Source organism: Lepidochelys olivacea, assembly GCF_965140295.1.
Source record: "Lepidochelys olivacea isolate rLepOli2 genome assembly, chromosome: 8".
Lineage (NCBI taxonomy): Eukaryota > Metazoa > Chordata > Testudines > Cheloniidae > Lepidochelys > Lepidochelys olivacea.
The window spans coordinates 55,197,040-55,485,397 of record NC_140418.1 but is presented as its reverse complement, the minus strand read 5'-3'; the positions used below and the strand labels follow the sequence as shown (position 1 = coordinate 55,485,397).

At 43.0% G+C, this 288,358-nt stretch overlaps 3 protein-coding genes across 8 annotated transcripts; 1 reads left to right on the top strand and 2 right to left on the bottom strand.

The window, feature by feature from the left end:
* Window positions 1-31,862: 31,862 nt before the first annotated feature.
* Window positions 31,863-60,787, bottom strand: TSEN15 (tRNA splicing endonuclease subunit 15). The gene is made up of 4 exons (XM_084637769.1): window positions 60,653-60,787; window positions 57,871-57,952; window positions 56,647-56,782; window positions 31,863-37,087 (listed from the first exon to the last, which is right to left on the bottom strand). The coding sequence occupies exons 1-4, from the start codon at window positions 60,752-60,754 to the stop codon at window positions 36,883-36,885; spliced, it is 525 nt and encodes a 174-aa protein (XP_084493895.1). The 5' UTR covers window positions 60,755-60,787; the 3' UTR covers window positions 31,863-36,882.
* Window positions 60,788-69,280: 8,493 nt separating this feature from the next.
* On the top strand, window positions 69,281-155,867 carry COLGALT2 (collagen beta(1-O)galactosyltransferase 2). Of its 2 annotated transcripts, XM_084637559.1 has the most exons (13): window positions 69,572-69,651; window positions 71,447-71,547; window positions 121,052-121,162; window positions 126,469-126,586; window positions 127,558-127,692; window positions 132,520-132,724; window positions 142,579-142,698; window positions 144,323-144,399; window positions 148,865-148,971; window positions 150,023-150,155; window positions 150,730-150,857; window positions 152,027-152,233; window positions 154,039-155,867. In XM_084637559.1, the coding sequence occupies exons 3-13, from the start codon at window positions 121,089-121,091 to the stop codon at window positions 154,313-154,315; spliced, it is 1,581 nt and encodes a 526-aa protein (XP_084493685.1). In that variant the 5' UTR covers window positions 69,572-69,651; window positions 71,447-71,547; window positions 121,052-121,088; the 3' UTR covers window positions 154,316-155,867. The 2 variants fall into 2 exon arrangements, with proteins under 2 accessions (XP_084493684.1, XP_084493685.1); XM_084637558.1 differs by lacking the exon at window positions 71,447-71,547 and having other exon boundaries at window positions 69,281-69,651.
* A 10,258-nt stretch (window positions 155,868-166,125) lies between these two features.
* Window positions 166,126-284,085, bottom strand: RGL1 (ral guanine nucleotide dissociation stimulator like 1). Of its 5 annotated transcripts, XM_084636283.1 has the most exons (18): window positions 268,786-269,001; window positions 267,643-267,753; window positions 236,317-236,525; window positions 217,762-217,839; window positions 207,748-207,932; window positions 202,685-202,809; window positions 201,529-201,744; window positions 196,405-196,508; window positions 194,967-195,051; window positions 189,797-189,886; window positions 187,392-187,478; window positions 185,829-185,861; window positions 183,846-183,967; window positions 183,055-183,144; window positions 180,016-180,202; window positions 177,653-177,907; window positions 174,837-174,951; window positions 166,126-167,785 (listed from the first exon to the last, which is right to left on the bottom strand). In XM_084636283.1, the coding sequence occupies exons 1-18, from the start codon at window positions 268,810-268,812 to the stop codon at window positions 167,598-167,600; spliced, it is 2,307 nt and encodes a 768-aa protein (XP_084492409.1). In that variant the 5' UTR covers window positions 268,813-269,001; the 3' UTR covers window positions 166,126-167,597. The 5 variants fall into 5 exon arrangements, with proteins under 5 accessions (XP_084492409.1, XP_084492410.1, XP_084492411.1 ...); XM_084636284.1 differs by lacking the exons at window positions 267,643-267,753; window positions 268,786-269,001 and adding an exon at window positions 283,998-284,085; XM_084636285.1 differs by lacking the exon at window positions 267,643-267,753 and having other exon boundaries at window positions 268,786-269,002.
* Window positions 284,086-288,358: the final 4,273 nt, after the last annotated feature.

Genomic DNA, 288,358 nt, shown 5'->3' with positions numbered 1-288,358 from the left:
AAAGCAGGGCCAATCCCCAATTTTTGCCCTAGATGGCCCCTTCAAGGATTGAACTTGCAACCCTGGGTTTAGCAGGCCAATGCTCAAACCACTGAACTATCTCTCACCCAGTTAAAGCATGCCCTTGACTTCTATACTGGTACAAAGGTGGGATTAAAAGCCAATAACAATAGGTGGAGTAGAGAAAAAATTAAAAGAAGGGCAAGTCTTAAGTCATTAAAGATGCAAGCAAGGATTTCTTGCATACCAATTACAATGGCGGTTGAATAGAAGGAAGCTGTATCAAGCAGCATTTGGAGCCAATCATGGCCTATTGTTAACAGGAAATATTAAGCAGAGATGGGGCTTATATAAAACAAAAGCCTTAGTTATTTCAGCTGTAATAATTGGATTTTTAAAAGTTACGTTAATTTAGGATGTTTTTCACTTATTTATTTTTTCCCGCCTTGACTTGGACACTAATAATACACAAGCCAACATTATATTTGTGTTCACCATAGCCTATTTCTAGTCAATCCTTCAGTCCCTACTCAGTCAATGGGACTTTTCTCTGACTGCACTGTATTATTATTATTTAATTTATTATCAACCCCATTTTTTTTCAGATTTTCATGCTTTAGCCCAGCAGTATCTCACTATCGGTTGCTTTTTATGGACCTTCTCAGCAAAATGCAATGATTTTGTTACACGAGAATGGTTACTTAAAAAAAGACACTAGACTTTCAAAAGTATTTTTTACAAAACTAAATTTTGACTCAAATTTGACATTTTAGTAGCACAACTACAATCCGAGGCTTCAGTATCTTAAAAGCACAAACCTCCTTCAGTTATCTGAGAACTGCAAAACGTCTATAAAGACTGCAGCAATACGGACCTAAAGACTCAAGGGTTTGGATGGAAAAAGGCCATTTGCCCTCAGTGCTGAACCCCGGCTCTGATTTGTTGCTTCAAGTTGCTTTGTGTGTCTCTCAGAATGTCTAGTTGTCTTTTAAATTCCATCACTTGTGCTATCTGCTTCAATGGCTTTTTACTTGGTAAATTATTCCATAGGTTTACTGTTCTTCCAGGGAAATATTTTAGCCCAAATTAAACAGTAACATTCAGAGGTGGGAACCAGTCTCAGAGGTGGGAGGTGGGAGCAGCATCTAATCCCTGGTGTATGCACCCCGAAATGGACTATGCTCTTATTTGCATAGTCCTGGCTGCAGCTTTTCTCATTCATAGAATCATAGAATATCAGGGTTGGAAGGGACCCCAGAAGGTTATCTAGTCCAACCCCCTACTCGAAGCAGGACCAATTCCCAGTTAAATCATCCCAGCCAGGGCTTTGTCAAGCCTGACCTTAAAAACCTCTAAGGAAGGAGATTCAACCACCTCCCTAGGTAATGCATTCCAGTGTTTCACCACCCTCTTAGTGAAAAAGTTTTTCCTAATATCCAATCTAAATCTCCCCCACTACAACTTGAGACCATTACTCCTCGTTCTGTCATCTGCTACCATTGAGAACAGTCTAGAGCCATCCTCTTTGGAACCCCCTTTCAGGTAGTTGAAAGCAGCTATCAAATCCCCCCTCATTCTTCTCTTCTGCAGGCTAAACAATCCCAGCTCCCTCAGCCTTTCCTCATAAGTCATGTGTTCCAGTCCCCTAATCATTTTTGTTGCCCTTCGCTGGACTCTCTCCAATTTATCCACATCCTTCTTGAAGTGTGGGGCCCAAAACTGGACACAGTACTCCAGATGAGGCCTCACCAATGTCGAATAGAGGGGAACGATCACGTCCCTCGATCTGCTCGCTATGCCCCTACTTATACATCCCAAAATGCCATTGGCCTTCTTGGCAACAAGGGCACACTGCTGACTCATATCCAGCTTCTCGTCCACTGTCACCCCTAGGTCCTTTTCCGCAGAACTGCTGCCTAGCCATTCAGTCCCTAGTCTGTAGCTGTGCATTGGGTTCTTCCGTCCTAAGTGCAGGACCCTGCACTTATCCTTATTGAACCTCATCAGATTTCTTTTGGCCCAATCCTCCAATTTGTCTAGGTCCTTCTGTATCCTATCCCTCCCCTCCAGCGTATCTACCACTCCTCCCAGTTTAGTATCATCCGCAAATTTGCTGAGAGTGCAATCCACACCATCCTCCAGATCATTTATGAAGATATTGAACAAAACAAAAATTCACGCAGACCTATCCAGTCTCATACTTGTCTCATGCACGAGAGGCTGACTCATGATGAGACTGCATTATCTGACTATGGCTGTGGGCACTGGTTGTCCTAATTTATTATTTCTATATCATGCTGTAAGTTTGCATGGCACTTTACTGAGAGAATAAAGACCTAGTCTCTACCCCAAGGATCTTACAATTTAGAGCCCTGAATTTTTTGCAAAGATTTGTCACCTGTACACTTAACTTGAAACATATGTATAATCCAATCTAACTCAATGGGTCTATTCATGTATAACTGTGACTGTTTGGGGGAACAGTCTATTTACAACTTATGACTTTAGGAACTCCGTGTAAGCTTCAGTGTGTACTGAGTCAGCCATTTGGTGATAAGGACCCTGTCACGTATCTCACACCCTGTCTGGAAGCAGCAACAGGGCAATCAAAGAAGTTGTTATATGCAGTGTTGTTGTAGCTATGTCGGTCCCAGGATATTAGAATGATCAGGTGGGTGAGGTAATATCTCTCATTGGACCAACTCCTGTTTGGTGAGAAAGACAAGCTTTCGAGCTTACACAGAGCTCTTCTTCTGTGAAAGCTCGAAAGCTTGTCTCTCTCACCGACAGAAGTAGGTCCAAATCAAAGAAGTTGTTAACCTGGAATGACTTTGTTTATTATTTGCAATTCATTGGCAAGGCAGATTGGCCAAGCTGAAGGAAAATGGCTCTTCTTCACAGGTTTTTTTTGCAGGTAGAGAGATGAAAGCAGTGGAAATTCCCCAGAAGAAAAGACGGAACAAAGAATCAAGGTGTTAGAACTGGCTTTTAGAAACAGACTCTGGGAGGTTTAGGGAACACAAAGGGACTGTTCTCTGAGCCAGGGGAACCTGCTGACTGCCTGGGCTGAACAAACTAAGGGAAGCTTGTTGCAGCGGCAGGGCAGGAGAAGAGGAGGTTCTTGGAATCTTGAAAAGTACTGAGTGAAACCCAGTGGGCTCTTGCAGTAGTGAGGACAGTAATGGGAGGGTTTTGCATATAGGTTCTGTTATTTTTGTGTGGATCTGTAAGTCTCTCCCTGTTCTTTCTCTTGGAATAAAGTTGTGTGTATTTTAATAAGTTACTCTGCAAAGCCTCTGAGTTCCTTGATGTAATTGCCATGTGTTCTCCTCCCCCCCCCCCCCCGAACAGTTAAATTGTAACCTGGAGTACCGATGAAGGTGGAGCTCTGGGAAAGGCTGCGTTTAAGCTACTGGGGACTCAGACTTGGGAAAGGGGGTTCAGCTTTGGTCTTGGGGCCCAGGACAGCTGTACCACTTCTGAGAAGGGGTGCTAGACAGGAAATCTGGCCCCTGAGAGGCCAGAGCCAGTGCCTGGGTACTGCTCAGACTCAGTGGGCTTAGAGGCATGCATGATGCAGGATCTAATGGGTTGGGTTCCAATACAGCATCCAGCTTGGGGAGCTCCACCAGGTCTGTCACAGTCAATCACATGTATAACTTTTTGCAGGATCAGGGCATAGCAGTATACAATCTGATTGGTTGGTACATCGCTGTGACCTCCTTAAGCTAAAGAGATGGATGAGGGTTTGGGTAGTGGGGGTACAAAAACAAAGACACTGTCTGGGTCAGGGCAGGGAGGGAAAGAGGGAGAGGCTGGAGAATAAGGTGATGACTTTTACAATCATGTTTAAAAGGGGCTAAAAGGACAGGTTGGGAGTTAAAAACAAACAATAAACTCCCAAAGGGCCCAATTGTACAGACACAGTAGAGGGCTGGAAGTTTGGCTGTTGACTTGAATGGGAGCAGAATTGGGCCTTAAAGTGAGAACTGATCAATATCACAGATGTAGTACAAAATGGGTGCTGGGGCATAATCCCCTGCAGAAAGGGCAGCTAAGCTTCTGGGGACTAGGAAGGGATAATTAGAAGATGGGTGGGGGGAGGAGAGAGGAAGGAATAAGTGAACATCTCTTCCATCCTATTCTGAATATATTTCAGGGTTGTGGCCTTGGTTCTAGAATCTTCTCTTTCCATTAGGGGCTATTTTTCATAGCTGAAAACTCTATATGAGCCACACTCTTTATAGTAGTAAGACACACAAGGGCTTGAGTTAGGAAGCCAGTAATGTGCTACTTGGGGGCCTGAACTCACTAAGCTGAATGCACCCGAGTAACATGCTAATATTAAGCTTGTTGAGGCTCATTGCTATATTAGGATTTTGAATGACATTATTCCAGTTCCTTTTTCTGCTTCATTTACCGTTGCAGTCTGCACAAGACTCCTGAATTCAGCCCTCTAAGGTGTTCTCATTTTACCCCTCACTGTAAAACATTTGAAACGCTTTGCATGAAAGATACTATGTTTTAAAAAAATTTAATATTGAGGTACCTGATAACTTTAAAGGATAGCCAAGTGTGTTGTGCTGATCTGTAATTCAGGGCTAACAATCTGCAGGCTTATAAAAGGGCTCTTTCCTTCACACTACATAAAATTCTGTTGTCATAGTTACTGTCCTGGGAGAAAGATGTCGTGCCAAAGGCAAAATTGGCTTTGGTAAGTAGTGGGAACATGCCCAGAGGGTAGACAGATGCCTCACTGTTGTACTTGATTAAGTTTTCTGAGTTGTGCCTTGATCTAGTTATGTCAGTGCTAGAAAAGTTATGTTAATGTGTAGTAATCTCGAGGTGAAATCAATACTGATGGATGTTTTTGATGAATATGGGATATAACCACTCCCCCTCTCTGAGAGTCTCTGTCCATGGCCATTGTAATAGCAACTGCTCTCCCCTAAACTGATTCGTCTGATTTTCAGGAATCTGTTCCCTCTCTTTTTTCATGCTTATTATGGGGTATGCAAAGCCCTGCTTTTCATTTGCTCGCTGCTGTGATATCTGAGGCTACAGCCACCAAACAGATGAAAAACTGCTCCTCTCCTCCAGTTACTGAGCAGGCCGGGCCCAGGCTGCTCTTCCCAGGAAGCACTGTTGACTCATTTTAAGTGGGTGACAAATCACCACACATAAGGCAAAATCCTTATGATTCAAGCCGTTGATTAGGCTTCACAAAATAGGTTGGGGGGCCAAGGAGAAATCTGGCCAATGAAGACCCCCAAAGGAAGCTTTTGCTGGATGTGTGGTAGCAATGTCAGGACACTCAGTGAAGAGTCTAGGATAGGCACTTCTGGCAATTGTCCAATATGGTGTCTCAAAATCAGTGGAAGAAGCCCCATTTCTTGACATATTTAAGATAAGTCTGGAAAAACCATTAGCAAATGTCCAATGGGGAAAAACCCTTCAATGACAGATGTTTAGATTTAGCGAAATACTAAAGCCAGGGCATCTATTGATAACTTTTAAAAAAATACATCCTAAATTATGCTGTTGTGCTTGACATAACTCGCTACCAGAAAGCCAGGTAAGTCAAAATCTCAAAGCTCCAGCTACTCCCCACTTTTACAATCCCTCAACTCTTCCCCTTTTCAAATGCATGGTGGCCTAACACGTCTCTTTCATATTTAGATTCTATTATCCCCATTGCTCTATCTAAAGTACTTACATGGCCCCATTATTATCTCCCTGAATGCCCCACAATCTCCAATGCATTTTTCCTCACAACATCGCTATGAGCAGAGCAGTGCTATTATCCCCATTTTAGAGATGGAAAACTGAGGCATAGAGACACTGTGACTTGCCCGAAGACACACAGGAAGCCTGGGATGCAGCTGTGAATTGAATCCAGTTTTTCTGAGTCTCAGGCTAGTGCCCTAATCACTGAACTAACCTTCTTTTCCTCCTCACTATTGGAATTATAAAAGCATGGAATGATGTGCCTTATGCATTTTAATAATGAACTTGAGGGAAAAGTTGACTGAAGTCCTGTCTTTCAAGCAGCTACCATACTGATTGTCATCTGCTAGGAAAAGGCCACTACTGTAAGCAGAACACTGTATCCCTGGTAACTTAGAGTTCAGCTCTTAACACACAAAAAAGGCCATGCTCACAATCTACTTTCTGCAGGGCTAATTTTGTTTTGCACAATGTATGTTTCATTTTCTTATACACGCTTATGGTTTTTAATGACTAATGCCGATGGTGTTTCCAGGCAGTTAATAACCAAACTGATGGGGCACTGGTGTAAGTGAGGGTCCTTAACCCAGCTGCTTATCACCTGACAGCATGCCATCTCCTTTGGTCATGATTGCTTAAATATGCCTCTCTGCCTGAGGCATAGCCTCAGCACAGTCTAGAAGGGATTGATCAACTCCCTGGGGAATCCAATGGAAATAATCCCAGGGACTTCAATGGGAGTTGGATCAAGTTCATCCAGGGCACCTTGCTTATGCATAGGCTATCTGAGTTCAAAGAGGCATGGTCCAATGAACTGAGCATGGGACCATGTGCTGGAACCTTCTGAGTTCTTATCCTAGCTCTGAAACCAATTCATTATCTCTGTTTCCATAGACAAGTCTCTGGCCCTCTGTGTCTGTTTTCCCATCTGTAAAATGGGACTGTTGTGAGAATTAATTAGATAATGTGTGTAATGTGCTTTGAACATAAAAGAGCTATACACATGCTAAGTATTCTCATAACTAGGGTAATGCCACCATGCAAGAATGTAACTAGGCACTGTAGCTGAAAATGAGGGATTGCCTGAGAACATCATGGTGAATACTAATGATAGACTAAGGACTGGTTTAAATAAAAATAAAGCAGAGCTCCTGCATCCAGGGAGGGTGTGTGTATGTGCACGCTCATGTGGGAATGTGTGAATCAAAATGTCATGGTTAGGATAAACCCCTTTGATGGTGTTTGTCTGGCAACACTGAGCAAGATGATAGAGAAGTGCCAGAGGGCCTTGAGAAATTTAATAGGGAGGAGGGTTGCAGTTATTTTATGTGCATCTGAAGGGTGTAAACACAAAGGAGCTGCATGGGGTACACTGAGGAATCATGAAATGAAGTTAAGCAAAGGGAAATGGGAACCCTATTGTTAGTCACACTTAAAACTGAATTGGATGAAGCACTATATGGAACAATCTTGCATTGGCAAGGAGATAGCCTACATAACCAGATCAAAAGGCCTGAAGGATCACCCACTCCATCTAGGCTTATCTACACTACTTCACTGTTTGGACTACAAGCGTGGGAATAGCAGTGCTTCCCAAAGTGCTGCGCTGTAACTCCCCCATCCAGATGCTGTGGGCTAGAACTAAAAGGTTCCTAGTTTGTGTTAACATAGTTCTCTTCAGACAGGACTACATTTAGTGCAAACTAGGAACCTTTTAGTTCATGCTTGCAGTGTCTGCATGGGGGAGTTGCAGTGCAGCACTTTTTGGTATTTGCACCCGTGTAGTCCGAACTGTGGGCCAGTGTGCTGTCTTTGGCTACGTCTACAAAGTGTGTAATAGAATGATTGGATAAATTCTGCTGAATATCTGCAATATCCAAACCACACAGAAATCATACGCTACTGACAGCAATTGACTATCCTGAGAAAATCTTTCAGTAACATTTTGTGGCTTTTGAGTACATCTTACGTTTAAGCACAATGTTGGGCCTAATCCGGTTTCCTTTAAAATTGAGAAGTTTTGCAGTGGAGTTGGGGTCCTTCTGATATCTCCTTGTTGACTTATTTTTTAGGTTGGACTGAAGTTAGGAAGAGTTGCCATCACTTCCAGATTAAGGCAGCATAGGGCTGTTTATCCATGTATTAGTACAATAATGCTGTTGAAAACTGGAGGTAGATCAGCTTCATTAGCATGAAGTGCCATTTACAAAAATAGAAGTCTTTAAATATGTCTGCAGAGGGAGCTAAATTCAGTAGTTACAACAGATTGGCCCCCCAAAGCATAGCAGTTTGTGTTCTGAGAAGAGAAAGTAAATGCAACAAAAGCGGAGGATCAGTTCCTCAGTCAGGTCAATGCATTGCTACATGGGCGTGAAAGTGAACAACACTGGGAACACTGCCCCCATAGGGCATGGAGAGGAAACTAGATTTAGGGACTGCCAGTGCCATTATGTGGAGAATGCTAGCTGCTAGAATGAATTATAGAAGTAGCATCCGATGAAGTGAGCTGTAGCTCACGAAAGCTTATGCTCAAATAAATTTGTTAGTCACAAGTACTCCTTTTCTTTTTGAGAAGTAGAAGAGCTGGTCAAAAAATGAAACCCCATTTCTGTCTCCCAATCCTCAAAATATCTAAATTTCAGCTTTTCATTTAACTCCTTTTTCCAAATCATTTCCCTAATTCCAACTACCCCAAATCTAATCAAATACAATTGAAAACATTATGGATTTATTTTTCATGAAAACCCAGTTTTTGTTAAACAAACTGAACTTCGATGCTTTTTTAAAAAAAAATTAAAATTTTTTATGAAACTTCACTTTTAAAAAGGTCAATTTTTATTCATTTAAAAAAAACCCGAACTTGGAAAATTGTGACCAGCTTTAACAAACTGCTAAGGGCCAATCCTACTCCCATTGACATCAGTGGATGTGAGTTTAGGTGGCAAAGGGAGAGATGGCGTTATAAAGGGGAAAATGGTAGCCCAGCATGAAGAGAGGGAGGGGAATGGCTTGCAACATTGCCCTGAGTAGCCTATTGTTATGCCCTTCACCAAAATGGGAGGGGCAAAGCAATTCAAATAACCAGGTTCCTCTCATAACGATAAGTCTCACTTGACCAAGGATTTAATGCTAGGAGAAGAACCAAACTCTTCATCTATCTTTACCCAAACAGGAAATCTAATTTCAGTTACCAGACGGGGAGACTTTTACATGGTTGCATCAGGCACTTGATTATTTTAGTCTGCGGCACAGTACATTATGAAAGGTGACTAGATAATCATTTGTTTCAGCAACAATTTAGATGCTGGCAAACTCTTCCATAATGTTGGAAGACTTTTGCTAATCACCCCTGTATTGAAATTGAAGACAACACTATGTGGAGGAATAAAGGATTTCCTATCTTAACATTCTAAAGAATGTTATAAGAGCTGGAATTCTGTTACATCAGATTCTGGTTAAAAGAGACAAAAGAACAGTTATAAGGTTAAACAGTTTTATTATAGGCAAAGTTGGTATTGTTGCCTGTGGTTATGATTCCCCAACACTTCCCATTATATGACCCTGTTCAGTTGCATATAGCTTTGCCAGACATTAACTGATTGGACTGGAATGTTCCATGCCAGGTGTCTGCCTCAGGCTGGACTTTTTTGGCAAGCTTTTCAGCTAAAAAGGCTCAGACATATCTGAGAACAAGAGCAGGGGAAAAATAAGGATTTTTTTGGTCCATGTTAAATTCTTAAAACATTTGCATTTGGAAACTCTGAAGTGCCTCTAAGTTTTGGAGCAGGGACTTGAATTTTGGCAGGGGAGGGTCACGTTGGTATCAGCATTTGCCTTTTGCCATATTTGAAAAATTCACCCAAATATGACCAGATTATAAATCCCTCAAAAATCTCAATTCGTACATGCTAAGTGAAGAATTTGGCAGCTACATTATCGGAAGATTTCACTTGTATTGAGCATGCCCCAACCCACTCCTGCCAGACCAGGTAGTACTTTTCCTGAAATGGCTCCTCCTGCCTGCCAGGTGCCACTGTGGCAATGCGCACAGGAACCGAGAGTAGGGAGACACTCCCCTGTGTTCTCATTGCTCTCTCAGTTGATGGCCAGGCAATGAGGAGGAGAAAGCAGCCACAAAGAATGCAAGGGGTGCGAAATGGAGGGCGAGGGCTTGAGGAGCCAGGAGCTGATGGGGGTGGGGGTGGAGGAGAGGGGGCTGGATTACAGCAGAGGGGAACAGTCATGGTAGGAGCAGAAGGGTCTAAACACTGGGTTTCACAGCTGTTTGTTAAGTGTGTGTCTCATCCACACCATCTCTAGTCCACACAGAGGATAACAGCCTACTACTGCTGCCAGCGACATCTTTAGTTTTTAGTGCTAGAGGTAAGTGTTGCGGCTTGAAAGGCTCTATACCTGCTGATGATCCAAGCTTGTACTCAACTTGGTTCCATGTGATGGAGTTTGTTTTTTAATTAGGAAATTACATCAAAAATAAACTACATTAAAAGAAGGCTAAGGTTGCAAAGTCAAGCACTTTGCCCATGTAACCTTAATCCAGACCCCTTGTAATTAAAGGCTGTATGATAATGCATATGTCTATGATCACATACTATTTTTCCCCAGGACTCAGGTCTCTTTCAGTGAATGGATAAGTGTTAAATATTTCTTGTTATTCTCCTCCTTCTATATGTAGCCCAATGCATTATTTACTGCACACCATCCAAACCCTGCAGTGAATACAAAATTATTAATTTCTTCCTGGGTGTTTCTGTGGTGCCCTCACCAGACTATTCAACTGTTTCATAAACATTTAACTCTTATCTGCACAGTGGCACTGGGAGGTTAGATGGTGATATTATACACGTTTTACTGCTGGGGAAGTGAGGCACAGATATTAAGGCCAAAAGCTTTCACTAATTTTGGCCACCCAATTTGAGACTTTTCAGACTTGGCAATTAAGCATCACTTTACTAGTTCAAGGTGCTGTAGAAAAGCTACGTAAACTAAGCATATTAGCATCCCTATTAGTTAAGGAGTATTATTCCCAATTAAGAAGACAAAGCAGAGGAGGCTCAGAGAGGTCAAGTGACTTGTCCAAGGCTAATATACATTCCTACTCCATCTTCAGATTAAATGCACCATATCATTAAAACCTTTTGCTTATATGTTTATTCACCAAGCTATCTTCAGAGCAAACAAAGACCTCAGTCTGCTCAGAATGGCATTTTGTTTCCTTCTGTTGCTCTCATTTGGGTAGAGTCCCCACATAACATACTTGAAAGTATGTGTATTTTTTGTGTGTGTCCATTTAAAAAACTTGAATAGACGGGCACTTTTATGAAGGGGAGACTGTTGTATCACAGCTGGCTTGGAGAAATAGCAACTTTTGGAATACTCTTCTATCATACAGTACCTTGTCAGTGGATCATCAGCAGGGATGGAACCCCCAATCTGCAGCTTCAAGGCACCTGTCTCTCCCATTTGAACTAAAGGAGTAAAACCGGTAGATTCTTATCCTGTGTGGACTCAAAATCCCTCCCTATTTTTATTTGAAAAGAAATCTCTGTACCCCAATTCACTTAGCTGGGGTGTTAAATTTCTGCTATAAATCACAACTCCCAGAAATAAGAAAAGGAGGACTTGTGGCACCTTAGAGACTAACCAATTTATTAGAGCATAAGCTTTCGTGAGCTACAGCTCACTTCCTCAGATGCATATCGTGGAAACTGCAGCAGGCTTTATATATACACAGAGAATATGAAACAATACCTATTCCCACCCCACTGTCCTGCTGGTAATAGCTTATCTAAAGTGATTTCCAGCACAAATCCAGGTTTTCTCACCCTCCACCCCCCCCACACAAATTCACTCTCCTGCTGGTGATAGCCCATCCAAAGTGACAACTCTTTACACAATGTGCATGACAATCAAGCTGGGCTATTTCCTGCATAAATCCAGGTTCTCACATCCCCCCCACCCCCATACACACACAAACTCACTCTCCTGCTGGTAATAGCTCATCCAAACTGACCACTCTTCAAGTTAAAATCCAAGTTAAACCAGAACATCTGGGGGGGGGGTGTAGGAAAAAACAAGAGGAAACAGGCTACCTTGCATAATGACTTAGCCACTCCAAGTCTCTATTTAAGCCTAAATTAATAGTATCCAATTTGCAAATGAATTCCAATTCAGCAGTTTCTCGCTGGAGTCTGGATTTGTAGTTTTTTTGTTTTAAGATAGCGACCTTCATGTCTGTGATTGCGTGACCAGAGAGATTGAAGTGTTCTCCGACTGGTTTATGAATGTTATAATTCTTGACATCTGATTTGTGTCCATTTATTCTTTTACGTAGAGACTGTCCAGTTTGACCAATGTACATGGCAGAGGGGCATTGCTGGCACATGATGGCATATATCACATTGGTGGATGTGCAGGTGAACGAGCCTCTGATAGTGTGGCTGATGTTATTAGGCCCTGTGATGGTGTCCCCTGAATAGATATGTGGGCACAGTTGGCAACGGGCTTTGTTGCAAGGATAAGTTCCTGGGTTAGTGGTTCTGTTGTGTGGTATGTGGTTGTTGGTGAGTATTTGCTTCAGGTTGCGGGGCTGTCTGTAGGCAAGGACTGGCCTGTCTCCCAAGATTTGTGAGAGTGTTGGGTCATCCTTTAGGATAGGTTGTAGATCCTTAATAATGCGTTGGAGGGGTTTTAGTTGGGGGCTGAAGGTGACGGCTAGTGGCGTTCTGTTATTTTCTTTGTTAGGCCTGTCCTGTAGTAGGTAACTTCTGGGAACTCTTCTGGCTCTATCAATCTGTTTCTTTACTTCTGCAGGTGGGTATTGTAGTTGTAAGAAAGCTTGACAGAGATCTTGTAGGTGTTTGTCTCTGTCTGAGGGGTTGGAGCAAATGCGGTTGTATCGCAGAGCTTGGCTGTAGACGATGGATCGTGTGGTGTGGTCAGGGTGAAAGCTGGAGGCATGCAGGTAGGAATAGCGGTCAGTAGGTTTCCGGTATAGGGTGGTGTTTATGTGACCATTGTTTATTAGCACTGTAGTGTCCAGGAAGTGGATCTCTTGTGTGGACTGGACCAGGCTGAGGTTGGTGGTGGGATGGAAATTGTTGAAATCATGGTGGAATTCCTCAAGGGCTTCTTTTCCATGGGTCCAGATGATGAAGATGTCATCAATATAGCGCAAGTAGAGTAGGGGCTATATATATATATAGTTGATAACTAAATTGGTTAGTCTCTAAGGTGCCACAAGTCCTCCTTTTCTTTTTGCGAATACAGACTAACACGGCTTTTACTCTGAAACCTGTCATTATGCAAGGCACTGCATTTAGCCGTATGGAGTGGAAATCTATCAACTGCATGAAAAAACTTGTACAGATACAGACAGACATCATCTTCCTTTCCAAATGCAAACAGATGGACATCGTACCAAAAGGACTGAAGGTAAAAAATCCATTACAATCTACATACCACACAGACTATGCTGACAGCTTATGCCACACGCTCTCAAAGAAACTGCGGAATCACCTGATCAACATCCTCTACAGCAAACAGGGAAAGATTAAGAATGAGCTCTCAAAAATGGATACTCTCATAAAAAACCAACCTTCCACACAAACTTCCTCGTGGCTGGATTTTACTAAAACTAGACAAGCCATTTACAACGCACACTTTGCTTCTCTACAAAAGAAAAAGGACACTAAACTTTCTAAACTACTACATGCTACAAGGGGCCACAGCAATGGTTCCCTCAACCCACCTAGCAATATTGTTAACCTATCCAACTATACTCTCAGCCCAGCAGAAGCAGCTGTTCTATCTCGGGGCCTCTCCTTCTGCCCCTCCACCCCCACGAACATGATACAGTTCTGTGGTGACCTAGAATCCTATTTTCGACGTCTCCGACTCAAGGAATATTTCCAAAATACCTCTGAACAGCATACTAATCCACAGAGGTCTCCCAACCAACACTACAGAAAGAGGGATTCTAGGTGGACTCCTCCTGAAGGTCGAAACAGCAGACTGGACTTCTACATAGAGTGCTTCCGCCGACGTGCACGGGCTGAAATTGTGGAAAAGCAGCATCACTTGCCCCATAACCTCAGCCATGCGGAACGCAATGCCATCCACAGCCTCAGAAACAACTCTGACATCATAATCAAAAAGGCTGACAAAGGAGGTGCTGTTGTCGTCATGAATAGGTCGGAATATGAACAAGAGGCTGCTCGGCAGCTCTCCAACACGAGTTTCTACAAGCCATTACCCTCTGATCCCACTGAGAGTTACCAAAAGCAACTACAGCATTTGCTCAAGAAACTTCCTGAAAAAGCACAAGATCAAATCTGCACAGACACACCCCTGGAACCCCGACCTGGGATATTCTATCTACTACCCAAGATCCATAAACCTGGAAATCCTGGGTGCCCCATCATCTCAGGCATTGGCACCCTGACAGCAGGATTGTCTGGCTATGTAGACTCCCTCCTCAGGCCCTACGCTACCAGCACTCCCAGCTACCTTCGAGACACCACTGACTTCCTGAGGAAACTACAATCCATCGGTGATCTTCCTGATAACACCATCCTGGCCACTATGGATGTAGAAGCCCTCTACACCAACATTCCACACAAAGATGGACTACAAGCCGTCAAGAACACTATCCCCGATAATGTCACGGCTAACCTGGTGGCTGAACTTTGTGACTTTGTCCTTACCCATAACTACTTCACATTTGGGGACAATGTATACCTTCAGATCAGCGGCACTGCTATGGGTACCCGCATGGCCCCACAGTATGCCAACATTTTTATGGCTGATTTAGAACAACGCTTCCTCAGCTCTCGTCCCCTAAAGCCCCTACTCTACTTGCGCTATATTGATGACATCTTCATCATCTGGACCCATGGAAAAGAAGCCCTTGAGGAATTCCACCATGATTTCAACAATTTCCATCCCACCACCAACCTCAGCCTGGTCCAGTCCACACAAGAGATCCACTTCCTGGACACTACAGTGCTAATAAACAATGGTCACATAAACACCACCCTATACCGGAAACCTACTGACCGCTATTCCTACCTGCATGCCTCCAGCTTTCACCCTGACCACACCACACGATCCATCGTCTACAGCCAAGCTCTGCGATACAACCGCATTTGCTCCAACCCCTCAGACAGAGACAAACACCTACAAGATCTCTGTCAAGCTTTCTTACAACTACAATACCCACCTGCAGAAGTAAAGAAACAGATTGATAGAGCCAGAAGAGTTCCCAGAAGTTACCTACTACAGGACAGGCCTAACAAAGAAAATAACAGAACGCCACTAGCCGTCACCTTCAGCCCCCAACTAAAACCCCTCCAACGCATTATTAAGGATCTACAACCTATCCTAAAGGATGACCCAACACTCTCACAAATCTTGGGAGACAGGCCAGTCCTTGCCTACAGACAGCCCCGCAACCTGAAGCAAATACTCACCAACAACCACATACCACACAACAGAACCACTAACCCAGGAACTTATCCTTGCAACAAAGCCCGTTGCCAACTGTGCCCACATATCTATTCAGGGGACACCATCACAGGGCCTAATAACATCAGCCACACTATCAGAGGCTCGTTCACCTGCACATCCACCAATGTGATATATGCCATCATGTGCCAGCAATGCCCCTCTGCCATGTACATTGGTCAAACTGGACAGTCTCTACGTAAAAGAATAAATGGACACAAATCAGATGTCAAGAATTATAACATTCATAAACCAGTCGGAGAACACTTCAATCTCTCTGGTCACGCAATCACAGACATGAAGGTCGCTATCTTAAAACAAAAAAACTACAAATCCAGACTCCAGCGAGAAACTGCTGAATTGGAATTCATTTGCAAATTGGATACTATTAATTTAGGCTTAAATAGAGACTTGGAGTGGCTAAGTCATTATGCAAGGTAGCCTGTTTCCTCTTGTTTTTTCCTACACCCCCCCCCCAGATGTTCTGGTTTAACTTGGATTTTAACTTGAAGAGTGGTCAGTTTGGATGAGCTATTACCAGCAGGAGAGTGAGTTTGTGTGTGTATGGGGGTGGGGGGGATGTGAGAACCTGGATTTATGCAGGAAATAGCCCAGCTTGATTGTCATGCACATTGTGTAAAGAGTTGTCACTTTGGATGGGCTATCACCAGCAGGAGAGTGAATTTGTGTGGGGGGGGTGGAGGGTGAGAAAACCTGGATTTGTGCTGGAAATCACTTTAGATAAGCTATTACCAGCAGGACAGTGGGGTGGGAATAGGTATTGTTTCATATTCTCTGTGTATATATAAAGCCTGCTGCAGTTTCCACGATATGCATCTGAGGAAGTGAGCTGTAGCTCACGAAAGCTTATGCTCTAATAAATTGGTTAGTCTCTAAGGTGCCACAAGTCCTCCTTTTCTTTTTGCGAATACAGACTAACACGGCTTTTACTCTGAAACTCCCAGAAATGTCTTTATAAATATATATACTATCTTAATTTTGTTTTTTTAATTCTCTGAAAAGTGAGGGAAGTGGAGAGTGTGTTGGCTGTTTCTTTCCTGGCTGATAAAAGTTTTATATTCCAAAAGCCATCCTAATTTACATCTTGTTCTCTGTGTATTGCTGGATGCCATTTTAAAGACCTTTCTAGTTACATTATTTTCAGTCTGACACAGAGAGAGTTAACATCATGCCTCTTTTCTTTGCAGGCTTAAAGATTTTGCTAGGATCTGTTATCCCTCCCACTCTAAGAAATCTTCAGCGAGGTTACATCACTATAGCCTTTTATGTCCCCACTGAGGCAAGCCCTAGTTCCTTTCATCTTTCCTTCTGTCAAAACTGTCCAGTGTAATATTCTATTTCCCTGCCCTGTGCTCCTCCAAGGTATGTAAGATGCTCTAAAGGGAGGGGAAAGTACCACCTACTTTGAGATGGGCCCAAACCAAAACCCATATCTGAACAGTGAACACTCCCAAATCTAGGATTTATGGAAACAGAACTGGAACCAAATCTGAATTTTGCAAAGGATACGTGTGTTATTTTTATGTATATATTCTAAAATAAACTGACCAAAAATATGAATCCAAACCCCCCTGAACCATGGAGAGCTTAATCTGATCTGATTTTTTGAGACTTGGATTCATCTCTAAAAACAATGTAACTTGCTTTAATACCTCCTACAGTAGCAAGCTGTTTCTCTTTTTCCAGTGTATCCAGATGGCACTGAAACCTTCAGGGATTGTTTTTTATTTGTTTGTTTATTTTTGAATAATTTCCCACACTTCTTCCCTAATCAGTATGTTTCTGTGTCTTTCCACTTAAAAATATATTCTCTCTAGTTCTCATTTTTAGGCCAACGTTCTGAATGTGCCTGCACTGGATTATGTGTGTCACTTATTATTAATGTCACTGCTGAAGTTATCTGAGGTTTTCTGGATCTGTCGTTATTCCTCGTATTCCCAGTATAATTTTCAAATATGCAAAGTCTCTGAGTCAGTATCATGATCTCAGTTGCATGCATGCAGAACCAACCCCAAGATGGCTTATTTTAGTGCTAACCTCTTTCCCATTGGAAAATATTTTAGTGATTTAATTATCAATCTAATGCATTTCATGTCTATATTTTTAGAATTTTTTATTCATTTTAGGCTCCTTATTCTTAAAAGATATGTAATCCCATATCTTTAACAGATGGGTCCAATAGGGTTTGTCTCAACCAGGGATGAATGTGAATCAAAACCCAGAGTCTAGCATTCTTGAAATTTAGGAAAAATAGGAGTCAGCGCTGAACTCTGGGAGTTAAGACAGTCTCTGATCTCTGCATCTGGTCTAGGTGCATTATTCATTACCAGTGGTAACCATTCCATAGTTAAGGTTGAAGCTACCTTCCCATTTAAAAATCCATTTTTAACCCTCTTCTAAACAGAAATGTTCCTCAAATCTCTCATGCTACATTTCATTCAGGCTGGAAGTGTTCTCAGAAGTTTGGTAAAAAAAATTAGAAAAGCCTTTTTTTTCAAAGTGAAGTTCAGGTAAATTTTCAAACCATCATAATTTTAAAATGTCTCCTTTCTGATTTATCTTCTACTTAGGAACACAAAATCATATGCACAACTACAAAATGTAGAATAACTGGCTAGGAGGCTGTATTGCGGAATAGGATATGGGGTTTTAGTGGATCACAAATTGAATGAGTCAAGAATGTGATGCAGTTGCAAAAAAGCCTAATATTCTGGGGTATATTAACAGGAGCATTTTATGTAAGACATGGGAGGCAATTGTCACATTCTTCTTGGCACTGGTCAGGCCTCAGCTGGACTACTATATCCAATTCTGAGCGCCACACTTTAGGAAAGATGTGGGCAGTGGAGAGAGCTCAGAGAAGAGCAACAAAAATAATAAAGGTGTAGAAAGCCTGACCCATGAGGAAAGGTTAAAAAAAAACCTGGGCATGTTTAGTCTTAAGAAGACTGAGTGGGGAACCTGATAAGTCTACAGATATGTTAAGGGCTGTTATAAGGAGGATGCTCAATTGTTCTCCATGTCCACTGAAGGTAGAAGAAGAAGTAATGGGCTTAAACTGCAGCAAGGGAGAATTAGGTTAAATATTAGGGAAAACTTTCTAATTAGAAGGGTCTTTAAACTCTGGAATAGGCTTCCAAGGGAGGCTGCAGAATCCCCATCATTGGACATTTAAGAACAGTTTGGGCAAACATCTGTCAGGGTTATTCTATGTTTATGTGGTTCTACCTCAGTGCAGGGGACTGGACTTGATGACTTCTTGAGGTCCCTTCTGTCCCTATGCTTGATTTAGGTCTTTGGAGCTCCATGCTTCTAATTCCTCCATATCCAGATCTTTCTGAAGGCATCCTTCCTTCCCCCTGCTTTTCTGCAACAACCCTCTGTTTGCTCCCTCATTGCTTGGGAACCTTCCAGAGCAACTCTGACAGAATTCTCTAGGGCTGGGGTTCCACGATCTTTGGGGTGGGAGCAAAGAAAAGCTGTTCACTGAATCACTGCACCTGATGTGTTAACTGCTGCTGAATCCCATCTGCATCTCTCCTAGCATAGCTGTAGGGCTTGGAGAGGTGAATGTCAGATGACGGTAAGAAAGCTTAATGTATAATTCATATACATACCATTGGGAAGGAAGGCAGAGCCAAATCTTTCAAAGCCATAATGTTTGTTTCTTGGTTTTAAATACAATCAGCAGCTTGCAAGCCACTGTGTAGTGTCACGTTTCTATGGAGAAGAACAGAGGGACAGCCCCTTTGTGTTCTCTCTTCTGCAGATCCCAGGGATCTACAGGGGATGGCTCTCCTGTAGGCTTCCTCACCCTTTTCAAACTTGGGGTAGAGTGTTCAAGGTTGCCTTTGTAGTATTTGTACTTTTCTCATGAGCACCTCCCTGGGAGTGAGACCCTCTGACCAAGCAGTCCTAAGCAATCTTGTATCTATGGGAAGTGTGTGTTTAAGCAGGGTATACTTAACATATATTGAAAGTCAAATGCAGTGCAGAGGTGGCTTTCTCAGAGCTGTTTGCAGCACTGTGCTGGGGACCAAGGAGAGATGGGTTGGGAACCTGAATGTGTGGCTTAAAATTAAAAAAAAAATAGTGGCTATTTTTTGGCTGTTATTGAATAGACATGGTCTAGCAGGTGCCAAATATTAGCATGCCCAAATGAAAGATCAAGTGTATGGGAATAGGAACAAGTGTGAGTAAGGAAAACTACAAAGAAGCAGTTGCAAAGAGGCAAGTAAAATATAAGTTACTGTAGGAGTGCTCCTAGGAAGAGGATTAAAACTAAGCAAACTAATCTAGGAGGCAGGGTAGAAAATTCAGAGTGATCAAATAATGTGACTCCAAGGAATTCTGTGCAACGTTTCTGTGTAGGAGAAAAGAATGATTGATTATTCAAATGTCCTAGCAGTTATAGGAATCAACAGGAGTTGTGCCTGAGAGAGGAATGCAGGATTTAACTCTGTGGGAATAAAGGAACACACACAAACATCACTATCCCAAACGGAATTTCTATATTCTGAAAGGTGAGAAGAGCCGAGAGACTCAAGTTCATTAGGGACCTCATTATTGCCAATTTGTTGTACATGAGAAACCTCAGATTTTGTGATTTATTCATAGATTATAAACCCAGAAGGGACCATTGTGACAATCTAGTCTGACCTCTTGTATAACACAAGCCATAGAACTGCCCCAAAATAATTCCAAGAGCATACCTTTTAGAAAAACATCCAATCTTGGTTTTAAAAATTCAGTGATGGAGAATCCACCACAGTTCTTGGTAAATTGTTCCAATGGTTAATTACTCAGCATTAAAAATGTACACCTTATTTCCATTCTGAATTTGTCTTAACTTCCAGCCATTGGATCATGTTATACCTTTCTCTGCTAGATTGAAGAGCCTATTATTAAACATTTGTTCCTCACATAGGTACTTAGAGACTGTAATAAAGTCACCCCTTAACCTTCTTAGATTGAGCTCCTTGAGTCTATCACTATAAGACATGTTTTCTAACCCTTTAATCATTCTTGTGGCTCTTCTCTGAACCCTCTCCAGTTTATCAACAACATGCTTCTTGAATTGTGGGCAGCAGAACTGGACACAGTATTCCAGCAGCAGTCACACCAGTGCCAATTATTGAAGTAAAATAACCTCTCTCTACGCCTACTTGATATTCCACAGTTTATGCATCACAAGATTGCAATAGTTCTTTTGGCCACAACATCACACGGGAAGCTCACTGGGAGCAGAATTCCTAAAGTGTGGCACTCGCATTCAGCTGATTATCCACCACAGTCCCCAAATCTTTTTCAGAGTCACTGCTTCCCAGGATAAAGTTCCCAATCCTATAAGTATTGGCTATGTTCTTTGTTCCCAGGTGTATAGATTTACATTCAACCGTATCAAAATGCATATTGTTTGCTTGTACCCAGTTTACCAGGAAGTCTAGATCGTTCTGAATCAGTGACCTGTCCTCTTCATTATTTACCACTCCCCCAATTTTTGTGTCATCTGCAAACTTTATCAGTGATTTTTTTCTTTCAGGTTAAATAAATAGCATAGGGCCAAGAATAGATCCCTGCACGATCCTACTGGAAACACATCCACTCGATGACTATTCCTGTTTACAGTTACATTTTTAGACCTAACTGATGGTCACTTTTTTAATCCATTTAGTCTGTGCCATGTTAATTTTATATGCTAGTTTTTTAATCAAAATGTCATGCAGCACCAAGTCAAATGCCTTACAGAACTCTAAATATATTACTCCAACAGTTACCTTTATCAACCAAACTTGTAATCTTGTCAATAAAAAAACAATCAAGTTAGTCTAACAGATCTATTTTCCATAAACCCATGTTGATTTGTGTTAATGACATTACCCTCCTTTAATTCTTTATTCATTGAGTCCTGCATCAACTGCTCCATTATCTTGCCCAGGATCAATGTCAGGCTGACAGTCTTATAAGTACCCAGTCATCCTTTTTACCCTGTTTTAATAATTGGCACATTAGCTTCCTTTCAGGCTTCTGGAACTTCCCCCATGCTCCAAGACTTATTGAAAATCAACATGAATGGTTCAGAGAGCTCCTCACCCAGCTCTTTTAAAACTTTTGCATGCAAGTTATCTGGACCTGCTGATTTTAAAGTGTCTAATTTTAGTAGCTTCTGTTGAACATCCTCCAGAGATACTAGTGGAATGGAAAGAGTGTTACCACCATATGATCAGACTGCATCATCTGCATTTTTCCAAATCTAGAACTGAAATGTTTATCAAACATCTCTGTCTTTTTTGCATAGTTATTGATAATTCTACCATTTCCATCTAGTAATGGACCAATACCATTATTAGGATTCTTTTTGTTCCTAATATATCTTTAAAAAACTCTTTATTGTCATTAACTCTGGTGGCCATTAGACATCTCCTTGTGTCCCTTGGGTTCCCTTAGAAATTTCTTACAATTCCTAATTTTATTTATATTCATTACTATCAACTTCCCTTTTTTTCCAAATTATTTTTTACAGCTGCTTTTGTTTCCCCTCTAAACCATGTTGTTTTTTTAAACTAGTGCAACCTTCTTCCTCAATTGTGGGATTGTGGCTTTTGGGGCATCCAATAAGGTATTCTTAAATGATTCAAAATGATTATCCACATTTTTCTAATTATATTCTTCCTCCCACCTGATATGGCTCATAATTGTTTTCAGCTTTGTGAAATTGGCCCTATTAAAGCACTGTGTGTGTGTGTAATATTACATATTACTATTCTGGACTTTATTCTGCTTGCACGTTATAAATGTGATCAAGTCTTGATCACTTGTACCTAAGCTACCATTAATTTTTTAGTTCTGTGATCAGTTCCTCTTTGTCTGTTAGGACAAGGTCTAATATAGAATTTCCCCGGATTGGCTGCAACACTTTGAGGTAAGAAACTGTTATCTATGATGTTTAGAAATTCCAACAATGCTTTAGTACTGGCAACATGAGACCTCCAGAATACATCACTCAAATTGACGTCTCCCATGATTTTGTTATTTTTGTTTTGGTTCTCCCCCCCCCCATGTTGTAGATAGGCATGAAAGGAAGCGGTCATTTTGTTCCCTAGTGAGATTTGGTGCCCTGTAGCAGACACCAGATAGTGCCCCATCTTGTACTCTATCTGTTAGGAGATTGATCCATAAGCATTCAGGATCACCTTCTTCCAAGTTATCAGTGACTCGGAAACAGGTAATGCCATTTTTGATATGGCGAGCCACTCGCTTTCCCCTTTTGCCCACTGATCCTTTCTAAATAGGTGATAACCATTGATTTTATCATTCCAGTTGTGTGAATCATTCCACCAGGTTTCAGTAGTACCAACTAGATCGGGGTGGCTAACCTGTGGCTCTGGAGCCATATGCGGCTCTTAAGAAGTTAATATGCGGCTCCTTGTATAGGCATTGACTCTGGAGCTGGAGCGACAGGCGCCAACTTTCCAATGTGCCGGGGGGTGCTCACTACTCAACCCCTGGCTCTGCCCCAGGCCCTGCCCCCACTCCACCCCTTCCCGCCCCCACTCCACCCCTTCCCACCCCCACCCTTGAGCCTGCCACTCCCTTGCTCCTCCCTCTCCCCCCCCGAGCCTCCTGCACGCCACAAAATAGCTGTCCTTTGGTTCCTTGATTTATTTTGTTTTCAACATCTCATTGTTGTGCTAACTGAGTGCTCATTTCTTCCCTCATTTTACCCTCCTCTTCTGCTATTAGTTTAACCCTCTCCTGACTACTCTAGCCACACTATCCCATGGAGATTGGTTGCCCTCCTACTGAGGAGGAGGTGGCCATCCAAAGCATACAGCTCCCTCTCCCCAGAGAAGGTGGACCAAAACCAAAGGTAGTACCACAAAACCAAAGCTCTACACCACTCACCTAGCCAGCAGTTCATTTCCAGAATCTTCTGCCTTCTGTCTTCCTTTGCTTGTGGGACAGGAAGCATCTCAGAGAAGATGGCTTGGGTGGGCAGAAGTACAAGGCCCTAAAATAGAGAGAAATGAATGTCCATGCATTCAGAAGAAATCTTTTCCTCCTTATATAGAGCATAAGTCCTTAAATTCAGCAGAAGTAATGCAGTTCCACTGAATGGGAGAGTGTGGGCAGACCACTGAGTGGTCAGGCAGGGGTGAGGAGCTCCTCTGTGTACTGCACCTCACCATGGGTTGGGATTGGCCGTGAGTGGGCATGGTTAGTGAGTCCATGAACTGCCTGCAGCCACTGCCAAAAGCCCTATGTCAGGTGAGCACAATCGTAGGAGGCTGAGGCTACAGTATGACCAAGTAGTTGCTTATAGGTGCTCTGTAAATTGGGAGCAGGATTCTGTCCTCCCCACCCACCTGTATCCCCCAGGTCAACAGCACAAAACCCATGAACTTGGGCTGTGCCTGGCCGTCACTCCTGGATGTCTCCACTAAACAGAAGTCTGGAATGATGCTCTAGCAGGGGAAGTTCATGTCATCCTTTGCAGCCTGGAGTCTCCTCAGGATAGTTTGTCTATTCATTACATAATTCCACCAGCCGCTGGTGCTGCAGGCTTTTACTAAGGTGGATTTCAGGTTAGCTATAGGATGAATAACATAGTGCTTAAAAGAGAGAGAGAGAGAGAATTTGGCATCTCCACCAGTCTGAAGGAATTATGCAAAGAGCCAGTATCACTGCCACCAAGTGGTGCTGTAGTTTAGATAGTACCTCTGGAGTAATCATTTCAAATCCTGCCTTGTGATTGCCAAAGGAAATGAGCTGGGTTCCATCCTAACCCGCTTTTCTCCAGTTGATCAGTCTCACATATCTACCACATGATTTCTCAAAGTGGCTAATAGATGCTCAAGACATGTCCAGGATTGGAATAATAGGAAGCATGAGAGCTCAGCCTTGGAATAGCAAGGGATGTTGCATGTAAGGTCTCTGGTTGAGTGACAGAACTGTGTGGGCACATAGGCATAGATTAGAAGGAACTCCTGCAGATTAGGGTGGATGTACTTTTTCAAAGATGTGTCGGAATCCAGGCAACTTGAAATTTTATGTACACAGAGAACATGAAACAATGGGTGTTACCATACAGACAGTAACAAGAGACCTGTGTATATAAAATCTCCCCACTGTATTTTCCACTGTATGCATCCGATGAAGTGAGCTGTAGCTCACGAAAGCTTATGCTCAAATAAATTGTTAGTCTCTAAGGTGCCACAAGTACTCCTTTTCTTTCTGTTATTTTAGGCTCTTCTTGTAAATCCAGGATGTACGACACCTTTGCATCTTGATTTCCTTCATGGAGTCCAGAGAGGGATGGCTTTGACTGCCTGTTTAGTAAATGCTTTGGGAAAATGTTCTGTCTGTCAAGTGATTTATTTGCTGGTGGATGCCCCTTTGGAGGAGTTTATGCCTCTTCTGTCTCCTCTTATTACAAGGATCTTAACAGTGGGAGTGGAAGCAATTGTAAAATTTCAGCCCAAAAGATGAAGTCAAACTTGGCCTTGAGGGTGAATTTTTCTGGAAAATCCAAGCAAATACAGTTTGGCTCCTTTTGAGAAAAAGAAGGGGGTGGGGAGGAGTGGAATTACTTTCCCCTTTGAAAAAACAATCTTGTGGATTAAAAATTCAGCACTGAAGTGGCTACGAATATAAACATGATGTTTTGCATGGAAATAATCCTAACTGAGAATGACTTCACGTGTTTCAGAGAAAATTGGTTTTGATTTGACAATAAGAGCCTGTGAAAGAAAAAAAAATCACTCTGCCTATGCATAGAACACATTTGCATGGAGTTCTCTCATTTGTGTGGTCAAAAGGGATTTGCCTGTGTGGACAGGGGATTTGAAGAACCCCACACTTACCCCCACAAGTTGTGGCAATGTGGGAAAGGAGGGAAGAGAGGAAGATGGCAAAACGGTACCTTGGAACGAAATGATATAGTTCCAATATCCAATACCAGGACTAGTGTTTAAAAAAACAAAACCCCTTCTACATACTACTGAAAAGTTTGGGAAGAAGGACTACTTAGCTTTCCTATGTTGTAGATCACTAGTTTCTATCCCACAAGCTGGCATGTCTTAAAATGGACAGGTTTCAGAGTAGCAGCCGTGTTAGTCTATATTCGCAAAAAGAAAAGGAGTACTAGTGGCACCTTAGAGACTAACCAATTTATTTGAGCATAAAATGGACACAGGTTCTTTAGCATCCTCATTCATTCTCTTCCTGTGTGCTTGAGTAATATCTGTAGAGCTGTGCAAAGTAAGTTTTGGATAGCATGAGTTTAGATAACTTTTTTTCATTTCACATTGTATGGGTTTGATTTTGAATATTGTTCAGTTTGAGATTGCAGTTTAATCAAACTCAACAAAACACTATTTTGTGGCAGCGGTCACATATTTTCCACCCCAAACCATACATGGGTCCAACTTTTTTAAACCTTGGCTTAGGTTCCTTCAAATGAAACTTGCTGAAAAGGTGTGTTTGTTTTGTGTTTTCTTGGAACCTCTGTAAACCTGGCCTAGGTTCCAGGTCTATGAAAAGCTGAAACCAGGTCAGTTTTCTCTGAATTTGGATTTCATCATGAGTTTTGCACAGCTTTCATCCAGATATAAGTAAGCTTGCTAGTGGTCATCCTGCTCCCTGGTAGATACATTCTCCACATAGTTTGACACGACTATGTCTTTTTATGAAGAAAGAGCTAGGACTGCAAAAGCATTAATGTTGCCAGTAAGAACTGAGGTGTACTGATGGAGTTGTAAGAGGAAAATTAGGGCCAGCTTCGTTTTTTTATTTTATTTTATTCTCGGGGGATATTTAGTGTAAATGAGAGCTTTCCGTTAAATGCATGTGTCTGGCAATCTTATTACAGACCAGAAAGATTCAATGCCAAAACCAGATACACTTTCTTCATGTTATAGTCAACACATCCAATAACACATTGCTCTCAAGATTATTATATTGTGCTGGGGTTTAATGAAGATGTATAGATACCATCCATACCTTGCTGTAATAAATAGGGACGCTTCTGTGAAAAACAGCACTGCCATTCACATGAATGGAATTGTGCTTGCTTATAACAGATGTGGAATTTGGCCCCAAACATCTATACACCCTCTTGCTTACAGCACGTAAGTGGCTCTTTTTTTGGAAGATTTTTAAGGGAAGGGGGCACCTATTGGAAAGAAAAGAATTCACTGTCTTGGCTATTAGTTTAGAGGATCCCACAGGATCGAAGAGGTGAAATGTGCTTGCTGGATAAAAGGATCTTTTGTGGAGCTTAGCTGTAAAGCTTGCCAAGGCCTCCCTTGCTGCATACTCTGTATCCCTCGCGGAGATGCTGCAATGGAAAAATCTACGTGGGACAGTAGAGAGTTTGGAGGACTCTAAACATTACACAGGTTTGTTTTATACATTCTAAGATGTGGAGGAGTCTCCTGTACTCAGTGTCCTGAACACTGTGCTATTCAGCCTAAGTTAGGCATGTTCTGCTGTTCCAAGCTTCCACGAGGCTTTGGTTCTTGAGATTACATGATTGCATTATTTAAAATTAAACAGTGATTGGAAGTCACTACCCCAGTCACTCTGTGGTGGCATCTGTGAAATGGTAATATTAGTCCAGCTCTGAGAGGGAGAGATTCTCATTCATCACAGAAGTCAAGAATTGAAGGGAAATATGGCTTGTCTACACAGAGATGTAGTGCACAGCAAGCCAGCATGCGCATATACGTTGCACTAGCTGGCTGCACACTAAGTCAGCATATGGACCTGGCTTGCCATGCACTAAGTCTCTGTGTAGTCCAGCCCATAGACACTCTCAGAGCTGGTCTCAATCAGGTTTGAGGCACATTAGCAAGGTGGGGGTGGGGAAGCTTGCCATGCTGCTGCCCTTGTTGGATCTGTTCTGTGGATGAACACAGGTCTTTAGTATGCTGGACTGTCAGTCTTGCATGTTTCAAAAGCAAACATCACTTAAAGCTGCAGATTTCAAAGTTATAGGACTTTTACACTCAGCTAGTCTGGCTTCCTGCATTCCTGGCTTCCTGCACAGGCTGTAGAATTTCCCCTTGTGAGTCACCATTTCATCAGGATTGGGACAGACCCCTCATCTTGCTGTGTAGACCATGGCCTGACCATAGCACCTGAGTCTGCTCAGCCTCCAGCCAGAGCAGGATATACTAGAATCTATTCAGGATTTTAGAAGGCACAGGACTAAACTTAAAAGCAGTCTGTAGCATAAAGCAAACCCATTCCATTTTTAAAACTAGTAACCGTGACCCAACATCTTTTTAATATGAACAGGGACAGTAATTCTACAGCTACATTCCAACAACAGAGAAAGAAGGGATACAATCACTTCACAGCATTATACTGCTTTTTTCATTTTTGTGTACATATTGGAGATTCCAAAAAATTAAATTAGATTGGAAAATAGACTTTTACAACATGCCAAAATCCCCACAAGTTGGCTCCTGTGCTCTGTAAGCAGAAAGCACCCTCTGGTGTTGATAGGGGGTCAGTACTGTGCAGTTTGATACAATGATTCTTGTTGCTCTGAAAAATCTCAGTAGGTATGTTTGATTTGACTATTTGTAGACCTTGTAGTATTAGAACTACCATATAGTATTAAAGCAAAAACTACCAGACACCATGTGTGGAACAACCTCCAATAGAGATAAGCAATCCTCTGAAGATAACAGACTGGCTTTCTACTCTTGGATCTTTTGCTTCTAAGCCAAGTGTAAACTGTATTGAGGCAGCTGGCATTTTCAGTGGGGCCTCAAGGTGGTAGGCACCAACCCCTCACTTGATTTCAATAGGAAATGACATCAGTCCAAAACAATCATGGTTTCAAGGAAGGCCCACAGTTGGAAGGAGCAGAAAATTACAATATCATGGATGGTCATGGCCTTTTTAGTGAATGGGCATTCCAGAGGGAACAGCAGAAGGGGAGTGTCAAGGTTTCTCCCCCACTCTGAACTCTAGGGTACAGATGTGGGGACCTGCATGAAAACCTCCTAAGCTTACTTTCACCAGCTTAGGTTAAAACTTCCCCAAGGTACAAATTAATTTTATCCTTTGTCCCTGGATCTCCACTGCCACCACCAAACTCTAACTGGGTTTACTGGGAAACGTAGTTTGGACATGTCTTTCCCCCCAAAATCCTCCCAACCCTTGCACCCCACTTCCTGGGAAAGGTTTGGTTTACCAATTTGCATAGGTGACCACAGACCCAAACCCTTGGATCTGAGAACAATGAAAAAGCATTCAGTTTTCTTACAAGACGACTTTTAATAGAAGTAAAGAAATCCCCTCTGTAAAATCAAGATGGTAGATACCTTACAGGGTAATTAGATTCAAAACATAGAGAATCCCTCTAGGCAAAACCTTAAGTTACAAAAAAGACACACAGACAGGAATAGTCATTCTATTCAGCACAGTTCCTTTCTCAGCCATTTAAAGAAATCATAATCTAACACATACCTAGCTAGATTACTTACTAAACGTTCTAAGACTCCATTCCTGTTCTATCCCTGGCAAAAGCAGCATACAGACAGACCCAGACCCTTTGTTTCTCTCCCTCCTCCCAGCTTTTGAAAGTATCTTGTCTCCTCATTTGTCATTTTGGTCAGATGCCAGCGAGGTTACCTTTAGCTTCTTAACCCTTTACAGGGGAGAGGATTTTTCCTCTGGCCAGGAGGGATTTTAAAGGGGTTTACCCTTCCCTTTATATTTATGACAGGGAGGCAAGTTGGAAAGTAAGAGGCCTAAAGCGATATAATGGTTGGTGAGGAAAGGTGTGGTTAAAGATGGGGGTGGAGAGGGGAGGGAATAAAGAGAGGAAAGTGTTAAGGAAAATTACTCCAAAGAGAAGGGGTGGGAGGGTGGAGGATGGGGAGGCAGGAACAGCTGGAATGGAGCAAGGAGACAGGGAAATCCAGAGGGTTAGTGAGCTGAACACCATGGCCAGATGAGCAGGGGAGGAGTAGGAGGCTGACTGATGATGATGATAATTAATTAGGTGGCAAATGAACAAGGCAATAAATTACATAAATTAACTGTAGAGTTCACACTAAGCATCATGTAGATAACCAGGAGTTATGCAATTCATCCATTCAGCTGAGAAGCCCATGGGCTGTCATTTTGGCATGGCTCAAGTTATTGTTTGCCATCTGCATTCCTCAGGCATGGGGCCAGCCCAGCCAAAGTGGGGAGGCTCTGAGAAACGGGGGGAGACAAAGGGAAAAGACATCCTGGGGCTGGGAAATTTTGAAATACCAGCTGCAGTTACCTGCATTCTAAAAGATGAAAGTAAATACATCACTGGCATTTTACCTAAGCTGCTGTACTCTGGTAACTGGCCAGCATGGTGAAGGAGTTTGTTAAAATGTCATTCAGGGGGCTCTTGTGTGCTGTCCCTTGCCCCTGCAATCCTGCTCCACACTGCTTCACCACCTGGGACCTTCTGTGGGTGATGAGGCAAGGCCAGGAGTTGCCCCCAAGTCTGCACCAAACTCATCTAACCACGGAAGCCCCACCACTGCCTGAGTGCATCTCCTATTGATGCTCAGGGAAAGCCCATGCACTTAGTGATTCTAGCTTTGACTAGTCTAAAACACGCACCATAAGATATTTCCTTCCCTATACACAGGAACAGTTGGCTCCCCTTTACAACCAGATTGGCCAGTCCGGAGACTCCTAAACCTCATTCCATAGAATCATGGGAGGGTGTCCCTTGAGTCATTATATCCTTATAACTTTATTGAGTCTTGACATTATGCTCATGATATATACACACACATAGACCAAGGTGTTACACTTTGGTGACTTCACGTGGAGCAGCACAGATTACAAATCCACATGCAAACATTTTTGCTTGCTCAGCATTTAGAAGAGATTGTGTAGTTGTCAGGCAGCTTGCTGTCTGCTCCAGGGCATATTTCTCAACCACATGTAGCAAGTGCAGCCCCTCTGTGCATTTAAATAAAAGGTAGAAAAATAGGGCTGTCTATTAATTGCAGTTAACTCACATGATTAACTCAAAAAAATTAACTGTGATTAAATAAATTAACTGTGATTAATCGCAGTTTTAATCACATTGTTAAAGAATAGAATACCAACTGAAATTTATTAAATATTTTGGATGTTTTTCTGTATTTTCAAATATATTGATTTCAATTACAATACAGAATACAAAGTATACACTGCTCACTTTATCTTATTTTTGATTATCATTTTTACAGTGCAAATATTTGAAATCAAAGTAGTATTTTTCAATTCACCTCATTAAGAGATTGCACTACAGTACTTGTATCGTGAAAGTGAAAATTACAAATGTAGATTTTTGTTACAGAAGTGCACTCAAAAACAAAACTATGCAAAACTTTAGAGCCTACAAGTCCACTCAGTCCTACTTCTTGTTCAACCAATCACTAAGACAAACAAGTTTGTTTACATTTATAGGCGATAATACTGCCCACTTATTTACAATGTCACCAGAAAGTGAGAACAGGCGTTTGCAAGGGACTTTTGTAGTTGGCATTGCAAGGTATTTACATGCCAGATATGCTAAACATTCATATGCCCCTTCAAGCTTCGGCCACCATTCCGAGGACATGCTTCCTGTTCATGATGCTCGTTAAAAAATGTGTTAATTAAATTTGTGACTGAACTCCTTGGGGGAGAATTGTATGTCTCTGGCTCTATTTTACCCGCATTCTGCCATATATCTCATGTTATAGTAGTCTCAGATGACTCAGTAGATGTTCATTTTAAGAACACTTTCACTGCAGATTTGACAAAATGCAAAGAAGGTACCAATGTGAGCTTTCTAAAGATAGCTACAGCACTCGACCCAAGGTTTAAGAATCTTAAGTGCATTCCAAAATCTAAGAGGGATGAGGTGTGGAGCATGCTTTCAGTAGTCTTAAAAGAGCAACACTCTGATGTGGAAACTACAGAATCCAAACCACCAAAAAAAAAAAAATCAGCCTTCAGCTAGTGGCATCTGACTCAGATGATGAAAATGAACGTGTCGATCTGCACTGCTTTGGATCGGTATTGAGCAGAACCCGTCAGCATGGACGCACGTCCTCTGGAATGGTGGATGAAGCATGAAAAGACATATGAATCTTTAGTGCATCTGGCTTGTAAATATCTTGCGACGCCCGGCTGCAACAGTGCCATGGGAATGCCTGTTCTCACTTTCAGGTGACAATGTGAACAAGAAGCAGGCAGCATTATCTCCTGAAAATGTACACAAACTTATTTGTCTGTGTGATTGGCTGAACAAGAAATAGGACTGAGTGGACTTGTCATCTCTAAAGATTTACAAATGTTTTAGTTTTGAATGCAGTTTTTTTTTGTACATAATTCTACAATTGTAAGTTCAACTTTCATGATAAAGAGATTGCAGTACAGTACTTAGGTGAATTGAAAAAAAAATTTTTTTTACAGGGCAAGTATTTGTAATCAATAATATAAAGTGAGCAGTGTACACTTTGTATTCTGTTATAATTGAAATCAATATATTTTAAAATGTAGAAAACATCCAAAATATTTAAATATTTAAATGGTATTCTATTATTGTTTAACAGTGCAATTAATCACAATTAATTTTAATCACACAATTTTTTACATCGTAGAAAACAAATAGCATTTTCACATAAGTTGCTGTACACAAGACAGCTGCATTACATAGTCATGTAAAGTACACAATTTAGGAGGTGAAGCCATCAACTCCTGAAAGAACCAGACACTCCATAAACCAGAATTGATACTTACATTAATGGACATCCAATTACAATGACAAACCTGAAGAAAAATTGTAACAACATCTCATAGTTCTGAGTAGGCCTGAATACACACATCTCCCTGCAGAGAGGCATGAATTGATACAATAGTGAAAAAGTGTATTTTTGCTCCAGAACATCTCTATATGTTAAAAGTAGCTGGTTAAACTGTACTTAGTCTATAAAAGTAGTCTTTAAGAGAGCAAAGTGTAGACTGTGAAACTTATCTTGATGCCTATTAAAGGTGAACTTGAAAAGCTGCTGACCCAGACAAGTGCTCAAGGTTCAGAGTTTCTTGTACAACTAGAGACATTCTCTCACTTACAGTAAAGCAAGCAATGAAACATTTTAATGCAGCATGTATAAACAATGTTTTGGGACTTTAAAATTCTAATGGCCTGATCCTCAGCAACTGTCAGTCAATGCTGTTTGAGGGGCAGTCTTGTCATTCTGTATTTTTACAGTACCAATGGGCTCCAGGTCTGCAATGGGGCTGCATATGACATCAACGCAGATAGACTTTCAGTGGCGCTAAGCCAAATAAGGATCTAAACTTAATTTTTTCTAAATGACCCTTTGTTTACCTTTAAGCCAGGAGTGGGGAATTTTTTTTCTATCGGGGCCACTGACCCACAGAAAAAAAAAATCAGTCCCAGGCCACATAAAGCCCCGCAGGGTGGGGGTTCGGAGGCTCCGGGTTTCCCCTAGACTCCAGGGTGGAGTCAGAAATGAGGGGTTCAGGGTGCAGGAGAGGGCTCCTGGCTGAGGCAGAGGGTTGGGGTGCAGGTGAGAGGGTTGGGGTGCAGGCTCTGGTATGTGGCTGTGGATAGGAGTTTAGGGTGCAGGAGAGAGCTCCAGGCTGGGGCCAAGGGGTTTGGAGTGTGGGAGTGGGCTCAGGGCTGGGGTGCAGGAGGTTCAGGGTATGAGTTCCAGGAGACGGTTTGGGTGTGGGAGGGAGCTCAGGGCTGGGGCAGGGGGTTGGGGTATGGAAGGGAGTTAGGGTGCGGGAGGGGATTCCGACCTGGGGTAGGGGGGTTCAGGGTGCGGGCTCCAGCTGGGCGGCACTTACCTCAGGTGGCTCCCATTTGGGGGTGCAGTGGGGCTAAGGCAGGCTCCCTGCCTGATGTGGCTCCGCACTGCTCCCAAAAGCAGCTGCCATGTCCAACCCCTAGGCAGAGGCCAAGGGGCTGTGCGTGGTGTGTGCTGCCTGTGCACGCAGCTCCCATTGGCCACCGTTCTGGGCCAATGGGAGCTGTGGAGCTGGCGCTGGGGGCTGCAGGGCCGTGCCAGGAGCTGCGTGGAGCTGACCCGACTTCTGACAACCCAGCACTTGTGGCTCCAGCCCTGCAGGGGCGGAGGGGGGGCGCGCGCCGGGGCTTCTGACCTGCGGCGTGGAGACTTGCTGCAGGCTAGATGAAATGAAGCAGTGGTCTGGATCCAGACCATGGGCCGGAGATTCCCCACCCCTGCTTTAACCGTTACATGGAGAATAGAAAGTGCAGCAATGTTTTTAAAAAAACCCATTAACTCGGAAATGCAAAAAGCAAGCTCTACTATAGAGAGTCTGGATAAAGACCTCTACAGTCATGCTTTAACAGACATGAAACATTTTTTGGTGGTGGTGCGGTACTGAGGTCAAAGAAATACAGTTTGTTGCTCTAAGTCAATTTCTGGAGTTGGGTACTTTTCTATATACAGAAAGGTTCGTTTGAATTATGCTTCGTTTTAATAATTTTTAGCTAAAGAAAAAAGTCATGCTAATGTATCAGTTCTGCAGCAAACCACAAAATACAAATGCTTCCCTGAGAGCAGGGCAAATGCAAGAGAAATTGCTACGGCGTTAGTGGCATACAGCACAAGTATAAATTCTGCATTGTATAGAGTATTTTACAAGCTTCTCTACATAAAACTAAAACTTTTTTTCCAGCACATACCTACACTGGGGTTTAAGTATTTTATTGCTTATATGAGGACAGTTTAGCTGGTGGTATGTAGCCAAATGAAGTGTGAGATGTACTTTATGGACTAAACAGCAGAGTTCATAAAATATGGGTGTCATGGCCAGATTCAGCATATCAGGAATCAATACAGAGCTACCTTTTAATGCATTATGGCTGCAGTCCAAAAAGAGACAGATTGCTTTTTCCTCATGAGCGGAGCAAGCTTTAGAATGATAGAAATTCTTCTGTTTTAATTTCCACATGACTAAACAAGGAGCTTTTCTGTAAGGAGAGGTCAGAAGAGACTGTATAAAAAGCAACCATTTTGTTTGTGTGTGTGAAAACATACATAAAGGCACATAATATAATCTCCAGACACATTGCCTGCCTATGCGTTCTGTTCAGTTACCCAAACAGATCAGGGCACTTGCCCATCCGTTGTATCCCATCCTCCTAATTCAGTTTGAAACAGGCAATGGTTAATAGCAAAGGAGCAAACCTTAACGTGTGAGAAGTAGGTATTCATGTGCTACAGGAAGCTGCTGTAAATTGCTGTAACTCCAGTAACACCCATGGAATTACATTGATTTCCACCTTATGAGGATCTGGCCCTAAAACGCTGTGTAGTAAGAATGCACATAAGTGATGGATATCACCACCAGGGACAGGATTAAATTTTCTATTTGCACTTATTAGCACCTTATAGCCAAGGATTACATTAAAGATTGTGAGGTGCTCTGATGCTGTACAATATACAGGTACCTTGGGTAGACATTTTAGAGGTGAGACACTGGAGTTGCAGAGTTTAAGGCTCTAATTCAATTAAGGACTTAAGCATGTACTTAAGTCTATCTCTACACAGCTGAGCATGTGCTGAAGTGCACCTAAGTCCCACTGACTTCAGTAGGGCTTCAGCATCTGTTTAAGTGCTTTGCGAAATTGGGACCTAACTGCAGTGCCCAGAGTCGCACAGCAAGACCTTGGTGAAGGCAGGGCTAGTATCATGCTGTACATATTGCCCCCTGCTTTTCTCACTAGACGTTGCTGCTGCCCCAGCCTGTTTGACTATGTGAAACTAAAAATCTTAAACTCTGAAATCACCAAGGATTTCTAGTCTGTCCTATTGAGGAGAGACTAAAGGTTAACCATCACTTCATTCTGAGCCTGAAACTGGATCCTCCCCTGTTCCTGAACTGAACAAAAACAGGCCTTTTGCTTGAAATTTTCCACATGTGGTCCTTGACCCTAGGTGGATTTTTACATATACTTTAAAAGCCATTTCTGAGATATGGAACTTACATTAGAAAGCCAAAAATTCCAAGTTAAAGTTAAACTTAAAGAAAACTACTGAATGAAAGCATGGAAAATTCCCATGGCAGTACCAACAATTTAAACTTTGTTTCCCCTTCCCCTATAACCAGCTGAAACATCATTCAGGCAACTAGTTTAACCCATGGAGGCTACACTGGAGATATAAATAATGTGGGTTACACTCACATGGGGGGCCCTATTGTACCAGGTGCTGTGTAAACATATAGGAGGACATGGTCCCTACCCGAGGAGGTAATGGTCAGACTGTGTTGAGAGTGGCTGAGTGGTGCACAAATTGGCACACCTGCTGCAGCAGCCTACGTGGTATAGAAAAAAATGTGTAATTAGTAGTTCCTAGGCATTGTCTTCAGTTTCAAAAGACTCTAAAGATTAGCCAATTAAAAATAGGTAATAGAACCCATATTTAAAATGGGGTAACTGAGGCAAGAGAATAAGGAGCCATTCACACACAAAAATTTACTGTGTTGAGAGATCATGTTATAACACAAGAGGTCTCTGAATTTCTCATCAAATGGTTTGTTCTTGGACTGTATAGATAGGACTGGACACAGTTAACACCACGTTACTAAACCCTGGATCTTCAACCTGCTTCCCCTCCCGTTTTCATTCACATGGGTAACAAACAGTGTTTAACTTTGTGGTATAATAAGCTAGTTCTCCAAGTATCTAGTGACATGTACATTTGCTTATGTAGATTAGACCTTAGTGATTGGTCACTAGGGTTACATTGCAGGAGTCGCTGAACCTTGGGACAGTGGTTCTCAACCTAGTCACCACTGTGGGCCGCATCCAATACTATCTGTATGCCCTGAGGATGTCACGTGGGCTGCAGCTGTGTGCTGACTGGGCCGCAAGCAGCCCACGGGCCGCAGGTTGAGAACCACTGTCTTGGGCTTTAATCACTGGACCATGCCTCTTTCTAGTAGCCTTGGGAATTATCATAGTCATGTCATTTTTCCAGTTGCAAAACATTTAAACCAAAAGAAAATATTCCTGAACAAAACCTACTCTATTTTGCTCTAAATATAGCAGTAAGAGGCCAAAAAGTGAAGGAGTAGGTGAAATTTATATTTTAAATGCTCTTGGTGCCATGAGTAGGACAAACTACTGCCTTTTTAACTTACGCAGAAGTGTATGTTTGAAGACCTTCACTCCAACCACACTACACTAAAGAACAGTTTACTTTATTTCAATATTTACCTTTAAAATTATGCCATAGGTCTGACTCTGTTAAGTCTTTACATTCCCACAAATGTAGGGGCGTGTGTGAAGAAGGGACAAAGTTTGAAACCTTCTGCTTCTCAAAAAAAAAAAAAAAAAAAAAAGAGGAGGAAGGAGTAACTTGCCTTATACAAAAGTCAGGTCCTTGAAACATGTTACAAACCATTTTACTTTGAGGCATGTTGCAGACGTCTGAGTTCTGCAGAGCAAGTGAAGATTTGCAATGCAGCAGTTAAGCCATTGTACCTTCTAATTTACATACACAAATTACTGAATTTGTTTAGATTTGAAAATAAGGGGCCAAGAAACAGTTCGTCTTTGTCTTAAAGTCATCTCAAAAGCTTCCTTCTTTTCTTTCTCCACTGTTTATTGTCCACGTCTTCAGTATCATCAGGAGGGTCTGGCATTATGAAACCGTCTGTCAGTTTATAATAGACTACTGTGGAATCTGACTCAACTATAGCCAGGATAACCGACAGTGGGGAATCTGTTCCATCTTGTGGAATACATGCTTTCTTCATGATCTCTCTGAGCCTGAAAGAAAGACAGTCAGTTAGGAATCTATTCACAATCATTTCAACATAGCATCAAGCTAAAACTGCAATATCACTTATTTCCCAGGATGTATAGGGTTGAGGACACCCCAGCCAGTAAATCGTGAACACTTCTGCTGTCCAGTGAATTCTCTACCTTTAAAGGAGTAGCAGTACTGCTCATTGCCTAATCTATACCACCATCCTGCTTAGAGAACCCATTTCTCCTTGCAGCAGAAAGCTAAGAGAGCAGAAAAGAGGAACAGTGGGAACAAAGCATTACATTTTCAACATAGCGCTCTCTCTTTCACCAGCTGTGTTTAGGCTTTTCTCTTTACAAAGCTTTCAGAGCCTACAGTGTAGCATTTAACTTATCCTTAAAGTTACTAGAGCCATGATCCATTATAAACAGTGATTTTTATGCTGTAAAGCACAACTATTTGCCTTCACTACACACACACGTTCAACACCGTGATTAGCATTAGTTCAGGGTAAGCATCAGAGTCCTATGATCCAGTCCCACTAGTCAGCCCTGTTAAGGGTTATATTTCTGGAGTTAAAGAAATGCATTTAAATGCCTGAGGAAAAATTAGCCTTCGTTTTGATTTTAAAATTCTCCAGTTGCACAGACCCCTGCTGGAACTAAATTTGTCAATATATTAACAGGTAGTGCACTCATTTATATACAGTACAGTATATACCAGCTGACTACATTGCCACCTTATTAACCATTTATAGTATGGTAGCCCCAAGGGGCCCCATCCAAAATTGGGGGCCAAATTGTGCCAGACATGGTACACACACAAGATAGCCCCTGAACTGAAAAGCTTCCAATCTAAATAGACGAGATGGATGAAGTGTTAAATGGAGCATTATCTCCATCTTATACATGGGTGAACTGAAGCGCAGAGAAATTGAGTGAGTCTGTGACAGAGCCAGAAAATGAAGTAAGATCTCCCGCCACCCAATCCAGTCTGTTAGCCTCAAAAGTAGCTTTCAGGGAGAGGAAGACAAATAGTTAACTAACACTCCCTGTCAACTACTTTTCTGCTTCCTATTTTTTAAATCCAGGACAATACAGAGAAGAAATGCTTCCATCTCAGTTCATTTTAGGAATAATATGTCGACTATTGTCTACTAATTGAATCAAAGGTCCTCAACCAAAAAAAAAAAAAAAGGAAGGTCACTTTATGATCCAAAAATCACAGCACAGATATACAGGGCTCTAAGAGAGACTATTTAGTCTAACAGCATTGAGGATGTTAGAGTGGTGACATGTAACGACTAAGAGTGGCTCAAATCAGCAGTTCTCAAACTGTGGATCAGGACCCCAAGGAGTGTCACAACCCCCTTTGCAATAAAGTTTGAGAACTCCTGGCTTAAATGATTGATGTGGCAACATCTGTATATGACCATCACTGAAAACCATCGTGTTTGCTAATAAGCCTCGTGTGGAGAGTTTGTCCAGGATATTGCTACAGAGCCTACCTGTCCCTACAGTATGCATACCCGCCCCATCACTTGATGTACCTTTGAGTCACCCCCAACAAGAGATGTAGATCCTGCAAGTCAGACACTGGCTCAAAATGAGTGTTTCCAAATGCACCTGTTCTCAAGCTCTAATTATATTCCTCCATCCCATTTTAAAAATTAGAGGATCACAGAGGAATCAAATGGGAAGTGGCAGAGAATAAAGCAGCAGCCTAGAAGCCCAAATGACGTTTTAAGCACATGATCTTCCCAGTGCTCTATTAGCAGTCTCAGAGTTTTGCAGAAATCAGTCATACTTCAGTTTCACTAACGAAGAAAAACAAAGATTTCCTTGCAGGTTTTTCAGCTGGGCCCTATTCACAGAAGGTGTCATGCAAAGGGAGGTCTACCAGCCATTTCACACAGCATAGACATTAAAACAATCATAAGCCATATTTTCACACTCCTTTGTTACTATATATGCTGCTGGTGACAAAGCAGAGATCAGCCACGCAAGGAGATGCTGTATGTGGTAGAGCAGAAGGGGGCTGCCTCCAAAATGCTTAAAGATCAAACACCTTAAATTAGATCTCCTCCTACCCCTAGTACTATTTTGATTGCCAAGTGGCTTTCAGTTTGGGATCTCCCTGCCAGGGTGCATGGTGGTGCAGCTGTACATTATTGGCCCAGGGCCACCAGCTAAAGTGCCGATTTCAAGCACAGTTCAGCATGTAGGGAGAAAATACCCGCCCATCACGTTAGATTGAATTGCTCTTTTTTTTTTTTTAAACCCAAAGGCAGCGCATTTATGATTTGAAGTGGGTTGGAGCAGTGTGGACACAGGTTCCACTATAAGCGATACCTTCAGAACTACAGGCTTCTACTCTTCTCTGGCCTTCCACAGTGTGATGAGCAATTTTCCATAAGACACACCAAACGGCCGTAGGTAGGGGTGATAAGTGTCCTTTTCACAGAAGCACACTGAATAATAAAGTGTGTGAGAGTGAGCGAAGAGTGTTCTAGAACTAAGGAAGGATACTATGGCGTCTCCCTGGCATCTGCAACACTGTAATTTTGTACATAACAGCAAGTGCCCCATTCTCTCATCTTTGCTGCAGACGTGCCCTAAAAGTAGTGCACAACTCATGAAACTGCCCTGCCAATTAAGAATTCAACAGCAGGTCAGAAGGTAGACAGAGGCCTGGTCTACACTAGAGTTAGGGGGACACAAGGCAGCCTACAACAACCTATGTAAGTGTATACACTAAAATTTCTCTCCTGACAACGTAACTGCTCCACTATGCCAACTTAATAACTCCACCTCCATGAGAGGCACAGAGTCAATGTTGATGTAGTTAGGTCAACACAGTGTAGACTGTGACGTTGCACCCCATAATACTTTATAGGAATATGCTTATGAGTGTAAATATGACATAACTGGGATATGTTTTATGCTAGATTTGCCGTGTAACATATCTTTGCAAAGGTTATGATCTACTGAATATATTCATCCTATTTGTAGGTATGTATCATTTTTATATCTGAAGTTATGAGCGGTGGCTCTATGCTTGTATTTGAAGTGTTTGCCGTAGGAAGACATAAGACAGATTTGGTCAACATAGTGTGAAGGGGTTATTCAAGTAATTGGGAGTACTTAACTAACAATGAACTTTGGAAGTTGCCAATTCACATCTGAGCTTTCCTGGGAACCTTCAAACTAACATGTAAACAATGGCGTCGGCCTGTAAAGAACTGAGTCATGCATGAACATGTGACTTGTCCAGGTGACTGCAAAACTCCATCTTGTTGAGGGGATTTTACATAGGAGAAGAGGGGTTTCCACCCACAAGAGAAAGACTATATAAGCCCCTGGAAGCCCCTCCATTTTGTCTTCATCCTGCTCAATGGATAGCGTCTCCACCCTCAAGAGATGCCTGAAAAAAACTGGAACAAAGGACAGTAACTACAGGGGTGTTAGTGATTGCTGGACCCAGACTAGGAAGGAGTCTAGTCTGTCAAAGATGCTTATTGGAACATCTCTGAGGGTGAGATTTACTGCATTTAGTTTCCTACTGTATTAGGCTTAGACTTTTGTGTTTTATTTTGCTTGGTAATTTACTTTGTTCTGCCTGTTATTACTTGGAACCACTTAAATCCTACTTTTTATATTTAATAAAATCACTTTTTACTTATTAATTAACCCAGAGCAAGTATTAATACCTGAGGGAGTAAACAGCTGTGCATCTCTCTCTATCGGTGTTATAGAGGGTGAACAATTTATGAGCTTAGCCTGTATAAGCTTTACACAGAGTAAAACAGATTTATTTGAGGTTTGGATCCCATTGGGAACTGGGTATCTGGGTGTTGGAGACAGGAGCACTTCTTAAGCGGTTTTCAGTTAAGCCTGCAGCTTTTGAGGGACGTGGTTCAGACCTGGGTCTGTGTTTGTAGCAGGCTAGCGTGTCTGGCATAACCAGAAGTACTGAAGTTCCAAGCTCTTAGGGAAAGTGGGCTTAGAGATAGTCTTAGCACAGCAGGTGGCAGTCCCAAGGTGGTTTCTGTGACCCAACCTGTCACACAGACACCAACTGTAATTGGCTTTCAGAAGCTGTCCTCCAATGCCCCACACTTGACAGTACAGTCGGTACAAGTGCTCCTGGTGAGGACGCGCACCGCCAACACAAGGAGTGTAGTGTGAACATGCAAAAGCAATTTAACTACGGCAATGGCTGTATGCTGACGGAACTTAGGTTAACATAATTTTGTAGTGCGTGGAGTCCTGTTAGAGAAACACCACCCCTGGCAAGACTTATAGGATGATCTCCCTCCTGAGAATATAGATTATGCAGGATGGTGGTAGATGGCTGCAAGAGGAATTTCAAGAGCCATGTAATTTAAACTCATACTCATTTTAAGAGTAGCCCTGGGACTAGATTGAAGCATGTGCTGTTGGTTGGTGTGGTCTTTACCTCCAAACACAAAAGGAGCTCCTTAATGTTTATTCTTGAGTAGTCTGAATCATTTAAAACTAGATTAGACAATCAGTGGGCTTCTCACCATCCAACTCCCATAGGGACGATATTCCTCATCCTAACAGGCCTTAGTGTTAGCATTCCCACCCCACCCCGATTGTCTAAGACCCCCTTTGCTCAATTTCACGACATTTTCAGCAACTGGGCCATTCTTCAACACGATCAATATTACCAGACAAACCATTTCAATCATGGCTTAAGATGCTCCAGGGGGGCCCATCATTGGAACAGGTCGTTTTCGTAATGCAGACAGGGACAAAAGGAGCCTGTTGAATCTTGTGGAAGATACATCTAGTTGCTATACACTGTAATGCAATGCAGAACTGTTGGAGATTATCTGGAGGAGAGCTTTTAAAAGGAATAAGTCCCTGGAATTCAGGAAGTCTGCAGACGCATGTGTTTCCTGTTTCCCTTCAAGGCATCATTGTTGGGATCACATACAGCATTTTTTATTAAGTTCCTTTTCAGCCGTAGTCATTCATAAGAGCAGGCAGGAAGATAATGAGACTGCGATAGATGTTTATCTGGATTTGCACTGTGACTTTACTGTACATCAGATCTGCAATGAACAAAGACTGATAAACACTGCACTATTTTTTTAATAATATAGATACAACAAAAAGTATTTTCTACTTCAAAGGACCATTGCCCCTAAGTAAAGAAATGCCAAAAACTGACGCAGCCTCTCTCCAGATGTCCTTTCTGCATTTTGGCCTTCAGAAATATTACTAGATATTTTTCTTTGCCAGATCTGGCAGCGCTAATAAGCCTTCATTTCAATAATTTAAGAGCCTATGAAAAGATAGCAGTATGAACTAGTCCACTTATTCAAAGAATGTGACTACAGCATAGATAATAGAAAAAGGCAAACCACTACCTCCTGTTAAGGTGTCGCTGATATGAGGAGTTTCTGCTCCCATAAACATCTCTAACTGAAACCACTTGTATACAAATGGCCTTTTCTTCTAGGAAAAGTAGAATATTACCAGCATGGGGGATAAAGGAGCTCAATTATCCACAGCATAGCCTATGGTGTTGCAGGCTTCCCCCTGTAGGTCTTCCAATGTGCCTCCAACTTCACCTGAAAAACCACACACCGGATTGAAAGCATAGCTCAGTACCTGTATCCAGTTCATTCTTGACTCCTAGCAGGGAAGATTCACAGATTTTAATGCCAGAAAGGTCCATTATCATAATCTATTCAGACCTTTTGCACAATACAGGCCAGAGAACATCACCCAGTAACTTCATAGGGGGGAACTGTTTCCCATATTTGCATTTTGCTTATTTCCCATGTCCTTCTCCTCTGATGGAAAGAGAAAAAAGTAGTCCCAACTTAATAGCCAGAAATAGTTCTTCCCCACTGATTGTAGACGGGTGCTCAAGATATACCCTGATCTCTCTCCAGGGCCTGGTAACCTTACACAATTCTTGAAGAATGGAGAATTAAATTCTGGAGTATTACTCCCTGCTCTACCTCATCAGAGCAGTTCCAACTGCCTCCATTCTTCAACATTCTCAGCAGCAGAGACCAGTCTTGTGAAGCACTGAGCAGCCTCAGAGGTTGTTCCCAGTGAGACTGAAGGAAACCGAGGATGCTCAGCTCCTCAAGATGAAGGCCCAAACTTTAAAGCTAATGGTTTAATTCCTTAGCGCTGAATCCTGCATTGCTTATTTGGGTACCCCAAAAAATGATACATCCCCCAGGACCAACAGGGCCCAGAATGTTGACTATGCTACTATTTTAATCTGAACCAGTGCCAAAAGGCAGTCTTCATTTCCACTGTATTCCTGATTCCCCCTTCCTCACGCATCAGTCATCATGCAGACTGTGTGTTACAATATCCAGTCTTTCCATCTTTACTGATCACCTAAGTATACATCAGTATCAATGGTACAATGCTGATGGCATGCACTGTGTATAGCTGGTCATTATCTACAGCTATTATTTCTCATTATCTTCTTAAAGGACATAAGAGAGTTAACAGACCCTGTGCACTGGGCCTCACAGCCTTCAGATGTCCTGGCTGTTTTGGGCCAAACTCTCCCCCAAAAATAAAGCTCACTTAGTTCTAGGACACACAAGTTACTTGCATAATGACCGATGTTGCAAAGGAACACAAATTCCTACTCATTAAAGTTAACATAACAGTCTGACAGAAGTTGCAAGCCAGTCACTTCTCTCCAATGGAGCTGTAGAAGCACCCTTTGTCAACACCATTTTTAACTTTAAAAAGCTCAATATAATCCACTACCAGATTTCAATAAGGTGTAGCTAAAAGTTCAAAGCCAAAAGAGCTGTGGTTAACCGGCAGCAAGAGGGAGGTTGAATTTTTTGCTCTTTATGAGCAACTTTAGCTGGTGCCTGTTGTTGTCACTGTTGACATGTCAGCATTAAAAACTCCAAATATCAGGCTTGTATACCAAGAAACTTAACTCACGATGGGGACATCCTGTGATGGTTCTGGAAGAACTTAGAATCATAGATCATGACTTCTGTTTTGCTCTGAAGCATGCATTGTCCTAATAAACGCCACTTATTAGTGAATGCAGTCTTGTAAATGAAGCATGTATACAATAGCAAAATCATTACAGTGTTTTACGCCGTCTTGCCAAAATGAAATTGTGGACTACAATACATAATTAACTTGGTGCCTGAGGCTCCGGAATAGCCCTGTTCATCCAGAGGTTCAGCGACAACAGATACCCTTACACATGCCACCTTCAAGGGATTCATGCCAGTGACTGCCTAGTAAAACTGAAAGGCAGTTGGAGCCCCAAGAGAGCTTATAAAACAATCAAGCATTTGTGCTGCTGGGAGCACAGTGAGAAGTCTGCTGAGCTAAAATATCCTGCAAGTTTCTTTTTTTTTTTAAATGAGGAAAAGTCATTGAATGTTACAAGAGAGGCTGCTAAGGTTTGGGGTTTCACCAGCAACAGATCTCAATTTCAGTAGAAGCACTGGGATGGGAAAAAATCCAGGGACAGAAAAACTAGGAGAACCTGAAGCACTGCAAGAGTGAAGATGTACTGAAAATTCACTCTCATGCAAATAATCCCACAAAGCAATAAAGATAATCCCACAAATGACATCAGTGTTTCTTGTAAAAGAGGTGTTTCCCCTCTTCTTAGATTTAAGGGACCAAATTTTCAGGGTAACTTGAACTCTGCTTCTAAAATTCATGCCTGTGATTTTGCATGCTCATAGCAAACCAGATCCTACTCCTATTGAGGTCAGCGTGACCAGAGTTAGGCCTTAAATTTGCACACAAAACCCCTATCAAGTATACTTTAAATCTACTTTGTATAAGATTAACTGGATTTCATCATGAAAAAGATATTGCTATATAAAATAACACATTTAACAGTTTACATTTCTAAACCACCTACCTAGGCAGAGGATTTTAGGGTATGTCTAAGCTGCAGTTAAACACCCACAACTGGCCCATGCCAGCTGACTCAGGTTAAGGAGCTGTTTAATTGTGGTGTAGATGTTCGGGCTTGAGCTGCAGCCCGAGTTCTAGGATCCCGTGAGGTGGGAAGGTCCCAGAGCTTGGGCTGCGATGTAGACATGCCCTTAAAGCTTTGAACTAAGCCCAACACCTGTGAAGTAGATATTCTCTCCATTTTATAGAACCATCAACTGAGGTTACATGACAGACACAGGAGTACTACCCAGACCTCAATTCCCAATCATGAATTATAGCCCATAGGCCACACTCTCCTGCTTAACAGTTTACCCAAAACAACCACTCATGCTGCAATCCAGTCCTTTGATCACTAACCCGAAAGAAAGAGACACCACTGATTTTTTTTCAATTCCACATTTGTGTGAAAATATTTTACCTATTGTTATTACAAGAAAGAGATAAAATCCCCATCACTGAGGTTAGACAAAAGCATTTCCCCAGCTCGCGTATGTGACAGCACTTTGCATTCAGCAGTTTCTCCTGTCGCGTGGGTCTTTCACACACTAGGAAAACACGGTAGTAAAATTACAAATAGCAGGGGAGGCTCACGTGTCATCACACGACAGATACTAAGTCTCTTCATTTAATGCACTTCTGGAATATTCGTAGCCATGACAGCGATGGGCACAATTCTTAATAGAAGGGGCAGGTATAATGCCTGAAACTATTTTAAAACTCATTTACTGCTAATTAGATTTCAAGTTAACAGGGTCCTTTTGGAGGGCAGGGTGGAGTGTGCATGCTCTCTCTTTTTGGAGATAGCCAGAGAAAGAAGCAGTAGATGCTAGGCAACTGAAGAACTGGTTAGCTGCCCAAGCCATATTCAGGAAAATCCTCAAACGAGCAGGACAGACCTTACGGGAATCTGGACACGGGCAGCCAGTGCAACAAGACAAAGAGGGAGGTGAAGATACTCTTTATTTCTATTAAAAATTCTCTTTGCAAAAAACGTCTGAAAAGCAAAGACAAAACCAATGAGTGCTGTGAGCAGTTTGTAATATACGGCACAGGGCTCCAATTAGCTGAAATAAGCCATAATCTTTCCATACTATGGAAGCTGAAGGTTTTGAATCTATCCTTTATAGCTCCTGGATGAATAATTCAGCAGAAGCTTGACCAAACTGAACAGCTTCCTCCCCCTCCAAGCATGTGAAGGGGCAAGTCAGGGCTGGAGAATTAATGTATGTTAGTCTCTGTATACAGAAATCAGCACTTCACCCAAACTTGTGCTGGAAACAAGAGTCCCCTTACTCACGACAACCAACAGAAAAGTTCTCTACAGTATTGCAGTCAGTGCAGCAGAGCATCCAGCCAGGCAAACATTACACCAAACACTGCTCCCAGATGACTGCCTTGAAACCGGAGAGATGGATAGACCCGTGTGTCTGTGAAAAGTCAGCCCTTCTAGTCCCAAGCACTATGCCCTTGATCTAGCTTTAGCTTTAGTTTTCAAATTTGGGTAGAATGAGGCAACAGAGGAAGGTTAAATTCACATATGATAAAAACAGTCACTGTCCTTATTGCACATGATAAAAAGTCACTCTCCTTATTTTGGAAGAGGATCCTGCAGGGCAGCCTACAAGTCTGTTTTTAACATTTCATATTTAAGACTAATTGACCTCAGAGACCTCCCTCTCCCACTCTAAGAAATAACTAGACTTCTGAAAACTATATTAGACTATCGCAACTTTGAACACATGAACACAAGCAAATTGAGTGGTATAAACAGTAATTACTGACTTGTTAAAAATAAGTTTCTATTTGGATGCTAACCAACTTACCAGTTTCAGGAAGTTTAATATTTGAAGTAGCTTAAGTTACAATATATGCCTTTTTAAGAATAATCTTACAAGTGAGCAATTTGCAACTAATTGATACTAGTGGCTGGAGAACTACTGACAATTACAGTTGTGAAGAGAATGTTTAATTTCACTTACAAGGTAAAAGTGAACCAGAAAAATGATAGTGCTATTGTTTCTATGCAAAAATTGCTACAGCTCACTAGAAGAAAACATGTTGCCTAATTACAAATTGGACAAATGTTTAAAAGGGACATCAACCCACTTCTGGCCCCCAAAGTTTGTACAAAGTCTGTTGACATAAGACCAATAAACACTTTCAAAAAATATTTGTCAAAACATAGTTATGTTTAAACAAATAAACACTCCAAACAGTGCGATACTAACAACCTGAGAGTGAAACTGGCTTCATTGATTTCAGTCCTGCAAATACTTACGCTCATGCCAATAGTTTCATTGACTTCACAGGAACTATCTATGCTTAAATGATTTACTGGGCTGGGGCCTTAATTCTGGAACACTTTAAGAACATAAGAACGGCCATACTTGGTCAGACCAAAGGTCCATCTAGATCAGTATCCTGTATTCTGACAGTGGCCAATGCCAGGTGCCCCAGGGGGAATGAACGGAACAGGTAATCATCAAGTGATCCATCCCCTGTTGCACGTTCCCAGCTTCTGGCAAACAAAGGCTAGGGACACCATCCCTGTCCATCCTGGCTAATAGCAACTGATGGACCTAACCTCCATGAACGTATCCAGTTCTTTTTTGAACCCTGTTATAGTCTTGGCCTTCACAACATCCTCTGGCAAGGAGTTCCACAGTTGACCGTGCATTGTGTGAAGAAATACTTCCTTTTGTTTCTTTTAAACCTGCTGCCTATTAATTTCATTTGGTGACCCCTAGTTCTTGTGTTCTGAGAAGGAGTAAACAACACTTCCTTATTTACTTTCTGCATACCAGTCATTATTTTATAGCCCTCTATCACCCCTTAGTCATCTATTTTCCAAGCTGAAAAGTCTCAGTCTTATTTATCTCTCCTCATACGGCAGCCATTCCGTACCCCAATAATTTTTGTTGCCCTTTTCCAAACCTTTTACAAGTCCAATATATCTTTTTTGAGACGGGGTGACCACATCTGCACACAGTATTCAAGATATGAGTGTACCATGGATTTACAGAGAGGCAATACGATTTTTCTGTCTTATTATCTATCCCTTTCTTAATGATTCCCAACATTCTGTTCACTTTTTTGACTGCCGCTGCACATTGAGTGGATGTTTTCAGAGAACTATCCACAATGACTCCAAGATCATTCTTGAGTGGTAACAGCTAATTTAGACCTCATCATTTTATACATATAGTTGGGATTATGTTTTCCAATGTGCATTACTTTGCATTTATCAACACTGAACTTCATCTGCCCATTTTGTGAGATCCTTTTGTAGCTCTTCACAGTCTGCCTGGGACTTAACTATCTTGAGTAGCATCTGCAAATTTTGCCACCTCACTGTTTACCCCTTTTTCCAGATCATTTATGAATATGTTAAATAGGACTGCGCCCAGTACAGACCCCTGGGAGACACCACTATTTACCTCTCTCCATTCTGAAAACTGACCATCTATTCCTCCCCTTTGTTTCCTATCTTTTAACCAGTTACCAATCCATGAGAGAACCTTCCCTCTTATCCCAGGACTGTTTACTTTGCTGAAGAGCCTTTGGTGAGGATCTTGTCAAAGGCTTTCTGAAAATCTAAATACACTATATCCACCGGATCCCCCTTGTCCACATGCTTGTTGACCCCCTCAAAGAATTCTAGTAGATTGTTGAGGCATGATTTCCCTTTACAAAAACCATGTTGACTATTCCCCAACAAATTATGTTCATTTATGTGTCTGACAATATTGTTCCTTATTATAGTTTCAAGCAGTTTGTCTGGTACTGAAGTCAGGCTTACAAGCCTGTAATTCCTGGGATCACCTCTGGAGCCCTTTTAAAAAATTGGCGTCACATTAGCTATCCTCCAGTCATTTGGTACAGAAGCTGATTTAAATGATAGGTTACAGACGACAGTTAGTAGTGCTGCAATTTCACATTTGAGTTCCTTCAGAACTCTTGGGTGAATACCATCTGGGCCTGGTGAATTATTACTGTTTAGTTTATCAATTTGTTCCAAAACCTCCTCTAATGACACCTTAATCTGGGTCAATTCCTCAGATTTGTCACCTAAAAAGAATGGCTCAGGTTTGGGAATCTGCCTCACATTCTCAACCATGAAGACCGATGAAAAGAATTAATTTTGTTTTTCTGCAATGGCCTTATCGTCCTTGAGTGCTCCTTTATCATCTCGATCGTCCAGTGGCCCCACTGGTTGTTTAGCAGGCTTCCTGCTTCTGCTGTACTTAAATTTTTTGCTATTAAGTTTTGATTCTTTGGCTAGCTGTTCTTCAAATTCTTTTTTGGCCTTCCTAATTATATTTTTACACTTCATTTGCCAGAGTTTATGCTCCTTTCTATTTTCCTCATTAGGATTTAACTTCCACTTTTTAAAGGATGCCTTTTTGCCTCTCACTGCTTCTTTTACTTTGTTGTTTAGCCATGGTGGTGCTTTTTTGGTTCTCTTACTATGTTTATTAATTTGGGGTATACATTTAAGTTGAGCCTCTATTATGGTGTTTTTAAAATGTTTCCATGTAGTTTGCAGGGATTTTACTTTTGGTGCTGTACCTTTTAATTTCTGTTTAACTAACCTCCTCATTTTTGTGTAATTCTCCTTTCTGAAATTAAATGCTATAGTTTTGGGCCGCTGTGGTGTTTTCTCTGCCACAGGGATGTTAAATTTAATTTGACAATTAGACACTCAGACGTAGTATGCTGGTGGACACAGCTGTCGGTCTGCGGTAAATAGGGAACATGGCAGAGCCAAGGGACCACATGGGCTAAAATCCACAGGTTTTTCTCAGGGTATGTCTACACCACAAAATTAGGTCAGATTTATAGAAGTCAGTTTTGTAGAAAGCGTTTTTATACAGTCGATTGAGTGTGTCTCAATACAAATGCTCTAAGTGCGTGTAGTCAGCGGAGTGTGTCCACAGTACCAAGGCAACCGTCGACTTCCGGAGCGTTGCACTATGGGTAGCTATCCCACAGTTCCCGCAGTCTCCGCCGCCCATTTGAATTCTGGGTAGAAATCCCAGGGCCTGATGGGGTTAAAACATTGTCGCGAGTGGTTCTGGGTACATATCGTCAGGCCCCCCTTCCCTCCCTCCTTCCATGAAAGCAAGGGCAGACAATCGTTTTGCGCCTTTTTTCTTGAGTTACCTGTGCAGATGCCATACCACGGCAAGCATGGAGCCCACTCAGCTAACCGTCACCGTATGTCTCCTGGGTGCTGGCAGACGCGGTACTGCATTGCTACACAGCAGCAGTTTATTGCCTTTTGACAGCAGACAGTGCAGTATGACCGGTAGCCGTCGTCGACGTAGTCCTAGGTGCTCTTTTAACCGACCTCGATGAGGTCGGGGCGCCTGGGCAAACGTGGGAGTGACTCAGCCAGGTCATTTCCCTTTTAAGTTTTGTCTCATGGCGATTGAGTCCTACCGGCAGTGCACATGGCCTCCGTGAGCTATCCCAGAGTGTTCCATTGTGACCGCTCTGGACAGCACTCTCAACTCAGATACATTGGCCAGGTAGACAGGAAAAGGCCCGTGAACTTTTGAATTTCAATTTCCTGTTTGGCCAGTGTGGTAAGCTGCAGGTGACCATGCAGAGCTCACCATGATGGAGTCCCAGAATCGCAAAAGAGCTCCAGCATGGACCGAACGGGAGGTACGGGATCTGATCGCTGTATGGGGAGAGGAATCCGTGCTATCAGAACTACATTCCAGTTTTCAAAATGCCAAAACATTTGTCAAAATCTCCCAGGGCATGAAGGACAGAGGCCATAACAGGGACCCGAAGTAGTGCCGCATGAAACTTAAGGAGCTGAGGCAAGTCTACCAGAAGATCAGACAGGAGAACGGCCGCTCTGGGTCAGAGCCCAAAACATGCCGCTTCTATGATGAGCTGCATGCCATTTTAGGGGGTTCAGCCACCCCTACCCCAGCCACGTTGTTTGACTCCTTCAATGGAGATGGAGGCAACACGGAAGCAGGTTTTGGGGAAGAGGAAGATGATGAGGAGGAGGTTGTAGATCGCTCACAGCAAGCAAGTGGAGAAACCAGTTTTCCCGACAGCCAGGAACTGTTTCTCACCCTGGACCTGGAGCTAGTACCCCCTGAACCCACCCAAGGCTGCCTCCCAGACCCGCCAGGCGGAGAAGGGACCTCTGGTGAGTGTACCTTTTAAAACAGTATACGTGGTTTAAAAGCAAGCATGTTTAATGATTAATTTGCCCTGGCATTCGTGGCTCTCCTGGATGTACTCTCAAAGCCTTTGCAAAAGGCTTCTGGGGAGGGCAGCCTTATTCCGTCCACCATGGTAGGACACTTTACCACTCCAGGCCAGTAGCACGTACTCGGGAATCATTGTAGAACAAAGCATTGCAGTGTTTGTCTGCTGGCATTCAAACAACATCCGTTCTTTATCTCTCTGTGTTATCCTCAGGAGAGTGATATCATTCATGGTCACCTGGTTGAAACAGGATGCTTTTCTTAAGGGGACATTCAGAGGTGCCCATTCCTGCACAGAAATGTTCCTCCCCACTCCCTGTGGCTAACAGCAGGGGTGGAGGGGCTAGCCACGTGGTGGGGGGGGGGGGAGGAAAAATGAGACCTTGGAACGAAACCACATGTGCTATGTATGTAATGTTAACAGCAAGGTTTACCGTGAAAGAGTGTACCCATTGTTCTATAAAAACGTCTCCCCCTTACTCTCACAGATATTGTGGAGCACACAGCAAGCAGTAATAACAGTGGGAATATTGGTTTTGCTGAGGTCTAACCGAGTCAGTAAACTGCACCACCATGCTTTTAAACGTCCAAATGCACATTCTACCACCATTCTGCACTTGTGCGGCCTGTAGTTAAACAGCTCCTGACTACTGTCCAGGCTACCTGTGTATGGCTTCATGAGCCATGGCATTAAGGGGTAGGCTGGGTCTCCAAGGATAACTATAGGCATTTCAACATCCCCAATGGTTATTTTCTGGTCTGGAAATAAAGTCCCTTCCTGCAGCTTTTGAAACAGACCAGAGTTCCTGAAGATGCGAGCGTCATGTACCTTTCCCGGCCATCCCACGTTGATTTTGGTGAAATGTCCCTTGTGATCCACCAGTGTTTGCAGCACTATTGAAAAGTATCCCTTGCGGTTTATGTACGTGCCGGCTTGGTGCTCTGGTGCCAAGATAGGGATATGGGTTCCGTCTATGGCCCCACCACAGTTAGGGAATCCCATTGCAGCAAAGCCATCCACTATGACCTGCACATTTCCCAGGGTCACTACCCTTGATATCAGCGGATCTTTGATTGCGCTGGCTACTTGCATCACAGCAGCCCCCACAGTAGATTTGCTCACTCCAAATTGATTCCCGACTGACGGGTAGCTGTCTGGCATTGCAAGCTTCCACAGGGCTATGGCCACTCGCTTCTCAACTGTGAGGGCTGCTCTCATCTTGGTATTACTGTGCCTCAGGGCAGGGGAGAGCAAGCCACAAAGTTCCATGAAAGTGCCCTTACGCATGCGAAAGTTTCGCAGCCTGTGGGAATCATCCCAGACCTGCAACACTATGCGCTCCCACCAGTCTGTGCTTGTTTCCCGGGCCCAGAATCGGCGTTCCACCACATGAACCTGCCCCATTAGCACCATGATGCCCGCATTGCCAGTGCCCGTGCTTTGAGAGAAGTCTGTGTCTATGTCCTCATCACTCTCGTCACCGCGCTGACGTCGCCTCCTCGCCTGGTTTCGCTTTGCCAGGTTCTGCTGGATATACTGCTGGATAATGCGTGTGGTGTTTAATGTGCTCCTAATTCCCAAAGTGATCTGAGCGGGCTCCATGTTTGCCATGGTATGGCGTCTGCACAGAAAAAAGGCGCGGAACGATTGTCTGCCATTGCTCTGACGGAGGGAGGGGCGACTGACGACATGGCTTACAGGGTTGGCTTACAGGGAATTAAAATCAACAAAGGGGGTGGCTTTACATCAAGGAGAAACAAAAACAACTGTCACACAGAATGGCCCCCTCAACGACTGAACTCAAAACCCTGGGTTTAGCCGGCCAATGTTCAACCCCCTAAGCTATCCCACCTACTCTGGTATTTCAGGCAGGATTGAATCTCCATTACAGTTTTCAAGGTGCCCCTGACAGACCTCACTAAAACGATTGTCGGCTGTTGATTTCATGGAGGGTGGGAGGGGGAAGCAAATGAATACAAAACAAATCTTGGTCTATTTCTTGTTTTGATCCACTCCATCTATATTTTACATCTTTGGCTGGCAGCAGACGGTGCAGTCGGACTGCAAGCCATCCACATCTCCTGGCTGCTCGGCAGAAGATGGTGCAATAGGACTGCCTGCAGGACTAAAGAGAATGACTTGGTCGAGTCACTCCTAATTTAGTCCCTGCGCCCATGTCTGCCCAGGCGCTCCTGACTTACCTTACCGAGGCGGTCAGGAGCACCTCGGACATGATGACGATGGTTTTCAGGCTTGTTACACCGTCTGCTGCCACAAGGCAATGTGTTGCTGCTGCTGTGTAGCAATGCAGTACCACATCTGCCAGCACCCAGGAGACATACGGTGACAGTGAGCTCAGCGGGCTCCATGCTTGCCATGGTATGGCATCTGCACAGGTAACTCAGGAAAAAAGGCGCTTTCACGGAGGGAGGGAGAGCCTGACGACATGTACCCAGAACCACCTGCGACAATGTTTTTTGCCCAATCAGGCATTAGGATCTCAACCCAGAATTCCAATGGGTGGCGGAGTGTGCAGGAACTGTGGGATAGCTACCCACAGTGCGACACTCCAGAAGTCGACGCTAGCCTCGGTACTGTGGAAGCACTCCGCTGAGTTAATGCACTTAATGCACTTAGAGCATTTTGTGTGGGGACACACACAATCAACTATATAAAAGCGATTTCTAAAAAACCAACTTCTATAAATTCAACCTAATTTCGTAGTGTAGACATACTCTAAGTAAGTGAACATCAGCCATTTGCTACCTTCTTTTTATTTAGCTTATGATTTCCAGGCTTAGTTAGCAACAGTGCCAGTACATTTTAATCAACAATTTAAATCATGGTTTCAACCCTAACACAAGACAAGGTTAGCTCAATAAACTGACAGTCAGAACAAGGGATCAGCATTACTGCAACCTGCTGCATTTCCAACTGGCTCTACAATTCATTTTATTGTTTTGCCTATAGAAAAGTCATTTTCAAAGAGTGACATTTAGATACTTACAGATTAATTATTTACAGCCCTTACACACTGCATTACCTTTTGCCCCATGTACCCCAGAAACCATCCTCTGGATTCTCACTGCTCAGTGTCAGCAAGAGGAGGCAGGCCTTCTCACTGGTAAGATGTGCCTGTGAAATTCCATCCCCAAGGATGCACTTGTTGGACAGTCCCTGTGGCAGTTTACAGAACTCAGGTCATTCTATTTGGCTCCTTTTGATGGTGACCATTGAGACACCAGTCACTGTATACTGGAGACATCAAGAATCATGTATCTACATTGTGTTCAGCAGTATCCATATCATTCTCCTGCCACATTGGCTATTAAACCAGCATTAGGGTCAGGCATATGTACAGCTTTAATGGAGTCATCTGAAAGTGGAGAACTGTATTCAGCCAGAACACATTTTAGTGACAACATACTCTATATATTTACTCAACAGCAAAAGCTGGTCACAAACTGTACTTTTAATCAATGTAATACATTCGCTCTAACAGTCAACCATCCTTCCAGTAAAAGATTTCATCCATGCTGATGCCAGAAACAGAGCAAACAGTGCCACCACAGTACAAACAAATTCAGAGTCCATGAATGAAAAGTCCGATGGGATACAAAGATGGGTTACAAATGTTGTGCTCTATCTCCCAGCAATAAAATACATGTTAGGACACAGAATTGCTGGCACTTGCCCACCCACAGGGAGGAAAAAGGTTTTCACTTCCAGTAGAAACCCACCAACATATAGGAAACAAGAGACAGCATGCAGAAGCAACTTCAGTGAGAAAAGCCAATATCCTAGTTTGCTACCCAACTACCCACACCCATTTTGGGTCTATCTCCAACCCACAAACCATGAGAGAAATCCCCCCCCCCCCAGAAAATGGTCAACACCTTCACAAGAAGCAGAAGAGTAGCAAATACTTCGTCTTCTAGCTTTTCTTTCAATAGCTTTGCGATTATACAACAGAGCAGCAAGTCATGCCATCTGACGATACCGTTTTGTGATATTTCTTTTTAAAACCATATCCATACTAACCAAACGATTGGTCTGTTGAATAGCAATTGAAAAACCTTATTAATTTACAACTAGAAAACTTCCAACCATATGACTAGTTGCCATAATACACATTTCCTGCCATAAGTTTACTGCTGCTGAAAAGATACCCACAGGATAACCTACTACGTATTTACTATTGGGATGCAAGATTGTTTGCTACAGACAAGTCTGTCATCTATAAAATCACTGGAAAATGTAAATGTGCCAAAAAAGACATTCACAGAGCATGCACATAAATGAAGTTCACTGTACATCAAGTGCAATTAACTGTATGATCTGTTGGCAGCTCCCCTGACATCACAGTAATAAATGATCAAGGTGACAGTTAGAGCCATGCAAATCTGATGCTATCTGCTTTATATCTGCGGACCATGTATGCAGATCAGACGTGGATACAAATTTTGTATCCACGCAGGGCTCTAGATAAACCGTTCCTTAGAGGTGTCATAGGATAGGATATCAGGCATGGGGGGCAGGGAAGAGAAAGAAGATAGCCATTATCAGATGGGAAGAATACTGTACATTTTACCTAACCATTGGAACACACCCGAAATGTAAACAAAGTTTGATTTGAACAGAATTTCTTTTTAAAGTAACCCTGAAAACACTTTCCATTACAAAACCCACGTCATTAGAAAAGCAGATCTTTCTTGTTTCTCCCTCCTTGAGCACCACAAGAAATTGTACATATAGCTGTGAAAGTAAGGGTTTATAGAGCACTTTCCTAGATAGATCTAATGCAAAAGCGTAGCTCTGAAAATGCTATTATATATATATAACTGTTTTCAGCCTGTAGAAGCAAATTTTCAGATTGAAAGTGGCCAGGATTATATTTAAATTAATAAAAAAAAGAGAGAGAGTCCATTCCTGTGATTCAGTATCTAACAAAAGCAGTAGAAAATAAGCATTTATCATCATCTTCAAGGTACTTGAAAATAATTATCTGTATAAACTCCAATACAGGTGATCACCATGAATACTTCAGATAGGACTTTAAATAGTACAAAACATTTTTTGAGTGGACACACAGCCAATTGCTGCTGAAATCGTTACATTGCAGGGTTATTTCAAGTGAGGAAAAAGCAAAAGAAATTGATCAGGCTAAAGGAAAAAAATCCCACCCTCATAATGTTCCTAATACTAGAAATAACTCAGCTCATGTATTCAAATTTGTTTTTCCCGCCTTTTTTTCCCCCTGTCGTCTTTTTGTTTAACAGAGAATGTTTTTCTAAAGCTTTACAGGAGTTATCAGTTGCCCTATCAATATTTACATCCTCTATTTGTTTTTTCTTTCTGGTAATTCAGCACCAAATACTCTGGGATCACTTGCTCACCTCTGATGAGTGAATGACATGTGGACAGGTGTTGGCACCACAACCTGTAAATTCTCAGCTTCTCTCTCATGCGCATGGAGACATACGAGCTGGAGTTCTGCTAGTCCAACGCATGTCACTTCATGCCAGTTTCTGCCTGAAAATAAGAGAGGGACAAAAGCACAACACCCAAGTCTCTCTCTGGTTGCATCATTAAGGAGGGTATAAATTTGGAAAGAAAGTCAACTTGTTGTGGTCTTTATTTTTCCCCCTATGTAAAATATTCCCCATGAGACACGAAGTTTTCCCAGGTTTCAGAGTAGCAGCCATGTTAGTCTGTATTCACAAAAAGAAAAGGAGTACTTGTGGCACCTTAGAGACTAACAAATTTATTTGAGCATATGCTTTCGTGAGCTATAGCTCACAGTCAAGCACCAACTGTCAGCTTGTGAACAATTCTTTAATGAAACAGCCACAAGGGATTAAAGGCAAGGTCCCCAGCTGCAGTGGTTCTCAACCTTTCCAAACCACTGTACCCCTTTCAGGAGTCAGAGTTATCTTGCATACCCCAAGTTTCACCTCACTTAAAAACTCGCATGGTGGGTCTCAGGCTTCAGCTTTCTGCCCTGGGCCTCAGGAAGTCCAACACTGGCCCTGGCAACTCCATTAAAATTAACTTGCCCACGGTTTGAGAACTGCTGATGTAGTGTATAGAACAGTAACATGTCACTGTCTGTATGAAATTTTAGTTTGTACTGACTTTGCTAGTGCTTTTTATGTAGCTTGTTGTAAAAGTAGGCAAACATTTAAATGAGTTGATGTATCCCATAGAAGACCTCTGCGTACCCCAGGGGTACGTGTACCCATGGTTGAGAATCACTGATCTGCTCATCAATTACTGGGAGTGGACACCCTGATTGAAATGGTCTTGTCATCACTGGTTCTCCACTTGTAAGGTAATTCCCTTCTCTTCATGTGCCAGTATATTTATGCTTGTATCTGTAATTTTCACTCCAACCATCTGAAGAAGTGTCTTTTTACCCACAAAAGCTTATGCCCAAATAAATCTGTTAGTCTTTAAGCTGCCACTGGACTCCTCGTTGTTTTTGTGGATACAGACTAACACGGCTATCCCTCTGATACTTGCTACTAGCATGTAGGTCTTCAAAAATCAGAGTACATACGTTAGTTTATTTGATGCCCAGATTGCTCAGCCTCTCAAGAAAAATACTTTCATTGATTTACCTTCTAAGAGGTCCAAGTAAACTAAGAACGCAGCATATACTTGAGTGCTGTCAGCCACATCCAATGACATCATCTCCGTGAGCTGAAACCAACATGTAACAGCAATCAAAGATGCAGAGCAGAAGTCAGATTGGTACAGATACATAAAACCTTTCAAAAGAGCATGAGAAAGTATGTAGCCTGTTTAAAGAACTGCTACTAAGATTCAAAAAGATTAAACACCAATATAAATATTGACCTCTTAAAATATTTTAAAGTTACATTTCTGCTTGGCCCAGATAAAAAGGCATTAAAAGAATCTTGACTGTTTCTGGAACAGAGCTGTTTTTGAGGAGAAAGATTCTGAGTTTCATCTGTTTCTGCTACAGTACATAAAAAATGGCCATACTGAGTCAGACCAATGGTCCATCTGGCCCAATATCCTGCCTTCTGATAGTGGCCAGTGCCAGATGCTTCAGCAGGGCAATTATAGAGTGATTCATCCCCTATCATCCAGTCTCAGCTTCTGGCCGTCAGAGGTGTAGGACACCCGGAGCATAGGGATGCATCCCCAACCATCTTGCCTTTAATGGACCTATCCTCCAAGAATTTCATCTCATTCTTTTTTTAATCCAGTTATACTTCCGACCTTCAGAACATCCCCTTTACAAGTTGTGCAAAGAAATACTTCCTTCTATTTATTTTAAACCTGCTGCCTATTAATTTCACTGGAAGACCTCTGGTTCTTACTTTACATAAAGGGGTAAATAACATGCTAATACTCCTCAACAGCTCTGATTATAAAATGTAAGATACGGTTTCTCCATATGCTAAACTCTTAAGAAGTTTCTTACATTAAAATCACATTAATCCATCAAGTTCCTCTTCCAACAAAGAGACCTAGCAGTTTTGACTATTCCAAGAAGTACTACTAACAGGAGACTCATTATTTATATAGCTCCATTGGTGTGCATGGGGCCTATTAGTGCTTTACAGACATCCAAGATGACAAAGGTCAGTGTCCTAAGGAATTTACAATCAATGCTTTTCAGGGCAGAAATTATGCTCTTTTAAAAAGTTTCCTGTGAAACACCATTCAAATTAATAATACACAAATAAGTAATGAAAACAGATCAGATAAGGGGAAACAAATCTCTCTGTCTACCTAGTCATGCTACTATCTCTGTTTCTCTGTCTAGACTAGGTCAGGGGTGGGCAAACTATGGCCCGCAGGCTGAATCTGGCCTGCCAGTCATTTTAATCCGGCCCTCAAGTTCCAGCTGGGGAGCGGGGTCTGGGGCTTGGCCTGCTCCGGCACTCCAGCCGGGGAGCAGGGTCAAAGGCTGCTCCACGCTGCTCCCAGCACGGCGCCACTCCAGCTCCTATGTGTAGGGGCAGTCAGGGGATTCTGCTCTGCACACTGCGCCCACCCCAAGCGCTGCCCCCACAGCTCCCATTGGATGGGAACCGCAGCCAATGGGAGCTGCAGGGGTGGCACCTGCAGATTGGGCAGCACGCAGAGCTGCCTGGCCGCGCCTCCGCGTAAGAGCCATAGTGGGGACATGCCACTGCTTGCGGGAGCCACTTGAGGTAAGCGCCTCCCGGAGCCTGCATCCTGAGCCTCCCCCTGCACCCCAGCCCTGATCCCCCTCCTGCCCTCCAAACCCCTCAGTACCAGCCCAGACCACCCTCCTACACCCCAAACCCCTCATCCCCAGCCCCACCCCAGAACCTGCTGGAGCCCTCACCCTCCTCCCTGTGCCCCAATCTCCTGCCATAGACCTGATCCCCCTCCCGCTCTCCGAACCCCTCGGTCTCAGCCTAGAGCCCTCTCCTACACTCCACACTCCTCATCCCCAGCCCCACCCCAGAGCCCTCAAACACCCCTGCACCCTGAACTCCTCATTTCTGGCCCCATCCCGGAGCCCGCACCCCCAACCAGAGCCCTCACCTGCTCCTGCACCCCAACCCCAATTTCGTGAGCATTCATGGCCCACCATACAATTTCTATTCCCAGATGTGGCCCTCGAGCCAAAAAGTTTGCCCACCCCTGCTTTACGTTTTGATCTGAATGCTCACCACACAAAAAAACTTCAGTTTGACAAGTTATTGCAGTTGGGTACTCCTTTTCTCCTTCCTCCCTAAAGGAAGGTAGCTCACAAGTTGTTTTTTGTTGATTTCTTAGATGTGTTTGTTTCAAGGTGAGGCTGAGAGCCAGAGAAAAGATTAGTGGTGAAAAGCTACCATAAGACACTGAGATTGAATTAGTCAGCTTGAAAGATTCCTTCCAGAACTCAAGCAAAACTTCTTGGGAAATTGGCAGAAACCCTCTATTCAATCTTAGTTTTCAAAGAAGACTTTCAGCAGCCTAAGATAAATTAACAGGGGTACGTGAGACATTTAAACAATATCTTTAGGGTGAATCTTAAGTGAAGATGGCCCATTTTATTTTGTCTTAGCTGTAGACCGCAACTGTCAAACCATAAATACGCAGCCATGACCCCAATAACTCAGTTACCCTGGAGGAAGAGGCAGCCTGGGTCTGCTGGGACAGGCGGGATCCAGCAGCCAGCAGCTGGGGGAGCGCCCAGTCCCGACAGCTCCGCCCTCCTTCAGGCGGGGTGCCGGGCCACGCAGCACCGCCGAGCCACCCGGCTGGGCGGGGGCTTGTGGGGGCCCCACCGCTGCAGGACCCGGACACCCCGGGCCGCAGGGAGCAGCCTTGGGACGGCGGGCAGCAGGCTCCGCTCGGCCCCTGTAAGGACCCCCATGGGGCCAGCTCGGGGCCCGCCCCCGCACTTGCCTTAGGGTGAGTCGCCATCCAGTTGCCGCGGGGCGACCCGCGGGCCTCCCGCTCCGGCCCGCTCGGGGCAGTGCCCGGAGCCGCGCAGCCCGCCTCGTCCATGCGGCTCCTGCTTGCAGCGCGGCTTCGCTCCGGGCGGGTGCACTGCACTAAGTGCTCCGGCCGGAGACAATCCAGCGCGCGCTATAGTTCCGCCTCTGATGCGGCAGACCCGCGGCCTCCTCCCCGCCGTGCCCAGCTGCTCCTGGGGAGCCTGTGAGCCAGGCAAGCTCAGGGCACGCTGCGCCCGGCTGCCAGTTCTGGAACCAGTTTGCCCTGGCGTCTCCAGGAATTAAAAAATAATCTTTAATTAAAGATTATGTCATGTCATGAAACCTCCAGGAATCTCTCCAACCAAAAGTGGCAACCCAAAGCTGCCCTGTCCCATCGGAGCTGTCACTCTCTGCATCTGTCCCTGTCCACCCATCCCTCTCTAGCCACCCACCTCTTCCTCTCTCTCCATCCCACTGTCTATCCCCTTTCTGTCGCATCTCATCACAATGCTTACCACACAAATAAACTGCTGGGGACATTAAATAAATGCCACAAACCAAGAGAGAAATCATAGCATATGAGGGTTGGAAGGGACTCAGAGTAACAGCCGTGTTAGTCTGTCTTTGCAAAAAGAAAAGGAGTACTTGTGGCACCTTAGAGACTAACCAGTTTATTTGAGCATGAGCTTTCGTGAGCTACAGCTCACTTCATCGATGAAGTGAGCTGTATCTCACACTCAAATAAATTGGTTAGTCTCTAAGGTGCCACAAGTACTCCTTTTCTTTTTGGAAGGGACTCAGGCAGTCATCTAGTCCAACCCCTTGCTCAAAGCAGGACTGATCCCCAAGTTTTGCCCCAGATCCCTAAATGGCCTCCTCAAGGATTGAGCTCACAACCCTGGGTTTAGCAAGCCAATGCTCAAACCACTGAGCTATCCCTCCCACCACAGCATGTATGACATACCATGAAATGCAGCAAGCAAACTCCGCTATGGACAGGTGGGAAAAGGATTAGAGGAATTGAAAGGGAAAAGGAGGTGGAGGAAGGGATGAGGGGAAAGGAGAGTGGGTCTATATAATACTAATTATATAACAGTGTTTTACATGTTCAGTTGCCATACAAATATTTACCAATCATTTTTCACTATGGTCATGTAAAGTAGTATGGGACTTAAGGACGGGTGGAAGGGGTGATGATGAAGGGAAGTGGGGAATAGAGGAGAATGGTGAATGAGGGAAGGAGGTAGAGAAATTCAAGGTAAGGGAGGAAGTGAATGAGAGAGAAGCAATGACACAGAAAGGAGGGGAAGAAATAAAAAGAAACAGTAGGGGAAGAAAGGAAAAAAGCAAGAGTGATGAGGTCAAAGGGCACAGGAGAAGAAATGCTGAAGGAAAAAAAGAGGAAGAGAGGCTAAATTGAGGGAGGAAGATGGCAGAAGTGTTGGTAAGATGAAAAGAGAAAATAAGTAAAGACAAAACCCTGGCAATGTGCATACTAACAATTAGAATGAAAACATCACTGGGAAAGAGAGACTATATGGATAGAAAATATAAAGTGAAGGAAGGATGAGGAAGGAAGAATATGAATAAAGGTGATATGGTATATTTTATTAATTTATTTATAGTTTGTAGAATCTGGGTAGATTCAAATTTATATATATATATATATATATATAATCTCTAGAAATAATCACCACTGATTCCTTTTGTGAATGTGGCTTCTACAGTTCAATGAATGCAGGGTTTCCCTTTGCAGAAGTTGTCAGCTCCTTGCTTGGCACCTGGCTTGTAGAATTTCAAACACTGTCCCAAACTACACAGTCAAATCCATCCCTGGTTAGGAGGCATTAAAGCATAGCTCAGTGCTGGTGTCTGCTCAGTATGCAGCAGCATTAAAAAACAAATATATACTTGGTGCAGTAAGAGAATAATAGAGAACAAATGGCAATGACATAAATGAAACAATTAAATGTCCCCTTCTAGGGCATTGTGCCTGGTTTTAGTCAACCTAGCTCAAGAAAGATCTGGCAGAGACTAAAAACGACCAGAGACAGGCAACTAAAATGCTTAGAGGGAAGGAGTGGACTGGAATTATTTAGCCCGGGAAAGAGAAGAACAAGAGGGGACTTGACTGAGGTATTCAGACTTAGGCAGAGCATAGTGGAAAAATGAACAGTCCCTTCTCTTATCCTTTTATGATGATATGGTAACAACTGGGTCCATCAGTGAAGGATAAATAAAAAGACATCTCTATTTATTCAGCATTTAATCAGTGTGTGGATTACACTAGTGCAGGAGGTCACTGAGGGACCAATCCTGCTCCTCTTATTCTGGCAGTTTTCAGGACCTTTGCCTGTCTAAGAAGTGTAGCTTTGATAGGGCACATACACCTTATTCTTTTGTGACCAATGAAAGGGCTAAAGCATTTTAGTGGTCACAAAAGAGGTGGCTGGTTTTCAAAGACTGTCTGAGCTACCAGACCTGGAAGGAAGAGCTGGCGGCTGTGGCTTGTTTGGCTCCTGGACAGAGGAATGGACAGCTGTGCCTCCTAGGTATGGAAAAAATAGAAGAAAGTAGAGGCTTCCAAGGCCTGTGGGTGGTATGTTCCTAGCAGGGGAAAGAAGCTGCTCTCCGGCTGATCCAGGGAACAGCACACCTGAACTAGGTATCTGGGGGTATTTGCTGCCTGCCTGAACTAATGGAGACTATGGTTCTATCAGAGAGAGTACCCATAGTCAAACTGTTCCTGTCTGTTTGGGATGGACACTTGGAGTGGACTCAAGGAAGATTCCTGCATTTGTTTTATTTCCTTGGGATCTATGACCAAAGGAAAATGAGAGTGTTGCTTCCTCATGGCCAGAATAGTTGTTTTTTTCCTGCCTTTTTCTGAACCTGCCTTACACAGGCTAGTACCTCAACCCTTGGAGTGACTACCAGTCCTGTTACGGCACAATTGGGCCTTGAGTCAAACGCACCGGCTGGATTTTAAAAAGCAATGGGATATTTTGACCAATAATAAACAAAGCAATTATATGAGTTGTAAAAGTAGCTGCTGCCTCCTGCCATGTATCAGAAATCTGACCTTTTGTAACCCTGACCCATATTATTGGGAATAGGAAATGAAGTTGAGTCTGACTCCTGTGTCATATCCTTATTATACATGGATAAACACACCTCATGCTTCAGGGTGTAAACTAACCTCCTACAAGCGTTGAGGGAATTGTTCCCATGTACCAACATAGCACAACGGGCCAGGTGAATTGGCGGGGGGGGAGGGGGAAGGGGGAGAGAGGGGAAGCATTGAAGAGGAGCTACCTTCCTTGAGAGCATCAGATGCTGCTGGAGGCAGGATACTTTGCTAGACAGTCTGATTCGGAATGGTAACTCATGTTCCAAAAGGGCCTTTGGTGCCATTAACAAAACTTGAAGAAGCCAAGTAATATAAAAAGTGTTCAAACCACACATGGCTTTTGTTAAAGTCAGTGTGTTAAGAACATAAGAATGGTCCTACTGGGTCAGACCAAAGGTCCATCTAGCCCAGTATGCTGTCTTCTGACATTGGCCAGTGCTAGGTGCCCCAGAGGGAATGAACAGAACAGGTAATCATCAAATGACCCATCCCCTGTTGCACATTCCCAGCTTCTAGCAAACAGAGGCTAGGGACACCATTCCTGCCCATCCTGGTTAATCACCATTGATGGAGCTATTCTCCATGAATTTATCTAGTTCTTTTTTGAACCCTGTTATGATCTTGGCCTTCACAACATCCTCTGGCACGCTGGCGCAGGTGGGTGGTCGACCCCCCTCTGTCCCTGGCCCCTCCTCAACTCCACCCTTGCCCCACCCGCTCCCGCCCCTTACTTGCCCTGATTCCAACCCCTTTCCCAAAGTCCCCACCCTGGCCCCGCCTCTTCCCTGCCTCCTCCCCTGAGTGCACTGCGTTCCCGCTCCTCCCACCTCTCTCCCAGAGCTTGTTACGCTGCGAAACAGCTGTTTTGCAGCGGCAAGCGCTGGGAGGTAGGCAGAGAGGCAGGGATGCGGCGCGCTCAGGGGAGGAAGCGGAGGTGAGGTGGGGCAGGGGGGCAGGGAGGGGAGCTTGGCTACCAGTGGGTGCAGAGCACCCACTAATTTTTCTCCGTGGGTGCTCCAGCCCCAGAGCACCCACGGAGTTGTCGCCTGTGCACAGGGATATTAAATTTAATTATATTATGGTCACTATTACCAAGTAGTCCAGCTATATTTACCTCTTGGACCAGATCCTGTGCTCCACTTAGGACTAAATCAAGAATTGCCTCTCCTCTGGTGTGTTCCAGGATTAGATACTCCAAGAAGCAATCATTTAAGGTGTCAAGAAACTTTATCTTTGCATCCCATCCTGAGGTGACATGTACCCAGTCAATATGGGGATAATTGAAATCCCCCATTATTATTATTGAGTTTTTTATTTTAATAGCCTCTCTAATCTCCCTGAACATTTCATAGTCACTATCACCATCCTGGTCAGGTGGTCGGTAATATATCCCCATTGCTATATTCTTATTATTACAGCATGGAATTTCTAGCCATAGAGATTCTATGGTACAGTTTGATTAATTTACAATTTTTACTTCATTTGATTTTACGCTTTCTTTCACATATAATGCCACTCCCCCACCAGCACAACCTGTTCTGTCCTTCCAATATATTTTGTACCCTGGTATTACTGTATCCCATTGATTTTCCTCATTCCACCAAGGTTCGGTGATGCCTATTATATCAATATCCTCATTTAATATGAGGCACTCTAGTTCACCCATTTTATTATTTAGATTTTTAGCATTGGTATATAAGCACTTTCAAAACTTGTCTCCTTTTAGCTGTCTGCCATTACAAGGTCTGATTGAATGGGACTCTTAATATTGTTATTCTTTATTTGACTGTTTCTGATCAGACCCTGCCTGTATTTTATCATTTTCCATCCTCTCGTCCTCACTAGGACATAGAGATTCTCTATTAATAGATCCTCCCCTAAGGGATGTCCGAACCATGTGTTCCTCTGCATCTGTCGGCTTTCCCCCAGCCCTTAGTTTAAAAACTGCTCTACAGCCTTTTTAATGTTAAGTGCCAGCAATCTGGTTCCACTTTGGTTTAGGTGGAGTGCATCCTTCTTGTATAGTGTTGTGTAGCTAAAGCCATGCTCAACCTTTTGAAAACATCCCATAGTGAATTAAGTGAAATAGGTTAGAGCTAGGTTGTCCCTTTACATTTAGCTCTGTGTGAGGGAGGGGCTGTGCTGCCCAAGGAAGGAATTATGTTTCTTCTTCCCTGCTCTCTATTTCCTCTTAGGAGAGTGTAATCTCTATTGCTGGCCCTGACCAGTAGCAGATGACTATAGCGCCCACCCTGCATTGGCTCAGCTGTGCTGGCTCTGTGTTAAGTGGGCAGAGTCAAGGTTCCCCCCTCAGCAGAGCAGGAGGGAGCACCAGGTGCTCAAGCCTTTATCTTGAGAAGGGCTTAGTACCTGCAGTGTCTGTTCATTTCTGTGGGAGCTGTGAGTACAATGGACCCAGATCCACAGTCTCACACAGTATGTTCTCGAATGAACACACACGGGAAAATGATAAAAGACAAAAACGCCCTAGCACCTCTGGGTGAACACCCTTCAAAGCAATCACTCCATAACTGACCTGTCAGTCCTCATCCTCAAAGGAAGCCACCCAGGACTTTCAAAAGACAAGCCTGAGAGCTTAATTTCATAACTTGACTTAAAATTGGTCTTAATAAAGACCCTGGATTTATGGCTTATTACAACAATCTGGAACCCAGTAACCCCCCTTTTTGTCCTATGACTACAGTGGTGTTAATGGTCCACTTCACCTTTAGTGTCCCTTAGAATACACGCTAACTACTTACGCTAAACTATCTGTTCAATCTTGTATTTAGCTGTCACACTTTGAGTATCTTTCCCTGATCTGAAGAAGAGCTCCGTGTAAGCTCAAAAGCTTGTCTCTCTCCTCAAGAGAAGTTGGTCCAAAAAAAGATATTACTTTATCCACCTTGTCTCTCAGATCCACAAAAGTGTTTAGGCGCCTAGCTTCTATTTAGGAGCCTAGATATCTTTGTGGATCTGGGCATATGCTCCTATTAAGATCATGATCCCAAAATATAAATTGTTACAGTGGGTGTTGTGTGGTGGTGTTGTTAAACTGTAATCTGTTGCATTGATGGTCCTTTCAGGGCCATTCATGGGAACATTTCTGGAGAGGGTGAGTTAATGAAATGCAGTGAATATTTTAGTGTCTTAGCTAATTTCCAGCTGGGATAACTGCATTCTGCTTATCTAAATTTCCTCTTGCAGTTTGTTTTAGATACAGTATATTAGCTGATTTCATCTGGTTATTCTGAGGCATCTATTTGTAAAACACTTTGTACAAAAGTGGAAAATAACTTCCTTTCCTCAATTGCTAAGAAGTATGGCTGTGGGCTGTGAATTAGCTACTGCCTTCTATCCCAGAGATAGCATAGGTACGTAGTGGAATAAGAAAACCCTGTGTACCTACCGAAGCCCTGGGGATGGGGAGGTGCAAGCCCACCCACATCTAAGCCCCAACCTAAGGGGAGGAGCCACTGGTCTCAGGCAACAAAAGATTATGGGGGGACAACAAGGGAAAAAACAGGGACAGGAGTGTCAAAAGCAGGGATCCAGAGGAGGACACAGAGCAGAGAACCATGAACAGTGCTCACTGCTCCTCAAAGGCATCCAGGGAGCCAGAGGACACAGCCCAGAGATGTGACTTAAGGGAGGATCAGAAGTAGGCCCCACAGTTCCAGTTTCCTCCTCCTGGGCCAGCATCAGGAGGAGATCGGTGTGGAGGTCTTGTGACTTTGTGGGGCCATGGATGGGGTGTGCATAGATCAGGAAGTGCAGGGAAAAGTGCAGCCAGAACTTAAGGAAAAGGTTCTGGAGGAGCCGGAAAAGGGGCTTCAACATAGCACATTCGATGTAGATGTGCACCATGGTCTCCCTCTCACCACAGAAGGGGCAAGTGGTGGGGAAGGTGGTGAACCGCTCCAGGTACACACCCTTGTTTACTGCTCCATGAAGGAGCTGCCGGATAGTATCCCCAGTGGGCTGTGGGACCAGGGTGGAATATGGACTGGCCCACTGGGGTTCCTGACCCTCCATGGGTGGTAGGAGGTCTCACCACTTGGTGTCAAGACGGGATACAAGGGTGAGGAAGTGAAGGGTGTGGAGCACGAGTGCGTATAGCTGTTTCCTAGGCATGGTTCAGAGGTGGACCGGCTGCATGTTGCGCAGCCAGCTCAGGTGGTGCATAGGGGGTGGGTAGGGAGGCTCACCCGGCAGGGGCCCAAAGGTAAACTTTGAAGGGTCAGGGGTGAGGGATGGGCAGGGAGCACCCTCCCGAGGACCTACTTCAGGAAAGCCTGAGAGGTGGGTAGTAAGGCTGCCATCACTTCCTGGAGTATATGATGGGGGGTATATGACGGGGGACATGAGGAGTGGAGAGCCCCATGTGCCAGCTGAGAGTCAGGGGATCCACCCAATCCTTCTGGTCATAGTCCAAGAGGTTTCCAATCCTGGTGGTACCAACCAGGACCAGTCTCCGGCACACCAAGGGGGACTCTGCTATCTGCACACTGTGGTGGAGGTTGTGTTGCATAGGCTCCGCAAGGAAGTCCTCCCCCTGGGTGGCTGCTGTGGATCTGGTCGCTGAGACTAGCTGCCAGGTCCTGAATACGTTCTGGTAAAAGACTGCAATCTCAGAGAGGTCTCGGAGGAGACCCCTCGGATTGAGGTAGAAGAGTTGCCGGTCATATCGGAGGCGGCAGAGTAAGGTATGCGCCAGTGCACTCCATGCTGGACTACTGGCACCATAAAGGAGTCTCTGAGGGCCTGGAGGGGGAAGACAAGGAGCTGACTGCGGAGTCGGAGCAGGCCCTCCCTGTGCACTCTCCTCCAGGGGGAAGAAATCTCTGTGTCTCTGTTTTAATTGTGTAGGTTCTTTGGGATGAAAGTGCAAAACGTTTCTTTTAAATGTTTACATGGTTGGGTTGGTATTTTCTTTGTTGAACTGATCTCTTATCCCTTGCCATGCCACAGGCCCAAACTCTACAAAGCACTTCACTGGGATTTAAACTGTAGGGAAGGGGAGCATATGTTATAAAACACAGAGTGCAATTATAAAATAACAATGGGTGAGTATAAAGGCTGCATACAGTACTCCAGTACTTTCTCTGAAGTCCTCATCACTTTTGGATGCACAAGAAATATGGGGATCGGGCACTTGATGACAAGCTTGTACAATTCTGTTTGCTTTGGGGACTTTGGTTTTTTCTCTTTTTTGGACTGGCTCATAAACGATTCGATTTTGTTCTGATCGTCCTGGTAAGGCCCGGCGAGTAGATTTCGGGGGCTGGTAAATATTCATGACTCGTTTGGAAAGCTGCTTTGTGGGGTTGTTCTTGAGCCTGAGTGGGAGCGGAGGGGACACAGCCCAGAACAAGCAGGGTTTTACCCCCTCAGAGGCGAGGGCTGTGCGGCTTGACCCGGGACGGCTGGAACCGGAGGGAGGTGAGCACACGGGCGTGTCGTGTGTGCAGCCCCAGCCCCCTCTCCATCCCGTTCAGCCTGCCCACCAGTGTGCGCCGCGAGGACCAGCAGTCCCCCGCCACCCCCCAGCAGCGAGGCTCAGCCCAGCCGGCTGGCGGCTTCTGCCCGAACGTCGCGCTGCGGAACATGGCTGCGCCGCCCGCTCTCCGGCTCCTGCTGGGCTGCTTGCTGTGGGCGAGGAGCGGGGCCGGCTTCCCCCCGGAGCCGCCGGAGGGCTCGGCCCCTTTGCCGGAGTCCCCTTTGCAGAAGCCCACCGTCTTCATCGCCATCCTCGCCAGGAACGCTGCCCACGCGCTGCCCCACTGCCTCGCCTGCCTCGAGCGGCTGCGCTACCCCAAGAGCCGGCTGGCCATCTGGTAAGGCGCGGGGCGGGGGAGCCCGGGGCGCCCTGCTCGGGGGCAGTGGGCGGGGGAGCTGACGGCCCTGGCCCGGGCCAGCGGGAGCCGAGCGGCGGGCGCGCTGCTCTGTGGGGGAGAAAAGTTTCTGGGCAGCTGCCCGCGGGAACAGGCAGCGTCTGTCTGGCCAGTGCGGGCGGGGGGGTCCCGATGGCAGCGAAGGGGGGTGGGGGCCGGGCACGGGAAAGGGGGAAGCAGCGCAGAGGCTAGAAGGGAAGGGGTGCAGGGTAAGGGGGGGCAGTGCAGAGGTCTGGAGGGGGTGCAGGTTAAGGAGGGACGTGCAGGGTAAGGGGGAGGTCAGTAGAGGGGGGGCAGGGTAAGGGGGGGCAGTGGAGAGGTCAGTAGAGGGGGCAGGTTAAGTGGGGCAGTGCAGAGGTCAGTAGAGGGGGCAGCTTAAGGAGGGACAGTGCAGAGGTCGGGAGGGGGTGCAGGGTAAGGGGGGGCAGTGGAGAGGTCAGTAGAGGGGGGCAGGTTAAGGGGGAGCAGTGCAGAAGCCAGGAGCATAATGATAAGAAAGCAAGGGAACAAGTAACCCACTGCCTCCAGCGCTTCAGCGATCGAGGACAGTGCTTTTCAAGCTTTTTTCATTTGCAGACCCCTAATATTTCAAATGGAGGTGCAGCCCTCTTTAGAAGTCTTAGCCATAGTCTGCAGAGATCCGGGGATCCAGGGACCACAGGTTGAAAACCACTGATCTAGGGCAAAGGGTCTTTGTCTTTCCTGAACATCTGAGGGCTCCCTGCCTTTCAGGACTCCTGATACACTGAGCAAGAGGGCTCAGCCAGGGGCTTCCCTCTGAACCTTTTCTGTGCTGTGCTTTCCTAGCCCTAGCTGTTCTACTGGACACAAGGGTCTTTCCCTACTGCATTGGTTGGGATCAGGACAAGAGCAAAGCTTTGCCTTACCCTTTGTGTTCTTAGCTGTAAACTTTCCCTGGAGCTACTGCTTCCTGTGGAGAAAAGGATTTATTGGAACGAGCTGACAGCGTGGCTCAGATTTTGGGGTAACTCCACCCCATCCATGCTAAGAGGGGAGGACTCCAAAACTAATCCCCTTCTCTGCAACCTACCCACATGGCTTGATACATTAAACCAGGAGCAGATGTCCACTAGCCTCTCCGGAGGAGAGCAGCGCATGCATCCCAAACTATGGAATGTGTGTTTTGGCTATAAAGACCATGAACACACTGGAGGTAGATAGGCAGCAACGATGTGTTTGGGAGGGTAGGGCAAGGCACATAAAGCAAAGCAGGGATTACAGCTCATGTTTTAACAGCCAGAAAAAACTTTGACTGAAACCACAGTTTTGTTGCAAAATTGCAGGTTTTGATGGAAGTTTGCCCACCTGCAGGCTTGATTGTTGGGGAAAATGCTTGATTCTTATGCAAAAATCCAGTCCTGGGGCCAAAATGAAAAACCAAAGTCTTTGTAGAGACAAATTGCTATTATATTATTGCCATTATTATACCGATTGAACAGCTGTACTTCAGTTATTAGAGAAACAAGGTGGGAGAAGTAACAGCTTTTATTGGACCATCTTTTGTTGGTGAAAGAGAAGCTTTCCAACTACTCAGAGCTCTTCTTCAGGTCATGTTCTTGAGTTATGTTGAAATATTTGTGATGTGATCTTAGGCGTGCTTAAAACATATATGAATAGGTGCCTTTCAATATTTGTGTAAATCCAAAGAAATGAAATAAATAACATAGCTCAGTAAAAAGAACTGATTTGTCAGTGCTAGCTAGGTCTTAAATATTAGTATTTTGCAGATGTCCTAGAGGTGGCAATTGCCTGGTTTGGAAGGTGATCATGCTGAATAGGTACTGGAAGGCATTGAACAGAATATATCCAACAGCACTGGTAAGATACATTAAAAGGACCATAGCTCATGAGCAGTGTGGTAATAAAACATATTTTGTGGGAAAGGAAGAAATTGGCCTTGAATTCAATTAGCCTACTGGTATCTGAAGGGGAAAAAATCCTTTCTACTCACCAGACATTAGTTATACATGACTGGAGCAACAGAAGCTGGTAGATAAGATTCTAAGAAGTAAGAACTTTTGTGGGGCCAAGATTTAAAGTAAGAAATGCTGTTTTAGAGCTTGCACCTGATCCAAAAGTCTTTTGAAGTCAATGGAAAAATGATTCTTGATTTCAATGAGCTTTGGATTAGTGATTCAGGAAGGAAGACTAGATTTTTAGGCCCCATTAATACCAATGGAAGCTTGCATTAAATTACTTAATCAAACATGGACAAATATCCCTACATGCATTTCAGGGAGATAGTGGTTATTTACCTTCAAATACTCTACAGGTCTCTACACAAAATTACTGACTAAAAAATGATTGGTTCTAATCCTCATGTATCATTATTTGGAAATGGGATATCTGTTTTGTGCACTATGATGTCAGCATAAGTACTGCATTCTGAACTACGGACCAGCAACATGACTTAGAATAGGGACAGGCAAACTTTTTGGCCTGAGGGCTGTGCCTCCCCAAACAGCCAGGCGTGGACTGGCCCGCATCCCTGCTTCTTGCTCCCTGATGCCCCCCACTCCCCAGGACTCCTGCCCCATCCAACACCCCCTGTTCCCTGACGGCCCCCCAGGGACCCCCGCCCCATCCAACCATCCCTTCTCCCTGTCCCCTGACTACCCCTGGAACCCCTTCCCCTGACTGCCCCCCGCTGCCCCATCCAACCCCTCCTCTCATTCCTGACTGCCCCTGAGACCCCTACCCCCATTCAACCCCCCTGTTCCCCGCCTTTTAACCGCTCCAACTCCTGTCCACACCCCTGTCCCCTGACCATCACCCCAAACTCCCCTGCCCTCTATCCAACCCTCCTGCTCCCTGCCCTCTTACTGCCCTGCATGGAGCACCCGTGGCTGGTGGCGCTACAGCCGTGCCACCCGGCTGGAGCCAGCCACGCCACCGTGCAGCTCAGAGCACCAGGTCAGGCCGGGCTCTGCAGCTGCGCTGCCCCAGGAGCTCGTACACCCTCCACCCAGAGCATTGCGCCGGCGACGCAGTGAGCTGAGGCTGCGGGGGAGGGGGAAGAGCAGGGGAGGGGCCGGGGGCTAGCCTGCTGGGCCAGGAGCTCAGGGGCCGGGTAGGAGGGTCCCGCAGGCGGGATGTGGCCCGTGGGCCATAGTTTGCCCACCTCTGACTTAGAACTATAAACGGACATGTTAGGGGTAAATGAACAACAAATGCATGTTTTAAGGATCTGAGAGTTGAGAGGTATTCCAGCAATGTGTAACATAGCTCATTTTAGAAGTTTGTCTCTGGGCTAGTATGGTTTGCTCAGCATGTAGTCAATCCTGTTCTCATGTCAGTGGGAGTGCTAGGTTTAAACCTAGTTATTAGACATGTGTCAGAAAAAGTTTACTAGGCCTTAAACCTTGCCTGCAATTCAGCTAAATATGTTTACCTGACATTAAAAAAACCCCACATTAATGAGAGAGAAGTTCAGATCTGATAACTAAATAGGATATATCAGGGGTTCTCAAACTGGGGGTCATGACCCTTCAGGGGGTCACAAGGTTATTACGTGCGGGTCACAAACTGTCAGCCTCCACCCCCAAACCCCGCTTTTCCTCCAGAATTTATATATAGTGTTAAATATTTTAAAAGGTGTTTTTAATTTATAAGCGGGAGGGGTCACACAAAGTCGTGCTGTGTGAAGGCCCCATAGTGACAGAAGCATTCCAGGGGACTGCCCATGCAATTACAATACAAGATGACTAACAATATGGTGAGATTCATTATCAAAACTAAATAAGACAAGAGACTGAAAAAACGAGAGAGGTATTCTTAAAAGGGGGCTCTGCACAGAGGTGAGGTGTGGTTAATATTGGAAATGCCTCTGGAAAAAGTGTCAATTTTTTTTTAAATGAAGAAAGAAGGTCTGAAGTGGGTGTGCAGTGAAAAAGAAGTTCTATATCATATGGATTGCCATAGAGAAAGATTGATCGTCTGATGATATAAGGCATGAGGTAGATCTTCTTAAAGGGCTGTTCCCACTGAAGTCAATAGCAAAACTTCCACTGGTGTGAGATGGTGCTTAGAGGCATGGAGTATCCAGAGCACAAGATACCCACTAGGACAGAGATGGGCAAACTACGGCCCGCTGGCCACATCCGGCCCGCGGGACCCCCCAATCCCTCCCCTGCTCTTCCCCCTCCCCCGTAGCCTCAGCTCACTGCGCTGCCGGCGCAATGCTCTGGGTGGCGGGTGTACGAGCTCCTGGGGCAGCGCAGCTGCAGAGCCCGGCCTGACCCGGTGCTCGGTGCTGCGCGGTGGAGTGGCTGGCTCCAGCCGGGTGGCACGGCTGTAGCACCGCCAGCCATCGGTGCTCCAAGCAGTGCAATAAGGGGGCAGGGAGCCGGGGGGTTGGATAGAAGGCAGGGGAGTTTGGGGTGGTGGTCAGGAGGTGAGAGTGTGGATAGGGGATGGGGCAGTCAGAGGGCGGGAACAGGGGAGTTGAATGGGGGCCCATCTGTGCAGCTGAAATAGGCGCTGTAACTCACTATTAACACTTCTTGAGGAAAATTATTAATTTTAATTATTACCTACATATAAACTATAACACTGTAAATAAACAATGTACGTTTCCTTTCCATTGTAATGTAAACAATTGTAGTGATAGAAATCCCTAGCAATATGCACTCAAAGAAATGCATCAAGATCTTTGAAACCAAACAGTTTTAGTAAAATTACACTTTAAAAAAATGTTGAGAGCAAAATGTGGCATTCAAACAGAGAAAACACAATGTATAAATGTACAATATATAAAATTGAACAAAAAGCAACCCAACAATGTTAACAAATTTGTTAAAAAACGTGTTATTTCTTGATTTTAAAACAAAATAGTTGTCCAACTTTGAATATTATATTGTGTTTTAAATTTTTTGGGGGTGTAAAATCTGAATTTGTATGGTGTGTAAGTAAAGACCCAACCCTATTCTCTACTAATTAGAAAATAATCAAAATATTGTAAATAAATATATAAAATAACATGTTATAACACACTTGTTATATTATAATAATGGGTACTCATCCTATCTGGCAAAGGAGAATCCAAACTTCAAGTATGTATTATCATATTTTCTTACCACTTTCTTTATGTTTTTGACTGGCTCATTTCGTGTAGCCGTAGATGGTCCAGGACTTTCATTATCTTCTCCACCAGTTTTCGTTCTCGTTTTCGAAAAATAAATTGATCCATGTCAGGTTGCAGTCTTGCTTGCCCTTTTTTACAGTTGTAAATGGCGGACTGTTTGTACATTGCTAGGTTACCTTCCAATGAAACATACTGGCGCAACTGCATTCTCCAGTCAAGCTCTTAATAAATGTTTAACTCCACGTGACTCATGTAATCTAAGTAAAAGCTATATAAATGTAATGTTTTGAGCTGTATATATTGGACAGAGTATAGAAAAATATTATTTATTTATTAATAAAACCAAGCTGCAATATGTCAAGTTTAATTCTCACTAATACAACGGTACGTTTCACCAATAGATTGGTGAGACATGACTTCCCTTTACAAAAGTCGTATTGATTCTTCCCCAAGATATCATGTTCATCTATGTATCTAATAATTCTGTTCTTTACTCTAGTTTTAACCAATTTGCCTGGTACTGAAGTTAGATTTACTGGCCTGTAATTGCCAGGATCGTCTCATTGTGTCTCAGGGAAGTACAATGCCTCCCCTCGCTCCTGGGAAGCACAGTCTCAATTCCACTTCTATGGGAGGGTGCAGTGGGAGCTCAGCACTGTAGCTGGCCACATCCCTGCCTCCTTTCCTACTCTTCCTGCCCCTGGGGAGGTGCTAAAAAAGAACAATCCCTGGGACTGCTGTTGGGGCTACTTCCTGTGTGGAAGGCATGGAAGAAGAGAGGTTTCTTGAGCCCTCCCCTTAAGTACCTGTTGAAAGGTAAGACACAGTTTGGCCCTCCTGCAAGTATATAAGGTTGTGACAAAAGCTTCCAAAATTTGGGGGATGGAGTGCTTCCAGTGCCCAGCCATGCTAGAGTGCCTTAAGGAAACAGGTCAGTTGGATCCTGGTTGTATCTAAGTGTTGAGTGTATATATTTGTGGCCATTCCATTTTAATGGCCATTTTCCCTTGTTTTTCCTCAGGCTGTGTCAAAAGTTAAAACTTCTTCTTGTGTAGTTTTAGTGTGTGTACACTTACTATAGAAGTTTTCACTGGGATGGGTCAGGCTTTCTCAGGGATGTGCCAGTTACAATCTGCCGTGAATCTAGGAGAAACTCATTTGGATTAGGAAACTGGCATGTTAGGAGGATTTGCTAACACGGTTTCATTAGAATTCTATCCAGTTACCATTAAAAGTGAACTACAAATCAAAAAACCTCCCTTTCTTCCCTCTTTACCCTCCTTTGTCATGTGAAGAGAGCCTAAAGCTACGTTTTGTGTTTGTGGAGCTTTTCTCTGCTTATTTGGTACATAGGGAGTATCAGGTCCTGGCTCTTTCTTGTTTTTTTGGAGGACTTTGGGAAGATCTTTGGAGATCCTGTTTGGTGACATCACAATCAGCTGAAACATGAGTGGCAGCTCTCCCAGGTCAATTTGACATTGAAGCTAAAATCTTACTTGAAAAAGCCACTTCCCAGTGGTGCTGAGATGTTTGACTCTCACTTAGCTCAGCTATGTCTACAGCTGCTGCAGCTGCATCTCTGGTTGCTGTATAGACATCCCCTGAGAGGAATCAAAAGGCATTTTCTAAGGATCAAATTAGAAACTATGGGCCTGCTTCTCATCTCACATACAGCAAGTTTACCCCCACTGTATTTCTATTGACCAGTGGAGTTACTCCCAGTTTATATCAGTGTACATGAGCAGAGAATCAGGCCCTATTTCTCTGAGGTCGACTCAGCTGCAAGTAAGGAATGTACTGTTTGTAAGAGTGCTAATTATGGCTAGCTAGAACCTGATGAACCAGCCATAAGACTATGTCCAGCAGAACTTAGAATGCCAGACTCAGACCTGTGGCACTTTGGCATGAAGAGTCCTTCATTTCTTCTAAAGTACTTTTCAATGGCTTCATCTCACTGAGTCATAGCTTTTCCAAAGGTCACATTGATAATGACCCTGTCAAGAAGGTTGCAGATCTCTGCCATATACCCTTAAAATGTAAAGAAAGCAAATGTCCTTAGTTTCATCCATCAATTCCTATTGCTTCTGAGTTTTGAGCCACATCTCACTGTTGCTGCTGAGAGTTCCCTTGCTGCTGATTGTTGGACTAATCCAGTGGCTGCTGAAGTCAATGGGAGTATTTTCACTGAGTTTTGTGAACAGTGGATCAAGCCTTTTCTGATTAAATGCGCATGGAGTCAAGTTTTGCAGAGTACAGTTATATGTTGTGAGATGCACTTTTGCAGGTCCACTTTGGAAATGACAGAGTATACTATAGGTGTGGCCATTGTTTGGTAGCAGCTTGAGATAAATCCCAGATGAGTGGAGGTAGCTCATTGCTGATGTACTGTAAAACTAGCAACACTAAGAGAATGGTTTATCCCTAAAGGTGTCAATGATGTGGCTAACAATGGAAGTTTATAAAAACAGTGTGATGGTGATGCAGTTTTCATAATGTCAAGATTGGTACAGGATTAGTCTCTTCCTGTTTGATGCCAATAGAATGTGAATATTTTCCTATCATGTGAGTTCATAACATTTTTAAATGTGAAGCAATGTACATATATGGGAATTTCCATTAGTGAAGCAAGAATCATTTTAACTTCCCATGCTAAATACTCTTGTGGAATATTGGAGTTAGGAATCTGCTGTTTTATGTGCTCACTTCTGTCTACTGATACTGTTTTGATGTATCTCTAAAATCCCTTTTCTGTGTTATGAAACACATCAGATTGTTATAAATGGAATAATTTTGTAAAATAAACCTACTCTTCACTGTTTGCTTTTTGCACATCACTCAGTTTGGATGGTGAAAGTTGACTTGTCTGTTTTAGTTTCTTAGTTAATTTCTATAATCTTTTGTTAGTTTAACATAGTGACATATGGGTTGACTTTTATCATTCATATAGTACCTCTCCACTGTCTCTCATCATGAGGAATGCCACATAATTTTTTTAAAATCCAATTTTACGTTTGCCCCACAGGAATTTTGTGTTATCATGTAATAAAAATTCTACTTGGAACTTACATTATTAGGTATTTTGCAGTGGCACTCAGATCTCAACTGAGATCAAGGCCCCATTGTGCTAAGCACTACAAACACAGCTCCTGCCCCAAAGAGCTTACAATTTAAAAAGACAAGACAGACAGAAGATGGGAGTATATTATCATCTTTCACAGATGGGCGAAACTGAGGCAGATTGAAATTCACAAGGTCATCAGGGTTATCAGTGTCAGACCTAGTATTTGAAAACAGGAGTTCCTGACTCTTGCTGAGTTGCTGAGATCACATTCTCACTTCCAGTACTGTAAATTATTCATATCTGAAACGTAGAACCAGGAAACTGAGATTATACAAAATTGCCTTTATACTGAAGAAATGATTTTCTTCTTTTGTGTGTTTCACAGTCTTGGCAGGTGAAGTGTATGACATCATGAAATGCTTCAGTAGAAACATTGGAAAGGAAATCTGAAAATTACTACTGTGACTTTAGTCTGTACCACTATCCTCAAATGTATTGCAATATTGCAAAATTGTAATATTGATGAATTATGGAGCAACACTGAGTAAAATGTCAGCTGTAAGAATATAAGCACATAGTTATTCCTAATTTCTATGGATCCCCTTCTTGTACTGGAAGCTTCTTTAAGGGCCAGATTCTGATACTCTTACTCCTGCTGAATAGCACCATACTTCAGAAGTGGTCCCATTGAAATCAGGTGATATTAGGCATGAGTAAGAGTATCAGACACTTTCCCAAAATGAGTAAAGGAAGTAGTGAAAATAAAAATTCTGCACCGCTGTTGAGGTGTGTAGCGATTATGAGACCTGTTGGACTTCCATGAGTGCTATGGGTGCTCAGTATCTGTGAAAATGAAGTCACTTATTTCGGCAACTAAATTGTGGTGTGAATGAAATGGAAAACAAAACAGATATACCTCTACCTCAATATAACACGACCCGATATAATATGAATTCGGATATAAGGCGGTAAAGCAGCGCTGCAGCCGGGGCAGGGCTGCACGCTCCAGTGGATCGAAGCAAGTTCGATATAATGCAGTTTCACCAATAACACGGTAAGATTTTTTGGCTCCCGAGGACAGTGTTATATCAGGGTAGAGGTATATTTGCTTTGTGTGACTGTCTGTCCAATGCATCTGAAAACACACCCACCCACCTTAGGCATCAAGGTTACAATTTTCCATAGCCAAGCAGATGCAGTATGCAATAGAATGTGTGCAATAATCATTTGGCTATGTGGATCAAGTATCACTTTCCAAAGGCCATATTCTATTGATGCTGTTCCCCACCCCCTTCCTCTGGTTTATACTGGTTTTAAGTTTTGGTTTTAAGGGTTAGTTTGGAAGTGGTTTCTTGGATGTTTTCAAAGGTCAGAAAGAGTTGGTATTTAGATGCTTTGTATATAAATGTACTGTCACACGTCTTTGAATCCCATTAGACTGTAGCTAAAGAATCTATGCAGCTTGTTGGAGTGCCTAGTAGGACCAGTTAAAGGCTACGCTGTTGCCAAAATGTCAGAATTTACTTTGTCCTTGCAAGATGGAGACTTCTGCTCCTGGGAACGCAGTGTGATTTTTGGAAGCTTACTCTCTTATGGACCTGGATGTAGCAATCAGTAAGCTGTGATAACCCAGTGGGGGTTGCCCAAATAGATTTTAAATTCAGGAGTATGCAAGTAAAACCACAGTGTGCTCCCACCCCTAATCTGCCAAAGATAACAAGCTTTCTTCGTATATTGTTTCTCCTGAAAGAAATCCTTATATTTGTGAGGTTGTTGTGTGAAACTTGTCAATGCATCCCAGGTTTTTAAGTATAGAGTGTGAATCTATGCACACTGTCTCTCTCTCTCTGGGTGAAGAACACTTCTATCAAGATTTGTTGTTTGCTCATGTCTGGTCCACATATGCTTTGTATTATGTACACATGTATTTAGCTATATTTAAATCCCTCCCTCCACCTCAGTTTTCTTCAGAGTATGAAGGTTAAAGAGCTTCTCCTTGTGTGTCTGTAGGAAAAGCCACCGAAGATTCTGTTTAAAGGATTATGTTTCTAGCCTGGTAATATCGAGCAACGGTTTGCATTGTTGCATACTTCTGCTGCTTTTAACTGTCATGTAAGGGGTGTCACTCACAGGCTGATTTTTGCTGCTTTACTGCTGGTTATAAATCAATGCTGAATCTCGTTAAAAGCTCACAGGATCCCAATGTTGCCTTCGCTTATCCCCCATGCAAAATCCATTAGACCAAATTCCGGGGGTCGACATGTGTATAATCAAGAGCAGAATTTGATCCATCATATGTTTCTATATTGTAGTAATAGCATATAATGTCCTTGTAGTCTCGTGTGACAGCTGGAATTAGAGCAGAGTGAGTCAGTTGTAGAGTTCATATTATCTAGTATAATACAATTTTAGAGGCTGAGCCTCAGAAGTAGTGAGTGCCCACATCTCCCACCAGCTTCAGTGGGAGTTGAAGGTGGCCAATACCTTTTGGGATGGGAACATTATTCTCTATAGCCTCTTTGATACAAACTGTAAGATACTTTGGGATAAAGAATTTTAAAATAAGATGGTCACAGAGGTAAAATAAATACAGAACAACTAAGAGGTATAAACAGGTGAGAAACTAGTATGGGAAACAAAAAAATGGGCCCAATCCACTGACCTCAGTGAAGCTATTTTAAGTTTTACCAGCTGAAGAACTGGCCATATAGATTCTATGATGGATTTGAGATCTTTTTTTGTGTGGATATCATACGTTGTCCTGGTTATTCGGATGTTTGCTGCAGTAATGTATTGGGTTAGCTCAGTAGAGGACTGTCTTCAAAGAAGGCAGGAAGGAAAAGAATGGCTCAGGATAGCCACCTCTGAGCAAAACATGTGAGAGTTAGTAAGGGAAAATGCCAGAGCTATTAGCTTTGATGTTTTTGCCTCCTCTCCAACCAACAGACAAAACTGGTTTGGATCAGAATGGCCAAAACTTGGGAATTCAGAACTCTGGCAGATTTTAAAAGGGCTTCTCTTTGAAGAGAATGGGGGTAGTTGTTTGGGGGAACCAGACTGAGACATAGGCACCCTCTGGTGTGTCTGGAGAAGCTAAGCCTGCCTAGGTCACCATCACAGGATGATAGTTTTAGATAAGATAGACACATCTGCAGATTGTTATTTCAAAAGTCTTTCTCTCTCTTTGCTTTGCTCCTACCCCTAAAACAAACAATACTTAGATTTTAAGAAGGCTGTCTGTTCGCTGTACATCACTGGTCACAGAAGCCCAAAGGAAAGAACCGCAGTCAGACTTCCTGGGTAAGTACAGTTCATACATAGGGTAGTGTAGCCCAGGGACTGCTCAAAGAGTGGGAAGACTGCAAAATTTCATCCCAGGAGAAGTAAAGGCACAAGTCCTGATACCTGTGGGGGCGATTCAGAGACCAGTGAGGGGACAGAGGTGCAGCTAGCCCTGTAACCATGATAGGTTGAACATAACCCTGCCCAACACCCCCCCCCAGCCCCTCCCCCCGAAACTCTTCCCCCCACCCTGTTATAAAATTACACTAGAGCTGAGAAATAAATCCACCGAAGCAAGGACATTCCCAGTGTTGCTTTCTGCCATGCATATGCATTGCAACATGTGTGGTTATTTATCTGAGAGCCCGATGAGGCTGGATGGCTTCCCGTATCCTGTGAGGATTCTTTAAAAATGAATTGTAATGGTGCATTACACATGGAGAACCAAGTATTGGGAGCTGTCCACACAGCTGTCTGCAACGATGGCCAGTATTGTGGAATGTTTTGAAAGGCCATCTGTGTTGCAGTGCATAGAGAAGACTCAGCAGAGTGCAGGATTCTATGAGTGACTTAACTCACAATTTCCTTCCTTTGGGATGATGTCTCAGACTTAATGTTATTTCAGCTTGTTTGTTTGCCTTTAATTTCCTGTGTTTTAGTGGAAGCATGGTCTACACTGACAATGGTTTTGCCCTCATTTTCGGGGTGGATTAAGGCTAAATGTGGCCCATATACATGCATCAAAAGTCCAGAGTTTTGAGACAGAGTTTTGTCTTCCTCCAAAGGGCTTAGCTCGCTCTAGCAGGCATTTGGCTGCCAGCAATAAGATGTAATGCTATTTGCTACTCTGCCTCCAATTTACAGCTCCTTCCAACAATTCTAATCCTCATAATCTTGCTTTAATAACTCTCCCCATCTTGAGATAGTAACAGGGTCTCTGCAGACCAGTGGCTGTCAATGTGTGAGTTGTAACATCCTCAAAAGAGGTGCCAACAGCTCTTGGTAGTTACCAGAAACCTGCTCATGGTTTTCTTTTTTCAGTCTTTGTTCGCTTATCGACTCTTGCAATACATCCTCACTTGACACCAGGAAGGTCAGATAAACTTGCATTAAATCCTGTGGTGCCTTCTTGGTACTAAGGATTCTTGAGTAGATCTGAGAAGTAATTGTGATTGACTAGACTTAGAGTTGAGAACCCAAGCCATAGATCATTAGTGCTGTTTTGCCATTGTAATCTGGCCACAGAGTGAGGTTGCCATAGATTTCAAGTGACGTTATAACAAGGTAGAGAGAGTAAGACCCACATTTTTCAAAAGTGTCCAGTAACCTTTGGTGCTTGAGCTTTGGCTGCCTAATTTGAAACAACTTGGACCCGAGCACCTACAACACTTCCATTTCATGTAGTTCAGGCATTTGTAGTTCCCACACCTCTGACCAGACCCTAATTTTCTCCAGCCAACTGTAGAGACACACACAGTTAGTAGACGCTTTTGGCCTAAATGCCTTGCCTGAGGTCAGACATTTTATGGTGGAGCTATGAACTGATCACCTTATTGCCAGTCGTTGGTCTCAACCACAAAACCCACCTTCCCTAATTCTAATCTTGCAGTTGTCAGTGGCAGAAGGTCTCTCCTGTTCAGTAATAGCTGATGGAGTTAACTAAGGTGAATTAGAAGGTCTCTTTTTTGCTTATCTTGAAGAGAGTTCTTGGGCCAATTCACAGTTATGACAGAAATGAATTTGTCTCCTTGTATTCTTACTGGCTTTTAGGGTTATTGACTATGGCCAGGTTGTGGGCTCTGATGATGAATCTTCTGTTGAAGTCTTGACTGATTAGTAGGATACCCTTACACACATCCACCCATCACAGTATTCTTTCATTTTTCTCATTTGAGATGCAGTGGTCTTCAGTCACAAGGTGTGCTAGTAACAGACAGACACAAATGGAGCTATTTAGTTATGCAGCACTGGAGAATGGCATCTTCTCCATAAGGCACTGCAGCCAGCCATGCCCTCTCAGCCATTCTGCTCTCCTTTCCTAGTGTATCATTTTTTTGTTTAAGAATGTCACAGAGCACTTAAGGTTTTCATATTCTAAAGGCAGATTTTTTTCACTTATGCAGTATCTTGTCATTTCTGAAAATCTGAAAGTGCTCTATAAACATTGATTAAGCCTCATAATGCCATCCTGAGATAAGGTAATATTAGCTCCATTTTACAGGCTGGTAAACTAAGGTATAGAGATTAAATGATTTCCTCTTTCTACTTCTGATCTAGTCATTTGCTAAGGTAGGAACAGAACTCAGAACTCCTGACTGCCACTCACTTATTCTAACCACTTAATTATGGAGACACTACATTTATGTACAGTTCAACCTCACTGGCATATACTGCCTTGAAGATATGGCGATGGGCATAAATAAAGATGTATCTGGAACTTTGTTTTAGGTTGCAACTACCAGTTTTACATAACAGGCCAATCTGTTTCCACCTGCCTTCATTATAACCAGTCTCCCAAAGCATTTAATAACAAAGCTTCATTTTGTATCCTGCAGGAGAGACGGCTGTGTTGTTATACAGGCTTCTATTCTATACTTACATTCTCTGGGCAAGGATACAATAAATTTTTAAGCAGGCAAAGTGCCATCTGAACTAGTGGGCATATGCATCAGCAACCAAAAGGATCATGCATATGTATGGGGGTGGGGGAGTGGTAATGCTGTTTGAAGGCAGGAGTTCCAGCTGGGAAAAGCTCTTTGAGCTGGGATCTTTCCCGAAGCTGCTCTACATACACATTCCTCACATGGGAAGTTCAAACTTGCCCCCTTCCAGGGGTTTGGCTTTAATAAAGAAAATAACGGTAAGAGAAAGATCAGGACTACTGACCTCTAATCCTCTCTCCCCAGAAAGTCATGCCCATCTCCCTTATATCCAGGTGGAGTAACAAGTCACCTGCTTCAGTGAGTCACCAGAACGCACTTAGCCCTTTCCTAGAGGACCAACTCCTGCCAAATGCTTGGGATAAACACTATCAGCCTGTTGTCTGGGTGTTTTAGGTTTATATGACTGTTTAAAGTGGGGATATGTCATTCATAATCCAGCTCTGCGTTGTCTTAACTGTCAGTTTTTAAATAACATTTCTTTATTCAGTGTCGGAATCAGATTTAACAGTGTATTGATTGTTTCCAGTATTTTAATAACCTCTGAGAATTTCCCCAGCCTGAGAGTTATGCCCCGTCTTTGTCACTGGATGTGAGCACATTTTGGATATTGTAGAACACCCTCATTTTTCTTTCTGGAAAGTCAACAGGTGTGTAGTAAATCTGTGGTGGTCTGAAATTCAACCACATAAGTAGAAACTGGTGCATGCCTGTAATGGAGTTATCACACATTAGATAAAATTGACCGAACTGGGGTAAAGCAGACTTAATTATAAGGTTTATTCATTGAAGAGATCTGAGAATCATTATATTCACCACTTTGGTATGTAAAATGTTTACTCATTTATAGCCAGATCCTGCACATGGAAGAAAATGGAAGTTTGATCAAGCCATTCACTGGTTTTGTCTTGTATCAGGCATTCATAGAAGGTGTTTCATTATAGAGGATTTGAATGGTGTATATTCTTTAATAGTTTTTTATATTTAGGTGAAGTGTTTGTGCTTAGAAGATGCTTCATCTACTTTAGATAATCATAAAAGAGTGATGTAAAGTAAAAGACTTCATTATATTTAAGGAGCAAAACCCAGTATATCTCTTAATATCATCCCCACATCCTTCTGTGTACAGGATCCAACAATAATTGAATAAACATTTTACATACCAACTGCAGCTAAAATGCCTCTTCCACTTTCCTGCTGTAAGCGATGCCTTCAGGAAAGGCAATACGACAAACTGGACATCATATTGGAAGGAACCTGTCATGGTTCCTGCAGCCGTTCTACCACTGACAGTGGGTAGAGTGTCAGCTGCCATATCATCACAGCTAACTGTGGAGTTGGGCTGTACAGAAGCCAGTGCATAAGTTCTTTCCGCTCCTCTGTCTTTCCACTTCTCACTTCCTACTCCAGTAGGAACCAGGCAGCTCTTCAGAAATGAACGAAAGTCTCCAAAATATAAAAAAACTCTCTCTGGCTGGAAACCAGGTGAATTTGGGGGTATGACCACACAGTTTTGAGGCTTGTATGAATCCAACCTTGTAGTGAGTCAAAAGAGCGAGGGGAGAGGGTATGTAAACCAAAACTCCAAGGCAAGCTTATTGTAAGTTCCTCGCACACCCAAAATGCCTAATTTCACACAGCTCCAGGTGCTTGGGCCTGATTCTCAAAAGTGCTCAGTACTCAGTATTGGAACTGGGTTTTTTAAAAAGAGCTCAGCACCTGAAGTGCTGAACTGCCTGGGGAATCTGGCCATAGGTGTCACAATGGAAGCTTCTGGGGGCTGAGCGCCTTTGAAAATCTGGTTCTTATTTAGGTTTCTAATGGGTAGCTGAGCTCTTCTGGAAATCTGGCTTCATGTCCTGATGTTTTCGGTCAAAAGATGACTCCCTGTAGCCTGAGCCGAATAGGGAAAGGAAGAGGTGCCCAAGACAAGTGAAGAGGTTCCCAAGACAAGGAGGGCAGTATTCTTCAAAGGAGAGAATGAGGCAACTTGCTTCCTGGGGTGGAGTGGACTTGCAAGTGCCTCCAGCAGCACCTTTGGAAAAGTTCTAGTGTGCACCCCCAAATCTCCGCCCTCTGGGCACTGTCCGGGCAGGGCAAAGACCACACCCCTCAAGGCTGTTTAGTGCTGCCAGCTGTTCTTGCAGCTCCCTCCCTGCTTGGGGAACATACAGAACCACAGAGGTCCTTGTCCCCTCTCCCTCTATTCAGGATAGCTATTATGGGGCAGCCATAGTCTGGCCCTTTGGTCAAGGGCAGCTATGCTGAGGTGTGTTTGGATTACTGGCCCCCCAAGCCCTAACAGAGTTGGGTGTGGTATGTGTGTCCTAATTGCTATATCTCTGTGGCACCCAAGAAGTTGTGGGTTGGCTTTGTTTGTTAGCATTAGAAGGTGACAATTTGCTTTGCCATTTGAAAGAAAGGGTGGGCACTGGGCAGTGGTATTTTACCTGGAGCTGCAAGAGAAGAAATATCTGATTAAAAAAAATTTTTTTTAAACCAGATGGTAATTGCTTTTCCCTCCCTAAAGGGATGTTTGCTTTTTCTGTTCTTTGGTCCCTCTGCAGAGGAAGGCTGCACATGTCTGCAATCTGTTTTTAATTTGATGCACAGAGGTGCTGAATAATAGGTTGCAGTAACCAGTAACTCTAAGGTCTGCTGCTTTCCTGCAGCTGTTAGTAGGTGATCATCTCTTGTGTCAGCAGATCCAAAGATCTGTTTATCCTGCTTGTACGTTTCCTGCTCCTAACATGGAGAGTGGCTGGAATTGGGGTGAGAAGCATGGACTATGAGTTCTTTGACACTGTAGTAGTTTGAAGAGTATTCTCCATCACTCCAGTCCTGAGAAGAAATTCAGTTGTTCTCAGGAAAACCAGAGAAAAGGCAAGTGCTATGTTCCCAAATGCTAGTATTTTGAACAGCTTGTGATGTGGAAGCCGGATATTCAACTCTGCCAAATGCAAACACGTCCATGTCTTCTGGTTATCGATTTGACTCCATGCATTATTCACCACAAACTTTCTGCAAAGTAAATTTAAGCAGCCTCCCATAAGTAATAGCCATGCCGATTCACGGTCTATGGAGGTAAGAATCACAAGGAAGAACAGGAGCCTAAGTTCCAGCAAGGGCTGAAAAGAGATCTGTGCCCCTGTAGTTTATGCAAGCAAGGCAAATATGAACGTGGAAAATATCCCTTTGCTGCTGTGCAACTGAGGTTATTGAGTCACTAGGCAGACTCTGATAGAGCTTTTATTCACCCTGTGCTTTTTCTCTGTAACACTGACACAGTCTGAAGCTATGTCTTCACTGCCCAAAGAGGTGTGTTTTTACAGTGAGGTCACTGTGTGTTAGCTATCTTGCTGTGAAATCCATGGAGAGACAAGGCCCCTGTAGCTATTACCTCAAGGTCACTAGGTAAATCCCAGGTGTGTGTGGCGGGGATATAAGGTTGACCTCGACTAGCTACATTGAGGTCAAAACTACCTGTGAAGTAGCGAAGAACTTGAGCTGGTCCCATTTAGTTCATACACCTTCTCTGCTGTGTAGGAGTGGGTTGATTATTAACTTTTGGCTTCTTCCCTTTGCTGCTTGTGGGTATGAGCGTTGCTTTTTGGGTAGTTCTCTCCTCCAGCAGCCACTCAAGGACCTGAGAAGATGGATAAATTTTGCAACAGTAGCATCAACAGCAGTTTCACAAGAGCAATAATAGCACATTCTGGAGTATTGATTGCCCCCCACCCCCATTTGCTTGTTCCTTCACAAATTCACTTCACTGAGGCTTGTGTGTGGGCTGCAGAAAGTAGTGTTACCTTTGTACATATTTATATGATCTATAGCTATATATTAACTCCATCTTAACAACGTTTTCTGTAAGTGAAAGTTGTTGCCAGCAGTGTATTCTCAAAGTGGAAAGCGAAAGGAACTCAAACCCACAGAACCTACTTCTATTTCTGTTGCTGCTGCTAAAGGTATCCAACCAGTGGACCAAATTCTGTGATGAATCCTGGTCACATGCCACCTGAGGCAAGTTGGGCATACACTAAGAAGGAGGGGATTTTTTTGGTCTAAATTCTCAAGTTCCCTTGAGTTGTTCTGTCCTTCAGGGACAAGTCAAGGCCCACACTCAGGCTACTCAGCATTAAGAGATGGAAGCTTGAAATTTAGGGTGAGATTTGAAAGCCACAAATGGTAGTTAGGTGCCTAACTCCCATTGTCTTTCATTTGAGGTTAGGCACCCAAATGAGTGTCCCCAAAATGAGTGTGATTATCAGCTCCTTTTATCTAATGAGAGCATCATCTCATTTGCAAATTTCACATCATATTTAGCATAACATACTTTTTAAAAAGTATTTGATTCTGTAATTAACAATATAAAAACAATAACAAACAAATCTAAAGGCAAATCAAGACCTTCAACTTTAACATACATGTAGAAATCATTATGCAAAAATAACTAAAACCATAGTACACTTTCATACACTTTCATTTTTCAGTATGAAAAATAAAGGCAATTAAAAACAAATGGCACTAAAAAAGAGGACAGTTTTTATAGATGTGTAAAATACGTGGTTTAAAGTCTGGATAGATATCATAAGCAACCAACCACAAAATATCAGAGTTACTTTGAGATAAAATAATTGTGGACAAAATTTTCAAAAGCCTCCACTGATTTTAGGCACCTCCATTTTTGGTTGCCCAACTTGAGCCATATTAAAGGGACCTGATTTTCAGAATGTGAAAATTTAGATTTCTCAAGCTGAGCCCCCAAAGTCACTGGTTTCTTCTGAAAATTTTGGCTTATGTGTCTAATTATTAAATTAGATTATTAAATTATTAAATTATATGCCTTTAAGACACAGCCCATAGTAAGGGGCAGTGCACAGCTTCACTCCCATCTGGGGAGAACAGGCTGCTATTCTGTTTGAGTGATTCCTCCAGCCACGCTAAGGGGAGAGCAATTTGCAACACCACTTGAAGGGATCTAGTATGTCATCCTGCCAATTCCGGAAACCAGTTCACTGGGTGGCAAAGCCATGACTCCTTCTTGCTGCCCCCTTATCAGTGAGTTGTTTCCCAGGGATGTGTGGGAGAGCAACTCCATTGCAGCATCTGTACTCTCCTGAGCAGTGCACTAGTAATGCTGTTCTGGCAGTCTTCTTAGTCCTTGCCCACTCTACTGCTTGGCTCTGTTAGCCTGGGCCATGTTCTAGCTCTACAGGAATATTTTAAAGAGTAAATCACAAAAGCTACTCTGAAAGTATCAGCTTTTTATCTAGAGTGTATTAGAGTATATTGATTTATAACAGTTTCTCTCCACGCGCTCTTGGGGAATTTCCCCAAGCCAAACAAAACTCAGTGAGTTCATTCTCTGGTTTAATAATCATTCATAAGAAAGAAGCAATCTCAGTGGGATCCATATGCAAGTCTTTAAGTTGGGGGATGAATTTGGTACCTCGTGTACAGAAAACAAGCCTTCCATGGTTGCATTCAGCAGCACACAGCCGTTTATAATCGTACTGTTAAGCTTCTTGATGAACCATTTACAGCTTCACTCAGTTGGGGTTTGTTGAGAAGTCCAAATACTGGGTCACCCGTGGAAAATGACTTGGTACATTTACACAACCTGGAACAGCAGCTGTCTGAGGGGGAAAGAATGTTTGGAATGTTCTGAAAAGGAAACATCTGATTGGCTGAAAATGAGGGAATGCGATGTATCAATACACAACAGTTCTCCAACCCTGTCTGATAAATTCCTAAAAGACTAAAGCTAAAAGGGTAAAAGACTGTCACCAATAGCAGTCAGGCTTACACTTTAACACAGGCACATCAGCCTAAATATTCTTCATGTAGCTTTGGGACAACAGCATGAAGTGGTACCAAAAGAACTGGAGCTGATGGCAATGGTTTGTTTTGGATAAATGACTGATCAAAGCCTGAAGCAACACCACACAGCATATAGTGATGCAGCGTATGAAGACATCGTATCTCTGATTTGACAAAGTTGCTTTCAACAACTGTTTTTCTGGTTCTTTAAAAGCATTTCATTTCATTATCCCTTACCAAACTCCATCAGGTTACTGGAAAAACCTATCCACAGCCTGTTCTGAAGCTCACAGAAGATAATAGTTGCCACTGGGTCTGCTGCCTCTTCAGATATTTTTTTTCCTACATGGGAAGGCTGTTTTTGAGGTTTTGGTTACACTGTCTTTTCAAATACTAAAATGACACAAGTTCAAAGAGCTTGACTTGAATACAAAAGTCTGTGCTGCTAAGCACTTCCCCACACTTTTATAATTTCCTAATTAATGCAGGGGCTAACTCGCGTGGTGTCACGACTAAGCCATGGAGGGATGGAATGATTATTGTGAGAGAAATGTTGGAGTCCTGTTTCTAGCATTAACTAATGTAGTTACCGTACCCACAAAAAATTCTTCTCAATGAGTTGTTATTTCAGACTGGTGAGCTCATAGCTGTCTGCTTGGCAAAGCTCAGCTCTGACTTCTTCATACAAAATAAGATTGCTGCCAGGTTTTTCTGCCTCAGACCTGAGCTTTCAAGAAAGCTCCATTTTGCAGAACAAGAGGGACACTTCCATCAGTGGCATTTCCTTCTGTCTTTGACAAGCTTCTCAAGAGGACTCAGAGCCTGCCTTTTTTGGTCTAGCAAGTCATACAAGTTTAAAGCCTAAGGATTTCCTGGAAATATAGTGTTTGCATCTGGTTTAGGGTATGTTTTCAAGCCAGATCATGGGTAGGATTCAAATGTAGATATGATGGCACAGAAATGTCATAAGCTGTTCTTGTCAGATTTTGGTCCCAAATGCTGGGAAATTGATACCTATCATCTTGAATTGTAAAGGCCATGTGAGATTATCTGTGTCCATGTAATTTCTGCCATCTTGGACCAGACTCCTATTAGAGTGGTCATTCTTGTGAAATTTCAGTTGCATCCTTAGGGAAGACAGGTTCTTTCCAGTTTTGAATCTGATCCAGAACCCTAACTGGTGTGTATCTGGATTTTGAATACAAACCCCTTGTTTTTCTGACCCACCACTATTCAGAGGTTGTGATTTATGGCTCTGGTTTTGACCCAGCTCTGAGGAAAAACCTATAGAATTCTTTTGTACAACACACTGGTTTATATCCAGCTGAGTTAGGAGCTGAACTTGCTGCCCGCTGAAACTCTCATTTCGTGGGTGTGTGTGAGTGCGAGAAAGAGGTTGCTGGTTTATGTGTTGCATATTGTGTGTGTGTATGCACGCACTATATTTATATAATAATTTGTTGTGAAGGGTTACTGTTGCATGACCTCTGTTTACAACTTATGCCCATATTTGGAAACAAATTGCCGAAGCTCTGAAAAGCAGATGGGTCTAAAGGATGAGCTGCTAGTCTGAATGGCACTGAAATAGTTAAGTCATGGGCCATGAAAGAAGGATGGGCAGAGTCTAAGTGTCCTTGAAGAGGACTGCTGTGCAGGCATCCTCCAAAATCCACATGCCACTGACTTGTGATGATTTGTGGGATCTGTCTGTAGCAGTTATGAATTTTAGTTGATATTATGAAGTTGTTACTCATGGGCGGTGAGTAAACCCCCGCTTTGGGGAGGCTAGCCCGGTGGCTGTGCCCCTTCCACCCGAGGCTCTGTCCCTCTGCATGCTTGAGCCTCGAACCCTCCCTCCATAACAGGAGGACTGGAGGAGTCCCGGTCTGTCCACTCACAGCCACCATGGAGGACAGCCACCATGGCCTCCTCTCCCAGGCCCCCGAGCACCTGTCCGGGCCCAGCCACATGGGCCGAGCTATCACCACCACCCTGAACTGCTGATCCTCCTTGACCTGCTGGGTGAACCCCGGCCACACTGGTCCAAGCCCCCGTTCCTCCCCAAGCCACTGGGCTGGCCCTGGCCATGCTGGGCCCAGCCGCCATGGCCTCACTCCCCTGTCAGACCCTCCCGCCCACCACTGGCTCGCCGCATTTCCTCCTCGCTCCCCTGCCCCCGAGGAGGAGGAGTGCGCCAAGCGGCAGCAGGCAAGCAGCAGCAGTGTAGGCCATGGGGGTCGCTGGAAAGGGGCAGGGTCACCACTGCCCAGGTGTCCCGCGGCAGGTCCGCGGCAGCTGCACCAGGGAAGGTTTAGCCTTCCCCAGCCTATTATACCTGCCGCCCATGTTGTTACTATGAAAATTGCTATAGCATGAATGCTTCTATTTCTGTGTATTCACCATGACCTACAAGCCTGAAATCCATGTTTCTGCCAGACCAGCAGGACTATCTGCACCTGAATAAGTCTTACCTGGAGAGAACTAAAGAGTGACTGCATCCTACTAGAAATCAGTTCTCTCCACCTTCCCTCTGCAAGGGCTTGTGTCAGGGAAAATGAAAAATCCCCAAACACAGAAATAAGACAGCAGGGTGCTGTTGCTAGCTTTTAAAAACCACAGAAGGGGAGAGGCACAGGAACTTTGGACAAAAGAGAGGGGTAGGGGTAGACAGGCTAGTGTCAGAGAAGAGCTGGGGGAGAAGGTTTCATGTTTCAGAAACCAAGCTATGCACTGCAGCAGATGGACACTAGATGGCCCCGGAGTTCAGCCCAAAGAATGCTCTGGATACTCCTGAGGGCATTCTGCACCAAAAAATTAAAAATTCTGTGCACAATATTTTAAAATTACGCAAGTTTTATTTGTCAATAAATAAATGCAGAGTTTCCAGCATGGCAGTGTGGAGCACAGGCCACTGGCTGCATGAAGGTGGAATATCACCCTGCAGCCCCCCACTCATCACTTACCACCGGGACACGGACTCAGCGGTGAGGCTGCACCTGACCCTTACACAGCAGAAGACCTGGGCCTGCCCCAGAAACATCCTGGGGCCCTGCCCCTCTACGCCAGGTGCACCAGGTGTGGGGCAGGTAGGCTCAACCAGGCAGGATCCAAGTGTAGAGGGGCTCAGTGTGGGGGGATCCAGGTGTGGGGTGAGAGGATCCGGTGTGGGACAATCTGGATGCAGACAGCTCAGTGCAGGGGGGTCTAGGTGTGGGGGGATCTGGATGCACAGAGGCTTGGGGGGTTCCAGGTGCAGGGGCAATGGGACTCTACAGGGGCTTGTTGGGGCCTGTGAAGGGGTCTAGTTTTGGGGGGCCTCAGTGGGGGGCCGGGGTTCTGGGTGCTAGGGGATTGGGGCTTGGTGGAATGGGGGTCTGGGTGCAGCTAGTTGGCTGTCAGTGGCATGGGGGTCTGGATGTGGGGGCTCACAGTGGGGCAGGGGGTGGGTCATCAGGGTGGGAGTTTGAGTGCAGGGAACTCAGTGGAGGTGGTCTGGGTGCAGGGGTGGGGATCTGGAGGCATGGGTTCTGGGTGCAGACGGGCTCAAGATGGAGGGGTTAAGGTTCAGTGGAGTGGGGTTTGGGTATGGAGGGCTAGGAGGGTTCTGGTTGTACCCGGTGAGGCTTGGCAGGGGTGTCTGGGTGTGGGAGGTCCAGATGCAGAGGTGCTGGGTGGATGCTGGAGCAGCTCCCCGTACAGTGATCCCTCTCCCCACAGCTGAGGAGTGATGGGGGCAGGAAGCAGGGGAAGATGCTGAGCTTCCTACAGCTGGGGGAGGTTTCTGGGGGTGGGTCTGACACAGCCCCAGCCACTCCTTACAGGGGAAGAGGAAGTCCTGTCCTCTCCTGACTCCAGTCCAGCTGGGACTAGCAGCTGATCCTGGCTCAGGGTAGGAGCCACTAGCTGGGGTGTCCCCAGTCCCGCGGTGATTTACCTTTCCACCTGCTGCTCTGGATGCCTGAAATGTTGTGACTGCACGGCTAGGGAGTGGTGCGTGACTGCTCTTGCACCTTCCCTTTGCTTCTCTGTCAGAAAGTCATTTTTCTGTGGGGAAGCAAAGAAATCTGCAGGGGGACATGAATTCTGCCCATGCGCAGTGGCGCAAAATTCTCCCAGGAGTATCTGGAGTGGTGAGGAAACTGAGGCAGGGAAATGCCGTGGTTTAGGGTTTATTATTTTTGTATAGATCTGTGTATTTCTTTTGTGGTTAAGTAAAGAGCAATAATGTGTTATGCTTCTGCTCAAAGCATCTGTGTATTCTATGCTACACCTACTAGGTGGCCCCTTGAAGGGGTAAAACAGAAGGCCCATGCCTTCGAGTGGAGTTCTAGGGTGTGTTGGAGCAATGGGGGTGGGGGAGCGGGCAGTCTGAGGGGCCAGCACTAGTTTCAGGAACTGGGGCAGTGGGTTGTTTCGTCTAGGCTGTTAGGAGTGGGTGCCAGATATATCTGCACCCCAAGAGTGTGCTCAGAAAACAACAAAGGGATCCAATTAGTGTGAACAGTGGGAACCCAGGGAATACATCTGCTCACAAGGAACAACTCTACCATTACCGTGTGGCCAAACAATTGGAGAAATAGGGGACACATGGGCACTAGGAATTGAGGGTACAGAGTCAATGAGACACAGTCTGAATGGGTTAAGCAAGTGTTTAAAAAATAAAACTCCTACTCAGCTACAGGGTCACAGAGCACAGCCAGTTCATGCCAAAATGAACTACTTAGGGTAATGTTTTTCCACCATGATTCCAGGTGGTACATTCTGAGCTTTGAAAATCAGGTGACACTAACTGAAAACACTTGCAGCAGAATTAATGAGTCCATTTTTCATCCGTTTCTCCTTTGAATCTTGTAGGCAACTGCAGAGAACAGAATAGAAGGACATTTAGGAGGCGAAAGAGGATTTTAAACCAAGAGGCACAATTTTGTCAGACAAGTTGTTTGATGAGGGAAATCAATGGCAGAATGAGTTTTGGTTTTTTAATTTATTTATGTAACAAATCCCTCTATCAGGCAATCAGTAACACAACACATACACAATATTGATTAGAGCTGTGAATGGGTTTTGGATGAAAAGCAGGCTGATTTCTTTGAAAGGATCTCCAAGGTCTGTAAGCCTGAACCTGATTTCATGGGAACCTGGGCCTGTATTATGGCTTTAGAATGGCAAGCAGCTGGAACTTGGTGGCTTTAGCTGAGTTTGTTGGTTGGAACCTGAAACTAAAGCAAAACTCGAGGACTGCAAACCTACTATGAAATGAAACAAGAAATTAGGTTTGCTTGCAAACTGAGTTTTACAGGGGTCTTTCTCACTCTCTCATGCCTCAGCTCACTAAATAAAAACATAAGTCCCTTAGAACAGTGGTTCTCAAAGCTGGTCCGCCGCTTGTTCAGGGAAAGCCCCTGGTGGGCCAGGCCGGTTTGTTTACCTGCTGCGTCTGCAGGTTTGGCCGATCGCGGCTCCCACTGGCCGTGGTTTGCCGCTCCAGGCCAATAGGGGCTGCGGGAAGGGCAGCCAGAACATCCCTTGGCCTGCGCCACTTCCCGCAGCCCCCATTGGCCTGGAGCGGCAAACCGCAGCCAGTGGGAGCCACAATCGGCCGAACTTGCGGACGCGGCAGGTAAACAAACCGTCCCGGCCCACCAGGGGCTTTCCCTGAACAAGCGGCAGACCGGCTTTGAGAACCACTGCCTTAGAAGATCCCCAGTCCCTTAATTTTTTTTATATTTACCATGTGCCAAATGTTGTAACGCATAAAGCTGTCCATTGTCATGTATTATGTACTGTGTTGTGTTAGTGAGTACAGTGCTCCAATAAACACAGTGGCTATTGATTCGATGGTGCTTGCAGGAAGGACTTACTGTCGGGTATTGCAGTTTGCAGTGCAGTGGTTAGAGTTGTGTCTGGGGTGGGGAGGAGAAGAAGAAGGAACTGTTGGAGGTTGTGGGAGGAGGGAAACCAGCCCCAACAAGATGTTGGAACCCACATTCCCCCAGCTCACAGTGAGGAGTCAGGACTTGAGCACTTCCTTTCTTTCTCCCCTGTTGTTGTGTCTGTAGAGTGGGACTACTACCCCACCCCTCCTAAACCCCCAGCAGAACAGACCATGTGTCTGCGGACAAACCTGGCAGGTCTCAGTGGTCTGCAGGAGGTCAGGATCTTCTGTGTAGCGGTCTTGTGCCTTTATACCAGCTGCAAGCCCCAGGCCCATGAACCTGGTCCCCGGCAGTTCAGTTCCATTAGCGCTCCTATGTTAGCGATTGCCCCCAGCTGCAGCTGCCCCTGAGTCGTCTGGGAGGTGAGTGTACAGAAAAGACAACACATCGGTAATGTGTCTGATTATCAGTGATGCTGACAGCCCCCATTCACTTCTGCAGGAAGCCCACTTCTACTAGCCCCTGTAGAACGAGGCCCTTGGTGTCTCAAGCTGTGCTCCCAACAGTTGCGGCCCCTTCTGGAAATGGGATGCCTTCCTTGTTCAGGTCCTATAGTGAATTAGCGGGAGGACTGGGATCAGAATCCATGTGTCCTGATTCCCTATTCCACACTCTCAATACTAAAGAGACTAGACACTGCTATTGCTACACTCATTAGCCTGAATAATTATTCTAAGATGCAAATTTCCCCCTTTCTGGAAATTAATGAAGTACTGCATTTAACTACTCCTGTTTTTGGAGTATATTTATTTTCAGATGCAAGGGGGACCAATCTGAAGCACTTTGGAGGGCAGTATTTATAAATGAAGCCGTCAGGTTGGTAAGCGCAAGGTGTAATACTGCCTAGTATTTTACGGCTCTTTGCAAAGTACACTGAATCCTTTAGATTTCTTTTTTCTCAAGTGCAAATGCTTCAGTGCTCTTAAAAATAAATCTGAAAATGCAATCAGTGCCTGAAACCAGACCTCAGCAAACAGCGCCTGTAAACAGTGGAGACAATATTTTGGTTAGAAAACAAGTTTTTGTTTTTGAGCATCTAAAGGGTTATTATAAACATGAAGACATTTTTTTGGAAAAGATCATGAGAGTGCCCTAAATTACTGCTGTCATTGCAGGTCCTGTATGAATTGAATAAGGAGCCCTACAATCTGTGTTAGAGAAGATTCCTTCTCACCATGTCTAGTGGACTGATCACAAGGCTGGAGTACCAGTCTCAGCTCTGACATTCACTCCTCCTCCTGTGATTCTGGATAAATCCACTGATATATCTGCTTTGGTTTTCCCATTTGCGAAAAGAGATGATAACTCCCATTGACATCAATGAGAGCTTTTCCATTGACTTCAATGGCCTTCAGATCAGGCCTCTACTCTATCTACCCAGTCCTCATTTCCATGTATGTACTTCCCAGAGGTGTTGTGGAGATTAATTAGTAGAGCATTTCCCCCTCCCCTCCCTATTATCCCTGGTTTGCTGAAATTTTGAAATTCAGAAAATGTTGACCAATTAATTATTAATTTTGTGAAGTGTTTTGAAGATGGAAAAATGCTATATGAGAGCTAGGCACTATTATTACCTTTCCAAATTATTCTGCAGTTTTTGAATGTAGTGGACAAAACTATCCTTCACTTCGTGTATAAATTCTGAATATTTCTATTTTCATCTAACCTGATTGGCTGAGATGGGTAGTTCTTCTAACTGTTTGATTTACTATATGTAGCTTTTAGTTATGACGCAGTGCATTTATTTCAGTACACTGCAGTATTCCATCCAGTATGGAATAAATTACATTTCATAGCACTATTGGTTATTTGAGAAGTGTTAGGCCAAATTCTGCAGAGCTCCCATTTGAGCTCATGGTCTATATTCTGCTTTCATGTATACAGGTGTAAATCCTGAGGAACCCCACTGACTTCAATAGAGTTATTCTGGATTTCCACTGATGTAACTGAGAACAAAATTTGGCCCAGTGAAGTTATGCCAGGGAATCTCTATAAGGAAGAGGAGAAACCTTCCTTGAAACCTCTATAAGGAAGAGGAGAATGAGGTCAATGGTATCTTTAGTTCACTCATGATGTCTGCTTTCTGGCACTGGATTAATGAAAATGCACAGCTAGCCAACACCACATGCTATGTGTAGAGTGTGGTTAACTTTCTCTTGTTAAATGCACAGGAAGTATTTGTTTCTTGGGCTGTTAAACTGGCTTTCTGTAATTTAATCTCCAGTATGAACACTTCAGTTTCCTATGCTGCTTCATTACCAATCCCTTCTTTTTGAGGTATAGAAAACTAAATGTATCCTTCATCTCTGGTTGTTTCTTCTGAGTGTTCTTTTTGAGTCTTTAATAGCTCTGTGTTTTTTCTGTATTTTCCATTAAAAATAAATAAATAAAGGCCAAACCTTTGTTTTCTCAAGCCTGAGGCTATCTGGGGGCCCATATAGAGCATCCTAAGAGCTGCTCTAAATTACTTTGGCAGTCCTATTCTGCCAGGTGGGGATTGCTGGGAATGCACTGCACTCTGGTCATGTCCCTGGCCCACCTTTGACATGTCACCTAGGGTGGCAGGTGAGGAGGAGGAGACTGGAAGCAGGTGGTGTAGAGGTGTCTATGTCAATATAATGCCACCCAGGGATTTGCCCATTGTAGGGAAATCCCCCCGCTGCCCCTTTATGGGGCCTGAGGCTCTGGCCCAGAATTTGGAGTAAATGGATTGGTGTGTCAGTCCTGATGATGCTCTTAATGGGATACCTGGCTTTAGGAGTGAATGTGATCATTTAATATCTCTAAACAGAGAGACTTTGTATTAATAAGACTCTAAATCCCTGTCATGATGACAAGTGCAGTATAGTACCAGAATACGGGTTTTGCCAAATTTTTCACAGGTATTGAAAAATTAATAAAGAGAAAATGTGAGAGATACAAACCTCCTCTTTTCCCCCACTCCTCCAGATTATCTTGGCCTTTGGGTAAATCTCTTTCCAGCTGGAAAAATTACCATTCTTCAGCCACTTGTTGTTTTTTATTTTTGAGCCTGGTTTCTAGCCAACACTTTTGCTCCCTTTCTTTTCTCTCCCTTTCCTTCCTTTCTCGAGTTAATATTCTCCAACATGGAATTGCATCAAATGCTTTTCATAAACCTATCAGCTTACTTTTTCTGCAAGACTGTCATTAATTTTAATAGGAGTCATGTGGCCAGATCTGTGTACATAGCTTTGAAGATGGACTCCTCAGGCCTGGCCCATCACTGCTTTTCATTTGTCTACCATGTGGCAGACAGTGATATATTTCTGAAGCAACCATCAAAGTACAGTAGATACTGTGATCTCTCTCTCATTAATATTTCAAGGTGCTTTTCTTTAATAGTTCCCTTACCCTCCATCATGGCTCCTCCTGACATCTCACAGCTTTGCTGTAGCTGACATTGCTGTGATCAATGGATTTATTTTTTTTTTGAAGAACTAGGGATTGTGTGGGTTTTGTGCCTGATATCCCAATTACCACCACCAAGCGAATGACTGATTTTTTTTAAACAGAATGGAACAAATTCTGACCTGCTGTCAGAAGGTTCAACTCCATTGAACTCAATGAAAAGTTGTACCTGCTTATACCAGGTCTGAATCTGAGTTGCTTAAAACATGAAATAACAGAAGGAGAGCATTTAAACTCATGCATGTGAAGAATGCCCCTCTGTGCTAGGATATCTGAGGCACAGCTCACTGGCAGCCTCTGTCCTTTTTATCTATGAAGTTGCATAGAGCTCCCTTCCTCCAGAGCTCCTGGTCCTGCTGCTGAAATGTGTCATCTCTTGTACTAGCATTGACAGTGGACAATCTGCTCCTTTGTGTAGCCTTCCCTCAGCCTTTGTTCCTTTACTGTCCTTCTCTGGCCAAGCACCAGAAGCTGCTAAGGTTCTGTGCTACAGATCTTCCTAGCAGTTCTCATCCCTGCTTTGTTATGCTGCGTGCATGCTGCCTGGCTTATATATGCCCCGGCGGTCTTTGGGCTTGATAGGCACCTGTGGGAGGACGTTAGGAAGAGGGAAGATGTTTTTGGTGAAGCTCAGGAGATGAGAGTTCGGTCCCTAATTCTGCCTCAGACTCTCTTATGTGACTCTTGGCAAGTCCCTTGACTTCCGTGCTTTGTTCTCCATCTGGAAATGGAGATAATGATACTTCCCTGGCTCACAGACTAAACTCATTATCAGTTGTGAAGGCTAAAAAAATCTCACAAGTGCCAAGTCCCCAGTGACTGTCAGTGGCCCTTAAGTGCCTAAGTGCTTTGGTATCCTTTGAGAGAAGGTGCTGTAGCTGTGTGAAGTTGGACTTATTTGATTGTTTTACCTGTTGTCGGTCAGGAGAGGTTTGGGGGGCCAGATGCCAAGTGGGGAGCAAGCTGGATGGGGCCACACATACCTTTATCCATAGGCCTTGCAAAACCTATGCCTGGCTCCTGCGTAACCCCCCAACTACCTTGTTCTTTTTTACAAAAAAACAAAAAACACAGCTGGCAATTCTCCTTTGGTCTGGTTCCCTGGTTGCCACTTGGCCCCAGACCACTCAGCGTATTTACTGGCCTACTTTTAAACACTGATGCCCTATCAATACTTTCTATTCCTCAGGAAATGGACCTGTCACCACAGAACAGATAAAAGCATCAGATAAGAGACTCCGCTCACTTTTATCCTCCTCTCTAATTCATGCTTGTACCTATGTTCTGAGCTGCTGGTGCTTTGTCCTCCTTATCCGTGTCCAGTCCCCATTGCTATCTATCTGTTCCTAAAGGTTAACTTTTCCCTGATAGGAAACATCATTCCAGTGGAGAAAAATTGGGATTGAAAATGTGATTGAGGTATTTAAAATTATGAAGAGAATAGTATGAATCCTAGGGTTGGGTTGGGTTTTTTTTTCATTTTTTTCGAGAGGCCCTCAGATACTATGGTGCTGCAGGTTACACAAGTATGTAGACAGATTTAGGCCGTTTAATTTATCTATTTTAGTCTATATAAAAAGGTTTTTATACTGCACTCATCCTTATAGTATCTGAACACCTGCTAGTAGTGCATTAAGCAATGTGACTGCATTCCTGTCACATGTTGTTTGTTCGCTCATCCTCTCCTAGAGGTATGATGCCAAGGAATCACTTGAAATGATAGACAAGCACATTTAGAACAAATAAAAGGGAACACTATTTTATGGTTTATATAGCTATCTGTGGAACTCTCTGGTGCAGGACAACATCTAGTCTAACACTGGAGCTGGATTTCTTTCAAAAGGGCTGGATAACTTTCCAAATGCTGATAACATTTGTAACTGTGGAAGGTGACAAGGGTAATCAAACCTTGGGCTCCAGGCTGATCACAGCTGGGGATCAGGAAGGAATTTTCTCTTCATAGAATGTTTGGGTGGGTATTATTAGGTGCTTTGGCTTTTCTCTGAAATATCAGGTATTGAATGTAGCTGGTGGTAGCAGTCTAGACTAGATGGGGAAATAGTCTGATGTGATATAGTACATCTTAGTTGAACCTGTTTAATCTTCTACCTTCCTTGTAATGCAAGTATGGAGCCCTGCCTTTGGGCCTGATGCTCTAACTCTTACTTAAGCAAAACTGGGGTGAGAGAAGGCTGCAATATTGGGGCTCCTACTGGTAGCTATAATATTCTCTGCATCTCAGCAACAACACTCAGGATTTCTTCTTGCTTGTCTAATCTGTTCAACTGGGGCATACTTCTGTGGATCTCACAGTCCTTTCTGTCCCCAGACAGTGATTTCTTTCATGAGGAAGAAATGCAGAGTCATATTTGTGAATGCAAATGGGTGAGAGAGCTTATTTACAGTGCAGGGTCCACCAACCAGGTTTCTTCCAACAGCTGCACCACAGCAATACATACAGAGCTGTGACTGGCAAGTAGCACACAGACATGCACACCGCCAAGAGAAACGACGTTAGAGGCCTGCTCTAATCTGCCAGTGACCAGGGAGTGCATAGTTGAGGTTTTACCTGCTTTCCATGGGCCAGATCTTGGGAAGGGCCAAGCATTTCCTTCAAGGAGCTGAGCACCCTCCACACTGACCTATTCTGCACCTTGGCTGGAGCTTTGCAGCAGACGTACAAAGATTTGCAGTATTCTGAAACCTTGTCAGTCCCAAGGATACCAGGATGATTTTTAGTCCCTTGGAAGTTGATATAAATTCTGCTATTGACGTAAGTGGGAGTAAGATTCAGTCCTCAGCCTGTGTTATCATTAACTGGAGATGGGCCAAAGCAAAAATCTGGATCCAGACATTCCTGAACTTGGAACTGAATCCAAACTTTGCAACTTGGGTCCATCTTTAGCCTTAGCATCCAGTGTCCATCTAGCGGCAGATAAGACCAGCTGGTACCATCCCTTTCTGTGGGTAGTGTTTGTATGTGTCTGGGTGCCAGCTCTCTAGAACAGTGGTCTCCAAAGTTTTTGGATCGTGCACCCCCACAGTGTCGCCGAAGAAGGGAGAGGGGAAGACCTGCCGCAGACATGCAGAGCTGCCGCCAAAGAAAAAAAAAGGTGGAGTGCCGTCTGGCGGTGCTCCTCATGCCGCACACCCCCTAGGATCCTCTGGCGCACCCCCTGTGGTGTACGCACCCCTCTTTGGAGACCATTGCTCTAGATGTTGTGCAGATAATGGAAGAAGTCTTTCAAGCACCTGTGGACCAGAGTTGGTGTAAAAGCACAGGGCCTCCATGCAGATGGTTCTGGCCTCCCACGGATCCTTGTCAATTCTCTAGGACAGGGGTGGGCAAACTTTTTGGCCGAGGGCCACCTCAGGGTTGCGAAACTGTATAGAGGGCCGGGTAGGGAAGGCTGTGCTTCCCCAAACAGCCTGGCCCCCACCCCCTATCTGCCCCCACCCACGCCCCGCCCCCTGACTGCCCCCCTCAAAACCCCTGACCCATCCAACCCCCCCTGCTCCTTGTTGCCTGACAGCCCCCTCCCAGGACCCCCCGCCCCTAACTGCCCCCTGGGACTCCACCCCCAACCCCCCCTGCTCCCTGTCCCCCGACTGCCCCGACCCCTATCCACACCCCTGCCCCCTGACAGGCCCCCCAGGACTCCCATGCCTATCCAACCCCGCCCCATTCCCCGTCCCCTGACAGCCCCCGCCAGAACCTCCTACCTATCCAACCCCCACCATTCCCCGTCCCCTGACAGCCCCTCCAGAACCTCTGCCCCATCCAACCATCCCCTTACCATGCCGCTCAGAGCGGCAGGACTAGCAGCCACGCCGCCTGGCCAGAGCCAGCCGCATTGCTCGCGCGATGGCACGACTGTGGGGGGGGGGCTCCCAAGCTGGGAGCTCAAGGGCCGGGCAGGACGGTCCCGCGGGCCATAGTTCACCCACCTCTGCTCTTGGGTTATGGGCAAGCCCTATATAACTGGTCCATGGGGGAGCAAATCCCCACTCTCCCACTGTGTAACTAGAGGCGACTAGTGAGGATCTTTTCACAGCATTGAGATTTCCTCTTTAGAGTCCTTCTCCCATGGATTTTATCACCTGTCCTGCTTTTAGGTGGCTATTCTTTGCATTTCCCTGCAGAGACCTCTCCATCCCAGGCCCTAGTTCCCTCTGACTGAGGAGACATTTCCACCTTTCTGATATCCAGGGTGGAGTAAACAAGCCACACACACCACAGTGAGTGAGTAGGAAGCAGTTAGCGCTAGAGCTGGGAGAATTTCTCTTTTCAGTGAATAGTAAATTAGCTGAAAAATGCACTGGGGGGTAGGGGGGCACCAAAACTATTTGTAAATTTGGGTGAAATCTGGCGAATAGTTTGGGCTGGAGAAAAAATTCAGAAATGTCTAAATAGCTTGTTTTGACACTTCACTTCGAAACACCATTTTCTTAGTAGCCTTAGCACTCCTTATTCAACACCTGCTAACAGAAGAGCCCTATCTCCTTGTTACACTCCAGTAGTGGACCAGTTGATGGTATAATGGTAGCCTTTAGTCTGGAATACAGTAGAACTCTAGATACGTCCCTGACATGCTACTGTACCCTAGGAGAGAATGACAGCTAGGTGCCATGCTCCAGTGAACAATGATGCTTTAAAGCCAGTCAATATTCGAAGCTGGGCAGTGTTCCCTTCGCTGCGCTCTGGGGAGCGGTGCAGCCTTTTCAAACCTATTGGCTTTCTCCTCCCAACCTCCACAGGTTCATATATCTGAAAGGTTGGGGCTGCCCCCTCCATATGGCCATTGGAAGGCTGTAACGTACGGCCCTGAAACCCAGCAAGGTGATGTACTGCAGGCTGCACCATGACATACCTGAAGCATGACGTGTTGAAGTCAGTCAGCTGCTTGACTGGAAGATGTCTCCTGGCAATTATTCCAAGTTTTGGAACGCTCTCTGCAAAATATTGCATACTCTCTTTTCAACCCCTGGAGCTGGCTGCAACATGCTGGCTGCTAGGTCTGGAGGACCCAGTGCTGCCTTTCCATGAATAGGTTGTTTGCAATCCTCAGCCTGCAGCAATTACAAAATATTCAATTTGCTGATTTTGGGAGAAGCAGAGGGTTTTGCAGAAAATCCCCACTAACCCCCTTGACCGTGTCTAGGTACCTCATATGAAAATAAAAGCTAGCCTTGTCTCCCCTAATGTTTTATAGCAAGATCACTAGCTCGAGCTTGTGGTTGGTGATTACGTAGCCATAGAGTGACTAAGCTGATGATTGGTAAGTATCTTTTTAGTTCAGATAGTTATATATCTCCAACTGCCCCTCTACTTAGCACCTGTTAGGTCCGTTTCATTCATTCATTCATCCATGGTTGTGCTTGTTCCTGCAAAGCATTCTCGAGCTGATGGCAGCTGTATTTTGGAAAAGGCATGCTAATTATTTGTAAGGCATCTGCACAAGACCAAAAGCCACTGATGCCTCAAATAAATAAAACACAACCCCCTTCCTGTGTACCTGTTGATATATTTAAAAAGTCCCTTATCATGCATTAATTAAAGTCCTAGCTTTCCTTACACCCAGAACATATCTGTGTTCTGGAAAGGAAGAAGTTATGATTTGAAAGTGAAAGCATTTCCTAATGCAGCTCCCATGCAGACACTCTCTTTATTACCCCTTTGGCCTCTCTGTCTGAAGCACAATTTACTGTCTGCTCTTGCATTCCTTTACTTCACATTTGGAGTTTGAAGTAGTTCTCTCCTCCAGGTGCTATATTTGTTTTTGTCTTCTGGAAGTATATTGTAAAACCGCCCTGTACATTCTTTTACCCCATACAGCTCTGAGGGATACAAATCTTCTTGTTTCTGGCTTCTTTGAGGATATGTGCAGCTGCCATCGCTGTCTATGAAAAATCAGGAAGAGCCTTTTGATGGTTATTATATATCAGCATGTTTTCCTTTGGAAGAGTTATTTGTTCAATCTAAACAAACCTACCCATACCCTGTAAAAGGACACTGTCAGGTTAGAAATCCTGGGCCAGATCCTCAGCTGGTATAAACTAGCATTAATGTCAATACCATGCTGATTTACACCAGCTGAGGAACTGGTCCCATATATTCTTAAGTGAACCATCTCCTTTTATTATTAATAACACCTTTAATTATTAAAACTGAATATTAAAAAAATCTCATTTATTTTCTTTAATATAGGTTGTTTGTTTACTTGTTCCAAATCAACAGAAGCCACATTTACTTTTGTTTGTAGTCAGTTTCTTAATTCTGTAATATTTGGGTTGCAAACTGCAGTGTTTGTGGTTTTTTTAAAATTATTTTTAATACAGTATAGCCTATGACATTTTGGATTAAATTGTTATAGAAAGCAAAACAGTTTAAAAATCAAAACCATTTGTAAGAATATTTTTCCTAGAGAGAGTCTCACAAAAATCTTGATGAAAGAATTGAATGTACACAAAGCTCAGGTGCATCGTGTTAATCACATACAGCAAATACCATTGTTCAAATTGACATAAAGATAATCCTGAAATAGATATTCAGTAACAGTCCGCCGTATCAAAAGAATAACAGAATTCTGTTGGATCAGTATTGAAGCCAATATCTCTATTGACTTGAACTATCTTATTTTAGAAACAAGAAAAGGTTTTGCATTACAATAATCACAAGTACAAAGCTTTTGATCTTTAATTTAAACTAGGAAAGAAACAAAACAGAAGCAGAAAACCAAACACAGCAAATTCTGTCTCAGGCAGAAACTGCTTCCTCTCCCCTCAACCCCTTGCCATCTAGAAAGTGTGTGTGTGGGAATGTGTACATAATTGTTCTGCGTTTTTCCCAGACAAACTGTAAAACCCACTTTATATTATGAGAATCTAAATGTTACACTTGTGGTATTATAAGATGTACGAGATTGACCTATAGATTTCAATATTGAACTTTCATTAGGTAGATGCATTTTTTTGATAACTGGAGGGAACATTCAAACTATTGCAAAAACTACAAAAACCAGAAATGTAATGAGTTTGGTATCTCCAAATACCAAAGGTCCAGGGGGCGTGATCCAAAGCAGAGTCAATGGAAAGTCTCCCATGGATTTTGGATTAGGTTCAATATGTGGAGATTAGAAACTTTAATGAGGTTTTCTAGATTGTTCTGGTTTTTGGTATTCTTTAATTAGAACACCTGCTAATATTTCAGGGGGAGATTTCCACTGAAAATCAGTGGGAGTTGGGTGCAGGAGATGTTCAATTTCCAGAGCCAAAAATATCTTTTCAGTGTCCTGAAATTTCTTCCTGCCTTTTTCCACTTGATTATTCATCTAAGCGGTTTTATTGGTTAATGTCTCATTTAGGCATTAAAGGAAACAAACCATCCCTCAAGAGCTTTGATAAAGGTAGCTATTGACTTATTAACATAGTTAACTGGTTCAGAGGTCAACAAAAGCCCTGGTCCTTCCAACACTTGCAAATGTGATTGACTTTACTCCCATGAGTCATCCCTGTGAAGTTAAGCATGCACGTAAGTGTTTTCAGGACCAGGATCAAATTTTATCTGCATTTTGAATGGTCTCTAATGTAGGAGTAGTTGATGGAGAACATGGGGAGGACTGGTGCAGAAGGGAAGGGGCCTGGAGTGAAGTGGCTGATGTCCCTATGGTTCAATTTCACCTGGGGATTCCCTTACATAGGGAGCCAGTTTTTGGCCTCTAGTACACAGCAGATGTGAGCGGAGGATCACAGACCTCATTTGGATGGGCTACCTGTGGGATATTGATGCCATTTTAATGTTTGCTTCTGAGATGTGACCTGTGCCCACGGAGCTTAATGACATTGAATACATTGGCCTGGATCTATTGTTAATAAATGTAAATCTTTCATACCAAAGTACTCTGAGAAATGGAATGGACACCCAAGAAGAACATCCTTAGGGCCAAGCTCTGGAAGGCTGTCTCTGCAGCTGAAACAGGTCACTGCACGGAGGAGGGGAAGGATTTGAGGAGGCCATAGTGGGGCTCTCATGCCAGTTCATAGCTCATATCTGTGTGGTGTCCCTCTGCAACAGGATTTGGGGGATGGGCAGGAGAGGGGCCAGTGCATCTGCTATGAAGATCCATTGGCCATATCCTGCTCCCTCTAGAGCAGGGGCACAATGCCTGCAGTGGCTGTTTGAGACTCCTCCTTAAGATGTGGATAGTATTACTATATTCAGCCATTCTTCATTACAGATTAAGATGGTATTTTGCCAGTTATATATTAAGGAGATGGCTCTTTGGGAGCCAGTTAATCTCATCTTTCCCTCTATACCGAGCCCTGCCTGCCACAGATGCACCTCCTGCTATGACAATCTGTGCAATAATAGAAAAGAAAGAGCCAAGAGTGTCTGAGAGATTTCTCCACCTTGTGCCAAAACAATGACCCCCTCCCCCCGTGCATTTCTATTTATGAATCATGCTCTCTTTCGTTTACAAGGCCACTTAAGTTTCTACGTTTTGCTGCTGCCAGTGAAACACATCAACTAAAAGCTGCTGAAGAACATGAAACATGGCTTTTTGAAGAAATGTACTTGCATTCCTTTTCTGTGAGGTTACACTCTTGTATGGCTGCCCAGCCTGGGGAGTGTGTCTGTTCTTGTTGGCTCAATGCTCTAACAATCCTTCATTCACGTAATCCCCTGTGATCTACTTGAGACCCAAACTCTCTCTCCTTCAGGATTATCCTGAGATCTGGAGGGATACACTTAAAGGTGAAGAGTTGAAATGAAAACCAAGTTATGCTCAGCATTATGGCCTTAATTCAGCAAAACGTTGAAGTCCAAGTGAAAAGTTAAGCACATGCTTAAAAACCTCATGACTTCCATGGAATTTATGCATGTACTCATGTATGTTTTGTTGAATTGGAGCCTGTGAGTTGATGCCCGCACCCACTAGGCAAGGGGGTTATCAGTGGTGAAATAATAGGTTTTGTGAAATCCATTGGCATTACCTGGCTAGCTGAATGTGTCTCATAATGCATCACTCTCTCCGACACCATAGACACCCTGGGACTAATGGTACTGTGTCTGTAACTTCACAGAAGAATGGATTCTGAGCTGTCTTAGAAAACCAGGCAGGAATGCTGTATTTCTCAAAGAACAAAGCGAATTTTAAAGGAGATGAATTGTTCTTTACCTGAGTCCCCTCCACACCCTGGTGAGTAAGGGCATTCAGCCCACAGAGCGGGACTTCACTCGCTTTTCCTTGCTGTTCACCTTGACAGGTGCAGTGAACGTCATTTGACTTGCTGTATTACTGTGTAGACCGATGCTTCAGCTACTGAGTTGGGAGTTGAGGAATTGTGATTAATCAACATTTGATAATATTATTTACTCCCCCCAATGGGGAAGGATAGTTTTGTAGCTGAAGTAAAGGACTGGGAATCAGGAGATCTGGATTCTACTCCCAACCCTGCCACAGAGTTCTCGTGAGACACCATGTAAATAGCATAACCTCTCTTGGCTTTGGTTTCCCATGTGTAAAACCTCATTTAGGTGCAGTTAGAGTTATTATTTGGGTAGTGTGCCGAGACCCCTACGTAGAATGTGGTATAGCACTGATATTTCTGAAAAATGTGCAAGATTCCTCTGACTTACAGTAGTTGCTTCCAGTTAATTCTCTACTTGCTCTTGGAAAAGTCTTCTCCCTGGGTTTCAGAAGTTAGCCGTGTTTTGATATCTCTTCCTTTAGGAAACAAAAATTCTCTTCTAGTTTCTTTCCACTTTATAGTGTCCTAGTCAAGATTCGTCTTTGGTTTACAGGGAGATGTGCCAGTTGGTTGTTTAGGGATTTTTAAAATTCTGGCAGCAGCCGCACACCCCTAATGAAAAGACAGGAATAAATGACTTGTCTGTTCTTTATTTACCACTTGCTATGGGAATTCAAAACCAAATTAATATTTGGCTCATATTAGGATGCTATTGCTTTTTTTTTTTTGGTTACTTTCAGGAGGACTAGGTGTACACCAGAAATAAACACAATAATTAATCAGGACAGCATGTTAGCCACTGGGCCTGTCTCTCCTCTCACACAGGTGAAGTTACTCCTGATTGACATCATTCATATGAAAGATAAATCAGGCCCTCTATAAATGCGCCATCTGTATAATCCAAACTGTTTGGAGCCCTCATTAGCTTGAACAGGTCATATGAAACAGAAGTTACCTAGCTCTGTACCTACCCTTTCCTCTGAAGCTCTACCCTCTGTTAGTTTATCTTAAACTATCATAATTAGAATTATATATTAAAAACCCTTCTGTTACCAAATAACACTGTAGATTATTAAAACTGAAATCATTTTTAAAATCAAATTTACTTTTCAATAGTGACACTCATTTTAGTATTTTATACTTTGCTAAAGTTGGGTTGTGAAACTAAGCCAGTCAGTTTTCAGGAATCACTTGTAAAATTCTCTGGCCTTTGTTATGCAGGAGCTCAGACCAGATGATGATAATCGTCTTTTCTGCCTCAAAATATATATATCCAGGGGTTTCACTCTCTGCATGCAGGGACTGATCCAAAGTCCACTGAAGTCAATAGAAAGACTCCCATTGACTCCAGTGGGTTTTAGTCAGATTCACAGTTAGCTCCACATTCTGCTCCTGTATGTTAGTGCAGTGGAGAGCAATGCTTAAATGGAATAAAAATCTGGCTTTAGTTTAACTATTGGCTTGAATAAAATTATGAAACATTTCTGTTGCTCTAAAGTTTTATAAAACCCTTCCCCTTCCTCCAGAATCGCACAGAGTCCCTACTGTGGTGGGCTCTGTGCCATGCAGGTATTATAGACCTTCTATGGCACCTCCTCAACTCCTGCCCTCTGCAGCATTGGTTCTGCTGCTGGAGGGCACTGTGCACCCATTTGGGAGTGGCAGGATTTGTCCCACATGCTTTTTAAGCTCACCTGTGCCAAGTGGCTTACCCAAATCTGCAAGCTCAATGAATGTAGGGCAAATTATGGATTTGAGCATGCAAACAGATTACGTGACTGCACATCCAAATACCCCTTTGCTCCTGGAATTATCTGATTTGTGTGGGCCAAGGACAATTTGTTCAGTCACATACACAATTTGTGGATACAGGGGGGCTGTGCACAAGTTTTGTGGGCATAACTTGGGTGAGCGACTTTGACTATTTATAACCGTTTTCTCTACATTAGATCAGAACATGTAGAGAAACACTTCAAATGTAGCCTTCTTCAGTACTCCATTGCAAACAGGAAGGACCCTGTATAACTATTTATTTCAACAGCTAACCTGCCACAAATGCTTCATCCCTGGCTCATAGTCTCTTAGGAGATGAACAAGATGATCAAATGGAGCATTTCCACCACTAGCTTCTACAGCATGATTGTCAAAGGACCTCATTACGGGCCTGATACAAAATCCATAGACGTCAATGGAGACTTTCCATTGAATATACAGTACAACCTCAGAGTTAGGAACACCTCGGGAATGGAGGTTGTTGGTAACTCTGAAATGTTTGTAACTCTGAGCAAAACATTATGGTTGTTCTTTCAAAAGTTAACAACTGAACATTGACTTAAGACAGCTTTGAAAGTTTACTATGCAGAAGAAAAATGCTGCTTTCCCTTTATTTTTTAGTAGTTTACGTTTAACGCAGTAGCATACTGTATTTGCTTTATTTATTTATTTATTTATTTAATTTGTCTCTTTTTTTTTTTGTCTCTGCTGCTGCCTGATTGTGTATTCTGGTTCCAAATGAGGTGTGTGGTTGACTGGTCAGTTCGTAACTCTGTTGTTCGTAACTCTGAGGTTCTACTGTAGTGGCCTTTGTATACAGCTCTAGGGTCTCAACCCTGCTTCTGTTTAAATGAATAGTAAAAAGCCAGTTAACTTAATTTGTGCCGGATTAGGCTTTTGGTTAACTGTTCCACTATTTGATCTTTACTGTGAAAGGTCTAAGAACCTTTAAAGCAGTCATGTAAAGAAAGAGAAGCTGCTCTTACCGTTGTCTTCTATTTTGGAAAACCAGTTGCCTAATGTTAATCTGCTTTCCAGTATAATATTTTAAAACTACAGTGAACTCCATCAGTAAAAGCTCTTCCTACAAGCCTACCCAAGTGAAAGAGTTAGGGAATATTAAATGCAGTAGGAAAACTACTGCAGGTCACTTGTGTTCGATTTTTCTATTGCATGTGTTATAATGCTGCATGGAAACTGGGAGGCTAAAAGGCACACAGTGTTCCTTCTGCCCGACAGTACCTTTCCTGCAGTGGTGAAAAACAGCAAAATATTCTCCTGTGCTCCTCCGACACCACACCTGAGGTAAATAAACTGTAAATAATTTGAGAATTCAAAATAGGGTGCTAAAGGAGTGAAAAGCTGATGGAATTTTTTATAACTTCATTTTTTTTTTGCAGGGGGAGGGGCAGAATTGCCAAAACGTAAATTAACACACACAAAACCTAAGTTTAAAGAGACATCAGGCTAAAAATACTATGCAGTATTTATAGCAGCAAGTTTCCTTACCTCTGTCAGGAATACGTTAATTAAATCTGTGAATGTTTTAAATGGCTTGCTTACTTTCACCATCTGTGATACTTAGGGCTGGGTTTTGTTTTTCTTTTTGTGGATGGGGAGGTTGTACTTCACTTAGCTTGGACAGTGAGGGCTGAACTACATAGCAAAGTTAGGTTGGTATAAGCTACGTTGTAAATTGAAACCAGTATAGTTGATGCTGATATAACTCCCCATGTAGACGGACACTCTTATTCCAGTGTAAGAGCAGCATTTTTGGTTTAGATTTCAATTCTTGGGAAGGGGTTTTAGTTAAACTGAAAAAAAGTCATTCAGACTCGATAAGAGTGTCTATGTTGGGGAGTTATACCAGTACAACTGTACTGATGTAACTGGTAACATTTCCCATGTGGACCAGGCCTGAAAGTAGAGTATCAGTTTCTCTTTTGTGACTTGTAAGCCCTGCAAGAGAATGTTTAACAAAACCTTTCTGTTAACCAAATCTAGATTTGGACTTTAAAATCTCCCTTTTAATTCAAGGATGAATGACCTGACTTAACCGCAGTGTTAAAACTTCTACCCTTATTGATAGTCACAAGCAGAGCAGGTTACTACTTGAATTGAGGGAATTGTCTGTCAGATGTCTGATATCAGTGCCCTGGACAGAACTACCATAGTCAGAGTGGGCCTGTTTCTGTTGTACTAAATGGGAGTTTTGCCATTGACTTCAACAAGAGCATCATCAGCCCTGTTATCACCATAGCCTGAACGCATTGAAGGCTGATCCAAAACCCTTGATGTCAATGGGAACCGTTTGAAAGGGGAAAATGGTAGTCCAGGGTTTTTCACCTTTGCTCTGCACTGTTCCCCATTCTTGTGAGACCCATGATCCCATCTTCCAGTATTTCTTGCTTTACTTCAATCCCTAGCTCCTGGAGCCATTTCATTATCGTGCGCAAGTTTTAGTGTTATGGTTTGGGGTGCAATCCAGTCAGTGAGGGGTTGTGTCACCACTTGCCTGCAACCTTGGGTGCCTTACAATTAGGGCTGTCGATTAATTGCAGTTAACTCATACGATTAACTCAAAAAAATTAATTGTGATTAAAAAAATGAATCACGATGAATCGCAGTTTTAATCTCACTGTTAAACAATAGAATACCAATTGAAAGTTATTAAATATTTTTGGATGTTTTTCTACATTTTCAAATATGTTGATTTCAATTAAAACACAGAATACAAAGTGTACACTACTAACTTTATATTATTATTTTTTATTAAAAATATTTGCACTGTAAAAATGATAAACAAAAGAAATGGTATTTTTCAGTTCACCTCAAACAAGTACTGTAGTGCAATCTCTTTATCGTGAAAGTGCGCCTTACAAATGTAGATTTTTTTTTGCTACATAACTGCACTCAAAGCAATGCAAAATTTTAGAGCCTACTCAGAGCCTACTCAGTCCTACTTCTTGTTCAACCAATCACTAAGACAAACGAGTTTGTTTACATTTACGGGAGATAATGCTGCCAGCTTCTTATTTACAGTGCCACCAGAAAGTGAAAGCAGACATTCACATGGGACTTTTGTAGCTAGCATTGCAAGGCATTTACGTGCCAGATACGCTAAACCAGGGGTAGGCAACCTATGGCACGTGAGCTCATTTTCAGTGGCACTCACACTGACCAGGTCCTGGCCACTGGTCCTGGGGGCTCCACTCTGGCCTGGGGTACTGGCCGCTGGCCCCCTGCCAGCTGGGGTTCCGTCCGCCGGCCCCGCTCTGCCCACTGCCGGCCTCGGGTCCCAGACACTGGTCTGGGGGCTCTGCTACCAGCCTGGGGCTCTGTAGCCACCCCCAGCTGTGGCTCACTGGCCCCAGCCTGGGGCAGTGAGGGGTGCAGGCAGGGGCAAGAGGGGGTGCAGCTCAGCAACTCCACCTTAAAAATTGTTCCAGCACCACTGTACTGGGATATTTTTAAGTCTTGATTTGCTGCTTACATCACTATCACGCCATTTGGAACAGCACACTGTGTTTGACTTTGAGATTAGAATGTACATGCAAGAACTGGAATCAGAATTTTCTGACCGATTCAAGATTTCCAGTGATTTGGCCCAGTGCTTTCTTTTCTAATTAAACCTGAAAATTTCAATGAAAGCAACTTTGATTTGTCTGTATTTCAGTGGATGGGTATTGAAGATTTCGAAATGCAGCTCATTCAGTTAAAAAGCTCAGCATGGTGGGCATCAAAGTTTGGAGATCTGCGGAGTGTACTTTAAACTACCAAGAGAGATCATGGGGCCTCTATTCTGACCTGCTGGATGCCTCTGCCAGTGAAATTTAACTGTTTGAAGAAAATTGCATTTGCAATGCTTTCAGCATTTGGATCCACATACTTGTGGTATTTTCACACATGAAATCTGTCCTCTGTCCCTCTCAGAGCCGGTTAACAATAGATCACTCAGAAGCCTGTGTGCAGCTTAAAGTATCCAAATACGTGCCAGACATTGGAAAACTCAGCAAGGAAAAGCAAGGGCAAGGATCACACTAAACTGATGAAGTGAGCTGTAGCTCACCAAAGCTTATGCTCAAATAAATTTGTTAGTCTCCAAGGTGCCACAAGTCCTCCTTTTCTTTTTGCGGATACAGACTAACACGGCTGCTAATCTGAAACCTGTCACTAAACTGATAAGATCTGCATTTTAATTTAATTTTAAATGAAGCTTCTTAAACATTTTAAAAACCATATTTACTTTACATGCAACAATAATTCAGTTATATATTATAGACTTATAGAAAGAGACCTTCTAAAAATGTTAACATGTATTTCTGGCACATGAAACCTTAGATTAGAGTGAATAAATGAAGGCTTGGCAAACCACTTCTGGAAGATTGCCAACCCCTGTGCTAAACATGCTTTGGCCACAGTTCCAGAGGACATGTTTCCATGCTGATGACACTTGTTAAAAAAATAATGCATAATTAAATTTGTGACTGAACTCCTTGGGGGAGAATTGTATGTCTTCTGCTCTGTTTTACCTGCATTCTGCCATATATTTTGTTTTATAGCGTCTCTGATGATGACTCAGCACGTGTTCATTTTAAGAACACTTTCGCTGCAGATTTGACAAAAGGCAAAGAAGGTACTAATGTGAGATTTCTAAAGATAGCTACAGCACTTGACCCAAGGTTTAAGAATCTGAGGTGCCTTCCAAAATCTGAGGGGGACAAGGCATGGAGCATGCTTTCCGAAGTGTTAAAAGAGCAACACTCCGATGCAGAAACTACAAAACTTGAACCACCAAAAAAAGAAAATCATTTGACTCAGATGATGAAAATGAACGTGCGTCGGCCTGCTCTGCTTTGGATCGTTATCGAGAAGAATCCGTCAGCATGGACACACGTCCTCTGGAATAGTGGATGAAGCATAAAGGGACAGATGAATCTTTAGCGCATCTGGCTTGTAAACATCTTGTGACGCCGGCTACAACAGTGCCATGTGAACTCCTGTTCTCACTTTCAGGTGATATTGTGAACAAGAACGAGGCAGCATTATCTCCTGCAAATGTAAACAAATGTCTGAGTGACTGGCTGAACAAGAAATAGGACTGAGTGGACTTGTAGGTGCTAAAGTTTTACAATGTTTTACTTTTGAATGCAATTATTTTTTGTACATAATTCTATATTTGTAAGTTCAACTTTCATGATAAAGAGATTGCACTATAGTACTTGTATTAGGTGAATTGAAAAATACTATTTATTTTGTTTTTTACAGTGCAAATATTTGTAATAAAAATAAATATAAAGTGAGCACTGTACACTTTGTATTCTGTGTTGTAATTGAAATCATTATATTGGAAAATGTAGAAAACATCCAAAACTATTTAAATAAATGGTATTCTATTATTGTTTAACATTGTGATTAATCGTGATTAATTTTTTTAATCACTTGACAGCCCTGTTTACAATGCTTTGCTGCTGTAGCTGCCAGCCTGGGACTCTAATAACCAGCCTACCAGAATACAAGTCACACCCTGATGTGTCTGTGTGCTAAACTGCTGAACCAGGGCTGTCCTCTCCCTACCTGCCTGTCCACTGCTCCACAGCCCCACTTTGGCTTCCACAAGACTTGGTTACAACCAGCAAGGGGACCCAACATATTCTTAGGCCTGAATTCCCCCCGAACCATGTGCTCTGCAAATGTCCAGCCCTCTCCTGGGCAGCTCAGAGAAATAATGGACTTTCATTGTGTCTGCCTGAAGAGCGGGATGGTCAGACAATCAAATACACGTTCCATTGTCTGGGTAAGATCTGTTTACCAACTTTCCTTCTTATGCCTGGTTTAAACACACTTTATTAATAAGTCCAGCATATATCCACAACTCTTAATACACACTACATCCATACATCACCCAAGGATATTAATGATCAGTGAGCTATTAGTTTTCAAATGATCTCATAAGTCATATTTTGTAGTAAAATTATTATAATAGTTTGTAGGGTATGAATGACCAGTGCTTATGGTCACACTCAGCTTACTGAAAAAAGAAAAGGAGTACTTGTGGCACCTTAGAGACTAACAAATTTATTTGAGCATAAGCTTTCGTGCATCCGATGCATCCGATGAAGTGAGCCTTAGCTCACGAAAGCTTATGCTTTCACGAAAGCTTTCACAAAAGCTTAGTCTCTAAGGTGCCACAAGTACTCCTTTTCTTTTTGCAAATACAGACTAACACGGCTGCTACTCTGAAACTCAGCTTACTGTCTTCTTTTAAATGAAAATTTCTAGCCCTCGTGGTTGCAGAGAAAATCTTGAAAACATGACCAGCGTGCATCGTAGAGGCTGAGAAACCAGAAGAACAAGTTTCTTATTTTTTTTTTAAACATCTCATGGCTTATCAGCCAATCTCATGGTTTTGGGGGGCTCAAATCATGATTTTTGAACGTCTGGGATTGGCAATATTGTATAGGTTATTCTACTACAGTTTAGGTAAATCAAAGGACAGGAATGGCTAAAATGGCCCAGCGAGTTCATCAACATGGCTCTAGGCCACTCTGCTCTTTCATACAGCGATGCAAGCCATGCAGATTACAGGTCCCAGCATGCAGTGCTCCATCTCTAGCTAAGCAGCTCTGTCAGCCTGACCAATTGGATCAGGATGGGGCATTGTATGCTGGGAACTATAGCTCTGTGCCAGCATGGCCATATTAACAATAGAGTTAGGGACTCTTGCCATCTGCTCCATGGGATGCAAATCTGGTGGAATTCCTGGATACTTGTTTTAATACTGCACTCGGGCAGAATCTGGGTGCCCCTGATTTAGGATCTGTAGCTACCTGTAGGGTTTGATTTTGTTTTTACTACTTTACACGAGCAGGGGGCAGTCCAGTCACCATTCTTAATATGACCTTATTGCTGGTCACCGTTGAACTTTAATGAGGAATGTGTGCTGTCTACATACAGGGTGTGAACTGTGCTGAAATTTTGAATTTAGAAGTTGTCTGTCATTCATGAAACTCCATTGAAAGCTGGGGTCAGGGCAACACCAATACGCCCAAGCAAATGCTGCTTTAAAAAAAAATCAAGCTGTTTTCTCAGTGTCAGTTTTCAAAGAGGCTTGTTTAGTGCAGAGCTGCATTCAGGATGAGTTTTTAAAATGTCAATAGTTTGAGCACAAAGAAGGCTCCTCTACAGTGGAGAATATTGTGTGTAACCGAAGTGTCAGGACTGGCTAGTGTGAAACTGTGCATCCTCACAATGAGTCCTCTGTCACTTGCATTTATCCCTGCACCACCACAGAGCATTATAATAAATTAGTCCATGTTTGTCTAGACAGACCAAGTACAGCATACACTTTTCGCACATTGCCCTGTCAATGTGCTTCAACCCTCTTCTGGCAGGAACCATTTCTGTAGGGGAGAGTATAGCCCATTCGCCATGGCCATTCAGTGCACCACCTCAGACAGCCAGTTAGGGAGCAAATGATGGTGATGTTTTTCGTGATGTGGACACCTCTGTGATCTTGGAATTGGACTGAGACTATCAGACTCCTTTCCCTTATGCCACGGAAAACAATGAGAGAGTAACCTCTAAGTTAGAATTGGAGAGTTGAGATTAAAAGGCTCTGAATTGTATTACCAATCTGCAACCTACTGGATGTCCGATTCTCCCCTGAAAGGTGACTGTGGCAGAGATTGTCCGTGTGATTACAGAAAAGCAGAGTTCGTAAGGGAAATCATGACACTCCTTTTGTGGCTCAGTGCACATGGCTGCCAGTAGAAACCTGTGTTGGTGTTTTGTTTGGTTTTTATGTAATGGTTGTCATAAAATAGTCAACATTTCCCCACAGTTTCCAGACAGCAATATTGGAGACATCACAGTCACTTCTTATCCCAAGGACAGATGCATACTGCTGCAGTAAGATACCACTGTATGGAAACAATGGTGAATGCTGACTTTTAATGGTGTTAAATGTAAATAGTTCTGAGAACAATAACAAAAATAGCTGTTGGGAATGGCCTATTTTTGAAGCTCTAAACTGGAAAAAGTAAAGGTTTGCCAAATTGCTAGTCACCGAGCATGTGTGATCCAAGAAGTGACTAACTTTGTTGTGTTTGAGAGTTTAAGGCTTATAAATACCACTGGATGGACACACCTGGAGACTGAAATCCTTTATCTGAGCCAAATCCTTGTCTCAGTGAAGTCACTGGCAAAACTCCAATGGGAACAGGATTTAGCCCCTAACCCACAGAGTAGGTACAGCATGGGCTCCAGCTATGCAGGCTTCCCTCTAGTGACCTCTCTGGTGACCTAGAGATTCCACCAGCTTCCATTCCATTTCATCCCTCAGCCTCCCTTTGGCGAGTGCCAGCTAGTGCAGCCTTTTATGGAGGCTTTTGTGAAGAGGACGCTTGTCCAGTAGAACTGGACTGAGATCACAAATACATTTTTGTCACATAAACTGGTGTTTGTGTTGATCGCAGTGTTTTCTGAAAGACTGCAGAAATTAGTGTAGCACAAGTCAAGTGTTTATTTTCAAAAAGTGCTCCATCTTGGCTCAACCCAGAGCACTGCATGCTGAACATGTAGTCTGTGTGCGCTGTGTCTCTCTTCAAAATGAGGACAGTTATGGAGCTCTTTGTAGAATTCCATAGGCTCCTGCAGTTGCATCTCTACACTAACAGACAGTATGATCAGACTTCTGTCTCCATGCTTGGACTGGAACAAGCAAGGAGGAACTATTGATATAAGTGTGAACTAGCTGCTAATGGGAGAGTTGCTGTAACTCTGTAAAAACAGCCTATGTGTCTGTCTGCTTAACCCAAAAGGACGTCTGTTCAGCTAGTCAGCATTCATTCCTGGGGGAGCTGCTTTTCCAACCGCCAAGAACAGTCCTCATGTCTGTAGATCAACATCTGGCAAAGGGAACATTCCCTCGTATTAATTATTTTTAAAGGAAATTGCTTTTCCTTTGTTAATGACTGTCTCAGTCTCCTCCTACTTCCTTCACTTTGCTCTCCCCGTGATGCTGACATTTTGGGGTTGTGTAGTTCTCAGGGCTGAGTGGAGAAAGAGTCCACACTCGGCATTGGCGTAATATGAGAGAGCATCCCCAGAGTAATAAAGGATCTGGCCCGACACCAGAGCCAGAGCTTCAACTCCCCTCTCCAAACTACAAGCAAACCCTCTCCTTCTCCTTTTCATGTAATCAGCAGGATAGAAAAATTGGGGGATGTTGTCAAAGGCACAAAGGGGAGTTAGGTACCTACCCAACCTGTCTTGAGCATGTTATGTGCCTAACTCTCCCTTGAAAACCTCCCCCGTCATCATGATTAACTAGGGCCTTGTAAAACATGATGGGAGGCACACTTGGAAGCTCTTTGGGGAAGGCATGTCTTTTTGTTCTATGTCTATACGGTGCCTAGTACAATGAGGTCCTGTCCCACGATTGGGGCTCCTAAGTGCTACTGCAACACAAATGATTGCTAATGCAGGGACACTAAAAAGAGTGCCCTGATGTTTTAGGAATGTGGATTGTAAATGTTAGACAACCCTTGAAGTTATTGGTGCAGCAGGCTAAAACCACTACTTTCTTCTGTTACAGGCCGTGGCTTTTTATATTCATTGTGGGCAACCAGGAGCACCAATAAGACTCCTAGGACTGGCACTGGGCTAATTCATTTTCTTTCTTTCTTTCTTTCTTTCTTTCTTTCTTTCTTTCTTTCTTTCTTTCTTTCTTTCTTTCTTTCTTTCTTTCTTTCTTTCTTTCTTTCTTTCTTCAGGAATAAATGTCCCATAAATAAATAATGCTGTCCTGAGGCTATTTAATTCTTTTCCAGCTTATTTAGCAATAATTACAGAAGTCTGTATCCTTGATTTTCCTCTCACTCAAACTAGGTAAATCTGCTGGAAACAAAAGCTTCACTGGTATGGAACCAGTGTAAACAAGAGGAGAATAAGACCCTGTTTATGTCTCATAAGATCATATAATATTGTAAGAAAAAATACCTAAGACCTTGTCCTGAAAGATCTCAAAGAGCTGCACAAATTAAATATGGAGGGCACAGATCCTTAGAAGGTTCAACAGGGTGAAGTCCATGGAGCTATGCTAAATTACACAACTGAGGATCTACCCAGTACAGTGCCCCTGAAATGTGTCTGCCTCTGGGACCACGGTAGTGCTCAGCACGCTGCATGGCTGTGAGGATAGGGAATATTTTGTCCAATGCCAGTGGGCAAATCCCAGCTCTTAGGAAAAGTGCTGTGGGATCCTTAATGTTACTGTGAATCTGTCAGGACTCCAGTCTGTAAGGTTTCCTGCAAAGGACCCAATCATAGCAAATTGCATTTGGAAATAGAGTAATAGGGAAGTGGTGCTCATCTTAGGGAGCATGAAGGGCTGAATCCACCCTGCTGAGAACTGATTCCAGTTGGGGGTTTTTTTATACCTGATTCTTGCAACATGGGAGCACACATGCAACCTCAGAAAAGTTGGTGGCAGAAACAGTTGAAGAAGCCGCTGGCCTTCTCCTATGGACTCCTGAGCTCTGGGACCATCCCACCTTACAGGGTCCTAGATCCAGGGCTCCAGCCTGAGCCCTAATGTCTACACTGCAATTAAACAGCTGCGGAGTCTGAGCCTTTAGCCTGGGCCAGCTGTCAGTTTTTAATTGCAGGGTAGACATACCCGGACAGGTGCTGCAGAGACACAGTCCCACGAGGGAAATCCTAAGGGATGGTTGCATGGATTTGTGTGTATGTCTCTTGCCAGGATTTGGAACTATACATACACTCCCAGTGCAGATTATATGAGCTCCTGGCAGGCCTAATGTGTCCTGGGTTAGGGCAGGAGGAAAGTTACGGGGGTGCCAGCCAACATACAGGTGCACTTTACTATTTATACACAATGTATGTCCACCCATTTGAGGGCATTTCTTTGTCAAGAAAGAATTTGGTCTTACCCTGTCCAGCCTGTGCCTGCTATTCAGATGCTACGTTAATGGGATTCTTTGTGCCCTTATTTCTCCAGGGCAGCCACTGACCATAACGTTGATAACACCACAGAGATGCTCAGAGAGTGGCTGAAGAATGTGCAAAAACTGTATCACTATGTGGAGTGGAGGCCTATGGAGGAGCCTCAGTGAGTATCATGGCCAGTGATTTCCTGAATAGTTTGGGGGTTTCAATATCAAGATTATAGAAATCTTTAAACCAATGGTGGTTTAAACAAATGATTGTTGCAGGATTTACATTCAGATTCTTTAAGGGCCTGTCTCAGCAAAGCACTTCAGCACATCTTTAACTTCAGGGGGAATACTCATGTGTTTAAAGTTAAGGACTTTGGCTGATGGGGACCTATCAGCAGAAAGCAGTTCTATTCAGTCATTTCCCATCTGAGCCTGCCTTCCTTGCACACCCAAAAATTCTCAGTGAAAGATACAATGAATTAACGATTGGTTCCTTATTTTCCAGGAGACTCAGGGAAACATGCTTCATCTCCCCAACCCTGGTCAAAACTCTGTTCCTGGCTTTCAATATTCAGTACTTTTCCATCCAGGGAATTAGTGCAAGACCCAGGAAGGATATCTTGAGGGAAACTATCATTTACTTAGAATCATAGAACTGTAGAATCATAGAACCATAGAATTATAGAAGATTAGGGTTGGGAGAGACCTCAGGAGGTCATCTAGTCCAACCCCCTGCTCAAAGCAGGACCAACCCCAACTAAATCATCCCAGCCAGTGCTTTGTCCAGCCAGGCCTTAAAAACCACCAAGGATGGAGATTCCACTATCTCCCTAGGTAACCCATTCCAGTGCTTCACCACCTTCCTAGTGAAACAGTTTTTCCTAATATCCAACCTAGACGTCCCCCACTGTAACTTGAGACCATTGCTTCTTGTTCTGCCTTCTGCCACCATTTTGAACAGCCTAGCTCCATCCTCTTTGGAACCCCCCTTCAGGTAGTTGAAGGCTGCTATCAAATCCCCCCCCCCCACACACACACACTCTTCTCTTCTGCAGATTAAATAAGCCCAGTTCCCTCAGCCTCTTCTCATAAATCATGTGCCCCAGGCCTCTAATAATTTTGGTTGCCCTCTGCTGGACTCTCTCCAATTTCTCCACATCCTTTCTGTAGTGGGGGGCCCAAAACTGGACACAATACTTCAGATGTGGCCTCACCAGTGCCAAATGGAGGGGAATAATCACTTCCCTCGATCTGCTGGCAATGCTCCTACTAATGCAGCCCAATATGCAGTTAGCCTTCTTGGCAACAAGGGCACACTGCTGACTCATATCCAGCTTCTCGTCCACTGTAACCCCTAGGTCTTTTTCTGCAGAACTGCTGCTTATCCAGTTGGTCCCCAGCCTGTAGCAGTGCATGGGATTCTTCCATCCTAAGTGTGGGACTCTGTACTTGTCCTTGTTGAACCTCATCAGATTTCTTTTGGCCCAATCCTCCAATTTGTATAGGTCACTCTGGACTCTATCCCTACCCTCCAGCGTATCTACCTCTCCCGCAAGCTTAGTGTCATCTGTGAACTTGCTGAGGGTGCAATCCATCCCAACATCCAGGTCATTAATGAAGATGTTGAACAAAACCGGCCTCAGGACCAACCCCTAGGGCACTCCGCTTGATACTGGCTGCCAACTAGACATCGAGCCATTGATCACTATCCGTTGAGCTCGATGATCTAGCCAGCTTTCTATCCGCCTTATAGTTCACTCATCCAATCCATACTTTTTTAACTTGCTGGCAAGAATACTGTGAGAGACCATATCGAAAGCTTTGCTTAATTCAAGATGTATCACATCCACCGCTTTCCCCATATTCACAGAGCCATTTCCCCATATTCTCATCATAGAAGGCAATCAGGTTGGTCAGGCATGACTTGCCCTTGGTGAATCCATGTTGACTGTTCCTAATCACCTTCCTCTCCTCCAAGTGCTTCAAAATGGATTCCTTGAGGACCTGCTCCATGATTTTTCCAGGGACCGGGGTGAGGCTGAGGCTGACCAGTCTGTAGTTCCCCCGGATTCTCCTTCTTCCCTTTTTTAAAGATGGGCACTACATTAGCCTTTTTCCAGTTATCCGGGACCTCCCCTGATTGCCATGAGTTTTCAAAGATAATGGCCAATGGCTCTGCAATCACATCAGCCAACTCCCTCAGCACCCTCAGATGCATTAGATCCAGACCCATGGACTTGTGCATGTCCAGCTTTTCTAAATAGTCCTTCACCTGTTCTTTCACCACTGAGGGCTGCTCACCTCCTCCCCACACTGTGCAGCCCAGTGCTGCAGCCTGGGAACTAACCTTGTCTGTGAAGACCGAGGCAAAAAAAACACCTTAGCTTTTTCCACATCATCTGTCACTAGGTTGCTTCCCCCATTCAGTAAGGGTTCCACACTTTCCCTGACCACCTTCTTGTTGCTAACATAACTGTAGAAACCCTTCTTGTTACTCTTCACATCTCTTGCTAACTGCAACTCCAATTGTGCTTTGGCCTTCCTGATTATACCCCTGCATGCTTGAGCAATATTTTTATACTCCTCCCTAGTCATCTGTCCAAGTTTTCACTTCTTGTAGGCTTCTTTTTTGTGTTTAAGCTCACCAAAGATTTCTATGTTAAGCCAAGCTGGTCGCCTGCCATATTTGCTATTCTTTCTGCACATTGGGATGGTTTGTTCCTCCGCCCTCAATAAGGCTTCGTTAAAATACAGCCAGCTCTCCTGGACTCCTTTCCCCCTCATATTAGCCTCCCAGGGATCCTGGCCATCAGTTCCCTGAGGGAGACAAAATCTGCTTTTCTGATGTCCAGGGTCTGTATTCTGCTGCTCTCCTTTCTTCCTTTTGTCAGGATCCTGAACTTGACCATCTCTTGGTCACCGCTGCCCAGGGTGTTACCCAATTCTACTTCCCCTACCCGTTCTTCCCTGTTTGTGAGCAGCAGGTCAAGAGGAGCCCAGCCCCTAGTTGGTTCCTCCAGCACTTGCACCAGGAAGTTGTCCCCAACACTCTCCAAAAACTTCCTGGATTGTCTGTGCACTGCTGTATTGCTCTCCCAGCAGATGTCAGTGTGATTGAAGTCTCCCATGTGATTTGGAAACTTCTGTTAGTTGTCTGAAGAAAGCCTCGTCTACCTCATCCTCCTGGTCTGCTGGTCTATACCAGATGCCCACCACGACATCACCCTTGTTGCTCTCGCTTCTAAACTTAACTCAAAGACTTTTAACAGGCTTTTCTCCAGTTTCATACTGGAGTTCTGAGCAATCATACTGCTCCCTTACATACAGCGAAACTCCTCCATCTTTTCTCCCCCACCTGTCCTTCCTGAACAGTTTATATGTATCCATGACAGTGCTCCAGTCATGTGAGTTACCCCACCAGGTCTGTTATTCCAATCACATCATAGTTCCTTGACTGTGCCAGGACTTCCAATTCTTCCTGCTTCTTTCCCAGGCCTCTTGTGTTCATGTACAGGCACCTAAGATAACCAGCCGATTGCCCAACTTTCTCAGTATAAATCAGGAGGCCTCCCTGGTTTCACCCTTATACTTGTGTTTCCTCCCAGTGTCCCACTTCCCCACTTACCTCCGGGCTTAAGTCACCATCTGCTGGTGAACCTAATTTAAAGTCCTCCTCACTAAATTAGCAAGCCTGCCTGCGAAGATGCTCTTCCCTCTCTTTGTTAGGTGGATTCCATCTCTTCCTAGCAATCCTTCTTCCTGGAACAATATCCCATGGTTGAAGCAAAGCCCTCTCTCCTACACCACCTGTGTAACCACGCATTTACTTCCACTATTCGATGGTCCCTACCTGGGCCTTTTTCTTCAACAGGGAGGATGGACGAGAACACGACTTGCGCCTCAAACTCCTTTATCCTTCTTCCCAGAGCCATGTAGTCTGCTGTGACCCGCTCAAGGTCATTCTTGGCAGTATCATTGATGCCCAGATGGAGGAGTAGGAAGGGGTAGCGGTCCAAGGGCTTGATTAGTCTTGGCAGACATTCCGTCAAATCCTGAATTCTAGCTCCAGGCGAGCAGCACACTTCTCGAGTTTCCCAGTCTGGATGGCAGATGGATGACTCTGTCCCTCTTAGGAGGGAACCCCTGATCACCACCGCCCGTCTCCTCCTCTTGGGAGTGGTGGTCGTGGAACCCCCATCCCTAGGACAATGCATTCCATGCCTTCCGGTTGATGGAGTTTCCTTCCGGTGCCTTCCCTCAGATGACTCTTCTAAACCATTCTCCATCATAGTACTTAAGTTGGTACTTAAAGGGACACTGTTGAGTTTAAAAAAGATCATAGAAATGTAGTGCAGGAAGGGACCTCGAGAGGTCATCTGTTCCAAGCCCCTGCACTGAGGCAGAAACACATAAACACAGACCATCCTTGACAGGTGTTTGGCCAACATGTTTTTAAAAGCCTCCAATGATGGGGATTCTACAGTCTCTCTTAGAAACCTATTCCAGAGCTTAACTAACCTTAGAGTTAAAAAGTTTTTCCTAACATCTAACCTAAATCTCCCTTGCTGCTGATTAAACCCATTACTACTTGTCTTTACTTTTTGTCCTACCTTTTTTAACATCCATATTAAAGAATAAAAATCTTCACCTATTAACAAGATTTCAGATTATGAAAGTGAGAGGATTTTTAAAAATCTAATTTAATTTCCATCCTTTGTGCTGTCTTTTTTTTTACTTTTTTGCATTTACAAGGACACCAAATTCACATTTGTATGCAATCACTTTCTCATTCAGGGTCTTATTAGGGTTTCTTTCTTTCTCCCATATCCTCATCAGTAAGGAAGATTCTGCTATCAGAACACAAACTCCAAGCCTCAGAACAATTATGCATATGTGTAACTTGACTCACAAAATTAGTCCCATTAAGTTCAGTGTTAAGGGTTAGTTTGTTGGGATGGGGCCTTAGGTAACAATGGCTAATGAGGTACAAGCCATGAAAGAATCCAGATCGCTCTCCATGAGCTGTGTTGGTTCTGCTGGGTGTAGGGGAGTAATGTGAACAGATGTGACTCTTAATATCTAGCAGGGAGTAGCTATATGAGGTCAGATCCTCAGCTGGTATAAATCAACATCATTGCACTGACTTCAGTGGAATGACACTGGTTTACACCAGCAGAGCATCTGGCCTACTGAATGAGAAGCTGTTTTTGACATCACCCCTTTTTCACCATAGCCATGTGTGAGGCAGGAAACGCTGAAGCACAGTGTGTTCTTTACAGCCTTGTGTACAAACTCCAGGAATAAACTTGGAATCGCTTTTCCTCAGAACCTGCCTTTTTATTTCTGGTCTCCTACCGCCTGGGTCAGTTGAGGTGACTGTCTGTTTTCCTTTTATGCTGAAGTTAGAAGGGCAATGTAATGACCAGGGGTGCTGCAGCATGGACGAGGCCAGGAGACAGTAACTGTTTTTCTTTCATAGGTCTTACCCCGATGAAATTGGGCCAAAACACTGGCCGAGCTCCAGGTTTACCCATGTGATGAAACTCAGGCAGGCAGCTCTGCGAACTGCAAGAGAAAAGTGGTCAGACTACATCATGGTAAAACAGAGGTTTGGTTTATTAACTACAGTTGGGCAGAACATTTTCAGGCAGTCATTCTGCAGCCATGCTCGGAGTGGGGGAAGTGGGCAGAAACAAACCATCTCTGAACTCTGATGAGTCCCCCAAATGGCTGCCAAAAGTTCCTCCCTTCTAAAAGAAGAGCTCTTTGTTTGCTCTGAATTCGGCTTGAAAAACACCTGTGGCATCAGCTGATCTGATCAGCAACAGACAGTGTGTATGAGGCCCCAGTACTGCAATTAGATCTATGTGCAGAGCCCCGCTGAGTATAATGGGGCTCGGCATGGGCCCAAGGATCCACCCACAGAAACCGGACTATGTTTGCCGGGGAATGTAGTCCTGCTGGTGCTGGGTGCCTTTTTTAGAATCCTGCTGGCTATCAGTGAAGTTTGGTGACACCAAAAAGAAGTTTGGCAGAACAGCATGGAAGGGTGGGATCCGAGCCACTTTACAGCAGTGATCAACAGTCTTGCTGTATCAGACTCCAAGTGGGTGGGGTGTGTCTGGTCTCAGGAACCACTGCTGCTATCTCTCCACATAGCACATAACATCCAGCGTGGGCGTTGGCAATGCAAGTCTCCCCCATGGTCTCCTTTAGGGGAAGAAGCAAGTTCAGTCTCTCTTCCCATTTAGTGGCCTTTCCACAGAAGCTGCTAATTAGTGCCACTGCTGGATGTGGTATTTTTATAGTGGATGCTTGTCTACTGGGAAATAGACTGAGCCCATCAACTCCTTTCACACGGGCTCTCAGTAGCCATGAGATGGTAACAACTTACAGTTACTGTCAACCTAGGTTGGATTCAGACCAGTGACTTAAAGGCAAAAGTGTCCCTAGCCCATTGCTAATCTCGCGAGCCATTCAACTACTGCCTCCCCTAGGAAGGGACATTGTAAAAGTTTATTACTTTATCTGGTGTTGAAAAAGTCCTTTCTCCCTTTTCCTTCTGTAGTTTGTAGACGCAGATAACTTGCTCACCAATCCAGAGACCCTGAACCTGATGATAGCAGAGAACAAGACCGTGGTGGCACCAATGCTGGAGTCTCGCTCTCTCTATTCTAATTTCTGGTGTGGCATCTCCCCTCAGGCAAGTCACATCTTCCGTGGGGTTAGTGAACAGCGTCGAGGGGGCTGCCGCATGTGTGAGCTTTCTCTGGAGTGTTGTATTAATTTAGGTGGAATATAGGGGCCCAAAGATGTAAACATAACCCAGTTACTGTCCAGCATTAAACAAGATTTGGTGTTTGGTCTACAGTGATCTCAGCCACGATGGCAAACACACCATTAAAATCTTTTTAACTGTTTATTAAAAATACAAAAAAGAAGGAAAAACAGTTAAAGCATTTGAAATGTAAAGTGTTAAGTGAGGCTTTCATTTTAACAACAACCCTTGTTCCCTTTCTCTTGAGCTGGAGAGAGTTTTAGAAGTAAACCCCTCTTGTTTGACCATCTCTTAGATCAGTGGTGGGCAACCTGCGGCCCACGGACTGCACAGCGTAATCTGCTGGTGGGCCGCAAGACAGTTTGTTTACATTTGCACGGCCACCTGCGTCTCCCAGTGGCCACAGTTCGCTGTTCGCGGTCAATGGGAGCTGTGAGAAGTGGCGACCAGCATGTCCCTGCAGCCCGTGCTGCTTCCTGCAGCTCCCATTGGCTGGGAATGGTGAACCGTGGCCACTGGGAGCTGCAGGTGGCCATGCAAATGTAAACAAACTGTCTGACGGCCTGCCAGCAGATTACCCTGATGGGCCGCAGGTTGCCCACCACTGCCTTAGATGGTATCAGAGATGGCGATAACTGGCCTTTTGGGGAAAAAAGAAGAAGGCAGTTGAGCGGGGATGGAGATTCTGCTGCTGTTGCTGCTGCAGTCCAATCCCATTTCATCCCAGGTGGTCTCTAGGGTTCTGCTGGAGCTGGTAAAAGTGGTGATGTTATCTGGCTCCCTCTCTCTTTAGTTTGGTCTGGTCAGGACATCTCAGGATCAAAGTGATGGAGACACAGGGACCTGGGAAACGGGGGGGGTGTCAGCTATGATGGTGAAGCTCGCTCCAGTAGCTGCCATCTCTTCTTCCATATTCTCCCCACCAAAGTCTCTTTCTTTAAAGACCCAAAAAGGGAGTGACGGGTGGAATAGTCCATCTCCTCATTATTTTGTCCACCAATTAGGCCTAGTTTCTGACATGCCAATTTTGGTTCATTGATTTCTTGTTTCTACCGAGCATGATTTTAACACAGTCTGTAAACCATATGAGAAGGCCCTTTTTGTCTGGACTAATTCAGTCTCTCTCTCTCTCTGGTTTTCATACATTTTCCCATAACCTTTGTTATTATAGGTTGTTGTGCTGTCTTAAGAACTTTTGCATCCTTTTGACAGTAAACTCACTATTAGGGTAAATTTGGAGGCCTTGTTATTACAATAGGGCTCTGCTCACACCCCATTTGGCCGAGTTATTACAACAGGGCTTCACTCACCCCACATTTGCCTGTGATGCTGTGGGGCCCACGTCAATTTTGCTGTCCTCCTGAGTTGCCTAGCAGTGCAGGCTGCTCTCTATTCTGAAGGGATGCTGCTCCACCTCAGATTCAAATCAGGCTGATTTGAGCATTAGACAGCCACCTAAGCTTGCTCCTTCCTCAGGGGCAGAGTTGCAAACCTCATTATGGTAGGAGACCCCGGAGGTAAATCAGGGGACGTGTCAGTCAGTTTTTCAGGATCCTTGGAATAAATGGGGGAGGGAAAGCTTTTAGGGAATCCTTTCCTGAGCTAGTGCTGTTCTGACTCTCTCTGGCTTGGAATCTTTCCTCCTTCCTCTGCCTCTGAGCCTTGCCCCACCTCCTTCTGTTGCTGGGTCCTGCTCTCCTGCTTCATGGTGGGGAGCAGCATGGGGTCAACCAGCTGCAAAAGCCATTAGAGTCTTGGCATGGCAGGCAGAGGACAATTGGGGTGGGTGGGGATGTGCTTGGGGATTATGAGGGTTTTTATCCATGTGGGACTAGGTGGCTCTTTGAATACTCCTGAAGGGCTGGGATCTCAGAGGAACAATAAGCAGGTGTGTGTGGTGGGGGAGGAGGTGGGGGCGGGGCAGGGAAGAGTTCTCATTAATCAGCCAGGAGCATGAAGGCCTGCGGAGACAGGTGGGGCTGATATGAAGGAAGGAAATAGAGAGATAAGAGCAGAGTTAACTCAGCGGCCATCCATTATTGTAGACGTCAGAGAACTTGGCTGCTGCTCCCTGGGGTTCTTGGTGCTGACCCCAAGTGGATGTTACAGTGTTCAATGTCATCAACATTTTGAGGGGCTGGGGTTGTGTTATCATCAAACGACAGCAGTGAACAAAGTGGCGTATAGCCTGGATGTAGAAAAGGCGAAATCCTGAGAAGACTGATCATGTTTTATGGGTGAGGTTGTTTGTAACCAAAAAATGCTGTGTAATGGCCCAATCCCACCAAGTACGTAAGAAAACACCAGTACACCCGCAGCTGCACTGATGTCTATGGGAGGTGATTCCTTGTGTTCTGTGTAATCTGGATGAAGTTAAATACCACGGATACATAATTTTAGGCTGGGTTTTCCAGTATTCTGGCACAAATCAATTAAGAATGTACTCTTCTCCATACACTACTCCATTGTGTGAGCATGTCTGCTTGCGCTTCGACCAGATTTATACAGTGCCGTATTCCAGTAACTGATTTAGAGAGGAGAATCAAGCCCTGTTCTGTTCACGGCACTCCTAATAATTTATTCCCTATCTATACTTTGGTATATATTACTAACAAAAATATTGCACACTCTAGAAATTATTATATTTTTAGGGCCATAAGGAGGTTGAGAGATTCCAAAGTTGATAAATGTCTCCTTGTCTGTAAATGAGTTTTGCAAGAGGATTAATTAAACAGAAACATCTTCAGATCCAGAGAAGATCATTTAATTTCAGGTTCTTTAATTGCTCTGACTCATACATATAAATATCTCCAATTCTATACTCCTGCCCTTACCCAACTCTTCGTTTTAATATTTTGAAGAGCCATCCAGAAATTCATTATTAATTTTATTGGTGCTATAGGGAAAAGAAGTGTAGAAAGAACTTCCTGCTCTTCCTTACTCTGTGGCCAGTCTGGCAACTCCTTATTCTCCCAGTGACAGGCCAGACTAAAGACTACTGATTTAAGTAAAAAATTGCAGGATAGCATCCTAAACTTCTTCAATTCTTGAGTTTGCTGTTAGGAATTGTTATTAGTAAACGTATGGATAAAGAAAGTTTAAAAATGCATGAGAATGCTGGTGGTAGCATCCCTTTAAGCCTTCGGAAAGAAGGGATCAGATTCACAGCTGACATCAGCATTGCTCGGTTGACTTTAATAGATCACAGCCAGTTTCTACCAGCAGAGGATTTGGCACAGAATGCTACAACTCTGACAACAAGTTTCCAGTTTTCCATCATTATTGATGTTAGCTGCAAAAAGACAGTAAAGAAAAGAAAAACAAGATGAAAATATGATCTACAGACTTCCTGGTAAATAATGGTTAGAGTGAAAACAAAACATCCACTTTTTTTTTCCTGGCCACTCCTAGTTTTTGCACTTCTAGCTGAACGGTTTCACACTCCTTCTGGTCCGTTTTCTTCTGGGGACAAGTGCAGGAATAGCAGCTAGAACAAGTATTGAAAAGCAGGGTGCAGCAGCAACAAGTGCAGAGCACAACATCTAACTTGTCAGGAAAATAACTGTTATTTGGCAGCAAAACTGACAGCTGGAGCCTTTCCTGATGATGCACGACTTATATGCAGAGCGAGAGAAAAGGCACTGTAAGATGTTTGCTCAACTTCCGTCTGTTGCTGGGATACTTGTGGAACATTCAGGAATTAGGGTTGTTGTTGTTTTATTTTATGATTATTATTTTATTTTAAGAAGATCAGAATTTGCTATGGATCCACACCAGTCCTTGTCATTGTTCAGCCATCTGATCAATGTATTAGGACTGCCTCAGCCTGAGTATTAGGTCGTTATTTCCATCACTGATTGTGTTAGTAGCATTACACGGGCAAAGGCCAGATTTAAGCCACCACAACCCAGGTTGTGAGCCCACAATGATGGAAGGTCCACCTGGGAGGGGAACACAGTAATATTCTAATCAAGCACCTTTCCTAGGCAAACTCCTTTGGTGAAGCCCCCTGGAATTCCAAGTGGACATGAAAGCTGTTCTGCCCTGGGGTGAATCCACCCTCTGGTACAGCTAGCCCAGAGATGCAGGAAGAAGACAAATTGAATACACTCAGTTTCTAGTGGGAGGAATCTGTCTCATTGTGACAAAAAGCCTGTTCTAGTTGCTATTGAGACAATGGGAAAATTCCCATAGACTTCAATGGATGCAGTATCAAGACCAGCGTTGTGTCTGTCTGACAGCTCTGCAACAGAAAGGGGATTTGATTTTTAAGGGGATTGCCGTAAAAGGGGAAGGGCCTGATACTGTGAGCTGCTTAGTATCCTCTTCTCCCATTGACTTCAGTGGAAGTTGAGGGTGCTCAGCACTTTGCAGGATTAGTCTTGGAGATGTGTGTGCAAATGTAGGTTTCAGAGAGTCAGGGAGTAATACCTGACCAGGCTGGCTTCGAAGCTTTTCCGCCCAGGAGTTTTGTGGTGGTACAGCTCAGGTCTCCGTTAGCTGCTGAAAAGGGAAGATGGGTTCATGCTGTAAGGTTTGGGGGTACTTGTATCCAGGGGTTTGGGTCAGCCCATTAGAAAGAGTGGAGCAATTTGGGAAATTCAGTTCCAAGTGCAGATGTCAAACAGCCCCAAAGATTGGGAATGAGAGGACCTGGGATTTTGGCACTGGTCAGGCTCTCTTGAAAAGAGTCAGTAGGCTAGTCATTTGAAATGTCTCACGGTAATAAAGTGCTGGCTCTTCGCATTTCAGGGCTATTACAGAAAGACACCGGATTACTCCCTGATCAGGGAATGGAAGAGGTTGGGCTGTTTTGCTGTTCCGATGGTTCATTCCACATTCCTCATTGACCTGAGGAAAGAGGCCTCAGACAAGCTGATGTTTTACCCCCCACACCAGGACTACACCTGGACCTTTGATGACATCATTGTCTTTGCCTTCTCAAGCCGCCAGGCAGGTATGTTGGTGAGCTCACAGGCTGGGAAGGCTGATCGGTGGAGATGTGCAGTTTCCCTTCAGTTCAGAGGTTAATACTTAAAGGCAGTGGGTTGAATTCTACCCTCACTTACATCCCTAAAATGCAGCAGACTTTAGTAACATTTGGTCAATGTGTTTTTCTGCGATTGTATTTCTCAGAAACCTTTTTTAAATTGGGAGTCTCCTCTCTGGACTCTTGGTTGTCACACAGCTGTGCCTGACTGTGACTAACTTTAAGGCTGCTTCTGAATGGCCTGAAGTCTTTTATTCTAGTGACCACTGTCTCCCCTCTTCTCCCTTATCCCATCCCTTTAACTTTCCTGTATGAAACTGTACTGACAGCTTCAGAGACCTTAATCCACAGAACAAGTATGGCCCTGGACAGCAGCTGTCCATGCCTGCCCTATGCTGCCAGTGGGCCTCAGCTCTATCTTCTCCCGTTCATGCTCCTTCTCCTCTTCTTGCGCTTTCCTCACCACCAGTTCTTTCCCAGGCACCAAGCCTCTTCTCTGTCCTATTTCAGCTCCAATCAGGTACCAGAAATGGTACCATGTGACCTAAGTGTCCTATCAGAGGTAACAAACTATGGTCAATGAACAGCTCATTCATGGTTGATGGGGCAAGGGTTATCTGTTGACATGATTCCCTGAGTAATTTCAAATCACAGATAAATCCAAGGAGACCACAAGCTGCTTGGGGATCATGGACAACCAAAAAAATACCAACGGACCAACCCATTCATTCACCCACCTTTAATAATACCAGTATGACCTACTTCACAAGGAAGTTGTGACTATTAATTAGTGCTTTGAGAATGGGAAGCACACTGAGATCCTTAGGTGGATGTTGCTATGTAAGTACCAAGCATGATTAGTATGTTTGTCACGTGGAGATTTACAGTGCTCTGTGTGCATGATCTCGGTTAAAGTCACTAGGATTTGTACTGCCAAATGTCTGGTCACCAAATGAAAATTCACTCCCTGGGCATCACTTGTCTCCTCCCTGAGATTATATTTGGAGGAATCCTCGAAATGGCCTTATTGCTTGACTCTCTCCTTCCTGTTAGAAGTGCTGAGTTGAGTAACTGACAGAGCTCTTCTCTAATATGTCTCTAAGCCATTGGGTATGGGAGGCTCCCCCCACTGACAGGTTTTCCCTGTGTGCATCTGTAACAAGGCCGCCTGGAGGGGGGCAGTTTGCCCAAGGAACTCCAGCGGACCTGCAAACTGTGTGGTGTTGCAACCTGGTGCATGGGGTTGCAGGATCATTCAGATTTGATCCGGCCCTCCCTCTGTCATGATGGAAGGACAGCTGGGCCAAATCTGAGTGACTGGCATTGCAACCTGGTGCACGAGGTTGCAGCATCATTCAGGTTTGGCCCAGCAACCCATCCATCATGACAGGGGGTGGCCAGGCCAAATCTGAGCACCACTGCACCCCCGTGTCCCAGAAGTGAGGAACCTGGGCCAAGCCCCACAGGATGAGAGCTGCCACTGCAGGGTAGGCTCACTCGCCAACCCTACCACCCCTGGGCCTATCTTCAGTGTTTATGGAACGGTGGGAGGCCGCAGTTTCAGATTTTGCTCCACATCCCCAAAAAGCTCTGTATTGGGACCTTACATCCTGGCTCCCACGATGAAACAGAACAAGCACTTGTTTTTAAATCTCCTGAGGTGTCAGAACACTGGAAGTGCAGCAACGCAGGTGGCTCTGCATTTAATCAGTGAAAATAATTAGAGCTGTCTGAGCTTTTTGTTCTGCAACCTCAAATTGCACAAAATCTACCCAATTTCAGTATTCACAGGAACTTGAATCTCAGCCAAGTTTCACTGCAATGTTCTTTTCAAGTTTGTATGTAGGTTGTAACATGGTTGACCACACACAGTTTCTACATTCACATACAGGATCAAATTCAGCTCTGCAAATTCCCATCAAAGTTAACTGCTAATGCCAGGGCTGAGCCTGGCCCTCAGGTCCTAGCCATCAGGGTGTGCTATAAGCAGGGCTGCAACACAGTCTCTGAGCTTGCAATGGAATCTGCACAGTTCTTGTGCACTGTACATGGAACTGCCTGACTGTTTTGGTGTAACTGGATTAACCAGTTCTCCAGCCTATCAGGCCTTTGTATGAGAGGACATCCCAAAGCGCAGGGGCTCCTGTAAAACACACATCAGCACGTGAGCGAATACATGGTAGTATGCACAGACTTTCCCACAATACACCTGAAACAAGCCTGGTGTTTGTGTGGCTAGGCCAGTCCAAAAGACACGCAGTTGTACTAGGAAAAATGCCTGCCTTGTGGATGAGCTTAATGGTAGTAGCTGTGCCCATATCAAATGAGCATGTCGGAGCCTGGGTATATTTACAGGTGACACGGAAAGGGGAAAAAACGAGGGTTGTGCAGGTGTGTGCTCGCTCTCTCTTTAGATTAATCCAATATTTTCTAATTATTTAGTCTTAGAAATATCAAACCATCAAATCTGATCTGCCTTGTTTTTGCTGGAGAACTCCTGAGGGAGTTTTCCCTAGCCCTTAATTGAAGGCGCAGGGTGCTGATGTTTTAACAAAGAGAGTTATTCTCCTAAGTGTTCAAGTTAACATAAACCACCAACCTTCACCCCCCCACACCTCCCAAAAATTTTTAAATCACCTGAATACTTTCCCATCTCAGTCAGTTTCTCTCCTGCCATAAGCCTGCCACTTCTCCAGTCATCCATAGGGTCTTGAAGATAGTTAAGACCCTGAATTTCTAATGTAAAACTCCTGTGGGAAAAGTTCTCTAGCTGGCCCTATTTAGACCTTCTTTCTGCTTTATAACGAAGTAAAACAGGGCAGCCCCGCAGTTCTTTTTGTGTTTCACATCCCCCTTAACCCCTTTCTAATTGTAATGTGGATGAGCCCAGGATCTTCACAGTGGAACCTGTTTCAGGCAACATAGGGCAGCTTACAATGTAATTTTGAATCCATGTGCAACTCAGAGGTTTCTGCAAGATTTCACTTCCTCTTTTTTCCTGCTGCGGGGGCCTACATTACTTGACTACAGATAATGTGATAAAGGCAAGAGATGTCTGAAATGCTTCCCAGAACCTTGTTGCTTCCCTCTTTTCCTGTCTGTGACAATGATTTACTGGATTCTCTTGGTTACAGGACCATAGACAATCTGACAATGCCCCAGTGCAGTGAGCTCTAGCTAAAGGACAAAGCATACTGGATAAGATGCTCAGCTGGTGTATACTCGTGTTGATCCATGGACTGCAATGGAGCTAGGCCAAATTACCTGAAGATCTGGCTGCATGGGAATTTCAGGACCCTAAAGATAGGTTTTGTGAATGGAGAGATTAGTGGGGAGGAGACATACACATCCAGCGACAGTCTCCAGGAGACACTGTGAGAAGGGAACTGAGAGGCTTTTCATGGGCTCATGGGCTTCTTGGAAAAGAAATTTGGTCAGGAAGAAACTCACTTCGCTCCTTGCACTGGGGAGGCCCTAATCACAGCCACTCAGTAGGAATGTTCATTACTTTTTGAAAGGACAGTCTCCTACTCAGCATGACTGTCAGCTTAATGATGTGGAGTCAAGTTTCATTTATCTTCAAGAGCTGTGCTGGGAAATCAATGTCTGGCATAGAAGGCCAGCGGTTAGAGCCAGGAGAACAGCATGCTTTAGCATAAGGGCTGGGATTGTCCAGTCAGCATTTTGAATGCCCAGGTCAGATGAATGGGCATATTCCTGCCTTGAAACACTCAGAGCATAGCAGAAAGGGAGTTCCATGTGTAGTTTCCATTAATGTTAATGAGATCTGCTCTGTTAAATAATGGGAGGAGCGTTGTCTAGTTGTTTGAGCTGAACTGTGGGCATCTGGGCTCCTGATTTCTTTCCCTGGCTCTGCCCCAGACTAGCTTTATGATTTGGTGGGGTGGGAGGTGGAGCTTGCGGGGGACACAAAGTCACCAACTCTCCGTGTTCAGTTTCCCTTTCCGCAAATGTCTCCAATAGTGACACCCAAGTCACAAGGCTCTTCTGAGACTTCATTCATTAGCCCTTGTAAAGTGTCCTGAGAGCCTCCTATGGAATGCTGTATACAAGCATGAAATAGCCTACTACTGCTGTCACTAAAGATGACAATAATGAATCCCTTCTGAGTGGAGAATATACAGTACCTTTAACAGCAGAGTAGTGCTACCCCAGAGAGGACTCTTTATTTAATGATTGGTGACAATCATGAGTAGCAAAACTATGCAAGGCAGAGTCTGGATTAAAGGATCTCTTTGGAAAGGTTGGGTTTTTTTGTTTGTTTGTTTTTGAATAGCTGCCGGCATTTTTCATAGCTACTAGTGTGTTGAAAAGGGGGTGTCTTGGGCCCAACAGGGGATAAGATATTAATGAAACCTTGTTCACTGTTACAGCATTGAACAGTGAAGTGTCATCTGGGGTTTTGTGTCAAGTTATTGCCGGCAACTCCCATTGTAACTGTCACAGTTCCAGGGTAACTGTGCCTGTATTCCCCCGTCTGTGGTCCACTTCAGGAGTGCCCAGTCAGTCTTCAGTTTTCTAGCTGTCACCTGTCACTGGGTAGGGACCCGTGTCTCACTCCCTTCTGACTGGAGGGTTTTAAACCTGCACAGCTCCCTGCCTTACACTGGGATATGCCCAGCAAGCCAGTCTGCCTAACAGCCAGCACCTGTGCATTGCTTTCTCTCTGAGGGCTATGACCAGTGTATTGCCAGCAGTTACAAGTAACCATACAGCTCTTTCTAAGCACGCACCGTTAGTCTGACAGTAAAAGCATTACAGAGAGAACGTATAAAAACCCATAAAAGTTCCTAGACGCATGCTAAAAGTGTAGACTGAGCCTGAGTCATCCTAATCACTCCCCCACTGTTTTAGTTCCTGAAGGATCTGGGGTAACCCGCCCCTAGGGCGTAGTCAGTAGAACACAGTCATATGTACAATCCCTGGCCCACAGTGATGCAGTAAACTTAAAACAATATGTCCCCCCCAGTTGCAATATCTGTCACAGTGACAATCATTATTAATCATTATTATTTATTTATTATTATATTTTACTCATTATTCATTTGTATTACCATAGCATCTAGGTGCCTCAGTCACAGATTAGGACCCCCATGTGCTAGGCACTGTACAAGCACAGAACAAAAAGACGGTCCCTGCCCCCAGGAGGTTACAATCTAAGTACAGGACAAGAGACAACAGATGGATACAGGCAGACGGGGAGTACAAGGAAACAGTGAGACGGCATTGGTCAGCATGACAGGCAGGGCTCCCAGCACACCAGCAGCCTAGCTGTCATCAAGCGTTTTGTAGGCACCATGGCAAAGGAAAGTTATGAGGCGGGATTTGCAGGTGGATAATGAGGTAAATTTTGCGATTTTCATGGAGAAATGCCTGCCAAGCATGTGGGGCAGCACAGAAGAAAGCACAAAGATGCTCGTTTGAACATTTATGGGCTTTCATTAAAGTTATAGCAAAAGAAGGAAAAGCAGTTAAAGCATCTGAAATGTAAAATATTAAGTGAGGCTTTGTTCTTAATGGTATCCCTTTTCCCTTCCCTTCAGCTGTATGGGGCTTTTAAGGGACAAACCCCTGTTTGACAGTCTTTTAGATGGAATTAAAGATGGTATGAAATTTGTTTGGAGTGGAGGAGGGAAGAAGTTAGTTGAGATGGTCTGAAGCTGTTGTTATTGTGAAGTCCTATTCTGTTTTCTTTTACACTTTTCTGTCTACACTAGCGACCTTACAGTGGCACAGCTGAACCGATGCAACTGTGCTGCAAGATCGCTTGTGTAGCCGCTCTGTGCCGGCGGGAGAGAGCGCTTCCATGGACATAACAACACCACCTCCAACACGCGGCAGTAGCTATGTCAGCAGGAGAAGCTCTCCCACCGACACAGCTCTGTGCACACCACTGGTGCTGGTGAAACTTATGTTTTTTTAACACCCCTGAGCAACATAAGTTTTGCTGACAAAACAAGACAAACACCAGGGAAGCAAAGCAAAGTCAGGTAATGCAGGTTCTGCCATTGGTGGCTGATTTCCATTTGCAGGCAGGCTGCTGGAGAAACACAGGCCCAGCATACAGTCTGATTAGCCACTGTGGCAAATTTATACTGGTGTGTAACTGCCTCTCTGGTCACAGGCTCATTGCAGTGTTGCACCAGATGGAGTTGTCTTGACTGGCTGAGCCCGACTCTTTAGTGTGAAGATAAAAGGAAAGAGAGAGGCAAGGGGAGAAATAAGCTGGGGAAGGAAAAGAACAGATGAGGCAAGGGGATCAGGATCCTGAAGGTCCAGTGGTGTCATGGGGGGAGGGGGGGCATGATGGTAAAGCTCATTCCATCCAGTCCATGCATCCCCCTTTCTCCCACTGAGTGACCCCTCCAGAAAAGCCATGTCCAGGAAGGTTTGACAGCCCCATCTCAATAGCATTAACCAATGAGACCACAGTGTGATGATTTTTAATTATTAACATTTTCTTCTAGAACTTTTCAGTGCATTGTCAGGCCGCCCTGTGACTTCCCCAACAGCTTGGCAGCTCCCATAGCATGGCTCTTTTACTTAAACAATCCAGTTTGTACCAGTCTATTTGTCTCCATTTGTTACCTCGGACAGCTTGTATGTTGTTCCTCCAGGATGTGCAGCTTGGGTTAGTAGCTTGGGTTAGGCTCCTTCCCGGGGTGATAACTCTGGTTACTTCACTAGAGTCACCATAAGAATGACTTCTGCCCAGGCCAAGCATAACACTGGCCATCACTGCATTGCTAATAATAATAATGCCTACATCTATGTGTTTCTCATATTTTCTCAGTGGCAGTGTTTGTTTTTATCCCACATAACAGGAATTGGAGGGATATTTCCCCACAAAGTGCTACCATTTCAAGGTAGATAAGAACTTTTTCCTTTGTTAAGAGAGATTGTTTGGAACAACAGAGAGCTGCACAGCTGAAAGCAGGGCCGGCTCTAGGCACCAGCAAACCAAGCATGTGCTTGGGGCAGCACAGGTCCAGGGGCGGCATTCTGGCCACCCTTTTTTTTTGCTTGGGCAGTTGCACTCTCAGAACTTGGGGCAGCAAAAAACCTAGAGCCGGCTCTGGTTGAAAGCCTGTTAAACAATGGAGGGAAAGGAGTGTCGATCGGTGAGCCAGATAAGATTGGCTGATTAGATCAGTGTCAAATCCATTAATGTCAGTGGGCAGTATTATTTTACTCTTCCATTTGCCTTAATGACTCCTGACAGTGGAATGTGGTTTGGCAAGGAATCCAGTCACTATTTACTTGTGGAGAGGAGTTTATAATGGCAGAAACATAACAGTCACGAAAGCAGACCATTCCACTTGACTGAAAATCCTAGGGATTATGGCTAGCCACTAATAATCTAAAACATTGACATGCCAGGTTGTAGCTGCTTTTAATTTATTTTTCAGGTCTGAGCTTGTTTTTTAAAAATCAGAGCTGGAAATATATCAAGTTTCAATTTTTCCATTGTTGTGAGTGTCTGGATTTCAACATCCTTCAGGCAACAGGTAATTGTCAAAGGGCACAGTCAAACCCCACTGAAAGCAATGGACTTTTTTGTTGGCTTCACTGCCCTTTGGATCAAGCCCTACCTCTCTAAAGCAAGGTCTTCATTTTGATACACAGAGATGTATTCACAGCTTATTGCCTAATGAGTTAGTGATGACACTGGGCCATATCGTAGTCCCATTAAAGTCTCTAACAAACTCCCATTGAATCCAGTGGAACCAGGCTTTTGCTCATAGTGAATTGCTAGAGAATCTAAAGTGAATGAAATCATCAATGTATTTGTTTTCCCCTGACCTTGAGATCTAATATGAGGTTGGAGGTTGGTGCATTCTCTCCCACCCCCCAATTTGAGATCCTTATCAGAGGATAAGGAAACCTAGGAGCAGGACAAAGCTGTGCAACCTTTTATTATATTTTGTTAATTAAAAAGCATCTTAGTATTCTCCACTTGCTTGTTTCTCTCGATATAGAATACTCTTTGGGCTCTTCCTTTTCCCTCCACTGTTTGGCAAGTTCTTGGCTATGGTAAGAAGTGGAACCTGGATAATAATATGCTTAGCACTTCTGTGGCATTTTTCATCCATAGCTCTCAAAGTGCTTTACAAACACTGATAAGTATCATCATCTCTTGTTTTACACATGCGAGAAACTTAGGCTCAAAGAGACTAATAGCAAAGTGCAAAATGTCACAAAGCAAGTCATTTGCTGAGTCAGGAATGGAATTCAAGTCTGTACCCAGTCAGTGCTGCTTTACAGCTTAATAATGCCTGATAATGCTCTGTCAAACCATTTCTGCCCTTGGCTGACCACATGCTGCTCCCACTGAAGTCAATGGATCAAATTCTGCTCTTGTTTACACTGTGTCCTTTTGGAGTAAGTCAGTAGAGTTGCTCTGGATTTACACCAGTATAACAAAGTAGAATTTGGCCAAGCCAGGGCAGAATGTGGAGCCTTGCCTATATGGGGAGACTTCGGTCGAGCTGTGTATTTTTCCATGCTTGTCTTTGCCAGTGGTTCTGTGCAGTTTCCCAAGTGCAGTCCAGGGCAGAGGGGAGGATGGAGTCCCCTCACCAGCTATACATATTGAATGCTCAGAATTACTGATTTGCTTCATACCAAGCTGCTTTATCCCAGGGAAGAAATCGTAACCGTGCAGACTGATAACAACAGAGCCTTTGTGCACTGTCAATGGGGAGTGCTGTTCCGTGGGTGGAAATGCCTGCAGCCTGGAAGCACTTCTGATACTTGGACATTCCCCTGCTTCTTGGGCCATATTTTCCCCCCAGGCTTGGACGTTATTACTAAACTCTCGGACTCGCCCTCAGAGGCCTTCAATATGGGATCCTCTTACTTTGCTGCCGCCTTGCCATTTGAAAGTATCTCTCCTGTATGTTTAGACATTGGGGCCCCATCCTGCTGCCCTTGCTCACATCAGTCCCTTTGACTGTGAGTAAAGGCAGCAGGATCATGCTCAGGTTTTGGAACCAAGGGTTCACAGTAGAGAATGGATGATATTTTGTGAAAAATGAAAATGTGTTTTTAGAAGAGATGCCAGTGCCAGGTGTGGGCTGCAGAATCCCCACTGATATCTCCCACCACCACTCCCTAATGTATTTTGCCCCCATTCTAACCAAGGACTTCTTATTTAGCATAGTCCATTGGAGATGTAAGTCTGTTTGAGACTTCAGCTCTGCTCTGCTCTTTGGTTCTGATCCAAAGCCAATGGAGTGACTCCCATTCGACTTTGGTGGTCACTGAATCAAGTTCTCACACTGGCCAGAACACACAGCAAACAGTTCACTTGGGGTTTTGGGGAGCAGAGAGCTCTTTATGCCTCACCACCTTTGATCTGTTTGGGGGGGCATAGATTGGTTTTGATAGGAGTCACCACTGTCCATTGCTCTAGGGCTGGTCTCTACAGTGTGTGGGGTCGTGAGAGTGAAATGAGGGGTGTGAAAGTGAGAAGGATCACTCCTCTGGGCTCTGAGATGGGCTCCCCCCCAGGAGAGAACAACAGGCTGGCAACTTAAAAGACCGTAAAATCTGTTTTTATGGGATGTGGAGAAATTGGTTGCCTAGAAGTTGGTCATTAGCTAAATATTAAACAAAATTATACTAGAAACTGCACTGATGGTTTTTAAGTGGTTGCTTAAGAGGGGAGACCTGTTGGGGCTGGGGTCCATAGCGTGGGTTTCACTATAGCCAAATAACCATCCTTTTCTCCACTTACAAAGCCAACAAGCAGCCTGGTAAATTACCTGATTCTGTTTCCATTTTCTCTTTATTCCCAGGCATTCAAATGTACATCTGCAACAGAGAACGCTATGGCTTCCTCCCGGTGCCACTGAAATTGCACCAGACACTACAGGAAGATGTGGAGAACTTCATTCATGTGACAATTGAGGCAATGAGTAAGTCAGAGCCTGCCCCATCTCTGCAGAACCATCCTTGGGATGCCAAGTACTTTCTTGTTGAATGGTGGCCCTTTGCCACCTGCCTCAGTGTTGCGTCTGTGCTTGACCTGCAGAGCGACAAGGTGTGGGAGGTAATATCTTTTACTGGACCAACTTCTGCTGGTGTGAGAGAGACAAGCTTTTGAGCTACACAGAGTTCTTCCTCGGGTCTGGGAAAGGTACTCTGAGCATCACAGCTAAAGATAAGATCAAACAGATAGTTTAGCATCAGTAGTTAGCATGTATTCTAATCTAAGGGACCGTTCAAGGTGAAGTGAAATGCATTAGGTAAAATGTTCACTGGAGTTCTGTAAAAGTGTTGTTGGAAGTGTGGGGGAGAGTTTGCTCATCAGATGCCCAGCTGTGTTCTTGGGAGCTGGAGGGAGCAGCATCCTATGCTAAGAAGGTCCTTAAAGACTGGATTAAAAATCATTGCTGAGATGGTCAAAGCCACCTAAAGGGATCTGGGCATTAAAAATTAATGGGAGCTGGGTTTCCAAATCCCTCCTTTATCATCCTCATGTGATGGCTGTGTTCCTAGTGGTATCACAGTTGGTTAATAGGAGCTGGTTACAGGGCTGGGATCCCCCCAGTTTGCACCAGTCACCGGGAGAATCTTGGTGCTGGAACTAGAGGTGAGCCCTGCCAGGGCTTGTGCAAAATCTCCTTCTCTTCTATTGATCAATGTATTTAACACAATATTACACAATAACAAATAAAGGAAGCCAACCTGCCAGGGAAATTCCAGACTGATGATTAGATTAGATGCAATCGTCAGTCTCCTCCCAGCCAGAGGAACAGTGATTTGGACTGGCTGCTGAGCAGCTCAGGCAAGACTCAAATCAATGGCATGAAGGTGCTTGGTGGAGCTGTGCTGCCCCGGAGGTCAGTGCATAGGTTTGGTGGGGCAACCAGTTGTGCGAGGTCATGGATCTAGTGGCATGGTACTTCCATGTGGATCCCATAGGTCTATGGTGTTCAGGACACCTTGCTCCCTGCCCACTTCACATCATCTTACCCCCGCCTCTTGACGAGGCACAATTTCCTTAAAACTCCGTGGGGCTGTCCTCAGGGAGTTCTCAACCCCCTCTGTCCGAGTCCTGAAGGTTGGTCAGCAGTGGGGAGGAGCAATCTGGCCCCAAAATCATTATTAGAGCTGCGGGTTTTACTGGTTTTTTTGCCTATAAGTCCCTCACCTCCTCCTCCCCCGATAAGTCACCACAGCAACAGGAAAGCTCCACCAGCAGCAAACCCCCTCCCCCCCCCACCAGACCGTTACTTAAATTTTGCCAGAGCTGAAACGTGAGCTCCTCTGTCATCCCAGCCGGAAAGACGTGCTCCAGCATGTGCATTGATACACTGTTCTCGTGGGTGTTTGCAGTCCCATGGCGTCTGGCTTTCTGCCTCTCGAGGCGCTCCTCTGGCACATGACGCTGATTAGGTCGCAGCATCACACGCCACATCTAGTGCCTCTCTGTGCCAGGGGAAGCAGTGAAAAGTGATGGCAATGAATTTGGCTGGGTTTCTTTGCCACTAGGCAGTTCAGTAACCAGTCACTGTGGATGTTTCTATTCTCTTCCAGTTGATCATCCTCCAATCGAGCCCTCGCAATACGTCTCCATTCCCTCAAAACACCCAGACAAGATGGGATTTGATGAGGTAGGTGTGGTGGGTTGTTACCTCCAGGGTGCAGTCTGGGAGCTGTCGGAACCGCTGTGCCCGCTAACAATTCAGCGGAGTTGGCCTCTCTCACACTGCTCTGCTAATGATACCCAGTCAGCCTCTCCAGGCCCTGTTATCACCCATCATGACAGCAGGTGGCGCCACACACCCAGCTGAATTACCTGAGTGCTTTCCCTAAGCCACTCATGGACAAACAGGAGGCCCCCAGCCAACTTCCCAGCTCCCTAGCCTTGCACCCCTACTGGAGTATAAACCCAGAATTATATCGTCTTGCACTGCACAGGGGTCTGTATGATGCAAGCTCATTAATTAACTAGCTCCCGCCTTGATGTGGGGAAGATATGCAGCAGCCTTTGTTTACAGAGCTAGGATTCCCAAACCCTTCACTCAAAAACTCACTGGTTAAGATAAAACATAAAACAAGTTTATTAACTACAGAAAGATAGATTTTAAGTGATAGTAAACAGATCAAAGCAGATTACCCGGCAAATAAATAAAAGCGCAAACTGAGACTAATATACTAGATAGATAGGATTTGAATTAGCAAAATCTCACCCTGACTGATGATACAAGCAGGCTTACAGATTCTTGAGGGATCAGCTGCATCTGCTTTGCAGCTTGGGTCCTCTTTCCCCATTCCAAGGCCTTTGTCTTCCAGAGGTTCTTTCAGGTGTTCAGTTGTGGGAGAGTGAAGACAAATGATGATGACACTCCCCACCTTATATAATTTCTACATATGGCAGGAACCCTTTGTTCCAAGCTAAGTTCCCAGCCCAGTTTGTGGGAAAATACGGGTACCAAAATGGAGTTCAGTGTCATGTGGTCTGGTCACATGCCCTTGCATGCCTTGCTGAGTCATAGCAACCATTGCTCATAGGCTGACTGAAACATCCCCAGATGAGGACAGATCTTTTCCATGGTCCATTGTCTTTGCTGATGGGCCATTAGCACTGTCTAGCTTCTTCACTGTTGTACCTGAAAGGCTAGCTATGGGTGTTTCCAACTTCACAACATCTTTCAATAACACATACACAGTAAAACTTCATAACTTCACATACAATGATAGCACATACAATACAATAAGATATTAATGTTTGGTAGAGTAAGACTTTTAGAATGATACCTCACAAGCTATACTTTGTACAAAACATATCATAATTATATGACAGTGGTGAATATGGGTTTACCATGGTATAGTGCCTGTATGTACTTTTATTTTGTTGTGTGGACATGTGCATCATATAGGAAGCCTTGTCACTCCCACCACAGATAAGGCTGCAAATCAGTTTTCATTTCTATCCCGTCTTCACATGTTCATCAAAACTTTCCAAAACATTGATATGTTGGGTTGAAATTTTCCATGGGATGGATCCTGGTGTCTTTACTTGACTAAAACTCCCCCTGATCCAATGGGGATCCTTTTGAGGCATCCACATGTGAATTTTGATTCCTGCTTTCATAAGAGCTGAGCAGCTGTACTTGATGTCAGTGGGAGCTGTGGGTGCTCAGCATCTTTGGACATCAAGCCTTGAGGTGCCTGATCTCAGATGTCCCAAGTTTGAAAAACTTGGCTGAATCCAACGTCCAGGGATACCAGTGGGAATCTTTCCAGTTACTTAAATGGTCATTAAATCAGGCCAGGCGTGATTTGGCTTCACTTCCCGTCACCTCCTGCAACCACTAAGCTTTACTCTTTCTGTAGGTTAGGATTCCTATGGATAGGTCTCTCCATCCTAGGGTTAGGATTCTTATTAGTAGGCCATTTGGAGTTAGGGATAGGGTTCCTACGGGTAGGGCTCCCAGCCCTAGGGTTAGGGTTCCTATGCATAGGCCACTTGGGGTTAGGGTTCCTAGAGGTAGGGCTCCCCGTCCTATGGTTAAGGTTCCTATGGGTAGGCCGCTTGGAGTTAGGGTTCCTGTGGGTAGGGCTCCCCCCCCGGGTTAGAGTTCCTATGGGTAGGGCTCACCACACTAGGGTTAGTGTTCCTAGGAGGAGGACACTTGGAACTAGGTTTATGGTTCCTAAGGGTAGGGTACTTGGAGCTAGGCTTAGGGTTGCTAGGGGTAGTACACTTGGAGCTAGGGTTAAGGTTTCTATGGGTAGGGTTCCCCGCTTGCGGGTTAGGGTTTCTGTGGTTAGGATACTTGGAAGAAATGTTTGGGTTGCTATGGGCAGTGCTCTCTGCCCTAGGTTTAGGGTTTCTATGGGTAGAGCTCCCCACCCTAGGGTTAGGGTTCCTCTGGGTAGGATACTTGGAGATAGCTTCATTATTCCCGAAGAACTTTAGCACTTACGGGTTTTTTAAAATTTCTCCTGCTTTCCATTAAGAAGCAAGGACACTGTTTTGATGACCTCGCAAAGCTGTTAGAGATGGTGACTGAAGAGAGTCAGGTGTTTAAACTGTAAATACACAGCACTTTGGATCACTTGGGTTATGATGGGGTCTGTATGTATTCACTGAATATTCTATATTGTTTGTCCTAATCTTCTTTTCCTGTTTGGGAGCCACATTTCCTCTGTGGCCTTTTTGTTTTGATTTTACTCAAGACAGCTGGGAACATGTTTGAAGCAGAACCCAGGAAGTTTGGTGCATAAATCATCCCTCTAGAAACTCCTGCCCCTGTAGTGCTAGAGCTGGCTAGCCACAGTCAGAGGCAAAGTTTCAGCAGAAAGAGACTGGGGAGGAAGAATTCCAGAGAGAGACTGTGCTGTGAATAAACTGGGTTTACATTTTGTGTAGAGCCAAAAAAACCTGCATAGGACGCGTAGTGCCTGCGTGTGTAGCTGCCAGAGACAGTAATATAATCCCAGAGGGAGCTACTAAAATTGGAGGAGCCTTGTTTTTTGTCTTTAAGACGTTTTGTTTTCTTGGGTTGGTCTGGAGTTTCTATTTATATGGCTTGTGTCATGAAGTGCGGATTCTGTGTGACTGTTTGTTTGGCCATCTATGTTTGGAGTCGTGTGTGTTTCTGGGCTGTTTCTTGTGGTTGCACTTAAATTGCCTGATATTTTATTAGTATTACTGCCTTTGCACCAAGCTGGCTCTCAGTCTGGTTTTTATTTGGCCAAGGTTTGTTCCTCAGGCTGAACTTGTTCTTGCCTGCCTGAGGACAGAAACATGGCCCTGACATTCTGTGTTTTACCAAGGAATGTGTGTGCCTGGCGGGTCCTGCAGTCTGCCCTCGATCAGGCAAAATATGTCTGCTTAGCTTGGGCTAAGTGTTGCCCTCAGATCTGTTTTCCGGCCCAGAATGTATCTTAGGAGCACACCTATGATTCTGATTGAATCAGCAGAAAATTTCCAGGATCTGCAGTAATTAAAGGTACCCTGCATTGCAGAACCTGCTTCCACTTGTGTCCAGTTCTTAGGGTGATAGGCATATTGGTAATCCCAAAGATAGATGCAGCATTTGGTAAAGATCTGTGCTCTTTAACACATGCCAACCTCATCCTCCCTTTGAATACAAAAGGGATATATTGTACTGGGTAGAGATTGGCCCAAACAAAAGGTTGGATCCAAACATCAGTGTGCTGGGGAAGTTCAGATCCAGCTCCAAACTGCACAACTGGCCCCTGGCCCTTGCTTTCTAATTCCATATACAACTGTGCATTCAAAGACCATTATGGTTGCAAAGTGAAGCATTTAAAAGTCAGGAAATGCCAAAGTTCATGTTGCCCACACAACCTTGACTCTGCCTCCTGTGTATTTATATTACCCTCCGGTTTCTAATTACTCAGATACAGTTTTCTCATCCAGGCCCCTCCCTCACGCAGTGTTGATGGTGCCTGGAGAATGTGGCACTGTTCATTTAGTTTTTTATTCTCACTGCTCAATGTATGAAGCCCTGCTGCATTCACTGTGCATCGTCCTACCTGGAATCCTCAGCTGTCCAGTTAGGGGTAGAGCTCTGCTGAGCTCTCTGGGACCTGAACCCAAACTGAGCACAGCTGACCCGAATCCAACCTGAGAGTGTTGAGTCGTTTTTAGAACTGACCCAGCCCTGATTACCCCACGAACCTGGGTCAACTTTATGTCCCTGCCAGATTTCAGGTTTCTGCTCCAAATTGGTGAGGTGCTAGAATTGATCCAAAAAAATCAGATTTTGTAGGTTTCTTTTAACAAGGCAAAAGTGCTTTCTTCCCACTGCCCCCCTACACACATATACACACACACATACACACTCTTCATTTTTGAAAATCATTGAACATTCTTTCCTCAATCTTCCCATAAAAATCAGCAGCTGGACTGAACAAATATTCTGAATTTCAGCTCAAAAGATAAATGTCTGACAAATTTATAGTAATCCAAAAACAACGATCTTAAATGGAAATGCTCCTGGAGCTCTAACAGGGTTCAAAACCTGCTGAGCTCCGGCACAGGCTTGTATCTGGACTTTGCACTGAGCCAGAGTGTTCTGATGTCCTTCTTTCTTAACCCAGATTTTCATGATTAACCTGAAGCGTCGGAAAGACAGGCGGGATCGAATGCTGCGAACGCTCTATGAGCAGGAGATTGCAGTCAATATAGTAGAGGCTGTGGATGGCAAGTGAGTCTTTGGAAAGATCTGGTTCTGCATAGCAGAACTGTTGATTAGAAGTGCTACCTTGATTAATTTCAGACAATTCTCTTTGATGCCCTGTGATTATGAGTTATCATTTTTAATGTACTATTTGGTGCAGTTTTGCAAAAAAAAAGTTTTCATGCTGTTATTTTATTCTTCTCTTACTCTGATCAGTCTCCATTAGAGATCTGGTAAGATAGTTTAGGCCCAGAAGTAAAGTGTTCTTCAAGGCAAAGTTCTATGAATAGAAACATTGTCATAAAATTAAATAGGGGTATGACAATGAAAACATTTTTGTGGCATTTACATGTTCCCTTGCAATATGTCCAACCCCACTATGCTACATTATAGTAATGTAAACACTGAGAAAGTTTTCTTTTAGTTGTAACTCTCAAAGCAATGTACAAAATCTCCATTTTACACACGGGGAAACTGAGGCACTGAGGTCAAGGTTGGGGTTTACTAAAGGAGTCAGGTGCCCAAATCCCATTTGAAAGTCCCAGGCTGAGTGACTTTCCCAAGGCTGCTCAGGAAGTCAGTGGCACAGTTAGAAACAGATCTTGGGTCTCCTGGGGTCTCTCTGCCTTAGTGGCCTCTCTAGTGCTAGGGCATTAGAACTTGACCGTGAAACTGACCATAAGCAAATATAATACTGACTGCGCTCGTGCTGTTGTTCAAGGTGAGAGAAATAAAAAAGCAAACAAAATCCCACCATGGTGGACAGTGAGCTCGGTGTTCTCTAGCCTTCCAGTTTGACGATAGCTGAAGTGTTATTAACAATATTACAATGACCCTTTTAAGACTGCACTTTCTTGAAACTGTTGGGGGTGAGAACCCTAAAAAATCTCTTATGTTCAGCATGATTTAGATCAAATTAAACTGCATTCAGCTACAAATACACAGCCTATTTTGGGAACTTCCCTAACTCAGGGAAGTCTTTTCACTGCTAAACAATTTCACTGGTTTTGTGCCTGAGTGAAAAATAGTAACATCTATAAAAGTTCTTAATACTGAAAGCAGCTCTCTCTTTCCTCAGGGCATTGAATACAAGCCAGCTGAAAGCTCTGAATATTGACATGCTACCTGGTTACCAGGATCCTTATTCTTCCAGGCCACTAACCAGGGGGGAAATTGGCTGCTTTCTTAGCCACTATTATATCTGGAAAGAGGTAAATAATGTCTGTGCGCTGGTGGGTGTATTACACTTGGATGCTGTGGGGGGGAAGCAATGTTTTATTTTTAGATAGTCTCTCTTATTTTGGTGTGAATTGTCCAGGGTCTTAGTAAAGGTTACGATTTTCAGAAACAGGATCAGCAGTTAGGCTCTTAAGTTCACACCTTGGCACATAAGCAACCTGATTTTCAAGAGTGCTGAGACTTGAGCAGCTCCTATTATGCTGTCAGTTTGCAAACAGCTCCCAGTCTGTGTCACATGTCTGGACTGTGGTCATGACCTTTTTCACAAAACCCATAGCCAGCCTGTTTGGGGCAATGTTGTGCTTGGGGAGAAAAAAAAAAAAGCGAAGAAATGTTGTTGCAGGATTTCACCTATGAGTTTTTTTCTGATTCTAAACCTGTGTAGAATTGAATGGCACCAATTTTGATGACCTTCATACTGATCAAAGAGCAGGGGGGCTCAGTCCTGCTCCCAGTGGGGTCCTCGGCATAGCTTCAGAGGGTGCAGAACTGGCCCTTCAATAGCATATGGGCCATTTCAGTCCCATTTGAAAACATCCCTTTCAGGTGGTGAACAGAGAGCTGGAGAAGACTCTCGTTATTGAAGACGACGTGCGCTTTGAGCATCAGTTTAAAAGGAAACTCATGAAACTGATGGACAATATAGAGCAAGTCCAGCTAGACTGGGAGCTCATGTAAGTAGTCTTGTCCCAAGAGCTTTCACTGCCCTAAACCAGCTGGAAACTCTCTCCCCTGCTCTCACATGCACGGAGCATTTCAATAACATGGATGTACCCTCATAATAATCAGACAGGGCTGCCTGCAGGGAATGCAGCATGGAGGAATAAAATTCCAAAGAATCAATAATGGGGGATAATTTTAAAGGAGCTGGAGTAGTTAAAACCTCCATCAAATGAAGCACATTGCGGGTACTCTTTAATAAACAGGTGCCCACAGTGATATAGCCATGGCCTCCCAATAACCCTGGTCCCCCACTCTGAACTAATTCCCATGACACAGGGTGCATGTTCTCACTGTGAGAACAGGGTATTTGAACCCTTTTGTTTAGTCATTTAAATACATACTCATTCTCACAAAGAGAAGCAAGAGGAGAATGGCACCGTCTAGCCAGCAAACAGACTGAGCTGGAAATCTTTGTCCTGTTTCTGAAAACAATTCCACGTTCACTGCCAAGGGAGCAGAGTTTTCGAACTGGCCAGCTGAAGAAGGGGGAGAAGACCTTCTAGGGGGCTCCTCCCCCAGGCAGTTTTTATAATCCTCCGGCTGTTTGGTGCTTTCTGGCACTCAGGTTGTGTGGGTCCCTGGATCAGTGCCTGTGACAGTCCAAAAGCAAAACGTTTTCTCTTCAGATGTATTGTTATAAGGGATAAGCCGTCTCTGGTGGCACTGATTTATCTGGGCTTCATCCAGAGAAGGGATATGGCTGGGGAATTACCCCAACCCTCCTGTCTGTAGGATGATGGAGTTTTAACAAGAGGCTCCTGAGAGGCCTCTAGCACCTCACTGGGTACGCACCATAGCGAATTCAAATCCTTGCTTGGGTCAGGATGGCGCATTGGTTTTGGGACCTGTAGTCTCCTTGGACTGCAACTCTGGGTTAAAAACACAGGCAGTTGTGGCACTGGAGAATTCCAGGAGAAGCATTTGACTTGTAGGTGCACTTTGGACCTGATCCATGGTCCAGTGATGTCAATGGAAAAACTCCCACTGACTTAAAAGGCCTTTGCTCAGCCCTGGTTGAAGTGGGAATGCCTGATGTCCCAGTTCCAGTATAATTGCACTGCAGAGCTGATCATGGAAACAGGCCTTAGTTTTCACTGCGGTGGGTTTTTCTCCCCTCCAGCTACATTGGTCGGAAAAGGATGCAGGTGCAGCGCCCCGAGAAGGCAGTTCCTAATGTAATGAACCTTGTGGAAGCAGATTACTCTTACTGGACCCTGGGGTATGCAATCTCCTTTGAAGGGGCTCAGAAATTAATTGGGGCTGAACCTTTTAGCAAGATGCTGCCGGTCGATGAATTCCTGCCGATCATGTACAACAAGCACCCTGTGTAAGTAAAAACCCTTCCTTGCTTGGAAAGCCAGCTGGCTTTGCGTGAGCTGTACCTTGCTAACTGATCTTAAACTGGACGTTGCGTTGCTGTTTGTACAGTGCATCTCCATAGCATAACCTAGTAGGCGGAGCAGAGGACTGGATATTATGATTCTTGGATATTGCCAGTGCTGCTGGAGATGTTGAGCAAATCTCCGGACCTTTCTGTGCCTGAATTTATGTAATAATATCCTACCTCGGAGTGGTCTTTTGGGATTCATAAATTCATACTTTTGAAGCAGCTAGTAATCTCTGATTGGAAGTAACTATATAGGTGTATTATTATGATTATGTAGATAGTGTCTACTTTGGAATACCTTACCTGGCATAGGCCTGGAAAAGATCTCTGTGCAACTCAGAGCCTTTCTTTTCAAAACCCTGCTTTTAGGGCCTTTTCAGAATCTACATGGCACCTTCCTACTTCGCTGTGTTGCAGAATCCAGGGTTTTCATTTCAAAGGTGTGTGGGGCAGGGAGAAGTCACATCTTTTAACCAGCTCCCAGCCAGACTTATCAACATTGTCTCTCTCTTTGCGGGGAAAGCTCTGCAAGGCTCTCCCTCAGAGCCCCGGAAAGTGATGTGGGTCTCAAGATACGGGAGGAATCTGTTTTCAAGGGTGGATCGCCTTGTTTTGTAAGAAAACAAGGGTTTTTCTTAATTCTCACCTAAAGCTCCCCCTAACCTTGTTTCCAGAGTCTAGTTACCCATTATGACATCTCCCCAAAAGAATTTGGGGAGCCACATCATTGGTCCCTGCTTCCAACAGGTACTGCAGTGTCCCTCTGACAGTTGTCTTCTAGTCCTGTATACAGTCTTAGTGATCCTCTGATAACATATCTGAGACAGGCCTTTGTTCTCCTCCAACACCCAGTTCTCCTAATTGGCCACACCACTTACTCTGTGGTAGCAGGGTACACTCTTCGGCCTCATCTGCATCAGTAGCAGCTTCTCTGGTGGTAGGGACGCTGGGAGCACTAATGCAGACAGGCTGCCATTGACTAACCATTGGGTTGCCCAGAACAGGTCTAGATGGGATTGGAAGTTGTGGCGCTTAAAACGCCAGTGGCCAGTTGACCACTTTGCAAGCAATGGCAAAGTAAGTCATGTGCGGTAGCGATGCCATAGAGGGAGATTTTAAGACAACTGCTAGTATAGACAAAGCCTTTGTTATTTCTTGGCCTAACTTTGCTCCCATTGGAGTTGATGGGAGCATTACCATTGATTTCAGTGGGAGCAGAGTTAGGCCACCCCTGAACTCATCTAAAAATCGCACCCCAACAGTGCAAATAAGAAATGATACAGGGGCCCAGCAGTTGAATTCCAAATGCCAACTCACATATCCAGGTATCTCTGCAAGACTGGGGCTACAGTCCCAGTAGAATTTCCAGATGGATCCGGTATGCTTCCTGTCCTGTTCTCTCATAGAGTGTTGCTATTCAAATAGCTGCAGGGTCCTGCTTCAGAGGTGGTTGCTCCCTAGTGGCAGGTGAAGTGCATGGTTTCTGAAATACTTTGTCATTCTTTAGGATCCTTTATGTTATTGTATAAAAATCACTTTTCCAAAAGGACTAATAGTGTCCTCACTGTTCAGTTCATCTCAAGCCTTCAATCATTTGCCCAGGTTTCACCCTGCGAGGAGCATCTAACTCTACTGACTAGTCCTAGCTCAGTAGATTGGCTCATAACCCATGGAAAGGCAAAGCAAACACAGTGGTGCTGAGCAAGACTTATTTCTGCTAATGATATTTGTTTTCCTTTCTTTAGAGAGAAGTACAAGGAATACTATGAGTCCAGAGACTTGAAGGCCTTCTCAGCAGAGCCCTTGCTTGTTTATCCCACCCATTACACTGGGCAGCCGGGTTATCTCAGTGACACAGAGACATCCACCATCTGGGACAATGAGACCATGTCGACTGACTGGGACAGAGCCCATTCCTGGAAGTCCCGGCAACAGGGCCAGATCCACAGTGATGCCCAGAACAAAGATGCCTTGGCCCCCCAGCCATCTCTCGATGCGTCGTTGTCCAGGGATGAGCTATGACTGCCCCCCTTCCTAAGTGACTCTGACAACAACAGCAGAACCTGCCTCACAATTTAGCTTTCATCTAGAAGCTTCTAGAGACGTCAGTGTGGTCTCCTTCTCGCCGTCTTTAGTGGCAAAGCAAATTGATTGGATATGACTGACTTAACCTAACCAATCTCTATTTTTTGGGAAAGGGAGTGGGGGGAGGGGCTTGAACCAGAACGTTCCAGATTGGCAGAAAAAAAAAAGACTTCTAAAAAGCGTATCGTAAACTCCAGTCCATTCTCACAAGGGTTCGTAACTTTGAAACCTCTGTGGAGTGGCGAGTTGGCTCCATGGCGCACTGAGTTGACACTAGTAATTACAAAATGTCCTTGAATGACGTCTTTCTACAGTTCCTGGTGTAGAATACTGTATTTATAAAGATTAATATATATAGGGGTTCTGAGGTGGACACGTGTAAGTCCTTTCCAGATAGTTGTCACTGTGCTGCTGCATAACATTAACTGTTGTTGATTTGCGTTTTTTTAACCCCATTCTCTGAGAGAAGCTGCAAGTGTGTGTGTGTGTGTGTGTGTTTTAAAGGATCACTGTCAAGATCACGACTTCAAAAATGGCCTCATCTGTGTTGCTATCTACACCTCTTCCATAACATGAGTCCCCACTTCACATTGCAATACAAAATAGTTTCAGGAGTCCTCTCTCCTACGTTTCAATACACCCCTCCCATCCCATCTAGCCATAAGGAAAGAGAGGATGGTCACAGTCTCCTGAGATGTGTCTGCAACCTCCTAAACTGACACCTTAGCTGTTTCAGTTTTAATAATCTATTTTAAAATCCATTGTGCTTTTTGCCACTTATGCTCTTCGTTTTCTTTTTCTTTTTTTTTTTTAATTTGTTTCATTCACACTGAACAGTGAAACTAAATCAGCCAGCGCTACTTCCTGTTAATGGTCAGTTTCACTTCCTGTTTCTTGGCTACAAACCTTTTGGGTTTCCTTCCCAATTAATATAATAAAAAACTATTTCAGTTTCCTCACTGATAGGTTTGGGCCTAAACTACTTGACAGTGTCCCTTTAAAAAGAAAACCATGAAAATGTTAATGGTGTCAAGTCTGCTGTTCTTTGTTGGATGGCTGCATTAGAATTGTATATTGCAGGACAAAAAAGGCAACTTGCCTTTTATATATTTTTAAATGTGAGGAGTGAGCTTGTTCTGTTTTGGATGAGTTCTGATATACTCAGTATTGGGTAAGATGTCAGCATAGTAAGTCATGTTGTTGTTTTTTAAAGTGTCCCATAAGGCAGGTGATCGTGTGCTACACTTCTTAGATTTAGCTGATGTAGATTTAGATCTTTTTCTGTACAACACAAAGTTGGGGGGAAAAAAAATCCTCCTGGCCTAAAATCTAAAGAGATTGTTTCACTTTCTGGATGAGCTGTACATTGGAGCGTGTGGTTGGTTTTCGTTTTTTTAATAATTGCTGATAATGTTGTGCTCTCTCCTAAAGAAGACATGTTACTGTCTATCAGCAGGTCTGATAATACATAGAACTGGATGCAAGATGATTAGCTGTGTGGAGTCTCAATTTACATGGAGCTCTTGGACTGAGAATGCTGGGTGAGCAGGGCTGGGGGTCTGCCATGCTGCTTTGGGGCATTTTCACAGTCGTGTTGAAATAAGGCACAAAAAGATAACAAAGAGACACAAATGTAACCCTTCTGCCCGTCAGAGTTGGCAGCAACAAGGGCTGGGTTCAATATCTAGGGGATCCATTCCAATAACACAATGCAAACCAGCTCGAGCCCCCACCCAGTGACCTGGGACAAATATATACCTCCCCCGCTGGGCGCCTCCAAGAGGCAATATTTCCCCTCTCGCAAGCACATAGTCTGAGTGTAGCAAAAAGCCTTTTAATAACAGAGAGAAACAATGTGGCATTATGTTGGGGAAACACCACCAACAGGATTCATAACACAACCCATGAGCAAACAAAAAAAACCCACCCCAAGCAAATTGGGGCATGCCCTTTTCCCTTTGGTTCTTGAGTCCAGCAATCCCAAAGTCCCAAAAGTCCAATGACCCAAAAGTCTCTGTTCCTGGTCAGGGCAGCCCCAGAGTTCGAAAGTTTATCTGCAGAGCTTTACCTCCCAACCTGGGTGGAGATGGGATGGGGGTAAGAGGCACCTTACATGATCTGACACTGACCGCCCCATAGCTCCATAGCTTTGCTCCGCCAGCTGCCCCACGAACTCCTTTGCTCAGCTGCGTTCCGCTCCGCCAGCCGCCCCACAAACTCCTTCGCTCCACGGCCCACAAGCAGCTCCTGCCATCCACAAACTGCTCCGCGTCGAACTGCTTCACCAGCCAGTCCACAAGGCACTCCAGCCGCCCCGCAAACTGCTCCACAATATATCTTCAGGCTCCCCCACTACTTAACACAACACTCAGTGATTTCAGCTCTTAGGTGAATTCAGCTTGTAGTAGGGGAGCCCCAGTGCTGGTGCACTGTCAGCCCAAAGTGAGCTCAGCAGCCTATAACTAGACTTCTAATGAAATCAAAATTAGCTCTGATATTCCACGGTGGAGAGAGGAGGAAGTGCAATTAGCATGTAAGGCCCTCACCAAGGGGCCCATGCCACCAAGTATTAATACTTGTCCCCAGCCTCTCTCCATTCACACAGTTTTGGAACCCATGACCCTTGCCTAGCGAGTGCTACTTAGTTGATGGCGAGTCCCTCCATCATAATAAAAGGCCATGTACAGTTCCAAGCACAGTTCCCATAATCAGGGTAATAACAATTTATTCTTCCTGCCCCAATAACAGAGACACTGGGGATCCCACAGCAGCCAAAGTGACCGTTTGGGCAGCTATGGTCTCATTCTAGGCGTGGTGGGTGTGTCTATGCAAATGAGATCGGCCCCTGAAGTTCTTTTCCACAACTTGCCACACCTCACCACCAGATGTCAGGGTGGAGCTCATCCTGACACTGCTTACACAAAGATCATAGCTACAACATTTTGGAGCCTGATCTGACTCTCAGTGGGACGCTTGCACTTAACCAACTCCATCATGGATTTAAGATTTTGTGAGCCTGTTCCCCTGGCCCCTAACCACAAACACATGATCCACAACTACCCTATGTGGTGCAGCCTTGTCAACACCCCAAGCTGAAGAAAGTCATGAAACTAGGCTCATGTGGAATAAGGATTGTGGGTCATCCTTGGGCCATAGTGAATTATTTGGGGTTTTTTCCCCTAATACTTAATTTGTAATGAAATAGGTGCCAGAGCTCAAGCAATTAGATGCTGGGGCTTGAGCAATTTTTTTGCATTCATAACTGATGCAGCAAGCCCAGAGGTGCCAGGGCTACGAACTACCAAGCCCTGGCACAAATTAAGTGTTGTTTTGCCCTTTTTAAAAAGCCTCCATTCCCATAATCAGGTCTTTATTCTCCAGCCCACAGGGCAGACCTGACCTCCATTTTGAGCCTGGCTGGCCAGCAGGTGGCACTGTTCAGCGAGACAATGCTTGCCTTCTGATCTGCTTTTTTAAAAGCACCATTTGAAAAATATAAACACGCAGAACATGGTGGTGCTGCAGCTCATCGGAAGGGGCTTTGCTTTGACCCACGGAAGTCAATACGAATCTTGACATGGACTTCAGTGCGGGAGCAGGAGCAGGCCTTTTGTGCAAGCCCACTTGGAGAACATCAGTTTTAAAGTAGCCAGGGCTAGAAAGGGAAAACTGTGCAAGAATTCAGGTTCTTTCACATTTCATTATGGATGTGAACACAGTGTCACAAAGATTTCACATGCTTCCCTCAGAAACGGGGCAGGTTTTGAGTATAGGACTAGGTGGCTTCGCCCAGGAAGCATATGGAAATGCTGATATTAGCATGCTTCTCATTGTGAAAATAGCCATTTCTCTTCAATTCAGCGGTAACACTGCTTTAGACGGGAGCAATCCCTGGAAACCACAAGGGGAAGGACACTTTGCAGACGGAAAGTCCCCGGTTTGGCACATCTCCATTGTACGTGTTCAGTATTTGCATAAGTGTGTGTGTGTATATGGGGGTAGATGAGGGTTCTTGGGGCTAGGTAGCAGAGAAGAGAAAGCAACTGTCAGAGAGGTGGAACGGTGCTCTAAGCATTAGCTCTGATAACATGGTCACCGCTGAAATAGGCAGCATTGGTCCTTGTTGCTCACAGAGAAGGAGCATGGCCATGAAGCCAGCTGGCTGGGACATAGTCTCCAGAAGGGAGGGTTACCAACCCTCCCGGATTGGCTGGGAGTCTCCCAGCATCGGCATTGAGCTCCCAGAGGCTACTGAAACCAATCTGGGAGATTTTAATAGGCCGCTAAAAGGCCAGCGGTGCAGAGGGGCTAAGGCAGGCTCCCTACCTGTCCTGGCTCCGCGCCACTCCTGGAAGTGGCATGCCCAGCTCCTAGGTGGAGGGGCGGCCAAGGGGGGGTCTCTCTCCACACACTGCCCCCATCCCGAGCGCCGACTCCACAGCTCCATTGGTCAGGAACCCCCAGCACGCACACACCCCTAGCCACCCCCTCCCTACACCCTGAGCTACTCCCCTGCCTTCACACAGCACCTAGCTACCCCCTTCCTTGCACCCTGAGCTACCCCCCCACCCCTGCACAGCCCCAAGCTACCCCCCTGCCTGCACACAGCCCCAACCTACCCACCTCTCTGAACTCTCAGCTACCCCCCCCCGCCTCCACACAGCCCCAAGCTACCCCCTTCCCTGAAGCCTGAGCTTCCCCCGCCCCCGGCCTGCACACAGCCCCTCACTACCCCTGGAGCAGTTTTCAAACTTTTTTTAGCTGCATTCACTGCTTTGAGTAAAAGTTTTTGGTTGCATTTCCCCCCAACCCAGAAAGGCTGGGTGGCCTGCAGAGGTGAGTCAGGGGGTGGAGATGCCGCTCCCTCTCTGGACCCTGCTGTGCGGAGCTGGCTTGATCCCTGCCGGCCCTTTGCCCCCCCCCCCCCCCGAAATAGAAGTCAAACTATGCCTATGTCCCAGGCCCCCCGCCCCGCCCCTGGTCTGGAGCCCCGAGTCCACCCACCTGATCCCCTGCTGGGCCCTCAGAAAGAAAAAGGTTCCGAACCCCTGCTGTAAAGCACACTTGCTTTCTTGCGTGCTACTGTTCTTTGGCTGCGTTTGGCTGCCGTGAGCTTATTACACTGGTCGCTGCTGCAGGGGTTCCCAAAGCTGGCCGCAACACAGACTCTGGGGTGGTCCGCTGGCAGGCGTGACAGTTGAAGGGGGGGGCAGATGTAGAGGGTGTCCCAGAGGGTGTCCCTGCCAAGCCCAGGAGTCCCCTGCCCCCCCCGATACATGGCATTCCTACACCTCACCCCCCAACTGCCTCATCCCCCTCTGAAACACCATTAATGCTGCTTCTGCCCTCCCCCACAATGAGCTGGCTTTGTGAGCCATCTTGGATCAAACCCCACCCCACACACTTCTGCCCCAGGGGGTGTCTCTGGGGCTGAGCCCCTGAGCTAACTGGGGTAACCGGTTCTGTTTCCTTTCTCAGTGTCTCCCCTCCCAGCTCGTGGGGGAGGGGGAGGTGCTCTCCGCCTGCTGCAGGAGACCTGGGCAAGCTGGTGCTGTGGTGGTCCCAGGGCTGAGCAGAATGTGCCACGCCTGCCACCGGTGAGAGGCAACACCACTGGCCCTCAGCCACCCCTCCTCCCTCTGTGTCACCTTGCTGATGGTAAGGAGGGACATGGTGCTTTGGCTCGATCTGGGGCAGGGTAAAGTCAGGGAGTTTGCCTTAATTCTGCAAGGGAAGGGGTGCGGGTAGGGTTGCCAACTTTCTAATCCCTGAAAAAACAAACACCCCTGCCCCACCCCCATCTCTCTCTCTCCCTCCTTCCCACCCCACCCCCCACCCCATTGCTCTGTTTCCCCATCCCCTGGGACTCACCTGCAGAGCTGAGCTGGGAGGAGCTGATGCGGAGCCTGTCTGCCCGATTGCCTCACCCCAGAACTTGGGGCACAGTGGGGTGGGAGGTCCCTGGAGTGAGGGAGCTGGGGCAATCAGGGCACAGGCAGGGTGGGGTGTTGGTCCCTGGAGTGGGGAAATTGGGGCACAGCAAGGTTGGTTGGTCCCTGGAGCGAGAGGCCAGGGAGGGGAAATTGGGGCACAGCAGGGCAAAGGCAGGGGGTCCCTGGAGCAAGGGGCTGGGGAAATCAGGGCACATTGGGGCAGGGGCAGACAGGTTACCCCCAGACGGCCCCACTACTTACTTTGGAGCCAGCCAGTTCTCTCCGTCAGGCTGGGGGCAGGAAGAGCAGCAGCTCCTAAACAGATCTGCTCCTCCAGGCTCCACTACAGCTGCTGCTCTTCCTGCCCCCACCCCCGGTGGCAGAGGCTGGTTACTGCAGGTAACCAGATGTTTAGCATCTGGTCAGGATGCCTGGCAACTCTGGGTGCTGGGCATCATGGGGCACACTGCCAGTGGGGAGGAGGGGTGGCACCTGCGCTCAGGCCAGGCTCAGAAGGGCCAGGCTCAGAAGGGCAGTAGAATGATGTACCCCATGAGTACTGGCCCCCTGTTGGTACATATAGTATCCATGTATATAATAATTAGTAATTTTCCTCACAAGGTGTTAATAGTGGACTGTTGTGCTTATTGCCACTGCACAGGTGTGCCACAGGAGAAAGACGTTTGGGAACCCCTGGTCTCTGCCCCAGGCTGGGGATGAGGAGACAAGGCGTGTAAGATTGCTTGTTACATTTTGGCAGGTGAGGCTTCTGCTTGGCAGGCAACGTGTGTCACAGCCTCAGCTGTATAGAACAGACCTTGTTTCTGAAGAAAGGAAATCAGATGGGGGCCCAGGTGGTTAAGATGGCGCTCTCAGCTTGGTGCAGCGCAATCTCAGTTAAGCACATCTGTTGAATGGTGTAGCTGCTTGAGTAGGTAAAGTAAGGTGAGAGTATTTTATTAAAAACAAAACTTTTACTGATCCATCAAGAATGTTTTCAGTTCCTTTCATTACTATGCAGTGAATGATGCAGGGGCAGTAAATGCCAGTTTCAGAAAAAGGAAAGAAAAAGTTTTGCATAATTTCATGAGTCTTATTTTATTAGCTAGATGCCTCAGTGTGGCCCCACCTCTTCTCCCTGCAAAATGAAACTGATTCTTCCCCACAAACTGCTACTTTCCAAACTTACTTACGAGCAGACTAGGAGCAGGAACATCCTGCTGTGACACTGCATTCCCACTTCTATTATAAACACTTTTCTCCCCCTTCCCTTTTGCAGTTGCTCATTACTTTCAAATGAATTCCTTTCTAGAGGCAGTTGTTCATGCTTTGGCTTAACCAGAGGTAAAGGCTTTTTGGAAAGGAGGTGCAAATTTAATGCACTTGTTTTTTATTATACATATCTAAGAGGAAAAAAACACGTGTCTGGCTGTAAGTCAAAAAATAGCTGAAGCTAGTAACTTCAAACGTGGCATGTTTTTGGAGATCTCATTGCAGCCCATTATTATTGGACATGTTAAGAACATGCTGAGTCCTGCACACCACAAATATCAAGACAGCCCCTGCCCTTAAGAGCTTACAGCTCTGATAATTTTTAATGAGCTCTGTGTAGGCACAGGGGTTCACCTCTGCTAAGCTGGTTGCAGCATTACAGCCAAAGAAAACTTTTTCTTTGATTGGGGGTGGGTGCAGTAGTGTTTTGTGGTTGTGTTTTTCATAATCAGACTAAACTTGATCTGAATTTTGAAGTAGCTCTCAGTTCAACACAACCCCCTTCCCCGCCCCCCCCCCCCCGACAACTTTGGAGGTAAAAAAGGGGCAGGAGCGGAGGTGGACTGTCATGGGGACAGAAGAAAAAGGGGCTGGAGCTTTACAAAGTGCCACATCTCTCTCATGTACCAAAATGGATTTCTGCCTGGAGTCCATATGCTGCTTCATGCATCTTTATATATATCCTTCCCTCATCTTACTCCAAGGACTGAGAAAAACATTTAATGAACACATTAGAAGCAAGAGGAAGGGCAAGGACGTGGTAGGCCTATTACTCAATTGGGGGGGGGGGGGGAAGTGCTAAATGACTTTTTTCTTCCAGTTTTCACCAAAAAGGTTAATAGCAATTGGACGTCTAACATAGTGAATGCTAGTGAAAATGAGGTAGGATCAGAGGCTAAAATAGGGAAAGAATAAGTTAAAAATTACATAGATAAGTTAGGTTTCAGAGTAGCAGCCATGTTAGTCTGTATCCGCAAAAAGAAAAGGAGTACTTGTGGCACCTTAGAGACTAACAAATTTATTTGAGCGTAAGCTTTCATGAGCTACAGCTCACTTGATCGGATGCATGTAGTGGAAAATACAGTGGGGAGATTTTATATACACAGAGAACACGAAACAATGGGTGTTACCTGATCACTCTTGTTACAGTCTGTATGGTAAGGTGAGCTATTACCAGCAGGAGAGAAAACAAAAAACAAACAAAAAAAAAAACCCCAAAACCTTTTGTAGTGATAATCAAGGTGGGCCATTTCCAGCAGTTGACAAGAACATGTGAGGAACAGTGGGGGGAGGGGGTGGAATAAAATAGTTTTACTTTGTGTAATGACACATCCACTCCCAGTCTTTATTCAAGCCTAATTTAATGGTGTCCAGTTTGCAAATTAATTCCAATTCCGCAGTCTCTCGTTGGAGTTTGTTTTTGAAGTTTTTTTGTTGAAGAATTGCAACTTTTAGGTCTATAATCGAGTGACCAGAGAGAGTGAAGTGTTCTCCAACTGGTTTTTGAATGTTATAATTCCAATGTGATCTACGCCATCATGTGCCAGCAATGCCCCTCTGCCATGTACATTGGCCAAACCGGAGAGTCTTTACGTAAAAGAATAAATGGACACAAATCAGACGTCAAGAATTATAACTTTCAAAAACCAGTCGGCGAATACTTCAATCTCTCTGGTCATCGATTATAGACCTAAAAGTTGCAATTCTTCAACAAAAAAACTTCAAAAACAGACTCCAACGAGAGACTGCTGAATTGGAATTAATTTGCAAACTGGACACCATTAAAATAGGCTTGAATAAAGACTGGGAGTGGATGTGTCATTACACAAAGTAAAACTATTTCCCCATGTTTATTCCCCCCCGCCCGCAACTGTTCCTCACACGTTCTTGTCAACTGCTGGAAATGGCCTACCTTGATTATCACTACAAAAGGTTGTTTTTGTTTTGTTTTTTTCTCTCTCTCCTGCTGGTAATTGCTCACGTAACCTGATCACTCTCGTTACAGTGTGTATGGTAACACCCATTGTTTCATGTTCTCTGTGTATATAAAATCTCCCCACTGTATTTTCCATCTGATGAAATGAGCTGTAGCTCACGAAAGCTTTTGCTCAAATAAATTGGTTAGTCTCTGAAGTGCCACAAGTACTCCTTTAGATAAGTTAGATGTCTTCACATCACCAGGGCTTGATGAAATATATACTACAATACTCAAGAAGCTGACTGAAGAGATATCTGAGCCATAAGTAATTATCTTCAAAAAGTCATGGAAGACGGGTGAGATTCCAGAGAAGTGGAAAAGGGCAAATATAATGCCAACCTATAAAAAGAGGGAATTACAGACCAGTCAGTTTAACTTCATTACACAGAAAGATAATGGAGCAAATAATTAATCAATCTATTTGCAAACACCTAGAAGATAATAAGATAAGCAACAGCATGGATTTGTCTTGAACACAATGTGTTCAAACCAACCAAATAGCTTTCTTTGACAGGTTAACAAACCTTGTGGAGGGGCAAATGGTAGATGTGAAACAGTATCAAAAGCCTTACTAAAATCAAGATATATCACGTGACCTCATAAATAAACTAGGGAAATACAACCAAGATGGAGCTACTGTAAGGTGGGTGCATAACTGGTTGGAAAACCATTCCCAGAGAGTAGTTCACGGTCAAGCTGGAAGGGCATATCAAGTGGGGTCCTGCAGGGATCGGTCCTAGGTCCCGTTCTCTTCATTAATGATTTAGATAATGGCATACAGAGTACGCTTACTAAGTTTGCGAATGATACAAAGTGCTTTGGAGGATAGGATTAAAATTCAAAATGATCTGGACAAACTGGAGAAATAGTCTGAGGTAAACAGGATGAAATTCAATAAGGACAAATGCAAAGTACTCCACTGAGAATGGAACAATCAGTTGCACACATACAAAATGAGAAATGACTGCCTAGGAAGGAGTACTGTGGAAAGGGATCTGGAAGTCATAGTGGACCACAAGCTAAATCTGAGTCAGTGTAAAACTGTTGCAAAAAAAAGTGAACATCCTTCTGGGTTGTATTAGCAGGAGTGCTGTAAGCAAGACATGAGAAATAATTCTTCCACTCTGCTCCATGCGGATTAGGCCTCAACTGGAGTATAGTGTCCAGTTCTGGGCACCACATTTCAGGAAAGATATGGACAAGTTAGAGAAAGTCCAGAGGAAAGCAGCAAAAATGTAGAAACATGACCTATGAGGAAAGACTGAAAAAACTGGGTTTGTTTAGTCTGGAGAAGTGAAGACAGAGGGGAACATGATAACAGTTTTCAAGTATATAAAAGGTTGTTACAAGGAGGAGGAAGAAAAATTGTTCTTGTTAACCTCTGAGGACAGGGCAAGAAGCAATGGGCTTAAATTGCACCAAGTGGGGTTTAGATTGGACATTAGGAAAAACTTCCTAACTGTCATGGTAGTCAAACACTTGAATAAATTGCCTAAGGAGGCTGTGAAATCTCCAGTGATGGAGATTCCACAAAGAGCAGGTTAAACAAGCACCTCTCAGGGATGATCTAGATAATACTTAGTTCTGCCATGGGGACTGGACTAGATAACCTATTGAGTTCCTTTTCAGTTCAATGATTCTATGAAAGGGCTTTGGCTGCTCTAATGGAAGTAGCTGGGTCTCAGCTTCCCTAAGGCTCCTGCTTGTGTACTAGTCTCTAGCAAGGAACAATCCAGTAGCTCAGAGGTAAGATACTCATTTTCTGTGCCTATTTTCCAAACAGCTTTCGTGCTGGGTGGAAAAAGGGAAGGAGAAATAAATCACGAACATGTATGTTTTCCCCATTTCTGTCAAAATTTTCGACAAGAATTTTCCAAGCCGCTTTGGAGCACCGAAAAGACGCGCTGGTGTCATTCAGCAGTTGAGTTATCCGAAGAGCATTTTTAGATTGTTCTCTTTCAAATGATTTGTTTTTCCACTGTGCTATAGATGTCTGATCTAGACCCTTAACAGCTGTTGAATATTCCAGGGCCAGCTAGGTAACACACACAAGCTAATGCCTAATGGTCTGATTTCAGTGAAATATTAATGGAAGCTAGAACCAGAGGTTTGACGAAGAATCAGCAGAAGGAGAACTGCAAAAACATTTTGTTCATGAGAAATTACTTTTAAAATTGACCATCTTAAATAAATGAAACCATTTTTATCCAACAGCAATTTCTTTCCCTGTAAGAAAGGAAAAGACGTTCAACAACATAACCTTGGCACTATAAAATCCAGATTCGCAGCTCTTTATATTGTGTGGGTGAGGGGCTATGCATTATATACCATACTGTAAAACTCACCAACACATTTATGCATTGCCTTTACTGAAGTACAAAGGAAACTGAACTTTAGTTCTGTTGTAAACCTGACCCAACACCAGACACATCTAAGGCTCAGTTCAAAACTGGACCTATTCATCCCCGAAACACAAATACAACTTGAATTTAAGATACCCAGACCTAGAGAATGAGCTGCCTTTTAAATGGGAATAATAATTCTTTTCATAGTAAAGACCCAACACCATTTAAGACATTTATTGGTACATCATGGCTATTTGGTAATTGAATCTAGGCCCAGCTTTGACAATCAGTGCTACAGAACTGGTAAAACATGCTCCAGACTTGTATAAAATTCAAGATCTGAGTTTATTTTAACCAACCCTAGTATTCTGAAAAGACAATCTGTTCTGTGAGTGTTGCTTACAATCCAATGTGTCATTTATGGCTTTCAATTAAAATCTTTTATGTGACCTTTTAATTACGCATGTGTTCTGAAGGGAGACTTGTATCTTCAAGTTAAGAAATGCGTCATTTAAAGTTTCACAGAGAATAGCAGCTATGGGAGCCTTTACAGAAGGTTAAATTCTTTATTCCATCTGGAAGGATGTACCATGTCAGGAAACTATTCAATTAATAGAAGCATATAAGAGAGGGCGGTGGTTGAAGATTATGTATAATAATGCTACAAGTTTATAAGATCTGTGGTAACTTTGGGCACTGAGTAATAAACATGTCTGTCTTATGCCACTTTTAAAACACAAGGTAATATAGTTGCTCTCACTGAATCAATGTGAATTAATGTAGAGTTCTGCACCTGAAGAGGGATTGCACATTACAAAGAAGTATATCAGTGAATTTGGAGAACTTGCAACTGTGCATGCAAAAGGCCTTGATTCCTGTTAAACAGATTAGGTAAGCATAAGGAAGAACACACCGTAGTGGCATTAAGATGTGAACAAAGTCTAGAGAAGTAATGTTGGTTGAGTTTCCTTGCCTTGCTCATGAACAAAATATGACATTCATCCAAAAGCAACTGTGGCCCATTTTCTGGCTTTGAACAACTGCAAAAACTATTTGTCAGTTCTGTGAAACCAACCTACGTGCACACAATTTCATTCTTCCTTGTGTCTCTAGACTAGCATTTTGGGAGGGTCTCAACCCTTCTTTCTTCTTCACAGACGTGAACGCCTCCTGGAGGCAACACTTATCAGACAGGGTGAAGAATTACCAGCCATCAGCTCATCCACACTCTTTGGAAATTAGTGTTCTCATTCAGCTGATGGCTGCTCGGATCCTCCTGCTTGATTCAGGTGGAATTTATTTGCAACAGTTTTCTTCTCCAATGTATAAAAATAAATTTAAAGTTCTTGTTCTAGGTAATACTGGCACAAAGGAGAATCTGCTTTCCAAGGAGGAGATTTAGCTTATGTGGAATTCTTAAGACAAGGTTGGTTGGCAATTCCATTTTTCCCTGTATATGTGACCTCACCTTCCTAGGCCAATGTGCAAAATATATTTCCATAGTGACTGTCCCATAAGTCTCTCTCTCTCGATGTTCATCTCTATCTATATCTATAGTGAACGCACACTTTGCATTCCAGTCTCAAATCTTTCCATGAAACCTTCATCTTCCATGACTTTGTAATACTGGATGGTATCAAAGGAATTTTCTTTTTTCTAAACCGAATCTCCTTTGTGTTAGCTCATTCTCTTCAAAGTGTGATTTTGCTGTGTCTGTTAGTCCAGCACCCCCTTTTGGCAGTTCTGGGAAGTGTCAAGCTAGATAGGCTCCGCATCTTCACTTGCCCATCGAGGGAGTTTTTTTTCCGTAGGATGAAGTCAAAGTTGACCTGGCTGTTCATGGCATAAAATACATTAGCAGTGTCAGGGATGACTAACTCTGCAAAGAGAGGAAACAAAGTCAGTGGTGATGTGCTCTACTATTGATAATACAGTTACCAGCATGAAAAGAAATCTCATGTGGGCAAATCTGGCTGCAATGCCCATATGCGACTCTGATTTGGCAGCAGTGCATTTTGTCCTCTCAGACTTTCCCCTTGTGAACAGGGACATGTTATGATGACAAAAAAGCTATATTAAAAAACATTATTTAGGTCGCAAAGTCAAGCCCTTGGAAAGTTGTAAAACTGGCATTTACTAGTTGCCCATGCAACTATAATTCAGATTCCAGTGAGGGGGGGAAATTGGACGTGATCATGTAACTGAAGACTAGCATAGTGCAGATGAGCAAGGGGTCTGAAATAGGGTTACAGCATAGGCAACTGTAAGGCACTTGACAGCTAGGAAATGTGATTGTCCTTGCAATCTTAAAGTGCTTTTAGTGCATTTTGTATGTGTGTAGTTTGGTAGGCTTTGGGTGTTCTTATGAATAGAATTTGGTTTTACCTTTTATGTGCAACTATAACCACCCCCTCCCCAGCTGCAGAAATGTCCAGTGATTTTGATAGACCCCCTTCCCCCCTGCCCTCACCCCCCACAAAAAAATAAAATAAACCCCCAGACACTCTTAAGGCCCAATCCTGCAAACATTAGATGAGTAAAGCGAAGCATGTGCGTATGTGGTTTGTAGGCTCTGGGCCTGGCTCTCCCACTGCAGTTCTGTCTGACTATTGAAACTGTATTTCTCAGAGTGAGCACTGCATCACCTCCAGCTGCTGCCACTCTCAACACATACCACCACCACTAATGCATTTCATTGCAGGGAGATCTACTAGAAAAGAGAACCAGGGCGGTGTCACTGTAAAATAATATACTAATAGGAAAGAAAGCTTTCCAGGCTGACTACATTAGGGACTTCCCTCATAGTCTACCAGCCTGTCCCAGTTTTGGGTACTAAGAGGTAACCATGTCATTACTACCCCGTTAGGCACATATGTGGTGGTCATCCCACCAGTGTGGATGTAGATGTTGGAAGTGAAGCCGTTTTCCTACATGCTGTAATGTTTAAATGTTATCAGCATCCAAATGGGAAAAAAGTCATGAAAAATCACAAAAAGGGCCATAATGCAGACTTTAATTTTGACCAAAATTGGCAGAAACCTTCTAAATAAATTGATAATGCACCAATGCACTCAAAATAGTACTGCTTTGAAAAGTTTGGGACATATTTAGCCCCTGATGATTTGTGTGCATTTTCCTGTCCTTTTTTGCCTTCAGTTAGAATAAAAGGCTGTAGTCACACGACAGCAAGAGCTTGTTTGCGCCATGTAATACCTCAAAATATCTGTCATCATTTATTAGAATGGACTGATGTGAGCGAAGATTTTTTTTGTCTGCTATTTTTATGACTCTGTGCAGATAATAAGCCCCCCTACCCCTTAATTACAAAACATATTTTTTACATTATCTATTCGGCCAGAGACATAAGCCTAGAGCACACGTGGTATAACTGTAATTATCATCTTACTGTCACTGAATGCAGTGACAATACATGTAAACTATTTCTACAACAGTAATGATTCGTAGTAGGAGGACTATAGAATATCCTATGTGAATATATTGTGTAAATAACAAAGTATTACTGTGTACTCTTATATAACTCTTGCATATAACTATGACCTACTGAAGGTCTCATGCAATACTCACCAGAGCTATATTTATTCTCAAAACCAGTCTCAGTAATTTGCAGATAGCTGAACCATTTCCACTCCCCTTCAGAATCTGTGTCTGATGCGTTCAGTGCTCTTCTGCTACACTCATCACTGTCACAACCGAGTGCATTGCAGCACACCAAATCTTTGTGGTGGTATTTGCATCTCTTTGTTGCACAGATACTTTCCCAGCTATGCTGCACAAAGGCTCCTGCTGAAAACTGCTCATGCTGTAGGTACTGGGAGCAAGCTTATAAATGACAGCATGCAGCTCGGTTACTGACACCCCACAGCTGATATTTCGCACATGTTCTTGGGATGGGAAGGAATCACTTCTCTTTTGCACAAAGCTGGGGGTGGGGGGGGAGTAGTATTCACATGGCATGTATCTCAGACCAACACACAGCTCCAAAACCCAGTAATTCAAGCATTATTAGACTTTCCTGTTGGTTCTACATGGTGCTGCTGTGAGAGAGATCTGGAATGCCAACAGGTGCAACAGAAACATGAAGGCTGAAGTAACATGTCTGTTTAAAGGCAAAGGTTCAAAGTGCTCTTACGTTCACAAGTAAGGAGTCTCCTGACAGGAGGAACAGCTTTTGCTTGTAACCATTAGCCCAGTGGTTAGAGTACTCACATGGGATGGGGTAGACTCTAGTTCAACCCGCACCCCCCCCCACCCCGCCTGATGAGAAGGGATTTGAATAGGGATCTGCCCTTTCTCATGTGAGTGCCCCAGTCCCTGAACTAAGGGCTATTCAGGTGTCGGCGGCTTTTCATCTCTTGTTGAAGCTGTTCCATTTTAATTAAATAGTAACTGGGCCACAGGGAGCATGAGACTCCCTCTACAGTCCCCTATTTAGGTGTTCACCCAGGTTCTGCGAGAGTCTGGTTCAAATCTATTTTCACTGCACGTGCGATGTGGTGAAACCCACCAGCAAGGTATATGTAATGACCAGGTGTCAATCTCTGTCCACACGCCATGATCCAGTCACTGCGAAAGTTTGCAATGTTAGATTTAGTCTTTGAATTTGATATCATCTGCAAGCATTGCTTGGTAACGCTGTAAACAGAGTGGGGGCTCCAAATGTCTTGCATTTGGACATTCCCCCTGTGGGCTCTCTCACCAGATTTGATTGATTCTTCATTTGCATAATTGTCACCAACAACAGCAGTGTATTGACATTGCATTCTGACGATAGTGTGCAGCAGCTGATCAGACAGCTCTCCAAAAGTTTTGTACTTGCCAATATCATTGCACATCAGCAGTAGAAGCATCCTGAGTTTAAGAATAGCTGATGTTGGCTCATCAGATGCTGGTGGCTCAACCATTGACAGATTTTTCTCCAGCCAAGACAGCGTGTTGCTCTTTTGGATCTTTCTTAGAGATCCACCCAAGTTGAAGAGGGAAAGTGGGACAGGTGCCAGCTTATGCCTCATCAAACACTGGATATCAACATCTCTGGACTGGGCAAAAACTGTCAGCTTGCTGAATATCTGATGATCAATAGTTATCACTTGTGCTGATTGCTTCTTTTGTTTGATTGTTTTGTTGAGACTACCAAATGATTTCAGATTATGCCTTTCTATGGGCTAAAAGAGGTCTTCTTTAGCCCTTTGCAGACATCTGGTTATGAACAGCTTAATTTATTGTGTGCCAGTCTCTCTGATCATGCACAAACCTTCTGCACTTTCAGGTGGGCCCACAGTAGATGTTGCAGTGTTCAAAAGTGACTGTTGTGTGGGCTTGTTCCAGGTTCAATGTTAAAAAGATCTGTCATTCTTTCAGGCACAACTTTTTAATACCTTGGACAGCAATTTAATCGGCAGCCATGTGTTTTGTGGTAGCTTCTTTGTGGAGATGGAAGGCTGTATTCCACACCTTTGTTTTGTCACAGCTGTTACAGCTGCCTTAAAACGTGCAGTCAGGTAATCCTTGGTCAGAGCCTTATCTTTGGTGCAAAGATGCTGATGGTTCCTACAGTCCTTGTTCAGAGATTGCTCAATGACCATGTCACGGTGTAAGTACCCCACCGAAGAGTCTGGCAGTCTGGTACACTGCTTCCTATCAACTTGGGCACAATATATAGCTGGCTTCTCCTCCTCCAGAGATCTGGCTTCTGCTACATTTACACAACCCATCTGGCATAATTCATATGACTACACTGTCATAGTGGGATCATCTCTGCAAAGGTTTCAAGCTCCATGGACTTGTTTTTGCCTCTCTTTGCTGCTATGTAATCCATCCGTGGTTGCGAGCAATGTGTTACCTAGTTTTCCCAGGATGGAAACGTATCTGAACAGTTTTTCCCTTGGGTAACATAAGTGTCCATGAGCTGGTACAATGCTTGGGCGCTGTTCATCAAGTCTGCCAGAGCATTCTGTGCTTCCACTCTGTTTTCTCTGTGTGCCTGTGCCACATCTTCAAAAGCTTCAATGTGTGTTCGAGCTTCCTCCAAGAGGTGACTCTTCTCATCTTCTGGGAGAACATCAATGTTCAAGGAATTGCCAAGTGCCACCCATTTCAAGCAAGTCATCACCTCATTCATAAGTTTATGGATTCTAATGCCATGGTTATATGCTTTCCCTCTTAGAGCATGGCTGAAGCACCATAAATGCTGTATCACCCATCAAATTTGCTGCATGATGCATGCCTCCCATCTCAAGGTGGTCATTGTCAAATCTGTTTTGATTCCTCCATTTAAATCAACAGTGCTTTGCAGTAGATTTGCAGCTTCACCATACACGACATAGGTCCAGTTTTGGCCCAGAGAGTGGAATATATCCTGAAAATATTTCATCTTGGTGTGCCCGGTGTTAATATCAGTTGCCAGTGAAGGAGTCATTGGACAATAGCCAATATTCATAAAATGTAAACTAGCAGCCAATTTTTTTTCTCAGATCACTCCATGCTACAAAGAATGACAAGTATTGTGATAAATTACATGGTACAAACAAGCTCATACTGTTGTATGACTGCAGACTTTTGCTTTAACTGATGGCAAAAATGTATGTGAAAATGCATAAAGTATATCACATGGGGCTAAATATTTCCCAAATTTTCCAAAACAGTACTACTTTAAGTACATAGCTTCTAAATACACTTGATAATGCAGCTCTCTGCCAGTTTTGGTCAAAATCAGACTACGTTTCTTAGAGTTGTGGCCCTTTTTGCAATTTAACAATTTTTTCGGATTGGATACCTGAAAATGTTCATACATTATGTGATACAGAAAAATGGCACCACTTCCACCATCTACATCCACCCTGTTGATGATCACTAGATAGGTGCCTAGGCTGTGATAGCAACGAAATTTTTCTAGCTGATGGGTTACCCATCATTAACAAGACACTTTTTTAAATCTGGCTGGTAGACTATCAATAAATAGCTTCCCTGCATGGCAGCCCAAGAGATCTCTGCAGCAGCTGAGACTAAATGCAATTTCACAGTCCTAAATAAATCATTCCCTCTTTTGCATAGTCATGAAGTGTCCCATTAGGTTTGCCCTGTGCAGGGAGGAAGGGGCGGGCTGGAATGCCTCCAACAGATAATAATGAAAAGGCTCTCAGAGAGAGCTGCTTTTTCATGCCAGGTATACATCCTTGGGTCTGCATGGCAAGACTGAATGATCCTAGGGAATGAGGCAGAGCTTTGCTAATATAGTGATTTCCTGACAGGGAGGTTATGGTTAGAAATGTGAGAGTACAGCACTCACATCTTGGGTCATTATCCTTCTGTTACAGTTCAAATCGGCTCAATTTACAGAAAAAGCTTGTTTGGATCTAACTACCAGACCCAGAACTCCACCTAGCATTTGACAAATCTGGCTGGGTTCTTTCTGCCTCTTACATCCATCGCCCAGAATAAGGGTTCAGAACCAGAGCTTAGATGACAAGTTTGTAGAAGATTCATCAGGCAGAAGAGAATCCAGTTTGTTCTTTCGCACTTGAATGGGCTTTTCAGGGATTACAGGAGTAACATCTTACTTTTAATTCAGCACATTAATAGGACAGGATTCATAGAGAGCTAGCAGGGGCATTAAGCTGACACTAGTGGAATTACATGCTTCAAATTTAGGCACATACCAAGTACCTTGCTGCATCAGGCTCTAAGCACGAAGGTATAAAAACCATTTTTACGTCATCCCCATACTGACTCTAAACTTTAGAGTCAGATGGCTTTAGCCATCTGATTTTCTAGTAATAATAATACAAAATAATGATCTTATATGGAAAAGGATCTTAATCTGCTTTACCAATAGATTCACAAACTGCATACAGTAGAGAAATCATTTCAGTGATCATTGAAGCATAGCCTTGTTTCGGGTGAAGCACATCTATTAACAGTGTGCAGCCATAATGCACAGCAATTAAGAACAGGAAGTAAAGTATATTGTGCCCCTTTGAAACTGCTGGGAATTTAGGCAGGCTGAAAGCACCTAGTACTGGCCACTGTGAGAGACAGGACAGTAGACTAGACAGACCTCCGGATAGTCTGTTGGAGTGTGGCAACTCTTATGTTCCTGCATGGAGGCTTTGCTTTGCACGTGCCTATCTGATTTGTCGTGCTCACTACTTCATAGATCCGTATTATATATGAAGGCAGGTAAGCTGCGCTCAACTCCACTCTGTACCATGGCAGGGAATCAAAGGAGAGTGAAGTCAGATGGCCAGAAGGTGAGGGTGCAGGGTGAGGAAATACCTGTATGCTAACCCTCTGTGGGAAATGGTCTGTGGATAAAAAGGAACCAGGCCTGGCTGAGTGAGGGGGAGCCAGGGAGCAGCTGCTCTCTGTGCTGTACTGCAAGAGAATTTTCATTGCAAATTGCTGCAGAGACCACTGCTGTTCAAGACAGGACAAACTTCCCCGCGGTAGCTTGCACATGCCATTGAAGATGGTAGGGACCACATAGCTGGTGGAGTCCAGTTAATGGGAAACTGCCATGCTGTCAGTACAGGGGCAGGCTGGGAGGAGTATGCAGCTAGGCAAATCACATGTCCAGAGATCTCAGGGAAATGGCCCGGTGTTCCCTGTGTTTTTTTCGGCAGCATGGAATCTGCATGCTACACTCCCAGCTCTTTGTTCATTCCCCTGTGGCCCTGACTTCACGTCTCTTTACACTCTGAAGCTGGGATCTTGGACTGTACATCATCCTGTTCTGCACTTGCTCATATCCAAAGCGGAGGACAGGCCTATAGTGATCAATGAATCAATCACAGATCTACTGAAACTGTCTGTCAGAAGAAAAATCCACTGTGTTTCTGTAGTTCCTTCATATTCACTTTCTTCCTACAAAATCTGAAGAGCTTTTTAAGCAGCAAGCATCGCTGTTTTCTTACCTTTGTCCTCAGCGATGACCTGAACAAGTTCGTAATCCTCGACTGGGTCAGCCTCCAGGTTGTGTTTTGACATAGCTCTCTGAATGACAGCCGGAGTCTTGTCTTGGCTAGTCAACTGGAAAAAAAAATTTGCAATGAGGGTTTTTTCTTCTTCACTTTACTTGTTATCTAAACATTGTAACTGATGTATAAAAGTCTGCTTTGAATTCATCACTTGGTCTGGGGGTGAGTTTCCCAAAGCACTAAGAAACTATTGCCTCTTAGGAATTAGATAGTAGCTATTAGTGGGCACAAAAATGTGCTACTTACGACTTTTATGCAGGAAGATAGATACTGCACCAACTGTGAGATCAGTAAACAACATAATCAGCTCCCTTGAGCAAATGTGTTGAGAGATGAGGTGTCATTTGTACTTGGCTTAAAATTTCTACATAAATAATTTCTCCATCTGTTGCTCATAGGCAGCAATTAATTTGGAATCTAATGGGGTAAATACTTGCTTCGAAACCTTGTGAAGAGTTTTGGCCTTGTATCTAGTCTGCAGTCTGCTGTGGAAGTGTCACTTGTTCTGAACTAACCTAGGGCCGCATCTCAAGCACACTGAAATCAGCAGAAAAATTCCCAGGCCCATAGTTCATAGCTCTTTGCAGCACCTGAGGGATCAATTCCTTTAAAAAAAAAAAAAAAAGTGTCCTGCAAGCTGCAAAATATTTATTTGATTCACTCATTCAAAACAAACAAACAAAAAACAAAACAAAACATGGAGTGTTTGTTCCATGGCTTGTGGGTGAGGCATAGGTGAGGTATGTAAAGAAGTCAACATAGGAAAATGGCCCAGCCCAGAGAAACAGGATAGCATGGTCAATAGTGACATTTACATCATTATACATGCTTTGTTGTATATGCTGCCACCAATCCTAGAGCCTCTAAGTCTTGTCAGTCCCTGATATAAGAGACCACCAAGAAGACTGCTCTCTTCTATGGGTTCGTCCTCACTGCCCACAGGATCGGGGGTAGTGATCGATCTATCGGGGATCGATTTACCATGTCTTGTCTAGAGGCGATAAATAGATCCCTGTACTCCGCCTGTACTCGGCAGGAGGAGTAAGCGGAATCGACGGGGGAGCCGCCGTGGTCGACTCGCCGCCGTGAGGACGGCCAGATAAGTCGAACTAAGATACTTCGACTTCAGCTATGCGAATTGCTTAGCTGAAGTTGTGTATCTCAGTTCAACAACTCCGCCCCGCTAGTGTAGCTCAGGCCTTAGTCTATAGCTGTGTGAGATCATTCAATCAGCTGGGATCCCCTGGACATAACAGAGTCCCAATCATGACCACTCTGCTGCAAGCTGGAATGAGGGAGTGATGAAGAAGTGACTTCAGCAGTCCTGTGCCATCAGAGCATTGCTTAGATCCATTAGCTTTGTTACCACTTTGTGCCAGCAGCAGCTACAGGGCTGCGCATCTGGTTCATGGTCTATATCTTGACAGTTTCCCTTTAAAGGGAAATGTTTCACAGAGGATCATCTACACCTGGATGAGAGGGATTCCAAATGGAGCTATAGGATGGAAGCATTGCTGCACACTTGCTGGTAGTTTTCATTATAGAGGGAACATTGCTCAGTTCAAAAGCTTGTAAGACCTTCCATTGTACAGTCACTAGTTTTAGGGGGTATTGAGAAAAAAAATTCCCTCCAGGCAGAAAGTTGGCACATGCAATCTCAGTCAAACCTGCCACATTCCTCATTTGAGTTTAGAACCTCAAGTATAAAAATTTGTTATTTGTATCTTCCATCCCCAAAACTAACAGCAGAAGTGGTTAACATTTTTCATTTGGAGAAAACTGGGATAAATTTGGACATTTTTCAAAATGAAATTGAGAAAAATATTCTGATATTCTCAGTATTTTTCCATTTTTTAAATTTTCATTCTCAATGTTCCTTTATTGTTTTTATTTATGATTTGAGGAGAAAGGGGGGTTCCATTTTCCATTTTGGTTTTCTACCTTCATGACTTTCTTTCCATTGCCAGTTTTGACTTGTCCACTCAATCGTGTGGTGAGATTTTTTTCAATATCAAAAATATTTATTTTTAAAAATTTTAGTCTTTGATATTGAAAAAAATGTTTTTATTACAAATTTGTGAAAATCTCTGGGGAAATTTTTGATAAACTAAAAATAGATCAGTTTCCAAAACCCATACAACAAAACCCTGTTTGAAATTTTCATGAAACTTATTTTGATTTTTCAACTAATTCTAATAAATACAAATAAAACTTTGAATTTGGGACAAAGATTATGATTAAAATCCAAATCTCATAATGATGGATGCATTAGAGATAGATTAGATACGACAGAAGGATATTGTATCATACCACCACCTTACAATTATACGCCCTTTGAGATCCCTATATAGTTAAGTACCAGGTATTATTAAATAACATCTTTCTCTCAAAAGAACTGAAACTCAAGAGGGATGTGTGGGGGGAGGAATGGGTGTGTGGAGCAGTGGGGGTGTCCACTACTAAAATGCAGCTACCTCTAAAAGTGGAATGCAGTGCACGTTTACCAGTAGCATTACACAACAATTTGGGACAAGCAATGAACTGAAGCCAACCGAAACCCCAGGGGGATTTCAGAAGATGGAACATATTGTGAAGATTGGTGTGCACGAATCAAGGACATGATGTGGCCCTTAGCATTTAAAATCTTAGCTGCTTTGATTTGCACCAAGGCTGAGACCTTGCATATAATTGGTTACCCTGAACAAAAACATCTCAGTACTAATAAAAACATTTAACTCCTCCACATCACTGACCATGATACTCTTGTACATGTTGCCATTGTTGTCTTCTATGCTGATCCGGATGATGCACATGTCTTCGTTCTGCTGGTTGTAAACAGGAGGCAATACTGTTGAGGTAATGGATGTGACGGAGATGGAGCGCTTGTGGATCTTGGGATTGGAGGTTAAGGAAGGAGGGGGTGAGATAGTGTTGGTTAAAGATGACACCCCTGAGGAAGATGTGTCCATGGAATGGATGGAGGAACAAGAGGAGGAGGATTCAGAGAGCTAAGTAATGAAAAATAAATTAAGAAAAAAACAACATACAATTAGAAACATGACCATGGAATTTTCATTTCTGGGGTGGGGGAGGGGGGAGAGAGGCACAATCAGGAATTCAGTTACTGTAAAGTCCATGCCCGGTTTCTAAAGTTCTTAGTGGCATTCTCACCTCTGCAGGTAGTAATCTGACAATTTACTATTCACATTAAAAACTTTCCCACCCGCCAACCCTATCCTGTCTGGGTGCTGCTGGACTCCACTACTAAGAACACTTTCTGTTTTCTGCTGCTCTTTGGAGAACAGACCAGCAGGTGGGAGCAGATACAACAAACCAAAGAAAGTTGTGGGATGCCAGACTGCAGAAGGAAACTGGTTTAGGAAGAAGCTCCCGAAGAGCAGGGGTAGGTCAGCAGAAATCAAAGGGAAGTGGGCTCTTTTATTAGGTGAAACACAAACAGTCAAATATCCCCAAAACACCCTTTTCCTCACTGGCAACTCATCCTTTGATTTGAGGGTAGCAGCCTGGTGCACTTAATCTCTCTGATTAGCTGCTGTCACATCTAATGAGCACAGCAGTGGGTGAGAACAGGACTAACTACACACACACTATATTTACAAAGGTCAAGAGGATAACTGTTCTGGTATAGAACAGAGTTCCCATGACCATCGTGGGCCATAAGCAGCACAAGGCAGGCTAGGGGCACAGACACCAGGAGTGGAATGCACATGTGCAATCACTCAAAGAACTCTTACACAGAAATAAGAGAGTCCACACAAGGGCTTGCACCAGTTTGACTGAAGCCGTTTAATTAAACAGGTGCAAGTCTGTGTGTAGACAAGGCGTCACTGTTGGTTTTTCCCTTCTCCAATTCCCCTCTGATTGGCTTCTCATTTTGATATTTTCTTCTCTCCTCCTGCCATATTGGTGGAGTCTCCCCTGGGCCTGCAGCATGGGCAGTATCTACCTTATTATGAATCATTTACACACACCTTTTTGTGTCAGTGCAGCTACCCACTTCCACACATCCCCAGCTTCCCCTGCACAGTGCCTTAGGCTTTGTCTTCACTGCCAAAAACCGGTGCAGTTTTACAGAAGAAGAAGAACACATGCACATTAGCTATCCTGCTGTAAAATCCTAGTGGAGACAAGACATTGCAGTTTTACCGCATGGTGAACTAGGTAAGGTCAACCACAAGCAGGGGGATAGTGTTTACGTCACCTAGCCTCCCTCATGGTAAAAACCACAGAAACCTTCTCTCTACTAGGATTTTACAGCAGTGTAGTTAATGTGGGTGAGCAGTGTAAAAAAACCTGCCTTTTCTGAACTGAGGACACAGCCATTTTCACCATGCTGACCACTGAAGGCAGCTGCTTCCAGAAGAGGCAACTCTGTAGCAGAATCAGGGGCTCAACAGAAAATCCAACCACCCTAAGGCTAAGTGCAGATGAGCTCATTCAATCTGAGATGTTCCAGGAGGAAATGCTTGTTGCTGGTTCCATTTGCCTCCACAGGGCTTTGCCTCCCTGTTTTTTTTTTAAAAAAGGAGAATGGAAATCTTCTAAGCCCTTCCTCTCACTGCCATTATCCCATCCACTGGGCCTCAGGAACACCGCAAGCAATCTGATATTTGCACACACACACTTCAGTCTGTTGGTCCCACTGCCAGGAAGCCAATAACCTCCCAGCATAAACATGCCATTACAGACAGCTCCGTCACTCCCACAACTGGTGTCTTGAGAGAGACAGATCTAGCAGTGTGTTGTTAAATGGCCACATGACTACCGAAAAACCCCTCCGGACCCCACAAGAAAAGCTGACCCCAAGAAATTAAAAATGGTTCCCCCTGTGTACATGCTACAGATCTGGCAACACCCAAAAGCTGCTCATAAAAGGAATTGTATAAAAAGCCTGACCTGGATCTTTTCTACTTTCATCACATCTATTTTTAAGGATACTCCCATTCCTTGAAAGTAGTGTCTTGGTCAGTTATAACAGTAGACATGAGTGTGCAATGCAACTGACAATTCAGCTTTTGCTTATACTAGGAAGGGTCAACTATTCATCAGGGGTATTCATGCTGCAAGCCTTCTGAACTAAGTGTCTAGACTGTACCTTTTTCTGAGGCTCATCAGGAGTGTCTATGGGGGTGATACAGACTTCTTCACCCTCAGAGTGGTTCGACTCACACGATGATACACTGACAGAATCCATGCTTTCACCAGAGCTCCCACTTGGAGTAGATTTGGGCTGCTCTTTGGTTGGTGTGCTATTAGTGATCACATCTGCTCCCAGAAACAGTCTGGCAAGAACACAAAATATACCAAGTAAATAATACAACTACATAATGTTGCTGGACTGAGCAAAGAGATGACGCTTGATTCATATGTCCACTGTGTTATTTTGTTTCTCAAGTGGTCTGGTGTCCTGGTTCCATCCACAATACATGTAAGATTTGCCATAAGAATTCCTTAAACAGCAACACATTAGTACCCCAATAATATATAATACACACACACACACACTCCCACCACAGAGCCAGATTCAGGGGTAATGTACTACGTGGGGTAAGTTAGACTCCATTACACTTATTCAAATTCCCTTAGACTCACTGACCAATGAGTGATTAATTTGGTGTAACTTACACACCAATGAGCCGGAAAAAGGTAAATTAAAGTAAGGGGCGGCCTACTTCAGCTCACACATTTCTATACTCTCCTGTTAATTGCTTTTCTTGCTTCTTTTCTGACCTCTCTGACATGTAAATTACATCATCTTAGAATCTCTTGCACTCAGACTCGGGGGATAGAGGGGGGGCAAAATTCAGAAGAGAGATTAAGCGTTAAGATACGTCAGTGAGTGGGTGGGAGTCTAACCTAACAAAGGACTCAAACTAAGCCTACAAAGGCCAAATTCATTCCTTGTGCGACTTTAATGACTTCAATAGGGTTGCACCAGAGATTAATTTCTCCCTAAGACTCTAAATGGGTATAATTTATACATACAATTAGAAGTCCAGAAGAAGGTGTAAATTATGTGACTTTATATTCTTTGAGATTCACTTAAACTCACCTCTGAGTTTGGGTCTAAGTCAGTCTAAGGAGTCTAGAGGGAACCTAATTTGGTATAACAATATGTTGAAGAGGTGAGGCAAATTAAGTTGGTGCTGACAAGGCATCTCATCAGCGGACAGAACCCAGAACGGTGCCATGTAACATCCAGAGAAGAATTATGCCAAGCACTATTATAGTATTAATTTGCAAAATATATTCAGGTTGCAGGTACCACAAGTTTTAAAACAAAGATTACACAGCAAACACAAATACCTCAGCCTAACTATCCTATGCTAATTTACAATACAAGAGCTACACTGAAATATGGTGGGAAATAGAAGGACAAACCCAGACTCAACAGTGACACTTACCATACACAGTTTAGGCACAGTGCCAGGGAGAAAGAGTTAGAGAGACAACTCAATTCAGACACAGCAGCTACTGTCTCCAACTCTGCTATTCCCACACCTCTTCATAACCAACTCAAAGGGACAAAACCAAACACAAATACCTTCCTGTCCAAACAGCTACCCTGATCTTATGATGATCAGAATTGACATACTCAGCCATCAAGAGTCTATTGCTAAGGATCCTAGATTGCCACAGAGCTTGCATGGAATTTATGTTTGTCCACTGTTCTGAGGCACCCAGGGGAAAGACTAAGGCAGAAAATGAGGAGTTAATAGCCAGGTTTCAATCTTCATATTAATTCTGATGTTGGCTGTAAAATTCATCTTCTCCTCTTGTCCTGACCATGTCACCCCTCCACAAATATTTTCCTGTCTTCTCTCATATCACGCTCACCTTTGAGACTCTACACATTTTTGCTGAGCCCCCTTGATTTCTGCCCCCATTCACCCGTTTTCCCTACATTCCTTCAGATCCTCTCTCTTTATTGTCTCCTTTCCCTAATCTTTGTCTCTTTAGTCAACTCTTGGCTTCATGCTCTTTCTCCCCTCCCCACAATCTTGTGCTTGAATTGCTAAGCAATGTTTCATATTCACCTGTCTGAACTAGACTGAACAGGTGACTGGGTAGATAGTACATACCTACCTTACAGGCTGATTTTAGGGCTGTCAGCTGTCCAATTGCACAAACCCAAACACCCTTCCCCGGCCCCCTGTCCCTTCCCGAGGCCTTGCCCCTGCCCCAGCACTTCTGAGGCCCCATTCCCGCTCACTCCATCCCCCCTCCCCAATCACTTTCACCAGGCTCTGGGCTGGGGCCGAGGGGTTTGGAGTGTGGGAAGGGGCTCTGGGCTGAGCTTGGGGCAGGGGTGCAGGAGGGGGTGTAGGCTCTGGGAGGGAGTTTGGGTGCAAAAGGGAGCTCAGGGGGTTGGGTGCAAAAGGGGCAGGGGTGTGGGCTCTGGAAGGGAGTTTGGGTATGGGAGGGGGCTCAGGGCTGGGGGTTAGGGTGCAGGAGGGGTGAAGGGTCCAGGTGGCGCTTACCTTGGGCAGCTCCCGAAAGTGACCAGCATGTCTAGCTCCTAGGCTCAGGGGCAGCCAGGTGGCTCAGTGCACTGCCCCTGCCTGCAGGCACTGCTCCCGCAGCTCCCATTGGCCATGGTTCCTGGCCAATAGGAGCTGCAGCTCAGGGTAGGGTGTGAGGGCAGCACATGGAGACTTTATATATATTTATTTTCGGTGGCTCTAATTTGCATGTTACAATTCTGCAGGAAATTTTTGCACACACAATAAATTAAACCAACTGTGGGCCACAGTCTGATCTCATTTACTTCGCTTTTGCACAGGTGTAATTCCATTGTATTTGGTGATGTTATTCCTGAACAACATCAGCGTCATTGAGTTTATAAGTGGGCCCTAAATTTGTTACTTCTCCTATACCCCAAAAAGGCTGGTAACCACTGAATGATTTGTTTCTAATCTTTTTCAGCTGTAGTCATTGTAAGTATTACCTGGAACAATAATTTAGTAAACAATTTCAGATGTAATTATGAACTTTTAGCTGACAATATCCCTTTAACGTGATCAGATTCCCTGCCAAGCTCCTCGTCTGGTGGAATACATTTTTCTTGTTTGATTTATTCAGGTCATTCCTCTACTAATTCAGCAGATGCCATGACCCCTTCTGGCATACTCACAAGCTGAGTCTCTTCACCATACTCTTCCGAGGTTTCGGTGACGTAGTGTTAGTGTCAGCAGCTGCTTCTATCTCACATGACAGGCCATAACTACGCAACAGGGAAGATTTGTTTACTTGAGAGAGTTAAATATCATTTTATTATCATGCAATATGCCCGCAATATGCCTCAGACTAGCAATAATTTAAAAAGAGAGAGATATTCAGTTACTCCAGCTTCAACAAGAGGTTACCGCAATACAGCACAGAGAAACAAACATCAGCCTGCACGCATTTTACCTTGAGGAAAGGAGTATTTGCTTTTTTTTACAATAGTTTAAAAAGAACTTAAATGTGTTTTTCTGATCATATTAACTATTATCATAATAGCAATCTAAGAAAAGGGATTATACAGTGCAGGACAGGACTGAACACCGTCACTCTGTGTGAGTTGAAATTGGTGTCCTTTCACGATGAATTTTATAGTACTGTGATTTATCGTAGGTTCACACCTCTAGGTAATACTGAGTGTATATGTAAGCACACACACAGACCGACAGACATACAGATCAGACACAACACACTGTAACATTTTAAAGTTGAAAACCAAATTACCAATCTCAAAACTAAATCCTGCAAAGTGTTAACCAAGTTTTCACCAGCTGTGTATTAAAAGGCACACATACATGCTGTATCCTTGATTTACAGTCTATTTAAATACTATGAGACTATCTAAGCCAGATATAGCTCATACACATAGATGGGAGGCTGGACATGAAAAACATGCTCCCTTCAGCGCATTGATAGTCTCACCTCTCCTCCTCTGTTAATAGCCGCTGTCTCCTGAACCATCGGATGAATTTTTGGTCTGGCGTCATGCAATAGCTATTACAGGAAGATTGCAAGAGCTTAATTTGGGCGATTACTTCAAACTCCTGAGGAAACAAATAATCAAATAGGAATTTTAATTAGAAACCAAAACAAAGCCAAATACAGACTCATTCACATACAAAGTAAGGATAAGTGGGCAGAACACATGCACCAATAATCACAGGACAAACTAAAGACTGCTTCATTCTTAACTGAATACCCAGGCAATTTTAGACACCACAAAGCAGTTTTTCAACAACAAAAATCTGGCTTTTGTTTTCCTGAACAGGTTTTGGTTTTTGCAGGTTTCAACAAAGCTCCACAGGTTAAAATATGGAAAAATAGGACAATCTTCCAACACCAGGAACTCTGCCTTTCAGTATAACTGATTTTGAGAGAGACAAACTCTAATGTGAGTTTAGCACTGGCATTAGATGCCAGAATGAGAGTGTTGCACACTGAAGTCATAGACTAGGGACATCATGGAAAACAGCAGTGAAAGCTTCCCTACTCTGTCCCACTCACATACCTCATCCCTGACCCAGATGGATCACCCTTAGAGGGAGTTCATTCTCTGTGCTTATTTGGACCTTACATTGCTGAGACTACAAACAAGGGTGTCCATAGTGATGACCGATGAAGCAGTCTGTCTTCCACTGCCTTGTACATTGTGCAGCCATTTATACTTGTGTAACATGAGTGTGTTATGCTACTTCTGGTGTGAATGAATGGAGAATTCGGATTTGGTATGGTTTTACACATGCTTTGCTGAGGTGTAAATTACAGCACAGGGTAGAAGGCAGGGCAGACTCAGCAACTAGGAACTGGACTGAGACTACCCATCAACCATCAGATGGCAATAACTTTCATTTGCTTCCAGTCTGGGCTGAACTGGGCTGGTGACATAGTCACAGGAGCTTTTGTGCCCCACTATCAATACCCTGAGCCACCCAGTCATAAATAAAAGGGAAGTTTAAAATGTGGTTTATGGAGCTGGGAATCAGTTAAGAGTAAGGAAATGGGCCCTATCACAGCAAAATCAAAGTCTGCACTGAGTCCCTGAAAAGATTTGCCTTTGGTTTGTCTTTATTCAGACAGATATGACCCAAGCATGTTGTCTTCTATGCGGCTTTTCTTTACCTCTTTATCTGTGCAACCAATGCAGGGCAGACTGAAAGGGCAGGCTGAGAGCATTTATTTCTCCGCCCCATATCACCCTTTCATTCTCCCCTGCATCCTTTCTTTGGATCCAATGAAGCAGATTAATGCAGCAAACTAAGGAAGTTTATGCGACTCATGCTACGCTTTCTAAAAAGCGAGCTTCACTTACTAGCAGGTCTGTTCTGCTGTTGATAAATTGGATTTATGAGATAACAGACTTCTTCCACTGATGCTCATGGGCAGTGAACATACAGTCCCCATGCATAAATGTTCTGTATACTGCCTAGTGCTTAGGACTTCCTTTCCCCTGTAGCACCCATCTAATTAATGGCAGTCCTTCCTTCACGCCCCACCCTCTTCAGGCTTGCGTGGACTCACACATATAGCGCTTTACTGTTCTATCCTTATTTGCAGGTAACTCCCATTGAAGTCAATGGTCTTTGGGAATGCACCAAGGGAAAAGAGTAAGTCCCTAAAGCAGAGATAGGCAACCTTTGGCACACGGCCCATCAGGGAAATCTGCTGGCGGGCCGGGACAGTTTGTTTACCTGCAACGTCCGCAGGTTTGGCCAATCACAGCTCCCACTGGCCGCGGTTTGCCATTCCAGGCCAATGGTTGCTGCGGGAAGCAGCGTGGGCTGAGGGATTTCCCTGATGGGCCGTGCGCCAAAGGTTGCCGATCCCTGTCTTAAAGTAAAGTACAAGCAGGATTCTGTACAACAGGGTGGCAGCAAAATGCTAGTCATGGAAGAAGTTCAGACTTACCCGTCTCCTCTTCTCAAAGTTTATCAGCCCACCCTGTATGAAGCAAAGAAAACAGGGATCACTGAAGAATCCAAAGTGAATATATTCAACAGCAGTGTAAAAAGTCAAAGATTGGAAGAAATATGGAATTCAATCATATGGTCTCTTTGAGCAAGGACCTTCTAGAGACCTGAGTTTTCTGATTGCATGCTAGTCCCTACTGGAGATCTGTCTCTGGACTGAATGGCAGTTTGATTAAGAAGGAAATTCCAATTTTGGAACAGGTATAGCATGTTTCAGGTCTGGCAGATGTGTGCTGACAGAACTGTGTGTGTGTGTGAGAAATCTGCTTAAATTCTGCCAGCACTATAAGTGGCTCAAGCCAGTGCTCCCAAACCTTGAGTTTGTAAGAGCCAAGTGAACACACATGGATACGTGTACACACACAACTGGCAAACAAACCCAGTACAGAATTAAGTTTTGTGTGTATTCTGAGTCATAGCTGCTTCCTTTAGATCATCCTTGCAAAACTATCAAGAAAATTTACCAGCCCAGCCAAAAACATTCTAACTCATCCTCACTACAAACACCAAAATATTCAAACTTGAATACCTAAAGTGTAGCTCCTAATTCCATATTTAAGCACCCAAAAAAGTGTGCTGATTTTCAAAGGTGTTCAGTATTTGCAGCTCCCAATGACTTCCCTGGGATTTGAGGGGTTTAAAACTTCTGAAAATCAGACCATTTTTATACAGGTGCCTAAATAAGGATTTAGGAGCCTAACTTCAAACAGCCAAGTTTCAAAATGCTGGCCCTAGAGTGCAAGATATTCTCCTGCAAATCACCCCCCCCATTCTCTCTCATTGCTCTTTGGTCACACTCACCTGGCCACACATGTCCCATTCACTCATAATTCATCTGTGATTTGTCCAGTTCTCTCATTCGCCGCCAGATCCATCCATTCTATTCACCTTTGAAATGCTATGGAACCTTTGCCCCCTGGTCAGGATCTCTTGGTCCTGTCCTTCCCTGCCTACACTAAGGTTGGCCAGCTGAAGAGGAGGGAGAATCCTTCCCCACGAAGAACTTCAGTGCTCAAATGATTACAAAATGAGCTAAGACCATGTTGAAGAACTTAACTTCTCAAGCTGAAGAGCTGAACTTAAGACAAAATTGTGGTATTGAGTTTCCCAACACAGAAGGTGGAAGTTTATTTTTTTAAAAAAGTTTTAATTAAAATAAAATAATAAAAACTTTTATACTCTCATTAGGGTTTTTTCAAGCAAAATATAAATTTTGAGCATAAAGTACCACACTTAAGAATGCCCTAGTAAATAAGCTCCATTATTAAATTTAGTAGAGATCTTTTTTTCCTAATAAAAATATTGCTCATCCTCCCCATCTATAACTTTTGACATTGCAAACTCCTCTATAAGTCTGTGAATGTTTCATACGAGAATGTGACAAAAGCGAAACATACAGAACCATCAAGATTTGTCCTTAGTGGTGGCTAGTAAATTTGCTGGCCCAATTATCACAACTGCAGGGAGAGGGGTTAGAATTCAAGAAGCTGCACAAACCTACCTCTATATAGTCCTGCAGCGCTGTGTCAAGCATGGTCAGGTCTGTAAGAAAGGTGCCAAGGTAGGGGACTGTACCCTGCATGACTCCCTGCAGACAATCAGAACAGTGTCTGGTTAATTGTCAGAGAGAGGCTATGAATTCAAGCCGCTACATTATGATATAAAATATTATACAGAGAGTAGTCAGCTGAAAGCCTGCAGTAAAATTCTGGGTCTGATTCTGTTCCATTTAAATCAATAGGAATTTTGCCGTTGACTTCAATGGGAGTGGGATGGGGCCATTGTTATTCAAATGAACAACTGGATTTTGAAGAGTGGATATATTCAGGGCCTCTGCAACACTAGTTCCTGCACACAGAATTCCTACTGCTGTCCTACAGGAGGAATGAGTGTAAAATATGCTAAAAGGAGCACAAAAGCCAGCATCCCACAGCTCCCTTCAGACTGTGCAGATGGCTCCTAACGCCTTGTGTAAACAGCCTTTTTCTATGGCTCATCTCGGTGGGTCTTTGCTTTTTAATGAAGTTATAAAATTGTGTGATTACATTCCTTCCAAGCTGGGTACGTCCTCCTTGGGATAATCACTGTGTTCTAATTAACTCAGGACTCAACTTTCAATCTTCTGAAGTCTTCTACCTTATTTGGAGTCAGGGTTGATTCTACATCAGTGAGAAAAAAATTCTCACTGCTACTAAAACCAGCAAAAAGATTCATATATCTGCCAGTCAACAAAAATGAAAGCCAGCTTTTGCTTCCATTTCCTCCAGTTTCCAGATCTCTCCTCCTAGTCAGTTTGTCTGAGAAAGCTGTTTGTTTCAGCAAACATTCCAGTTTCATCAGGGTAAAAAGCAGTTTTCACTGGCAAAAATGGAAACAGGCACGTCTTATGGAATCATCTCCTATAAAAATCCGTCCAAATTCCATAAAAATTAAGCGGATCTCTCAAAAATCCTGGGAGTGCCTGTGTGTTTCATGAACTCACTGAAGTGAATGACAATTTCCCCTTGACCAGAACTAATTTTCCCGTAATATCATAAAATGTTTGGTTTTTTGCAGTAAACATTTTACCAAGTAAAAATTGGTTATTTTCACACAGCTTTGTTTAAAGGGTAATAGCGATTGCTACTGGAGTCTGAATAAGAGCTCCCTTTCTTCCTTAGGAAAGACAACCAGCCAGTCAGAGGCTATGGATATCTGCCTACAGCCATCAATCATTTATTGCTGTCTCATGCGGCGGTTTGAATAAATTTCGGAAAGTCTTGAAATTAAGGCCCAAGTCCTCAGTCCTATATCCAATCCTGAGAAGCTGGCCTGGGCACTGGGTAGATGGAGGTGGAAGTGAAGGAAGTAGCTCTAGGCACCCTTGTTTACTCCTGCTGTGGACAGACAAGTGGCGATTGGTGCAACAGCAAACACTCTGACACCACCACTTCTCCTCCAACTCCTGCAGTCTTTTACAGCCATCAGCACGTCCTTATTTCAGGCATTTGATAGATACTTATGTTTTGTAAATACACTTCCTGTGGCATTTTAGTAAATTTATGGAGTTTTTGGATCACAGGACAGCTGGGATTCTCAAATTATCTGCTCAGTGACAGGCTGGGTGACCAGATGTCCCGATTTTATAGGGACAGTCCCAATATTTGGGGCTTAGTCTCATATAGGTGCCTATTACCACCCCCACCCCCCATCTCCTGTCCCGATTTTTCACATTTGCTCTCTGGTCACCCTTGTGACAGCTTAGAGAGACAAGGTGGGGGAGGTGATCTCTTTTATTGGACCACATTCTGCTGGTGAGAGACACACACTTTTGAGCTTACACAGAGCTCTATTTCAGGGCTGGGAAACTGGAAGAAGAGTTCTGCATAAGCTCCAAAACTTGTCTCTCCCCCTAACTGAAGTTGGTCCTATAAAACATATTACCTCACCCACCTTGTCTCCCTAATATCCTGTGACCTGACATGGCTACACCACCACTGCATACAATGATGCTGTTACAGCTTGGCAGTTCAGCTCCCACCATATAATATCTGTACAGTACATAAAGATGTATTACAAACTCCTGTTCATGTTCTGGTTTATACTGTAATGTCTGTTTATAGAAATATATGCAGAAAGGCTATTTTAGGTCATGTGTAAAAAGGAACAGAGTTAAGGCTGAGTGTTCAATCTTCACTGTTAAGTTTCTTGACACGGTGTACTTGATTGCTCACCCTCACTGTTGTATTGACTCTAGGGTTTTTGCATGGTATAATGCATGTTTTGCAATTTTTAAGTGTATAATGTGCTATGTGCTCTTTTTCTTAAAATGCATTTCTGGATTTTGCTTCTATGTATAATTCACTACAGATGGGATTATCCCAAGTATAAATTCAGAGAAAAGAGAGAACAGCATGCTGCACACACCATATCTTTCTGGAGCTGAAGCCGCCTCTGGGTCCTTTTCTGGTTCTCTTTCACACTACTGTCCAGATTTGCAAACTTGGATGTTCCTTCCTATGAAGTGAATGAAAGGGCAATTAATGGGGGACATTATTGGTAGCATTGAAATACATGAAATTTCACACAACTGAGCCCAATCCACACTGCCCTGAGGTTCAGAAATGTGAGCTTAACTTTTTTGCTTGTTTCAAAAAAAAAACAAAAAAACAAAAAACAAAACATTTATGCTTCTGCACTTCTGGGGTTTGTTGGAAACAATTGTACCAAATTCCCACAAGGAAGTTTGTCTGCAAAACAGTCCTGGCCCAGGCGAAGCTTAGAAGAACCACAAATCAACTGACACTTTCAAATTCAAGAAGCTTGAATATGCATCATATATTTCATCCGAACCCAGCTTCTGGGTTTTTGTCCTTAGACCTCTAACTTATTTCACAATCAGCAGTTTTACAAATAAACATCTCCCCCTCTGTTATGTAACACAATGGTGTTTTTCTTTTTTTATACAGTGACTCTATGATATGATGACTAACCTTTACGGTTTTCTGAGTAATAAGGAGACATTCATGAAATAAAAGTGTTTGTTTTAGATTTGCACAATTCGAGGCTGAGGGATTTAGGTTTTCCAATAACTGTATGAATGGGAGCCACATTTCATAACAGTTCCGTAGCCTTTGCCTTATGGCATTAATTTATTTCTGAGATTATGACCCCCATTTTCTAGTGAATCCCAAAACAACAATAAATAATAATTTGCATTTGTAAAGCTCCTTTTGTAGGATCTCAAGGTACTTTATAAATGTTAATTAATCAAGACTCCCAACATTCCTACCAGATAGATGAGTAATACAACACCTATTTTATAGCTGGGGAAAACAAGGAGTTTTAGTGACTTGCCCAGGCCATATAACAGTAAGTTGCAGAGACAGAAATGACAGGTTTCAGAGTAACAGCCATGTATTTGCAAAAACAACCTGTATTTGCAAAAAGAAAAGGAGTACTTGTGGCACCTTAGAGACTATGCCCAGGCCATATAACAGTAAGTTGCAGAGACAGAAATGACAGGTTTCAGAGTAACAGCCGTGTATTTGCAAAAACAACCTGTATTTGCAAAAAGAAAAGGAGTACTTGTGGCACCTTAGAGACTAACCAATTTATTTGACAAAATTGCAAAAACAACCTGTATTTGCAAAAAGAAAAGGAGTACTTGTGGCACCTTAGAGACTAACCAATTTATTTGAGCATAAGCTGTAGCTCACGAAAGCTTATGCTCAAATAAATTGGTTAGTCTCTAAGGTGCCACAAGTACTCCTTTTCTTTTAGAGACAGAAATGGAACTTAGTAGCCTGGACTCCCATAAGAATGGCCATACTGGGTCAGACAAAAGGTCCATCTAGCCCAGAATCCTGACTTCCGACAGTGGCCAATGCCAGGTGCCCCAGGGGGAATGAACAGAACAGGTAATCATCAAGTGATCCATCCCCTGTAGTCCACTCCCAGCTTCTGGCAAACAAACAGAGGCTAGAGACACCATTCCTGCCACCCTGGCTAATAGCCATTGATGGACCTATCCTCCATGAATTTATTTAGTTCTTTTTTGAACCCTGTTATATTCTTGGCCTTCACAACATCCTCTGGCAAAGAGTTCCACAGGTCCTCCATTTTGTGTGAAGAAATACTTCCTTTTATTTGTTTTAAACCTGCTGCCTATTAATTTCATTTTGGTAACCTCTAGTACTTGTGTTATGAGAAGGCGTAAATAACATTTCCTTATTTACTTTGTCCATACCAGTCATGATTTTATAGACCTCTATCATATCCCCCTTATTTATTTGACAAAATTTTGTTTATTCTCAAATAAATTTTCCAAACCAAAAAGTCCCAATCTTATTAATCCCTTCTCATATGGAAGGTGTTCCATACCCCTAATCATTTGTGTTGCACTTTTCTTAAGCTTTTCCAATTCCAATATATCTTTTTTGAGATGGTACGACCACATCTGCACACAGTATTCAAGATATGGGCATACCATGGATTTATATAGAGGCAACATGATATTTTCTGTCTTTATTATCTATCCCTTTCTTAATGATTCCCAATATTCTGTCAGCTTTATTGACCGCCACTGCACATTCAGTGGATGTTTTCAGATCTCTCTCTCCTTGGTGGTAACAGCTAATTTAGACCCCATCATTTTATATGTATAGTTGGGATTATGCTTTCCAATGTGCATTGCTTTGCATTTATCAACATTGAATTTCATTTGCCATTTTGTTACCCAGTCACCCAGTTTTGTGAGATCCCTTTGTAGCTCGTCACAGTCTGTTTTGGACTTAACTATCTTTAGCAGTTTTGTATCATCTGCAAATTTTATCACCTCACTGTTTACCCCTTTTACTAGATAATTTATCAGTATAGGAGTGATCCCAGTACAGACCCCTGGGGGACACCACTATTTACCTCTCTCCATCCTGAAAATGGACCATTTATTCCTATCCTTTGTTTCCTATCTTCTAACCAGTTACCGATCCATGAGAGGACCTTCCCTCTTAGCCTATGACAGCTTACTTTGCTTAAGAGCCTTGGGTGAGGGACCTTGTCAAATGCTTTCTGAAAATCTAAGTACACTATATCCACTGAATCCCCCTTGTCCACATGCTTGTCGACCCCCTCAATGAATTCTAGTAGATTGGTGAGGCATGATTTCCCTTTACAAAAGCCATGTTGATTCTTCCCCAACAAATTATGTTCATCTATGTGTCTGATAATTCTATATTTTCAATCAATTTGCCTGGTACTGAAGTCAGGCTTATTGGCCTGTAATTGCCAGGATCACCTCTGGAGCCCTTTTAAAAATTGGTATCACATTGGTTATTCTCTCATCATTTGGTACAGAAGCTGATTTAAATAAGCTACAAACCACAGAAGAAATACTCATGCACATGGTGCAGCAGGCTTGTAGTGCTCTAGATTTTAGAGATGGAAAGACCTCTTGGTTCACCCACCAAGCCACTTCTGGCTTATTCCATACAGTACTGTGACAGAGCGTTGGGCAACAGTAGCTGTACCAGCACTCTGAGCACTGACCAACAATTATGTCAATTATGTCTAACTGGTGAGTCTTGCCCACATACTCAGGGTCTAGCTGATCATCATATTTGGGGTTGGGAAGGAATTTTCTTCCAGGGCAGATTGGCAGAGTCCTTGGGTTTTTTCGCCTTCCTCTGCAGCGTGGGGCACGGGTCACTTGCTGGAGGATTCTCTGCCCCTTCAAGTCTTTAAACCATGATTTGAGGACTTCAATAGCTCAGACAGAGGTTAGGGGTTTGTTACAGGAGGGGGTGGGTGAGACTCTGTGGCCTGCGTTGTGCAGGAGGTCAGGCTAGACGATCATAATGGTCCCTTCTGACCTTAAAGTCTATGATTCTATGATCACCCTCAGAATAAACCTGAGGGGTAATGCTGTGCCTAACTGATAGGCTGGGATGGGCTGAGCAGAGCCCAAAAGGCTAATGAGTTCATTAGATTAGAAAATAGAAAAGGCACAGGAAGGAGATGCTGAGGGAAGCAGAGAGAGACTGGCAGGCTTTTGCAAGTCAGAGCCAGGAGAGATCTCGCAGGGGAAAATCCTTTCTGTCTCCACACTTCTTGGCTGAGTGAACCAAGGACAGTATGCTTGTAAACACAATGCTGCACAAGTGATGGGGAGAACACTAATAAATTGTTCAAGGTGTTTGAACAGAAGAAGGTCTCCCAGCAGTTTGTATCTAGAAAAGAGACAGGAGAGAGATGCTGCCCTGTCAAAAGTATATTCAGCTGTTTTGATCCACTCCAGCTTTAGATGTCTCAAGCGATGAGTCTGCTACAACTTCCTTGGGAAGACTATTCAAGGATGTGGCAGTCCTCACAATTAGGAAAGAGAGAGTTCCAGGCTTCATCTGAAGCAAGTCTTGGGGTTGTCACGAGTGGAACGAAGTTAATAGAACAGATGCGCAAGATCATCATAAGCTCATTTCATTGTCTTCAGAATGGTTTGCAGAGTAAGAGCTGGCAGGATCCAATAGGTCTGTTCTCAGGGATGTTTAACATTTAGTTAATTAAACTGCTCTGGATAGATATGGACTCCACTCAATATTTATTACCGCTTCACCTGCTGTAAAATGTTTTCATAAATGGCTCATAAATAGCTACTGCCCACCAAGTTTGAATAAAATCACCCGCCACCGCTGAACCTTTGCCCAAAACTCAGTGCTTGACACGATAATGCTGAGGTGAACGATAAACTCCTGGACAGACTAGATATAGACTGGATAGAAACAGAGTGAATTAGACAGAGCTCAGAGAAAACTAACTGAACTTTCCCTTAGTTTCTAGAAGGTTCATACCAACATGTTTCCCTGCCAGTATCTCTCATTTTTAGGGACCTCTGAACTTTTGGGGTTTATCCGGTCTGACAGCAGAATTCCCAGACTACTGCAGCATAGACTGTTCTGTGGCATTTCTGGCCACACACACAGCAGGAAGCCTGCTCCTTCCAGATTCCCAGCCCTGTTTTGTAGTTCCAAGAAGGTGGGGATAGTTTGGACGAACATCTTGGATGAAATCCTCAGCTGGAGTAAACTGGCATCACTCCCACTGCAGTCAAAGAGCTATGACAATTTACAGCTGCTGAGAATCTGGTCTCTGTATTTTTTTATGCTCGTCAGTACCGAACCTTTCTAGATGAATTTATGACTAATGGAAAGGCTATCTAGAACAGCTGTATTTGTGGGAAGTACTTCTGCATCCTTTGCCGTTGTGCTATTTTGCAACTTCTTTGAGCTGCGCTCCTCAGTGAGACAACAGGTACCTCAACACCTTCTAGAGCACCTGTTCACTAGTAGACAAATCCCATAATCCATCCCAACCTTCCATTTGTGTATGGCCTCAGTGCAAGTGGAACCAATGCAATTCTGCTGTGCCAGGGCAGAAAGGTCACACAGGAAGCAGGCATGCACACTCCTTGCATGTCACAGAACTGTGCTCTGTAAGGCTCCCTACAATGGAGCCGGGGGGTGGGTTTGGGCGACTGGTTAGGGAGAGGGCGGAGTTCAACACTGACACAGCTCATAACTCTTGGTCTCAGCCTCATTCTCACCTTCATTAGCAGCTCTCTACTAGTCAGATAATTGTCATGGTCTGAGAAGATATCGGACAGCTCTTCAAACATCAGCATCCTGTCCCTAGGCAGAAGAGGAATTAAGTCAATTATTGATTACAAAGCACCCTAAATCAAGCCTACATCATTATTATCCAGTTTTCCACAGCGATGAAGGACTAGACAACAATCAAACATGTAAAAGGTGGGTCAGCACTGAGACCCATCCACTGAGGTGCTGAGCCTCCTCAACTCCTATTGCTGCTGGCTTAGCATTTTGCAAGATTGCATAACCATGAAAAGTAATCCTTTCTGTTGATGATGTTCTCCGTGGTAAGGTTGTATGGTGCCAAAATAGGGATATGCGTGCCGTCCAGTGCTCCACTGCAGCCTGGGAATCCCATTGCTTCAGATCCATCCACTATGTCCTGCACGTTGCCGAGAGTCACAGTCGTAATGGTCTTGCACGCACAACAGCCCCCAGAGTGGATTTTCCAACTCCAAAATGATTGCCCACTGACCGGTAACAATCTGGCATTGCAAGTTTCCACAGTGCGATTGCTGCTTGCTTCTTTGCTGTCAGTGCAGCTCTCCTCTTGGTGTCCTTGCTCTGGAGGGTTGGGTTGAGCTCAGCACACAGATCCAGGAACGTGGCCTTGAGTATCCGAAAGTTCTGAAGCCGCTGCTCATCATCCCAAGTCTGCGTTATGATGCAATCCCACCAGTCAGTGCTTGTTTCTCGGGCCCAGAAGCGGTGCTCCAACATCGGCAGCTACCCTGTGAATGCCACCAATCACCTTGATTTGCTTCTTGCTATGTCCCACAGCAATCTGTCCTCCAAGAAATCGTCATGTTCCATGCTGATTAGTTTTTTTCTTACGGCTCTGCAAATACCAGAGGATTGTGCGTCCTGTGCTTGCGATGCTTATGACAGTAGTGCAGAGCTGTGCAGGCTCCATGCTTCTGTCAGAAATGGGGGACAGTGAGGACGGCTGCGTGGGTTTGTGGGATTTTTAAAAAAGGCACGAAAATTATGAGATCTAGGTAACATTATGGAACGGAGACAGTTGCATGCTGGGAAACTGACCTCTTGCTCCCAGTCACCCTTGCATGACTCACATCTGCCCCACCGTGCTTTGCCAAAAACTTCCCAAAAGACAGTGGATTGGATGGTGGGGGGATGCACACTAGGCTATCTACCCATGGTGCACATCACCGTGCATCGACACAAGCACTCTTGGTGAGCATGCACATTGCTAACGCAGGAAGCCAAGTACGCACGCTCACAAACAATATACTAATTGTGGCGGTCTTATGCCGACATTATTTGGGTCAGCAAAAGTTTGTACTATAGACATGCCCTAAGCATAACTGTACTTTGTTTTTGTTGTGGGCCAGTCATAGCGGAAAGGATATAAAAGGACAGTGGGAGGATTACTTTGGAACAGACGCCCAGGTCTTCTTTAACCGGTAGATGGAGTTGGACTGTAGTGCTGAAACAATGGCCCTCAAAGAGGAAAAATTCTTCAGGATCCTACATTCCTGTAAAGGGAGGGATTAAAAAATAAAGGGGAGTTAAAGATCAATATTACAAGTGAGCTGGCGATTTCCTGTTTTTCTAATCTCACAGCTGCAGTGAATTCTTACTACTCTATAGGCAGCTGTACAAACATAGGGCATCAAAAATGGCTCCTCTCTCCCTCCCCACCTACCAAAACCTTTATAGATTTTGGCACTTAATCCTTGTTTTCTTCACTTTCATGTTTTTTTTTATAGCTTCCAGCTCTTCTAGTAAAAATACTAGTGGAGGTGGGTCTTTGAAGTCAAGCTAAAGAAAACAAACTTTATCCTATTAACAAGCACTTTATAATTACCATCTCCCCCTGCCGGGGAAAGTTGGGGCCTGCCTATTTGCAAGTGGAATTTAAAACGATAAACCTTGCCAAACTAAGTGACAATTTAAAAATACACACAAAAGATCAACATATTCCGGCGAGTACATTGTTTAAGGTAAGAGCTCACAAACCTCTCCATAGGGGGGAGCACATCTGAATAGAGAGACGGGCTCAAAGACATCTCCCTCCCTTTTGTGATCACACCACATCTTTGTGGCAATTATAAGAGAGGCTTATATGGAAGCAAGGAGGAGGTGGAGAAAGAACAAGCAGCCTCTGACCAACCCGCTCTCCGAAGAACTCATGAAAGTGTGTCCACAGCCCAGCAGTTCATGCACGCACATGCAAACACCACTTGCTCTGCTAGTCTCCAATATTAACATTAAAAGTCACATTTTTAACGTTACTCTAACGTTATTCATGTTTATGAGCATGAGCTGTGTACAACTTTAGATGCTGTTTAAGAATTTACCTTATGTTAATATCAGAGAGTAACAGAGCATATGGTGATGGCATTTGGGCTAGGTTTGTACTAAGGTTGGTATCAAAAGACTGTAGTTGGGGCCAAAGCCATTATTCAAAAGTTCAGGGTCAGACCTGATGACACCAAAAGCTTGAAAGCTATTCTTGTACGATTTCTGGCACCTTGCGCCAAAATCTCACAAAACAGCTTTCTCACAAGATCTTTGGCAACAGTAGAAAACAGGCTTCTTCTTGGTTTGGGCTCAGCTCAGAACCCAAACCATAGGGGATGGTTTGGATCCAGAAATCTGATCCTGAAACACCCTGCTCTCCAAACGTGAAAGAGGTTGGGATAGTAGGTGCCAGTGTGGGCCCATCTTTAGTTTACAGCTTCCACTGTATTTAAGAAAAACATCAGGACTCCCATTATAGGTCCATGTTTTCAGATGTTTATTTTATTCACTGCAGGCTAAACTTTAGCCAACATTTTTCTGCCTCAAGTATTTTTTTAAGAATTGCTTTGCCTCTTTTTAAGTGACACAAACATAAAACAATCAGAAGCTTTCCTGTACCTGAAATACTCAAAAATAACCTTCATTTCAAAAAAGGAATTTTAATAGGCAATTAGTGATTCCTTTTTTATTTTTGAAGAAAATATTTAATGTAGAAAATTGGCCATTCTTGCTCAGTAATTTTAGCTCCGAAGTGGAGTTTGAAGTGCTGGCCGTTAGAAAAAACATATAATTTTTTAGTGACTAATTCCACTTTAACGGGCAGATTCCCAAGCACAGGCACCTAAATATGCAAAACATTCATTTGTGCATGCAAAATAAGCAATTCCATTTAGAAGTAGGTAACTGTTTGAGTAGCTAGCCATTCTGCCTGTGCAATTACTTGACTGAGTGTGCACATGCATTCTTCATGGGTTCAGCTAGGGCTGCAGTATTTAATTTTGTGTGTGAATTTAGGCCTGGTGAAAGATACTGGATTGACAGTCCTGGAGGCTGAAGTCCAAAGATCAGATACTATGTGGGCAGTGACAGTCCAGACTTCCCCTGCCACTCCTACTACCCTCTCTGTATGCACCCCCTGTCCTTGAGGGATCACCCCTAGGAATGAGAAAATAGCTTAATCTCCATACAATGCTTCACCTCTACTTCCAAACAAGGGTGTCCGTTAATACCTTTTGATGATGTTTTTTGTGATCCACACCTGTGTACCAGAGAACAAGACTGATACCATCAAAGTCATTTCACACTGGCCATCAAAGAACCATCAGATGATAACAGAAATTGGTCAACTACTGATTTAGGCTGAATTAGAATTGCCAATGTAGAGGTGAAAGACACTACTTCCCATACTAATACCCAGCCCTTATGTGCACTTTTCATCAGTCAAGCTCAAAGTGCTTTACAAAGGAGTGATCATTAGCCCTGTTTTACAGGTGGGGAAACGGAGGCACAGAAAGCTGAAGCAACTTGCCCAGAGTCAGCCAGCAGAGTTCCCTGAGCCATCCATTCCCACCTGTCTAGATGCCTATACTAACAATTTTACTTCTAGAGGCATAAAAACATATTAAGATTGGAAAACTCAATATTTGTCCTGATTTTTTAAGTATTGCTTATTTTGTATCTCTTTGCAAGAATCCACGATTCTTTAATGTACGTTAGATTTATTTTTAAAGGAACACTGAAGCATTAAAACAAAACTATCTCAGTGCCAGCAGCCCAGCCCTCATGAGCACAGTTCATGAAGCATCCAACAGAAGATACAATCTAGGAAACTCGGGTCGCTAAAGGAACTCAGACAAAATGATATCATGCAAACAAGTGAGAAACATATGGAATCAATTACTAAGGAAAGCAACTGAAGCAAAGAGTAAAAAGGAGTTGGAGAGACACATGGGGTATGGAGAAAAAGCCAGGAAACAGGATTAAGATGAAGCAAAGAAAGGGCAGGCATCTTGAACCAGACGGCCTGTTCTAACATTTCTTCTGTTCTTTTGAGTAAATCTGTAACTACAAACTAGTGAGCATGCCCACTGGACACAGAAAATGATTCAGTAAGCAAATATATTGCAGTGTCAAGGGTTATTCAAAACCACAATTCTATGAGCAATAACTTAATTTTTCTGCTTTTTCCCCAAAATACTTTTACTATTACTATTATCAATTTTGCATCTGATCATTTACCTGTCTTCCCATTTACTTTACTTTGAAATATGTTTGTGTTTAAGTAAGAAAAATATCTAGTTCGGTGATTTCATGTTTTAAGTTTATGGGATTTATAAATGGGAAGGAAAGAAATTACAATTACCTGTTGAAGACGAATTATTTCTAAGGGATTTCGTATTTCTGGTAGCTGATACATAGAATCTCACTTGCATTTGATTCCTTCAAAATCGTTTCCATTTGCTCAGAAGCCCAGTTTCCCATTTGAAACAGGAGAAACACAAACTGGGATTAAAGCAAAGGACACAGGAAGCACCTTTTACTGTTTTACTCATATTTCTTTGCCCAGCCCTTGAATGTTGTATCCAGTTCTATTTGCCCCATCTCATAAAAGGATATAGTGGAACTAGAAAAGGTTCAGAGAAGGGCAAGCAATGGCTTCCATACAAGGAGAGACTAAAAAGATTAGGGCTCTTCAGATTAGAAAAGTGATGACGGGGGGGAGTGCGGGGGAGGGGGAGAATTTGATATAGGTCTATAAAATGATGACTGGTATAGAAAAAGTGAATAGAGAAGTGTTATTTACCCTTTCACACAATACAAAAAACAGGGGTTACCCGAAGACATGAACAGGCAGCAGGTTTAATACAAACAAGGGAAAGTACTTTTTCCACATAACACACAGTTAACCTGTGGAACTCACTGCCATAGTTTTTGCCATCACAACATCCTATAACTGGGTTGAAAAAAAGTGGATAAATTCTTGGAAAATAGGTCCATCAATGGCTATTAGCTACGATGATCAGGGATGCAACCCCACGTCCAAGGCAACTCTAAACCTCTGACTGCCAGAAGCTGGGATGAGAAGACAGGGTTGGAGGACTCCAACTGCCCCGTTTTGAACACTCCCCTGTGAAGTTCTGGTACTGGCCACTGTCAGAGACAGGATACTAGGCTAGATAGACCATTGGTCTGATCCAATATGGCCATTCTTATGTTCTTATGATATTTAAAGATTATCCCTGAATCATCTCACACAGTTTACTCAGAAGTCATGAAGCATCAAGAGGGATGCAATCATTCCAGGATAGTTGATAAATGAGTATTAATAAATTTAGGCCTTGGAGGTCCACTGGTCTATTAATAACACAGAGTACTACCATATGGAAAGGCCCTCGCTTAGAATGGAGCTTGGTTTCTCACCCCTACTCCGCACCCTCATGGCATCAAGGACTAAGAGAGAATGCTGCAGAATTATTGCACTGAGTCTCTCAAAGGGAGAACACCTGTCACTGTCCATTGACCCCCTCTGACTGACCGAGGCTCTAGAGGGAGCTTCATCCAGACCCGGCCTGTCCCAGATTATGGGGCAGGTTATCAGCACTGTGGAGGTCTTTAATAAAAGGGGTGAAGAGGAGTAAAAGGGCAGAAAAATTAACGGATATTGGAGAACTCCCCTCTCAAAACAACAAATGGGACAAACTTTCAAATAAGGATGCAACAAGGGGACACAAAAATGAGCATGCATCCTCTTCACTCATTAACATTTGACTGTGTGTAAGCAAAACACATATCTGAGTGAGCAAATGGGCTACAGAAGCAACCACCCAGTCTATGTGGGGTTTTGTGGGCACCATCATTGACCTTAGTACATTCTTGTTACACTTTCCTTGGGAAATGTGGCCTAATGCATCTAACTTTAAGAGGACCTCACCAGAATTCCACTTCCTTCAAGAAGGTTAGACATTTTTCTTTCCTAGGGAAGATTAATTGTTTGACTTTGCAAACCTCTCTCACCATAATAATAGCACTGACACAGACTTCCTACCTTCGAAGCACATGCATCATCCACGTATTAACACTCACAATGCTGTGATAAGGCAGCATTAACAACCCCATTTTCAGGATTGGGAAATGCAGGATCTTGCCCAAGGCCACCAAAGGAATTAGTATGAAAAATAACCTGTGGACGAAGCACATGACCCGACCTCCCAAACAACCATTAACTGAAACAGGACAGAACGAATGCTTTACATGTGCAATATGAATCCACTTCTCAATGATCTTGGCTCTCTGCTGTGTTTTGAGGTCCTTGCCCTTCAGGATGGTGCTGACGACACATTTGGTAACTGCGTTGAACTGAGAGATGGTAGCTCTGATGGTAGGTGCCAAGTGTTTGTTTTCTTTCTTATCCCTCCGAGACCAGATGCATCCCAAGCAGTGGTGTGGCACCACTTTCTTAAAGAGCTTCTAGAACAAGAAAGAGGTTTGTAAATCAACAGGGCTCTCAGAGATTTCTGTTGTTAATATGTAGAAATACATCTTTTTACAGTATGCTGGATCTCAAACTGAGAGTGTCTTAACGGATAAATGCTCATTTTCTCCGGTATGAAAATTTACTCTGCTCCATATATACTTGAGGACAAAATGGAAATGTACCATGGTCAGCTAAAAAGTACTTAGAACATTTAGCTGGTTTGAGCCAACGGAAGGCTGCACACGGCTGGGTCTCGGGGAGGGGAAGCCGGGCAGTTGCCCTGGATGCCGTCTTCCAGGGGTGCTGTACCACTGTCACGTTCAGCTGGGTTCCCCATGCTGATTGACCAGCCTTCTTCTCTTTGGTTCACTGAATGACCGTTTGTGCGTGTTTGGGGTAGGGGTTAAATGTTTTCCACCCTGGCTGGCAAAAAGGTAAGGGGGGGGGGGAGGAAACATGTCTTGTGTACACACATAACATATACAGTAGGAGTATATTTATGTACACACACACACACACACACCCTTTATCTGCATATCAAAATATACCAATACTATTCACAAGAACAGACTAATATGAGCTTAGTAATTATAGATGTCTATGTAAGAGTGAGATATAGTCACAACAGGTATCAGATATTAAACATATACTATGCTATCCTTGATCTTTGCAAAAAGGCCATGAAGTAGCAATATATATTCATACACACGCAATTTTAAAAATGCTTGGCTGAATGAAACAATCCAACTGGTTGAAATAGGATCAGGTAACCTAAAAGAGTTTTGTGTTGCTGCCCTGATAAGGCTAGCAGCTTTTTGGAACACTTCATTTGTATTGGTTAACATGAGTTAAAAGAAAAATTAAAAACAACAACACTAAGTACCCTGGCATTTTCTCCAGTAGCTTTTCCCCCTAAATGTACACAGTACTTACTGCATCCATGTATGTTAACTGCTCTGCCACACGGTCTTCTGGGAAAAAAGAGAACTCTTCTGGCCCACCAGTCTCCATTCCCTCTTCCTCATCAAGGCTGAAAGTAAAGGTGCTATGGAACCCATCTGTACAGCATGGAAAACATAATATCACTTGGTAAAATACATGTGCTAAACAGTACATTAAAGCCATTGTTTATTATTACCATTATTTATCTGTATTATAGTGGAGCCTACAGATCCTAACAGATGTCAGGGCTCTATTGTGCTAGGCATTGTAGCGAGACACAAAATGGAAGAGAGTCCTTCCTCTGAAGGATTTACAACCAACACAGACAAGACTTGCAGGTATAAAAATTTCTCCCTCCTATAGCAGAACCCCATTAATCCACCCTTTGATAGTCAGTACACTTATAATCTAAAAAATCAAACTATGAAAAGGGCCAGATTGTGTCCCACATTCAGTGCATAGGGACATTTCCTCGCTAGCATACTCTCCTTCCTGGGGTCCTATAGAAGTCCTGGTGTGGATCAAGCTGGGGAGAAGAGACAGTAACCCAATATGAAAAGGAGTACTTGTGGCACCTTAGAGACTAACCAATTTATTTGAGCATAAGCTTTCGTGAGCTACAGCTCACTTCATCGGATGCATACTGTGGAAAATACAGAAGATGTTTGTTTTTATATACACAAACCATGAAAAAATGGGTATTTATCACTACAAAAGGTTTTCTCTCTCCCCACCCCACTCTCCTGCTGGTAATAGCTTATGTAAAGTGATCACTCTCCTTACAATGTGTATGATAACTGGAAATGGCCCACCTTGATTAGAGGACTCTCCAGGTTTGGGGGGAAAACCATGGTTTATTCCACCACGGAAACTTTCCCCACCACTCAAGGATTAGGGAGGATCTCACCTAAAGGATCCATGAAGATATTTCATTCTCCCTAAGTCCCCATCCCATGGATTTTACTGCAGGAAGAGGAGATCTAGTCCAAAAAAATACAGAAATTGGTGGACTCTCCCATCTCTCAACAAAGATTTAACAGCAAAGCTGTTGTAATGAGGTCTGGATTATTAAGGCTTGACAAAATATACAATACATTTCAGAGTATCTCTAAAGTATTTCATATCAAATTACAACTAAGCAATTGTCAAAATAACAAAAGGACATTATGTGATGGTTCTTCCTTTTCCCCAAAAATGTTTGTTTTCTCTTTGTTCACTACCTTGCAAACTCTAGTAATTCACATCAGGTCTCCCAGTCATTAGCACAAGACTCTACGGTAACAAATTAGAACTATTGGAAGGTAGAAACAGGAATCCAGACACACCAATTTATTGACAGAGCTAAAGGAGGTATGTGGAAATGTCTGCCGCAGCCTTATCTGCAGATATTTTATAAAAATAAACACATGGAAATGGATTTTCATTAGGGTTGTCAAGTGATTAAAAAAATTAATCGTGATTAATTGCACTGTTAAACAATAATAGAATACCATTTATTTAAATAGTTTTGGATGTTTTCTACATTTTCAAATATATTGATTTCACTTACAACACAGAATACAAAGTGTAGAGTGTTCACTTCATATTTATTTTTATTACAAATATTTTCACTATAAAAACAAAAGAAATAGTATTTTTCAATTCACCTAACACAAGTACAGTAGTGCAAACTCTTTATCATGAAAATTGAACTTATAAACATAGAATTATGTACAAAAAAAACGGCATTCAAAAATAAAACAATGTAACTTTAGAGCCTACAAGTCCACTCAGTCCTACTTCTTGATCAGCCAATCACTCAGACAAACAAGTTTGTTTACATTTGCAGGAGAGAATGCTGCCCTATTCTTATTTACAGTATCACCTGAAAGTGAGAACAAGTGTTCGCATGGCACTGTTGTTGTAGCCGGTGTCACAAGATATTTACATGCCAGATGCATTAAAGATTCAGAAGTCTCTTCATGCTTCAACCACCATGCCAGAGGACATGTTTTCATGCTCATGACGGGTTCTGCTCGACAATGATCCAAAGCAGTGAGGACTGACGCACGTTCACTTTCATCATCCGAGTCAGATGCCACCTGCAGAAGGTTGATTTTCATTTTTGGTGGTTTGGGTTCTGTAGTTTCTGCATTGGAATGTTCCTCTTTTAAGACTTCTGAAAACATGCTCTACACTTTGTCCCTCTCAGATTTTGGAAGGCACTTCAGATTCTTCCACCTTGTGTTGAGTGCTGTAGCTATATTTAGAAATCTCACATTGGTACTTTCTTTCTGGATCATCATGATGACCGAGACTGTTATAACATGAAATATATGGCAGAATGCAGGTAAAACACAGAGTAGGAGACATACAATTCTCCCCCAAGGAGTTCAGTCACAAATTTAAGTAATGCATTTTTTTTTTTTAATGAGCATCATCAGCATGGAAGCATGTCCTCCAGAATGGTGGCCGAAACATGAAGGAGCATACGAATGTTTAGCATATCTGGCACGTAAAGACCTTGCAATGACAGCTACAAAAGTGCCATGCAAATGCCTGTTTTCACTTTTAGGTGACATTGTAAATAAGAAGCAGGCAGCATTATCTCCCATAAATGTAAACAAACTTGTTTTTTTAGCGATTGGCGGCACAAGAAGTAGGACTGAGTGGACTTGTAGGCGCTAAAGTTTTACACTGTATTGTTTTTGAGTGCAGTTATGTAACAAAAAAAATCTACATTTGTAAATTGCACTTTCACGATAAAGAGATTGCACTACAGTACTTGTATGAGGTGAACTGAAAAATACTGTTACTTTTGTTTGCCATTTTTACAGTGCAAATATTTGTAATAAAAAAATAAAGTGAGCACTGTCTACTTTGTATACTGTGTTGTAATTGAAATCAATATATTTGAAAATATAGAACATTCAAAAATATTCAATATATTTCAATTGGTATTCTATTGTTTAACAGTGCATTTAAAACTGTGATAAATCGCGTTTAATTTTTTTAAGTCAATCGCGTGAGTTAACTGCTATTAATTGACAGCCCTAATTTTCATTACAACAGTTTATGAAAATCACCTCTCTCTCCTCTTTTTTTGAGCATGCTGTCCCATGCTGGAATCCTCCCACTGCCTTTCTGCATCCTAAATCATCAGATTCAACTCCATGACACCCACAAGATCTTAAAAAATCTTGTCTTCAACTCTGTTCTCATTTCCTTTACACACCTTCCTCCCCCCCTCAAGTCTTTTCCTTTACAGCCACCTTTATCTCCTTTTTCCACTCTCATTTTCACACCTTCTCTCACGTTGTCCCTACATTTTAAGCAATCTCCCAGTCCCCATCTGCGAAGAACACTCTCCTTCTTCAAATCCTTCTTTAACACCCATCTCTCTAAACCTGCTATTCTCTTCCTGACATCACTAGTAATCTCCATACACTCCTTCTCCTGAATTGCTGTCCTGTGCTTGCCTGGTTGCGTATTTTTAAGTTGCAAGCTCTTTGGGGCAGAGAACATGTAGTCTCTATGGCCACGATCTGGCAGTCTAATCCACAAAGGGTGGACCTGTGCAAAGCCCCATAGAGGTCTGCTCATATCAATCAGATTGCCAGATCCGGGTCTACATTTGTAAAGTTCATGTCAATGTATAGCATTAGATAATAATCATTGTTATAATTTAATGCTATCATATATTCAAATCTGAACTCTGAAATGAATTATTATTTCAGTTTTACATAAGGTGAGCAGACATAGAACGGACAGGGAATAAAATGAGTCACCACTATAAAGCAGCTCTCATCAGACCCTCAGAATAACTTGTTAATTTTTATTAACTGCCTTTATCCTTGCAGCATTCAAGTAATTTTATTCTCATTCAAGTGAAGTGCCTGTGACTCAAGTAGGAACCTTTTCAAGTGTTACTTCAGGAAATTAGTGCAGGAGCTGAGTGCCTGGGAACTTCTGCTCCTTTTGGACAACAGTTGGATCTAAAAAATAGAGCCTTTGGGCTTTCATTGTTTGGCCTGCTAGAACCAAATCCAGGAAAGATCATCATTAGACACATATTAGCAACACTGTAGACTTCCTTTTTTCTTATGAGGAAAACATTTGGATTTTACGCAATAGGCCTTTTTATACAGATTTAAATGCATAAATTCATTTGGCATTGTGTCTGATTATGCAATAATTCCTCATTTCTGAAACATCCAGCAGGTAATGTTTGTGAGATGAAATGCTACTTTTTTGTTGTTTGCCTTCTTCCATGTGTCATTTCCTTTCACTCATCTATCTGTCAAAGATGGACACTGAATCTGGTTTGCACATTGCACAAATTCCGGTAACTTTCTAGTTATGCTAATTATGTCACAGGAAACTTTCTAACTGGGGTACGGCCTACGTGCCAGGTTTGACACTACATAGCATTTGTGTGTTACTACAGCTCACTATTGTTTCAGTGGATCTTTGACCTGGTAAAGTAAAATTTTCCTCTGTCCTTGGATGTCAGCAGCTTGTCACTTAAATAGGAAAAAACAGCCACAGGCATTTCCTTTGACATGGGGGTAACTGGGAAGAGAAGCTTTCATGACAAATAGGCTTGTGACTGAAGCTGCATTTGGTCACAGCATAGTAACATTTGATGGGATTTTTAATGAATTAATTTAATGAGAAAACTAATTAAAGAGCAGCTGTGGTTTTACTCTGAAGACAGAGAATGCAATTGCAATTAACTACATGGCTGCTTCAGCAACTTCTGTGCACTGGCAGAGTTCTTAGAAATACAGGAGTTCCCAAATTTCGATCAGAATTACTAGACATATGATTCCACACTGCATGTTTGTATTTCATCCCCTATGGTAGATACAATCTCTGTGAGATTCAACAAGCAAACAGCTAAGCAAGACTCCAGTGGGCCTGATTCTACATCCATTGTAACCCCACTGGTTTCAGTGGAGTCACTCTTGACCTACATCAAAATCATACACCCTGTAAAATTTACCCTGAAAATTCAGTTCTTCAGGATCGTCTGGGAGATTAGGCAATAATAGCAGTGCAAAAATGTAACTTACTCTCATTTTTCACTTCTTGCTTTTGAAGCTGCTCCAAGAGGTTTTGTGCCCTTCTCTCCGGGTCAGAGCCTGGCATGATCCTTTTAAGGTAATCCAGCAATTTCTGCAAACAAGGGTAATTGGGTGGCTCTCGGAAGTCTTCAGAGCATTGGTCAAGCCAGGCTCTCAAGATTGAGGCTATTGCACTGAAAAGAAGTACATTGGAAAAGGTTGATTGATTATATATGGTATATAAAAAATCCACTTGTCATTTATACCTGTGTAAAGAGGGTACAGAATAAGTGTAATATATTACCACAGCTGTTAGTGAACAGCAAGTTCTGATTTGGTGGCATTTTTGCACGAGCTTTATTGTAATCTCATTTACACAGATTTTTACCACTGACTACGGTGGTGTTATATACAGCACTGTAAACAGGTGCTCAACCACTCCCCAAAGACGCAAGACAGTGGCGAATCAGATCCATTATTTTTAGCAGCACCAAAACCCGCCTATCTAATCCAGTATCTCTATCAAACAAGGTACCATTAGGCATGAGTGAAATGGTTCAGATAATAATAGAAACATCCTTGCTCCAAACATGCACAACCTTCACCCAAAATACAAACCAAATAGTTTTTTTCTTGTTTATTAATAATTTTCTTGCACCTTTATACTTCTGTGTTTGCACCACTTTTTGCACTGTTTCTCTTTCAGTTTAGCAGACACAAGAAATGCAGATTGTTTGGATAAGCTTCAACTAAGCATGCAAAATAAACCCAAATGCTAAAGCTTCTGAGGTCTATCACCCTCTGTTCTATGTTCTAGCCATACTCCATGTTCTTTCTCTATATAGCCAATATATTTTTAAGACTATGCTGACTTTCTATTTTACAAACATTTCCATATTTTCAACTAATGTTTCCTCCATTCCCTTCTATAATATGGCAAGCATCCTGCTTTTCTGGTCAGAAAGAGTGCTTTGAAAGCTGACAGTAATATTACTTGGTTAGAGCAGCCAGCAGGGGTAACTCTAGAATTACAAGAGCACAGCTGCACAAAACATTAACAACTAAGGATGAAAACATGCAAAACTCTCTTGGTTTGGGGCTTCATTACAAACTCAAAACATAGACCGTACAACTCAGGTGGTTCACTTCGGACCAAATCCTGCCATCTTTACAGTCAACAATCCCTTTGATTAACGACTGAGTAAGGACTTCAGGATCTACGCTCTTTGTGGTTATCAGCTTTATTCTTCTGAACAGCTTGGGCTCTTCCATTTCACCATTAATATTTTTCATTAAACAAGCTCATTCATTCCTCAGTCAGAGATTAGTTTAAAAGTTACTTTTATTTAAAATACAGATGTTCCTGCTTCTATGTCCCTACTGCATTTTAAAGAGATGTCTTGCTGTTTTGGAGATACCAGTGTCTTAACCTACTTTAACAACAAACAACTAGTCTGTTGAATTTCAGGGGGCAGGGTAAGTTGACCTTTCAGACTTCTACCCATCTGGGGATGAGTTGCAAGTGAGAGCTCATTTATAGCTCTGAGAAGGGGTTGTTGTTTTCTTTTATGTAGTGCTAATACCGTTCAACACATTTTTTATATTTAGTGCCATTGATGACGGGCACTTTCATACACTAAAAAATAAACAGAGTTTAACACAAGCCCAATCTCTCAGAGTGGAGTTGAAAAGTTCACAGTCGTTACAGACACTGATTTTGCCAGCAAAATAATTTCAGTCAAGAGGGGAAAAAAAAAAAAAAAAAGTACATTGTGCAGACAGCGGCTGTATCCCACTGACCTCCTATCGGCTGATTAAACAATCAGTGTATTAGGGAGGGAAGCATTCTGAAGAAAGGCTGGACAAGTGCCCAAATCTTGTAGCAGCTTTATGTTTGATGTCCCTGGGAAGAAACTCCCTGTACTTGATAGGCCAAGAAACAGATAGGAATGTGAGACTTCCAAGATCTCAGACAGGAAAGCAACATCATAGAATCCATTCTTTATGGGGGGGATTGCAAGCCATAAATCTTTGTCTGTCCCCACATTGTATACTGCAGTGGTTCTCAACCCAGCAGTCTGGGGCCGCCTGGGGGTCCACGGGCAGGTTTCAGGGGGTCGCCAAGCAGGACCGGTGTTAGACTTGCTGGGGCCCAGGGCAGAAAGCTGAAGCCCCATTGTCTGGGAATGAAGCCCAGGGCCCTGAGCCCTGCCACCTGGGGCTGAAGCAGTAGCCTGAGTAACTCAGCTTCGCAGGGGCCTCTGTGTTGTGGGGCCCCTGACAATTGTCCTGCTTGATACCCCCTAATGCTGGCCCTGGCTTTTATATGCAGAAAACCATTTATTATGGCACAGGTGGGCCATGGAGTTTTTATGGTATGTCGGGAGGGAGGGGGGCTCAGAAAGAAAAAGGTTGAGAACCCCGGTATACTGTACTGCATATTTTGTGGGCTGCCACAGAACGTTGGATTTTAAATTCCTGTCTTGAGAGCCACACAATGTGGGCTCTGTTCAGTAGTGCTTTCAAGTGGTCATTCACTAGCCTAGAGGTTCTCCTTGCTCCACTGGTATGAACCCTGTCCCTAAAATTTTAAATCCCTCACTCAGCCCATTGTTGGGTGGGAAGAGAGCTGTAGTTTTGTCACCTTTCAAAATGGGTCCACAGGACACCACTCATCACCTCACATTATGCCCCCCCAATGCAATGCAATATCCCAATGCTGTGACACGCTATGAAGTTATTGCAGAGGCCCCAAAAGATTTGATTATAACCAGTGAGCAGAGCTAGGAGGACAGGGAGCACATGGAAAACCAGAGGGAGAGAGTCCCTCATATCTCTTAACAGCAACTCCATCAATTGATTTTGGAGTGGCACTGATAATCTACAAGATGAGCTCTGCCCAATCCTCCTTGACTGGAAGGATAACTACGATGTGGGGCCTTGACGGAGCAGGTGCTGATGCAGAGGTCAAGCAGAGGAATCCTTAGGTCCAGATGGGAATTTTGAGAACCTCTCTCTGCAAAGATAGCCACACAGCATTTTTCTTACCCCAACTGGTATTAAAGAAAGAGTTTGGGCATCTTAGTGCCTTGGTTGGGGTTAAAAATTCTGCCAAGTCCACCACTACTGTCCCCAGGATGAGAAATTTTTATGAACATAAACTATGCTTTCAGCTCTGCGCAGCATCAAGTATATTTGCAAAAGGGGCTATATGAGATGGTTGACTAGTTTCTTACTGAATCAGCCAGCCAGACAGGAAGCATTTGTTCCTATGACCTCCCCTTTCCTAAATCCATGCTACATACCAACAGCCGAACTGTGCTTTGCAAAGGCCAGTCCCACCGTTTTCCTTTCACATGATTTCCAAGATTTCCCTCGCAAATGAAGTTAACCCAACCCTACTGTCTCAGTTTTACCTTGTCTAAAGTAATATGGGAATCACGTTGTTTGCTACTTTCAAATCCTCAGGAACATCTCCTGAAGCCAGGGAAAACCTTGCACAAACATCAACCAAGGTTCACAGATTTCCTTCCCACAGTATCTGGATCTTTAAGTACACCAAACCCTTTTATAAGCAATGCAGTTGCTATCTGTAGAATGTCTTGCTCCTCTTCTCTTGCCCCTGCAAGACATTTACTTGGGTAGATTCATTGTTTGGTAGGAGATCCCCACCTTCTTCCCTTTAAAAGACAGGTGAGAAGTCACTGTTTGAACAGCTCTGCTGGTTCTTCTTCATGTTAATTGGGGTGCCTCTCACAGTTTCTATTTGCTCCCCTAGTGATTCCTTTTACTTGGTTCTGCTTGTTTTCAAAACTCTCCCACTTCTCCAGTCCTCATACTGCCCTCCATGTGACTCTACACTTCTCCTCACTTAACCACATTGGTTTCTGGGGTTTTTTTTTGTTTTTTTAAAGCTTAACTGTCTTTACTGGAATAAATGTTGATTGTACCTTCCCCAAATGAATCTTTAATACTTCCTACTATGGATTTCCCAGGCATGAGAGAATTCCAGACAATTTTCTTTCAATCGTCTCTCATTTCTTCAACGTCTGTTTCCCTGAAGTCCAGTGTTTTGGCACTATTATTATTACTTATACAGCACTGTAACTGCACATGGTGCTTTCCAGCTGAAATAATAAGCTCAACAGGTAACAAAAGACAAATTCTCTGTCACAAAGATCTAAAGACACAAAAAGTATCAATAGTGTATTACAGATATCCTTCCCCCACCCCAAGCATTCTATAACAATAGCCCAAAACATTGCAACATTGGTACTGCAGGTTCTAGTGTTTTGGATAATTAACATGGAATGCTATAGTACTTTATTAGAGTTGAACCTCTAGGAATGTCACATGGTCATTATTACTGAGAGGCTTTGTGGAAGCCTCCTGTGCAGCAGGAGAAGGAGGAATTAGACATGAACTTGATGCCTGATTCATTTCCTGCATCAGATTCCAAGTTCCTTTTATAGTTCTAGCTAAAGCAGATTCAGTTGGATTTGACATTAGCTGAGTAAACAAAGGCACCAAGCAGTTAGAGGTGTTTTCATTCACTTTTGCTCCTTGTCGCTTAACAGATACAGAGGGGATGTCGCGAACTGCTAAACTGAAATCAATTTTAGGATGAAAAGTACAGTCTTCTCCGTTTCCATCTTCCTGGATGTGGCTTCAAAGAAACTCTACTGTGCTCCAGTTCATTTGGGATTCAAACCTCAATCCTCTGTCATGCTGGTGCAGCAGTAATGTTTGGGGATATGGGAGAAGAGAACTGTTTGGGGGCTTCCAGTGGGTGTGAAGCTCACTGATTCTCTGCATTAGAAAAGTGAGCTTGTATATTTCCTAAACTTCAGTTAGTCTGGTTGAGACACGCAACCTCCAATTTTATAGCACCCTTAATGTGGTTTCACCATGCTGCAAAGTAAAATCAAATAATTAAAATAAATAAAGCTAACTAAAAATGCCTACTAAATATCTGATATCACAATCAGGAAGCTGATTTTCTGACTCGGAAGCTCTCTTTTCAGTATCTTTGAGAAACAGAACTTTGGACAGGGTTTACTGAAGCTCTTAGCTTTTCTATTTTGCCTCAAGAGCATCCATGTAAATAACGGATTCTAATGCAATTCACTTTCTTTACTGTGTAACATATGTGAAACATTTCCATTATTAGATTTTGTTTGCTCTGTCTATTGATACCCTTTGAATAGTAATTTCACTGGCTAAATATATGAGGCGTTTCTATGTACAGGTAAGAATATAACTTCATATTGTTTACAGACAACATTCTCTGGTATCTCTCCAAATCAGATTACTCAATGAAATGCCTAACCTGACTCAGCATTTCTCTGTGGACATACGCAAGTATCAGGACACTGAATAAATATGACCAAATCAGTGGCTTTGTGGCAATCTATTAACATTAAACTTGTCCCCCTTTACTGCAAACATTGCAAATGAACCTCTAAATTTAGACTAGACACTTCTAATCTGCAGTGCAGAAGCCTGATTCACGACTTATACGAACTTTACTACGAGTCTTTCAAGTTGATGGCTAGATTCTACGCACCTTCAGCTGGAGTGTATAATGTGCCACTTACCAATCACTCCCAGTGTCACAACCCTAGCAGTGAACCACAGGCACATGATCTCAGCACTACATTTGACCCTGACAACTGGTAAAAGGTTCTCCAGTATCCATTTAAAGCACCGATCTGCAGCACACACAAGCAGATGCAACACTTTGTCCTGCAAAGACTTTTCTATTCTCTATCTATCCTGAATGAGCTCTGGCCAACTCTAAATGCTTGCTATCTTAAGTATGAGAAATATTCAGTTTCTTTAATGCATTGCCTCTTGAACACATTTGGGACCACACCCATATGCCTAAATAGTTGTCAAAAAGCTAACTGGTCTATCGTGTAAACTTTTAGGCATTCAATACTATCATAAAAAGAAAAGGAGTACTTGTGGCACCTTAGAGACTAACCAATTTATTTGAGCATAAGCTTTCATGAGCTACAGCTCACTTCATAGGATGCAAGATGTACTATCATACTGTCATACCTTTATTAAGCTTTCTTATTTCTTCTCTTAGTTCTACTCTTGATATGATTTTTATTTTGCCTTGCTTCATGTATTCTATCCTGAACTGATGTACTCCTTATTTGCCCAGCACAATACACAACAGTGTGGGACAGGGTTGTTATGACCCAAAATGCCAGAGCAAACCTCTATTTAAAAAAAAAAAAAAAAAAAAAAGAACCATGAGATCTTTAATAGCCTTGGAGAGCAGACAGGCCATTATTTTTTAAAAGTCTGATCCTAAAGTTGTTTTTAAAATCAAAACTCTTATGTAGCATATTTGTACAAAACCAGCGGAAGTGTGGTTTTAAATTTTATGATGAGGGACTAAAATCCCAGACATAAGTTTGAACTGTCACAATAGGAGGCTGGTAAAATATATGAGAAAGAAAAAATGTGTTGACTATATGATTCCCTGTGAGAGACTGTCCACAGAGAAATGTTGAGACAGGTTATTTCTAGCCACCAACACTACCACTTATTATTATTATTTCTTTCATCATTACAAAAATGTGAGCATAAGATCTACTGGCTTGCTCTTCTATGAGAAATGAGTTATGAAATCATATCTAAATTAGAATTGCAAGCCAAGAGAAAGTCTGAGTTACCAGTACCACGTGTTATACAAGATGACCAGAAAGCTATCCACTTCCTAGAATCTATCATTCAAGTTAGAGGAAAGTAGCCAGAGCAGCCAAGGGGGACGCAGTGGGAAATGGTGAGGAATGAGTGTGAATTTGTACTTATAAAGCATCTGTGTAAAGCATGTATACATATTATAGATTTATTAATCTGATGCATTTCGTTATAAATTTTTGCATGAAACTTTCTGTAAATTAATAATAAAAAAAAGAATGTGGATAAAATTCAGACATGCTGTAAGAAGTTGCCACTCCCATGGAGGTCTTGGGATCAAATTCAGCAGTGCTGGAAATGTCAGTGTAAGTTAGTTACGTGCTGGATGTAGATTCATTGGAAGACGTATTTAAGTGATAAAGCAGTGCAACTTGCACCAATTTAGCATTAAGGGGCTGTGCAAAAGTGCATTAATCACGTATCAAGAGGGAAGAAGCTACGGGTGTAGCAGGAAAAACAAATAGCAGGAAGGTGTCTGATAAAGTGTGCAAGGCAGTACTGCTTAAAAAAACCCCACAAGACATGCTCTTGTTAATTGCTACTTCTGTTGCTCTTACACTTCCACACACTTGACATGCAATTGACTGTCATTTTGCACATATGTTGAATGACAATATCAGTGAAATACCTCACTATTGTCACCTATTTTCTCTTAAATTTACATCCAGGGTCAAATTTTACTCCTACATAGGTATAAATCCAGAGTGACTCCACAAAGACATTGGAGTCTCTCTTGATTTACATTGGTGAAAGTATCTTCTCCATTTTTTGTTCTCGCCTCTTTCCCTCTTATGCTTTCAATTTTTTCCTTATATTTTTTCCTTTCATCTTGGTATATTTTTCAAGCACATTTTCAATATCTGTTTTTCCTTGGTACCAATGTTTCCAATGGTACATTTTAAAATTCACCACTTCTGAGTAACACCCCCATCTCAAACTCATGCTGACAAAACCCCTATGCTACACCACACCACTACGTATTCCCTATACTTCACATATATATATTTGGTCCTCAGCTGTTTATTTTCCCATGAAACTCACTCAGATCCATCATCTGTTTTGCAACAAGATCTTGCTTTAGCTCAAGTTTTATGGCTGGGTTGACCCAAACACAGAAAGGTCAAGTGGCTTGCCCAAAATCATTAGGGATTCAATGGCTCAGCTTGGATTGGAGCCCAGGACCCTTTGGCCTTCAGCCATTTTCTCTACCCACCACATTTTACTGCCGTCTCTGTATTTCTGACATATTTAAAAACTACCACATGTGCTTGAATGAGTGCTTTATGACAGAATGGGAGGACAATACAGCTAGATCTATTTTCCCTCAAGCAGAGAGGAATCAGGGACCCAAGCTGCTGTGTTGAACCCAGTACGAATGCCTTTACAGCCAGTCCATTTCTTCTTCCAAACTCTCAAACCTATAATGGTTCGCTCTTAATTTCTGACCTCATTTATTTAAAGGTGATCAGCAAGTGTATAACTAAAAATGACTGCAGGATAATACTTTGTCTCTGAGTAAAGCCTTCTATTGAGGATCTCATAGTATTTTACAAACATTAATTAAGTATAACTACACTCCTGTAAGATAAGTTTTATTACTGGTATTTTTCAGATGGGGAAACTGTAAGGCCCAGAGAGGTTAAGTAATTTGCCTAAGGTCACCAAGCAAATCAGGGGTGGTCTACACTAGAAAATTAGATTGACCCAGCTGTGTTGCTCCAGGGTGTGAAAATCCACACTCCTGAGGAATATAGTTAAGCCCACCTAAGTCCCCAGGTAGATGGTGCTACGTTGACAGAAAAATTCTTCCATCAGCCTAGCTCCCACCTCTTGGGGAGGTGGATTTCCTATGCTGATGAGAGAACCCTCCCATTAGCATAGGCAGTGTCTATGCTGAGGCACTACAGAGGCACAGTTACAGTTCTGTAGCATTTCACATGTAGACAAACCCTCAGTTTAAGTCTTGATTTCCAAAGCATGTTCCCTAACCACTAACCCACATTACGTCCCTGTTAAACCCGCACAGCAAAGGGCAGCAGGGTATGGAGCCCACTGTCAAACTTACAGTTTGAGTAGGGTTTATACCATCTCAAGTCCAGATTCGCCAACTCAGTTTCAGTAAGATGCCCCACAACATGCTATGCTGTTACATCACAACCAGCACAGAGACCCAATAGATTAAGGAGCTGGGCTGTGGTGGGGTTGGCGTGTCAGGTGAGTAGTGGTGCTTTAGAATATAATGTTGTTTTGAAAAACTATGCCATACTATATAAAACCACCTACCTGTGTCTTAGGAAGAGATAATGCTGGAATAGGGAATGCAAACCCCACCTCCTCCCCACTCCCAAAAACCCCAACTTCAGTTAAAATGTTATTTCTAGCAGGAAAACATACTAGAGTACGAGCTTGGAAGACTGGTTATGCTGTATATGGGATGTGATTGGAAAGGAGTGTTGGACTTATTTTTTCAAAACAAGCTGAAGAACTTGAAAGCTGCGTGGACTCCTTTCTTCAGTTATGCCGCACACAAACCAGCACAATGAAATTAAGAAACGTTTAATAATGCTCCCATGGATGGAATTTGTGACAGTATTATGGGGAAGTTGACAGCACTGACACCTTGTACAGAGCTGAAAGGAATCAAAGGTCTTTACTCATGGTAATAAATACAAACATCCAGCTATTTTATGCTGCCATTGCAGATGCAAATTGTAGATCATTCAGGTGTCCAAGTACAAATACTGTGACCTAAGATTCATTCTACTCTTGACTCTTAAAGATAAATAATATTTCACATGCAATAAAAGAGAGAGAAAGATAACTATTCTTTTACATTTAATATTTTTAAATAAATAGCTTCACCATTTTGCACACAACATCCCATCCCGTCAAAACTTAAAAATGACTTTAGAATTATGTACAGAGCCTGGGACAAGCAAGCCCTCATCTCCACTTGGGGTCTCGAGGCACTACCGCAATACAATATAAAATCAATAATAAAGAATAATCATATATTTTTGTGGATAAGAAAAGCAAGGGAAACAAACATGCTTAGTTTCTCACTATAATGTGTTGGCCACCACATGAAACATGTCTGATCTGTTCTGGGAAAGTTCCCCTGCCTCCCTCAGAGATTTGATGTTTGTATTATCTGTTAGAGTTATGACAGAGTTATTGCTTTGTGTTATCAAAACGAGTATGGATTGCTGCGTATTTTCAAAGGAAAAGAGGATTATGTTGACCACATCCTTTCTCAATATCCAATCCTGACTGAGGTTTTGCTGTACAGCATAAAGCCACACTTACTTCCTGAGCACGGTTTTGGACTCTGAGGAATTCTGGCTCCCATCTTCTTCACAGTTTGAGGTCTCCAGGTTTCCATACCTATACAACAAGACGGATATTTCAGGCTGTTGCTAAAAATCAAGCCTAAATAATAAGGACTCAAAGGTTATAAGGACTCAGTTTCCACCTAATGGAATATTGGTTTATTATAATTATTGCAATAATTTTAAAAGCTTTCTTATCTTGGACTAGAAATGAAAATATAAGACATTATATACACATCCGTTTATGTCTGGCTACTTGTATTACTCAGGCATCTGTGGCCATTCGCACAGAGTGAATGGAGCAAAGGCGTATACTGGATCTGTTTTTAAGTGTGCGGTCTCAAGCCATATAGGAAGTATGAAGTATTAATATAGACACAGTGAGCTTTCTAATTTGTGTACACAAAGTAGATATCAAGTAGATTAGGGTCCATGGCTCACAGTGGAATGGTGACGAGGAAGATGCTGCTTCTGCATTTGTATAGATAAGAGGTGAGATTTTAATGTCTTCCACAATGATGGAGGTCATTTCAGCAATGTAAATGAGATACAGCGTTTGGGTATATGGGAGTTGTTTACAGAACCTTAATTTCAAATACCTTGGTTTTCATTTTTTGTTTGGTAATTACTACAACATTCTATCAACAATGCTTTAAATTAATGTGATATGTTGTTACAAGCTTAAGTCTATCTTGAGGCATTTTATCTAGGAATCTCCTTTGTTTTTAGAAAGGAAGTATCAAAACACTGACATTGACATGTACGTGATGTATGTTATTGTGAACTGTCATTTTTATCTCCTTGAACTTGACTGATTCATTTGTAGTCTCCCAAATGGCTGTGGCAACATGTCTCTACCATGGGTGAGATGGGAATATGGTTGGGAATGTGACCTCTAGTGATTCAAGTAGGGAAGTGTGAGTAAGGATACCTAGGTACTATTCTCAGGCCTACCATTGACTAGTGATAGGATCCTGTACACATCTGTTAGGCCAGCATTTTCAGAAGCGGCCTCTAATTTTAGGTTCCCACTTTCTATACCTTAAGCCTGATTTTCAGAGGTGCTCACCTCGAGTTGTGTGTGCTCAACACTTCTCAAAAATCAGACCCACACATGGTCAGGCTAGTGAAGCCCCCTATTCAAGCAACATCAGTGTTAGTTATATCCCTGGCTTACACCGAGGCTGAAAGGTAAGTAATTTATCTACATCAGAGCAATCCAGTAAAGCTACCAATTCTGCACCATTAAAGCCAATGGGAATTTTGTGTCTGATTCAGCTGGAAAAGGAGAAAGCCCATAATGTTTGTAAAGATGCTTGGATAAAAGAAGGGCAAGTATTATTAATTCATGGGGGAAAGGTTTATTACTTTTGGCACTTTTCTGGTACTGGATGTTAGTGCTATAACATGGCTTTATGCACTTCCCAGGTGTTCCAGGACTATACTGCATTTTACACCTACTAAGTATGGAGGCTGGTTCTTCACACTCACAACAGCAGCACCTCCAGACTCAATTTCACAACTCATCAGTGTAACATGATCATCACCTGTAATCAGATGTCATGAAGACTGAGGTTCTTACTTTGGTTTACTAAAATTTTCCTTTTAGTACTAGCTGCCCTGGGTAGACTGTAACACTGCAGAAGTGCAGAAGGAAGATATCTTCTAGGACAGAGAGATAACCAACCTCGATTAGTACAGGACTCAAGGACTGCTTTGTAATACTGTTGAGGGCATCAACTAAAGTAAAAACGGGGTTTTACATAGTGAGGTTAGAAAGCAAAAGAGCGATTTGACAGATTACAGCGGTAGCTGGGAGAACATGCCACTGGGTAACATGGAAGGATTTGGAAGAAAAGAGACCTGCCTCTAAATCCCTTTACCTCCAACCTCACAAGTGGTATGGGTTTAATACGACTTCAAGAAAAGAGGGCCACATACTGAATCATCAACACATCTTTCTACAGCACCTATACATGAAGATTTCTTATCAAAGTACTGATCCACCCTCCCCTCCTGCTAAGGGATAGGCTGTGACTGGCCCTTGTGCAGGGGGACTTTGCAATGCGATTACCCTGGTCTCTTGTGTGCTCCATGCAAAGGCCTGTCCCAGCCTCTGAGCTTGCAAGAGAATTGAGACTGTTTTCTGTTGATCCTCAGTGTTGCATATTACCACAAAAGGGACAGGGAAGAGTCAAGGCCTGGCCTTGATTCCCTCTACATTCTCCTTTTACTCCACTGGCACAGGTTGACCCTTGGCTTGTAAGAGCCTTATGGATGAGAGCATAAATTGGTGTGGTTCCAGGCAGAGACAATTGTTGTAAAAATCCAGACTCTTAAGAGAGATCTGGCTACAGCTGTAAGTTTGAGAATCTTGGCCAAGATTTTCAGAAGTTACTAACAATTTTGAGTGCCTTAATATCTAGGAGCCGAACTTGAGATGCTTTAGAAGGGCCTGATTTTCAGAGGGCAGGTACTCAACACTTTGTGAAAACCATGCCACTTGAAGATGTCTCAAGATGGGCACCCAAAAACTGAGGAACCCAAAATCATCAATCATTTTGAAAAGTGAGCCAACTTGTTTCTCTAAGATGCAGCCAATGAAAAATAGAGACTTATTCATCCAACCACCTTAAAGGAGAATGATAATGCTGTGAAAGAGTATGAAGAGAGGAGCAAACTCTGCTCCTTCATCTATCTGAAGATTTTACATCAAGGCCACGATGATGCTGTGAAGGTCAACTGTTGGCATTTAAGCCTAAGAAATCCTCCCAAAACCAGCCAGCTGCTATCTGCTACACGGTAAAAAGTATGTTTGAGCATTATTATCCATACTAGTAAAAATTACTTGCTCTTCTATAGCACATTTCATCTGAGAACGTCAAAGCACTTTACAAATAGTAATGAGTTAAGTCTCAACAACCCTGCAAGGCAGCTGTAGTGTTGTCGTCATCCTTGCTTTACCGATGGAGAAACTAAGGCACAGAGAGGGTAAGTGACTCAAGGCACAGAGAGGGTAAGTTACTCAAGCTCTCATAGCAAGTCTGTGACAAAGCTGGAAATAGAATCCTGATCTCCTGAACCCCCAGTCCTCTACTCTAACTGCTAAATTACACCGTGCTTCTTACTCTATGTCTATACCCATGTTAGTGTTGAAACTTTCTGAAATCTCACCACTCCACCTTATCAGTCTCGGACAGAAGGCAAAAACCATGCACAAAACTCTGCAGACTCTTACATTCTTTAAAGTCTAAATCCTTCTCAATTATACCATTACAACTCCACTGCATCAATGGGATTGCACAAGTGAGAGAGAGCACAGAATTTGATCCTCTGAATGAGCTTTTAGATATCAGTTCAAGTATATTAATTTTGCTTAGAACTGTCATGCTTTCACTGACTAAATTCTAACATATGCAAAAAAATAAGCATCGCTAAACTGATAAGTGCAGATTCTGATACTCTTACCCATGCTGAATAGCACTTTATTCCGTGAGCGGTGCCCCTGAAGTCTATGCAACCATTCATGGCGTGTCACCACCACTGGTGTATAATTTGATACATATCCTTTTTTATAAGTGTGCCTTCTTTCTAAGTCTTCCCCACTGAATCCTACTTGGCCTCTCATAGTTCTCAGAGTTACCCTCAATCCTCATTTCCAGTATTTCCAGCATCTGCAATTCAAAATAAATACTAATAACTCTATTTGCTATACCACCTAACGATTTATTGCAGCAATGAAATAAGACAGTACCCTGAAATAAGCCTTACCCTGAATATATTCCCAAATATATTTCAATTAATTCCATTTTTTTTTAAAAAAAAAAGTACGGTATGCTGAATTTTACCCATATTCATTAACTTCAGTCAGAATTTGGTCCTATATCACAAAGTTATTACAATGACAGGTGATAACTGCCACCATAGTTGTCAATCTCAGCTAGCAGCTGTGAAAAGAGCTTGGAGAATGAACTTTGCTCTTCCCTACCCCTAGGGGTGAGCTCTCCAGAACAGGGGCCAGGCACACTGATGGGGCAGCGTGCAGGGAGCTTGCCCTGTTTGCTGCCCAAGTTCTGTGAATAAAGAGAGGAAGGATTTCACTGTCCAGTGCCATTGGGCACCCTACACCAGAAGTAATTTCACTAAAAAGTATATTTTAAAAGTAAAATGGGGAGGGGGAAAAAACCTTTAATATGCAAATGATTTGAAAAGGCAAAAACTTTCCCTGCAAGCAGTGGCTAAGATAACTTCAGTTCTGAATGGCAGCAAATAATTACCTATAGATATTGATTGGGTTTTATAATTCACCATTAATTCTTTCAACAAAATTGAATAAGCAGTGGAACAGTGTCATTATTCCAGTTCTAGAAATCCTCCTTACATGAAATGTTAGCTAAACACAGACAGAATGTCAAGCATGCACATCTAAATCCCATTAGTGAAACAAATGTTGAACTTAACAATCAAATAGCAATACAAGCAGGCAATTATCCATAACAAAACAGAATACCACATAACACTACATTGGTTTCCAAATCACAGCCTGTCTCACTATGAAAGGGCTTTGGACGTACAACAGAACATTAAATATGGGTGAGGAGGAGTTTACAATGCCTGTAACATACAGAATAGCATTGCTGCAGACTTCCACTACTCTGCCCTCATCAGGTCCTGGACAAAGATCTAGTCACTGAATAGCGTTGTATCAATGCTTTGCATACAAAAAGAGACATGAGAAACAAAAGGATCCCACAGCCCATGGAACTTTTCAACCTTGTCCAGTGTTTGGAAGGTTATATACTTCATGCAGAGGGACTAAATGAACCAATGAAACCAGAATGTGATTCACAGTATTTAAGTTTTAAATGCTGAACAATGGAATAAGAAATGTACCCTATCCACTGAAGTTTTTTGGGGGGTGTGGGAGAAGGGGAACTACTGTTTAACCACTTAATGGTTAGGGAATCATAAAAAGTGTGGCCCTTAGTGTGGATCCCAAACAAACATAGAAACATATATATATATATATATACATACACACACAGAGTGATGAGCTGCCAAAATCTTAACGGGTTCCCCCCTCACCCCACAAGGGGGTCGTTGCCCACCCCCACCCCCTGGGACTCCTGCCCCATCCAACCCCCCCACGTTCCTTGACGCTCCCCCCAGGACCTCTGCCCCATCCACCCCCCTCCCCTGCTCCCTGACTGCCCCCAGAACCGGGCAGGAGGGTCTCGTGGGCCAACGTAGTGGGTACCCACCCCACCCCTAAGAGCCAGAGGCACCTGCGGGGGGCGAGGTGGGGAGTCCCGGTGGTTCTTATCTGGTGTAGCTCCCAGAAAGCATCCAGCAGGTCCCTCTGGCTCCTAGGGGCGGGGGAGCGTAGCTAGGGCAGGAGCAGGGCAAGCGGCCGCTCCCCCCACTGATCACATCAAAAGTGGCGCCTTAGGCACAGACTGGGAGCACCCACGGGGAAAATTGGCCCCAGCTCACCTCACCTCAGCCTCCTCCCCTGAACCCACCGCCCTGCTCTGCTTCTCCGTGCCCCCACCGCCCCCCGCAGCTTCCCGCGAATCAGCTGTTCGTCAGGAAGCCGGGGAGGACTGAGAAGCAGGCCGCGGCTCCCTGCTCAGGCCAAGGGTGGTGGAGGTGAGCTGGAGCGGAGAGCAGTTCCCCTGCACCTCCCCCGCCCCGGGTTACCTGCTGCGGCGTGGGCAGCCCTCCTCGCGCCCTCCCCCACCCGAGCTCACCTCCGCTCTGCCTCCTTGGGCCTGAGCGGGAAGCCGCTGCTTGCTTCTCAGCCTGCCCCGGCTTCCCGCGCAAACAGCTGATTTGCGGGAAGCCTGGGGGGGTGGAGAAGCAGAGTGGGGTGGCACGTTCAGGGGAGGAGGCGGAGGCGGAGCGGAGGTGAGCTGGGGCCAGGGCGCGTTCAGGGGAGGAGGCAGAGTGGAGGTGAGGTGAGCTGGGGCCGGGGTGGGGCGGGGAGCTGCTGGTGGATGCTCTGCACCCACCAAATTTTCCCCTTGGGTGCTCCAGGGCTGGAGCACCCATGAAGTCGGCACCTAAGTCACCACTTTTGGCCAGTTAAATTTAGAAGCCCTTTTAGAACCGATTGTCCCTCGCGGAACAACCGGTTCTAAAAGGCCTTCTAAATTTAACAACCTGTTCTAGCGAACCGGCTCCAGCTCACCAGTGTGTGTGTGTGTGTAAAAATAAATATGCTTCTTTCATTCACTAAGGATCCTAATACACTTTCAAACTATATAAAATACTACCCTACTGAAATGCAGTCACTTCGGAAGTGGAAGGAGGAAACCAGCCAGTATCCCGCAAAACAATATAGAAGGAAAAAATATTTTGGCAAATGACACTGAGCCAAATCCCTTTTCTTAAGAAAAGTGACTTGGGATCCTTAATGTCCATTCAAAGTAACAGTACTACAGGGTTGAAGAATCTAGAGGCCCACCCACTGTTTATTATTCCCATACAAAAAAATTGTCAAAATGCTGCCTGAGAACTTGGTTTGATTTTGATCGAACTGAAATTGGCTTAATATATTTTGATATGTGATGCTGACAATTTGTGTTTTAACAGTTATAAAGCTTTAACTTTGTGAATCTAAACATCTACTGTCATTAAATAATTGTCTGACCTCCCCCCCCCCAGTTCCTACAACTGTGAAAATGTAAATCGAAAAAACAGAATAAAATGCTTAAAACCCATAATTTTGCACAACTATGAAAATGTAAATCAATAAACACTGGAAAAATACATAATAAACATCCGCCAAAATGATTACAAAAAAAAAATTGAATTCTGTCAAACCAACCCTATATGTATGTCTTGGACCATGTAAGTGTAACCAGTGATACACTGAAAAGGTGATTTGTGGATCAGAATCGTTACTGGAATGCATAAGGCCAATTTTCACATCCATAATGCCAATAACCGAATGGATGGACCTATCATCAAAGTCCTAGAAGTTCCCATAGAAAATATTATCCACCCGTTTTCTATAGTACCAGAAAGTTCAAGCCAGCAGGGCTTCCCTCTTGAGCAACTTAAGAGGAGAAGGGAAGCCCTGCTGCTCAGAAGCTCCTGTGGCCAGCAGGCCAGAAGCCACACTGTTCCTGTGCACCTGCTAAAACATGCAAGCTGGGAGTCCTACTTCTCAGACCGTGTGAAGTAGCCAGCAGAGGAACTCCCCTATGGCTTCATCCTGCAAGGTGCAGAGCACTCATCTGAAGGGCTGAGTGTCCTTAATTCCCATCAAGCACTCACTGGGTAGCTGAGGAGGTGCAGTGCTAGGCAAGGTGCCTGTCCTGCTCCGTTTCTAAGTTCAGTGGGAGCACAGTTCTGATTCTTTGGGCTCTGCTGGCCAGACACTATTATTTCTCTCTCAAAAGAGCTCACAATAAACATTTTACACAGCAGAATTTGACAGTCAAACTGGAGGAATAATTTTCTTTTTATTCATCAGCTTCTGCTGAGCAAACAGATACCATTATGATGAAAAAATGCTAGTAACTTGGGCAGAGAGTTTCAAAGCCATTAGGGCAGTATTTCTCAACCTTTTTATACCAGGCACCAGCTTGCTGCCTTCTAAACTACATCAGGGAGATCTCAGGGACTGGTGCCAGTCCACAGACTGATTGTTGGGAAACACTGCTCTAGGGGATTCAGGTACCTAACACCTATTAATTTTAAGAGATGGAGACATCAAATTCCTTTTAGGTAGCTTTGAAAATCAAACCTTTGTTTTTATTTTTTTAATGCACTTGCCTAGGCACAAGATTTTGTTTAGATCTACTTCAACCTAAAGGGTCACAAGAAAGCCTTTGGAAATTGGAGGGATCCAAAAAAAATTAAGACTCAAATTTCTTAAGTATAACACAAAAACTCCCTTTAGCTCCTAAAGTATTGAATGGATTTACATGTAATCTTCCACATTTTAAATTTCACTCAAAGAGTACATGGTAAAACCTTGGCTATGATTAATATTTATTTTCACACCTGCTAAAGAGGCTAATCTAAAGCCTATTCAAGTCGGTGGGAGATTTTCCCAAAGGATTTAAACCCTGCCTTTAACTGAAAAGTCGAAAACTGCCTTTGAGTGTATTACATATTTTTCAAAAATCTGACATCTATATTTTTACAGCAATTGCATGTTTGAATGAAAAACTAAAAATTAAAATTAAAATTTACACATTTTAAAAGTTAGATTTGAAACTAACGTTTCTGATTTGTCTTATACTCTGTGCAATGCTATTCATTTCAGCAGTGTAAATGATGGCAGAATTTGCTCCTGAGAGTTTTTCCTATTCTAATGCACAGATGCAAATTGCCAATTCATTTTCAGTTTTTGCAGTTCTTACATCTGACTTTTTCTTCCCAAGTCGATGTCCCATGTGCCTCCTGCTGTGAGAAGATTGAGCCCATGTGTGTTTTGGTTTTGGGGGACCCCCTCCTGAGAGCAGGATCCTGCTTTCCTATGTCATGCGGAGAGGATTAAAAGGAGCATAAATTACATGTGGCTATTTGTGCTTTCAGCCATATATGGAGAAAAAACAATCGATTCCCCCATGTCCATATACGAAATGAAGAGTACAATGCGTAGTCTGGAAAGCCTTAATAAGATTCTGTACAACTTGTTTCTTAATGTTGGTAAGGCAAAGTAACACCCATATTTTAAATCAGTGGGGTGTCTTAGGACAGAGGTTCTCAAAATGTGGTCTGTGAGCACCATTCAGGTTGTCCGCAGATAGTTCCCTCTAAGGTGCGTGCCTGGGCGGCCGCACACAAAAAAATGAAGGGCCACCCACCTAATTAGTGGAGCCATGCCTGCGTGGGAGAACTGGGGGAATTGGGACATGCCGGGCTGTGGCGGCCAGAGAAAGGTGATTTTCCGCAGCTCCAAGGCTGCGACTGCTGGGGAGAGACGGCCCTCCTTCCCAGCCCCAGGTTGGGGGCTGCCGCGGTGGGGAGGGGGACAGAGAGAGAGAGAGACACCCCCCACCTCCTTCCCAGCCTGGGGGCTGTTGCGGCAGGGGAGAGAGGGCACATCCATTGCATTAGAAAGGTAAGACTACTGATATTAGAATAGAGTTGTATGCTTTTATTTGTAGAACAAAAAATGTTAATTATTATTAAGTTCTTTTTAATATAGCGCTTTTATCCAAAGCACTTTACAATAGTTAGCTAATGGTACAAACAACATTTGGATCAATCGTTAAGTGGTCCGCCGAGACCCTCAGCAATTTGCAAGTGGTCCGTGAAAAAAAAAGTTTGAGAACCACTGCCTTAGGAAAAGCCTGGGTTGGGAAAAGATGGATAAACCTGGATTTTTTCAGTTTCTCACGGAGAAGATCACAAAATAATCTCCTCAAGCTGCAGGTTAATTTAACCAAAGCACAAGTTATTTTGAACTTTCTGCACATATATCAAAATACCTTTTCTGACTTGTCACTTCTCTGGCATCAGCTTTCTTTATTGTTTTCCCATTCACAGCATCAAGCATAGCTTACAGGAATGGGTTTCAGCATAAATGGGTTTCTTGCCTATTTCTTGTTAACCAGAACACATTTTTTCATACCCAGAATTCAGATCATGCTTATAATACATCAAACATGATACCATGCAGACCATGTCTGATATATGAACCATATCCACTCCCACAAACATACCATTCCTGCAGGCAAAAATTATTTTCTACAAGTGTAAAATTCACCTCCCAACCTGGGGCCAGGTCGTAGAGCTGCATCCTACCTGTAGCACTTGTACAAGGTATTTTGACTGATGGATCCAACAATCTCAGATCAAGTAGCCCGTTACCTGGCTTGGTCCCATCACCATTTTTTATAGGACCAGGGAAGAGCACAGACAGAACAGCGACACTCCCTGCACAGCTACTCCACCTACAGTTCCCCTCCCCCATTTCTACCACCCAAGGTAAACGTAGGGCTTAAGTGATTGTGGGTATGTCTACACTGCAATTAAACACCCATGGCTGGCCCATATCAACTGACTCAGGCAGCAGGGCCCAGGTGAGTGCGGATTCTTCCATCAACCTAGCGCTGTCTACACCAGAGGTTAGGTTGGCTTCCCTACACTGCTCAGGGGTGTCGATTTTTCTTACCCCTGAGAGACATAGTTGGGTTGACCTAAATTTTTAGTGTAGACCAGGATTTATTGACATGAGGAGGTGCCATTAACTTTAATTCATCCACTTGCCTGAGTGAGGGTTGCAGGATCTGACTCATGTTTTCCAGCACCAAGTGCAACGGGGTCTCAATGGGTGATAGGGCTTCTAGGTGCTACTGTAATACAAAATTATCTAAGAAAGAGAGAAAGCCCAGCCCTCTGAGGTGCTGCAAGCCCTTGGCTCCCACTGACTTTCAAAGCGTTGAGGCACCTCACAGAAGTAGGCTCCCACTGTATTTTTCACCTTAGCTAACAGAAGACACAGCAGTGACCAAAGTGTTAGAGACCGGGGTGTGCGTGGTCTTGCCTAATGGTCAGGGCAGGAGTCTGCCCTATTGGTTGGAACAGAGATAACCCGGCCTAGTAGCCAGACCCTGATCAGGAGCCAAGTTTCCAAGTACAAGGAGTGAGCCAGAGCCACGGTCAGAGGCCAAATATCAAGTTGAGAGAGTGAGATGGTATCAAGAGCCAGGAATCAGGAGCCAAGGGTCAGAGAATCATCCAGAACAGGGGCAGGAGTCAGGAGCAGCAACTAGGAACTGGGAGCCAGGAACAAGGAGCTGGAGGCCGGAGCAGAAGTCAGGTGCCAGGACCAGAAGAAGCAAAGAAGGACCCGAGAGCAGGAGCAGGACACAGAGCTGTGGCAGTGGAAGAATATTGTGCAGCCAGGGACCCAGGCCTTATGCAGGGTTTAATGATGTGCCTACTGGAGTCTTCAGCCAACCAGTCATTAGCTGAACCAGCTGAGGACACTGAGCTGGGTCTGGGTTCAACTGCAGGTCCCTGACAATAAGGGGCTCATTTTTAGAAGTGGGCTCAAATGCTTCACATGCAACATGGGTAACTGCTTATCTACCTATTTGCACAGTCAAATGAAAATGTGGGTCATTTAAACAGAGCTCACACAAAATGTACATGCTCAAATTTAAAAGCTACCTAAAGATTTAGCCCTGTATACAAAATATATCCTTTAATTTTCTTCCCCTCCTGCCCACCACTTCCTCCTTTTTTTCTTTTTTACTGAAGCATGGATGAGACAATTTTATGCTGGTGGCAAAAGACTGGTATAAAATATACTAAAACACAAGAGTTATGGTCAGTCTAACACTAAGATTACAAGTTGAAATGCTCAAAAGCAAGGATATGAAAATATTAAGGACTTCACGGTAATGTTAATTCAGCCCCACTGCACAAAGTGTACATTTTAGGGGATAGCTTTAGCAACAAACATTAATATATTAGGCTGTGATTTTTAGAGGAAGCTTAGGGAGTTAGGTGCCCAATGGAATTTGGGTATCTCACTCCTTTAGGTGACATTGAAAATCCCTGCTATAATGTACACATTTACAAAGCAACATAGAAATAGAAGCCACAACCCTGATGTGTTAACTTTACCATGAGAAACTTACTTTTTTCCATTTCCTAACCTTTGTGAATCTAAAGTCATAACCTCAACATTACATTAATGTGCATTGCTTAGACTTTAATTTCCTTGGGTGCATCTCTGCTCAGGAAAAAAGCCCGAGAGCAATCCGGGAGAGCCTACAAGCTTTCCTGGTAAAGCAAGGGTCTCCAAATGATTCTTTGTGATTCCATTAAATAAAAAGAAAAGGAGTACTTGTGGCACCTTAGAGACTAACAAATTTATCTGAGCATAAGCTTTCGTGAGCTACAGCTCACTTCATCAGACGCATTCCACACAAGTACTCCTTTTCTTTTTGTGAATACAGACTAACACGGCTGCTACTCTGAAACCTGTCATTAAATAAATGTAGCTTATTGGAGTTTGATCATTTTTAATGGTTAAAAACCAAACACCCAAAAACCACCAACCAAAACCTTGGCTGATGGCTTTGGTATGGTCTGTTCTTGCAAAGGATTATCCCCCGATTCCCATCTGTCAGGGTTCCTTCCCCACTCTGAACTCTAGGGTACAGATGTGGGGACCTAAATGAAAACCTCCTAAGCTCACTTTTACCAGCTTAGGTTAAAACTTCCCCGAAGTACAAACTATTTTACCTTTTGCCCTTGGACTTTATCACTGCCACCACCAAACGTGTAACTGGTATATTACTGGGAAAGCGTCCATTTGGAAACGTCTTTCCCCCCAAAATCCTCCCCACCCTTACACCCCCTTTCCTGGGGAAGGCTTGATAAAAATCCTCACCAATTTGCATAGGTGAACACAGACCCAAACCCTTGGATCTTAAGAACAATGAAAAAGCAATCAGATTCTTAAAAGAAGAATTTTAATAGAAGTAAAAAGAATCACCTCTGTAAAATCAGGATAGTAAATACCTTACAGGGTAATTAGATTCAAAACATAGAGAATCCCTCTAGGCAAAACCTTAAGTTACAAAAAGACCCAAAAACAGGAATCTACATTCCATTCAGCACAGCTTATTTTCTCAGCTATTTAAAGGAATCAGAATCTAACGCATATCTAGCTAGATTACTTACTAAGTTCTAAGACTCCATTCCTGTTCTGTCCCTGGCAAAAGCATCACACAGACAGAGAGACAGAGACAGAGAGGCTTTGTTTCTCCCTCCCCCCAGCTTTTGAAAGTATCTTGTCTCCTCATTGGTCATTTTGGTCAGGTGCCAGTGAGGTTATCCTAGCTTCTTAACCCCTTACAGGTGAAAGGTTTTTCCTCTGGCCAGGAGGGATTTTTAAAGGTGTTTACCCTTCCCTTTATATTTATGACACCATCCCTGAGCTTAGAGTTCTTAAATCCCCAGCTGAAGGGCATTAAATTTTACTGTATTCATTTTAGTACTCATGAAAGTGCTGGACTGACAACTTTGGAGACTGATGTTCCCTACTGAACCACAAAACAGGAACAGCACGAGCAACCCCAGTGCAGGCCTCCACCTTACCACCCCGCAACCATCCCCAGCTAACGTGCCTCAATCAACCCTGACTTAGACACCCCAGAGATGACCAGTCCTTGGTCAACATTACAAACAATGGTGCCAATCTGTGCCAGTTGTGTCACTATGTTTTCAGATGACGAAACTCATGTAGTAGGAATGAGTAGAGAGCGACTTATAATGAAAACTATGTCCTTAGCAGTTGCCCCCTTCTACAACAATTTCCTAATGTATCAGTCGTCCTTATCTGCTCATTTTCTATAGTCACCTATGGCATGAATCACAAGAAATTGCAGGGAATATACAAATCTAGCAGAATGCCCAGCAATAAGGGGCTAATCCAGCCTTCTTTTGTGTGGCCTCAGATGAGCCTTTGGTGGTGGAACAGAAGCAGTTTTGGCTGCAGAAGGGCTGAAACTGGTTATAGTCAGGTTACCCATGGCAAGCACAACCTGTGAACAGGACAGACTACCAGTCCATGAGAGTCCCCTGCACAGTAGAATGCAGTAGGCAAAAACAGGGCAAGGGTGTCTGTAGTTCTCAGGCGGCACATAAGGGCCTGCAGAGTTTACTCCAGCTATCAGGCCGTGCTATTCTCCAGAGAGCTGCATTGCAGTCTGGGACTGATTCCTTCCTCCCAACCCCAGCACGGTGGAGCAGTGGGTTCTGAATTTGCCCCTCAGTGCACGATTGTTTTTACACATTGGTAAGTTACAAATGTGCAGTATGTGAACTGGGAAGAGAACGAAGGTAACACAAAGAACAAGAAGAACAGGAGTACTTGTGCCACCTTAGAGCCTAACAAATTTATTAGAGTATAAGCTTTCGTGGGCTACAGCCCACTTCATCGGATACATAGAAGGGAACATATAGTAAGAAGATATATATATCACACACATGCAGAGAAGTTGGAAGTTTCCGTACAAACTTTAAGAGGCTAATTAGTTTGTGACTTTGTCCTCACCCACAACTATTTCACATTTGGGGACAATATATACTTTCAAGTCAGCGGCACTGCTATGGGAACCCGCATGGCCCCACAGTATGCCAAAATTTTTATGGCTGACTTAGAACAACGCTTCCTAAGCTCTTGTCCCCTAACGCCCCTACTCTACTTGCTCTACATTGATGACATCATCATCATCTGGACCCATGGAAAAGAAGCCCTTGAGGAACTCCACCATGATTTCAACAATTTCCATCCCACCATCAACCTGAACCGAGACCAATCCACACAAGCGGTCCATTTCCTGGACACTACTGTGCTAATAAGCGATCGTCACAGAAACTACCATCCTATACCGGAAACTTACTGACCGCTATACTTACCTACATGCCTCCAGCTTCCATCCAAGACACACCACACGATCCACTGTCTACAGCCAAGCTCTAAGATACAACCACATTTGCTTCAATCCCTCAGACAGACAAACACCTACAAGATCTCTATCAAGCATTCTTAAAACTACAATACCCACCTGCTGAAGTGAAGAAACAGATTGACAGAGCCAGAAGAGTACCCAGAAGTCACCTACTACAGGACAGGCCCAACAAAGAAAAATAACAGAACGCCACTAGCTGTCACCTTCAGCCCCCAACTAAAACCTCTCCAGCACATCAAAGATTTACAACTTATCCTGAAAAATGATCCCTCACTCTCACAGATCTTGAGAGACTGACCAGTCCTCGCTTACAGACAGCCCCCCAACCTGAAGCAAATACTCTCCAGCAACCACACACCACACAACAAAAACACTAACCCAGGAACCTATCCTTGCAACAAAGCCCGATGCCAACTCTGTCCACATATTTATTCAAGTGACACCATCATAGGACCTAACCACATTAGCCACGCCATCAGGGGCTTGTTCACCTGCACATCTACCAATGTGATATATGCCATCATGTGCCAGCAATGCCCCTCTGCCATGTACATTGGCCAAACTGAACAGTCTCTACGCAAAAGAATAAATGGACACAAATCTGACACCAGGAATCATAACATTCAAAAACCGGTAGGAGAATACTTCAACCTCTCCGGCCACTCAGTAAAAGATTTAAGAGTGGCAATTTTGCAACAGAAAAGCTTCAAAAACAGACTCCAACGAGAAACTGCTGAGCTTGAATTAATATGCAAACTAGATACCATTAACTTGGGTTTGAATAGAGACTGGGAGTGGCTGGGTCATTACACATATTGAATCTATTTCCCTAAGTTAAGTATCCTCACACCTTCTTGTCAACTGTCTAAATGGGCCATCTAGATTATCACTACAAAAGTTTTTTTCTCCTGCTGATAATAGCTCATCTTAACTAATTAGCCTCTTACAATTTGTATGGAAACTTCCAACTTCTGTGCATGTGTATATATATATCTTCTTACTATATGTTCTATTCTATGCATCTGATGAAGTGAGCTGTAGCTCATGAAAGCTTATGCTCTAATAAATTTGTTGGTCTCTAAGGTGCCACAAGTACTCCTGTTCTTTTTGTGGATACTGACTAACATGGCTGCTACTCTGAAACAAAGAACAAGGATGGTTTTGTGGTAAAGACACTAGATTTGAACATAGAAGACCTAGGTTAAATTTCCAAACTTCCTGTGTGAGTGGGCAAGTCACTTAATCTCCCTGTGCCTCAGTTTTCCCCCTATTAAAATGGGCATAATAATCCCTTTCTGTCTTGCCTCTTTAGAATGTAAGCTCCTCAGGCCAGGGGCTGTCTCTTAGTGTGTGTCTGTACAGTGTGTAGCACAACAGAGCCATGATCTCAACAGCACCTAAATGACAACTACAAAGAAATAAAAGAGTTGGAGCAACCAAATTAAAAACCCATGCAACAAGGGGAACACACACATCTCCTGGACTCTTAAAGGCAGAAATACCATATATACTCGTTCATAAACCGAATATTTTTGGTAAAAAAGTGAAGCATCAAAGAGCAGGGGTCAGCTCAAACAGGTCTACACCAAAATTTGATTATTTTAAACTCTATGAAATAATTGAATTGAATATCTAATACATTGTTGTTTTGTTTACCTGAAGCGTCTGCAGGCATGGAGCCCCTCAGTTTCCCTGTGGCTGCAGTTCGCCGTTCCCAGCCAATGGGAGCTGCGGGAAGTGGCACACCACTTCCCGCAGCTCCCTGTGGCTGGGAATGGGGAACCGTGGCCACTGGGAGCTGAGGGGCTCTGTGCCTGTGAACGCTCTAGGTAACCAAAACATCCCAACTCACCAGCGGCTTACCCCGACGGGCCGGGAGCCAAAGTTTGCCAACCCCTGAAATATAGGGTCGGCTTATGAAAGGGTCACACAGTTTTTACTATTTTTAACTATCCATCTTGGGGGGGGGGTGTAGGCTTATAAATGAACAGACTAATGAATGAGTATACAAGGCATGTATTTTATTTCAAATCAACCCATTTTTTAGCTAGAATTGTGTCATCTGGCTTGAAGCCCTCTTTGACTGGTTGATTTGGATTAATGTACCCACTGGTAACTTCTAATTGTTCATAGCACAAAAGGCAATCTTCTTTTGTACATATCTGATTAATACAGGAGAATGTAAAAGACATGGAAGAGAGTACAGTTTGGGAACCAGGAGGCAAGTCAAAAGCAACTGTACTGTCAGGGAAATAGTGTTTAAAATAGATGCTTTTAAATAAAGTCAAGTTGAATTTTTAAATACTTATTTTAGTAATTCCAACCATTTTATAATTTTTTAAAAAGTTCCTGCTGATAGAAATATTTCCCTATAAAATAGTTATATGCCATAGAAGTTTCATTATGGGATGTGACACAACAAACAAGCCAATCTATATGCATATACCCAGTTCGTTCACTCTCTAAATCTTTTTGGCAATTCATGTGCTTATGGGTGAGAGATTCTCAAGGCGCACCTCTTTAATGTCCCTCATTTTGAGAGTCGTCACTCCTTGGAGCTCCGAAGTTCCCTACATTCCACACAAAAGTGGTGTCCCCTCATGTTTATTGTTGAAAATTATTTACATCAGAAGCAAAGAATCATGAAACTGAGGTTATGGAAAGAGTTTCTCACACTAAAGGAAAGACTCCTATAGCATTTTTAGTTCTCTGCATGAATAACATTTGTGTTCTCCTCATTGTCGGTTTTGGTCACCCATTGTGTCTCACCTTTGGATCTTGGCAGATTGACAGGGGCATTCTCAAGTCTAAAGCTAACCTTGTTTTCTTCTTCCCCAGTGTGGCTTCTCTTTCACCACTCCTACATGTTACATGGCTTTTATGCTCCTACAGTTCTTGTACTCGAACAGTACTTTGTATCATAAGAGTCACACAGGGCCTGTCTTCTAAGCACTTTAGCATCATTATTAATGAAGTCACACAACAGTCCTGTCAGATAAGCATTATTATACCCATTTTCCAGATGGGGAAACTGAAGCATGGAAAATGTGTATGTCTTGCCCAGTACCACATAGGAAGTCAGTGGGATAGCCAAGACTAGAAAACCAGGCGTCCCAACTCCCAGTATCCTGCTCTAATTACTAGACAATGCTATAGCCTTTCTGTACATCACTTGATTTTGACAACATGCTAACTAAATAAGCACAAGAAATAAAATGTCCCTCTATCCCTTTGGAGATCCAGTGATAAATAGAGAGAGGAAAAAAACTGCTGAGATGGCAAAATGATTACACTATGGTGATGTTAACAACTTAAAGTACTCCTACCCAAAAAGCCATTCTTAACTTATAAGCAGAATAAAGAGCATGGAATGTTACAGACTGATAACTGATGTTGGTTATGTATGGACCAATCACCTTACTAACTCCACCTAAACCTGGATTCTTTTGAGATTAAATGGTTTTCTACCTTAGATTTTGTATTCTGGAACCACTGAGCTCTCCAAAAAAAAAAACAAAACAGTGCCTGTGTCATGGCTTCCCTCAAAAATCAAAAAGGCCAATCTGCTGTCCTTTCATGACAGGAAATAAGGATGAGTATTCTGGCACAGTGTAGTAGGTATGGAACAGGCTTGTATGCTCATGCATAGTCTATGTCTTGACACAGCAATGGCCCCTTCTGTGTAGCCTGCATACAGGAGACTATGCACAGGGATACTAATGGCTTGAATTCAGTGACAACTCTGACTTTGGTTGGTTATGCCACTTTCCCTACAGTGGTCACAATCTGGTTCTTTAGTAGCCCAAACTAGCCATCTCTCCCTATTTGGCGGCGATGGCATTATGAAGTGAGGAGGAGAGACATTTATCAACTCAGTGGTTAAGCTGAAATACAGTACTGAATTTTCCAAGCTTGTAGGAATCATCACTGATTTTGAAATATCTAAATATCATGTAGCATTTCAAATACAACTTCAATACATTTGAGCTAATTCCTTTCAATGCTCCTCGTCATGCACATGACATGATAGTTTTCCATATCATTATTTTCTCTATAGCTACCCACCCACTAACTCTTACCTTTCGAGGAGACGTTCCAGTACTTCTTTAGTAGAGGCAAAGCCCCTATATGTTGACAGAAAGATGCTAATGTAGGTAAAGTCATTGTCCCCAAAAGCCGTCAGCAGGTTCTCCACAAGTTTCTCCAGAGTACCAGCTTTTATTGTTCTGATCTTACATGTTTCGTACTGGCTGACGGTATGTCCTGGAGGCAATTGGTCCCCTTCAACCTGTGAAATAAAGAATCAAAAGCATGGGAGAAACCAAATACCCCAAATGAGAAGAATTACCACACCAAACAACAAGTTAAACTATGCTTTTTGGGTAAGGGATAAATGACAGCATGCCTTCAATTCCTGAAATATTCTGTCATTTTTGATAACCATTGAACTCTAGAAGATGGGTCTATTGATGCAACACTTTAGAATTGTTTACCCTTTTAAAAATAATTTCTTTGATATCCTTCACCTGATGTTTCAGTAGCTGAGTGTAGTCAAACCACCACACGTTATGATGCCATTAGATCTTACAATCTAAACCAGATTAGTACTGGGATAAGAGACCTGTAAGAAACATCTAGGTATGAGAGGAAGTAATACTGGGGATTCAGTGGCTCTCATATTTCTAAATCAGTATTAAAATCAATACCTACAGCCGGGTGTTTAGAGCACGGACGCAGGGGGTGGAAATTATGTGCAGAAGGTGCCAAGTTTAGACGAGATGTAAAACTGACGTCCTGAACACTTGTGGTCATCCAACATTCCATAATGCTTTTTGCAAAAGGAGGGTGTTAACTCCAGTGTCCTAGTCAAATCCCAAATGTATCATTACATTCTGTCGCTATTTCTCGTTGTTTCAATAAGATGCAATATTTCTCAGCATATCTACATTTTTGTATAGTATTTTTGTGTACGGTTTAGAGCCTGATCTAATGTCTGTTGAAGTCAATGGGAAGAGTTGTAGAGTTGATTATATGTCAGTAATGGAAAATGATCCCTGAGAATAGTTCATATACTTGTTTGTAAAGATATCTGAGATTACAAGTGCTATATAAATGAAAGATATAAATGCAAACACTAATAAATAAAATATAATAGTAATGACTGCATCAATTTGATGAGAATTTCCCTTTTTTGCTTTTAAATTGCCCAATTTTAAGGAAGAATTGTATTAGAGGCTATTGGCATAAAAAGGCAGAGAGCAGGAGAGAGGAGACTTCAGCAAGGTGTATAGTTTTTTCTTTTTTAAAAAAACCCTTTGTGCCAGTGTAACTGGGGTACTGTAGATTCAACTTGGGGAATGTATGCTGAAGTGTATCTCCTCAGTTACCTTGCAATGAATGGTGTCATCCAGCCTACCTACAGCTAATATCAATAAACTTTCATGAATGGGAAAAAAAGCGGTTTCCTTGGAGAGAAGTAGATGGTTCATACCTGTCTGTGAGAGTCTGCAATCCCAGATGGGAAGAAAAGTGTTAACAATCCCCAGCAAGCAACATATTCTGACTTGTGTAAATTAACAATTGAAATACAGTTTGAATAAATGAAAATAGCTCTTTTAAATATAAAGTTAGTTTTATATAGATACAAGATGTGTACAATTTAGGGTAGGAAAAATGTATATATTGAAGAGTAATGGGATCATGCAAAGGAAAATTTAGGATATCAAGAAACATTTCTTGACCACAAGGTCTATTAGACTGTAGTATGATCTCCCACAAGAAGTGGTGGAAGCCCCATTGTTTAGACATTGTAATTCTAATTTAAAATTAGACTGGATGGAGCACTAATAAATATGTTGTAGGGAATAACCACGCACTGACCAAGGATGGTCTAAATGAGCTAATTAGTCTCATCTATCATTAATTTTTGCTACCGTCTCAAGACGGAATAGGAGGAGTTCAAGCCATTTCCATTGCACTTCAGAATTAGGACATTGAATAGTTTGTTTACTGGTAGCTTTCAGACACTAGCTTACACATGACATTCCACTGATACTTAACCTTGAGATGGAGACAGTGTCTCACAGCTGGTTTCCCCACACCCAGCCTCTCTCCCCTGAGCTAACAGCAATATAATATCACCACAGCTGCTTCTCCTTTCCCCATCTGTCCCTCTGTGAAATTCTGTAATTTTTGTTAAATAACTGTTTTTTTTTATCTGAATTCAACATTTGTGAAAGGTGCCAGAGTCTGGGGTCCTCAATCTACAGAGCAGGTGCAACTTGAATAGCAGAAGTACAAATTTCTGCATGTTGCTTTGGCAACATAGTTCAACCTTCCCGGAAAGGACCACCTCTAGGAGTTAGAAGGAAGTTCAATCTCCATGCTCAGCCAATCACTGGTCTCTCTGACGAGACTGCCAAATAAAGCACTTGTTAATGGCAACTATGAAGGCGCTTTCTGAGACACAAACACCTGGCACTGGACTGAAGCCACCAAACAGCCATAAGATGTTTGTGACTTTTGGTAACTACCAGCTTGGACTGGATTCAAACTAGCAAGACACAAACAAAGGCTTGTTAGTCAATTATCAATTTCCAGTCACTTTGTCCCACACACAGTTTTGTGATCTTTAAAATTCTTTTAGAAAACTGCAAGCCTGAGTCTGGCTTCTCTGAGGTAGCCAACTGCTGTTGTGTCCACACGTGATGCTTTGAGGAAGAAACTCTCGTGACTGAGTTTCCAACATAGGTTTCCCGTCTAGAATTCTTCACCAAAATGGCTGCCACCATTCTTAGAGCACAGTCAACCACCTCTGCATCTACTTTATGAATAGCTCTGAGGACCATATATTGTCTTCAATCTATTTGTGGCACTACTATGGACAGCAGTAAGAGAAATGCGTGCGTCTTAAGGTCAGCGTACGGCTTGAAGTGCTTGAGGGCTGGTACTCTTCTCCTCCATTGATGCAGACCATCCAATGGGACTCTAAGGGCTCCTTTGTCCATTCAACCAACCAACAAGATATTATGTTGTGTTTGTTCATATCACCCCACTTGCTATACTTTGATATCATAACGACACATAGGCTGGCAAAAACAATCAATGCAGTCCAACAAACTTTTTCACAGACAGATTTTCTCTCAGCTGTTTAGTGCAGGGAGTTTTAGTTAAACAAGTTTTATCAAAACCAAACCATAATAGGGCTCTATAAAGAAAAAAAAAAAAGGTGAGGCCAGACCTGCTCTGCTACAACCAAGATGTCCTTTATAGAGGCAAATGCTATGTGCCGAGTGCTTGTCTACACACAAAAATGCACTCATTTACCAGTTTATTTAAAATTGTCCAAACTAATATCAGTTTAAAACTAATTATATCATCTTAGTTTGCCTCTGTACATTTACAGTTTCAACGCCAGATTTAAATTGTTAGTTTATGTAATGCAGTAGTGCCTAGAAGCCCCAGTTAAGGACCAGAACTCCATTGTGCTAGACACTGTACAAAAACTGAACAAAAAGATAGTCCCTGATTTAGAAGTGTCCACATGCAAAGTTCCACCCATTTAACTAAATCTAACTTTAAAACACACCTTTAGTTAAATCAGCACAACTGTATGTGTAGATCAGGCCTGACTCACTCAAGTAGTCCTGTTGGCTTTAACGGGACTACTTGTGCAACTAAGTCAAGCACTATTTGGAGACCAATCCAACACCCATTGACTTTAATGGGATGCTGAATCAGACTTTTATCTGCTAACTTGGTGTGGGGATCTTCTTCCTATAAGGCTGCTTGAGTTAGCCTGATACTTTAGTTCTCTTCTCATCTGCTTCTCAGATCATTTTTACAGGGCTCAGAGTGCTGACCCCACTTTGTACAAGTATTGGCAATATAGTGATAGATATCCGTGGAACTGTATTCACTCCTATTTACAAGAAGAAACTCCTTTCTTTTTTCTTGATAGTGTAGCTGGCTAGGAAGGATGACTGTTGTCTGGGAGTCAGGCCAGGAAAGTGGGAGTTAGGGCTTTAGGTCCTGGCTCTGCCAACAATTAATTGTGTGGCCAGGGCTAGTCAGTTATGGACAGATTGTGTCATTAAGGTACAGCCCTCAGTACTGGGGAGATGTAGGGCCACACTGCTCCAGTAGGAACTCTGGGAGGTAAGGTAGCTCAGGGAGGCACAATATCTCCCAGAGCTCCCTGGCATGGGAGGAGAACATATGCCGGGCAATCTTTCCAGAGGGTGCAGTATATGCTTCCCTTTGAGGCCAGACAGCTACATAGCCCTGTTTTCTCCCCACCCACTTTGAGGTGGTCTACAACTGTGTCTAGCTACTTTGCAGGGGGCTACAGGCAAGGGAAGGCTCCTTGCACCTTACTCACTCAGCTCTTATATGCAAAACCAGTCATAATCCAGCCCTTAGCCTCTGTATATCTCAGTTTACCCATATGTAAAATGGGTATAATACCTAGCATACCTCTGATGCTATATAAATAATCAGTGATTAGACAGTCATAGGATACAAGTATTATTTGCACACACCAGCCTAAATAGGAAAGTAATTAAAATATCATTTAAATATTTGTCAAGTCACTGTCACTAATTGTTAATCTTGATCCATTTTGCCTTTGTAGCTACTTTGCTTCAAAATCAGAGACCAATGTTATAATAAAGGATCCAACTAGCAATTTTTCTTCAGATCTCTTTTATATATAGGTTTGGTCACTGTCGTGTTTTAGACTATGGAGACTAACAGAAGATTTTACATATATATATATTTTACTTCACTAACTTAAAACAATCCAGCCAGTTTGAAGACTTACTAATGATGAACAATCAATCTTAAGAAGTTGTAAGAAACCAATTTGGGAACAAACTGTGGATTTGTATCATTCAGTGATAGGTACATGCAGGGTGAGAAGATAAATGGAAAATCTTTAGTTTGCTAAATTTCCCCTTAAGTGGCTTTAATCCCCGCTGCAAATCATTTTTACATTTATAATATAGACTTTAATATTTTTTTTTTATAAATCACTTAAAAACTAAATCCTTCCTTCAGTTTGAGAAAATGAGCATTATCTGAAATCTTACTTTAAAGCAGCTGCATCTCACTTGTGAATGAGGACACTTCTTTTGTTTTAGCATATGCTTTGGGCCTGTAGACCAAGGAACAACACGCCTTCCCTCTTACATTAAAATATCATTAGCTGCTCTTATACAGATGATTCAGGCAGGGAACCAAAACAGTGATGATCAATAATTTCTACATCCCTAAAGTCCATGGAAAATTATTTATTATCATCATTTATTTCCAGTAGCATCCCACAATGTGCTAGGCTTTCTAAACTGCAAACAAAGCACAATCCTTGACCCAAGGAGCTTGTTATCCAAGGTCTTAATCTTGCAAATTGCTCCATGTGGCTGGATACCTCTGGAGGAGTCCCGCTGACTTCTCCTTGTTTGGCGTAGTTTACAGGAAGAGCAACAGAGGGTAATGAGAAAGGATACATAGATAAGGAGAGGGTCAAGGGAGTTAATAACCACATCTTGATAATACATAAGGTAATGCTAATATTATAAACAGATTAGGACCTTATTGTGAACTCACTGGCATGAAGTGCCTACACCATGGATAGCAGTATGGAGCAGAACCTAGTCTCAAGTGCACTGGTGTCAATACAACCCCATTGAAATAAATGGAGTTACACCACTGTAACTTGAAGATTTTGACCCACAAAAATCTCAGAATTGCCATTTATGAACCTTTTGTGATTGAAAAAGTATGCGATTTGCCGTGGCACTCTACAACCCCACTCAGAAAAGGCATAAAGCAACACGTTATTACTACTATTATTTTTGTAAGTAAAAAAATTTTCTAAGCAAAACTTAATTTTGTGAATAAACTAAAACAAGCAATTTGCATGTAAAAAAAAATCGAACCTCCTTTTTGATACTTCGCTGTTAAAGTTTTGATTTTTCAAATCAGCTATTAATTATTTAACACAGTTCCCTTCACTTCATTAAGAGGAACTTGTGCTTCATTGTATTTAACTTAACATTATTTTGTATCTAGCAGAATTTTTTTCCTTTTACATTAAAGTTAAGGCCATATTCTACTCTTATTCCACACGCAAAGCTCCCATTCACGTCAGCATGCAGATGAAGAGGAGAATCTGGCTCTAAGACTGAAACGCACACAAAAATACACTTTAATTGTAACTTGCCCAAGACATCATACTGCAAGAATGCTAACAAAAAAACGCTGACAACCCAAAATTGAGTTTGCCAGCAAAAGAGCAAGCTGCTAGAAATCATTTTAAGGGACTTTTAGGGACTGTTTTTATTTGCATTATTTCAGCAACTCTGCCTTGAAGTTTAAAAGGAAAAAAGACTTGGCAGACAAGAGTTCAATAACACAGACTTACAGAATAAGACATTGTGGGCTGAGCTAGCATGCTAACAGGAAACTGCTCAATCTGGATTTAATCAGAGATCATCTCTTTACTGACATGACCAGGGTACCCAAAAGCATGAGGAGTTTTTATGTTTGCTTTGGGCCAGCTGTCTGCCTATGAGAATACTGTATCTACTGCTTTTAAAAAGGAGCCTCTGAAGCGATTACAGACATATGACATCCCTTAAAGTCACTGGAGGGCACATGCCAATTCTGAAATTTCAGTTTTAAAAAGTTTACCTCAATGTTTCCTTCAATATGAATGTCTAATGGCTTGGTTTTCAAAGATGCTGAGCACCTCAGGCTTGCATTAACTTAACTGGGATTCATGGGACCCCAACAACTCTGAAAATCAGGCCATATGTCTCTATTTCACAGTGACTTCCTCCAATCAAAAGAATTCTAGCACTGATATTTTGTGCATGTGCTTGATTAGCAAACAGCTTCCTACCACCTAAGGAGAATATCTCAACACCAGACAAAACTACCTAAGAGTAAACTGAGATATATCCTTTATTCATCAGAATAGGTAGCTATTAAACTGATGTGTTTCTAACAATCTCTATCAACCCCTTGGAATGGTATGTACTGTGAAGGGCCAATCCAGTTTTAATGCTGCATTCTTAGGGCTTTATAGCACACAACTTCATCCATACGTACAACTCCCACACACAACAATGATGCTCCATGTGGATTGAAAGTCCCTTAGGTTAACATCCTGTGAGATGCTGAGCTCCCTCAACTCACGCGGACTTCAAAGAGAGTAGTAATAGGGCGATTGGCATATAACATCAACATAAAGGTCACCCACAGAACAGAGTTTGGTTGCATTGTCATTTACAATTGAGGCCTTCACCCTGCTGCTACTGCCATCATGCAGGCAGATGTCTGCACCTGCATGGAGCCCCACTGACTTAACTGGGCTCCATGTAGGTACAGGGATCCACCACACAGCTAGCTGCAGGACTGGGGACTTAGACTGTAAACTCTTTGGGGCAATGATTTTGCCAGTTTCTCTTTTAGCGAAGAACCCAACACACACCTTCTGAACTCAATAAACAGTAATAATACAGAACCATACTCAGAGTGTCCTAAATTACAATGCGTTTGTTACTAGGACAGCAGGAAATGTATAGGCAAATGTGACAGCCATTATGAGTTCAATAACAGATCACACAGCCTATTATTATATTAGAGCCTTTCTGCCTCCCCCCGTTGAGGTTACTGGCCAGGAAGCTGAGGTTATCTACTGCTCCTTCCACAAAATACCAGAGAAGCTTTAATTTCCACAAAGACACCACCACAGACAGACAGAAAGGAAAGCAGCACCTAGGCCAGGGGTCGCCAACCTGTGGCTCCAGAGCCACATGCGGCTCTTCAGAAGTTAATATGCGGCTCCTTGTAATAAGCACTGGCTCTGGGGCTGAAGCTACAGGCGCCAAACTTTCCAATTTGCCGGGGTGCTCACTGCTCAACCCCTGGCTCTGCCACAGGCCCTGCCCCCACTCCATCCCTTCCCGCCCTTGAGCTTGCTATGCCCTCGCTCCTCCCCCCCCCAGAGCCTCCTGCACACCATGAACCAGATGATCGGGAGGTGTGGAAAGGGAGGGGGAGGCACTGATCGGCAGGGCTGCCGGTGGGTGGGAGGCGCTGGGAGCGGTGGTGTGGGGCCGATGAGGGGCTGCTGACATATTACTGTGGCTCTTTGGCAATGTACGTTGGTAAATTCTGGCTCCTTCTCAGGCTCAGGTTGGCCACCCCTGACCTAGGCTATACCAGCACACTACAATTTAAGCATTTGGTATGTGCCCAAGTCATGGTATAGGACTTGAATCCACAATCTTGTGGGCCAAACACAAGACTGCTACCCATCAAACTATAATGGCATTATAAAGGAATGGTATATTGATGTCGCTCAGTTAATGGTGTATATTAGTAGCAAGGAATACTGAAAAACTTAAAAGGACATCACCAACTGAAATTTGCTCAATATCTACATGATGTTACACCAAGCTTTTACCAAAACAAAGACCTATAGAAGGTTTTCACTATTTAAAATATATGCCTTTGGAAACAACTGTTTTGAAACAAAGAAACAGTCCCCTGCAGCGTCTGCAACCCAAACAGGTAGCACTTGGACTCTGAAAGTGAAACTGACTGTGAACAAAAGTGAAATTGATTAAATTTATTTTCAATATCCAAGTTGAAATATTGAAAGAAAACAAACCGGATAAACAGTGACAAGTAAACTGGATTTTAAATATTCTTCCAGTTTAATTATTTAAAATGTTAACATCTAAGAAGATTTGTTTGATTAAAAAGATATGGGGTAGAATTTTCAAATGTGATTAACTCTGAAGACCCATTTTCAACTGTGACTTAGGCACATAGGAACCTAACTGTCATTGACTTGCGTTGAGGCTATTAAGTACCTATGTCACTTTTGACAATGGGACTCAGATACTTTTGAAAATTTTACCCATGGTCTTTAAATTGACAGTGCACCTTTAAATATAGGATATTTAGCACATTTGTACAGTAACTACTTTCATCTTTAGACATGCTGAGAATAAATCGTCCCACCATTTTTTTAAAACCATCAAAAGCACAACATTCGGAAGTGCAAACAGACCTGCCACTTGCCTTGGGAGAACAAAGGAAATCTATGGCACATTTAGTCTAAAACTTCACAGACAGATTCATAAATTCATATGTTGCTTAGAGAAATGTTAAAAGGGACCTACATGGAAAAATACAGCTTTGTAAACTGTCATGAAGAGAGATTAAACCCAAGACAAAAGTAAAGAAAAAAAATAATATAACTGAATTGCCCAGCAAAGTGTGTAAGAACAGGAACTTCCAACCAACAACTCCTCAAGCACTGTACTAGGTAACACACACACCTCACTTCAGTCAATTTTTTTTCCAAAGAATTACTTTAAAGATAATTAATTAACAAGAAATTAACAGGTACATATTTCAGAGTAACAGCCGTGTTAGTCTGTATTCGCAAAAAGAAAAGGGGTACTTGTGGCACCTTAGAGACTAACCAATTTATTTGAGCATAAGCTTTCGTGAGCTACAGCTCACTTCATCGGATGCATACTGTGGAAAGTACAGAAGATCTTTTTATACACACAAACCATGGAAAAATGGGTGTTTACCACTACAAAAGGTTTTCTCTCCCCCCACCCCACTCTCCTGCTGGTAATAGCTTATCTAAAGTGATCACTCTCCTTACAATGTGTATGATAATCAAATTGGGCCATTTCCAGCACAAATCAAGCGTTTAACAAGAAGCTCGGGGGAGGGGGGAGGGGGCGGGGGAAACAAGGGGAAATAGGTTACCTTGCATAATGACTTAGCCACTCCCCGTCTCTATTCAAACCTAAGTTAATTGTATCCAATTTGCAAATTAATTCCAATTCAACAGTCTCTCACTGGAGTCTGGTTTTGAAGTTTTTCTGTTGTAATATCGCAACTTTCATGTCTGTAACAGGTACATAGGGCTTTTCATTCCAGAAGGATCTAAATATGCTTCATAAACTGCATATTGAGTTGCTTGTCCTCTGAAACTAAGTGTGTAAAACTTTTGCTTACAGGTATGGCTAGTGGCAATCTACAGCAGCAGCTGACAATCTGACTGTAACTGACTCAAACCAGCATAGGTATTGTTGACCCAACCTGCCAACTGGAGCTTCTGAGGAGATATGGGGATCATCATTTCATGCAACAGGAAGCAGCTATTCTGCCCTGGTAACAACACAGTGTATTTTAGGAGAGAAGATCAAGACTCATGTCAGAGTAGCAGCCGTGATAGTCTGTATCCGCAAAAAGAAAAGGAGGACTTGTGGCACCTTAGAGACTAACAAATTTATTCGAGCATAAGCTTTCGTGAGCTACAGCTCACCTCATCGGATGAATGCAGGGGAGCTATAAAGTGCATTTTCTTGATGAAGACTGAGTTGACCGAAGAAAATTACAGGGGGGTGGGATCTACAATGAAGAGGGATAATATTGAGTAGTAACTAATCGCAAGGAGTTTTATTAAACTCATGTCAAGTGTTCTTAAGCCTAAAGCCTAGTACGGATAAGCTAAAAATCTTACAGGCCTCAGTCTATAGGTCTTGCATTACAGCCATGTTTTATTTATATACCAAATACACACTCCTCACTCCTAAATAGTTGTCAGTCTTGTATTCTATAAGCCTATCGTAATTACACAAGAGATTCTGAAATTTACATATTGAGGATCTGGCAGAAGACAGAAGTTAAAGTGGGGCAGGGGCTACTTTAACTCACAGTGTACTTTCTTATACCTTCTTCTGAAGTTATGAAAAGTTAGCAAACTTCAGAGGTGATGTCTGAGGGAGTCTATGAATCTCACCACATATTAAGTGGTGGGGGCCATTGTCTGGAAGAGGTGTATGGCCCCTTTAAGTGCTAGAGAGCCAGAATAACTTCCTGTGGCAGCTTCAGACTAGGTCAGCATCCCTGACCCATCCCCCAGATGACAGGAGGAGAAGGGGGATTATTTAGGTCCCTTCCAGTGCAGGAAAAGCCCTCTTTTACCTGGACCAGGTGGAGCAGCACCAACCCTCCCACCCATGGAAGTAATTAAATGGCAGGTTGTGTCATGATCCACTGTGGGTGTTAGGCTAGTTGCACCTTTCCTGGGGTGCTGGGAAGGAATTTTTTCCCTCACCATCAGATTGGCCAAGGCAAGGTGGGGTTGGGTTATTTTTTTTGCTTTGCTTTTTGCCTTCCCCACAACAGGTTTGGGGCTTAGTTGGGGCAAACATGAAACACAGGTTAGGCTATAATGTCCAACTCTTTATGTAAGCTTGGGGCGGATGTCCAGTGCAGGTACTCCAGAGGGAAGGGATATGGTGATCAGATAAAATGGATTGGTACAGGATATAAAAGAGGTAATCCTTTATAAGGAGGGAAGTTTGGGGCTCCTATGACTGGTACAGCATGGTATCAACCTCCCTCCCCCCCCCCACACTTTATAGCTCCCCTCAATGCTTAGCGAGTTGGCTGGGGGGCCAGGCTGGGTAAAGGGGAGGGCTGAGAGCAGCCTCCACCAGGTATATGTAAATGATTATGGAATTACATGAACTGTATGCTTTTATCTGCCAGGTACTCCCAGACACATTTAAGAAATAAGTTGCAGCTTAATTAAACCACATCCAGTGTCTCCAGTCCTTCTAGCATAGCTGGACAATCTAAGGGAGTCTAAATAAGTAAACAAACAAAAGTGGCTGGGATTTTCGGAAGTGCCTATGCAATTCCCATTAAAATAAATAGAAATGGGGTGTCCAAATTTTCTAGATGGCTTTGAAAATCTCAGCCAAGTCTACTTAGACTCAACTATGAATTTGACCCATTTTTTGCAAGCTTCTATGCAGCTAAGGAGTGCACACTATTTCACTCATGGTGACGGACGTCCTCTGAGAATGGACAGGTTCATTATGCAGTACAGAAGCTTTTCAAAACAACTGTAGATGCACTGATCACTCAGTCCCAGCCTTTATCTCTAGCTGTCTCGTGTGATTTACATATTTACCTTCCCTTTGCTTCCAAAAGAGTGTGAAACTTCCTAAGTCTTTCCTACAAAAACTAAACTAAACTTAAATAAAAAATCCCTCATCATTCTGATTCTTGCCTAGCTTCTCACAAGGACTTTCACCCACCTCTCCAATCCAACTCTCTGCCCTCACTGAACCAAGACAACTGGATCTGAAAGATCAGCATGGGTCATTTCTCTTTCTTTGATTTCACAGTTCTATCAGATTTAATAATTCAACAGTTAACCTGTACCCCATTTTCTCTCTCACACACATACTTTTTCCCCCATTGCGAATATTAAAATTGTACATGCTAAAGGAAGCAAAAATATAAAAGGAACATTGCCTACAAGATGTAATTATAAAATCCTCGTGGGCCAATTCTGGGGCTGGTGCCTCTGTAAGCAAGACACAAGTTACAACCATCCCGCATATGCAAATATTTTTGGGGTGGTGGGAGATTAAAGTACAGTGATGCTTGAACAAAAGAAAGTGTAAAATAAACCAGGTAGGAGTGTGTTAACCATTGGCATTTCACACCTCTCCAGAAGTAAGTCTTCAAAAAGAGATTTACTAGAAAGATTTTTCCAAATCAACTGTGCAAATCAAACATACACATTTAGCTTTCCTTGAGTATGTTTTTGAGAGCCCTTCCATACCCTAAAAATTTAGGCATTCAAGATTAGTGCACCCTTGAAAATTTGGGCCTGTCATGGTTCCTTCCCCACTCTGAACTCTAGGGTACAGATGTGGGGACCCGCATGAAAGACCCCCTAAACTTATTCTTACCAGCTTAGGTTAAAAACTTTGTACCTAAGGTACAAACTTTGCCTTGTCCTTGAACAGTATGCTGCTACCACCAAGCGTTTTAAACAAAAAACAGGGAAAGAGACCACTTGGAGACATCTTCCCCCAAAATATCCCCCCAAGTCCTACACCTCCTTTCCTGGGGAAGGCTTGATAATAATCCTCACCAATTTGTACAGGTGAACACAGACCCAAACCCTTGGATCTTAAGAACAATGAAAAATCAATCAGATTCTTAAAAGAAGAATTTTAATTAAAGAAAAGGTAAAAGAATGACCTCTGTAAAATCAGGATGGAAAATACTTTACAGAGTATTCAGATTTAAAACACAGAGGATCCCCCTCTGGGCAAAGCCTTAAAGTTACAGAAAACAGGAATAAACCTCCCTCTTAACACAGGGAAAATTCACATAAAACAAAAGATAAACTAATCTGCCTTGCCTGGCTTACCTATACTGGTTGCAATATTGGAGACTTGGATTAGGATGGGTTGGAGAAGATGGATTTCTGTCTGGCCTCTCTCAGTCCCAAGAGAGAACAAACACGTAAACAAAGAGCACAAACAAAAGCCTTTCCTCCCCCCCCCACAAGATTTGAAAGTATCTTGTTCCCTTATTGGTCCTTTGGGTCAGGTGCCAGCCAGGTTAGCTGAGCTTCTTAACCCTTTACAGGTAACAGGATGTTGCCTCTGTAACAGGAGGGATTTTATAGCACTGTATACAGAAAGGTGGTTACCTTTCCCTTTATATTTATGACAGGGCCTAACTCCTTGCTGTTTTATGGCTTCATGTTGTTCCCATTGCAGCCAATAGAAAAATTCCTATTAATTACAATGACAGTAGGATTGGGCTCTTAGGCTGTGGGCCTGAGCATCTCCTGAAGGTGCCAAGTGCTCTCTCAGGAGGCATTCGGCACTTTGCAGAATGGGGGCCTTCATTCCCAATCTCAAATTCAATCTCACAGATAATGAGGATCCCCAACCTAACCCCTACTTCCAGATTCTTTTCATTTTAACAAGCAGATGAATGAAGTTACAAGTGGTGACTGCAAAACAGCTGTGTCCATGCCCTGATCTCAGAGATCATACGGACTCTGGGCCAATGTCCAAACTCACCCCTTCAATGAGGTTTGGCTTTATTGGTAACTTAAAAACAACAGAACAACACACATTTCATCCTGATTCCTTCCCAAGCTTGGCTGTTCTTACGATTTCCCTCCAAGACCACCTCTGCATAACTAGTCTGGAGCTTAATATAGGGTTTTAGCACCTGAACGATCTCAACAGAAGAACCCTGAATTCCTACAGGGCGTCAGCGTCTGCTACTGCTACAGTGACAAAAAAGACTGAGTACAGAATACCATCAGACCCCTTCCTGACAGGATGAGAAGGCAGGCCAGGAAATGGGGATACATTAAAAAGGCCCATAAAGGAGGCAATAGCACAAATCCAACTACCCTAAATGAACAAGAAAATAAACTGACAAAAACATACATATCTTTTAAAATAAAACATTAGTCTTTACAATACCACCATAATGCTTTTTCATAATACACTTAGATATGCATTATGTGCTGCAAAGGAAGACTATACAATATGTCATGTGAATAACTGACGAGGTTGCTTAAATGGGAAACATATAAATTGCACCAATTTAGCAGCAAGTCTAAATAATGTACATTACTAGTAATCTTGCTTCCTTACTTTAATCACTTACACAGTCTGAAGAGCTGATCTGGAAACACCAGTTAGCCTTATTCCCTTTTGGTCTTTCCAGAACCACATTGTCTGTATTAGAAAGATCCTGCATGGAAGAATTATAGAAACTACATAAAGAAATACCATTTAGTTAATCTAATCCTATCACTGCAGCATAGTTTCCCACGGCACATTTTCTGGTGTTTTATCTAATCTAGTTTTAGAAGTCCCCTGTGATAGAATTTTCATGCCTTCAAGACATCCACATCACCACCCGCCAGCTGCTAAAATCATCATCCTAGCCTGTCAATCTGCTTGTGTTACACCCATCTTTGAAATTGTACACTGGCTTCTTCTCCATGCCATTTAGTTTTTCTTATGCTCATCTTCAAATCTTTGCATAATCTTGCCCATTTACAGTCTCACCTATCGCACCGCCCTTAACCTTTCAATGTAGCAATGATGCCAGCTTCAGTACCCCATTAGTCCACTTCTCCCTCAGCTATCCCCATCTCGTTTCCTGTACCTCCCCATACAGATGAACTGCCCTGCCGGAGCTCACCCCATGAGACGTTTCCACATTCAAATCCCTCCTGAAGACTCATTTGTATCACCATGCCACAAGAAGTGAGTCAACTTCACCGTGCTGGGCACATGCCTTTACTGACTAACTGTGGTATCTTACTGTTTTGTCCCCTTCTCTTTCCTCCCTAATCTCCACCTGTTTGTTTTGTTCCTCCTTCATTCTACCATTGTCTCAAATTAGACTTGAATCTTTTCAGTGCAAGGATCATGTCTTATCTGTATTGTGAAATAGCTGGCACACTACTTGATGCTGTAAAATAATAAAATAAGTAATCCCCCTAGCTCATCTGCAATCCCGCACCCCCCCTGTCTTGAGGGAAACCTTCATTAGAAACTCTGCCAGGTGACTGATCCACTGTGCTACTCTACTGGTTTTATCAGAGGAGTGAACACCATGGTCCTAGACATCAGCATTTCCCAGAACTGGCTTTTCTGAAATCAATCCCCTTGTCCAGCTGCACTCCATGAATTCATGCCTTCCCAAACTGCATTAAGCAAGCTCGTTCTCAGTGATTCCAAAGTTCTCCATAATCCTCACCTTCTCAACCTGCTCAGATGTTGCAGATTACACGGTGCATACACAGAGTGGAGATTTTTCAGGGACTGGTCCTGCTCTCCTTCCTCCCGCAAAACTTCCACTGCAGGAGGTTGCTCATAATTTACATACAGAAACAGAAACTAAATTTGTCAAAGTGGAATTCTAATCTCTTAACCACATTCAACATTTGTTCACAGGGATGGTTTTCCCCCAGATCTGCACTCTCCTGTTTGGTCACAGGAATTATCAATACAGCAAATATAGTCAGTTGGTTTTAATGTGGCAAAATCACTTCATTGTATGAAAATAAAAGGTCAACATCATGAAAAACAAGATTCATGTGTAGTCAAAAGGAGTAAGGCTTTTTTTTGTTTTTTTTTAGTAGTAGTAATTATATTTTTGGGTTCTCAAAAACTGCAATACCTTCCCCCATAAAAAGAAAAGTTAACAACATTTTTCTCTCCAGGAATGTGATTTAACTTAATTATTAAACTAATAATCACTTCCTGTGCACTTGCTAGAAACAAAGAATGACTGTGGGAGACAGTAAACAATACTGCTGAACTTGAAATGGATTTAAAGATGCTGCAAACAATAATTCTATTGCAGAACTACTGCATATAAACATATTACATAAGTCTACATAGCTTTATTTACTCTCATTGGATCTGTGGCTTTGTTTTCATATTACAAAGCTTATTTAAACAGTACACAGCATTGTATGGCACAGAATGAAAAAAAAAATCATATTGACTCAAGAAATCAGAGAAAACTGCTATTGAATCCAATGTAAATAATCATGCAGGAGTGAGAGATTTTCACTGTCTGCATCACTTAACTACTAATCCATCTCCCCAAGACTTAGACTTTGTCTACATGAGAAAATTGCACTAGTTTAATGTAAATCGGTTAACCTGGTTAAGGCAGCGATGAACTTTGTGTAGACACTCTTATTTTAAGAGTGGCTTATTTAACTTTAGCTCAAACTACTTAAGCTAAATCACACATACGCATGTGATAGCATCAAATGGGGATGTAAAACAAGTATAGCTTACATACAAAGCAATTAACATGAGGGAGTAAGACAAAGCAAGTGCTCCCCCAGGGTGTTCTTACATCTTCCTGTTCAATATTTTTTTAAATGTCACAACAGGAGCTGGCACCCGGTGTTCTTCTCTTCTCTGCTCTAGCTCTTCTTGCCAATCAATGTTTTTCTAAACAGAGAATTGTTTTTGCATAGAGAGGAATGAAAGTCTTGTGGCTTGAGTAAGTGCGCAAGAGTTCATTCACATTTTGTACAGCAAATGCAGCCAGCACGCTGACAGCCCAGCCAGCATCAATCTGGAGCACTCAATGGGAGAAAAGAACTGGGATTTAAAAATGCAAGGAACTTGATTTCCAAATGGAGTGCATTATTAGTACTTATCATTTGTTTCCAACAGCACCCACATTAGCTGCTGTATCGAAATACAAGACACCATCTCTGTGCTGAAGAGCTTCCAGTCTGAAAAGGCAAATGGACAAAGAGTAAGGGCAGGAGGTACAACCCAGAAAGAAAGTGGTCCAAGTGATGAATGGCTGTCTTCACAATAAAATATTTGCTGTGTGTATTTGTTTCTACTGGATACTTAAACTGTCCTCCAACTGCTCCCCTGCATGCCATTATTCAAATAATGTTTCATACACATTGCAGAAGTAATGAAACTGTGTAATCTGGGTTAATTCAGAAAGATGCAAAGAACTGTATCTGTACTAGGATAACACTGCAGCCCAAAAGTCTCATCAGCTCCTCTAATGACCTTATATACAGGTGAATACAACATTCAGCTGCCTTTTGGAGCAGCTCATTCAGGAGGACACTACTCTGGATTTAGAATATGTGACAGTAGTTATTATATAAGTTTTAATGCTGGGGTAACGGCATTGGGGCTCTCTGAAGAGTTGAAACAGAGGCTCTACAAAGTGGGCTGACTTATACCTACTTCCTGGTACATGGCTATTATGAAGCTTAGTTAAGGCTGGCAAATCATTTTGAGATCATTGGATGAAAGATGCTACTATATATAACTGAAATATATAATATTTATTATATTATTATTACACCTGAACAAACAGAGAACCCATGAACTGTCCAAGAAGAAAGAAAAAGCTGCTGGATATATATTTTAAGCTAATGGTGAGGAGAAAAGAACAGGCACAAGAATGGAACCTCCATGGAAGAGCTGTAATATGCATATGAGAAAGAAAGGAAAAACCAATACTTGGACGTTAAACTGCTCCCCAGAGCAAAGAAAAAATGGATGAAAGCATGGAATATAACAACGTCACACAGAGGAAGTGTTTGAAATGCCGACACCTTATTGTTGTCTTTATGGTTCAGGGGGTAGCATTCTTGGCTCTGGCCCATGAGGCTGAGGGTACAGATCCCATACTAGCACTTGAATGCATCCCAAATGCTGACACAGCAGCCCCCTTCCAGGAAAGTACTATCCTGTTTATGTTAAACTATGCCCTTTTGCTCAACTCCAGTGGGGTCTGCGTGAAAGTCAAAGGGCAGTTTTTAGAAAGAGTGGGGGGATCAATCTCAGCGCCTTTGCCAGAATCCTTCCCCTTAACAAAACAGGTTCTAATATTCAAGACTAGGCCTGTGTGTGAGCTTTGGAGTGTATTTACCTACACAGTCACTGCACTACTAGTATACACAATAGAGTTTCATAGTGCGGATCAAGAAAATTTTGCCGCGGTACAGAACTACTTGTTATAACATATGAACTGCATAAGACTTCTTTCTCAGAGGCATGTACACTATGCCATGATAATAAAATATAATACTTGGATCCAAGGATCTCAAAGTAGTTTACAAAGATGGGTAAGCTTATCATAGATGAGGAAACGAAAGCACGGAGAAGTCAGATAGCTTGTTCAAGGCAACACAGTGAGTCCATAGTAGTTGGACTCTAGGCCTCTTGACTCCTAGATCATGATGAGTATTTAGTTTAGATGACACAGTTTGAGTATTCATGTTCTCCATAAATTTGCATAGTAAGTAATTAATATATAATGTATTTAAGAGAATAAAATATACAGTTTATTCTTAATGAACATTGGTAATACTTATGTCACTTTATTTTTTAAATGATAGGAGATGTAAAGATGCAGGAGGAAGCATTTTGGAATGACAGCTATAATCTCATTTGTGCCTCCTGCCAGCAATGAACACCTTACTAGTGCAAGACTCTGCCCCTACAGAGCTGACTGCAAAATCAGGGCTTTAGTTTGCACATCAGTATCACATTAGGACCAAAAAAGCCTATCAGGCCTTAGCCATAGTTGTTTGATGGAGCAAAAGGTCAGTGCTACAATGCAAAATGGCAGACGTTTTCACACCCAGGTGGGAACTACCAAATTTGCCAATTTCACTTTACTTGCAAAAGCAGTCATCAAAATCAAAGGACAGCCTCATTCTGATGAGTTAGGAGAATGAGCAACAGATGGCTTATGCAATTAAATGTAGAGAAATGTAAGAGGCTAGCAGGAAAATCTGTTAAAAGTATTACCCTCAAAGGTTGGGCACTACTGAACACAGATCAGGGGAAAGAACTGAGGGGTTAAAGTAGGCAGAACATTAAATCTTTCGGCACAATGCTTAGAAGCAGTAACAAAAAGCAAACAATTCTGCAGTGTATAAATAAAGGGTATTGAACACAAGTCAAAGGACATTATTCTTCCATTTCATAAGGGCCTGATGAGGCCACATGTAGAATGCTATGCTCAGTTCTAGCTGCCTTTTTATTTTTTTAATAAGGGCTATTATGTAGCTGGGTAGAGTAAAGCAAAGAGCAAGCCACATGACTCCTAGATACATGCAAACCTACACAGAACAGTATGAGATATAGCCTGTTTTGCAGAAAGAAAATAATACAGGACCTATTTCAGTGGAGCTGGGTACTCACAGGTCTCATTGACTAGAAATGAGGTTGCAGGTGCTCAGCACTTCTGAAAAACAGGGCCCACAGGGAAATCAAAAATGATGTTATAATAAGGTCCTAACACAGGGGTGGGCAAACTTTTTGGCCTGAAAGCCACATCGGCATTGCAAAACCGTATGGAGGGTTGGGTAGGGAAGGCTGTGCCTCCCCAAAGAGCCTGGCCCCCACCCCCTATCCGCCCCTCCCACTTCCCGCCCTCCTCAGAACTCCCGACCCATCCAATGCTCCTTGTCCCCTGACCACCCCCTCCCAGGACTCCACCCCCTATCCAACCCCTCCTTCTCCCTGTCCCCTGACTGCTCCAACCCCTATCCACATCCCCACTCGCAGACAGGCACCCCCAGGACCGCACCCCATCCAACCCCCCCCACTCCCTGTCCCCTATTCACACCCCCACCCCCAGACAGGCCCCCCCCGGGACTTCCACGCCTATCCAAACCCCCCTGCTCCCTGTCCCCTGACTGCCCCCTGGGACCCTTTGCCCCTTATCCAACCCCCACCCCCACCCACCCCCCGGCAAAGCCCCACTGCCTGGCAGGAGTGCAGGCCAGAGCGCTGGCGTCGCACTGAGGCTGCAGGGGAGGGGGGGAAGCAGGGGAGGGGCTGGGGGCTAGCCTCCCTGGCCGGGAGCTCTGGGGCCAGGCAGGACAGTCTGGATGTGGCCCGCGGGCCATAGTTTGCCCACCTCTGTCCTAACATCTACTGGTCACTAAAGTTCTCATGGCTCTTTTCATGAGTTTAGAGGTATTAGCCATGGTGTCCTGTCAAATTCTACTGTGAGTAACTGTAATCTGTCTACTAAATTCTGACCGCAGACAAACTGGAAGAAGAAACTGATGAACATAGGCACAAAGTAATTGACACATCACTGTCCACACTGTCTCAGACAATGGACAGAACCAGATGCTTCAGAGGAAGGTACAAGAATTCTCATAATAGACTTGTGGAATAACCTGCCCATTGGGAAAGAGTCTTCCTAGACCCAGGAATTTGTGGTTGTTTTATGCCCTGAAGCATGAAAGTTTCTCTCTTCTAATCTTATCTAATGTAACTGTGATTGTTCTCATTATCCACATAAATATCTATTTCTTCTTGAATCCTTCTAAGCTGTACAGTTATGTCTTCCAGCAATGTGTCCGCCAGGTTAATGATGGCTAGTATAAAAATGTATTTCCATTTTAAAAATTATCACTTTTCAATTCCATTGAACATCCCCTCGATATTAGGAAAACAAGAGCAGCCAACTTACCTTCCCGATGCCATTCATTATTTTAATATACCTTTCTCATGCCCTCTTATTCATCTCTACTGTAAGGCCCCAATCCTGCAAAGGCTTATACTTGTGCTTATAGTTCAATTAACAAGACTTTATGGAGGTCAGGGCCTAAATTAAATAATCCTAATAATTTCAGTCTTTTCATTTGAAAGTCTCTCCAGGCCTCTAACGGTTTTCATTTCTCATCTCTGGACTCTTCTGTTTGTGTTACATCTTTTTGAGATGGTGTGATAAGATCTAAACACAATTTATCTAATAGCATTACAATATTTTTATGTTTTCTTGCCCCAGTCCTTTATAGAACCTAACATTTGCTTTGTTTTCATGACTATTGCTGCACAGTGAGTAAATATTTTGATAGAACTGTCCACAATGAAGCCCAGGTCTTTTTCCTGAGGGTTACAGTTAATTCACTTCCTGTCCTAAAATGTATCATTGTCATGTTGTGCATTATTAAATAGTTGTTGCTTTCCATATATGGTACACTCCCATTTATCCAAATGGCCTGGGGGACAACCAAGAGTTTTGGATTACCAGGCATTTGGATAAACAGAAGTGCAATTAACTAAGAGCTACACTGGGGACACACTGTGGATTCAGATAACTAGGATTGTCGGATACTGAAATTATACTGCATACGTCACATATGTGGAGAAGATACTCATGATAAACTCATGATAGAGTCATGAAATAAATAATACTTTGCATCTTTCACAACTAATCCATCTCCCCCAGGACTTACACTAACATTTCAAATCCCTCAGAAACTTCAAAGAGCTTCCCCCCCCCTTTTTTTTTTTAAAACCAAGCTACCCCAGAAATATTTCCTCCTCCCCAACAAAACGTAACCCAGCACAAACACCCAGGTAACAATGTCACTCATAAATTACATGCCCAAACCAAACGTATGCTTATGAAACCTTTATATCACATCACACCATAAGATTTTCTAGTTAGTCTGTCCAGTCAATATTTGTGGCAGTGCTTCGAAAAGCATTTGGATGATAGGTGTTGTAAAAATGTCAGATCACTATCATTTTAATTGGATATAAGAACATAAGAACAACCATACCGGGTCAGACTAATGGTTCACCTAGCCCAACATCCTGTCTTCCAACACTGGCCCATGCCAGGTGCTTCATATGGAATAAACAGAATATGCAAACATCGTTGTCCACACCCAGCTTCTGACAGTGAGAGCCTAGGGGCATGGGGTTGCACCCCTGATCATCTTGACTAACAGCCATTGTGGATCTATCCTCCATGAACAGACCTTATTCTTTTTTTAACCCAGTTATACTTTTGGCCTTCACAACATCCCTTAGCAACAAGTTCCACAGGTTGAATGTGCTCGTACTTCCTTTTTTTGTTTTAAACCTGTTCCTATTAACTTCATAAGGTGACCCCTGGTTCTTGTGTTATGTGAAGGGATAACTTTCTTATTCACTTTCTCCACACCATTCATGATTTTACAGACCTCTTATATCCCCCTTTAGTCAAGCTAAGAAGTCCCAGTCTTTTTAATCTCTGCTCTTATGGAAGCTGTTCCATACCCCTAATCATTTTTGTTGCCCTTCTCCATACCTTTTCCAACTCTAATATATCTTTTTAGAGATGGGATGACTAGAACTGCAGACAGTATTCAAGGTCTGGAGTACCATGGATTTGTATAATGGCATTATGATATGTTCGGTCTCATTTATCCCTTTCCTAATAGATCCTAACATTGTTAGCTTTTTTGACTGCTGCTCCATATTGAGCAGATGTTTTCAGAGAACTAACCACAAATGACTCCAAGTTCTCCTCTTTGGCAGGTAACAGCTAATTTAGACCCTATCATTTTGTATGGCTAGTTGGGATTATGATCTCCAAAGTGCATTAATCAACACTGAATTTCATCTGCCATTTTGTTGCCCAATCACCCAGTTTTGTGAGATCCCTTTGTAACTCTTTGCAATCTGCTTTGGACTTAACTATCTTGAGTAATTTTGCATCATCTGCAAACTTTGCCACCTCACTGTTTACCACTTTTTCCACATCATTTATGAGCAGGAATCCTAGTTTTCTGTGATAAAAACCCAAAATTCTCTGATTAAAAAAACCTATAAAAATCGACGTTTTTCCAGTTACTGATCCATGAGAGGACCTTCCGTCTTACCCCATGACTGCTTACTTTGCTTAAGAGCCTATGGTGAGAGACCTTGCCAAAGGCTTTCTGAAAGTCCAACTGCACTATATCCACTGGATCACCCTTGTTCACATGTCTGTTGACTCCCTCAAAGAATTCAAATAGACTGGTGAGCCATGATCATCCTTTACAAAAGTCTTGTTGACTCTTCTGCAACAAATCATGCTCATTTATGTTCCTGGTAATTCTGTTCTTTCCTATGTTCTTTTACTTCACTTCCAGTCCCTAAATTATTGATAGTACAGTGCTGTGTTGTGTTAAGCAGCAGCTATGTGAAGTAAAGTGATTGCTATATGTAGTATCTTGATTTCCATGGCCCAAATCCAGAAGTCCTTATTGAATATTTTGTTCAGTCTTCACTCAAGCAATGCTCCCAGTTTTCAGTATGAGTTTTGCCTGAGAATGGCTAAGTAAAACCAGAATAAGGACTTCACAGTTTGGCCCTAAATGTATTTCTATATGTATCAGTGACTTCTATATCTATTTCTGTGATATGCTTTGAGGTTTACAAAAGGGGCTTTATATAAACACATAAAGCTCATGTTAGCCTTTAAAGGATAGACACTACAGGCCTAATCCTGCACCAGTGAAGTTAATGGCTGTGTTGTCCTGTTGTCCTGTTGACCAGTCAGAACTGGTCCCAAGCAGATGTAATGCACATTGCCTGCATTTCCCTCTTGATTTCAGACTATTAGAATACTTTTGTAGTAGAGTATTTATTTGGCAAGTAGATTTCTAAAGCAGTAATGAAAAATACAAGTTGAAAGCCTGCATTTCTAGATTGTCACTGAACATATTTTTAATTAACTTTACAAAGGCTAAATTTAAAACCAAGTGTGGCTAACATATCCACCGTACAGCAGTCTGTTCCTTAAATGAAAACACCAAAAAAACCCAACTGTTAACTAATGGTTACTCCAGGTCTCCTCTCTTTACAATGCCTCAATGCAGCTCATATGTTGCTTCTCTGAGGCTTTCCAATGACACATAACCACACTGCTTGCCAACACTCCTTTAACCCTAATGGTGACCTACATCTTATAACATTCAGAACAAAAATGGTAATTTCCTTTCAGCATGAACTAATTTGTTATTTCTTCAGTTTATCTGATCTTGAAAGAAATAACATCACTAAATTTTACCCTGCTAGTTAACAGCAACACAATTATTACTGCAGATCACCTGAGAAAGACACTGCAACTAAGTGAGAACCCACTGTCCTCCTGAGAATGATACTGCAGGCAGGTGAGCACCGCAGATTTCCTGAGAAAGATAACAGTGAAGTTCAATTATTGTGTAAGGTTCTGTTATTTTCTTGTGTATCACAGATATGCTTGAAGTATGTCACAAGCAATTCTCTCAAGTCAGACTGACAGTCAAATCTCTAACATGACAATTACTCCTTTACAGGCACTTCTGATGCAAGAATTACACAATGACAATTTAAAAGCTTAGTAGGTGATCATTCTGGATGGTGACAAGATGTTCATCTTCTATGGTAAGGCCTCCTTTTCTCGCTTTTTGATGGCTTGTTCTTTGGGGTCATGGGGAGGGAAGAAATAGGAAAGAAGTCTTTGTGCGCCCCAGAACATAGGGAGCATAGCGACAGCTAGTGCAAGATGTCCTTATATAGTCAAACAAGGAGGGTGGTGTCCTGCTCATCCCCAAGACAGTCCCATAGGAAAGAAGGCAGAAGGGGAAACATCTCTCTCACTATAGACAATAACCCAGCATGGTGTCTGCTGGGATAATGCCTGCCAGATCCCTGGGAACTATTCTGCTGCTTTTGCCAAACACATCATTAGAACTGCTCCCACCAGTTCCTGCCTTCAGTTGTGCAGTGGGGGGGGGGACAGACCACAGAAATCTGAGCTGCCTTAGTCAGAAGCGGCCCAGATGCAACAGTAAGCCAGTGACAAAACAAATGCCAAGCCCTTGCCTGCTGAGTGGGCTAGGAAGCTGCACTTAACAAGAAGTTCAGTGACCTAAGATAAAAGGACATCTTGAAACTGGCAGAAAGTCTGTCAAAGGGTAAAGTGGGCTCTGATAAAGTCTGTCCACAGGTGACTTGAAGGTTTAGGTGCTCCTGAAGTTTTGGTGGCTCTATGTTCCATTTAAGTCTTAATCTATTCCTGGCAGGCAGAGGCTGGAAAGACAAAAATCCAGTCTAAAAATATAACTTATTTTCAAAGATCTTTTTCAAGACCCCAATGGGAGGGTTGCTCCCAAGGCTATAAATGTGGCTAGGGACCCAGACAGAGGGAACCACACCTGGAGTAAAAAGTTAGATTAACGTTCCAATGATGTTTTTCTGTTTACCCAATATAACCTCATTGGCAATGCATGTGACTGAAGCTGTGCTTAGAAGCCAAGCAAGGCATTATATCCAGCTTTCTGTGTGTGAAGCAATTAATTGTAATCCAGTTTTGAAACAAAAATATGAGATTCTCAGAAAATATATTTACCAAATACTCCACAGCCCTTCAGATCCAACACAAAACTGCAAGCGGCCAAGTCTGTATTAAGCTACCCTCCCACTGCAGTTTAATGTTTATTTCAGTTATATGTTAGCATCTAAAAGAGGAGCAATTCAACAACATCAGAGAGACCCCCAGACAGGTTGATCCAAAACATAAAAACCCCACAGGACAAAAGCTTAATTATGGTGAAAAACAAAGCAAAAAGAAATAGTCACATCTCTGAAACCTCACACTTTGGAAGTAAACAAAGCCATAAAGCTGACTGAATGTGCTACTGAAATTGATCTCACTGGTCAGTTATTTATTTAGCAGGTTCCCAGTCTTCTTAAGGCACATCTGAGATCCTTTGTAAGAACCGCTATTACAGTACACTAGTCTGTATCTCCCATCAAGAAATGGAGAAATTATTATTTGAAAGTTGTCTCTCAAAGCTTAGCTATCATTTGTAAGGTGCAGGAAGTCAGCTTCACACAGTTTCTATCTTCAGCCTTCCTCTCTGATTTCAGTTTCTAGCTCTCTCGTCTGCCACTCATCCTCGATAACTTCAGCTCCACGTTAATGCCCCATGTGACCCCTTAGCTGCACATTTCCTAGCCTGCACGTCTTCATTTAACCTGTAGCCCTGGCTCGGTTCTCCCACTTACCAAAAGAGCCCATCACTTGACTTGGTCTTCACCAAGCACAGCTCTGTCTCTTGTCTCTGGTGCCACAGGCACCAACTTTCCAAAGTGCCAGGGGGTACTCTGCCTCAGGCCCTGCCCCCACTCCACCCTTTCCCCCAAAGCCCCACCTCCACCCCACCTCTTCCCACCCACTTCCACCCCCTCCTTGCACGCTGCAAAACAGCTGATTGCACTGGGTGAGAGGCACAGGGAGGGGGAGAGAGGGGCTGATTTGTGGGGCCTGCCGGCCAGTGGGAAACACTGGGGGGAGCTGATGGAGTCTGCCGGCGGGTGCTCAGCACCCACAATTTTCCCCGTGGATGCTCCAGGCCCAGAATACCCATGGAATCGGTGCCTATGTCTGTTGCTGATTTCCCCTTCTCTGCCATTACCTCGTGCCTTTCAGCACTGCCCATCAGTCCCCCACACTATGCTGGTCACTCAGCCTTTACTTTCAGTCCATTAGCATTGCTGATTTCTCATTTGCTCTCAGACTTCTCCTCCCTCCCCTTTCTTTCATTTATATGGCTGTTGATTCTCTCCACACTTCACTCTCCTCCACTCTTGACTCTTTTGCCCTTCTCTCCCATTGCAAAGTCTGCCCTACCAACCACCAGCCCAGCCTCACCCCCAATATCCACTTCATTTGCTTCGGCTCTCACGCTGCAGAATGACTCTGGCGGAAATCCTGTGTCAGGTCAACTTCCTCTACTACGGGTTTCAGAGTAACAGCCGTGTTAGTCTGTATTCGCAAAAAGAAAAGGAGTACTTGTGGCACCTTAGAGACTAACCAATTTATTTGAGCATAAGCTTTCGTGAGCTACAGCTCACTTCATCAGATGCATATCGTGGAAACTGCAGCAGACTTTATATATACACAGAGAATATGAAACAATACCTCCTCCCACCCCACTGTCCTGTTGGTAATAGCTTATCTAAAGTGATCATCAGGTGGGCCATTTCTGGATGCTGGAGCATTTCTGGGTGCTCCTCACCCGCTCTCCAAACCTTATCTCTGGGTAATCTCCTCTGCAAACACAAACTCAACTACCATCTCTATGCTCACAACTTTCAGATCTACCTTTCTACTCCAGAGCGCCTCCTTCTGCCCAAACTAAAATCATGCGGATCTCTAGGAATCAGCTTAAACTCAACATGTCTAAAACAGTGTTCTTAATCTCCTCTCCCCTCCAAGTCCACCCTGCTACCTCCTTTTTCAATCTCTGTGAACAATATCACCATACTGCCTGACATGCAGGCCTGTAACCTGAGTGCCATTTTTAGCTTGGACTTCTCTCTGCCTCTCCACATCTTGACTTCCAGGCTAAGTGTAAATTTTGCAGATTCTTTCTGTATAACATCTTTAAGATATAAGCTTTCCTATCCAGAACACAGATGAAACTCTCATCCAGGCTCTCATCATATTGCATCTCGGTTACTGCAGCATCCTTTTCTCCGGTGTTGACAAATGTAATCTTACCCCATTCAGACCCATTTAGAATGCTACTGCAAAGATCATTTTTCTAGACTGTCACTTTGAATATATCTCCTCTCTCTCTACCTCCATCCATTGGCACGCCCTCCTCTATTGCATCAAACATAGCTACTTGTCTTTACTTTGAAGCCCGTCCCCACTCCACCCATCATCTCTCATTGACTATTGAGAGGTTGACTCCCACCTCCCATTGGCCCATGACACCAGCCTCCACAGCCCAATTGTTACATTTTCAAACAAGCATCTTCGTGCTTTCCCATGCTGCCCCTCATGCCTGGGAGGAGCTACCCATAAACATCCATAAAACAGTTAAGCTGCTGGTATGCAGAGAGTACTGCATATCATGTGGACCAGTACGGTCTCATTGTTTCCTTGTAGTCCTCCCATCTGTCTGTATCCAACTGTTGTCTTATATATAGACTGAAAGCTCTTTGGGGCAGGAGCAGGTGTTTCTACAGCGTCTAGCACTACAGGATCCTGGTCCATGACTAGGGTTCCTTGGCATTATGGTAACAGAAATAATTAACAACAACAGGTTTTTAAACCACTTAAAACTAAATCCAGTGAATCAAACTGATGATCTTATGGGGGTTTATCATGTTACAGCTAGCTTTCATAACATTGCCTTTGGTGAAGGATACCTTCTTAAACACAGCCTTCTGCTAAAACAAAAGCTGAGTGGTTGGCTGTTTATATACCAGACTCCTGTTTTCACAAAGGTTTATTACTGCTATAAGCATTTGACTCTTGGCAGACCTTTGCTCACATGGCCTCAGCCAAGGAATCTTTTTTATTATTATTATTATTATTATCACAAAAATTTGAAACACCACAAATTAGTTAGAGTTATAGGGATGCAAAGTGTTAAGATGCTTAACTGATACCCTATGACTGACCTTTTTGCAGACCGCTCAGTTGTAATGGGTCCAGTGGGATGGGTGTCTTTGGATGCTCTCTTAGGGTGGGGAATTTTGTTTAAAAAAAGAAGTTTAAATATGAAAGGCTGAAACAGACAGAATGGACTAGATTCATACACAGTCTCACTCTGTTGTCTTTTGTGTCATTACAATAGAGATGAATTTGTCCAAGATTTCAAGCCTGTCAATACTCAATGGTACTTTTTTAAGCGTAAAATTCTGATATAATTGAAATAAACAAGCAGATTTCTAATTCACTGACATTTTCAGAATGAATTCTGCAGCGCTCTCTTCAACATGGTAAACAATAATGTACATTTTTACCTAGTGCCTGTCATCTAAAAGGATTACAAAGCACTTTATACACACAGTACCACTGAAAAGCAGCTACTTTGGGGTCACTGGGTCAAACTACTACTCTGATGAAAAATGCCACAAGATATTTAATATCCATGCACAGTAGACAGGCCTTCAGTTTTTAAAGTCACAAAGGAAAGATACCTACCCCACTGCAATAAACTACAAGGAACCCAAATTTCTCTTTCTTAGGAGGATGAAGGGCTGAGTAGACCTTTACAGGATTTGCACTGGTAGTACCAGGGAGCCTAGACACTCTCCAGCTTGACTTTTTTTAAAGGAAAAATCATTTAATCATAAAGAGTTCCTTTATTTTCCAGACTAAAGCCCACATCCTGTTGCTGGATATGTATGCATTACTCTCCCATTGTCTTCAGTTTGGCCCTGAATCAGCAACCCACACATGTAGGACACACTCATTAGAAAGAAAGAACTCCAACACTGGGAAACCCAGTGGGTTTTTGGAAGTAATTCATTTTATACAAACCATTGAAAAAGTTAAACACGCAGAGTAAGAAAACCACATCAGCTCCAGATTTCAAAGTAAAGCAAAACAAAACTCATGACACTTGTAAAAAACAGTTCTGCTTTTCATGGCAGAATTGCTGATGGAGTGCACATTAATTACCAGTGCTCCAGCATAAGGGCTGTTTATTGATCAGGGGACCAGTAATGTTCCCACTGAAGTCAACAGCAAGAGCAGGCTCAGGCTCCATCCACATAAAGGACTTAAAATATTTTAAGTTCTGAAGTGCTTACAGGGAACAAACAGGCTGTGGGACTGTTCTGATTTTAAAATAATTGTGCAGGATTATTGCTCAGAAAAGGTGCCAGCCTGACAGCCCAGGAGACTGATTTTATCCATTTATGAACAGAACAGCTGCAGACTTTCTAACATGCGGCCTCCCTGCCCACAAATATACCTCAATCCTGACCTGGAGGGACCAGTTCTATCCCACAATAAAAGAATAGCTCATTTTCCATGATGCTTCAGTCCTTGACCTCTCCCTATAATCAAAGTAGTATACCATCTGCTGCCAGTTGTGGTGGTGGTCTCTGTACCATGGACACCTGTGCACTGATTACAGGTCTGAGCGCCCCATACATGGACACTACTGAACAGTCGGGACTCCAATCTGAAGAGTGCTTCAACTGTGGTGACTACATCTGTGGGACACAATCTCACTCCAAATGTTTTTGACCTGTGGCAAAACTACCATCTGTGCAATTAACAGGAGCTCAAAATACATTCAGATATTTTCCCCCTAACCCTGCTATAAACAGGAGGCAGAGATGGGAAATCTGCCACTCATCAAAGGAAGCAGATTTGAAATAATCTGTTCTGCTTAGAACTCTGTGTACTTCTTGGAAATAGGGAAAAGGGAAATTCTGAACACTATCTGTATGCAGGGCAAAGTTTGCTTATCTTTCTAGACTGTGTTTTCAGTACTGCTGTCTCGCATGTTGCTTTATGCCATGATACTTGACAAGAAATCTATTTGATTTAAATCTCAAAGTAGCCCTAAGAGTCTTTAAATTATTGACCTTATATGGATTGAGGAAAGATGTTTTTCAAAAACTGGTAAATAAAACTGATCTAGAATGTGTATTGTGCCTTTCATTCTGAAGGAACTTTACAAATAGATAAAAATATGGGCCAGATCCTCAAGCAGTGTACTGACATAGTTCCATTGGCTTTAATGGAGTGATGGCATTTGATGCCAATGGAGGGTCTGACCTTATGGAAGTTTAGAGCACACAGCACCTTGCAGTATTTGGCCTTCTATACAGTCCTTGTTTCACCCACCACTAAGGCACCACCTGTCTTTGGGATGAAACACTGCACTTGTGTAACAGCACACAGCAACACTGCACAACTGTGTAGGACAGAAAGGGAAGATGAAAGGTGTATGCAACTGAAAAAGCAGTGAAATTATAGCCCAGTTCTGCTTCCATTGTAATTAATGGGAGTTTTTCCATTGACTTCAAAGGGTGCTGGACTGGGTTCTCAGGTAGGCAGAATGTAGGTACTATAGTTAGTGTGTGTCCAGGGGCCTGATCCTGAGGGATACCACTCTTAGTGAAATGATTGCGAGTGCTCAGTAATTTTCAGGATCAGACCCTGGACTAAAATCCTTACACCTGCAAAAAGTACTATGAGATCCATGACCGCAACTGATCAAATCCTAGTTTTATATATCATCCAGAAGATTAAGAGTTGAACACAACAGAACTTTTTTCAGGCAATGCAGATACAGAGTTGTTCTTTAATGTTAAAACCAGTCTCTGCTAAAAGTTAATAACATAACTATGCCGTGGAATTCAGCTCTTTGGACCAGGGCTCCAAAGTCTACAAGTAATTTCTCAAGATGCCACTGTGCCGGTTTTACTCACCCCTAGCCATCTTGCTCCTTTATTGGCAGCCTGTTGAATCTGCACTCTTTTGAGGGTGACATGGTAAACAGCTCCTTCCTCTACCTCTTCACCCCCGTCCTGAATTGAGCTCTGCCATGGAAGGGGAGAAAAAAAAAAGAGAAAGGAAAAAAAAAAAGGTACTTTTCCCCCCTTCTCTGCTAACCATAATCTGTACCAGCTGCTATACTCCTTATTGCAGAGCTCAGCGCACAAGATGGGCTGTATAAAGTAAATATAAGAATCAAAGCATTACAGGACACTTTTCGATTGAGGGAATGCTGAGATACTCTTGGCAAGCTGCCATTTCCTATGGTATCAGGATACCCTGACTTTCCATTTAGTTCTTTTTCCTAGACTTGCACATATTTTAAATAGTTTTGTTGTCTTTTTTGAAGGAAATGATTCCATTCTGATTAGTAAACTTTTTTAAAAGCAATTAATCTCTTTGGTTTTCCTTTATGGAAGGAATTATACTTTAAAACAGAGGAATTACATAGGTTGAGATCATTTAAACTAAAAACTAAAAAATTATTTAAAATACAGTTGTCTATTTCTTTTGACATGAGGGACTAAAAGCACTTCTGTTTTGCTTTTTAATATTATTTCAGGCTACAAAACCTTCACAGGGCTAAGACTAGGAAAGTTACGAATATCAGAAAGCAGAAGCAGCACCATATCATCACACTAAAACTTTAATTGAAACATAACCTGAAATAATTCTCCATTTTATATTTCCTAATCTAAAGAACAAAATATAAAAACAAAGACAAACCACTATTGCTGAGCCAGGAAAAAAAAATCCTGAATTCATCCTCAAGGACTCATCTAACTTCCCTTTCTCAAATGTTTCCCTCTTCTGTGACACTCCACAAACAGACACAGAAAGTCAATTACTTTGCAGATAAGCATCATTTTAAAAGCAGTAATGCACACTGAGAGGTAATAATAAGGAACAATGAGAAAGAGACTTTAAAAGTGGGTCTCAAGAGATTGCAGACACAAAAAGTTGCACACAAATATGTCATCAGTGTGCCAGATTCACTCAGAAAGAATACAATCCAGTCCTGAAATAGGGATTCTCCATCTAGGAAGTCTTTAGAGAAGTCAGGGAGCTCTAGTTACCATTTTAGCTTTCCAAAGCAATTTCATTCTCAGTTTCCTCTTCAGGACATCGACGGGGCATGATGGATCCTGTTCTGAAGCAAATAGCTTTTACAATCCTCTCACATACTTTCTCAACTCAGTAGACACCACTCTGCCTCTATTGCTTGGGTTCTGCAGTCAATTCATGACCACAAAGAACTGTGTAAGTGGTGTGCCGGGGGAGAGAGAGAGAGAGAGAGACTCCTCCCCCCCACGCACACACAGTGATGTAAGGTTTTCCTGTTTATGCTTATAAATTTAAACTCCCCTTTCTAAGCTCCACCATATATAAAAAGTTATTATAAAATAATCTTTCAGTGCTTAAAGACCCTTCAACATTGTGCTAAGCCTCTGAAGTTTATCTTAGTTTCCTGACATATACTAGGTACCAAAGTAATTCCCCCACCCCCCTTAACTATAAGAGACAAAGAGAGGGGAGTGGTGAAGGGGGAGGGTTAAATAAACTGCTATTATCCACTTGCGTAGACTTCTTTGAATAATCTAATCAGAGTGACTCCAGCCAGGCATTAACAATGTAAAGCTGCAATACCAATAGAGGAGTAAGTTTATCTTTCAGAAGCACAAAAATGGTACCTCAATATTCTAAAAGCCTTTAGAATTGAAAACCATTCAGAATTGAAACATTCAAAAAGGGTTTAATAGTGCACTGATCTGATGGCAGAACTGAAGATCATGACTTTCTGAAAACTTCACTTAAAAGACTTAAATATAACACATTCTCACTTCAGCAAAATGAGACTCAGGAGTTTCCAATCAAATAAGAGAGGTTCTTTTCTTTCCCTATTAAGAAAACTTGAAGTTTTTCAGTGGTGATTCTAGCTATGTTCATGGGAATCCTGCAGTATTATTTACTTACCCAACTCAATAAGTGTAAAATGCACTTTACAGAACAAGTATAAAATGACAGGATCACTGCCTTGAAAAAATGACCGTCTCACTCAGGATGATGTGATACACAGTTCAGCTCTCTGGACACAAGGAGATGTAGAAACCTCATGGACGACAGAAAATTAAGCCAAACTTGGAGCTTTTTGCCCAAACTGTTTTCAAATTATGAGATGGCAAAAAATTACCTGGAGTCCTTTTGGAGGCTCTCATCACATTAGTTCTTAGTCCATTTTCAAAATCAGTAATGTACATGAAAGTGTCACAAGCAATTCACAAACATGGGTTGCTTTTTAAACGAAAAAGGCCACATTTTTTTAAGTGTCAAAAAATCAAGTAGGCTGAAGAGTTCTGGTTGTGAATATATATCAGTGACATAAGGGGGGAAAACTAACAGTGTTCTAGTTTAAAAAACTAATAATCAAAAATTAGGATGTTCAAAGCTAAGATTGCACATTAAATATCTCCAGAAGTTCGAAAGTATGGCTCAGGATAGCTCAAACTATTGTTAGTATATCATCCATACCATCTATGCCTCTCCCAATGATATAAAACCTTACTGTTATGCACTGCACATCTTCAACCTTTGCAATACAAACCACTCACTCTCATTCTGTTTACCCATGCCTGGCACACTAATGAACACCAGCCACCCAATACCGCATGTAAGAGCCATCTACCCCAAAGATCAGTTCTAGCTCTTCCAGTTCACCTTCTCTTTGTAAGCCACCTTCCCACTATTAACCAAGAAAACACAACATTTTCACATCTTATCCTCTACATACAATCCATAAACAACACTGGCCTGTACCTACCATTCCATTATATGCCACAAAGCCCTAATTACCCTCACCACCTTCTCTACATAGACTAGAAACCCCTGCAGAGTTATTCTTTTTTATGATTTGTATTATCATAGCACCTAAGAGCACTAGTCATGAACTGGGAACCTGTGGTTGGCACTGTACAAACACGACTTACTATTCTTCATAATGACAGGTTTCAGAGTAGCAGCCGTGTCAGTCTGTATTCACAAAAAGAAAAGGAGTATTTGTAGCACCTTAGAGACTAACAAATTTATTTGAACTTGTGGGTCCAAGCCACCTCAACCTCCACATTCAATCAGATATCCAATCTGAACCTTGCCACTGTATAAATAATAGGCACAGACACGAATGTGCCTCATCTAACGATCTCAAAGTACTTTACTGACACTAATTAAGTTCTCTTCAGACCATCTCAGTGAGGCAAGTAAATAGTATAGTATTAGTGACCCTTTTTCAGATCAATAAACTGAAGCACACAGAAATCAATGTCACAGGATCACTCATTGAGATAGTAACAGAGCCAAACACGGAATAAAGGCACACCGACCCCTGCTCTAACTACCGGTAGACTTACTTATACATATTGATGTTATTAACTGTTAGGGCAAGCATGGTGCTAACACACGGAGACTATCACTTGCAGCTGCTAACAACAGGAAACAAGGAACATTATTTTAAGCTATGAAACTAAGACTGAAACGTATTGCCATGGTTGAACTGATTTGACTATTTTTCAGGCTGTGTGTGTGTTTATTTTTTGGTTGTGCAATACCAAAATGATCCAGGATATGTCCTATGCTATATCAGATAATGTCTCTCTGTGTGTTATAAGTGACTACTAAGTCTGGTATCCTACAAATTTAGAACTATGTTTTCAGCTCAGCTAGCCTGTAAAATTGCACCTAAAATTTTGCATGCTGAAAGTGGCACATAATTTTTCACATTCAAAATTTTCTACATGCAAACACCTGGATCTGTGTTGAATACATAAAACTGAAATAAGCAATTTTATAAACTGGTTCTAAAAAATTGGCTAATTAAGAAGCAAAATATAACAGGTTATCATGTGAAGAGGGGAGGATTCATGCTGCCAAGAGTAAAACACCAAGTCTGGACAATTATTTATTATCAAAAAGATGAGTTCTTGGTCAACTGTCCAGTTGACGGTACACTGAGGTATGATGTTCCAGCACCAGAGTTAGCAGTCACCAAAGAGGCAATTACTTCTAATCCATTGTGTTTTCATTGCAAGAAATTGGCAACAAGTTGATGCAAAAAAGAAGAAAGCAACTCATATTTGACCGTATCTTTCTCCTATTTAAATCAGTGACAAAACTCCCCATTGATACCCAGTGACAAAGACTGGGGCCTTTGTGATTGCCTGGCCAGTGAAAGCCAAGCTCAGCACTTTGCACTCAAAATAGGGTTCAGAGTAGCAGCCGTGTTAGTCTGTATTCGCAAAAAGAAAAGGAGTACTTGTGGCACCTTAGAGACTAACAAATTTATTTGAGCATAAGCTTTCGTGAGCTACAGCTCACTTCATGGGTGTAATCCCTCCTCCTGTGCATGTCTGTGAATCCTACTGGTTGCCAATATCTGAAAGAAATGGGGGGGAGGGGGAAGCGGTTAGGCAGGAATGTCAGTAAGCACTTCCACATCCAGATAGCAGGTGAGGCAGACAGCCACCCTTGTAATTGATTCAACTGGCCATTATTTATTTGGTCATGATTTTGACAGATCCATGGATTTACTTATTAGCAAGGGTCAGGATGGCCATTCTAGAAGTGTGGAAGAGGTTCTTCAATGAAACTGTAAAGGGCTCACAGAGCTGATTATTTTGTAAATTGTTATTTTTAATTATGTAATGTGCCAAGATGCTTCAGTAATTGATACGGATATAATTTCTAAACAAACAAACCATACATAAATAAATCAACCAGTAGAAGGGAGGATAATATTCAAGTATGCATTGAGCCTTTTCTTTGTTTGCCAAATTATTATGGCTTGCTTTTTATAACAGCAGTTTGCATTTATACATCACCTTGCATCCTGAAGAACTGTAAATTGCTTCACAGAAATACAGCCACCTCTGGGGTGCCAGGCAGCAACCCATACCACTGCAGACAGAACACTTCATAACAGTGTGGGAAAGGGAAATTTTTGGTCAAGGGCAGCACAGTGTCATGGGATCTAATATCAACGCAAAACAGACAGAAACTCTTTTAAGGACTGATTCAAAGAAAACCAACACCACACAATAATCTGCATAGAACTAAATTTATCTACTTTGCAAAGATGAAGGATTAACTGGACTCTCCTAGATTTGAACCTGTAATTTCACAGAGTCTAATTATGTCAGATCTTGGCAGGCTTATTATCAGATACAACTGCTATTTAGGTTAGCATGTAAGAGCATGTACATATCATGCCAACCCCCTTCTCTGCCAACCTGTTTCTTTCCCTGATGAGGCTGGGAATATTGAGGTATAGACATCCAGCTCTTTCCAGCATCATCCATCTCTCACTGTCATAGGCACTAAATTCACTCATATTTAAATACATTTTCAAAGCAGTAGATTTCTGAGTGAGTCTTGGAAGTGAAGTGTGTGCAGCCAAAGGGAAGTAGGGAATAGGACAGAGTATATTTGTTCCCTAGTACTCTCAGTCAGCTGACCCTGAGGGGAAGTGTCAAGATCAGCTTGGAGGAAGAAGTTACATTCCACAATAAGAGTTATCGCTTTGTAGGGAAGAGGGAAAATGGAAAACAAGATAAAAATACAATAGTCTTATCTGGAAATCTTTAATGTTTACTTGATCAGAACTGAGACTTTAATTAGACTTTTGTTTATCTATCTCCTTAAATCAATTTAAATAATTCTTTTTAGTTTTTAAAATTATTTCCCCAAACTAGTTTAGTAGCTATGAAAAAATTAAAACAACCATGGCCAAGCCTAATCAAAATGTAACATGGAGCCTGGAACAACCAACTCATTTGATCTTACATTTGTCCCTACCTAAGGCCCCAATTTAGCAAAGAATTTAAATACGTGCTTAAAGTTAATTATGTGCTTAACACTCAATGGAACTTAAGCCCACGCATAAGTATTTTGCTGAATTGCACCCTAGATCCTGAAGTCAATGGAATTGAGGGAGCTCAACACCTGGTGGGATTATACCCTCTATCCACCACTACAGAGAGATGCTCATGGCCACCTATAAAGTGGCACAGGCAGAAGAGAAATCTTCCCTATCTAGGAAATTGTAAGTCCCCATCATTGTGCTATCTGACAACCTATCCAAGGTGAGGAGCAGAGATCAGAATGCATATACAATACCAAGAGGATCCAGGCTCTGATTAATATAAAGGATGATCCATAAAGATCTCAGGGACTGATGGTAATACAGAAAAGAATAACTATTCTGAGCCAGCTGCAGCTTGGGTTACTACAACTATTATTTTGTAGTTCCAGCAAGGTTTAATAATTATTAGTTAAACAAGATTTGCCATGATCTATACTGGCTGGTCAGCCAGGGTCAGCAATGTGTTAACTAATTTGACTTTCCATAATTGTGTTCAAACACGATAATATTTTCTAGTGAAGACAAGACGTGTTTCTGCCACTTCTGCTATATACATTATATATGTTTCTGCTAATGACTCTCTCTGTGCATTCTTTCACCCTTGCAAGGAGAATGAACCATAAATCCACTTGTGAGTACAAACTCAACCTTTTCACTGTGTGACACTTTAAAATATAGTTAACCCTGGAAAGTTCCGAAGCTGTGAACCATGGATCACTGGTGTGGTTCATGAAGCCCTTACGGATAGTCCACAAAGAACTGAGAGAGTTACATAGTGCTGACCCCTCCTCATTTTTAGTTGTTGCTATAGCGAGCATCCAGGTTCTTCATTGAAAAGACAAGTCAAAACACCTATAACAGTACCTGAAAACAAGGAGGAACCAACTTTGCTGACTAACAGGAGAGGAAAGAGGACCATCTTCAGGGACCAGAATGATCAGCCTCTAGCCGAAGAATGTCCAGGAGAACAAGGGAAAAAGGAACAAGGTAGCCAGACTCTAGGCAGTAGATCAGGGGTTGGCAACCTTTGAGAAGTGGCACGCCAAGTCTTCATTAATTTAAGGTTTCCTGTGCCAGTAATAAATTTTACATTTACAGGGGCCCCCTGACGGAACCTCAGACTGGCAGCGGGCTAAGTGGGCCGGCGGCCAGGACCCTAGCTGGCAGGGGGCTGGGCGGCTGGAACACCGGACCAGCAGCGAGGTGAGCGGGGCTGGTGGCTGGTATCCCAGGCCGGCAGCAGGCTGAGTGGGACTGATGGCCGGGACCCCAGCTGACAAGGGGCCAGCGGCCGGAACCCGAGACCAGCAGTGGGCTGAGCAGGGTGGCGGACAGAACCCCAGACCGGCGGCAGCGGGCTGCTGGCCCCACTCAGCCTGCTGCCAGCTGGGGCTTCTGTTCACCCAGGCAGGCAGCGGGCTGAGTGGGATCGGCGGCTGGGACCCTGGCTGGCAGCAGCGTCCCAGTAAAAATCAGCTATTTCCATGCCAGATTTTAGCACTCCATATGTTTTATGGAAATATGCTCATGAGTGTGAATATGATGTAACTGGAATATGCATTATGCAAAAGGTCTATTGTAAGGTATCATAACAAAGGTTATAACCTACTGAATACATTCCTCCTATTTGTATGCATGTATCATTCTTGTATCTGAAGCTAGAAATATGAAATATAACTCTGAGGTCCTATTGTAATTATATGCAAAGTGTGGGCCATCAATGGTGGTTCAGAATCTTGATGGCTCCCACTGACTAGGACAATTGGTTGTAAATGGTTTATTTATCTGCAAGCCTTCCTGTGTACATGTGGGCCAACTGAACGAAAGCTTATGCTCAAATAAATTGGTTAGTCTCTAAGGTGCCACAAGTACTCCTTTTCTTTTAACCGAAGGATGGAGACTAGGGGTCTTACAGTGACGTGTGACCATGATACTGGAATCCATTTTAATTCTTGTACTTTTCCATTGATGAGGCGGGGGTAGGGACAAGCACAGACAAAAGATTCCTGCCTTGTGCCAAAGCTATAAAAGGGGGCGGAGCAGGACAAAAGGGGCTGCCAGTCATAAGAAAACCCATGCTTACCACCTGAGATGTCTGCTGGAACTAACAAGGACTGTACCAGGGGAAAGGATTGGGCCCAGACTAAGAAGGAGTTTAGTTCCAATAAGCTTCTTTCAGACATCTCTCAGGGTGAGATATTACCTGTAATCAGTTTCTTAATGTATTAGGCTTAGACTTGCATGTTTTTGCTTTATTTTGCTTGGTGACTTACTTTGTTCTGTCTGTTATTACTTGAAACCACTTAAATCCTACTTTTTATACTTAATAAAATCACTTTTGTTTATTAATAGAATCAGAGTAAGTGATTAATACCTGGGGGAGTGAACACCTATGCATCTCTCTCTATCAGTGTTATAGAGGATGGACAATTTATGAATTTACCCTGTATAAGCTTTATACAGAGTAAAAAGGATTTATTTGGGGTTAAGGCTCCCAGAAAGGCTGAACACTGGGTGCTGGGAAAGTCCCTGTTAACTGAGAAGCCCCTGGGCTGAATGAATCTCAGTTTCAGTGAACTGCAGAGAGGCGTGGCCCAACTTCTGGGTCTGTGCTGGAACTAACTGGAGTGTCTAACTCAGCAAGACAGGAGTTGAGGGGTGCCTGTTCCAGCAGGGGGGTTGTTCTCAGTGGTATCCCAGCTCATCAAGTGACAGTCTCGAGGGGAGTTTCTGTGACCGAATCCGTCACACAGTGCAATAGAGAATTAGGCCCTATGTCATCCAGAGTGAATACTCATCAGCTCAGACAATTATCTTTCAAATGAATGACATCCAGTACACCCACAATGGATCGATTGGAAAAAAACTGCTGGGATCAAAAATTACATGATTTTCAGGCCATTAAGTGTATTCATCAAAATGAAAATCAGCTTACAGGAAAGGCAAAAAAACTGCTTCCAGCATTTCAATTCCAGACAGTGAGCACTGTACTACCAACTATGGGGCTGATTCTTCAATGCCTGGAACCTTCCTTGCTGAGTCATTTACACCTGTGAAAGCTGAGGGTAAAATGCTACCAAAGCAGAATGGTAGGTGTGACGTTGCACTCTATATGATTTTATAAAAATATGCTAATGGGCGTGAATATAATGTAACTGGAATATGCTTCATGCAAAAAGTCTCTTGTAAGGTATCATTACAAAGCTTATAATCTACGGAGTGTGGTCATCCTATCTGTATAAATGTATCACTCTTGTATCTGAAACTTGAAATATGAAATATGACTCTGAGGGCCTATTGTAATTATGCAAAGTGTGGGCCATTAATGGTGGCTGGGAATCTTGATAGCTCCCATCAGCCAGGACAAATGACTGTAGATGGCTCTATTTGCAGGCAGGCCTTCCTGTGAGTCAGGCTAGGAGGAATGAAGACTTGGAGTCTCACAGGAAATGTGACGATGTCACCTGGTACTGAAATCCATCTTAAACCTGGTGCTTTTCCATTTAGAAGGAGGGCGGACCCAGAGAGACAAAGGATTCCTGCCTTGTGCCAAAGCTATATAGGGGGTGAACAGAACAAAGTGGGTGGCCATCATGAGAAATCCCTTAGCTACCACCTGAGCTGGAACAAGGGCTGTACCAGGGGAAAGGATTGTGCCCAGATTAGGAAGGTGTCCAGTCTGTGAAAGAAACTTACTGAAACATCTCTGAGGGTGAGATTTTATCTGTATTCAGTTTCTTACTGTATTAGACATAGACTTGCGTGTTCTGTTTTATTTTACTTGGTAATTCACTTTGTTCTGTCTGCTATTATTTGGAACCACTTAAATCCTACTTTCTGTATTTAATAAAATCACTTTTTACTTATTAATTAACCCAGAGTATGTATTAATACCTGGGGTAGGGGGGGCAAACAGCTGTGCATCTCTCTCTATCAGTGTTATAGAGGGCGAACAATTCATGAGTTTACTCTGTATAAGCTTTATACAGGGTAAAACGGATTTATTTGGGGTTTGGACCCCTTTGGGAGTTGGGCATCTGAGTGTTAAAGGCAGGAACACTTCTTAAGTTACTTTCAGCTAAGTTTGCAGCTTTGGGGCACGTAGTTCAGACCCTGGGTCTGTGTTGGAGCAGACTGGCGTGTCTGGCTCAGCAAGACAGGGTGCTGTAGTCTCAAGCTGCCAGGGAAAGCAGGGGCAGAAGCAGTCTTGGCACATCAGGTGGCAGTCCCAAGGGGGTTTCTGTGATCCAACCCATCACAGTAGGTTTTATATCCACTTTACAATCAATTGGCGAGATTTAAATGACTATACCTGGGAAAAACTAGGTCCTATGAACCCACTAGATTCAGGGCTAGGCCTAAGGGCTTTGCCAGCCATGACAGAAAAACATAGTGGAGCCGTCACTCCCGGACAACAATGGAGCAAAAAGAAAAAAGCAGTGTGGCACCCCCTCGCCCAAAAGCTGGTATACAGGGCAACTTTCCAACTCACCTGCCCCTAAAACTAGCCCTGACCAGATCAACCCTTCTTGTGAAGCTAGTAGGTAGCAGAAGCCTTCAAATCATTAAAGAATTCCCAAGCATGATTGTAAAATGCCAAAGGAAATACAGTAAAAAGAAAAGGAGTACTTGTGGCACCTTAGAGACTAACCAATTTATTTGAGCATAAGCTTTCGTGAGCTACAGCTCACTTCATCAGATGCATATCGTGGAAACTGTATGGAGTTTGGAAATCTAGGCAGTTTCCACGATATGCATCTGATGAAGTGAGCTGTAGCTCATGAAAGCTTATGCTCAAATAAATTGGTTAGTCTCTAAGGTGCCACAAGTACTCCTTTTCTTTTTGCGAATACAGACTAACACGGCTGTTACTCTGAAAGGAAATACAGTATATATTCCCTACACAAAACTATGTTACCAGAACATTAAGGTTGCATAGTTAAGAGCTCTAAATCAGGAAATACCAAAGTTAAGAATGAACATGCAACCTTAGCACTACCACTTTTTCAAATTTATGTGACAGAGACTACAGTTACACGGGCATGCACTGTGTCTCAGTGTACACAATATAATAGGATATACTTTTCCTGCATGTGTAGCACCTCGTACTACTGTATAAGGAGTTTCACTTGCCAGGACTTTGAAACAATGCTGCTTGCAAAAACAACACACGCACACACAAAAGGGGGAAACAACATTGTTAAACTTCATAATCTGGAATGGTTTCTCTAGAAACACTGGATTATTCTAGTCTATGCACTTTAGGAAGTACCCAGGATGAAGTCCCTCTCCTGTGCGCCATATAAACTATGCAGCCACTAAGGTGTGTCAGAGTGGAACTCTTTCTGATGCACATTACAAAGTGCACAGGAATCCTCTCTTACCTCCTCCACTCCTTACAAGACCCACAGAACCTCTCTTCTGTCCTGTTGGGACTTACAATATCTGTAAGAGCAGAGGCAAGAGCTCCTAGGAGCCCTTGTGCACAGTGGCTGAGATATTACAGAGTGTTTAAGAATCTTCCCTCACGCCGATGAAACTTACAAGGTCTGCAGCCCTTTTTACAGCTCCAGGTGTCCCCACCTCTTCACAGAAGTATCTCTCACTACTTTTTACTACCTAATTGGCCATGCATGCATGCATGCATTTACAGCAAATCCTCTCTCAGATGCAGCCTTTACAAGCTTTAAAGACAGATCTAAAGTGCATGATCTGTACATGATTTTCTAAGGCTCATAATTGGGTCAAATCAAAGCCAAAAGCTCTAAAGCACTTCCCCACAATTAGGGCTATTTCCATGTCAGATTTTAGCACACAGCCCCCAGCCTCTTAGGCTGTAGAGCTGTTCAAAAGAAGGGAGCAAAAAAATAAAATAAAAAATAATAAAAAAATTCTCTCTCCTCATATTCACAAATGGATTAAATGTTTTGCTCAAACTTCCCAAAAAAACTTTCTTTGACTAGAGTCCAAAGGCCTGATTCTCCTCTCATTTGCACCATTTTAAAAGTTTGTTTATACTTTGCAGACTTTTAGCAGATACAAAGAAAAGTCATTGTTACATTTCAGTTTGATGATAGGTAACTCAATTGACAACAGCGGAGCTCCTCTCAATTTACACTGCTGAGAGACCAGAATCCACCTCCATGACAGGAAAAATCCAACTACCCCAAAATTAGTATTTTCTGGAATATGATGGCTGAATGAAAACAGGAGGCTAATATAACCTGGAAACCTTTACATCACTATAACAGTGGTCGCCACGACACCGCTGTTACATCACAACACAAAGCAAAAACGAACACGCTGTCATGGACATGCTCCACTCTCAGTAATTTCTTCATAAAAAAACAATTGTTTTCAAAAGAGGATAAAATATTTCTCTCATAAAAGTCAGCCGTTTTGTGAAACTCCAAACTGATTCACAGATTTTCCTTTTTAAATGTCTTTGGTCAAATTAGTGGATTTCAGCTCTTGTGAGATATTGATATAACTGGAGTGACACCTCGGCTAGACGTCACAGACAGAATCACACCTGACAGGGACTTACAGATTCTTCAGCTTTTTGTTTCAGTCAAATCTAAGTGAGCCAGGAATTACATACACATGCACCATCTTGTTTGCTTTTCATTCTCAGGTTAAAAAAAAACAAAACAAAACTTTTATAGTCATATTTGTTAGTGTTTCTTAGTTGTGCTACCTGTTGTCTTTTGGGAGAAGTTTAAAAAATAAATCCAGCATTTAAACATCTCCATCCTCCCACCTTTTCATTTGGTTCTTGCTCTCCCTTTTCATCTGATGTTCTGTAGCACAAATCTCTGCTACTTACTAGGCATCTTTGTTATCTTCAGTTATGAGCCCCACCCTTTCCCTCAGTGTCTCTCTTCGAGATACTCTTCCCTCCCTTTCTGATTTATCCTCTTTCATTTTTTAGGCCTTGATGCTTAGCCCCCACTGCTTTCTATTTTGCAGCAATGTTTTAGCCTACTCTGTACACACATGCTTTTAGTTTCCCTATTGCTCAGTATGCTTCTTGTGCATGCATTTGGACCAGGTTACAATCTGGTTTTATATAGTGCCTTTCATACCCTGGATATCCCAAAGCACTTTATAAAACAAAGTACTAGATACTGCAGGCCAGATCCTCAGGACTGTCCCTTCTGCCACCAGCACAACCCGGGAAAGAACAGCACAAACATGGCTCTAAGTCTTTGTAGCGCCCTGATCCTTGAACGGCCAGGCTGGTGCCAATGACCGATGCAGAGTGGCCTCAGGGCTGCTCTTAGTTGTGCTGGCTGCAACAGCCTCCAGGGGGCATTCCAACAGCCATGGACTGCAGAAGTACAGCAATGCTCTGGCTATACCCCCTTTTCTCCTACTTATACCCCACGCATGTTGGGCTGTGAGGGAATGGCCAATTTTAGGGCACTGGAGGATTCCTCTGTGCAGTGGGAGGACTGAGCTGATGTCATAAACCAGCTTTAAGTCTGCTTTGTGCTGCCAGAGTAGCAAGCAGATTTAACCAGACCAATGATTTAGCCCTAGATGTGCAGTGACTGTTCAGACTTTGGAACCGCGCAAGGCTTGAACAAATTTCCTGAACTTCTGGGTCTCTTGTTCTTTGCGATAAGGTTCTTTTTCTCTCAAAAATCTAATAACCTAAAAATTGCTCAGATTTTTAGAGAGCATTTCCCCAGAAAACAACAAGAGAGCCAACAGTCCACCAACCCTCTCCTCATCTCACTACTGACCCAAGAAGCAATAGCCAGGTGTGTATTTCTAGGAGAAGAGAGAGAAAGGGGACTTTACTCATTTCTCCTCCTCCTCCTTCCTTTTTGAGGAAGAACTGGGTTCTCCATCCTCTCCTCCGCCCACTAAAGCAAGGTAAGATATCACTAAGGCATCCACACCAGATTTCCTCCTCCATCCCAAAAGAACATCCTATTGTCAAGTCCGACACAAATATATTGTAATATTAAAAGACATCTTTATGGGATAGCATACTACTGAAAAAGAAAAAGCTTTCTTGTGGTGAAGCAAGCAGTTCCTCCTTTTACTTGCAAAGTTGAGTTCGGGGGGAGAGGGGGAGCTTATTCATGGTTTGCGACCCAAACCGGCCTCTGATACAAGTACCCGTTTAAAGAGTAACTTCCAACATACTGTTTCCTTCTCTGTACACCTCCTCTGGGATTTTTTCCTCCTCATTCAAGTAATGATTAATACTCCAAACAGCAGCAAGGACAAACACATTCGCTGTGGTGAAAACCACGGCAAAGAAATCGTTAAAATCTTTGAAAAGTCCTCATCTTCCTTAATTGCTCCCCTAATTCCCTGGTAGTCTAGCAGACCTACCAATTCCCTTGTGAGCTTCTTGCTTTTTGATAAACTTACAAAGCTGGCAGGTTTCAGAGTAACAGCCGTGTTAGTCTGTATTCGCAAAAAGAAAAGGAGGACTTGTGGCACCTTAGAGACTAACCAATTTATTAGAGCATAAAGCTGGCAGGGGGTTGGGGTGGGGTATGTCTTTGGCTGTTTGCTTCTAAAACACCCTTCTAATTTCCATTTTATATGCCATACTTTATATTCTTGTTTATTGGCTTTCCACAGGTTTGATTTCAATTTTCTAAAGGAATATTCAGTTTGAATAACCTTGTGAAACTTCCTACTTAATTATAATGTTTTTCTTCTTGCCCTCCTGCTTCCCATTTTCACTTGGGGTATGCATGCCTTCTATGACTGTTATGGTATGGTTACGTAGCATCCATGCTGACTAAGGATTTTGATTTCCTTAATTTTGATTTTAGGGTCTTTTTGACTAGCCTCATTTTTTCTTTAATTCCCCTTTCTAAAATTTAGTATAACAGTGCTAGGTTTATCACAATTATTCCCCAAAGGATGCTGAACTTAGTAATTACATCGTGGCACTATCAGTACCTTTCACTCTATCTGGGGCATCTCTCTGCTCTTGAATAGACTTTTGCCAGTTAGCTCTGTCTTTATATCTTAACTAGCTCAAAGCAAAAGGACTTTGCCCCTCCCACCCATTCAACTGCAATCAGTTGGCTTGTCTTTAGTTTGACTCATTCACTTTGAAGACACACAGATTTCAAAAGAGGCCCATTCAATAATTTAGTTTTATTACTTCTAAAGAGACTAGTTCCAGAGATTAGTTTTATTAGCTGCCCCTAGAACAGCTACTGCCCTAAGAATTAGTTAATAGCTTCTAAAATATCTATTTCAAAGATCAAGATTTAAGTCCCGAAATTAACTCTGCATCTTAGGTTCAAAAGGTTTAATTACAGAATTAAAGTATCATCTTGTGAATTGTTTAGGTGTAGGGAACAGCCCAGAACCACAAAGCAAAGCTGAGCCATATGCTACCGCCACCTTCTTGTCCCCTAAGACAGCCGGAATCAACCCTTCAATAATAGGGAGCAACTGATAATCAACCATTACTTTATTTTGTGGTTTCTATTATAGTTAAGAGAGACCACACAGGTTGAACTCTTCCGTGGGATGTTCCAATAGGAAGGCCAACCATTCAGAAATCCAGCATTTTGAGAGTTCTGCCAGGTGACAATCTTAGAAAAATAAGAGGGCTTCAAAATATCAGGGAATCCATAACCCTGCAGTTAGATTCCATAACTTCCTCCCCAGGTCACACCATTCTTAAAATGGACCTGGAGAAGGCACTCACAACCTGTGAATCAGAATGAGCACCCTAAACCCAATTCTGTTCTCAGTTACAATTATGTAAATCCACTGAAGTCAATGGAGTCTCACTGGTGTAACTGAAAGCAGGATTTAGGGCTCAGTCCAACTACCCTTGAAGTCAACAGAAAGGCTCTAATATTCCAGCTGGATTGGGACCTCACCCTTTCTTTTTCTTGGAGTTCAACCAGAAGCAGCATCTTCTTCTGCTTCACTGGAACAAAGTGGACAACATTAAAGTGAAATAAGAATTCATTACTTATCAGCATGCCCCTTTGGATATATTTTGCAGCATTCATTCTACCCCATTTCATCCCATCCTGTAAAACTTTATTACCTCCTTGTAGCCCTGCTCCAGAGCTGAACACAACATTATGCACCATTATATCAGAGCTCCACATTCTTTACAATTTTCTTTTGAGCACTGCTCCTTGCTCTCCCCTTCAAATCTAAACAATGGAACTAAAAAGACATACAGAACAAACAACATTTAAATTAATATACTGCTCTCTACAACCACATAACTCTGTTTTATCTGCTGCTCATTTCCTAACTGAAACTTCAGGGCTTTATTGATTATCATGATTCTGAATAAAACTATAGATCTATTAAATTAGACTTGGCAAAAAGGGCAAAGCAATAACAATTTGTCACCTCCAGTTGATTTACCTCCTCCATCTCTAAAGTATCCCATATTCGGGTATAGTGGTCCATACATCAGTGCCGTGTACTCTCCAGCTTAGTGGGAGCTTTGGTTCCAGATGCTGCTTGTGCAGTCTTCTATTAAATCTCTGCAGAACCAGATACTTGTAGGAGGAATTCTGTATCTGTGTGAAAGAAATAAGGGAGAGGTGTTTTAAATACAAACAGTAACGTGTTTCCTTATATGTTCTCATGGTCTCTTTCTTATGAGATTAATCCATTGAATATAGTCATTGTATAGATAAGGAGGCAGGCACATGTAATATTTGTTAGTTACATAGAAAGCCACTGGTCAGAGTGGATGGCATAGTGGAGTAAGTCTCAAATCTCCCTTTCCAACCCTCCCAATTCCCCTCTTTCTCTGTCATTGTTGAAGGAACCATTAACCGCTTTGCCACTAGGGCCTGCAACCTGGGTGTCCACATCGTGCAGCTTCTTCCTCCATAAGGGTATGTTTAGATTAGGAAAACAGGTTGGGAACACATTTTAAAACAAGATCCGGTCTAGACTAGGAAGGTAGGTTGAACACCTATCAAGTCCAGCCTTCTCTTTCTGTCCACACTGCTAGAACTCCTACTCAGGCCCTTGTCTCTCATCTCGACTACTGCAAACTCCTCCTCTCTGGCCTCCCTAGCACCAGACATCACCCCTCCTCCAGTCCATTCAAAATGCAGCTGCTAAAATGGTCTTCCTTGATCATTGTTCTGAACACATCCCCTCTCTGAATCCCTCCACTGGCTACCATTTTCTGCTGCACTGAATTCAACCATCGAGTATTCACCTATAAGGCCCTCACAACTCTGCTACTCCCTACTGATTCGCTCTTTTTGAGACCTCCAACCCCTGTAGCCTCATCCACTCTACCAATGATGCCAGGCTTGATCTTTGATTGGTCTGCTTCTCCAACCATTATATTCATAGTTTCTTCTCTGCCACCATTATGCATGGAACACCTACTTTGAACTAGCTGATAAAACCACTATACTTCCTTCTTCAGATCTCTCTTCAAGATCTACTTCTACTGTGATGCATACAAGAGATCACCAATTCATAATGGCTAGGTAAAGGGCCAGTGGGGACTGCTAATGTTTATTTCTGTTAAAAACAAAAGTTGAAATGACTTAGAACAATCAAGTTATGCATCTAGCCCATCTAAATGCATGTTCTCATTTCTGTTACTTTGTTTCTCTGTCCCACATCCCTCCTGGTTGCTACGCATCCTTGCCACATCTTGACTTTCATTAGATTGAAAGTGCTTTGGGACAGGGGTTGTGCCTTCCTATGTATTTGTAAAGCTTCTAGCACAACGAGGTCCCAATTCTGACTAGCACTGATAATAAATAACAACAACAATATGGGTCCACAGGGTCAAATCCCATCAACTCAATCTTTTGCCCTTCTGACATAGGCTAACTGAATATTATGCAGATCAATGAGTTTGGATCCTTGGATGAGACTTCACAAACTTTGGTCCCATCTGCTTGGCTAAGCTATTAACAGATCCAATTGTACTTTTGGGAAGAGTATGCCCAAGTGTTCTTAGCTTCTTGTCACTTGTGCTCTTTGCTGTTTGGCAGCTGCATTACAGTCCTGTAGTAAGTATGTACATAGGACCAAATCTGATGAGGTTCAATAAGGATAAGTGCAGGGTCCTGCACTTAGGATGGAAGAACCCAATGCACAGCTACAGACTAGGGACCGAATGGCTAGGCAGCAGTTCTGCGGAAAAGGACCTAGGGGTGACAGTGGACGAGAAGCTGGATATGAGTCAGCAGTGTGCCCTTGTTGCCAAGAAGGCCAATGGCATTTTGGGATGTATAAGTAGGGGCATAGCGAGCAGATCGAGGGACGTGATCGTTCCCCTCTATTCGACATTGGTGAGGCCTCATCTGGAGTACTGTGTCCAGTTTTGGGCCCCACACTTCAAGAAGGATGTGGATAAATTGGAGAGAGTCCAGCGAAGGGCAACAAAAATGATTGGGGAACTGGAACACATGAGTTATGAGGAGAGGCTGAGGGAGCTGGGATTGTTTAGCCTGCAGAAGAGAAGAATGAGGGGGGATTTGATAGCTGCTTTCAACTACCTGAAAGGGGGTTCCAAAGAGGATGGCTCTAGACTGTTCTCAATGGTAGCAGATGACAGAACGAGGAGTAATGGTCTCAAGTTGCAGTGGGGAAGGTTTAGATTGGATATTAGGAAAAACTTTTTCACTAAGAGGGTGGTGAAACACTGGAATGCGTTACCTAGGGAGGTGGTAGAATCTCCTTCCTTAGAGGTTTTTAAGGTCAGGCTTGACAAAGCCCTGGCTGGGATGATTTAACTGGGAATTGGTCCTGGTTTGAGCAGGGGGTTGGACTAGATGACCTTCTGGGGTCCCTTCCAACCCTGATATTCTATGATTCTATGAAATCCGGTTCATCTTTAGTACACAAGTACTCCTATGGACTTCAGCAGAATTACTTGCAAGTGACAAGTTTTGAACCACGGTTTGTACACATGTTAGCGTCCTTTGGGATTAAGTTGTTTATTATTATTGACACATTTGTGTTCGGATGCCAAAATATTCATTTGAGGATGTTAGTTTCTATTTCCAGCCATATGACATCTATTTTTAATTCCACATTAAATAAAGACACACAGAAACAAAAGACAGGAAGGTGCACAATGCTAGAGGCACCGTACAAATACAGGAAGTTGACCATGCTTTAAACGTTCACCTTATTCCTGAACAGTTGAACCATCCTTAAGATCCAGCCAAAGACCAAAAAGCAAAACTAAACCCAAAAGGAAACATTGTAGAGGGAAATCCTCCTGTGTTCAGATACCATGATGATGGGAGATGTTAGAGAGAATCCAAATTTGGAATAGTAGGTAGCACAAAAAATGAGATGTATAATGATATAATAAAAATAGAAAGCGGACTGAGGGATAGCTACACATACAACCATAACAGAAACATCAAGAATAATTGTTTGCCTGGGAATAAAATTAAAAATCATAAAATACCCTAATGTATTATAAGAACATTTGTCTACTAAAAAGGACAATGGCAAGTACCTATGTTAGGTATTTCCAGGGTGCCCTTTACTGTAATAGATGAGCACAGAAATGGAACATTTCAGGCAGCTGAAGCCCCAAAGTGATCTGGTGAGGAATGCCCTTTGGATTTAAAACATTTATTCAAAAATAACAATTATAAACCCCACCAGTATTAGCAAAAGGTTAAAAAACATATCACACAGCATGAGAGAATCGACAGTGTTTTGTGTTGATTTTTACAAGCAGCGGTTGGCCAACTAGGAGAGCACTAGCTAGCAAATCAACCCTATTCTCAGGGCTGAGGAGACATTACTAAAGATATGAGATGAAATCTGGAAATTTTATATGCAAAACAGAACTCCAGCTGAAGTCAATGAAAGTTTTGCCTGAGTAAAAACATGGAGTACCAACTTCAGAATCAGGCCCATGTTGAATGATGCTGTCTCATAAACACACACGGAAGAGTAAAAGCAAAATCCTGATTATTTTTTTTCTCCAGGGATCAAGTAGAAAAGTACCAGACAAATGGAGAATGAAATATTAGTGTTAGGAGAATATTATAAACAATAAACTCTTTGCCACAAAATATCATTGTGGCCAAGAGCTCAGTAGGATTCAAAAAAAGGATTAGTCATTTATGTGGACAATGAGAACATGCACGGTTACATTAGAGAGGATTTTTTTTTAAAGTAGTAGTAAATAAACCCTCCTGCTTCAGGGCATGTGCAAACCACTATGACAGTAGTTAGGAAGAAACTTTTCCAGGAGCAGGTTATTCCATAACTTTTGGCTACTGCTTTTCTGCACCTTCCTCTGAAGCAGCCGACTGTCAAACCCTAGATACTGCACCGCTTGTCTGATCTGGTGTAGCCCTTCTATAATTCTGGATGAAAAAAATTCTGACAAGACTACAGAAAAAAGGGACTTGGTGGTGGGAGGGATAGCACACTGATTTGAACACTGGCCTGCTAAACCCAAGGTTGTGAGTTCAATCCTTGAGGGGGCCATTTAGGGATCTGGGGCAAAAACTGGGGATTGGTCCTGCTTTGAGCAGGGGGTTGGACTAGATGACCTCCTGAGGTCCCTTCCAACTCTGATATTCTGTGATTCTGTGGTGTTCTTTAAAAGTGAAGTAACATTAAAAATGAAATTAACACAAAATCTTTCTGCTCACGCAGAAATGTCTGAGTCACTTGCAGGGATAATAGATATGCTCTTGCCAGATCCTGGTGGCCAAAATGCATTAAAATAAACTATTATTCCAGCAGGCTAATAGTAGGTGTTCCAT

What these genes read in the sequence shown, in the direction of transcription:
- TSEN15 (XM_084637769.1), bottom strand. Translation starts at nt 60,754, where the DNA reads ATGGACGAGGCGGGCTGCGCGGCTCCGGGCACTGCCCCGAGCGGGCCG. An exon ending in TTACTTGGACCTCTTAGAAG is followed by an intron (nt 56,783 to 57,870) that starts GTAAATCAATGA and finishes TCTTATTTTCAG; the next exon opens with GCAGAAACTGGCATGAAGTG. An exon ending in ATGTCATTCACTCATCAGAG is followed by an intron (nt 37,088 to 56,646) that starts GTGAGCAAGTGA and finishes TCTTTCTTTCAG; the next exon opens with GCTCAGAGAGATCATGAAGA.
- COLGALT2 (XM_084637558.1), top strand. Translation starts at nt 69,422, where the DNA reads ATGGCTGCGCCGCCCGCTCTCCGGCTCCTGCTGGGCTGCTTGCTGTGG. An exon ending in GGTGTGGCATCTCCCCTCAG is followed by an intron (nt 127,693 to 132,519) that starts GCAAGTCACATC and finishes TTCGCATTTCAG; the next exon opens with GGCTATTACAGAAAGACACC. An exon ending in ATGTACAACAAGCACCCTGT is followed by an intron (nt 152,234 to 154,038) that starts GTAAGTAAAAAC and finishes TCCTTTCTTTAG; the next exon opens with AGAGAAGTACAAGGAATACT.
- RGL1 (XM_084636283.1), bottom strand. Translation starts at nt 268,812, where the DNA reads ATGAAATTGCTTTGGAAAGCTAAAATG. An exon ending in CTGGAACGTCTCCTCGAAAG is followed by an intron (nt 217,840 to 236,316) that starts GTAAGAGTTAGT and finishes CTTGTTGTATAG; the next exon opens with GTATGGAAACCTGGAGACCT. An exon ending in TCCAAAACCGTGCTCAGGAA is followed by an intron (nt 207,933 to 217,761) that starts GTAAGTGTGGCT and finishes ACTTCTTTTCAG; the next exon opens with TGCAATAGCCTCAATCTTGA.